Genomic DNA, 261677 nt, shown 5'->3' with positions numbered 1-261677 from the left:
CGACGGTACCGATGGTACACATGGCACCGACGGTGCTCATGACACCTGGTACCAATGGCACCCATGGCACGATGGTACCTGGTCATGATATCTGGTATCGATGGTACTCATGTGCCGACGGCATCCATGATACCTGATACCCATGTATCCACGGTACCGACGATACCTGATACTATGGTACCGATGGCACTCATGATACTTGGTACTGATGGGCGATGATACCTGGTACCGATAGTCGATGGTGCCCATGATACCTGGTGCCAATGGTGCCCATGATACCCGGTACCGACAGCACCCATGGCACCGATGACACTCGGCATCAACGGCACCCATGGTACCGATGATACCCGGTGCCGACGGGACCCATGGTACCGATGATACCCGGTACCGACGGGACCCATGACACCGACCATGGTACCAATGTTCTTGGTATCGATACTCCTCGGTACCGACGCACCGATGATATTCGGTACCGACAGTACCCATGGCACCGATGATACTCGGTACCGGGTATCATCGGTGCCATGGGTGCCGTCGGTACCGAGTATCATCGGTGCCATGGGTACTGTCGGTACCGATGATACCCGGTGCCGACGGGACCCATGGTACCGATGATACCCGGTACCGACGGGACCCATGACACCGACCATGGTACCAATGTTCCTGGTATCGATACTCCTCGGTACCGACGGTACCCATGACACCTGGCACCGATGGTATCCACGGCACCGATGATATCTGGTACCGATGTACCGGTGCATCGACGTCCAATGCCAGGATACCTCCATAACAGAGGGAGCAACGCTCTCGGCACCGACTGATGTCTGAAGCCCGGATACCTCCATAACCGAGGGAGCAAAGCTCTGGGCATCTCCTTTGGGCATCCCTGGCAGAGTAGAATACGTCTCGTCTTTGAGACACTACTTGCGCTTCACAGGGAGATGATCCGGCCCAAGACACATCGGCCGATGCGCCCGAATGACCTGCCAAGCAGGAGGCGCTGAGGCAGGTGGAGACCTATTCGATGCATAACTATACCCAGCGTGCATCGGTCTCTGTCGGACTCCAGAATGATCTCCTTTGGGCATCCCTGGCAGAGTAGAATACGTCTCGTCTTTGAGACACTACTTGCGCTTCACAGGGAGATGATCCGGCCCAAGACACATCCTCCGATGCGCCCGAATGACCTGCATAGCAGGAGGCGCCGAGGCGGGTGGAGACTCACTTCAAAGGTTACACCACTGATATTGTGTCACCAGGTTGCCCATTCAGTGGCTGACCAGGAATGCACCTGCTTAGGTTCCTGGTTTTTCCTGTGACATACACCTTCACCACTTGTGTGGCTTAAAGACAGTGGTGTGCTGGAGCAGGCTCTCACAGCTCTGGAGAGCCATTTGTAAAGTTTTAATAAATGGATCCTAAAAATGTGGGCTTGTTTAGTTTGCTGGCGAGAGAGAGCCCACAGATAACAATATGCCAGCACTTTTATAAGAAAAAAGAAAAAGAGAAGCTTATATGCTTTGTTTTCCTTTCAGGCACAGCCCCTTGTGACTCTGGCAACTACTTAACTTTTCCTTGCCCCAGGTACAAAAAAGTACCTGTATATATAAGCCACAATGAGCCTGCCACGAAAGGATCAAATGAAAAAATAAAGAACACCCAAAAAGGGTAAAATAAAAAAAGAGATTTTACTCCGAGGACCTGAAGAAAACACGAAGCACTAACGAACTCCGTGTCTCCTCAGACGCGGAAAAAGAAAAACTGAGGGGCGTGTCCGCACGGCGAGCGGGAAGAGGTGTGCGCACATGCGCAGTGCATTCGCTCGCGCGACGGAACACCGTAGAAGAGATTTTTAGATTTTGCTTTAAAATCCTCCGGGGCCGACGTGGCGTCACCCACTTGTGAGAATATCAGCCTGCTTGTCTTTGGAGAAAGAAATATACACTAATACTCCCAAGAAAAACTATTTGTATCCACAAATAAAGAAAACTTGTAAACCTGTTATATTTGTAAGCCTCATTGAACCTGCTATTAATTGGGAAAGCGCGGGGTATAAATGTCACCCCTTCTGCGATACAATACAATACAATTTAGACCACCATAATAGAAAGAAGGAGTCAACAAAAATAAATCAATAATAATCACAAAGTAATCAAAGGGCTAGACTACAGTGACTGCTAGACATATCAGCCAACCTGAACTATGCTTAACTCTCTGGCAAGTTGTTTCGGATAAAAAAATAAAAGATTTACCCTCTAACAAAACACACACAAGAAAATTTCAATTTATAGTTCACTCCAAGAGCCAGGGTGAGGAGGAGTCAAGATGATGTTGGAGCTAGTTACTCGATCCTGATCTGTGCTCTAACCAAGGTTTACGCTGCCGTGGAGTGTCCCTTGTAATGGGGAAAAAGAGGAAGGGGCAGTCAAGGCTGTCTCCCCAGTGAATGAACCTACCTTGGCTTCTAAGCAGTTAACCTTGGAGGCATGCGGGGTGAGCACACTCACAACACGGAAGTGCACTGTTCATGGGAGCTGAGTGGAGTGATGGAGTCAGGCTGGTATGGACTCAGGATTCCCTCACTTGAGGATCCTCCTGTGTTTTTTTTTCCTCCCCCAGTATCTGGGACATGGTGTCATCATCTCGGGCTGGTACGGACTCTGTCCTCATTTTGGGAGCCTCCTGTCATTTTTTTCCTCTCCCAGTGTCTGGGGCATGGTGTCAACATCTATGTCCAGAGTTGCTGCTTCCTGTAGAGTGCCTGGAGAGAGGCAAGTGAGAAATCTGCAATCCGGGAATCTTGAGGTTAAAAAAAAAAACCTGCTGTTGTAACTTTAGAGTCACTCTGGGAAGTGATTCAAGTGGTGAACTCTTCTTTACAAAGAGTAGTATAGCAAATGGTGACGGATAAAGATTTCAAAAAGGTCCAACAAGACTAGGTTGTTTGTATGGAATAATATGCTGCGAGGTTGGAGTCCATTGAGGGGAGATTTTCTCAGATGCAGGAGAGAGTGGTTGCCTTAGTGAAGGATAAGGAATATTTGCATCTCTATTTGCGTCTCTTCCTCCAACCTTCTTATAGTAGGGGATATCAACCTGCACCTTGAAGATCCTAATTCAATAAACGCGCGTGAATGCAAAGACTTCCTCCAACTATGGGATCTTCATTGGCCAAACACGCAGCTAACCCATATTAAAGGACACACACTAGACATCATTACACACAAATTCTCCCCTGACTTAAATCTTGTACTAACAGATACAAAGTGGACTCCAACACCATGGTCCGACCACTACAAAGCAAACCTTTCCCTTCAATGGCGGATGAAAGATGCACCCCACAAACAAGAACGAAGGACCTATACCACGAGAGGCAACATAGATCCGCTAACATTCTGGCAACAATTCTACAATAATAAATGGACTGCACTGACAGATTCAAACCAATTTATCCAAGAATGGGACAATAGATGCCGAAACATATTAGACAACATAGCACCACTCCAAACCAAAACCTCACATAGAAGGAACTCAAAACTGTGGTTCAACAAAGAACTGAAAAAAATAAAAACACAAGTTAGAAGGTTAGAACGAGCATGGAATAAAAAGAAAGACGACTCCGCACTCAACGCTTGGAAGCAACTTCAAAGAAAATACAAATACACCATTAAACAAACCAAAAGATCATATTACAAAACTAAAATTGGACCAGACTACAAGGATACACATAAACTTTTCCAGCTCGTGAACAAATTACTAGATACTACACCGGTGACTTCTAACAGCACAGACACACCAGCAGCAGACAATCTTGCGAAATACTTCAAAGAGAAAATCGTAAAGTTACGACTCATGATACCTAGCAACACCATCGACTACGCAAAACTCCTTGATTGTCTAGACCCAACCCCTGGTGAACACCCAGCTGACAGAACCTGGACCAACTTCGACACACTATCGGATGATACCATCTCCCAAATGCTCAAAAGGTTCGCCAAGTCTCACTGCAAATTAGACATATGCCCTAACAACCTTATAAAGTTTGCCCCTCAACAACTCATATCAGACCTCACGAAGCATTTGAACTATATGTTACAAAATGGACTCTTCCCAAAGGATAAAGGAAATAGTCTACTCACCCCTATACCTAAAGATGCAAAGAAAAGTACAAATGACTTAACCAACTACCGCCCAGTAGCATCTATTCCTCTGATAACCAAACTAACGGAAGGTATAGTGACCAAACAGCTCACACCAACTACTTAAATAAATTTTCAATACTTCACGACTTCCAATCGAGATTTCGGTCTAACCACAGCACTGAAACAATACTAGTTACTCTCCTGACAAAATTTAAACAAGCTATCGCGACTGGCAATAACATACTTCTCCTACAATTCGACATGTCCAGTACTTTCGACGTGGTTGATCATGAAATATTACTACACATCCTAGAATACTTCAGAGTGGGAGGTAACGTTCTTAATTGGTTTAAAGGCTTCCTGACCACAAGATCATACCAAGTGATATCTAACTCGACTACATCAGCCACATGGATACCTGAATGTGGAGTCCCTCAAGGATCTCCCCTCTTGCCGACCCTCTTCAACCTAATGATGACACCCTTGGCCAGGTTATTATCTAATCAAAACCTCAATCCATACATATATGCAGATGACGTAACGATCTACATCCCGTTCAAACATGACTTAAAGGAAATCACCAACGACATCAACCAAAGCTTCCATATCATGCATTCATGGGCGGACGCATTTCAGCTGAAACTTAATGCAGAAAAAACACAATGTTTATACTCACCTCACAACATAACATGAGCAAATTCACCACCATAAACACACCAAACGTGTCCCTTCCCGTTTCAGACACCCTGAAAATTCTTGGAGTTACCATTGATCGAAATCTCACGCTTGAAAATCATGTGAAAAATACAACAAAGAAGATGTTCCACTCAATGTGGAAACTTAAAAGAGTAAGGACTTTCTTCCCAAGAACCATCTTTCGCAACCTGGTACAGTCAATGGTGCTGAGTCACCTAGATTACTGCAATGCACTCTATGGTGCTGAGTCACCTAGATTACTGCAATGCACTCTACGCTGGTTGTAAAGAGGAAATCATCAAGAAACTTCAAACTGCCCAGAACACTGCAGCCAGACTCATATTTGGGAAAACAAAATATGAAAGTGCTAAACCCCTAAGGGAAAAGTTACACTGGCTTCCACTTAAAGAACGCATCGCGTTCAAGGTATGCTCTCTAGTTCATAAAATCATTCACGGAGATGCCCCAGCCTACATGTTAGACCTAGTAGACCTGCCACCCAGGAACGCTAAAAGATTATCTCGCACATTCCTTAATCTTCAATTCCCCAGCTGTAAAGGTCTAAAATACAAACTAACGCATGCGTCAATCTTTTCTTACCTAAGCACGCAGTTATGGAATGCATTACTGCTTAACCTAAAAACTATCTATGAACTACCTAACTTTCGTAAATCTCTGAAGACCCACCTCTTCAACAAGGCATACCACAACGATCAATAATTGTAAATGTAACACATCTCCATTTTTACCTATATTTGGAATTGTTTCTTCTTATATTTGACTGTTTAATTTTATTATGTCATCCATGTTCTCTATGTAACACCAATTGTTATCTTCCAATCTGGAATGGCGAATGCCATAACAGTACATTGTAAGCCACATTCAGCCTGCAAATAGGTGGGAAAATGTGGGATATAAATGCAACAAATAAATACATAAATAAATAAATTCTTGGAGAATCAAACAAAGAAAGAATAACTTCAGGTTATTAATTTTTCCATGTTCTCCATTATTTACTGCTATGAATATGGTTTGCAAGTATTTCCTTGAAATCCTCAAGATACCATCTGAGGCTCTGTCCCCCCTGGTCAGAGCATACTATCTTCCTGGCCTTGGAAGAGCAGGTGGAGAGCAAGGTGGGGAATAGCTACTATGGACCTGACCAACTTTCTTGAGTCATCTTTGGAGGTGGTTACGCAGAAATTAACTATGATTGTTACTTTTGAATTGGAGCCTGATCAGGAATGAATTCTGCACATTTACTTTGGTCACCTGAATGAAATCTTTTGTGGGTCAAAAATGTTTATATTTCCTGATCAGTAAAGAAGTACGCAGAAGAAACATCAGGACTTTCTGGCCTTAAGATCCAGAATCATGGCTCATGGAGTGAACTATAAACAAAATTTTTTGTGTCTATGTTTGGTTATTTTTGAGGGTAAATCTTTTTATCTTTTGACCCAAAACAACTTCTTGAATGTCATAAATCAAAAGAGAGTTTGCCTGCTAAGGAGTCATTTTCTACCGCAAGGGGCGTTCCTGGCAGCGCACCCACGTTGGTACGCACTAAAGGTTACCACATGGGTAGCGTGTGAGCCTGTACTGCCAGTAAGGGCTCAGGCCATAAATAGGCTTGTGCTAGTTTTAATATCAGTGCAGGCCCATTTCCCAGCCCAGGTAAAAATAAATGGCCCGGCACATGTCTAAAAGCACATCCACACTACCACAGGCCACTTTGTACCATGGCTTTGTAAAAGGACACCTTTGTATACTGGGGGGTCTTTTATTAAGCTGCGGCAGCATTTTTAGCTCATGGTAGAAATCAGCTGGCAGTAAACGCCGAGACACCCATTATCTTCCTAATGATAAGTAGTAGTAGTAGTAGCGTTTTGGAGTTTAACGCCAGCTGATTTCTACCACGAGCTAAAAACACTACCGCAGCTTAGCAGAAGACCCCCATTGTGAATTATTCTTTAAAGCATAAATAAAAAGCTTTAAAAAATTCCTAAAATTGAGTGCGTCTAAAAAAGTGAAAATAAAAGTGGAACCTTGCCAACCTAGCCAATTCTTTCAAATAAGGAAAAAACACTGCCAAGGCTCTCTATTAAGACAATCATTCAATCACAAGCAGTTTAAAAAACAAAAGAGATTGATGCAAACTTTAAACATTATTCTCTTATTCATTACTGTCTGCTAATCATCCACGTTTAGATTAGTTTTTCAAGATGTCATTTAATTTTGTATTAAATTTATACTCATATGTTTTTAATTTTAGTGTTATTTGATTACTATTTTCAAGTTCTATGTACTTAGTTCATTTTAAGTTCTAAAATATCATTTTATAAGTTTGACTGTATATATATATTTTTTTCATATTGTTTTTAATAAGCCCTTGATGCAAGTGTTCAGCCAAAACATGGCCTGTGTCAGGTCCTTCATTAAAGTTTGGATGCTAATCCACTCTTGGAGGCCCATTGTGCTTTTTTTTTTCCTTGGCGTGTGCTAATGTTGTCATTAGTGCGTGGCCATTTTAAAAAATCATTGCGTGAGAACTTACTGCCACCCATTTTTGAAGCAGTAAAGGCTCAGCCAGTACTCCTGTTTAATCAGCGCACACTAATACAGTTGTGCTGTTTAGCCCAGAAGCACCCAGTCTCTGCCCCCTGACATGCCCTCTCAAAAAATAATTATAAATATTTTTTATCATGTAGTTAGCTCGTATACATTTGGCAGTTATCACAGGACACCTGAGTGAATCCCATGGTATACCATTTTAAGCTGCATTTGGCATGCGTTAGCGCTTAATGCAACTTAGTAAAAGGGTCACATACCCATGTGCAATCTTGTAAGAGCCCTTTTCTTTGTGTTTAACAGCTCTACACCCAGGTAAAGCTTTACAAAATTACCTCCAGAAATGGCTCTTATAAACCTGCTATGGCCAAATACACGCAAACAAGTACAGATACCAGCAATAGCACACAGATTTATAATGCACCATGTGTAACCTATCACTAGAGACCCAAGCGAAAGCCACCATAAAGAAAATGTTTTTCTCAATGTGGAAACTCATACGCGTAAACCCATTCTTCCCGAGGGAAATATTTCGTAACCTGGTTCAATCCATGGTATTAAGCCACGCAGATTACTGTAATGGAATCTATGCAGGATGCAAGGTTCAAATCATAAAGAAACTCCAGACTGCCCAAAACATAGCAGCCAGGCTCATATTTGGAAAAACATGTTCTGACAGTGCCAAACCACTCAGAGAAAAACTGCAGTGGCTACCAATCAAAGAACGCATCACCTTCAAAATCTGCACAACTATTCACAAAATTATTTACAGCGAGGCACCGGGATACATGACAGACCTCATTGACCTGCCAACCAGAAACACCACAAAATCTACACGATCATACCTAAACCTCCACTACCCAAGCAGCAAAGGACTCAAATACAAATCCACCTATGCAACCAGCTTTTCCTACCTAAGCGCACAACTATGGAACTCATTGCCAAAAACAGTAAAAACCACGTTCGACTACCTAAATTTTTGGAAAGCACTAAAGACAGACTTGTTCAGAAGAGCATACCCCACTGACCCAACATAAAAATACCGGTCACTTGCGACACAGTATAACCAAAGACCGTAACGGACATTACCTGACTCTTCTTCCCCCTTTCCCTCTCTATATCACACCTTTTTTGCAAAAACTTCATTCTTGTTTCAATAATAGGGAAACCCGTATTATCGAAACAAGATCGGCGGCCATCTTTCGTTTAGATAATACGGTCGGGGACGCCCACTAAATTTATTCTTAGATATAATCCTGATGATATAACCCCATGATTTTGGGAACAAGTGTATGCTTATAAATCATTTGCTTAAAAAAAACACGTGAGAACATTTTTTTCTCTGCAGTAACTATATGGAAAGATGCTGGGCACACGCTTAACAGTTAACATGGAAGCTTTGTAGTTACCACACGTTAGTTTATATACATAATATGTGACAACTGCTAATTTTGACCACTCTACAATGAGAGAGACCCCTATTTACTGAACAATAACAGCTTGAGATGTGTCTGAGCTGTACAGGCTTACTTGCTGAGAATGTGTTTTCGGTATGGACAGGAGGCGTAGATGGCAGGAAAGGCGGGTACCCCACAAAGAAGGAACGCAGGGAGCGTTCTGAAAGGAGAGGAGAGCGCTGCAAAGGTATGTTCTCACAGCTCCCAACACTGTTGTGAATCTTCAGGTTCAAGGGCTTGTTCTTTTTCTTTGTTCTGTGAAGAAAAAAAAGAATGAGATCAGTTTCTTCCTGATGGAGGATCTCAGATCTCAGGACTACAGGCAATTCCAGATTCATGAAAACTGTAGGCCTCCCAAAAATGTGGAATTAATAACTTCTCTAGCCTTGAGAACTATACAACATTAGTTCCTTCCACAGAAGTACATCCTCGTACAGAAAATATAGGGTCATGCACTCAATGAAAATAGCTCAAATATAATATACCCAGTGCTAATGACTCTTGCATATGAACACACGATAAAACTTATCGCAGAGAACACGGGACCAAACACCAACAAGTGCCATATTTCACCTATCATCAGGTGTGGTCTACAGAGTGTGATGTAGAATGGACATCGTGATATGCAACTAGTGGAAGTGGACCCTACCCTGAGGCAGCAATAAGCGAAACATTTTGCATGTTGGTGTTTGGTCCCTTGTACTCATGGACAGCGTGATGTGTGACTAGTGGAGGTGGACTACACCCTGAGGCAGCAATAAGTGAAACATGGCTCATGTTGGCGTTTGGTCCCTTGCACTCTGAGATACGTTTTATACATAACTAAAATGCAAGAACATGTTGTTTTTTATAATATAAAAAGTTTGGGCATAAATGTTATAAAAAGATTAAAGATTAATGACCAAAGTAACTTTCCTGGAGGAAAGGAGAAACAGGGGTGATATGATACAGATGTTCAAATATCTGAAAGGTATTAATCCACAAACGAACCTTTTCCGGAGAGGGGAAGGCAGTAGAACTAGAGGGCATGATATGAGATTGAAGGGGGGCAGACTCAAGAAAAATGTCAGGAAGTATTTTTTCACGGAGAGAGTAGTGGATACTTGGAATGCCCTCTCGCGGGAGGTAGTGGAGATGAAAACGGTAACGGAATTCAAAAATGCATGGGATAAACATAAAGGATTCCTGTTCGGAAGGAATGGATCCTCAGAAGCTTAGCGGAGACTGGGTGGCAGAGCCGGTGGTGGGAGGCGGGGCTAGTGCTGGGCAGACTTATACGGTCTGTGCCCTGAAAATGACAGATACAAATCAAGGTAAGGTATACACAAAAAGTAGCACATATGAGTTTATCTTGTTGGGCAGACTGGATGGACCGTGCAGGTCTTTTTCTGCCGTCATCTACTATGTTACTATGTTACTATGAGGAGACAGGCGATTCATGGGTAGAGTTTAGCCCGTGTGAAAAGCGTCACCGCTGAGGTCTAACAGGAACAAATTGTGTGTTCATATACAAGAGTCATTAGCACTGGGTGTATTATATTTGAGTTGATTCATTACCCCCGCAATTATTGTGTAGACCTTTAAGTTGACTGACCCAAAGAAAATAAAACATCTATCTGATCACTGGTAATGTCCAGTGTCATCTACAGTCAGAACAATAGGACTGTCTTCCCACCCTACTCCATTTCGGTACAGAGATTAACTTCTTACAACTTTATCCAATTACATAACATGGTCACTGTCTTTGATTAAACAGTGATTAACCTGTATTTTGGTCTTTAAACCTTTTCCTTGAGTCTTGACTACAAAACTGGGCACCAGTTCTATATATGACACTCAAAGTTGCAAGCAGAAATTTGAGCGCCTGCCCAATTTGCACACTCAATTTAACTGAATAACGAGCCAATAAGCAGCAATAGGATGCTAACAATCAATTATTGTCTCTAACTGGCAACAATTTGGATTTACGCATGCAGCTTGTGTAAAGTTTTTAGCACACAACTGAAAAGGGGATGTCACTGGAGTAGGGGGGAGGGGGAGGGGGATGATTGTTTGTACCAGCGAACTTTGTTACTGTTTCGATTTGATTCTATACTGCTTGGTTAACAATAAAAGGCTATATTCAAAAAAAATAAAATAACTGAAAAGGGGACTTGGCTATGATTGTGGCATGGGCAGGTCAGGGATGCACAGAACATTTATGCGCCCAGAGTTACACTAGTCATAGATCTGGCGTAAAGCAGGTGCCTAAATATGGCAGGAATGCAGGTAACTTACATTATTACATTATCCACGCTCTCATTACCTCTCGCCTTGACTATTGCAACCTACTCTTCACTGGCCTCCCACTTAACCATCTATCCCCCCTTCAATCCGTTCAGAACTCTGCCGCACGTCTTATATTCCGCCTGAACCGATATACTCATATCACCCCTCTCCTCAGGTCACTTCACTGGCTTCAGATCAGATACCACATACAGTTCAAGCTTCTCCTTCTTACCTACAAATGCACTCAGTCTGCAGCCCCTCATTACCTCTCTACCCTCATCTCCCCTTACGTTCCCGCCCGAAACCTCCGCTCACAGGACAAATCCCTCCTCTCAGTACCCTTCTCCACCACCGCCAATTCCAGGTTCCGCCCATTCTGCCTCGCCTCACCCTATGCTTGGAATAAACTTCCTGAGCCCTTACGCCAAGCCCCCTCCCTACCCATCTTCAAATCCTTACTCAAAACCCACCTCTTCAATGTTGCTTTCGGCACGTAACCTTTATACCTTTCTGGAAATCTAGACTGCCCCAGTTTGACGACCCCTACTTGTCTGACTGCACATTTCGTCCTTTAGATTGTAAGCTCTTTGAGCAGGGACTGTCCTTCTATGTTAAATTGTACAGCGCGGCGTAACCCTAGTAGCGCTTTAGAAATGTTAAATAGTAGTAGTAGTAGTAGTATTCTATACATTACGTGCACCTGCCCATGTTCCACCTATGCTCCATCCCGTGTACTCCCCCTTTGTAAATATGCACTATGAAAATTAAACAAGTATTTACAGAATAGCACTTAGGCTCCTGCTGGCACTTTCACAGGTAGGTGTACAATTATGTGCGTAAGTGCTAGTTTTCAAGACATTTACATGCCTGGGGGGCATGTAAATACAGGCATGTAGATTATAGAATTGACCTTCACATGTGTATTAACAGTGGCGCTAGAGGCAGACCCTAAAAACTAGTACTATCAGCACTGACTACTGAGAAAATGTAAGGTTTTACTTTGAGTGTTGTTTGCAACAAATCTAATCTCTCTATATAAAACGCACCTCCAACGTTCGAATGAAGCCTCTGTTAGCCAAAAGTGAAGGGGGTGAGATCGCATTGTGTCTGCCCCGCCCACGCGTCAAACGTGATGACGTCAAGGGCGGAGCAATGACACTCAACCAATCGCAACGCTCGGCAGCGAAGCGTCAGGGAAGGAGGCGGCGCTCTCAACGTCTAGCCTTCCCTTCGCTGTGTTCCGCCTTCTTCTGACGTCAAGGATGACGTCAAAGAAGGCGGAACACAGCGAAGGGAAACCTAGACGTCGGGAGCACCGCCTCCTTCCCTGACGCTTCGCTGCCGGAACCGCCACGGAGGTAAATTTAAAAACAAGAAAAAAAAAAAAAAACATGTTGGGGGGAGCGAAGAGGGTGGCCACAAAAGAAAAACAATGGGACCGGGAGGGCAAGGGGAGAAACGACAGCATGGATGCGAGGGGGGGGGGGGAAGAAGAGGGCGGCCCAGGCTGGGACATGGGGGAGAGGGGAGCATGGATGCAAGGGGGGGTCATGGAAGGGAGACAGGGGACTTGCTGGAAAAGGATGAATGGAGGCGGCAGGGGACAGAGGAGCATGGATGGGCATGGATTGGGAGGGCAGGGCTCAGGGAGAGAGGGCAATTGCTGGAAAGGGATGAATGGAGGGGGCAGGGGACAGAGGAGCATGGATGGGCATGGATTGGGAGGGCAGGACTCAGGGAGAGAGGAAATTGCTGGATAGGGATGAATAGAGGGGACAGATGGGCATGGATGGATATGGATTGCAGGGCAGGCCTCAGGGAGACAGGGCAATTGCTGGATAGGGAAAAATGGAGGGGCCAGGTGACAGATGAGCATGGATGGGCATGGATTGGAAGGGCAGGACTCAGGGAGACGGGAATTGCTGAATAGGGATGAATGGAGGGGACAGATGGGCATGGATAGATATGGATTGCAGGGCAGGCCTCAGCCAGAGAGGGGAAATGCTGGATAGGGAAAAATGGAGGGGCCAGGTGACAGATGAGCATGGATGGGCATGGATTGGAAGGGCAGGACTCAGGGAGAGGGGAATTGCTGGATAGGGATGAATGGAGGGCACAGATGGGCATGGATGCATATGGATTGCAGGGCAGGCCTCAGGCAGAGAGGGGAATTGCTGGATACGGATGAATGGAGGGGCCAGGTGAAAGAGGAGCATGGATTGGAAGGGCAGGACTCAGGGAGAGGGGAATTGCTGGATAGGGATGAATGGAGGGGGACAGATGGCCATGGATGGATATGGATTGCAGGGCAGGCCTCAGGCAGAGAGGGGAAATGCTGGATTGGGAAAAATGGAGGGGCCAGGTGACAAAGGAGCATGGATGGGCATGGATTGGAAGGGCAGGACTCAGGGAGAGGGGAATTGCTGGATAGGGATGAATGGAGGGGACAGATGGCCATGGATGCATATGGATTGCAGGGCAGGCCTCAGGGAGACAGCGGAATTGCTGGATAGGGATGAATGGAGGGGCCAGGTGACAGAGGAGCATGGATTGGACTCACACTTTCACTTTGACTCTCAAACACTCACTCTCACATACACTCTCCCAAACATACACACTCCGAGGAAAACCTTGCTAGCGCCCATTTCATTTGTGTCAGAAACGGGCCTTTTTTACTAGTTGTATAATAATTTGGATTAACCATAGAAGGCACCTGCCCAACTTTTGTTTCATAAACTTATGACTTTAAGTCAGAATGGCTATATTAAAGAGAGCTACCGGTAACTGTAAAATTCCAACACTCAAGTTCACCTATATTTTTCACGTTCCTACAATATTCAACAATCATCAGTTCATCATATTTTTTATTAACAAAACAGCGTCCAACAAACCCTCAATCCACAAACAATTATCACGCTGATCACAGACAGATCTTTGCTGACGATTTATAATGTCAACAGTTGACTCCTTCAATCCAATTATTCCCTCGTGCTCTCTCATTTTTATTTTCAAATTTTTATTTCAAGGTAAGATATACACATATGAGTTTATCTTGGGCAGACTGGATGGACCCTGCAAGTCTTTTTCTGCCGTCATCTACTATGTTACTATGTAATATCTCACATAGTTATGGATATAGCTAGAGAAACCCACTCCTTTCTAACTGTAGTACATAAATTGACAACAACATATTTTTCTTACTTTATTGATCCTATAGATCAGGAGTTTTCAATCCAGTCCTCGGGGCACACCCAGCCAGTGAGGGTTGTCAGGATATCCCCACCACCCATTAATGGAGATATCCTGAAATCTCTGACTGGTGGGTGTGCCCCAAGCACTGGGTGGAAAATCTCTGCTATAGATAGCTAGTTATTTACTGGCTCCTTCATGCTATCAGTCATGTCACATAGCCTTGGAAGTCCATCAGTGCAATCATTCAGTCATGCTGGCTCCACCACACATTGATCACAGACAGATCTTTGCTGACGATTTATAATGTCAACAGTTGACTCCTTCAATCCAATTATTCCCTCGTGCTCTTTCATTTTTATTTTCAAATGTCATCTGTTTTTTTTTATTTCCTGCTTATATTTATGGATTTTTTTATACAGTATTAGTTCATTCATAGAAAAAAGGTAGAGGAAAAATGAAACACAAAAATGATTAATGGAGAATTCAATCCTTCAATCTCATCTTATCCTGTCTAAGAATAGCTTATTACCTTTCAGTATTTCAATATCTCTATCATTAACCCCTCTGTCTCTCTTCTTGTCTAGACTACACATATTTACAATCTTTCAGTCTCATCTCCTATGTCTTTTGGTGTGGAATCTATATCGATTGTAGAGATATACAGGCAAAAAATTTCACTTTCATTAGTTTCCTGTATTTGCAGGCATTTTCATTTTGTTTTTATTTATATTTTTTAGGGCACAACTGAACCTGAACAATACAAGAAATCTAAGGAAATACTTTTCTACTGAAAGTGTGGTGGATACATGGAATAGTCTCCCGGTGGAAGTGGTGGGGACAAGGTCTGTATCTGAATTCAAGAAGGCATGGGACAGGCACATGGAATCGCTTAGGGAGAGAAGGAAATAGTGGATACTGTGGATGGGCAGACTGGATGGGCCATTTGGTCTTTATCTGCTGTCATGTTTCTATGCGGAGTGGAGGAGTGGCCTAGTGGCTAGAGCAACAGTCTAGAAATCCAGAGGTGTAGCCCTTGAAATCCACAGGTGGCCAGTTCAAATCCCACTGCTGCTCCTTGTGATCTGGGGCAAGTTACTTAGCCCTCCATTGCCTCAGGTACAAACTTAGATTGTGAGCCCTCCTGGGACAGAGAAATATCCAGAGTACCTGAATGTAACTCACCTTGAGCTACTACTGAAAAAGGTGTGAGCAAACTCTAAATAAAGATTCTAGAATTCGAAAGAATAACAAGATTCCATGCAGAATTTCAAAGCGTAGCAACATTCCATGTGGAACCCCAAAGAATAGGAGTGGCCTAGTGGTTAGAGCACTGGTCTTGCAATCCAGAGGTGGCTGGTTCAAATCCCACTGCTGCTCCTTGTGATCTTGGGCAAATCACTTAACCCTCCATTTCCTTAGGTACAAACTTAGATGGTGAGCCCTCCTGGGACAGAGAAATATCCAGTGTACCTGAATGTAACTCTGAGCTACTACTGAAAAAGGTGTGAGCAAAATCTTAATAAATATGTATGTTACTGAGACCAGAGGTGGGGCAGAAATGCTCAAGCCTGCACTGAGCTGGGTTCTGCTGGCCTGTCTAGAAACAAGAACTAACATTACCAGAAATATAAGACACAGCTAAGCCTGGACTGGCAAGAGCAAGTTTTCAACAGATAGAATAACTCCTCTTAGAAAGTTGCTGCTGTCTATTCTCAATGTCTTAAGTTCAAGGCTAGCTTGTGCATCATATCTACTAAAAATAAATATTGAAATTTAATGACACTGGAAACAACCCTGTTATTTGGGGGATTTTCTTGTCCTTTCAGGTTAGTTTCAAATTTAGTTGAGTTCTTTTATCAGCTTTTTAATTTATGTGACCGGAGTCAATCTTTGAATACATTTATTTTGGCTGGTTCATTCTGTCACAGAATCCCTAGCAGGAACTCTTCAAGCTTGAACAAGAGGAGGTATGCTAGTTCTTATCTTGTTCTAGTCTAATACTCAAGCCTCAGAATAAAACTGAGACAACAGAAAACGAGCCCAGAGATGAGGAAGAAATTTTCAAACCTGTCCTGAGCTAGATCAATGAGGAAGCCACAGCTAGATATGGGCTAAAAGAGCAGCTCCTGTTGGAAGGCAGCTATTTCCTAATCCAAGAGTCAAAGGTTCAGGACTAGAGTCTGCATAATATTTATTTTATTTTATTTACTTATTAGGATTTATTTACCACATTTTTTAAGAAATTCACCCAAGGCAGTGTAAAACAAGAACAATCTAGACAATTTCAGCTGAAAAAAATATTCAAATAATAGTATGTATTATGGCATAGTATGCTACTTACAGTACTACTACTACTTAACATTTCTAGAGTGCTACTAGGGTTACGCAGCACTGTACAAATTAACAAAGAAGGACGGTCCCTGCTCAAAGGAGCTTACAATCTAAAGGACGAAATGTCAAGTTGGGGCAGTCAAATTTCCTGAGTAGAGATGTAGTGGTTAGGTGCCGAAAGCGACATTGAAGAGGTGGGCTTTGAGCAAGCACTTGAAGATGGGCAGGGAGGGGGCCTGGCGTATGGGCTCAGGGAGTTTGTTCCAAGCATGGGGTGAGGCGAGGCAGAAAGGGCAGAGCCTGGAGTTGGCAGTGGTGGAGAAGGGTACTGAAAGGAGGGATTTGTCTTGGGAGCAGAGGTTACGGGTAGGGACGTAAGGGGAGATGAGGGTAGAGAGGTAAGGAGGGGCTGCAGATCAAGTGCATTTGTAGGTTAGTAGGAGAAGCTTGAACTGTATGCGGTACCTGATCGGAAGCCAGTGAAGTGACTTGAGGAGAGGGGTGATGTGAGTATATCGGTCGAGGCAGAAGATAAGATGGGCAGCAGAGTTCTAGATGGACTGAAGGGGGGATAGATGGCTGAGTGGGAGACCAGTGAGGAGTAGGTTGCAGTAGTCAAGGCGAGAGGTAATGAGAGAGTGGATGAGAGTTCGGGTGGTGTGCTCAGAGAGGAAAGGGCAAATGTTGCTAATGTTATAGAGGAAGAAGCGACAGGTCTTGGCTATCTGCTGGATATGCGCAGAGAAGGAGAGGGAGGAGTCGAAGATGACACTGAGGTTGCGGGCAGATGAGACGGGGAGGATGAGGGTAACTGAGATAGAGAGTGGAGGGAGAGGAGAAGTGGGTTTGGGTGGGAAGACAATAAGTTCGGTCTTGGCCATGTTCAGTTTCAGGTGGCGGTTGGACATCCAGGCAGTAATGTCAGATAAGCAGGCCGATACTTTGGCCTGGGTTTCCGCAGTGATGTCTGGTGTAGAGAGATAAAGCTGGGTGTCATAAGCATAAACATGATAGTGGAAACCATGCAATGAGATCAGGGAGCCCAGGGACGAGGTGTAGATTGAAAAAAGAAGGGGTCCAAGGACAGATCCCTGAGGAACCCCAACAGAGAGCGGGATAGGCGTGGAGGATGATCCATGAGAGTGTACTCTGAAGGTACGATGGGAGAGATAAGAGGAGAACCAGGAGAGGACAGAGCCCTGGAACCCAAAAGAGGACAGTGTGTCAAGAAGTAAGTTGTGATTGACAGTGTCAAAAGCGGCGAAGAGGTCGAGGAGGATGAGAATGGAGTAGTGACCTTTGGATTTGGCAAGGAACATGTCATTGCAGACTTTAGATAGTGCCGTTTCTGTCAAGTGAAGGGGGTGAAAGCCAGATTGAAGCGGATCGAGGATGGCATGAGAGGAGAGAAAATCAAGGCAATGGCTGTGAACGGCGGCGCGTTCAAGTATCTTGGAGAGGAAGGGTAGGAGAGAAATGGAGCGGTAGTTGGAGGGACAGGTAGGGTCAAGTGATGGTTTTTTGAGGAGTGGTGTGACTACAGCATGCTTGAAGGTGTCTGGGTCAGTTGCCGTGGAGAGAGAGAGGTTGAGGATATGGCAGATGGTGGGGGTGACAGTAGGAGAGATGGTGTTAAGTAAGTTGGTAGGGATGTAATGGGTCAGTTCAGCAAGCTGAAGAGTAGTAAATCACCGGGACCTGATGGTATTCATCCCAGAGTATTAATAGAACTAAAAAATGAACTTGCGGAGCTACTGTTAGAAATATGCAATCTGTCCCTAAAATCGAGTGTAATACCGGAAGACTGGAGGGTAGCCAATGTTACTCCGATTTTTAAGAAAGGTTCCAGAGGAGATCCGGGAAATTATAGACCGGTGAGTCTGACGTCGGTGCCGGGCAAGATGGTGGAGGCTATTATTAAGAATAAAATTGCAGAGCATATACAAAAACATGGACTGATGAGACAAAGTCAGCACGGATTTAGTGAAGGGAAGTCTTGCCTCACCAATCTAATGCATTTTTTTGAGGGGGTAAGCAAACATGTGGACAATGGGGAGCCGGTTGATATTGTATATCTGGATTTTCAGAAGGCGTTTGACAAAGTGCCGCACGAAAGACTCCTGAAGAAATTGCAGAGTCATGGAATCGGAGGTAGGGTATTATTATGGATTAAGAACTGGTTGAAAGATAGGAAGCAGAGAGTAGGATTGCGTGGCCAGTATTCTCAGTGGAGGAGGGTAGTTAGTGGGGTCCCGCAGGGGTCTGTGCTGGGTCCGTTGCTTTTTAATGTATTTATAAATGACCTAGAGATGGGAATAACTAGTGAGGTAATTAAATTCGCCGATGACACAAAATTATTCAGGGTCGTCAAGTCGCAGGAGGAATGTGAACGATTACAGGAGGACCTTGCGAGACTGGGAGAATGGGCGTGCAAGTGGCAGATGAAGTTCAATGTTGACAAGTGCAAAGTGATGCATGTGGGTAAGAGGAACCCGAATTATAGCTACGTCTTGCAAGGTTCCGCGTTAGGAGTTACGGATCAAGAAAGGGATCTGGGTGTCGTCGTCGATGATACGCTGAAACCTTCTGCTCAGTGTGCTGCTGCGGCTAGGAAAGCGAATAGAATGTTGGGTGTTATTAAGAAGGGTATGGAGTCCAGGTGTGCGGATGTTATAATGCCGTTGTATCGCTCCATGGTGCGACCGCACCTGGAGTATTGTGTTCAGTACTGGTCTCCGTATCTCAAAAAAGATATAGTAGAATTGGAAAAGGTACAGCGAAGGGCGACGAAAATGATAGTGGGGATGGGACGACTTTCCTATGAAGAGAGGCTGAGAAGGCTAGGGCTTTTCAGCTTGGAGAAGAGACGGCTGAGGGGAGATATGATAGAAGTGTATAAAATAATGAGTGGAATGGATCGGGTGGTTGTGAAGCGACTGTTCACGCTATCCAAAAATACTAGGACTAGAGGGCATGAGTTGAAGCTACAGTGTGGTAAATTTAAAACGAATCGGAGAAAATTTTTCTTCACCCAACGTGTAATTAGACTCTGGAATTCATTGCCGGAGAACGTGGTACGGGCGGTTAGCTTGACGGAGTTTAAAAAGGGGTTAGATAGATTCCTAAAGGACAAGTCCATAGACCGCTATTAAATGGACTGGAAAAATTCCTCATTTTTAGGTATAACTTGTCTGGAATGTTTTTACGTTTGGGGAGCGTGCCAGGTGCCCTTGACCTGGATTGGCCACTGTCGGTGACAGGATGCTGGGCTAGATGGACCTTTGGTCTTTCCCAGTATGGCACTACTTATGTACTTATGTACTTATGGGGTCAGAAGAACAGGTGGTGCATTTCGAGGAGGAAAGAAGATGGGCGGTTTCCTCTTCGGTGATATCAGGAAAAGAGGAGAAGGAGGCCTGGGTTGGTTGGTTGAGGGAGTGGGTTATAGGGTGAAGAGGAGGAGATGGTTTGGTCAATACAATGTCAATACAGTACCCAATAAAACATCTTAATAGACGCAAAGGTGGAACATATAGAAAGATAAGAGTTATACTCCCTGTTTTGTTGATATCTTTGAAAGATACCTTGTTCCGAACCATGCACTTTTGAATGACTGTTGGCTTTCTCCCAGTTTCTAGTTTAAAAGCTGCTCTATCTCCTTTTTAAATGCCAATGCCAGCAGCTTAGTCCCACCCTGGTTAAAGTGGAGCCAATCGTTCCAGAATAGGCACCCCTTCCCCAGAATGTTGCCCAGTTCTTTACAAATCTAAAACCCTGTTCCTTTTCTCATCCACGCATTGAGACTCCGGAGCTCTGCCTGTCTCTTTGTCCGTGGAACGGAAAGCACATCTGAAAATGCTACTGTAGAGGTTCTGGGTTTGAGCTTTCTACCTAAAAGCCTAAACTTGGCTTCCAGAATCTCCCTCCCACATTTTCCTATGTCACTGGTACCCACATGTACCAAGACAGCCAGCTCCTTCCCAGCAATATTTAAAATCCTATCTAGGTGACGAGTGAGGTCCACCACCTTCGCACCAGGTAGGCAAGTGGCCAGGCAATCCTCACATCCACCAGCCACCCAGCTATCTACATGCGTACATAAGTATTGCCATACTGGGACAGACCAAAGGTCCATCAAGCCCAGCATCCTGTTTCCAACAGTGGCCAATCCAGGTCACAAATATGTGGCAAGATCCCCAAAAAGTACAAAACATTTTATGCTGCTTATCCCAGAAATAAGCAGTGGATTTTCCCCAAGTCAATTTTAATAATGGTCTGTGGACTTTTCCTTTAGGAAACTGTCCAAATCTTTTTTTAAACCCTACTAAGCTAACCACCTTAACCACATTCTCTGGCAACAAATTCTAGAGTTTAATTACATGTCGAATGAAGAAACCTTTTCTCCGATTCGTTTTAAATTTACTAGTTTGTAGCTTCATTGCATACCCCCTAGTCCTCGTATTTTTGGAAAAAAATAAACAGACGCTTCATGTCTACCCGTTCCACTCCACTCATTATTTTATAGACCTCTATCATATCTCCCCTCAGCCTTCTTTTCTCCAAGCTAAAGAGCCCTAGCCGCTTCAGCCTTTACTCATAGGGAAGTCAACCCATCCCCTTTATCATTTTCGTCGCCCTTCTCTGCACCTTTTCTAATTCCACTATATCTTTTTTGAGATGCGGTGACCAGAATTGAACATAATATTTGAGGTTCGGTCGCACCATGGAGCAATACAAAGTCATTATAACGTCCTCATTTTTGTTTTCCATTCCTTTCCTAATAATACCTAACATTCTATTTGCTTTCTTAGCCGCAGCAGCACACTGAGCATTAGGTTTCAACGTATCATCAACGACGACACCTAAAACTCTTTCTTGGTCGGTGACTCCTAACACGGAACCTTGCATTATGTAACTATAATCCGGGTTCCTCTTTCTCACATGCATCACTTTGCACTTGTTCACATTAAATGTCATCTGCTATTTAGACGCCCAATCTCCCAGTCTCGTAAGGTCCTCTTGTAACTTTTCACAATCCTCTTGCAATTTAACACTTTGAATAACTTTGTGTTATCAGCAAATTTAATTACCTCACTAGTTACTCCCATCCCTAGGTCATTTATAAATATGTTAAAAAGCAGCAGTCCCAGCACACACCCCTGGGGATCCCCACTAACTACCCTTCTCCATTGAGAATACTGAACATTTAACCCTGCTCTATTTTAACCAGTTTTAAATCCACAATAGGACACTACCTCCTATCCCGTGACTCTCCAATTTCCCCTGGAGTCTTTCATGAGGTACTTTGTCAAACACCTTCTGAAAATCCAGATACACAATATCAACCAGCTCACCTTTATCTACGTGTTTGTTCACCCCTTCAAAGAAATGTAATAGATTGGTGAGACAAGATTTCCCTTCACTAAATCCATGTTGGCTTTGTCTCATTAATCCATGTTTTTGAATATGCTCTGTAATTTTGTTCTTTATAACAGTCTCTATCATTTTGCCTAATTATTGAATTACCAACTACAACAGCCATCCTAATCCTTCCCTCCTGAGCAGAAGCTCATGGAGACACATCCTTGGTATGAGAGGATATTGCATTCCCTGGTGGGCTGGTCCTGGCTACAGGATTAATTCCAGCTTCATCAGAGTGAAGCTCTCATTTTAGGAGACCTCCCTCCTCCATGACAGCACAGGGTCTGACTAGAGGTGGGACTTCTCTATGTTCCTCTCTGTCTCCCTCAGCTCCTCCAAATCTGCTACTCTAGCCTCAAGAGAATGGATTCGTTCTCTGAGAACTAGGAGCTCTTTGCATCAAGCACACACATGTAGCCTCTCACTAACTGGGAGATAATCATACATCTGACACTCAATGCAAAATACTGGATAGCACCCTTTTTTTTTGTTACATTTGTACCCCGCACTTTCCCACTCATGGCAGGCTCAATGCGGCTTACATATTATATACAGGTACTTATTTGTACCTGGGGCAATGGAGGGTTAAGTGACTTGCCCAGAGTCACAAGGAGCTGCCTGTGGCCTGAAGTGGGAATTGAACTCAGTTCCCCAGTTCCCCAGGACCAGAGTCCACCACCCTAACCACTAGGCCACACCTCCCTCTCGCTTTAATTAAAACTTCTTAAGGTACTAGGTATATCAGATGAATACTTCCAGGAATCTCCAGATTATTGACCCTCCCACCTTATCATCTAGTATTTCTAATCTCCTCCCCTCCATCATATCCTCTGAGTCTGTTGACGAGGCTGTCTCCGCTTACAATGCCACTCTCTCCTCTGCTCTGGACACCCTTGCACCATCCACCTCCCGTCCCACAAGGCGTACTAATCCCCAGCCCTGGCTGACCCCTTGCATCCGTTACCTTCGCTCCTGCGCCCGATCTGCTGAACGCCTCTGGAGGAAATCTCGCACCCATTCAGATTTCCTTCACTACAAATTCATGCTATCCTCCTTCCAGTCCTCACTATTCCTTGCCAAACAGGACTATTACACCCAATTGACTAATTCTCTCAGCTCTAACCCTCGTCGTCTCTTCGCCACCCTTAACTCCCTCCTCAAAGTGCCCTCCGCTCCCACCCCCCCGTCACTCTCTCCTCAATCACTGGCTGACTACTTCCGCGACAAGGTGCAAAAGATCAACCTTGAGTTCACTACCAAGCCACCTCCTCCTCTTCACCCTTCAACCCTCTCCCTCAACCAACCAACCCAGACCTCCTTCTCCTCCTTTCCTGATATCTCCGAGGAGGAAACCGCCCACCTTCTTTCCTCCTCAAAATGCACCACTTGTTCCTCTGATCCCATCCCCACCAACTTACTTAACACCATCTCTCCTACTATCACCCCCTCCATCTGTCATATCCTCAACCTCTCTCTCTCCACTGCAACTGTCCCCGACACCTTCAAGCATGCTGTAGTCACGCCACTCCTCAAAAAACCATCACTAGACCCTACCTGTCCCTCCAACTACCGCCCCATCTCCCTCCTACCCTTCCTCTCCAAGACACTTGAGCGCGCAGTCCACAGCCGCTGCCTTGATTTTCTCTCCTCTCATGCCATCCTTGATCCGCTTCAATCCGGTTTTCGCCCTCTTCACTCGACAGAAACAGCACTTTCTAAAGTCTGTAATGACCTGTTCCTTGCCAAATCCAGAGGCCACTACTCCATCCTCATCCTCCTGGATCTATCCGCCGCTTTTGACACTGTCAATCATGACTTACTTCTTGCCACACTGTCCTCATTTGGGTTCCAGGGCTCTGTCCTCTCCTGGTTCTCCTCCTATCTCTCCCACCGCACCTTCAAAGTTCACTCTCATGGATCTTCCTCCACCCCCATCCCCTTATCTGTTGGTGTTCCCCAGGGATCGGTCCTTGGACCCCTTCTCTTCTCAATCTACACCTCTTCCCTGGGCTCCCTGATCTCATCTCATGGTTTCCAGTATCATCTCTATGCTGATGACACCCAACTGTATCTCTCCACACCAGACATCACCGCGGAGACCCAGGCAAAGGTATCGGCCTGCTTATCCGACATTGCTGCCTGGATGTCCAACCGCCACCTGAAACTGAACATGTCCAAGACCGAGCTTATCGTCTTTCCACCAAAACCCACTTCTCCTCTTCCTCCACTTTCTATCTCAGTTGATAACACCCTCATCCTCCCCGTCTCATCTGCCCGCAACCTCGGAGTCATCTTTGACTCCTCTCTCTCCTTCTCTGCGCATATCCAGCAGATAGCCAAGACCTGTCGCTTCTTCCTCTTTAACATCAGCAAAATTCGCCCTTTCCTCTCTGAACACACCACCCGAACTCTCGTCCACGCTCTCATTACCTCTCGCCTGGACTACTGCAACTTACTCCTCACCGGCCTCCCACTTAGCCATCTATCCCCCCTTCAGTCTGTTCAGAACTCTGCTGCACGTCTCATATTCCGCCAGAACCGATATACTCATATCACCCCTCTCCTCAGGTCACTTCACTGGCTTCCGATCAGATACCGCATTCAATTCAAGCTTCTCCTTCTTACCTACAAATGCACTCAGTCTGCTGCCCCTCATTACCTCTCTACCCTCATCTCCCCTTACGTTCCCGCCCGTAACCTCCGTTCACAGGATAAATCCCTCCTCTCAGTACCCTTCTCCACCACCGCCAACTCCAGGCTCCGCTCATTCTGCCTCGCCTCACCCTATGCTTGGAACAACCTTCCTGAACCCTTACGCCAAGCCCCCTCCCTGCCCGTCTTCAAGTCTTTGCTTAAAGCCCACCTCTTCAATGCTGCGTTCGGCACCTAACCCTTACCGTTCAGTGAATCCAGAATGCCCCAATTTGACTGCCCCTATCGGACCGACCGTTCACTTGTCTATTAGATTGTAAGCTCTTTGAGCAGGGACTGTCTCTCTTTGTTAAATTGTACAGCGCTGCGTAACCCTAGTAGCGCTCTAGAAATGTTAAGTAGTAGTAGTAGTAGTAATACAAAGAGTCTACTTTTCAGGTGTTTTGTGCTACCTATCTTATTTTTAATTTATTTGATATCCTATTACTCCCTCCCCTCTGCCCCCACATTTGGCATATTCCCCTCTCTCTCAAACCTCCTCCCGTTCCCAGTCTACCTTAAAATGTCTTTCTCTCTATCTTTGGAGGCTGCCAATGGCAGCAGCAGTGAAACACATGTGCTGCCTATGGTCTGATCCGGAAATTTTCCTCTGACATGTTCCATCCCTGTGATGCAACTTCCTGTTTCTATGATGTTAAAATGCATCAGAGCAAACGCTCTGGGTCAGGTTGCAGGCAGTGTTTGTCTATCACTGCTGCTGCCAGTGATCTGTAAAGACAGAGAGACAAAGACATTTTAGGTAAGCCGGTGGGGAGGGGGATAGGAGGGATGATGCTAAGAGAGAGGGAGAATGCTAGATCATGGGGATGATAGAAAGTAGGAGAGATGGTACTACAGAATTTGACAAATAAATACATAACGTTTATAATATTAACAATATAGGATAAGGCTGATAATAAAGAGGGTACAGTTATAATAGGGCACTTAGCTAGCACCACCACCTAGTGGTGACTGTGCCTATGAGATATCATTGATTTACACTGTTATGACAGTGAGTGTCAATTTTCCTACTGTTCCACCTTTCCCTGTGAGACTCATTGGAATGCTTTTCTGTTTCACTTATATAGTCTGAAATTTTCATCTTTTGCCCTTTTCTGACTCAAAGAAGACATATTGCCTTCAAAACTAGTCAAAAGTGTATTAAGTTAGTCCAATAAAAAAAGGTATCATCATATTTTCTTTTTTTTTAATTCTATTTCTATTTATTACCTACTGTTCTGAAAAATCTCAGAGTCCATGCTTTGGGAGATTCTAGACTTTTGAAATGGGGTTTCTGTTGGACATTTCTTTTACATTCTATACTGTGCATTCAGTTCCTGAACTTCTAACCTCATTTAAAGCCGTCTTTTCGCTGGGTGTACAGTGGTAGAATTCTGATACTGCTACCTTGGAAAAATGAGAATCTGGGGGTGTCTGTGTATTCACTCTGGACTAAGGTCTGCAAATATTGGAGGTGCTGAGTAACCAAGGCTGGCCATATCATGCTTTTTTTATTCCTCTCCATGCTGCAACCATCATTAGGCAATGGTATTATGGGGAGGTAGCACTGCTGAACATCAGTCAGCATTGACACTGAATTGAAACAAATATGTCTATGAAATAAAATAAATAAAGTCAATATCTAATTAATAAATGCATATAGATTTCTGGTCTCTCCGTGGATTCTCTCCCACATTTCACTAGACAGCACCTTGGTGGAAGAGCTCACAAAAAGTCATTTCTCTTGTTGCATTTAAAGGCGTAACTTTTAATTTAATTTTCAAGAACACTTCAGAATAAATCTAGTTGCTTGGAAGGAGTGCTTATGTTTAATTAATTAGTATGCTAGGATACCAAACACCATGGATTTTAGACTCCAAGTTTATTTAATATTTTATTTAGCTTCAATTGCAGTAAAATTACTTTGCAAACTACAAATACCCCCAGGTTATTGTTGAAGTGTCTCGCTAATTAAACTCTCCATTTGGTTAATGGGACCCGACACTACAAATGATTCCATCATGCAGTGAGCCATTTATTTACACAGATGTTCAAATAAATGGAAACTTCCTGTGCTTAGAAATTATTATTTTATTAAATCTTTTTTTTTTTTTTGAAGGAGGGATGGTGGAAGACGGGACTTGAAAAATGCAGTGTGCTGTCATTTCCTATAAAATGGTATTGCCTGAATGCTCTGGCTATGGTGATCTTTAAACGCAATAATAATTCTGTGGAGACAAGACCAAGGATGCGTGGAGGGGCATAATCGAATGGGGCGCCCAAGATGGCCGGCTTCAAGTGTGGTTATGACCTGGACAAGACCCTGGGCAGGGGCCACTTCATTTATTCCATTTTGATTCACAGTTCTTTGCTCTTTGATTTATGACATAGATAGTATATTTTGTCCTTTGAATGCAGCAGCTGATAGTTTGTTTTGGAAGTACCAAGATGGTAGCTGCTGGGGGAAACCGGCTTCAGCCTTGTGATGTCATGCTGTCTCCTATCATTTAACCTCCTGCCTGCCTTCCAGTCAGTGTTGCCAGGTGGGCGGTTTTACCGCCCAATTGGGCGGTTTTCCGCGACCCGCCGCGGGAAATTTTTGCCCGTGGCGGGTTGCGGTTTTTTGGGCGGCTTTTTGGGTTTCTGTGCGGTTTTTTCGGGCGGCTTTTTGCCTTTTTCGGCCGCGGGGGGGCGGGGTTAGTGACGTTTTTTGGGCGGGGTTAGTGACGTTTTGGGCGGGCCGATGACGTGGGAGGCGGGGCCGATGACGGGGAGGCGGGGCTGATGACGGGGAGGCGGGGCCGGTGACGTGGGAGGCGGGGCCGGTGACGGCGGGGGCGGGGTGATGACGCGGGGGTGGGGGTGTCAGGGGCGGGGTTTGTGTTTGGGCGGGTTTTGGGCTGGTTTTTGGGCTGGATTGGGCTAGAAAAAAATTTTCCACCTGGCAACCCTGCTTCCAGTGTTCCATTCCTACTGCTTTCCCATTGGCTGGATCCTACCTACAGTTTCTGCTCTTACTTGCAATGGAAGGAAGGCTCAGTTTCGCTCACATGGCTGGGGGAGGGGGAGGAGGGGATTAGAGAAGGCACACAGAGGTTTTAAAGTAAGAAAAATGTCCACCCATATTATCTGTCATTCTACCTTCTAAATCTGAATGTAAAATTCTGCTGACTTTTGAAAAAGGCTGACAGAGGTTAATCCTAAACTCCTTGAGTTCTGAGCACATCCCATAGGGTCCCCTAGACATAAGGACACAAAGTATGTGCAAAGATTCTTCATGTTGCACTATAGAAATGATAAATAGTAGTAGTAGTAGTAGTGGTTAAATCTGTCCCTGCCCACAGCAACAGATATCACTTGGCAAGACAAAATAGAAACCAATAAGAAAAATATCTGTTTCCTGAAGTAGCTTTCAAAATAGGATTAACAACAAAGAAAATGAAACAAAAGGAAAGGGAAATATTAACATTAATATCTGTGAGGGCTGCATATGTTCTGTGTTGTGGGGGGAGAGGGGGGAAGTAGCTGATGCTGGGAGTTTCACTTGTGAGGCAGCAAGATTAAGGGTAAAGGGATAGTTAGGATCATCTAGGGGACCAGTTGTGTACACGGGGCAATTTGTGGGGTAGTGGAGAAGTTTCAGGGGTAGTTTTTGGGGTTGGAAACAGTTTGTTGGGTGTTGTGACAGTTGTGGGTAGAGTAGTTTTGGGGTGGAGTTTTGTGTAGGGGGCCATTTTTTGGACATGGGGCAATTGTGGAGATGGGAGTTTACGGGTTGGTGAGGCAGGGGTTAGTTTTTTGAAGAGGAGTAATTTGGAGGAGGTAGTTTTAGGGGGAGGGGTTTGGAGGCAGCTTTTGGGTGTGGGAATGTTGCAGGGGGGAATAGGGCAGTTTGCAAGGTGATGGGGCATTTTGTGGGTAGTTTTTTGAGAAGGGACAGTTTGTCAGGTGGTGTGTCAGATGTAGAGGGGTAGTTTTTGGGCCAAGTTAATTTTTGCTAATAAAGAAAATCTTGCAGAGTGGAACAGGGCTGGTGAGAGCAGGTTCTTCCAATGCTTTTTTTTGTTTAACTGCTGACCTGTGCATAGTGTGTTTCCTTTACATTCCTTGCCACAGCACTGTACCAATGGCTGTGGGACCAGTGCAGTCACATAGGGTGTATATATGGAGAGGCAAAATATTGCTCTTCGCTGGTGCTGGTGAAATGGGCAGAATGGGGATGGCTCCGGTGTGTGACTCACACAGGGCGCAACTATAGATTGGTATGGTCCTGCCATGCCACCATACAGCCTCTGCAATGGCGTAGCCAGACAGCAGATTTTGGGTGGGCCTAGGCAAGAAGTAGGTAGGCACCAAGAAAATATCTCAGCTGGTGGGAAAATGCTTCTCTCCACCTTGGTAGTGTGCAGCAGGCATGCACTGAAAACTGAGAATGCGCAGGTGCCGGTATCTTGGAAAGTAGCATTTTCGTTACAATCAGGGAGAAGTCTTCAGCTGGCAGAGCTTGGGATCCCTACCAGCTACCACTAAACATGTGCTACTGTTGGGTGGGCCTGAACCCTAAGTGGGTGGGCTCTTGCCCACCCAGGCCCACCTGTGGCTACGCCACTGTGTACATCCCAAGCTTTTTTTCAATTCTGTTACTGTTTTTATCTCCATCTTCCCTGGAAGGACATTCTAGGCATCCAACATCTTTTCTCATTTAAAAATATTTCCCTATGAAAATTACAAAGGTTTATTTGCCCAGAAATTGTGGAGGGCTAGGCCTCTTGTCAGACTATTTTCCCTGGCTTCTAACATGAGACATATCAATGACTGGTATAGGGGCACTTTCCATTTTTCCTAAATACCCTTGGAGACATCTGTAATAAGCCCTTACCATTATAGCTTTATCTTACATGCATGGTCTTCTCAACTGGGCCCATTGTTACGTAAATGTTCAATCTTCTCTCCACTGCGGGTTACATGGAGATGGATCAATAAGATACTTGGGAAATCAGGGGAGGTTTCTCCTTTTCTGTCCTTATATGGCAATGGTAATTTTATTAACAACAAACAGTACTCCTGTTCTATATAAATTACAAAATCTTTATTAGTGAAAACAAACCAGTGCATTAAAAGAATTACCAAATAGTATCCCTGCAACTCACTCACACTGCCATCCACACCAGACTTATACCCTGATCACATATGTAAATCCCACAAAGAACATTGAACATAAACCCTAAATTGCAGTTTCTTCAGTCTCTGTGGTAATTTTATGCCAGGTATGTCAGTGGCAGCAACAAGGTATTTGTTATATATTTCATTTAGTCAATGACAATACTACTACTACTACTACTACTACTTAACATTTCTAGAGCGCTACTAGGGTTACGCAGCGCTGTACAGTTTAACAAAGAAGGACAGTCCCTGCTCAAAGGAGCTTACAATCTAAAGGAAGAAATGTCAAGTTGGGGCAGTCTAGATTTCCTGAATAGAGGTAGGTGGTTAGGTGCTGAAGGCGACATTGAAGAGGTGGGCTTTGAGCAAGGATTTGAAGATGGGCAGGGAGGGTTATGAAGAGCTATGCGGCAATGCAATCTGATTATCACTTTGCTACTGCAGATATTTCCCCTTATGTTCGCTCACTACCAAGTGCTGTACTCACGGCGGCTACACACGAGATAATAGTGGAGACTTACAGTTTGGAAGCGCAACAGCAGTTCCTCTCTTTTATCATCATCAGTGTCTACTGGATCTTCCCCCTTCTCATGACTTCACAATATTGGTGCAGAAATGGACATTAGAGCTACTAGTGCAAGTTACCCCTTCAACATTGCAAACTAGTTTGCGTATCCTGGGTTCCTTGACTAAAAACATCCTACATTGGGAACAGCAATATAAACTAGTGATGCAATTATATATTTCCCTGCATTGAGCATTTAGTGCTCACTTTGGATCTTCCGCCTCCAGCTTAAAATGTGGCCACTCCATGGTGAGCTTAGGCCATCAATTTTGGACATGCCCAAGTACTAAGGCTTCTTGGACTCACTTGGACTACCATGTCTCTGCAATGTGGGCAATCCAATGGACTCCTCGGCCCCTTTCTCTGTTTGCTAAACACAATGTGGCTCGCCCTTTACTGAGAGGATACCTGGCTTTCGTGAAACGTGCAGCTTTCTTGGGAAAAGTGTATCCTGCAAAAATGGCTCTTAGCAGACCCTCCATCAATTTGTCAATGGACATCCTTAATGATAGAACAAGTTTTTATAGAACACCACTCAGTAGAAAATCTGGACTCTCATTTCTGCCAAACCTGGGAATCTTTCTGGTCAACCTTGACACCGTTGGCACATAGCCGTATCTTAATTAAGGACAATTTCGAAGTTATTTTCTGTTCTAAGATCACTAACAGGCTTATTTTTGAAAGAGAAGGGCACCCATCTTTCGACACCAATTGGGAGATGGGCATCCTTCTCCCAGGGTTGCCCAAATCGGCATAATCAAAAGCCGATTTTGGGCGTTCTCAACTGCTTTCTGTCGCGGAGACGACCAAAGTTTCCAGGGGCATGTCGGAAGCATAGCGAAGACTGGACTGGGGCGTGCTTAACACATGGGCATCCTCAGATGATAATGGAAAAAAGAAGGGCTTTCATGATGAGCACTTGCCCAACTTTACTTGGTTCATTTTTTCTTGCGATCAAGCCTCAAAAAGGTGCCCAAACTGACCAGATGACCACCAGATAAAAATCGGGGATGACCTCCCCTTACTCCCCCAGTGGTCATTAACCCCCTCCTACCCTAAAAAAAACTTTTAAAATATTTTTTGCCAGCCTCAAATGTCATACCCAGCTCCCTGACAGCAGTATGCAGGTCCCTGGAGCAGTTTTAGTGGGTGCAGTGCACTTCAAACAGGTGGACCCAGGCCCATCCCCCCCATCTGTTACACTTGTGGTGGTAAATGTGAGCCCTTCAAAACCCACCACAAACCCACTGTACACACATGTAGGTGCCCCCCTTCACCCCTTAGGGCTATGGTAGTGTTGAACAGTTGGGGGAGTGGGTTTTGGTGGGGCTCAGCACCCAAGGTAAGGGAGCAATTTATGAAGTCCACTGCAGTGCCCCCTAGGGTGCCCGGTTGGTGTCCTGGCATGTGAGGGGGACCAGTGCACTATGAATGCTGGCTCCTCCCATGACCAAATGGCTTGGATTTGGTCGTTTCTGAGATTGGCATCCTCGGTTTCCATTATCGCTGAAAACCGGGGACGACCATCTCTAAGGATGACCATCTCTAAGGTCGACCTAAATGTTGAGATTTGGGCGTCCCCGACCGTATTATCGAAATGTAAGATGGGCGCCCATCTTGTTTCGATAATACGGGTTTTCCCACCCCTTCGCCGGGACGTTCTGCAAGGACGTCCTCAGGAAAACTTGGGCGCCTCGTTCGATTATGCCCCTCCACATGACCAATATAGGGGGTGGGGGTGGGGTAGATAGCTGTGTTCCTTGCTATTTTGTAACATGACCTTGCTGTATGTTTGTATGGGAATATGGTTGGGGTTAAGGATTGTATATTTAAATTCTGAATTGACAGATTTTGAGAAAAAAAAATTCTCTATGTTGTTCCTGAGTTTACCTTTATGGAGCTTCACATCATGACCCTTGGTTCTATAAATTTCCATCTGCTGAAAGAGATTTGCCTCATTTATATCATTAATACCTGTCATGTATTTAAATGTTTCTTTAATATCCCCTGTCATTTCTTCTCTAGATCATTACCCATATAGAGTTAGATTCTATAAAGGGCACCAAAAATATATTTATTTTATATACTTATATTCCGCTTTAGTTCCAAAGCAAATGACAATAAAAACATATATAAAATCAGCAAAACAAGAAAACTGTCATCATAACAAACACAGTACAAAGTAATTACATTGTACAGTACCTTAAATATGACTGAGAAATTACCACTTGTAATAATTTCTTCAACATGGGGGTTTGTTAGGGGGCAGGGAGGGGAATCGGAGCTTTAAAAGGCAAAAACAGTTATGTGCATGCCAGCCAATATTCAGCCAAACACCCGCATAACTGTCTTATATGGGCCCCGGCAGAATATCGTCCGGGACCTGCATAAGCCGGGACTCAGGATTGACCAAATTAGTCCCTGATATTCAGTGCTGGTGCCCGGACTTGGCCCGGCACTGAATATCCAGGACTAAACTAGCCAGCAAAAGTCAGCATTTAAAAAAAAATGCTGTCGCCGACTGAATATTGCCTGGTATGTTTACAGAATAGCACCTAAGTACCGTTACGCATGTAACTACAAATTATTGCCAACTAGCACCAATTAATGCCATTTAAAGGCTATTTTTGGCAGAGATCATGTGATGGCAAGCTGCAGGACAGCCGCTGATTTGAGCTTCTACTACTACTACTACTACTACTTAACACTTCTAAAGCGCTACTAGGATTACGCAGCACTGTACAGTTTAACAAAGAAGGACAGTCCCTGCTCAAAGGAGCTTACAATCTAATGGACAAAATGTGCAGTCAAACAAATTGGGGCAGTCTAGATTTCCTGAATAGAGGTATAATGGTTAGGTGCTGAAGGCGACATTGAAGAGGTGGGCTTTGAGCAAGGATTTGAAGATGGGCAGGGAGGGGGCTTGGCGTATGGGCTCAGGAAGTTTATTCCAAGCATAGGGAGAGGCGAGGCAGAAAGGGCGGAGCCTGGAATCGGCGGTGATGGAGAAGGGTACAGAGAGGAGGGATTTGTCCATGGGTATCTGCAGAAGCTGTATCATTCTGGAGTTAGAGGAATCAGGTGCATGCCCTGGTCCTGTAGGAGACTCATGTTGCTTCTTTATCTCATAAACAAACACAGGGGTTCTTGCTCATTTGGGAGGATTTTATTAACACATTGACACCATTGGGTTGTAGTTCTTTGTTAAATAAACTACGCTTATAAAGGATTGGCAAGGCAACATATATGGTGGGGTGAGATAAGGGGGTCATGGGGGAGAGAGGACGGTGGTACAGTTATGGCCCCCCCCCTTGAGTTTGGTCAGTTCTAGGAGACCAGAAGGAACCCTGTCTCCTGGTATTTATCCTTCTGGGGATAAGGCTTGGATCCACCCCAGTTCAATAGATTTTTCCCCTGTTTCTGTTGAGCAATACATTTGGGGGGCGAGGGGGATGTGCTTGGGAAAAGAGAGTGGGTTTCTTTTTCTTTATATAAATAAAGAAATGATGACAAACAGGTTTTCCCTTTTCTGTACATGTGTCTGCATAATTATGTTTAGAACTGATATTATTCTATACTTTTGTAATGTACATTTACATTGGTCGTTCTCTGTGTCAACAATAAAAATTGTTGAAACCAAAGACTACTTTTGGCATTTAATGCCAACTTGCACCTGATTTAATAATTAAGTTAGGCACACAATTGGTGCTATTCTGTAACTTGTGTGCACTAATTTGTGTGCTAGTCAGAAATTTGGGGGCTCAAGTTTATAGAATCTGGGGGATAATCATCAAGTGGAAGAAGTGAGGGAAAACAGGGCCAAAATAAAGAAAATACTAACCACGTCATCTTTGGGTTCATTTTATCATGTAATTGCATTATTAAACATAAGTGATGGTTAATATACACTGGTTTATAATACACCAGGTGAATTTAAGCATGACTTGCAGGAAACAGATACCAACAAACCTCACAATAAACAGAGATACAAACACATGCACAGTCTCCCATTTCCAGAGCCTTGGAATTCAACCAACTCTGAGCTCATCTCGAACTTGCAAACTGCCATCTCCACAGGCTTCCAGCCCCGACAGAGTTTCCTGCAGCATGCTGATTATACCCACTAATTTTATTTTTTCCACCCATAAATCAAGTTACATACAAAAATATTTACACAAAAGAACAATTTCCTACTAAAGCAGGAGCTATGACAGTATTCATTATTCAGGGGATGAGTTGATTCTGGACAGAAACCTTGTCTGCTAGCTGTACATTAAAAAAAAATAAAACTTCAAATAGGGATGGTTATGCCAGGAAAGACAATCAGAAAATGGATAATTTTACCATTTTTCCTGAGATTCTATAGTTTGAAGAGGGCTTCTGATGCTTATTTTTCAAGCAGTAGGCTTTAAGCAGTTTTCTTTTGCAGTGGACATAACTCAGTTGTGTCCCCAAATGAGTCTGGGTGCAGTTGCTGTAGCAGGTGTTCTCTGAGGACAGTAGGCTCTATATTCTCATAAGTGGGTGACGCCGACCCACATCACCTGGTCTGGAATTTACAAAAGTCTAATGTAAGCTTTGTGTAGAGCGAGACATGCTCCACTGCTCAAGCACGAGTGCCTTCCTGCCTGCCGTGTGAACGCGGTCTCCTCAGTTTTATACTACAGCAAAAATAAAGTAAAAATAACTAAGGAGACAACTCCAAGGGGAGGTGAAAGGGACTGTGAGAATATAAAGCCTGCTGTCCTCGAAGAACACCTGCTACAGATAAGTAACTTTGCTTTCTCCGAGGACAAGCAGGCTTATTTATACTCACAACTACTACTACTACTACTACTATTTAGCATTTCTATAGCGCTACAAGGCATACGCAGTGCTGCACAAACATAGAAGAAAGACAGTCCCTGCTCAAAGAGCTTACAATCTAATAGACAAAAAATAAAGTTGCAAATCAAATCAATTATTGTGTACAGGAAGGAGGAGGGTAGGTGGAGGCAGGTGGTTACGAGTCAAAAGCAATGTTAAAGAGGTGGGCTTTCAGTCTAGATTTAAAGGTGGCCAAGAAAGGGGCAAGACGTAGGGGCTCAGGAAGTTTATTCCAGGTGTAGGGTGCAGCGAGACAGAAGGCGCGAAGTCTGGAGTTGGCAGTAGTAGAGAAGGGAACAGATAAGAAGGATTTATCCATGGAGCGGAGTGCACGGGAAGGGGTGTAGGGAAGGACGAGTGTGGAGAGATACTGGGGAGCAGCAGAGTGAGTACATTTATAGGTTAGTAGAAGAAGTTTGAACAGGATGCGAAAACGGATAGGGAGCCAGTGAAGCGACTTGAGGAGAGGGGTAGTATGAGTAAAGCGACCCTGGCGGAAGACGAGACGGGCAGCAGAGTTTTGAACCGATTGGAGAGGGGAGAGGTGACTAAGTGGGAGGCCAGCAAGAAGCAGAGAGGTGACAAGGGTGACAAGGGTGTGGATGAGGGTTTTGGTAGAGTGCTCGGAAAGAAAGGGGCGGATTTTACGGATGTTGTAAAGAAAGAAACGACAGGTCTTGGCGGTCTGCTGGATGTGAGCAGAGAAGGAGAGAGAAGAGTCAAAGATGACCCCAAGGTTTCGAGCCGAGGAGACAGGGAGAATGAGAGAGCCATCAACAGAAATAGAAAACGGGGGGAGTGGGGAGGTGGGTTTGGGGGGGAAAATGAGAAGTTCGGTTTTGGTCATGTTTAATTTCAGGTGATGTTGAGACATCCAGATAGCAATGTCAGACAAGCACGCTGAAACTTTGGTTTGGATGCAAGGTGAGATATCAGGGGTAGAAAGGTAGATTTGGGAGTCATCAGCATAGAGATGATAGGAAAAGCCATGGGATGAGATTAATGAACCAAGGGAAGAAGTGTAGATAGAAAAGAGGAGGGGACCAAGAACAGAACCCTGAGGTACGCCGACAGGCAGAGGGATAGAAGTAGAAGAGGATCCACCAGAGTGAACACTAAAGGTGCGGAGGGAGAGGTAGGTAGAGAACCAGGAAAGGACAGAGCCCTGGAATCCAAGTGAGGACAGGATATCAAGGAGTATGCTGTGATCGACAGTGTCAAAAGCAGCGGAAAGATCAAGAAGAATGAGGATGGAATAGAGACCTCTGGATTTAGCCAGGAATAGGTCATTGGAGACTTTAGTAAGAGCAGTTTCGGTTGAGTGGAGAGAGCGAAAACCAGATTGTAGTGGGTCAAGAATAGCATGTGAGGAGAGAAAATCAAGGCAGTGGCGGTGAACAGCACGCTCAAGTAATTTGGAGAGAAAAGGGAGGAGGGAGATGGGTCGGTAATTAGAGGGACAAGTAGGGTCGACTGAAGGCTTCTTAAGGAGAGGTGTGACCACAGCATGTTTAAAGGCAGTAGGGACAGTTGCAGTGGAAAGTGAGAGGTTGAGAATGTGACAGATAAAAGGAATAAGAGCAGGTGAGATGGCATTAAGAAGATGGGTGGGAATGGGATCAGAGGAACAGGTGGTACATTTTGAGGAAGAAAGGAGTAGTAACTTCAGGAAAGGAGGAAAAAGAATGAGGGGAAGGAGAGAGAGGGGAATGGACTAGTGGAGGGAGAGGTGGCGAGGTAGAGAATTCAAGGTTTATCTTTTGAACCTTGTCGTGAAAGAATTCAGCAAGGGTCTGAGGAGATAATGAAGGGGGAGTTGGGAGAATCCCTAGCAACCGGGCTCACCAAAAACAAAAAATATTGTTGAGTTCTGGTTGCTGTATCTCAAAAAAGATACAATGGAATTAGTAAAGGTTCAAAGAAGAGCGACAAAAATGATAAAGGGATGGAACTCCTCTTGTATGAGGAACGGCTAAAGAGGTTAGGGCTCTTCAGCTTGGAAAAGAGATGGATGAGTGCAGATATGATTGAGGTCTACAAAATCCTGAGTGGTGTAGAATGAGTAGAAGTAATCGATTTTTTACTCGTTCCAAACGTACAAAGACTAGGGGACACTCGAGAAAGTTACATGGAAATATTTTTAAAACAAATAGGAGGAAATATTTTTTCACTCAATGAATAGTTAAGCTCTGGAACTCTTTGCCGGAGGATGTGGTTAGTGTATCTGGGTTTAAAAAAGGTTTGGACAACTTCCTGAAGGAAAGGTCCATAGTCTGCTATTGAAACAGACATGGGAAGCAACTGCTTGCCCTGGGATTTATAGTATGGAGTGTTGCCACAATTTGGGTTTCTTCCAGGTACTTTTGAACTGGCGTGGCCACTGTTTGGAAAACAGGATACTAGGCTAGATGGACCATTGGTCTAATCCAGTATGGCTACTCTTATGTTCTTATGGTCAATTGGGCCTCACAATGGGCGAGGACATAACACAAATTAACCTGAAACTATATACAATCTGAATGAGAGTGCAGCCTGGAACAGAATAAAGTGGGCCTAGGAGGCTGGAGTTGGATTCTAGACTCCAAACAGATTCTGCAATACTGTCTGCCCAAACCGATTGTCATGTTGGGTATCCTGCTCAAGGTAGTAATGTGATGTGAATATGTGGACTGAAGACCACGATGAGGCCTTGCAAATTTCTTCAATGGAGGCTGACCTCAAGTGGGCTACCAACGCAGCCATGGCTCTAACAGTATAAGCTATGACATGACCCTCTAGGGCCAGCCCAGCCTGGGTATAAGTGAAGGAAATGCAATCTGCTAGCCAATTAGAAATGCTGCATTTCCCGATGGCGACCCCCATCCTGTTGGGATCAAAAGAAACAAAAAGCTGGGTGGACTGTCTGTGGGGCCTTGTCTGCTCCATGTAGTAGGCCAGTGCTCTCTTGCAATCCAAGGTATGCAAGCTGCTTTTGCCAGGATAGGGAAGAGGTCATGGAAAGAATGTCGGCAAGACAATTGGCTGGTTCAGATGGAACTTCGACACCGCTTTTGGCAGAAACTTAGGGTTTGAGAGGAGGACTACTGTATCATGATGAAACTTAGTATAAGGTGCATCCACTACTGACCCTATGAGCAGAAGTAACAACCACCAAGAAAATTACCTTCCAGGTTAAATACTTCAGATGGCAGGAATTCAGTGGCTCAAAACAAGCTTTCATCAGCTGGGTGAGAACAATGTTGAGATCCCATGACACTGGTGGAAGTTTGACAGGGGGCTTTGAAAAAGCAAACCTCTCATGAAGTGAACAAATAGAGGCTGTCCAGAGATTGGCTTACCTTCTACAAGCTGATAAGCACTAATTGCACTAAGGTGAACTCTTACGGTGTTGGTCTTGAGACCAGACTGATAGTTGTAGATGGTATTCAAGCCAGGCAAGCAAGGGGATCTAGGGCCTTGCTCTCACACCAGATGGCAAACCTCCTCCATTTGAAAGAGTAACACCTCGTAGTGGAATCTTTCCTGGAAGCCAGCAAGACCCGGGAGACACCTTCTGAAAGACCCAAGGAAGTGAATTCTCTGTGAAAGCCAGAGATTGGAGGTTGAGATGTAGAAGAGACCTCTCATTCTGCGTGATAAGAACTGGAAAACACTCCAATCTCCACAGTTCTTTGGAGGATAAATCCAGAAGTAGAGGGAACCAAATCTGCCACAGCCAGAATGATACGATTAGAATCATGGATCCGTGGTCTTGTTTGAGTTTCAACAAAGTCTTTCCCACTAGAGGTATGGGAGGATATGCATACAGAAGACCTTTCCCCAACTGAGAAGGAAGGTAACTGACACTAGTCTGACATGGGTCTGAAGCCTGGAACAGAACTCAGGGACCTTGTGATTGATCTGAGTGGCAAAAAGATCCACCAAGGGGTTGCCCATTCTCGGAAGATCTTGCGGGCTATGCCCATATTGAGAGACCACTCTTGAGGTTGCATTTGCATTATCCTGCTCAGTCTGTCGGCCAGGATATAGTTTTTGCCCATCAGATAAGTGGCTTGAACGAACATGCCATGTTGATGAGTCCAATGCCACATCTGCACAGCCTCCTGATACAGAGGATGTGATCCAGTGTCCCCCTACTTCTTGATGTAATACATTGCAACCTGGTTGTCTGTTTGGATGAGAACAATTTGGTGAGATAGCCGATCTCTGAAAGCCTTTATAGCGTTCCAGATTGTCTGGAGCTCCAGATTGATTTGAAGATTCCTTTCCTGGGAGGACAAACCTCCTTGAGTGTGATTGTAACTTAAGTTAGGCATAGTTGTATATTTCCAGCAGGGCGACTAGGATCACCCATCTATACAGAGTTCCTGAGGCAAAAGAAGAAATTAAAAACCACTTACAGTAACAAGCCTTTAGCTGTAACCATCTAAAGCACTGCATTAGGTTTTCAGAATACCAGAGAATTTCATCATCTCTGACTACTAATGCTGTAAGTGACAATCATCTTTGATACTAATTGACACCAACTGCTACTGTCCTATAAGGGGCATTAGAGAAGGGAGGATATTTGTGTATTCTCACAAGGAGAGTATTACAGAATGGAGATAGAGGATTTTGTAAATAATCCAGTCAATATTCAGCCAGTGGCAGTGAGCAGTTTTTAAAAAGCTGACTGTTGCCTGCAGCAGGACATGTTTATCCACTCCTACCCTAGCTGATAATATTTATCCATCTCGCTGACCTCATGTGCAATTTTCTTTAAATCAATCACCTTACTTTCTAACCCTTCTTACTCTCTTACCTATCTATATGTTACATCTTTGCTTTACCCTTCAGTATCAATTAAAATGTTCTATTACGTATTATGTTGATATTGTATTGTTATTTGAATATTTTTACTGCTGTAATTGCCTATTGCTCATGTTTGATCTATTCTTACTGTACACCGCCTTGAGTGAATTCCATCACAAAGGTGGTAAATAAACCCTAATACATAAATAAATAAAGTTAGACCCTGATACTCAATGCTGGGTCACGTATGGGCATTGGCACTGAATATCTGGGGTCTGCAGCCGCACCTGGAAGTTATGTGGATATGAGCAAAGTTAAGATGGCCTTTTCTGAATATTACTGGTGCCAGCAAAACACCCAAATCCACCCCAAACCACTTCGGCACTGCCCGGACAATTTCACGATGGCCAGAGCTGATATTCGGCGGCACTGCCCGTTTAACTGCTGCTGATTTAAGCAGGCAGAACTGTTGCCTGAAAATGTAGTCAAGGCAGTTTAGGCACATTCTTAAAGGAAAAGTCCATAAGCCATTATTAGCCATGCAGTTTGGGGAAAGTCACTGCTTATCGAAGGTATGAACCATGAGCAATAGGTCTACTCTTCCGGATTTTGTTGAATACTTGTAACTTGGATTGGCCAATATCAGAGACAAGATACTGAGCTCAATGGACATTTGATTCAATCCAGTCTGACTTATCTTATGTTCATATATCTTTTAAAATATCTCAGCGTCCAATTAAACAAAGATGTTCTTGTAGTTCTATATCAGGGTGTCAAATATATCCGCTCCCCCTAGGTTAGCTGGCCCACTTGTAGTCCCTTTTTTCCCAGTGCCTCCCAACATTACAATAAGTTTGACATCCCAGTCCTATATTTATTACAGTGAGAACCTTATCATACCAGTATTTGAAGCATGTATGGCAGATATGATGGTATGCCCTGCTATAAACTTCACCTAATATGGTACTGAGTTGAAGAATGGCACAGTAATGGATTTGCAAAGAAGTATATTACACTTTTTCATTCAGTCTGTCATGGGATTCCTGCAGGCTGTTATTGAAGATGATCTACTTGAGGTGTCTTGGAAGACGTGGTTGAACTTTTTCATGCGCCTTACCCTCACCAAGGTTATGTGATTATCAGCAAAACATGAAAAACACTTCCTGCAGTTTAAGAGAGTAAATCGCCCCAGAACAGCGGTTCCATCTGTTACCCATTCCACTACTGTATAGGTCATTACTTCTTAAAATAGTCCCTTGATTGCTTGATCTTCAGAACCCTTTGATCATCTTCCAAATCTCCCTGCCCATATTCCAGAACGACCAGCTTTCACAGCTGGTCTTTAGAACAGAGTAAAATATCCAATTACTTTTTGGGGTCATTTAAATATTTTTTTCAATAACCTCTGAATACTCTCCTCACCTCTCTCCTTTAAAACTATCTCTTGAAGATTCATTACGCACAGCATCCCTCTCTGGATATCTATAGCTAAAAAACATAACATTTAAATGCTCTTAAGAGTAGATATGGAAAAGAAAAGAGAAACTCTGTTTACTATTGAAATACATTTGAGAGAGTACTTCAGTTTCCAAGTGAAAGTGTTATGTCACAACAAATCCTTCCTTTATTTAATCAGTGATTTATTCCTGCCACTATCAGACTGCAAACTTTTAATTACACTTACTAAAAGGAGGTAAGATTTTGCAGTTCTGTGCATTAATCGGCAAAATTAACACGTAGGAAGTTGAGAAAAATCAAAGCCCCAGCTGTAATGCTCCATGATGTAGAAAAATAAATTGTCTATACTTCCTCTGAGTCATTTCTGAAATATGTGTATGTTTATTCTATTCTTGATATTCCACCTTTACTTAAGGCCAAAGTGGTTTACAAAAATTTTTTAAAAAATGTAAATGGAAAGGAACTCCATTTAAGATAGAAAAGAACACCCTCACATACAATACAAGAAAAGAAAAAAAATTATTTTTCCCTTTTATTTCCTTTCCTCTTCTTCTTTTTAAATTATTTAAAACACAGCAAGTCCATATTTTAGCATTCTGGAATTAGAAGAAAATTAAAGAAGCCACTCTCTATCTGAACGGAAATCATCCCAGAAACTACCCAGCCAGAATCCCAATGCTGTAAAAACAGCAGAACATTGTACCCATAGCTTGAGACCCTGCACTTTGATCTTGAAATGTCACTTGTTTCAAAGTTGGTAAGTAACATACTCTCGTAACATGAGGAATTGATTCAGATGGCACTTGTAAAACCTTGGTTAAATATCTTTTAGACATTTCTCACAGTGAAAACTACTACTACTACTTATCATTTCTATAGATCTACTAGACGTATGCAAGGCTGTTCACTTGAACATGAAGAGACAGTCCTTGCTCAACAGAGCTTACAATCTAATCAAGACAGATAAGCAGGACAAACAAAGGATAAGGGAAATACTTAAGGTGGGAATGATAAAACAGACATGGGTACTGAACAAGTTAATAGGGGTTAGAAGTTAAAAACAGCCTCAAAAAGGTAAGCTTTTAGCCTAGGTTTGAAGAGGTCCACAGCTAGAGCTTAATTTACTGATTCAGGAAATTTATTCCAGGTGTATGGGGCAGCAAGATAAAAGGAACGAGTATGGCAGTGGAGAACAAGGGTACAGATAAGAGAGATTTAACCAATGAACAGAGTTCCCGGGGAGGAGTATAGGGATAGATAAGAGTGGAGAGGTACTGAGGAGTTGCAGAGTGAATGCACTTGTAAGTCCATATGAGGAGTTTTAATTGTATGGGAAATGGATAGGGACCAATGAAGTGACATGAGGAGAGGGCTGATATGAGCATAGCGACACTGGTCTTTGCTTAAAGCCCACCTCTTCAATGCTGCGTTCGGCACCTAACCCTTACCGTTCAGTGAATCCAGACTGCCCCAATTTGACTGCCCCTATCGGACCGACCATTCACTTGTCTATTAGATTGTAAGCTCTTTGAGCAGGGACTGTCTCTCTTTGTTAAATTGTACAGCGCTGCGTAACTCTAGTAGCGCTCTAGAAATGTTAAGTAGTAGTAGTAGTAATATAAGTCATGCAGCAGAATTTTGGACAGATTGAAGGGAAGAGAGAGGTCTTAGTGGGAAACCTGTGAGAAGCAAGATGCAGCAGTCTACGTGAGAGGTGATAAGAGTGTGGCTAAGGGTTTTGGTAGCGTGCTCAGAAAGGAATGGACAAATTTTTGGTGATATTATAGAGAACAACAGGTTCTTGCAGTCTATTGGATATGTGCAGAAAAAGAGAGAGAGGAGTCAAAGATGACCCCAAGGTTATGAGTTAATGAGACAGGGAGGATGAGTGTTATTCACAGAGATAGAAAATGGGGGAAGAGGAGAGGTGGGTTTAGGGGGAAAGATAAGAATCTCAGTATTGGTCATGTTTAGTTTCAGATGGCAATGAGACATCCAGGCAGCAGCAGGATTCCTGCTGAAATTTCTGGTGTGGAGAGGCAGATCTGGGAGTGATCAGCATAAAGGTGATACTGAAAACCATGGGATGAGATCAGAGCACCAAGGGAAGAAGTATAGATGGTGAAAAGAAGAGGTCCCAGGATAGATCCCTGAGGTACACCAACTGATAGTGGGATAGAAGTGGAGGAGGATCCACCATACACTAAAGGTGCGATGGGAGAGAGAAGAAGAAAACCAGGAAAGAACTGAGCCCTGAAATCCAAGTGAAGACAGCGTACCAAGGAGTAGGTGATGATTAACAGTGTCAAAAGAGCAGATAGCTTGAGAAGAGTGAGTATAGAATACAGACCTTTGGATCTGGCCAAGAACAGGTCATTGGAGACTTTAGCATGGGCTGTTTCAGTTGAATGAAGATGGCAAAAGTCAGATTGCAGTGGATCAAGAATAGATTGAGATGAAAGAAAGTCAAGACAACAGCAGTAAACAGCACATTCAGAAGGACAAATAAGGTCTAATGAAGGTTTTTTTGAGGACTGGTGTAACTACAGCATGTTTGAAGGTATCAGGAACAGCTGAAGTGGAAAGTGAAAGATTGAGGATATGACAGACAGAAGGGATGACAGTAGGAGAGATAGTGCTAAGTAGATGGGTGGGATTAGGATCAGAGGAACAGGTAGTCAGTTTGGAGGAGGAAAAAAATGTGCAGTTTCCTCTCAGTTATTTAACAAAAATAGCAAAAGAAGGCAGGAGTTGAAGGATGGTTAAGAGAATGGACTGGGGGAAGGGGAGGTGTAGGTGAACCTTATCATGAAAGTACTCAGCCAGAGTCTAGGGAGAAAGTGAAAGGAGGGTTGGAGGTGAAGGCACTTTGAGGAGAGAATTCAGTGTGGTAAACAGACTTCAAGGGTTTGAGCCAAGAGAGTTTGTCAACTGGATATAGTAGTCCTTTTTGGCTAGTGAAAGAGCAGACTGGAAGGAGGTCAACAAGAATTTGAAATGTATGAAGTCAGCATGGGCACAGGATTTCAGCCAAAGGAATTTGGCAGATTGAACACAGGAACGTAGGTAGGCGATTCTAGAGGTCAGCCAAGGCTTCATAAATATACCCCCTTTATAATATTCCAAACAATTTAGAGGTGAATTTTAGAAAGGACGTACACATCAGAATTGAGATTTTCAGGCTGGGATGTCAAAAGTTCTTCTAGTATTTTAGAACAGGATCAGCTGACATAGAGACTACTTTAAATTCATGCACTGATTACCTGCGGCAGGACCATCCATTTTAGAATCAGAAACATTTGTATGTTTATGTTATGAAATAAGTACTTAATTATAAGTGAGGAATATAAATATAGTTTTCTCTTCCTGTAAAAGAAATTATTAATATCTAATGAAGGAACTAGTTTTGAATAATCAATTCAATCTTATATATTTCACTTACTAAATCATAAGAAATGCATAGTATATGTGTGATAGGTGCTCAGTGATCTCCGGTAATCTCAGCTAGCATAGCTATAGAATGCCAATAAAGCTACAGACCCCTCTATTGGTGCAATGACTGAATGAGGTCTACAGCTTTAATAGCATTCTATAGCTATGCTAGCTAAGACCACCGGAGATCACTGAGCACCTATCACACATATACTATGCATTTCTTATTTATTTATTTATTTATTGTGAACATTTCTATCCCACATAATCCCACCAAGGCAGGCTCTATGTGGCTTACAATGCTAAGGAAAAGTACATCACAATTAGTCAAGTGCAAATCAGGGTAGAAAGTAGAGGGGGGAAGAGAGGGAATCAACAGGGGAGGGGAATACGGGGATGCAGAAGATCAAGCAGTAGAGGAGTAAGATCGATCACACAGGTAGGTCTTTAAGGATTTCTTCAACAGGTTGTGATCGGATGTCTCTTTTATCTTTGATGGTACAGCGTTCCAGTAACGGGGACAAGTGATTTAGTAAGTGAAATATGTAAGTTTGAATTGATTATTCAAAACTAGTTCCTTCATTATATATTAATATGTTATGAAATAGCACCACAGATGTTTATGTGCCAGAACATAAATGTTTATGTCAAGCCATTTTAGAAACAATAGTATTCATTTTTCTTGATGCTGTCACAGATCCCAGTATCCTTGGCCAGTTTTGATTTTTGGGGTAGGAAGGGAAGGCATCAACCAGCTGGGTTTTAAGGGGAAGACCAATCCAAATCCTCCAGTTGAGAGCTGCTCAATAGGAAATAGAGATGCCCAGGGTAACAGATGTAAATCCTAGTGGTGATCTTTTTGGACAGTGATGTGCATTATCTTTCTGGTAGGAGTGGAGGAGTGGCCTAGTGGTTAGGGTGGTGGACTTTGGTCCTGGGGAACTGAGGAACTGAGTTTGATTCCCACTTCAGGCACAGGCAGCTCCTTGTGACTCTGGGCAAGTCACTTAACTCTCCATTGCCCCATGTAAGCCGTTTTGAGCCTGCCATGAGTGGGAAAGCGCGGGGTACAAATGTAACAAAAAAATATATATATATAAGCTCCTCGATATTCAAAAGCATTTAACCGGCCAGGATTGGCACCTGGACTGTTAAATGCCTCATAACCGGCTATATTCAGCAGAGGAGGCCGACAGTCGCTCAAAAGTGCATGGTTCAGGATAAGGTATCTTTCAAAGATATCACCAAAACAGGGAAGATAGTGAGGTTGCAAAAGGGACCATAGTAGATCAGGTGTCCTTAAATAAAAATAAAAATCAGACAAAAGATTGCAAATTAATACTGTCAAGTACTGAGTATGTTGTATCCAGACAGTGCTGAAGCAACCATTTGCCCAGCTGCTGAATTTCCCTGGAGAGCTGTGGCTACTTGAAATATCCAAAAAGTGGCAGTTATCTGGATATTCTCATTTAAATATGGAATTTTATATAGTTACTGTATATCAAACATATAAACGGCAAGTGACCGTACTCACCTGCAAATGCGCAGTAGAGACTTCCCTCTCTGTCCCGCCCCCGCGTCAAGACGTGATGACGGGGGGCGGGACAGAGAGGGAAACTGCGCTGAAGGGGAGGGAGGGAACCGCTGACGTCGCTACCGCTCCCTCCCCCCCAAGGTAGCCGCTACCGCCCCCCCCCCCCCCACCCCCAGAGTCGCCACCACCCCCCCTTCACCCGGCCCGGGCCCTCTCTTCGTTATTCAACTTACAGCAGCGCCGAAACAGCAGCAAGCAGCTCAGCTTCAGCTCCCGTCGGCCTTCCTTCCCTGCCTGTGCCCCGCCCTCGCCGACGTGACGTCACACGAGGGCGAGGCACAGGCAGGGAAGGAAGGCCAACGGGAGCTGCTGCTTGCTGCTGTTTTGCCGCTGCTGTAAGTTGAATAACGAAGAGAGGGCCCGGGCCGGGTGGAGGGATGGCGGCAACTCCAGGGGGGGGGGGGCACGGTAGCGGTGGCGACCTCGCGGGGAGGGGGAAGGAAAACCCCAATATCAGCCCGTTTTTACGGGCTCAACGGCTAGTCTATATATATAAGGGGAAGTCATTAAGTAAAATGAATTTAAACTTTCATGTCATGCTTAAATTCACAGACCCCGATATTCAAAGTGATTTAAGCAGGTAGGAGAGGCTCCTGCCCGCTTAAATCACTTGTTGCCACCTACCCCCCAATATTCAGCGGCACTAGCAGTACCACTGAATATCACCCCTGACTGCCATCAAAAAAGGGGCAAGTCAGGAGTGGTACAAAGGGGGGGCAGCATTAGGGAGGAGACCAGGGTTATACGGGTGCTTGTAAGATTGCCGATACCCACATAGCTAAAACTGTCCTAACTTTGGCAAGCCTAGCTATGCAGGTCCCAGCACTGAATATTAGGCTACCCGCATAACTTTATTTTTTTTAAAGGGAAAGGAAAATGGGACTTGATATACAGCCTTTCTGAGGTTTTTTGCAACTACGTTCAAAGTGATTTACATATATTCAGGTACTTATTTTGTACCAGGGGCAATGGAGGGTTAAGTGACTTGCCCAGAGTCACAAGGAGCTGCAGTGGGAATTGAACCCAGTTCCCCAGGATCAAAGTCCACTGCACTAACCACTAGGCTACTCCTCCAAATAAAAAAAAAAAGCCCCTGATTCCCCTCCTACCTCCCGTCCCCCACCATGACACTCTTTCCTCCTCCCCCCAGCCTGCGGCATGAACCACCTGCTCCTTCACCCCCAGCAGTCCAGGTAGGCCTTCCCCCTAGGCCTACCTGTAGCCTTGGTGGTTGTTGGGGCAGGAGCACAGGCCCCTCGCTCCTGCCCCTTGCAGCCATTTTAATTCAGCAATTGCAAGGGGCAGGAGCGAAGGGTCTGTGCTCCTGCCCCCAACGACCACAACAGACCACTAGGGCTACAGATAGACCCAGGAGGAGGGCCTACTTGGATGGCTGGGGGAAGGGGGAAGTAAAGACAGTCATTGTGGGAGGGAGCTTGGGGGCTGGTTGTGTTTAAATAAGAACAAAAAAAGGTTTATGCGAATCCGGCCCAATATTCAGCCGGGACCACATAACTCTTATGCAGGCTCAGCTGAATATCAGCTGGGTCCACATAAGATGCAGCAGCCTGCCCGCCCCAAATTAGCACCTGATATTCAGTGCCGGTGGACGGACATGGCCCGGCACTGAATATCAGGGGATAATTTAGCTAGTGATGATCAACATTTTAAAAAATGCTGACCGCCTCCGGTTGAAAATTGGAGGGACATTAATTTATTGACTCACACATACAGCATATAACATATATTTTACTTGTGTGATATCATGTTATTTCTTTTTTTGTTTCATTTCTGTTTATTATTTGTGTCAGTAATATACAGTTGACATCTTCAAAAATCCCTAGTGAACAAGAGCTCCAGAGAGATATCACAAAGCGTAAAAAGAATAATTAGCTAAAATTGCTTGGATTTCTGTCTCTCTCTTTCTCTTTATATAAGCCACTTTTATCAAAAATAAGAAAGTCAGAAAAGAATCAAGAAATCCTTTTTAAATACCTTTCCCAAGAAAGTTTGATGTGGAAACAAGGAACTGCAAATAATAACTGTCCCAGCTACTAACTATTCGTCATGGTCCGTTTCTTTTCCCTGATTTTATCCTAAAATAGTGCCCCTTCTCCTGCCATATTGCTGTGAAAGTCACTTACTTGGGCGTATGAGCCTCGTCCACACGATGCCCCACTTGAAACTCATGAGATTTGCTCCTGTGTAAAGCTGTGAAGCCAGGAATAAGGTGTATCAGTTTGCGAGAGGATGGTGGAGGAGTCCCTGGAGGCTTCAGCTTGTTCCTTCGCCTCACAGGCGGTGTGCCAGGTGGAGTCATGGTGGTAACGATGTTAGGAGTCCGCGGTGGGGTGTGAGCAGCATGCCGCTGCCGTGGGGATGGTGGTAAAGAGCGATGTCCAGATTCCACAGGCTGACAATGCCCTGGGTAGCCCTCTACAGTCAGACGGTCCACATGTGTATACACTGGGCTGTGGGCTGCAGCAGGTTGGCAATAATGTTGGATACACTTGGACTGGATTTTGGGGCTCTGTGATAGGTGGCTTCTGATCCACTGTGCAGATTCTGCTTGGCAGACTGAAGTCTCCTCCTTTCCTGTGTCCGGCCACTGGATAACCAAGTCTTGCTTAGGAAAGCCACTTCCTGTGTTAAAAAAATTAAAAAACAGAAAAAAGGATAAACATTTTTAATTCACTTTGAAACTAAACCTTCAAAGCTTTGGAACATTATAAAGAAAAGGAAGTCACAACATTTCAAGCACAATGTGGTACACATAATTGCTTATTTAAATATTCTATCACATGAAATTGCAAGTTTACAATTAATCTATATTGCTTTATATAAATTGCTATTCACAGAAAAGCGTAACTTTGTTATGCTAGTTTGTAAACACTTTGCTCTGCTCCACTTGAAAGGTGATATATTAAGTTTAATGGATTTTACCTGTGGAAATCCATCTAAAGGCCTTATACCACTTACTTTGCAGGCACTAAGCATGTAATTTACATCTCTGCAAAGCAGGCACAGGAATTTGAAAATAAAAATTCTTTTGCCTGCTTTTCTAGGCCCCTTTCCCTGAAAGGAATGTAAGCGATTTTACAAGAGTCTATTTCAAAATTGCCCCATAAAATATATTTATTTGCAGTTTTTGAGGTTTTATATGGTACGAAAAGGAAGAATGGTAAACCCACAAACCGACAGGATCAGCCACAAAGCATAGACGTTGTTTAAAAATACCATCGTGGAAACCCAGACCAAATGTATTCCACATATTAACAAAGGTGGAAAGAACAGCGAACGACAGCCAGCATGTTGAAAAGGTGAAGTGAAAGAGGCCAAAAGAACATCCTTCAAAGAATGGAAGAAAGATCCAAATGAAGAAAATAAGAAGCAACATAAGCACTGTCAAGCCAGATGCAAAGCATTGATAAAGCAAAGATACTTACCTCTACATAAGAACATAAAAGTAGCCATACTGGGTCAGACAAATGGCCCATCTAGCCCAGCATCCTGTTTTCCAAACAGTGGCCAAGCCAGGTCACAAGTACCTGGCAGAAACCCAAATCGTGGCAACACTCCATACTACAAATCCCAGGGCAAGCAGTTGCTTCCCATGTCTGTCTCAATAGCAGACTATGCACCTTTCCTCCAGGAATTTGTCCAAACTTTTTAAAACCCAGATACGCTAACTGCTATTACCACCTCCTCCGGCAAAGAGTTCCAGAGCTTAACTATTCATTGAGTGAAAAAATATTTCCTCCTATTTGTTTTTAAATTATTTCCAGATAACTTCCTCGAGTGTTCCCTAGTCTTGGATAGTGAGGTTGCAAAAGAGACCATAGTAGATCAGGAGGCATATTTTCAAAGCACTTAGCCTTCCAAAGTTCCATAGAAACCTATGGAACTTTGGAAGGCTAAGTGCTTTGAAAATATGCCTCTAAGTGTCCTTAAATAAAAATAAACATCAGACAAAAGATTGCAAATTAATACTGTCAAGTACTGAGCATGATGTAAATAGGAACAACAAACATAGTTTGAAATGTCTATATGTGAATGCCAGAAGCCTAAGTAATAAGATGGGAGAGTTAGAATACATTGCACTAAATGGAAAATTAGATATAATAGGCATCTCTGAGACCTGGTGGAAGGAGGATAACCAGTGGGACACTGTCATACTGGGGTACAAATTATATCATAGTGATAGGGTGGTTCAAATTTGTGGAGGGGTAGCATTGTATATTAAGGAGGGCCTTGAATCAAATAGATTGAAAATTCTGCAGGAAAAAACACATCTTGGAATCCCTATGGATTGAAATTCCATGTGTAAAGGGGAAAAGGATAGTGATAGGAGTGTACTACCGTCCGCCTGGCCAGGATGAGCAGAAAGATGTAGAAATGTTAGTGGAAATTAGGGAGGCTAACAAACTGGGCAACACAATATTAAGGAGAAATTAGACCTTACCTGCTAATTTGCTTTCCTTTCGTCCCTCCAGACCGGCCCAGAATGTGACTGGTGGGTTGTGCATACCTTCCAGCAGGTGGAGACTGAGAAAAAATTGTAACTGTAGAGAAAGAGCCAATAAGAGCCCTTGCCAGCCAGAGAAAGATCCAGTATTACCGTACCAAAGCAGTTGAAGGAAGACAGCAAAAACCAACCATACCGTCTGTGCAACCAAAAGCCTGAGCAGCCACCGGCACTACACCACCACCGAGAGTGTGCAACACGAAGAAAGTGTCCACTGACATGCCCCCACATATTGGGCACTGCAGCATTCTTCCTTTGCCATTTTTTTTCTTTTTAAGAATATAACAGCAAACTTACAACACAGCTCCCGGGAACCTGAACAACTGAACGTGAAAAAAGAAAGGACCAGAACACACTGAGGAAGGAATCTGGGCCAGTCCAGAGGGACTAAAGGAAAGCAAATTAGCCGGTAAGGTCTAATTTCTCCTTCCTTAGCATCCCTCTGGATCAGCCCAGAATGTGACTGATGGGAAGTAACAAAGCAACCCAGCTGTAAGAACTTTAGTACCAAAAACAGCCTCTTGACAACTCTGGACATCCAACCTATAGTGCTTGGAAAACGAATGCAAAGACCAAGTCACCACCTTACAAATGTCCAAAGGCGGCACCAAATATCTCTCATCCCAAGACGCCACCTGACCTCTTGTAGAGTGGGCTTTAATCCCTGCTGGTATGGGCTTGCCAGAGAGAAGATAAGTTGAAACTATCATTTCCTTGAGCCAACGGGAAATAGTAGACTTAGAAGCCATGAACCCTTTGTGCGAACCGCCGATCAAAAGGAACAAATGATCTGTGCGACGGAATTCCTCCATAGCACTCAAATGATGCTTCAGAACCAGAACCTGCTTGACATCCAGACACTTCAAACGACACTGCTCCTCCGACCCTCAGGAGGAACCGAGCACAGGCAGCATCACCGATTGAGACAAGTGGAAGTGAGACAAAACTTTGGGCAGAAAGGACGGAACACTACATAACACTACTCGATCCTTACAGAACTCCAAAAATGGAGAGCTACAGGACAGCACCTGGAACTCCGAGGTGCGCCTAGCTACCAAAAACACCGTCTTGAGTGTCAAATCCTTCACTGTACATGAAGACAAAGGCTCAAAGGGAGACTTCATAAGGACAGAGAGAACCAAATTAAGATCCCAACGAGGAAAGACAGACCGGGATGGAGGACGAAGGAGGTTCAACCTCACAAAAACCGTACCACGTGCGGATGGCTTGCTAGCGACCAGATAAGGCCGCAAGTTGCACCTTAAGAGAGGCCAAAGCCAAACCCTGGTCAAAACCACTCTGTAAAAAATCCAAAATCTGCGGACCCGAGGCCCGAAAGGGAGAGATATTCAACTCCTCACATCATGCCTCAAAGATTCCCAGGTCCGCACATAATTCAGGGATGTAGATCGATGCTGAGATCAGAGCATAGTGCTGACTACACTAGCAGAGAATACTCTCTTTGTCAACTGTGCCCTTTCAAGAGCCAAGCCGTAAGACAGAATCGCCCCGGATCGGGATGAGAAACCAAGCCCTGAACTAGAAGACCCAGTGAGTCCGGAAACCTGAGGAGAGAGAGACCCAACCAGAAGACGACGAAGGTCGTCGTACCAAGGTCTGCGAGGCCAGTCCAGCGAGATCAAAATCATGTGGCTGCTGTGCGACTCGATTCTCTGTAGGAGACGTCCTAAGAGCAGCCATGGAGAAATCGCATAAAGAAGGCCATCCGGCCAGGACTACAGGAGCATATCTACCCCCTGCAACTTGGGGTCCTTTCGACAACTGACGTAAAGAGGAAGTTTTGCATTCAGTGTGGAAGCGAACAGATCCATCTTAGGAAGCCCCCAACGCTCCACCACTGCCTGAAACGCCATGGCACTTAGGGCCCACTCTCCAGGGTCCAGAATGTTTCAGTTGAGATAGTCTGCCTGAACATTCTGTACCTAGATTCAAATCTACAAAACTGTATAGAGGTTAACTCCCTAGTGTCAACTATTTAATATAGAATATATAGGAGTAACAAACAGAGCACATATACTTCTGACTACAAAGGTGTTGTAGAGGAAAGGCCTCGAGAAGTCCCCAGCCTAAAAATTAGCTTCGAGGACTGGACGTGCTCATCATTGACCAAAACCTCTTTTACTAATATATAATTTTTTAATTTTTTAAATTTTGTGTCCTTCAGCTCTGCCAGTTCGAGATGAAGGAATGGTTGCTTGGGATGGTCATAAAAATGTAATTCTTGCAGTATGTGTCAAGTTATGGTGGAATCTAACAGATTTATACATCCTCAGACCACTGTTGAATATCTATTGAAAGTTAACACAGATTGCAGATCTACATATGTTGTTTATTGTATAATTTGCCCCTGCAAGTTGATTTATGTGGGGCAGATGACACATCCTTTATTTGTGCGGCTAACAGAACATAAGAGTACCATTAAACTAAAGAAAACAACGTCACCTCTAGCCTGTCACTGTGATACATTACAACATTCTTTTGAACAACTTAAATGTATTGTGTTACAACAGATAGAGTCGCCACGCAATTGGTTTGGTTCCAATAAGAAACATATGCTTCTTCAAAGTGAGCAGCGCTGGATATTCCGTTTGGACTCATTGAGCCCTAAAGGTCTCAATGGGAGAATAGAGTGGTGCCATTTCTTTTGATGTCTTTGTAGATAATATGCCTTTAAGAACAAGACACACCCTTGTAAGCCTATTGGCCGCTTTAAGCACGGCGTCTGACTTGGCCAGCTTATTTAGAGCGGCCATTTCATTTTTGATTTGTCTTTCTGTGGTTGCTAAGTACGGAGGTAATACATAAGAGTTTTGTCTCTATGAGATCTTTGGATGAATCGATATTAAAATTCTTTCTCCGTTTTAGGTCTTGATGCGGACTACAGAACCCTGAAGCAGGTTTCAGAAATGGCGGCCATCGTAGGTTGTGGTTGCGGCGTGAGAAAGACCCGCACAAGCATTAAGATGACCTTTAAAGCTTAGTGATTTTGTCAATTGATTTAGCACAACAGAAGAAAGAAATTTAAAATTATATATTAGTAAAAGAGGTTTGGCCAATGATGAGCAAGTCCAGTCCCCGAAGCTAATTTTTAGGCTGGGGACTTCTTGAGGCCTTTCCTCTACAACACCTTTGTAGTCAGAAGTATATGTGCTCTGTTTGTTATTCCTATATATTTTATATTAAATAGTGAACATTCTGTACCCCCACTACAAGAGCCTTGGAAAGAGCTACCTGATGTGGAGGAATTGAAAGAAATCTTGACGAACCTGGAAGATGTACTGAGCCAAATTGACAAATTAAAGAGTAGTAAATCACCTGGACTGGATGGCATACATCCAAGGGTACTCATAGAACTCGTTGTTAAAATCATCCATAGCACCTGAAGATTGGAGGGTGGCCAATGTGACACCAATTTTTAAAAAGGGTTCTAGGGATGATCCGGGAAATTATAGACCAGTAAGCCCGACATCGGTGCCAGGCAAAATAGTGAAAACTATTATAAAGAATAGAATTATAGAACACGTAGACAAACATGGTTTTATGGGACAGAGTCAGCATGGGTTCAGCCAAGGAAAGTCTTGCCTCACCAATTTACTTAATTTCCTTGAAGGCGTGAATAAACATGTGGATAAAGGTGAGCCGGTTGATGTAGTGTATCTAGATTTTCAGAACGCTTTTGATAAAAGTTCCTCATGAGAGACTCCTGAGAAAAATAAAGAGTCATGTGATAGGAGGCAAGGTTCTTGTGTGGATTAAGAATTGGTTATTGTACAGAAAACAGAGGTTAGGGTTAAATGGTCATTTCTCTCAATGGAGGAAAGTGAACAATGAAGTGCCATAGGGATCTGTACTGGGACTGGTACAATTTAACATATTTATAAATGATATGGAAATTAGAACATGTGAGATGTTCAAATTTCCATTTAAAACTATGGGAAAAGGATTATACACTGTAGCAGGTATTCTCCGAGGACGGTAGGCTTCTTATTCTCACAAGTATGTAGACGCCGTGCCGTGTTGCCCAGCCCGGCAAATTTGTCATAGAATTAAGTAGAGCTTTTAGGAGCATGAGCCGCATTCCAGCACACATGCACAAGTGCCTTCCCTCTCGTGCCTGTATCTATTTAATACAAAAGCAAAAAAAAGCAAAAAAATAAAAATCCCTAATAAAAACATGCCAATAGACACCTCCAAGGGGAGGTGGGTGGGATTGTGAGAATAAGAAGCCTTATATGGCATGAAGCCCCGCCCAGCACATCCCAGGATACACTGGGCAGGGCTGGGCGCCGCCATTTTGCAAGCAGCGCCAATGGAAGAGGAGGAAGGCTACCTCTCTCTTCCAACCTAAGGTAGGGGATGAGAGGATTTACCGCGGCCTACTGGGCCACCAGGACATCTCAGGAATGCTAGGGGGGTTAGTAGGGGTTGGAGACCCCCCGGATCTCCAGCCCCCCTGAACCTGTGTCGAGGGGGGTCGGGGGAAAGGAGGTCCGCTGGACCTCCAGCCCCCTGTTGCTGGGGAGGGTCGTCGGTCACCCACTGGGACACCAGGGACATCTGAGGGATGTTGGGGGGGTTAGGGGGGACCGGAGGTCCACCAGACCTCCAGCCCCCATTTCGCCTGGCTCGGGGCAGGGGAACGGGGTCTGGTGGTCCCATGGACTTCCAGCCCCTGTGTTTGACAGGTCTGGGCTTTTGACAGCCCAGACCTGTCAAACAAGTGTGTGAGGATTGTGCCTGAGCATGAACACCACTTATTCTTCCTCCTAAAAACAGCGGAATGGGACAGACTCTGACTGCTACAACAATCCAGGATGGATCACAGCCCTACAGCTTGAGAACTACTCATCCGTGTGTCAACACGCATGAAAGAGAGCAGGTCAGAAGCCTGAACATGCATCATCCCTGTGCCAACATGCATAAAGGGCATCAGGTCAGAAGCCTGCACGTACATCATCCCTGTGCCAACATGCATGAAGGAGAACAGGCCAGAAGCCTGCACACACCTCATCCTTGTTCCAACAAGCAAAACGGAAAGAAGCCTTAGCAGCATCTCTTCTTCAACATGCAGAAATGCCCTAGAAGTGTTTGTCATATACAGGATGACAAAAAATCCACTTTTGTCTCTTTCTCTGACTTAATAAGCAGTTCAGTTCTTCCAAAATTGCTTGAGTAATTCTCTTTCTTTTAATTATTTCATTGTCTCTTTCTTCATGTTGAATCAGATTTAATTACTTTATAGGCAAAAGGAGGGAGAGATGCTTCATGTAAGCTATTTAATTTAAAAAGCTATTTGAAAAACATAGGACAATTTTACTTTTTTAATGAAGTCTTATATAAAACCTAAAGTAATGAGGAGGTGCAGAGACAATACAACTCTTCTCCTGAATATCTGGGAATTTTTATCTGATTTTTTTTAGCTATAAGCAAGACTATTTAAAGACATTTTCATCATTTATTTCACACCCTCCTCCCCAGTTTTAACCTGACATAAAAGCACATTATAATGCAGAAAAAGAACGACAGCTTCATATTTTCTCTGCCTACAAACAGAGGATATAAATCTAACTGGTGTCCTCTGAAGTTAGTATTTTAATCAGTGTAGACCAGGTCTTGTGATGCAAACACTCATCCTGAATCCTATGAAAATATTTTGGCTAACATTAAGCAGCAGAAATGTCCCAGAAATATAAATCTATATGGGTCGATATTCAATCAGACAGGAGAGCCTCTTGTCCAGTTAAATCATTTATACCTGCCTATCCATTGGCATTCAGTGACAACTAACTGCATATTGCAACTGAATATCAGCACAAATCACCCCTGCTTCACCTTATCGTGTCTGGCTGATACACATCCAGGGCCTGCATAAGGGATCTTATGCAAGTCCGAGCTGCATATTGGTCAGGACCCACATAACCTCCAGTGTCCAGACATAGCCCAGAATTGAACACCAGGGCCTAATTCTGCCTATGGCACTACTACACATAATTTAAATGTGTATTAAGTAGGCATTCTTGGAGGAGGAGTTAGGCAGAGTTTGGGGTTTGTATTCATATTTATTTTTTATTTTGTTACATTTGTATCTGCTGCACGACTAATATTCCGCCAGGGTCGTTATGCTCATATTAGCCCTCTCCTCAAGTCACTTCACTGGCTTCCTATCTGTTTCCGCATACAGTTCAAACTCCTCTTATTGACCTATAAGTGCATTCCCTCTGCAGCTCCTCAGTACCTCTCCACGCTCATCTCTCCCTACATTCCTCCCTGGGAACTCCGTTCGCTGGGTAAATCTCTCTTATCTACACCCTTCTCCTCCACTGCTAACTCCAGACTCCGTTCCTTTTATCTTGCTGCACCATATGCCGGGAATAGACTTCCTGAGCTGGTACGTCAAGCTCCATCTCTGGCCGTCTTCAAATCTAAGCTAAAAGCCCACCTTTTTGATGCTGCTTTTAACTCCTAACCCTTATTCACTTGTTCAGAACCCTTATTTTATCATCCTCACTTTAATATTCCCCTATCTCTTGTTTGTCTTGTTTGTCTGTCCTAATTAGATTGTAAGCTCTGTCGAACAGGGACTGTCTCTTCATTTTCAAGTGTACAGCGCTGCGTACATCTAGTAGCGCTTTAGAAATGATAAGTAGTAGTAGTATCCCTCTTTTTCCCACCCATTTGTAGGCTCAATGTGGCTTACATAATTCCGGAGAGGTAGTTGCGGACTCCGGCTTAAGCAGATACAAAGTGTGAAAAATAGTAAAATAGATCAGTTATGGACCGTCCCAAGCATATGTGAAAAATGCAAGGTATCCATGCAAAACCTTGAAGATATACATATAAAACCATGGTAATAATTCTTGTTTTCCCAGTGAGCATCGGGCAGGTTACTTAAAGAGTTTTTAGGACTGATTTCTGAGGTCAGGCCTGAAGGCGCAGAACATCCCTGCCTTCTTTTCCTTCCATCCATCTAATAATTGCACCAAAAGGTACAATTTCGACCTAAAGGTTTACTTAACTTGGATGGCACAAAGGGATTAAGCATACAATTTTTGGTCTAACTCTTTGCAGTGACAATAAAAAAGAATATTCTCCAAACGTACAGTTTGTCCAGTAGTAGCAGTATTAATAGTGCTGATAAATCCTCTGCCTTGGAAAAGAAGTTTCATGGAGACAGTTCATTACAGAAGTTTCAATCTGTCTGTCTCTTTCTCTCCCCACCCCACCACCACAGACTCCATTTCCTAGAGAGACTTGATTTGAAGCACGCACTCACACAAGGAGTCAAAAGTCAGAGATGGTGGTAGTACTTAGGGGCTCTTTAAATTTCAGTGGTGTCTGACATTAGAGAATGGGGCACAGCAAGCACCCACCCCCTGGAAGTAGAAAACAGCTTTTTTTTTTTTTTTTTTTTTTGTAATTGTGAGCCATCTAGGAACAGAAAAAAAAATCTACTGTACCTGAATGTAGACCAGTTCCAATAATCTTCAGGGCACAAGATTTTAATAAATAAAAAAAGAGTTAAAGTGGGTTGACAGTCCACTGCACTACCCTAGGCTACTTCTCAGACCTGCTTGTTGCTCTGCTAAGAATGCCCATAATAGCTAAAGCTGTCATAGAGCCTGGTATACTCTTATATACCCAGTTTCACTTTCAGGGGCAAAGGAGGGGGTCAGCGACCATTGGGAGATTATGTAGGTGCCATGCCTTAATCCCTCCAGTGGCCAGCTGCTCAATCAGAGCACCTTTTTGTACCCTTGAGATGACTGAAATAGGTCTAACTAAGTAAGCCCTTCTTTTTAGACTTTGACATTTCCTTCTCTTTGGTAATTGCTGATAAATGTCCTGATTTTGGGCCCTGTCTAGTCCTGCCAAAAACATGCCCACAACACTCCCCCTTGCTATTTGAACGTACAGCAGTCAGATGTCCAAATCCTGCCTTTGCAAAATCAGATTTGGAAGTTTCAAGCACATGGACCTCCTTTTTGGCATTTTGGGGCATCAATGTCACGTCTGTGGCCGTGACAACCCTCAGACTTACCCTGTTTCTGGGAGTCAGTGTCTGTGCTGGCTTCTGCTTGTCTCTGTGTCTGTCTCTGTCTTAGTTTCTCTCTGGCTCTGTGTGCTGATTGCCCTACTGAACCCCACCTGTGTGGGCTATGCCTCTTCCAAGATGACTGCCGCCGACTCCTCTATGCCAGTATCCAAGATGGCTCCCGCTGAGCTGACTTCTCTGTGTGTCAAGCCTCTGTTTGGATGCAAGGTGATTGCTGCAGCTGTGCCTCTGGTGTGGAAGGGCTTTATTAATCACTTAGAGAGTACAGCCCTTGCCTTTGCATTTCATCTAAGGGCCCTGGTGTATAGAGTGCTCTGTACACGGTTTCAGTGTTTGCTCTGTGTGAGTTTCTATGTTTGTCTAGCTAGCTTAGGCACCGTGTGGCTTGTTAGCCTGTGTATAGCTTTGCTAGTTCTCTGTGTTTGGTCCTAGTGTTAGACTAGCCAGCTTAGGCACCGTGTGGCTTGTTAGCCTGTGTATAGCTTTGCTAGTTCTCTGTGTTTGGTCCTAGTGTTGACTAGCCAGCTTAGGCACCGTTTGGCTTGTGAGCCTGTGTATAGTTTTGCTAGTGCTCTGAGTTTGTTTCCAGTGTATGACTTGTTAGCTTGGGCACAGCTTTGCTGTTAGCTGGTGTATAGCTTTACTAGTCTCCTGAGTTGCTTAGTGTATGTTTCTTGTGTATGACTGGTTTGCCTGGGCATAGCTTTCCTATTAGCTTGGGTACAGTTTACTAGTCATTGTGTTTAAACCTGCCGACTGCCAGAACCCGGACATTCCCTGCCTGTCTGCCTTGCCTTCGCCGAGGTGCCAGGGGGCACTCCTGGATCCTCATTCCTGCTGTTCCTACTTGCAAGTTCCAGTTCCGGCTTTTTCCTGTAAGCCCTGCCGGCCGCCCGAACCTGAGGGCTCAACCCTCGGGGAAAGGTGGTCAAGCGTAACATAGTAGATGACGGCAGAAAAAGACCTGCATGGTCCATCCAGTCTGCCCAAGACAAACTCATATGTGTATACCTTACCTTGAATTGAATTTGTACCTGTCCTTTTCAGGGCACAGACCATATAAGTCTACCCAGCAGTATTTCCCGCCTCCCAACCACCAGTCCCGCCTCCCATCACCAGCTCTGGTACAGACCGTATAAGTCTGCCCTCCCCTATCCTCGCCTCCCAACCACCACCCCCCTCTTCCCCCTACCTGCTCCGCCACCCAATTTCAGCTAAGCTTCTGAGGATCCATTCCTTCTGCACAGGATTCCTCTATGCATATCCCACGCATGTTTGAACTCCTAGGTGAAGCCTAGGTCCAGTGTGTTCCAGTCCAGCGGGTTTCACTCCTGTATGTTCCAGTCCAGTGGGGCCCTCCAGTGTGTTCCAGTCCAGCGGGCTCCACTCCAGTGCGCACCCATTCGGTGCGTTCCAGTTCCGTGTATTCCTGTGTGGAACTCCAGTCCGGGGTTCCGGTCCAGTTTTGTCTCATCTCTACCTTGGAGGTGATCTTGCCTGCCACTGCCGCTCCACGGTAGTGGCCCACGGACTCACAAACCCAGTGCTCCCGGGGAAGAAGCCTGACAGTATGCCAAGGTCCTCGAGCACGCGACAATCAATATGCTTCAAAAATAAGCCCAATAGGCTTGAAAATACAATATATACATGTTATTTTCTGATCTTGCCCTAAGCACATCTCAGGAATCCTCCCTGAATGTGGATAAAACTACATACATTGTGAAAATTGCGTATACTGTACCACCATATTAATGGAAGGCAATATCATATAGCTACTTTACTCTGTGAATGCCTTTGAAAATCATGATTAGCCATTCCTTGATGTACATTTCAAGGTCATTTTATAAAGGCTTTTCCACATGTAGAGCTTGTTTTGCATCCACAAAAGGGCTTTGATAAAATTGAGCAGTTATACACACACACACACACCAGCAAAATGTTAAGGTATGCACATTGCTACTGCTGCACCCACCATGCTCTGAAGTTGTTATAAGAAGCCTCAGAGCAGATAAGTAAACAGAGGTCATTCCAAAATGTGAGGGTCAGAAAGAAAAAAGCACTATACATACAAGCAACAGAAGGCCTAGGAAGGATGAGCCGATGGTCATTAAGAGAATGATGGTGATGAGAGAGAACACACACACACACACACATTTTTGCATTTTCTTTGGAGCAGGCATGAACTTGTGCATGAACTGTGCACTAAAGCGGCTGGTTCTGGGTGCCTATTTTATGAATGTGCTTAAGCACCCCTACTGGTTTTATAAAACAGGTGCCTTTTAGGATTTTTCACATTGGCACCCTATCTATATAAATAAAATCCCCCCTCAGACGTTCTGAAGCTCACTCCATCTGTCCTGAACTCCTGTCCTCCTGGTAGGCTAGGCTATTCGGACTACTCACCCTCAGTCTCAGCCACGCCCCATCTGCACATAAAAAGCACCCTCAACGTTCTAAAGCACACTCTGAGGCTTCAACAGTTCGTATGTTCGAAGCTCTGTAACCATTTTTAAGCACACTACATCTCTGCCCCGCCCTGACCTATCAGAGAAGGGAGGAGTGTCACAGCTGCACCGCTCTGACCTATCAAAGGGAACTGAAACAGGAAAAGGGAGGAGCGTCACACCGAATGACGGACCTATCAGAGGGAAGTCAAATAGAAGAAGGGAGGAGCGTCAGAGGCCAAGGGGACGGCCTTATCTACGTCTCATAGGTTTCCTTGCTTTCTTTTTAGTGTATTGCAGCTGCAGCCACTTAGGTAAGTCTAGCAAGCCTGTCAGCTACTGAATACAGAAAGCAAAAGATAGCATGTGGGAACTTGCTCCATTTTGTTCTCTGGAATGCAGTGATTATACAAATGGTCTTGCTTTCATTATTTTGGTAGGGGCTGCCTTCATGACTGTCCACAGTCCCCCCAGTCCTGACACCTGACGGGGGGACAGGGAAGGACACTCACTGTCTCACATACGCACTCGCACACACTCATTCTCACATACACACAAGCTCTCTCACAGACACACTCACACCCACTCTCTGTCACACACACACACTTGCACATTCTCACTCTCACACAGTCACTCTCACAGACACTCTCTCAAACATACACACTCCGCGCAAAACCTTGCTAGCGCCTGTTTCATTTCAGCCAGAAACGGGCCTTTTTTACTAGTAAATAAATAAACCTCACAAGTAATATCAAGACCCCATAGCTCAGCATTCTTTCAATTCTCTTTCAGTGCTTATTCCCCTTAGAATAGTATTTCAGCATTAGCATTGCTTTAACATTTCTGAAGTGGTACAGAGTACAATATGAGGGAAATGAAGCAGAACAGCGAGCGATGGGTTCAGCTAATGCCGTCACTTACTATCATTCAGAGGAAAAGGAAGTGTCAAAGGTTCTACCACCTGTCTCTCCATCACTCACAGTGACTAGCCCTTTGCCATGGAGCAACACTAATCATATGTAGAGACCTTAAGAGTTTTGTTTACTGAGTCCTACTACTGGAAACTCTGCGGCTCTACTAACAGCAGTTCTATTGAAGTAGTATGTCTTGATTTTTTTTCTGTTACATCAGTGGTTGCCAGGCAGAAGTATTACCCTTTTGTTCAGACCCTATTTCTAGAAGGTTCAAGTTACCACTATGTCCAGTATTCTAATCATCGGAGGAGAGCTAGTCACACTAATATTTGTCTCTGGCTTCAAGACTCCCTGGCCATGACCATATGATCTAGGGCAGAGCCACCTTCAGGCTAAAGCCCTAGCCACCTAGACCCAAAAATACTAGGGTAGCAAATTCTATAAATTGGTGCCATAAATACAGTGCCACAAAAAGCCATGCTTAATTCTATAATGGCGCTTAAGCACACCTAAGCCATTATAGAATACAGGCAAAAGGCAGCATTGGTGCACCAAAACATAGGTGCAGCCGCTTATATCAACTCAACGGCAGGCAAAAGTAGGAACGCCTGTGTGCCATGCCACACACGCAACTTATATTATTCTATAAGTTGCGAACGTCACAAGGAGAAACACTCATCACATGCTCATGCTCTGCCCACATTAACACCCCCATTCAGTTTCACAGTAAGGAACTTAACTGCACATTTTATAGAATAGTGCCAACCACTTACACACATAAATGCTCACTATTGGTGCCTGAGGCACATAAGTGCTATTATTCCATACATATGTGTGCGTTATTGGCACCTAACTTTAGGCACACCTTGTAGAATTGCTTTTCACATGTTATTTGTATCTGGCTATCCCAGCTGATATAAGGATTGGAGGAGTGACTGTAGGAAGATTTCCCAGATAATAAATTACCTGAAACAAGGTTTCCCAACAGAACTATCCGCAAGCAAAATATTCTGTTCTCTGTCTAGGGGAAGGGGGAAAACCTTGGCTATGGCCCTACATGCCACTATTTCGGTCAGAGAGAGCTGAGAAATCAGGCTGATATATACAGTGGGGGAAATAAGTATTTGATCCCTTGCTGATTTTGTAAGTTTGCCCACTGACAAAGACATGAGCAGCCCATAATTGAAGGGTAGGTTATTGGTAACAGTGAGAGATAGCACATCACAAATTAAATCCGGAAAATCACATTGTGGAAAGTATATGAATTTATTTGCATTCTGCAGAGGGAAATAAGTATTTGATCCCCCACCAACCAGTAAGAGATCTGGCCCCTACAGACCAGGTAGATGCTCCAAATCAACTCGTTACCTGCATGACAGACAGCTGTCGGCAATGGTCACCTGTATGAAAGACACCTGTCCACAGACTCAGTGAATCAGTCAGACTCTAACCTCTACAAAATGGCCAAGAGCAAGGAGCTGTCTAAGGATGTCAGGGATAAGATCATACACCTGCACAAGGCTGGAATGGGCTACAAAACCATCAGTAAGACGCTGGGCGAGAAGGAGACAACTGTTGGTGCCATAGTAAGAAAATGGAAGAAGTACAAAATGACTGTCAATCGACAAAGATCTGGGGCTCCACGCAAAATCTCACCTCGTGGGGTATCCTTGATCATGAGGAAGGTTAGAAATCAGCCTACAACTACAAGGGGGGAACTTGTCAATGATCTCAAGGCAGCTGGGACCACTGTCACCACGAAAACCATTGGTAACACATTACGACATAACGGATTGCAATCCTGCAGTGCCCGCAAGGTCCCCCTGCTCCGGAAGGCACATGTGACGGCCCGTCTGAAGTTTGCCAGTGAACACCTGGATGATGCCGAGAGTGATTGGGAGAAGGTGCTGTGGTCAGATGAGACAAAAATTGAGCTCTTTGGCATGAACTCAACTCGCCGTGTTTGGAGGAAGAGAAATGCTGCCTATGACCCAAAGAACACCGTCCCCACTGTCAAGCATGGAGGTGGAAATGTTATGTTTTGGGGGTGTTTCTCTGCTAAGGGCACAGGACTACTTCACCGCATCAATGGGAGAATGGATGGGGCCATGTACCGTACAATTCTGAGTGACAACCTCCTTCCCTCCGCCAGGGCCTTAAAAATGGGTCGTGGCTGGGTCTTCCAGCACGACAATGACCCAAAACATACAGCCAAGGCAACAAAGGAGTGGCTCAGGAAGAAGCACATTAGGGTCATGGAGTGGCCTAGCCAGTCACCAGACCTTAATCCCATTGAAAACTTATGGAGGGAGCTGAAGCTGCGAGTTGCCAAGCGACAGCCCAGAACTCTTAATGATTTAGAGATGATCTGCAAAGAGGAGTGGACCAAAATTCCTCCTGACATGTGTGCAAACCTCATCATCAACTACAGAAGACGTCTGACCGCTGTGCTTGCCAACAAGGGTTTTGCCACCAAGTATTAGGTCTTGTTTGCCAGAGGGATTAAATACTTATTTCCCTCTGCAGAATGCAAATAAATTCATATACTTTCCACAATGTGATTTTCCGGATTTAATTTGTGATGTGCTATCTCTCACTGTTACCAATAACCTACCCTTCAATTATGGGCTGCTCATGTCTTTGTCAGTGGGCAAACTTACAAAATCAGCAAGGGATCAAATACTTATTTCCCCCACTGTATATTAGCTTTATTATGGATAATATAAAAAAATATATACAAAATAGAAATTTGGCAAAGCTTTGGTTGAACAAAAATACTGGCAGTAATTCTTACAACTATATTCTCACACTACACACATTTCTTACTGGTTACTAGGTAAACTTGCACAACTGATTAGAATGCAATAACTATGTTACGAGGTAGTATGGTAATTAGCAGCTTCTTTCCCGACCAAGGTTATGACTAACACCAGCCTTATGCTCAGGTAATCACCACTCGCTAACCCAGACTAATAGGAGATAGATCACTGTCTCTCTCACCAGGCTGACCTCCGGGGACGCCTCTCAGGAGTAGCACAGGTTACTTCCCAGACTCAAGCTGAGAGATCAGCGAGTCTTCGTCAGAGCCACGACAGGCACTCTGCAGCAGTCAGCAAAGGCACAGGTCACACCTTGCAGGTAGCTGAACCACACGGTACTCTTCCAGATACACAGTTCATCAGTTGGTGGACCTTCTTAGGTCACTGGTCTTCTTTCCACCTCCACCTTCTTCCAAGGATTCCGACTAACTAACTCCCCAACTCTTCCCGCTCTTCCAGCGCCTCTCGGTCAGGTGATACCAATTATCCTCTTGTATCGTCCTGTGCATGGGCAAGAAGAGTTCTTGTTTTTCTCTTTGTGACCTTGGAAATGGTAACTTCTGGTGCCATGCATGCCTCCCTTCTCATCATCTCCGAGATAGAAGGGGAATAATTGGAGCACAGAGTGTCCTTGGCTTCAGCAAGCCTGTCAGTGATTTTCCACAAACTGAAGCTGACTCTGACACAGAGATGTGCAGGTCAGAGGTTTGCAGCAGCCATCTTCTAGTAACAAGATGTCATAGGCTTGTATAGATTACAAAAAATCAGGAAGATCAAATCCAACCAACCAAGTTAAACCTTAAACTCACTATAGTAAACTTGGGTTCAGAATAATTTATCTTTTTATATATATATATGTATGCACTTTAAAAAAATGCTAAAGTGTTTTAAATTGTTTTAAATGTGCTCAGACCATACCGTTTACACCCATTATATCCCCAAGAGGAATATGTGGTGGTGTCATAATGGAACCATCATTGCACATATGATGTTCCACCTCCTAATATTTGTGTATGTACATACAGCTGCGCCCAAGTAGATCTTACTCACCGATGTATGCGTATATCTATAATACATATGTATAAGTCATGGACTATTCACATTAAATATTGTTAGACTTGAGCTCAAACCTCCGCCCATAAATTATGGTACATTCCATATTACCTTCTGATACATGGATAATAAAACATACAGTTCAACGTTTGTTTAAACCTAAAGGAGGAATATGTTAATTCATGACACCCTGATTTCTCTTCCCCCACATATCTTACACAAACCAACCCACAATGCGATATACACACATATTCACATAATTATTTCACTTCCCTTGGGGTATATTGTGCTCGTGCTTGTGCTTCATTAAAATCACATATCATTCATCCATTTCAATCTTGCCATCAAAATAACTGCTCCCTTTATTCCTCTTGGGGATATAATGGGTGTAAACGGTATGGTCTGAGCACATTTAAAACAATTTAAAACACTTTAGCATTTTTTTAAAGTGCATACATATATATATAAAAAAAGATAAATTATTCTGAACCCAAGTTTACTATAGTGAGTTATAGGCTTGTATAGGCCAAGACCAGCAAGGGAGACACAGGGACATACACATGACACAAGCAGCTTAAGCATCCATTCTATATGGATACTAGAGGAAATGGGGAACCCTCTTCACCCCTTCTGAGATACTTTGGGCTATATGTGTGATTTCAACAGGATGATGTGGACTAATTCCATTTGCTGATGGTCCAGGAACATCTTCTTGGCTGGAGAAATGAACTTGAAACATCTACCTCTATAAGGTTCCTGAGGATCCATTACGCATCCTATCAGGATCAAGCCTGCTATCGAACAGCATCATAGCCTCAAAGCCCCTGAGTCTCTCAGCACATCCGACTGTGACAACTGTCTTTGAAATATATTAATACTATTGGCTGTATTATTATAAGGAGAGTGAATATGGTAGATATTCAAATATCCTCCTAAGAAGAAGTGAAACACTAAGAGAAAAAAGTTCAGTAAAATAGGAAGTTCAGAGGGCGCAGGACTTGTTGGGCTTTGGGCACATGGAAATTGCTCAAGGCCTGTACCAGGTGTGACAAGTGTTGTATAGGCAAGCTGACTGACATGCGGATGCCACCGAAGAGGGGTAAAAAAAGGAAGCTGCTGAACACCTTTGGGGAAGGATGGAGAAATGCTGAATACAGGCACATTGATTGCCATGACTGTACAATCCCCACCCCAGCTGTGCTGCCCTAGGTGGTCAGGCCAGCTCTGGAAAGGATTAGTGATCTCTAGATAGCAAGCAAGCACTCTGCAAATATCCAGTTTGTGAAATGCTTTCTCAGCTCTGCAATAAGGGCTTTTTAAGAGCCAAAATAAAAAAATACCTGATTCATATGAAAGGGGGAGACTATCTTTGGTAAAAAGGATAGAATGGTAAAAAGTGGTGAGAAGGACAAATAGGGGTCTTCAAAGAGAGCCCAAGCATCTATGATATCTTCTTACCAGAACAAATAGCCACTAGGAACATCACCTTCAAGGAAAGATCCTTCAACAAGGCTCATCAGAGATGCTTGAAGGGATACCCAGGCAGGGCAGAAAAAAAATAGATTTAGGTCTATCAAGGCACCACTGCTCTGATGATGAGAAAAGTGAGCTCCTAGGTAGAAAGCTCAAATCCAGAGCCTCTAGGGTAGCATTTTCAGAATGCTCCCTGTTCCATGCACAAGGCCCAAGAGACAGGTACAGCACTGAAATCTCAATGTGTGGATGAGGTGATGGTGCAGGAAGGAGGGTTTTAGATTTGTGGGGAACTGGGAGCCTATTCTGGAATGATGGGCTCTACCTTAACCAGGGTGGGACCAGGCTGCTGGCATTGGCATTTAAAAAGGAGATAGAGCAGCTTTTAAACTAGAACCTGGGGGAAGGCTGACAGTCGTTCAAAAATGCATGGTTTAGAACAAGGTATCTTTCAAAGATATCACCAAAACAGGGAAGATAGGGTATCCCGATAGCAAGGTTGCAATAGAGACCATAGTAGACCACCAGTCTTTAAATAAGAAGCAGACAAAAGTTTGCAAATTAACACTGTCAACTGCTGAGCAAGATCTAAATAGGAACAACAAACAGTTTGAAATGTCTATATGCAAATGCTAGAAGCCTAAGAAATAAAATGGGAGAGTTAAAATATATTGCACTAAATTAAAAATTAGATATGATAGGCATCTCTAAGACCTGGTAGGATGAGGATAACCAGTGGGACACTGTCATACCGTGGTACAAATTATATCGTAGTGGTAGGGTGGATCGAATTGCTGGAGGAGTAGCATTGTATGCTAAGGAGGGCCTTGAAACAAATACATTAAAAATTTTGCAGGGACTTCACTGTCTGCAGCAGGTTGCTTGCACAGGGATGCTGATTGCAGCAGGAAGCCTTGTAACCCATCAACCTTCTGAAAATGAAAGCTGTTCACCTGTCCTTGGTACTGTTTCTTCTTCTAGTTCAGGGCTGAGCAGTGCCTGTGATGTCCAACAATGCCAAGGCAGTAGAATATGTTAAGAAACACATCTGCAAGTATATCTGCAAAACACATCTTGGAATCCCTATGGATTGAAATTCCATGTGTAAAAGGGAAAAGGATAGTGATAGGAGTGTACTACTGTCCACCTGGCCAGGATGAACAGACAGATGTAGTAACATTATCAGAAATTAGGGAGGTTAAGAAACTGGGAAACACAATAAAAATGGGTGGTTTCAATTACCCAGATATTGACTGGGTAAAATTAACATCAGAGCATGTCAGAGAGGTAAAATTCCTCGACAAAATCAAGGACTGCTTTATAGAGCAGCTGGTACAGAAGCCAACAAGAGAAGGAAAAATTCTAGACCCTTAGTGGAGCACATGATCTGGTGCAGGAAGTAATGGTGATGGGGCCGCTTGATAACAGTGATCATAATATTTGATATCGACTCTGGAGTAAGTACACACAGGAAATCCAATATGTTAGCATTTAACTTTCAAAAAGGAGGCTATGATAAAATGAAAAGAATGGTGAAAAAAATTACTTAGAAGAGCAGCTGCAAAGGTCAAAAATTTACTTCAGGAATGGATGCTGTTCAGAAATACCATCCTGGAAGCCCAGGACAGTTATATTCCATGTACTAAAAAAGCAGGAAAGAAGGCCAAACGACAGCTGGCACAGTTAAAAAGTGAGATGAAGGACGCTATTAGAGCTAAAAGAAAATCCTTCAGACAATAGAAGAAGGATCCGACTGAAAATAATAAGAAACAGTATAAGGAATGGCAAGTCAAATGCAAAGTGCTGATAAGGAAGGCAAGCGTAAGCTGCTTGTGTCTCCTGTATACTCTTGAATCACTCTTCCAATCCTTATACCAGCTGGGATAGCCAGATATAAATAACATGTGAAAGGCAATTCTATGCGGTGTGCCTAAAGTTATGTGCCAATTACACACACATATGTATAAAATAATAGCATTTATGTGCCTCAGACACCAATAGTCGGCATTTATGTGTATAAGTGCTAGGGAGGGAGTTAGTGACCACTGGGGGAGTAAGGGGAAGTCACCCCTGATTCCCTCCAGTGGTCATCTGGTCATTTAGGGCACCTTTTTGTGCCTTATTCATTATAAAACAGATCTAGCTCAAAACGTCTTAGTTTTAGTCTTGGACATTTTTTTCTGTTCTATTATGGCTGAAAACGTCTAAGTGTTAGGAACGCCCATATCCCACCCTTAACACACCCCTGACATGCCCCCTTGTGATTTGAATGCATATCTAATGGACTTCATAGAAAAACATCTAAATATTGGTTTTGAAAATACCAATTTGGACGTTTTTGTGAGGAAAAACGTCTAAAATGCAGATTTATGCCACTTTTTGGACGTTTTTCTCTTTTGAAAATGAGCCCAAAAGCCAACATGGATTTAGTGAAGGGAAATCTTGCCTCACCAATCTACATTTCTTTGAAGGGGTGAACAGACGTGTGGATAAAGGTGAGCAGTTTATATTCAAGCTCATTTTCAAAAGAGACAAATTTCCAAAAAGTGACATAAGTCTGCATTTGGACGTTTATCTCACAAAAATGTCCAAATCAGTATTTTCGAAACCTCTTTTTAGACGTTTTTTTCTGAAGTCCGTCAGAAGGACGTCTAAATCTCAAGGGGGCGTGCCAGGGACATGTTCAAGGCGGGACTTGGGCGTTCCTAAGACTTAGACGTCTTTCAGCCATAATGGAACAAAACAAAAACGTCTAAGACTAAAACTTAGACGTTTTGAGTTAGACCTGTTTTTATAAAAAAAATAGCTGCAGTGGGACTTGAACCCACTTCCCCAAGATCAAGGTCTGCTGCACTAATCACTAGGCTGCTACTCTAGTCCACACAAGAGGTTCCCCAAAGTCCCAGATCACCACTGGAGGGACTTGGGGATCACCTCCCCTTACTCCCCCAGTGGTTACTATCCCCCTCCCACCCCAAATAAATGTGATTAAAAACATTACTTGCCAGCCTCAGATGTTATACTCAGGTCCATTAGAACAGCATGCAGGTCCCTGGAGTAGTCTAGTGGTGGTGCACTGCACTGCAGACAGGTGGACCCAGGCTTCTACCTCTCCCCCTACTTGTTACACCTGTGGAGGAAAATGTGAGCCCTCCAAAACCCACCAGAAACCCACTGTACCCACATATTGGTGTTCCCTTCGCCTGTAAGGGCTATGGTAGTGGTGTACAGTTGGGGGTAGTGGGTTTTAGGGGGGCTCAGCAGACAAGGTAAGGGAGCAATGGTGAGATGTGTACCTGGGGGCATTTTATAAAGTCCACTGCAGTGCCCCCAAGGATGCCCTATTGCTTTCCTGGGATGTCAGTTTTCCACTATTCTACCTGAGGCCAAGCTTTCTATTTTTTTTTTATAACATCTGAGCCTTGTGTCTATTGTTTATCATTAGATTTGGGCTTTGAATTCAGATCTATAGATGATAAGGAGGTCGCACAACATATATCTAGATACCAGAGTGTTTTTCCATACTTCATAGCAAGAGTGTACATTCCATAAATACCTGTCCCAATGCAACTAAGGTTTTCCCTCCTCAGTACATGTAAATGGTTTCATCCCTGCGTGGATTCTCTGATACTGTCTGAGGCTTTCTTTCTGACCAAAGCTTTTACCACACTCAGGACATGTAATTGGTTTCGCTCCTGTGTGTATTCTCTGGTGCATTGTGAGGTTTACCTTCTGACCAAATCTTTTACCAGACTCTAGACATGCAAATGATTTCTCTCCCGTGTGAACTTTCTGATGAACTTTGAGATTTACATTACAACCAAAGCTTTTACCACACTTAGAACATGTGAATGGTTTCACTCTATTGTGGACTTTTTGTGTATTTTGGATGTTTTGCATTTGGATGTTTTTTGTTTGAAAATGGACCAAAAAATAAAACATTCAAATCACAAAATGTTTTTCCAAACAGCATTTTCAAAAGGAAAAGATAGACTTTTTTTGTAGAAAATGACCTTTCCTGTTCTGATTTTGGACGTTTTACAAAAAACATTCAAATTCAGACTTAGATGTCATATCCAAAAATGCCCCTTGTGCATTTGACTTGCCCAAAGTCACAAGGAGCAGCAGTGGGAATTGAACTCATGTTGCCAGGATCAAAGCCCTCTGCACTAACCATTAAGTCACTTGTCCTCTGTTTTGGATGGCCTGCATTTGTACGTTTTTTGTTCGAAAATGGACAAAAAAAAAAGGACGTCCAAATCGCAAGATGTCCGTAGTATTTTCAAACACAAAAAATAGACATCTATCTTTTTCAAAAATGACTTTCTTTCCTGTTCAGAATTTTGACGTTTTTGTAAAACGTCCAAATTCTGATTTAGACATTCTATCAATAGAAATCAAACAAAATAAAACATGGAAAAGAAAATAAGATGATACCTTTTTTATTGGACATAACTTAATACATTTCTTGATTAGCTTTCGAAGGTTGCCCTTCTTCCTCAGATCGGAAAGCTAGTCATGAAATGTATTAAGTTATGTCCAATAAAAAAGGTATCATCTTATTTTCTTTTCCATGTTTTATTTTGTTTGAATTCTATTGATAACCTTGTGGACTAACACGGCTACCACACTCCTCTACTTAAGATGGAAGACATTCTATCAAAAATGCTCCTCATTGTGTATCTGGATTTTCAAAAGGCATTTGACAAAGTACCTTAAAGACTCCAGAGGAAATTGAAGAGTCATGCGATAGGAGATAGTGTTCTACTGTGGATTAAGAATAAGAAATAAGATGGTTAAAAGACAGAAAACAGAGAGAAGGGTTAAATGGTCAGTATTCTCAATGGAGAAGGGTAGATAGTGGGATTCCCAGGGGACTGTGCTGGGACCGCTGCTTTTTAACATATTTATAAATTATCTAGAGATGGGGGTAACTAGTGAGGTAATTAAAGCTGCTGATGACACAAAGTTGTTAAATCGCAAGAGGATTGTGAGAAATTACAAGAGGACCTAACAAGACTGGGAGACTGGGCATCCAAATGGCAGATGACGTTTAATGTGAGCAAATTGATGCATCTGAGAGAGAAGGAACCTGAACTACAGTGATATGATGCAAGGTTCCACATTAGGAGTCACCGACCAGGAAAGGGATCTAGGCGTCATCGTTGATGATACGTTGAAACCCTCTGATCAGTGTGTGGCAGCAGCTAAGAAAGCAAATAGAATGTTAGGTATTATTAGGAAAAGAATGGAAAACAAAATTGAGGATGTTATAATGCCTTCGTATCGCTCCATGTTGCACTCAAATATTATTTGCAATTCTGGTCATCACATCTCAAAAATGATATAGTGGAATTAGAAAAGGTACAGAGAAGGGCAACAAAAATGATAAAGAGGATGGGATGACTTCCCTATGAGGAAAAGCTAAAGTGGCTAGGGCTCTTCAGCTTGGAGAAAAGACGGCTGAGGGGAGATATGATAGAGGTCTATAAAATAATGAGTGGAGTGGAACAGGTAGACATGAATCGCATGTTTACTGTTTCTAAAATACTAGGACTAGGGGGCATGCGGAGGGGCATTTTTGAAAGGGACAACCAAGTTGCAATTTGGACATCCTTGCAAAATGGCAAAATCCAAGGGCAGGGAAACCCGTATTTTCGAAACAAGATGGATGGCCATCTTTCGTTTTGAAAATACCGTCAGAGATGTCCAAATCCTTAAAATTGGACGTCCCTAGATTTGCTCGTCCCTAGACATGGACGTTTCTGACTTTTGGCGATTTTCGAAACCAAAGATGTCCATGTCAAAAACGGCCAAATGCAAGCCATTTGGTCATGGGAGAAGCCAGCATTTGTAGTGCACTGGTCCCGCTGACATGCCAGGACACCAACCAGGCACCCTAGGAGTACTGCAGTGGACTTCATAAATTGCTCCCAGGAACATAGCTCCCTTACCTTGTGTGCTGAGCCCCCCCAAAACCCACTACCCACAACTGTACACCACTACCATAGCCCTTACGGGTGAATGGGGCACCTATATGTGGATACAACGGGTTTGTGGTGGGGTTTGGAGAGCTCGCTGTTTCCTCCACAAATGTAACAGGTAGGGGGGTATGGGCCTGGGTCCGCCTGTCTGAAGTGCACTGCAGTACCCACTAAAACTGCTCCAGGGACCTGCATGCGCTGTCATGGACCTGAGTATGACATCTGAGGCTGGCACCACATATTTTGAAAGATGTTTTTTGAGGGTGGGAGGGGGTTAGTGACCACTGGGGGAGTAACAGGAGGTCATCCACGATTCTCTCCAGTGGTCATCTGGTCATTTCCGGCACCTTTTTGTGCCTTAGTCGTAAGAAAAACAGGTCCGGGTGAAAACGTCCAAGTGTTCGTCTGGGACATCCTTGTTTTTTTCGATTATGGGTCAAGGATGTCCAAGTGTTAGGCACGCCCATGTCCCGCCTTCACTACGCGTCTGACATGCCCCCTTGAACTTTGGCCGTCATTGCGATGGAATGCAGTTGGAGATGTCCTAAATCGGGTTTCGATTATACAGATTTGGATGTCCCTGGGAGAAGGATTACCATCTTCCGAATTATGTCAAAAGATGGGCATCCTTCTCTTTTGAAAATGAGCCCATTATTTTTTTTGTTACATTTCTCCCCACACTTTCCCACTCATGGCAGGCTCAATGTGGCTTACATATTGTATACAGGTACTTATTTGTTAAGTAACTTGCCCAGAGTCACAAGGAGCTGCCTGTGCCTGAAGTGGGAATTGAATTCAGTTCCTCAGGACCAAAGTCCACCACCCTAACCACTAGGCCACTCCTCCACTCCTAGAGGTACATAGTAGAGAATGACACGGGGACAGGGACCTGCAGCAACCGCAGGGATGGGGACAGGGACAGAGCCCGTGAAGATGGGGACAAACTTTGTCCCCGTGTCACTTTCTGCTTTGAAGCCTGTTAATGAACTGGACTGTTATATATGTTTGATTGATGCAGATGACAATATTTTTATTTTTTGGAAAAACAAGCAAACATGCTGGCCACAGCTAGCAAAATTTGCATGGGAGATGCTGTACATCCTGCTACCAGCAGATCTTCTAAGAAGACATATTCTATTGCAGGAGGGACTGTGAAAGACAGGAGAGCTAGACTGAATCCTGAGATTGTTGACTTCTTATTCATCCACAGATTAAAAATCATAACAGTGCTTCATAGGGCTTATTTCTCCCCTCTAGGGCTTACTGAACGGGTTGTATTTTGTACCCCTGGACATTTTAACAGGGTGGATTAGGATTCCTTGGGGTAGTAGAAGTCAGCTATTGTTGGGGTTGGTAGAAGGTGGGAGGGTTTATTATAGCTTTTCATTATTATTATTGTTTTCTATTTGCAATTTATACACAACAGTTCCACAGTATATTGTTCCTTTTTATACTTTAATAAAAATATTTAAATATAAAATCATAAGTGTTTGAGGCTTCTGCAGATGAGACAGAGCCCACGAGAATGGGGTGGGGACAGGGACAGAACCTGCAGGGACGGGGCAGAGACAGGGCGGGGACGGAGACAGGGCCTGCGGGGCTGGTATGGGGATGGAGATGGGGCCTACGGGGATGGGGTGGGGACAGAGACAGAACCACGGAGACTGGGCGGGGACGGGGACAAATTTTATCTCCGTAACATTCTCTAGTACATAGAGGAGAACCTACAAGAATGTTGTAGCGAAGTCCCACTTCCAGTCTGGCAGAGAAATATTTGACTGTCTCGGGCGGGCAGACATATGTCCGGCAAAGCTTTAAAACAGAAGGAGAATGACAGAACCCGTCAAGCAGAAGGCAAGATGGCAGAGTTGCCGCAATTAACAGGTTTCCCCTTTTCAGACCAGCAACTTACCCAACTTACAACTGGGACAGCTTTTTAGCAAGATTGCCAAGGTGGAATCATTATTAGCCAATACACAACAAAGAACAGGAGCGATAGAGCAGCACGTTTCCTCTGTGGAGGATCCCACGGACACTAAAGACAAAGTGCTCACCACATTAGAAAAAATAAGTACGGGAGCAGGCCGAGAAGCTTGATTATCTGGAGTATCACTCTCATAGTAGCAATCTTTAGCTAATCGGCCTGCCAGAACAAATTGCGGAGCGCTCACTAATTCTAGTGTTGGAACGCTGGCTTGCACAAGAGTTTGTCCTAACTGATAGTGCAGGTCCCTTGTGCTCTGAGCGAGCTCACAGACTTGGCTGCGTGCAAGAAGGCCATAGGCGCCCAAGAGCGGTAATTATCAAAATTCACAATTACTTGCACAAAGTTACCAGTTGAAACAAGACACCCTTCAGTATGAGAGCGAATCTGTTAGAATTGTTCAGGATTATTCCCAGCCCCTGCAGAAGAAGTTTACACCACTTTGCTCAGCTGTCTATGAAAAAAATATAAGATTCATGCTCCTATGTCAAACAATGCTCTAAACTTATGACAAAGGTCAATGGTGCTCCTATGACTCCTATCAAACAGCACAAGACCGTGTCTGTCAACTTCTAGCACCTGGAGAGGACTCCATCTGACTGGGTCAGCGGTTTCATAGAAGATCCCTTGCTGGTGGGTGCTATGTCTATCTGGCATTAGGGAGATATTAAGACATTTGCTGTTTAGTACAATTGCCTTTTTTCTTTTTTGTAAAATACTATGTATATATTGGATGTTTACAACTTCGGTCATGGATCATGGGCTTGATATATCGCCTTTCTGTGGTACAACCAAAGTGGTTTGCATAATCTATGCAGGTTCTCTCTCTGTCCCTACTGGGCTCAAAATCTAAGGTGTTTTCATCAGTTTGGGGTGGGTCAGGCACAGACCCCTGGCATCTTTAGTGGTTCTCCCTGGCTGCCACAGTTCTGTGGTGGATGGTATTGTTGGTAATGCAAGAGGAAAGGAGGGGGATAAGAAGAAGGGGGATGGATGATATGGAGGAAAAATGGTTGGAGTACTGGGTCGGAGACTGTTTGTTGGGATATGCTAGTCAGGGGCTTGGTTAAGAAAGGAGTTGAGAGGGGAAATAATTTATGTCTTAAAGTTCTGAACTGTTGTTTGTTGTATCTGCTGGGTAAACTGTTCACCATAGGTTTACCTTGAGGCCCCATTGGGTTTGGTTTTGGAGGATGACAGCTGGGTGCTCCTCGAATGGTTCCACTATTCAGCTTTTCTGTTTTGCCTGTTTGTCCTGTTACATGATTTCTCCTACATGCTAAATTCTCACATGGAATGTGGGTGGCATTATATCACTGGTCTCTGGGCAGAGATCCTGGATGCCACAAAAGTGTTGTAAGTGCCCCTGGCAAAGAACTTTTGACACGCCATCTGCTGCTTGACCAACTGGTGAAGTGAGTCAGCCTGCTCCAGAGGGAGCGTCTTAGCCAGGTCCAACAAGTTGCGCACCAAGTTTCTCAAGTAGATGCTCGTGAAGAGCTGGTATGATTGTATTCGGGAGATGAGCATTGAAGGGTGGTACATCTTCCTCACCAAAAGGCACAAAAAAGCTCTTTTGAACCGAACAATGTGAGGAGACAGTAAAAAAAACACGCCCTCTCCTCACCACAGTAGAAAAAGAACTGAAGAGACCGCATTCTCGCAGTGGGCAGGATGGCACTCACGTATGCACAGTGGAGTGTTTCTTGTGCTCCACAAAGCTCTACTTATGCTTTTCATAAGTCCCGGATGGGACGATGCGGGTCAGCATCATCCATTTGTGAAAATCTATAAGCTTGCTTGTCCTCGGAGAATAAGGAGTTCGTACAGTACCTTCAACAGAGATGGGATCATTATCTAACAACTAATTCCAAACACATAGACCAACCCACGTTGTTTTGGGACACGGCTAAGGTTGTCCTTAGAGGGGAATATAACATAAACATAAGAATAGCCATACTGGGTCAGACCAATGGTCCATCTAGCCCAGTATCCTGCTTCCAAAGGTGGCCAATCCAGGTCACAAGTACCTGGCAGAAACCCCAATAGTATCAACATTCCATGTTACCAATCCCACGGCATGCAGTGTCTTCCCCCATGTTCATCTCAATAACAGACTATGGACTTTTTCTCGATGACATCATTAGAACTAAAAAATCTCAGATATACTGTACATAAACACCAAATGTAAAATACTGATGATATTAAGAGCCTTTAATAAATAAATACATACATACATACATACATACATGAAAGGATGTTAAAAAGGACATGGATTAACTAAATACATAATCACATATGGTGATCATCTCACAAAATATAAATTGCTAAGAACATCAAGAACAGTTAATAAATAAATAAACACATACATAAAAGAATGTAAAAAAAGGACATGGGTTACCCAAACACATAATAAATGAATAAATACATAATTAAATATAGTGATCATCTTACACTATATAAAATCTTTATAGCTTATAAACCATGATATGCTTGAAATGTATGATTTACTATTTTAATGGATTATATTCATTTTGTATTTATAGGTTTTATTTATTAGTATTTTGTTCAACACCTGATGCAGCCATTTTGGCGAAACGTGGGCACGACGGGTCTCTTTAAATAAAGAATTTTCTGGACTTCTGGTCTGCTCTGTGTTCTATTACACCTCTCTCCACAGAGTAGAGGCATATAGAGAGAGGCATGCTTGAGGATTAAAATTTATCAGCTTTTTGTATTGTATTATTTTCTCTTTGTATACATTTATCTTGTTATATGCACATTTAATTGTATTTTGTTACTACTTACGTTACAGAATTGTACCTATGTGGTGCTATGATTACCCCTTTCCTTCTGTTTCTTGGTATTTGCTTTATGTCTTTGGTTTTGTCTTTTTTTGGATTGAATGTTTCCATTATTTGAATTAATTTTATTATGTACACCACCATGATATCTATTATAATGCTCAAATAAAGTTAAAAAAACAATAAAATAAACAATAAAAATACAAATACACACACAGGGTTGGAAAGAATTCCATGAGCAATGCGCCACATGGTCTCCCCCCCCCCCCCCCCCCCCACTTGTTATTTTGCAAAAGTGAGAATTATTTGAAGATAATTAGATGAAATGGCTAGAAATGTAAAGAGAGGTGACAAAAATTTCTTCAGGTATATTTGTGAAAGGAGGAAGTCTAAAAATGGAATTGTGAGACTGAAAGATGCTACAAACCGCTATGTGGATAATGATGAAGGAAAAGCAAATTTGCTAAACAGATACTTTTGTTCTGTTTTCAATTAAGAAAATCCTGGAGAAGGACCACAATTGATTGGCAAAAGTACATATGAGAATGTTTAATAAATCCTTAGAGACGAGAGAGGTTCCGTGGGATTGGAGAATAGTGGATGTCAGTGGCGTAGCCACAGGTGGGCTTGGGTGGGCCAGGGCCCACCCATTTATGGCTCAGGCCCACCCAACAGTAGCACATGTTTAATGGTAACTGGTGGGAATCCCAAGCTCTGCCAGCTGAAGATTTTCCCCTGATGGTAATGAAAACGCTACTCTCCATGACACTGGCACCTGCGCATGCTCAGTTTTCAGTGCATGCCTGCTGCCAAGGTGGAAAGAAGCGTTTTCCCAACAGTTGAGATAATTTTATTTTTTTTTTGGGGGGGGGGTAGAACACTTGGTGCCCACCCAATTCTTGTCTAGGCCCACCCAAAATCTGTTGTCTGGCTACGCCCCTGGTGGATGTGGTCCCTCTTCTCAAAAGCAGTGATAGGGAAGAAGCTGGAAACTACAGGCTGGTAAGCCTCACTTCGGTTATTGGAAAAGTAATGGAAGCAATGCTGAAGAAAAGGATAGTGAATTTCCTGGAAGCCAATAAGTTGCAAGATCTGAGACAACATGGTTTTACCAAAGGTAAATCGTGCCTAACGAATCTCATTGAATTCTTTGACTGGGTGACTGGAGAATTGAATCAGGGAAGTGCTATAGATGTAATCTACTTACATTTCAGCAAAGCTTTTGACACGGTTCTTCACAGGAGGCTCTTCAATAAACTCGACAGGCTGAAGATAGGACCCAACGTGGTGAACTGGATTAGGAACTTGTTGATGGACAGACACCAGAGGGTAAATGGAATTCACTTGGATGAAGGAAAGGTCAGTAGTGGAATGCCTCAGGGATCGGTGCTGGGGCCCATTCTGTTCAATATATTTGTGAGTGACATTGTCGAAGGGTTAGAAGGTAAAGTTTGCCTTTTTGCGGATGACACCAAGATTTGTAACAGAATGGACACCCCGGAGGGAGTGGAAAACAGGAAAAAAAGATCTGCAGAAGCTGGAAGAATGGTCTAATGTTTGGCAATTAAAATTCAATGCAAAGAAATGCAAAGTGATGCACTTAGGAAATAGAAATCCACAGGAGATGTATGTGTTAGGCAGTGAGAGTCTGATATGTACAGACGGGGAGAGGGATCTTGGGGTGATAGTATCTGAGGATCTGAAGGCGACGAAACAGTGTGACAAGGCGGTGGCCATAGCCAGAAGGTTGCTAGGCTGTATAGAGAGAGGTGTGACCAGCAGAAGAAAGGAGGTGTTGATGCCCCTGTACAAGTCGTTGGTGAGGTCCCACCTGGAGTACTGTGTTCAGTTTTGGAGGTCGTATCTTGCTAAGGATGTAGAAAAAATTGAAGCAGTGCAAAGAAAAGCTACAAAAATGGTATGGGATTTGTGTTACAAAACATATGAGGAGAGACTTGCTGACCTGAACATGTATAACCTGGAGGAAAGGAAAAACAGGGGTGATATGATACAGACATTCAAATATTTGAAAGTGAAGGAGCAGCCTAGTGGTTAGTGCAGTGGACTTTGATCCTTGGGAAGTAGGTTTGATTCCCACTGCAACTCCTTGAGACTGTGGGTAAGTCACTTAACCCTCCATTGCCCCAGGTGCACAATAAGTACATATATATATGTAAACTGCTTTGAATGTAGTTACAAAATACCACAGAAAGGCAGTATATCAAGTCCCATTTCCCCTTAATCTGCAAACAAACCTGTTCTGTAGATGGGAAGGCAGTAGAACTAGAGGACATGAAATGAGGTTGAAGGGGGACAGACTCAAGAAAAGTGTCAGGAAGTATTTTTTTCACAGAGAAAGTGGTGGAAACTTGGAATGCCTTCCCTTGGGAGGTGGTGGAGATGAAAACGGTAACAGAATTAAAAAATGCGTGGGATAAACATAAAGGAATCCAGAAGGAATGGATCCTCAGAAGCCTAGCGGAGATTGGGAGGCGGGGCTAGTACTGGGCAGACTTCTACAGTCTGTGCCCTGAAAATGGTAGATACAAATCAAGGTCAGGTATACATATAAAGTAGCACATATGAGTTTATCTTATTGGGCAGACTGGATGGACCGTACAGGTCTTTTTCTGTCATCACCTACTATGTTACTATGTTACTATGATTTTGCAGTTTTCTTTTTACAGTACAAAGTAACAATTTTCATTTGTTAAATTTTAGGCAATACCAAATTGTTGGACTAACAGATTCTGCTCTGTTGAAGGGCACAAAGGGGTCAATATGCAAAGTAATTTAACCATCCAGAAAGGATTCCTAGCCAGTTAAATCACTTCTTCGGGGTTATCCGCTAATAAACAGAGAGTGGCATTTTCGATAGAACGTCTACATCAGAAATTGGACGTTTCACAAAAACGTCAAAATTCTGAACAGGAAAGATCATTCTCGAAAAAGATAGATGTCTATCTTTTATGTTCGAAAATATTATGGACGTCTTTTGGGGGGGTGAATTTTCGAACAAAAAAGATCCAAATGCAAAACATCCAAAACAGAGGAGGCGTGGCTTAATGGTTAGTGCAGCAGGCTTTGATCCTAGCAACATGGGTTCAATTCCCACTGCTGCACAAGAGGCATTTTTGGATATGGCATCTAAGTCTGAATTTGGACTTTTTTTTTTATAAAACGTCCAAAATCAGAACAGGAAAGGTCATTTTCTACAAAAAAAAAGTCTATCTTTTCCTTTTCAAAATGATGTTTGAAAAAACATTTTGTGATTTGGATGTTTTATTTTTTGGTCCATTTTCAAACAAAAAAACATCCAAATGCAACGTACAAAATGCACAAGAAAATCCACAATAGAGTGAAACCATTCACATGTTCTAAGTGTGGTAAAAGCTTTGGTTGTAATGTAAATCTCAATGTGCATCAGAAAGTCCACAAGGAGAAAAACCATTTGCATGTACCGGGTCTGGTAAAAGCTTTGGTCAGAAGGTAAACCTCACAATGCACCAGAGAATACACGAGTGAAACCATTTACATGTCCTGAGTGTGGTAAAAGCTTTGGTTGGAAAAAAAGCCTCACATGGCATCAGAGGATCCACACAAGGATGAAACCATTTACATGCACTGAGGAGGTAAAAGCTTCAGTCTCATTGGGACAGGTAATTACGGAATGTAAAAATAGCACTCTGGTATTTAGATATATGTAATGAGACCTCCTTTTCATCTATAGATCTTAATTCAAAGTCCAAATCTAATGATAAACAATAGACTCAAGGCTCAGATGTTATAAAAAAATAGAAAGCTTGGCATCAGGCAGTAGCGTTCCTAGGGGCGCTGACACCCGGGGCAGTCGCCGATGCGCCCCGCCCCCTGGGTGCAGCGACCCGCCCCCCCGTGCAGCGTGAACCCCCTCGTCACCCCCCACCCCGGCGAAAGAACCCCCCACCAGGTGCACGCCGCTGGGGGGTGACGCGCCGCGCGCCGGTCAGCTTCGTTGTTTCCATGCTCCCTCTGCCCCGGAACAGGAAGTAACCTGTTCCAGGGCGGAGGGAGCATGGAAACAACGAAGCTGACCGGCGCGTCACCCCCCAGCGGCGTGCACCCGGGGCGGGCCGCACCCACCGCCCCCCCCCCCCCCCCTTAGTACGCCACTGGCATCAGGTAAAATAGTGGAAAAGTGACATCCCAGGAAAGCAATAAGGCATCCTTGGGGGCACTGCAGTGGACTTTACAAAACGCTCCCAGGTACACATCTCACCATTGCTCCCTTACCTTGTCTGCTGAGCCCCCCAAAACCCACTACCCCCAACTGTACACCACTACCGTAGCCCTTACAGGTGAAGGGAGCTCCAATATGTGGGTACAGTGGGTTTCTGGTGGGTTTTGGAGGGCTCACAGTTTCCTCCACAAGTGTAACAAGTAGGGGGAGGTAGAAGCCTGGGTCCACCTGTCTGCAGTGCACTGTACCACTACTAGACTACTCCAGGGACCTGCATGCTATTCTAATGGACCTGAGTATAACATCTGATGCTGGAAAGTAATATTTTTAATCACATTTATTTGGGGTGGGGGGATACTAACCACTGGGGGAGTAAGGGGAGGTGCTCCCCAATTCCCTCCAGTGGTCATCTGATCATTTGGGGCACCACTTGTGTGGAGTAGAGGAGTAGCCTAGTCATTAGTGCAGCAGACCTTGATCCTGGGGAAGTGGGTTCAATTCCCACTCTAGCTATTTTTTATAAAAATAGGTCTAGCTCAAAACGTCTTTAAAAACTTTTTGGACGTTTTTCTCTTTTGAAAACGAGCCTGAGAGGCACTTAACCAATTACTGCTGCTGAATATCATTACAGACTGCTAAATTGAAAGCTGGCTGTGTAGTGGGCAGTCTGGAGGCAGAGTCAGTACTTAACTACCTAAGTTGAAAGGTTACATTGGACTACATTGTTTATTGTTTATCATATGCTTTACAAGGAAACGCTCAAAGCAGTTTACAAATTAAAGATTTAAAGTCAATCAATTTAAAGTCAGTCCTATCTTCATGCAGTGTCACTATTAAGTGCTGAATATCGTACTTAACCACATAAGAGATAGCCGATCACAGAAACCCAGATATTCAATGCTGGTGCCCAGAAATGGCACGGCATTGAATATCAGGGAATAACGTTAGTGGCAGCTAAAAAAATGTCTCACCACTGCTGGCTGAATATCTACCTCATAGTCCATTTTAAACAATATATTACTTACAATTTACTTGTTGACCTTTATTTCTCCATATTCAAGTGAACTAACCCAACCACTACACTGTTATGAATATAACCAAAAATGTCTGTGACTTAATTCCTCTGTTTGTTACTTTGTACTATGAAGACAAAACTAACAGCACCAAGACAGGAATGTACAGGAATGTTTAAGTCACACAACAGCTCTCATATCTAAAGAAAAGATTTGCTTCCCTTCCTGCAGGCTCAATTTCTAGCACAACACAGAAGGTGCAGTGCGGTGCTTTCGCCCCCCCCTAAACTCGCCATGATCTTATCGTAATTTCTTATCATAGGGTGCCTTCTGCTGGCCAAGAGATTACTAAGCATCCTTAAACAAAATCTAATGACTGAATCACTTGTACGTTGCTGTTTGAAGAAGTGTTGTTACTGGGCTAGTCTACCTGAATGCACAGAAATAAAAATGAACAAATAAAAACAAATGCAAAATATATATAAGGTGATACCTTTCTATTGGATTAACTCTTCAACCAGGCTTTTAATGGAAGAAGTAACTAACTTGCTAGTCACACACACACAAGGAATGACACTGGCTGCACATATTATAGTAGGAACGTAATCCCCTGGTAAACTGATGCCCCGATGATCAAAAGCAAACGCAGGAGCTAGAGGCCAATAGCGCCATACTAGCACCCACGTTTGCTCCCACCTGAGGATCAGAGCAAGTGAGTGCATATAACAATGCATTCACCAGCTCTGAATGCAATAAGCATGCAAATACATGCTAAACAGGGCATTACCTATTCCTCCACAATGCTCAGCAGGCAGCACGCCAAACATTGGCACTGCTCCCGCAGCAAAACCTATGCCAGCTCACAGCTGGTATTAGGGTTTGCGAAGCATTGGGGAGGAATGGGGAGCCCTGTCCAGCATGCATTTGCATGCTTACAGACCCCCCAAACCCCCCCCAAAAGCAATCAAGACCCTGGTGGCCTAGTGCTCTCCCAAGCCCCAACACCTCTCCCCCAGGACAGCGACACGGGGAGGGGGGCAGGAGGTGCAGTGGACCACCAGTCTCCTGACCCCTCCTGACATGAGGACCCAGGGGGCTGCAGGCCTGGTAGATCTCCAGCCTCCCTCTCCCCCCAACACCCAAAAAAGAATCCCTAGTGGCCCAAGTGAACTGCCACCCCAACCCCGATGCTTCCTGGTGGTCTAGCGGAACCCTTCCCCCCATACCTCTCTGATGGAGGAGGGAGTAGCACACTCCTTTATCCAGCACCGCCTTCAAAATGGAGGCACCCTGCCCAGTGCATCCTGGGATGCACTGAGTGAGGCTATCCTACCATATAAGGGAGAAACACCAGGGAGCATCGGGGTTGGGGTGGCAGCCCACTGGGCCACCAGGGACTCTTTTTTGGGTGTTGTGGGGTTAGGGGGGCTGGAGATACCCCAGCCCCCCTGGGCTGTTTTGTTGGGGGGGTTGGGGACTGAGGTCTGCTGGACCCCATGTCGTTGTATGGGGGGGCTTGGGGTGACAGTTGGCAGAGGTCTGGGGGTCCCACAGACCTCCATCTCCTTGTTTGACAGGTCCAGGTTTTGACAGCCCAGACCTGTCAAGCTAGTGCGGAAGGACCGTGCCTATATTTGCATGCTATTAGCTCTGATCATAGGGGCGGTATAGCGCAAGGCTTATGATCATCTCCCTGTGAGTTAGAAATTTCCACAGGGGATTACTAGACTGCTGTATAACTCTCCAGAGTCACTGGGGGGAGGGAGAGCAGCAATGGATGGGATGGGGAGAGCCCAGCCCAGAGGAAGGATTGGTAAAGAGTAATTGACAGTGGGTGTCATAGTTGGGAGGGGGTTGGTAGGTTATAAAAGTGATGGAATTAGTTAGCACATGGTCTTTGGTTGCCTTTACTCCCACCAGGACTCTGAAGAGAGGGGATGTCAAGGATAGGCCCAATAACCTAATGCTAAATTGAGGAGGTTTTTGTCAATAAAAGCATTAACTAGAGTGTAGAGAGTACTCCAGGTGGGCTGAAAGGGTTAACCCAGCCTGGGAGCAGAACAGGAAAAAACCTGTTCAGTACTAGAAGCAGCTCCCTTGGAAAAGCCCAGTGGGACAACCTTGGATTATTCTACCCAAAAGGATGGGTATTGGACTGATACCCTAGGATCTTTGAAAAGTCTATTAATTAAGTAGATACGATTTTCACCAAAAGTCTGGGACTGGCACAAAAACCTCTTTCAGCAAATTGAACTGTTAAATATAAAATAAACTGTTTTGTTACAAGGAAGTATGAAGTTTGGATATCTGCCTGTTGCAATGTTACAGTAAAGTTTGTTTTGCATAAAATACAAATCCTGGAGTGGAGAGTTTCTTTGGAGTGAGAGTGAAGTTAATTTGCTCCCAGACTGATAAAGAAATGTAAATAAAAGTGTGGCTTAAGCTCAATTTTACATAGGTCTTCAAGGTATGAAAAGGGGTATCCAAGTCTAAGCCTGACAATATACAGAGTATTTTATAAAAGGCTTACTGAACATGATGGAGCCTTTTGAAAAATATGTATGAAAAGGTAGAAAATACATGTTCAGTTTGCAGCACATACAGGGGTGAATTCTATAAATTGCACCTAAAAAAAATCAGCGTGGAAAAAACCCACTTAAGCACTTTTGTATAAGCCACGCCCACACTGTGCAAGGGAGGCAGGAACACTAGGGATCATGTTGCACAGAGTGCGTTTCTGGCTCGGGATGCTCCTGTAAGTGCTGATATTCATACATGTAAGAGGCAAGTGCCAGCCCTTGGACATGTAAATGCTGAATTTTACAAAATTGAATCTCCAAGGGGAGCCAATTAAGAAGACAAGCTAGAAAACTCTGAATTTTGCTTTCCATAGGTGGCTTTAAACATTAGTGAGGCAAACACAGTTGCTGCCTCAATCACTTCTGCAAACCACTGGTCCAAATGAACAGTTAGCTGACACATATGCATGCCTCTGAGTAGGAGTAATGCTGTCTAGATTTTGCAAACTATGAATGAATTGCCTTCGTAAGACTGGATATACTTGAATACTTTTGAGGGCCTCCCAAAACACGCTCACAATACACTACATTCAGAAGTGTGCAAACTGCCAATCTATACATTTAAGTACTAGTTTTCTAAAATTGCTATTTACACACAAAGGGTATTGGTAATGGGAATCACAGTTTGCCATCTTCCATATATAAGTTCAAAGTGGATAATATAAAATTCAAGAAAAATTTACATGACATACAGACCTAATCAAGACATTTTTTCAACAAATAGGCCTTCAATTGTTTATGAAATAGCAAACAAGCAGAAACTATCATAAGTTTAGCAGGCAGAGAACATCAAGCTGAGACTGCTTGGTAAGGAAATGAAGTTGATAAAGAATTATTGTATTTAACTCTAACAAAAGATGGAAAATACGAAGATACATACCTCTGAGGACAGCAAGCCTTATAGTCTCACAACTGGGTAACGCGGTGCTATGTTGCCCGGTCCAGAGCTTATAACAAGCTTAACAGAGCTTTGTGGAGCATGAGACACGCTCCACCACGCAGGCACCTTCCCATCTGCCGCAAGGGCGTGATTACCGCAGTTAAATACTACAGCATAAAAAAGAAAAAATAGGAGATAACTTCTAGGGGAGGTGGGAGGGTTTATGAGAATATAAAGCCTGATGTACTTGGAGAATACCTGCTACAGGTAAGTATCTTCGCTTTCTCCCAGGACAAGCAGGCCATTAATTCTCACAACTGGGGAATCCCTAGTATCCAGGCTCACCAAAAACAACAAACATTGGTCAATTGGTCCTCGCAACAGTAAGGACATAACTCAGACCAACCTGAAACAATATACAAACTGGGTGAGAGTGCAACTTGGAACAGAATAAAATGGGCCTAGGGGGGTGGAGATGGATTCTAGACCTCAAACAGATTCTGCAACACTGCCTGAACCAACTGTCGTATTGGGTATCCTGCTCAAGGCAGTAATGAGATGTGAATGTGTGGACTGAAGACCGCATCACAGCCTTACAAATTTCTTCAATGGAGGCGGACCACATATGGGCTACCAATACAGCCATGGCTCTGACATTGTGAGCCTTGACATGACCCTCTAGGGTCAGCCCAGCCTGGGCATAAGTGAAAGAAATACAATCTGCCAGCCAATTAGAGATTGTGTATTTCCCAATGGTGACCCCCATCCTGTTGGGATCAAAAGAAACAAAAATGTGGGCGACTGTCTGTGGGGCCTTGTCTGCTCCATGTAATAGGCCAATGCTCACTTGCAGTCCAAGATGTACAAGATGCTCTCGCCAGGATGGGCATGGGGTCAGGGAAAGTATGTTGACAAGACAATCATAAGTACATAAGTATTGCCACACTGTGACAGACCAAAGGTCCATCAAGCCCAGTATCCTTTTTCCAATAGTGGCCAATCCAGATCACAAATACCTGGCAAGATCTCAGAAAAGCTCAATACATTTTATGATGCTTATCCCAGAAATAAGCAGTGAATTTTCCCAACTCAATTTAATGATGGTCTTTGGACTTTTCCTTTAGGAAGCCGGCCAGATTCTTTTTAAACCCCGCTAAGCTAACCACCTTTACCACATTGTCTGGCAACAAATTCCAGAGTTTAATTACATGCTGAGTGAAGAAACATTTTATCCGATTCGTATTACATTTACTACTTTGTAGCTTCAGCGCATGCCCCCTAGTCCTAGTATTTTTGGAAAGAGTAAACAAACGATTCACGTCTACCCGTTCCACTCCACTCATTATTTTATAAACCTCTTTCATATCTCCCCTCAGCCCTCTCTTCTCTAACCTGAAGAGCCCTAGACACTTCAGCCTTTCTTCATAGGGAACTCGTCCTATCCCCTTTATAATTTTGTCACCCTTCTCTGTACCTTTTCTAATTCCACTATATCTTTTTTGAGATGAGGCGACCAGAATTGAACACAACATTCGAAGTGTGGTCACAGCATGGACCAATACAAAGGCATTATAACGTCCGTACTTTTGTTTTTCATTCCTTTCCTAATGATATCTAACATTCTATTTGCTTTCTTAGCCACCGCAGCACACTGAGCAGAGCATTTCAACATATCATCAACAATGACGCCGAGATCCCTTTCTTGGTCGGTGACTCCTAACGTGGAACCTTGCATTACATAGCTATAATGCGGGTTCCTCATTCCCACATGCATCACTTTGCACTTGCTCACATTAAACGTCATCTGCCATTTAGACGCCCAGTCTCCCAGTCTCGTAAGGTCCTCTTGTAATTTTTCACAATCCTCTCGCGATTTAACAACTTTGAATAATTTTGTGTCGTCAGAAAATTTAATTACCTCACTAATTACTCCCATCTCTAAATCATTTATAAATATGTTAAAAAGCAGCGGTCCCAGCACAGACACCTGAGGAACCCCACTATCTACCCTTCTCCATTGAGAATACTGACTATTTAACCCTACTCTCTGTTTTCTATCCTTTAACCAATAGGACACTACCTCCTATCCCATGACTCTCTACTTTCCTCTGGAATCTTTCATGAGGTACTTTGTCAAACGCCTTTTGAAACTCTAGATACACAATATCAACCGGCTCGCCTTTATCCACGTTTGTTCGCCCCTCCAAAGAAATAGTCTCTACCATTTTGCCAGGCACCGACGTCAGGCTCACTGGTCTATAATTTCCCGGATCCCCTCTGGAACCTTTTTTAAATATCAGCGTTACATGGGCTACCCTCCAATCTTCCGGTACCACGCTCAATTTTAAAGATAATTTACATATTATTAACAATAGTTCCACCAGTTCATTTTTCAATTCTATCAGTACTCTGGGATGAATACCATCCGGTTCAGGAGATTTGGTACTCTTCAATTTGTCACACTGCCCCATTACATCCTCTAGGTTTATAGAGATTTCATTCAGTTTCTCCAACTCGTCAGCTTCAAATACCATTTCTGGCACTGGTATCACTCCCAAATCTTCCTCAGTGAAGACCGAAGCAAAAAATTCATTTAATCTCTCCGCTATTACTTTGTCTTCCCTGATCGCCCCTTTTACAACTCGGTCATCTAGCGGTCCAACAGATTCTTTTGCCGGCTTCTTGCTTTTAATATACCTAAAAAAATTCTTACTATGTGTTTTTGTCTCCAACACAAGCACCGGCGGTACCGGAACAGATGGTCGCAGCAGCCCTTCCAGAATCCCTGGAAGAATGGCTCAGAGGCGCTCGTCTAGAGTGTCTGTCGAGCAAGGCAGTGGGGCAGGAACAGGCAACGAACTCAGAATCTGCCTGGGGTGAGGAGGCGGTACTGGGCTGTCCAGAGAAGAGCGCATCGACACCTCCTGTATGGAGGGTGAGCGGTCCTCCCGGCGTCGACGCTTCACGGGTGCCGAATCCTTCGACGCCCCGGAGCTCTCGGTACCGTGACGGGAAGGTGACCGATGACGGTGCTTCTTCACCTTCGCTCGAAGCACGTCACCGGTACCTCCCAGTACCGATGAGGAGGACATGGAATCCACACGTCTCCTCGGGGCCGGGTCCGAAAGAGGTTGGTCCCAGGGGGCCTGTACCGCAGGAGCCCTCGAGACAGGTGGAGACCCACTCGATGGTTCACTGCTACCAGTGTGAGAGGGTCTGTGGACAGCCATCACCTGCGCTCCTGACGTCGATGCAGTCTCCAATGCCGACATGGATACTGACGATGACCTCGGTACCGCTGGCGCCGTCGACGTCGAAGTACCGGACGGGGCTCTGAACAAAAGGTTTCATTGAGCCAATCTCGCCACCTGGTTCCTCTTCTTCAGCTGAAGACACAAAGTGCAGGTGTTGGGGCGATGACCAGCCCCCAGACACTGAAGACACAAAACGTGTCCATCAGTGAGCGAGATCGTCTGGCTGCACCGTGTGCACTTCTTGAAGCCGCTGGTAGGCTTCGAGGACATGGGTGGAAAAATCGCGCCGGCGAAATCAAAATTCGCGATGATGCCGAAAAAAGGCACCAAAACCAGGGAAAACCCTTACGGGCGGCTAAAATGGCCGCACATGACAACGAAAGGAAACTTACGTGGAACAAAACTAAGGAAATAGAGGAAAGAAACTTTTTTCTTTCTTTAAACAAAAAGACAAGCGAACTCGCTCAGAAAAAACTCCGAAGAGCGGCAAAAAGCGGCGAAAAACGCTGCGAGGGTCTCCTGACCGAAAAACAGGCGTCCTGAGCCACGGGAAAAAAGAGACTGAGGAGCACGCTCTTGTTCGGGCGGGAAGACGGTCGCGCATGCGCAATGCGCGCGAGGGCTAGCAAACATTGTTGCTAGGAAGATCTTCCGATCCTGGGGCTGCTGTTGGACATCACCCATCAGTGAGAACAAGCAGCCTGCTTATCCTCGGAGAAAACATTTTACACTAGTAAAAAAGGCCCGTTTCTGACAGAAATGAAACGGGTACTAGCAAGGTTTTCCTCGGAGTGTATACTTTTGACAGAGTGTGTTTGACAGTGACTGTGTGTGAGAGAGAGTGAAAGTGCGAGAGTATGTGTGTGTGACAGAGAGAGAGTGAGACTGTTTCCTCTGTCCCCTGCCCCCCCTCCAGCCACCCAGCGATTCTCCTCTCTCCCCTGCCCCCCCTCTCCAGCCACCCAGCAATTCTTCTCTGTTCCCTGCTCCCCCTGTAGCCACCCAGCGATTCTCCTCTCTCCCCTGCCCCCCCTCCAAGCACCCACCAATTCTCCGTCGCTCCTTTGAAAGCCCTGCCCTTCTGTAGCCTTCCATTCGAGTTCGTTCCCTGTGAGTCCCGCCTTCTGACATCATTTCCTCTTTCCGCGAGGGCAGGACTCTGAGGGAACGAACTGGAAGGGAAGGCTACAGACAGGCAGGGCTTTCAAAGGAGCGACAGAGAATCGATGGGTGCGTGGAGAGGGGGACAGAGGAGAAAGGAGAGTGACATGATGGAGACTGGGGCACCGGTGAGCACAACGCAGGATGATGCAAGTGACGGCAGTGGCTGACGAAAAATAGCGGATTTTGAAGAGCTGAGGGTGAGTGAAACATGTCCAATAGCTGCCCCAGGGTGCAGAAGAAGGGTGAGATGTGAAGGTGGCGAGGGAAGGAGAGTAATGGCCGCCATTCTTATATCCTATCCTATATAATAAAAAGCACCTCCAACGTTCTGAAGCTGACTCCATGGCACTGTGACGTTGCGGGACAGTGAGAGCCAATGAAACGCTGAACTACAGACTTATGAACACTGCCACAGTGCCAAGGAGTCAGCTTCAGAACGTTGGAGGTGCTTTTTATTATATAGGATAATATCACAATCCAGTTTTCTCCACACATACACCTATTCTCAGCCCAAGTTTGCTACCAGTGTTTCTCAAGTGGGATAATCTAATTTTCAGGATATCCAGAATAAATATGCATGAGACAAATTTGCATATATTGCCTCTATTGCATGAAGATCTATCTCATATATATTCATTCTGGATACCTTAAAAACTCGACTAGCCGGGCTAGGTGCTAATCCAGGGCCCACTTGAGAAATACTGTGCCAGAAGGATGTCAACAGGCAGATGGAGCAAGGAACAGGCATGCATTAGCTCACCTGAATTGTGAACACTCCTGAGGCAAGAGAGGGAGGCATTTAACCGTGCGCACTCTTCGCTGGTTGCGCCAAACTTCATCACCTTCTCACACACCTGCTCCTCTCCTATTTCTAGCAGCCCTTCCAACGTTAGCTGGCCAGAGTTAATTTCCTGCAAGAAAGCAAAGAAAAAATGCTAATAAAACTGAGCAACCAGAGAGGTGATTTATGGGTCTGGATGGCCTTTCTGCAACTGTAATTGGAGTTCATTTCAGAATTTAAAAAATTATGAGCTTTCAGAAAGTTAACTGTACAGTCCCTCTTTTTCTTTAAAAGTATATATACACAGACAGTACAGCATGCTCAGGGCCAGCTTTAAGCAGGAGTGACGGGGCAGACGCACATGGCCTCGCTCTCCTTGGGGCCTCACCCCAGCATGTTCTCCTGTCTCCAAACCCCCCACTTTACCTTAAAATGTGCATTTCTCCATAAAGGGCTCAGGGCAGCAGCAGGGATTCACATAGGCTGTCTGCCACTGCCACTGGAGCCTGCTCTCTGCTGTGTTCTGCCTCCTTCTGACATAACTTCCTGCTTCCACAAGAGCGGAACGCAGCAGACAGCAGGCTCCAGAGTTGGTGACAGATGACCTATGCAAATCACTGCTGCTGCCCTGAGCCATCTATGGAGAAACGCACGTTTTAAAGTGGGAAGGGGGTTCAGAGAAAGGGTTTAACATATCAGACCACTGGGGGGCCCCCTAAACTGGTCCACAGAGGGCCCCACAATTGGTAAGGCAAGCCCTGAGCAGCTGAGAGATTTATGGTTGAAACACTCTGGGGAGAAAATCAGAGAGCGGAGTCTTTTAATTTATGATAAAAATATCAAAGTAAATGCACAACACTGCAGAGAGTATTGAATGGATGTAAAGAAATATAAATTCACTTCATAAACCTCTTGATAGTGTGATTTGAAAACATTCAGAAATGGGACACAGTTACGTTGTGAGCTAAACAACAAAAATAAACCCCAACGCTCAAAAAACAATCACTTATCTTGAGACGCAGGATTTTGCCTCTTATAAAGTTAGAGTGTCCTGATTCCACGATGTCGACAATTGAAGAATTTCCAATAGCTGGTTGAATTTGGATCTGATCTAACCTCATTATTGGAGTAAGGTGTGATTGAAAGAATTGAACCAGCTATTGGAAATTCTTCAATTGTCGACATCGTGGAATCAGGACACTCTAACTTTATAAGAGGCAAAATCCTGCGTCTCAAGATAAGTGATTGTTTTTTGAGCGTTGGGGTTTATTTTTGTTGTTTAGCTCACAACGTAACTGTGTCCCATTTCTGAATGTTTTCAAATCACACTATCAAGAGGTTTATGAAGTGAATTTATATTTCTTTACATCCATTCAATACTCTCTGCAGTGTTGTGCATTTACTTTGATATTTTTATAATAAATTAAAAGACTCCGCTCTCCGTTTTTTGTTCACAGAGCTTTTTCTCCCCAAGATAGGGAGTTTTTTTGTCATCTGTGAGTTTTTTCGGAGGGCAGGAGGAGCCCATGATGCTGGCCAATTCAGTGGAGTCCTAATTACAGGTTCCCTGGGCTATTGAGGCTACTTTATTTATATAAATCATTTATTACAGCAGAGTTCTGCACTTATCTACAGATTGTATAGCAGGAGTGAATTTTTGAGTTTTTGTTATATATTATTGCACTCCAGACAATTATAGATTTTTTGAAACACTCTGGACCATATGGGCTTTGCAAACTCTTATAAACAGGTTACAACAGCACAAAGTGAAGATACAGGGGCTAATGTAATAAGCTGATTGTTAGAACTGTGCACTGAGCTTCAGCACATGGTGGTGTTCTAATGCACACACTGCAAAAACCTTTACTTCCAATGCAGCAAACTAATGGCAATGCACTGTCAGAACAAACCCACAAACATCAACACCCCAGATTATACCCTCTCTATCTCAGACAGCCTGAAAATTCTCAGTGTTACAATCGATCGTAACCTCACACTAGAGAACCAAGTGAAATCTACAACAAAGAAAATGTTCCACTCAATGTGGAAACTCAAACGCATGAAACCATTCTTCCCGAGGGAAACATTTCACAACTTGATACAATCAATGGCACTAAGCCATGTAGACTACAGCAACGGAATTTATGCAGGATGCAAAGAACAAATTATAAAGAAACTTCAGACCGCTCAAAACACGGCAGCCAGGCGTATACTCTGGGAAGGACTAGGACTGCACATCTAACTCATAGGCTCCACCAGAATTCTGTTGTTCTCAGTCTCCACGCATCTGTTGATAGGAGTACATAACCCATCATTCCTTAGCGTCAGCAGCAGATGAATCCAGAGACTTGTGGGTGTGACCATCTACCAGCAGGTGGAGGGAGAGAGCGCTGAACTGAACTGTCTTTAGGATGGAAATCTTCTTGGTCAGTCAGTATTCTCTATCTCCAGTAGGTGGATAGACTGTCTCTCACAAGCTCCTAGTCTCCTCTGATGGTGGCTCCTGTTCTCTCTCAGTTCAGTGGACCTTTGGGGTGCGTGACTGAGCACCCCAAAGGTGATACCAGGTCCCTTCTCCACTCCTCTCCTCCATTCTCCTTCCTCACTGACAAAAAAATAATAATAATAATAATTTTGTAAGCCAGTTTTAGATCCCTTTCATGTGTCCCCCACGTTAGAGAACGTTATTACCTTGAATGTGGCTGAAAGAGGGCATTGTACACCATTCTGCCAGCTCTGACCTACTGCTAATCTCAGTACCAGGGAGACTCTTTGCCAGTGGGGCACAATCTCTGATCTGCAATTAACTGTGAGTAAATGTGCTTATTCAAAGGACTTTTTCAAAGAGATTAGTCTTCACGTGTCAACTGGTGTGCCAAGGTTATACAGCAGCAACAAGTCCTAGAGGCCTGCGTGTATGCAGGTCCCTGGAGCACATTTAGTGGGTACCGCAATACACTTAAGGCAGGCGGACCCAGGCCCATCCCCCCCTACCTGTAACACTTGTGCTGGTAAATGGGAGCCCTCCAAAACCCACTGTACCCACATGTAGTTGCCCCCTTCACCCCTAAGAGCTTTGGTAGTGTTGTACATTTGTGGGTAGTGGGTTTGGGAGGGGGGGGGGGTTGGGGGGCTCAGCACCCAAAGTAAGGGAGCTATGCATCTGGGAGGTTTTTCTGAAGTCCACCGCACTTGACCCCTAGGGTGCCCAGCTGGTGTCCTGGCATGTCAGCGGGACCAGTGCGCTACAAATGCTGGCTCCTCCCACGACCAAATGCCTTGGATTTCGCCGGGTTGGAGATGGCCGGCATTTTTTTTCCATTATCGCTGAAAAACAAACCCGGCCATCTCAAACCTGGCGAACTCCAAGGCATTTGGCTGGGCTAAACCGTATTATCGAAAAAAAAAAGATGACCGGCCATCTTTTTCGATAATACGGTTCCGGCCAGCTGTAGCGCCGCCGCCAACATAGATCGCCGGCAATCTATTTGGCCGGCGACGTTCGATTATGCCCCTCCACGTAAGCCACATTGAGCCTGCAAATAGGTGGGAAAATGTGGGATACAAATGTAATAAACAAATAGTGCACATCGTTGCTGTTTCATGACACCGTTTTCTGGTTTGGGTGAAAGGTTTTTTTACTGAATGTTGATTGGCCCATGCACTAACAGGAGGAGAAAAAAAAGACTTTTCTCCTTCCCCCAAATCTGCTCCAGGGCACCAATGGCACGGGCACCCAGAAAGAAGCCCATGACAGACAGCCTTCAAAGGTGCAGCACACCCCCCCCCCCCATAGACCAATAATACATGGTCCTGGGGAGGCATCCAATGGAATCCTCCTCATACATCACCATCATCTTGAAAGCAGTTGGTGCCTGACACCTAGCAATATGCTGGAATGCACCACTAGAGGTTAGTCTGCCAAATAAGTGTGCTCTCTTATTAGACAGGCTGACTTTGAGCAGTGCAGTCCCACATCGAACTAGGGGTCAGGTGCCACCATTTTGCAAGATAGTGGCAGAAGAGAATGAGCATCACTCCTGCCTTCTGTCCCAAGGTGAACAGGGCGTAGGGCAGGGCGAGGAATGTACAAAGCACACTTTGGTCACCATGGACCTGTGTTGATAGAGGGGGTATAGGGTGTCCAAGGACCACTTGAGCCATCAGGGATCTTTGCTGACAAGGGTCATCTGAGATGAAGGGCTGCACTTCACCTGAGAAGGTCCTTTGGTCCCAAACTACAATCTTTACTCCAGCCCTGAGGTGAAATAAAGATTCATCATAGATTCATAAGCGAAGTACAAAAGCATGCCAAAATTTAGTGCGGTTTTCACATCTGTAGGAATTATAGATTTGGGGGGGGGGCATGTATTTTGCACGCCCACCATGCTCCCCTTTAGCACAGTGGGGTTTCTTGGCTAATTTTTCCACATTAAAGAATTTTCCTTAGCATCCCTCCGGACCGGCCCAGGATTGGACTGATGGGTTGTGCTCGCCTACCAGCAGGTGGAGACTGAGAAAAAAACTCTGACTCTAGAGAGCCAATAAGAGCCCTGGTCATGTGACCCTAGCCTCAGTATTTTCTCAGTCTCCCAGCAGGTAGGAAGCGAGCCCATTAGTCTCTCTTTATAGGATTTATATCTATGTAGATTGGTATTCTGGTTTTTTCTCTCTCATTTATTTCTGTGCCTGGGGAAGTTTATTAGAGGCTTTTTGGTGCTTTTCTCTGCTGTTGTCAGCCTCTGGGGTGTCACACTCGGATGTTTCCGGGTCCCTCCCCCAATCCTCCCCATCTCCCTAATGTTCTCTCAAAATTATTAAAAGGGAAGGGCCACCCTTTCTGAGGAAAGGTGTTTTGCCTTTGGGAGAGGCAGCCAGGTTGTAAAAAAAAAATCGAGAGAACTTGCCCCACTGACTGAATGAGCAGACAGCTCCGTTTGATTGCAGGGGAATGCCTTGTTGGCTGTGATTCAGCTGTGTAAAAAAAAAAAAAAAAAAAGGGGAAAACTGAAAAGTAAAGCTGCAGCATTGTGGTTCAGCCCTCTTTCAGAGTAGTGCTGTTTTTGCTTTAGCAGTGCCGTTTGTAGTGCCGTTATTTATTTATTTAGCAATACCTCGCCGGGAACTTGCGCGAACCGCGTCGGCGCGTGCACGGGTTTTCCCTCCGAAATGTCGGAGAAGTTGAAGAGGTGCGCTGTATGTCAGCGGCGAGGCGTTAATGCCTCAGGCGCTTGTAAATACTGCACGGCGATTGATGTTTCTTCTGCCCCTCTCCCTCCGTCGACTTCGGGGTCCGTTTTGGCGGTTGGCCCTTCTTCTCCCGCGACGGTGTTAGCGTCGACAGTGGAGGCCTCAGATTCGGGGGGTAGCGCTGGAGTTTTGGCGCGAACGGCGGCCATTTTGAGCCCAGCTCCGGTTCTTTCTGCAGGGGGTCCGTCTGCTTTGCGCAGCTCTGCGACCTTAGCTGATACAGAATCGGGAGTTATTTTACAGGCTGCCAGCTCTCAGGCAGGGGGGTTTCCTCCTGAGTTTGTTCTACAGATGTATCAGGCGTTTTTAATGCAGAGGGGCAATTCTGGTACAGCAGTGTCACAAGAACCTGTCACTACTACCCTCCCCCCAAGAGACCTAGGGTTTGGGACATGCAATTGGAATCTCTTTCAAATCAGGATCATGATATGCCCCTTTTAGAGGAGGAAGAGGAATTAGTGGACAATTCTTGGGAAGATTCTTCTTTAGATCCAGACGCTGTACCTTTGGCTCAGGGGGAGGATCCTGCGGTGGCTAGAGTGTTCCATAGAGAGGATTTGCAGGATCTCATTTCTATGGTATCCTCTACTTTGCATTTTGAGGATCCCCTTCCTGACTCAGGGGTCCGAAAGGTGGATATTTTGGTTAAGGGTTCCAGAGCCTCCACAAAAACTTTCCCTATGCATCAAGATATTTGGGAGGTTATTAAGCCTCAATGGGAAGTCCCGGATGCGGCCTTTCGCCCCTCTAAATCGATGCAGTTTCTTTATCCTCTGCCAGAGGCTGATAGAGCCTTACTTAAGCTTCCGGTGGTAGATGCTGTGGTCTCGGCTGTTACCAAGCGCAACACGGTTCCAGTGGATGGCGGAACCGCGTTGCGCGATGCTCAGGACAGGAGACTTGACACTCTTCTTAAGAATAGTTTTCATGTTTCTTCTCTGGCGGTTCAAGCGGCTATTTGTGGTTCTCTGGTGGCCAGAGCTTGTTTTCGTTGGGCGGAAAGAGTTTTGGACCGCTCTTCTGATGATTTAGGAGCCATTGATGTGGAAGTGGCTAAGATTGAGACGGGCTCTGCGTTTTTAGCTGATGCTCTGTATGATCTGTTGAGGGCTTCTTCTAAGTCCTTGGCCTTGGGGGTCGCTGCCCGTCGCTCTCTTTGGTTGAAAGGTTGGTCGGCGGATGGGGCGTCCAAGTCTAAATTAAGTAAATTCCCTTTTAGAGGCTCCTTTTTATTTGGTGAAGAGTTGGATAAGTTGGTTCAGTCCCTGGGGGATTCTAAGGTCCCGCGTCTTCCGGAGGATAGACCTCGGCAGTCTAGTCGCGGGGCTTTCTTTGGTCGTGGTCGCATGCGTTCTTTCCGTAGATTTCAATCTGATAGGGGTCCTCAGTCTCAGAAACCTCGTTTTTTCAACAGGACTCAGTCCTTTCGCGGTTTCCGCAGAGGAGGTAGATTCTCAGCTGCGAGTTTTCGCTCCCCTTCGCGGGCTTCCCAATGAAGGTGCGAAGGGCTCTCCTCTGATTCCCGTTGGAGCTCGGCTGGCTCAGTTCTATCAGAGGTGGGCCCAAATTACTTCGGATCAATGGGTCTTGGAAGTTATTCGAGACGGTTATGCCTTAGAATTCGCAAGGCCCATTTCAGACGCCTTTCTGGAGTCTCCCTGTCGCTCTCGTCTCAAGGCGGAGGCGATTCGGGAGACTCTACAGAGGCTCTTGGACCTTCAGGCCATTTGCCCTGTCCCGCCGGCGGAGCGCAAGCGGGGTCGTTATTCCATTTATTTCGTGGTCCCAAAGAAAGAAGATTCCTTTCGTCCTATTCTAGACCTCAAAGCTGTCAACCGGGCGCTCAAGGTGACAAGTTTTCGTATGGAGACTCTTCGGTCAGTAATAGTAGCGGTGCGCAAAGGGGAATATCTCACTGCATTAGATCTTACAGAGGCGTATTTGCATGTTCCCATTCGTCCGGCTCACCACAAGTTCTTGCGATTTGCGGTTCTAGGTCATCATTTCCAGTTTCGAGCGCTGCCTTTCGGTCTTGCGACAGCACCGCGCACATTTACCAAGATTATGGTGGTGGTGGCAGCGGCCCTCCGGAAAGAGGGCATTCTCGTCCATCCTTACTTGGACGACTGGTTGATAAGGGCGAAATCTTATCAAGAAAGTTGCCAGGTCACGGAACGAGTGGTAGCGTTCTTACAGTCCCTAGGTTGGGTGGTGAATCTATCCAAGAGCAGTTTGGCTCCCTCGCAGTCTCTCGAGTATCTGGGAGTTATCTTCGATACGGCGAGGGGTCAAGTTTTGCTTCCGCAGGGCAGGATTCTGAAGCTCCGGTCGCAGATTCTGAATTTGATACATCACAAGGTCCCTTGTGCTCGGGATTATCTTCAGGTTCTCGGATCCATGGCTGCCACGATAGAGGTGGTGCCTTGGGCCAGAGCTCACATGAGGTCTCTTCAGTGGTCTCTTCTGTCTCGGTGGTCGGCGCAAACGGATTCGCTTCTGAAAAAGTTGCCTCTGCGCAACCGGGAACGCGTCTCGCTATTTTGGTGGCTAAAGATGCAGAATCTCACGGTAGGGATGCCATTGGAGTCTCCTCGGTGGATTCCGTTGACGACAGACGCCAGTCTCCGAGGCTGGGGGGCTCATTGCCTAGGTCAGTGGACCCAGGGTCTCTGGTCTCCGCTGGAAGCAGCTCAGTCCATCAATTTTTTGGAGACCAGGGCGATTCGGTTGGCTCTTCAGCACTTCAAGTTTCTCCTGGTGGGCAAAGCAGTACGAGTGCTCTCGGACAACGCCTCAGCGGTGGCTTACATCAACCGCCAGGGAGGAACGAGGTGCCGTCTGCTGTGTCGAGAAGCGGAAAGTCTTCTCGCCTGGGCAGAGTTGCACCTCACAAGCCTCTCAGCTTCCCATGTAGCAGGAGTGGACAACGTCCAGGCAGACTTTCTCAGTCGTCACACTCTCGATCCAGGGGAATGGGCTCTCAGCGATCAGGCGTTTCAGTTGATAGTACTCCACTGGGGTCTTCCAGTGTTAGATCTTTTCGCCTCAAGTCTCAATTCCAAAGCTCCTCGCTTCTTCAGTCGCCGAAGAGATGCAAAAGCGGAAGGGGTCGACTCCCTCTTGCAGAGGTGGCCCTCCGGTCTTCTTTACGCGTTTCCTCCATGGCCACTAATAGGTCGTCTCCTGCAGAGGATCGAGGAACACGGGGAGCCGGTAGTGTTGGTAGCACCGGACTGGCCTCGGCGTCCTTGGTATGCGGATCTGCAACGTCTGTTGGGGACGACTCCTCTCCGACTTCCAGTGCACAAGACCTTGCTGGTACAAGGGCCTGTTCCTCATCCAGACCCGGCTCGATTTTGTCTTACGGCCTGGCTCTTGAACGGGCCCGCTTAGCTAAGAAGGGTTTCTCAGCTCCAGTAATTTCCACTATGCTTCGCTCTCGTCGGCGTTCCACCTCTCTGAGCTATATTCGCACCTGGAGAATTTTTGAGGCTTGGTGTACAGATGCTGGCATTGTTCCTTTTCGTGCGTCGGTACCTCAGATGTTAGATTTTCTGCAGCGAGGCTTTGATAAAGGACTTTCGCTTTCTTCTCTAAGAGTGCAGACGGCAGCTCTGTCCTGTTTCAGAGGAAGGATTCGTGGTAAGTCTTTGGCCAGTATTCCCGAGGTGGCCCGGTTTTTGAAGGGAGTTAGTCTTCTTCGTCCTTCGGTCAGGCCAATCTTTCCATCTTGGGACCTTAATCTGGTCCTTTCGGCTCTAACGAAGCCGCCTTTTGAGCCGTTACTAGCGTGTTCTCTGAAGGATTTGACGCTTAAGACAGTGTTTTTGGTGGCTATTGCATCGGCCAGGAGAGTCTCAGAGTTGCAAGCCTTTTCCTGTAGATCTCCATTTCTGGAATTTTCTAAAGAGCGAGTGGTACTTCGACCTGTTCCTTCTTTTTTACCCAAGGTCGTGTCTCGGTTTCATATGTCCCAGTCGGTTTTCCTTCCTGTGCTAGGATCGGCCTCAGGCACGAGGGAGCAGCAGAACTTGCGTACTCTGGATGTTAAGAGAGTTCTTAAACGATATATCGCAGTTACGGACGATTTCCGTCGCTCGGACCATCTTTTTCTCCTTTTCGCTGGGCACCGCAAGGGCTTGTCAGCTTCTAAGCCCACTTTATCTCGGTGGATTAAGGAGATGATAGCGTCTGCTTATCTTTTAGCAGGCAAAACGGTTCCTGAGGCGCTTAAGGCTCATTCAACACGAGGGCAGGCAGCCTCATGGGCGGAGTGCTCCTTGGTGCCTCCAGAGGAGATCTGTAAGGCGGCGACTTGGTCTTCTCTTCATTCCTTCTCTAAGCATTACAGACTTGATGTTCAGTGTCGTCAAGAGGCGGTCTTTGCATCCCGAGTGCTCACAGCGGGTTTGCTGGGGTCCCTCCCGTAGGACTACTGCTTTGTTACGTCCCATCAGTCCAATCCTGGGCCGGTCCGGAGGGATGCTAAGGAAGGAGAAATTAGACCTTACCTGCTAATTTGCTTTCCTTTAATCCCTCCGGACCGGCCCAGGCCCCTCCCGAGTGCTATTTTTCATTCTACATTGCTGTGTACAGATATTCAACTGTCGTCTTCAGAGCTGTTCTGCAAGTTAGACAGTTAAAGGATTTGCATACTGTTCTCCAAGTTAAATGGTTATATACTTCATTATGTTATGCAAGTTGAACAGTTTCAAGAATTTCATAGTTTTATGTTATGCAAGTTGAACAATTTAAACAAGTACAAAAAGCTGTACATAATTGGCCATACCTCAGCTCTGAAACGAGTTGTTGGTGAGCCCTCTGTCACGGCTAAGCCGTAGTTGTAAGCACGTTTATCTGGTGCTTCCTGGCTGCTTGGATTCCTCATGGCACAGAATATAGGTTCTTCTTTTCCTTTCTGCTTTGTTATTCAAATACTGAGGCTAGGGTCACATGACCAGGGCTCTTATTGGCTCTCTAGAGTCAGAGTTTTTTTCTCAGTCTCCACCTGCTGGTAGGCGAGCACAACCCATCAGTCCAATCCTGGGCCGGTCCGGAGGGATTAAAGGAAAGCAAATTAGCAGGTAAGGTCTAATTTCTCCTTACTACATCTGAAAAAGCTAGAAGTAAACCCTTTCAGTTGTCTTCCTAGTACCATCTCTCTATATAAAAGGCAACACCAACGTTCTATGAAGCCTCCAGCCGGAAGTGTGAAGGGGGCGAGATATCCGGTTTCCCTATGAGTGTCTGCCCCGCCCTCTCTGTAACACAGTCAGTGAAGGAAAACAGCAGAGCACGAAATCAAATCGCTGGCTCTGTAACAGTGAAGGACTCAGAGGGGGGAGGGGAGAGAGGCCAGAGGGCAGGGACACACACACTCCCACATGCACACAGAAGAAAACATTGCTAGCCCCCGTTTCATTTGCATCACAAACGGGGCTTTTTTACTATCTCTCTATATAAAAAGCAACACCAACGTTCTATGAAGCCTCCAGCCGGAAGTGTGAAGGGGGCGAGATATCCGGTTTCCCTATGAGTGTCTGCCCCGCCCTCTCTGTAACACAGTCAGTGAAGGAAAACAGCAGAGCACGAAATCAAATCGCTGGCTCTGTAACAGTGAAGGACTCAGAGGGGGGAGGGGAGAGAGGCCAGAGGGCAGGGACACACACACTCCCACATGCACACAGAAGAAAACATTGCTAGCCCCCGTTTCATTTGCTTCAGAAACGGGGCTTTTTTACTATCTCTCTATATAAAAGGCAACACCAACATTCTATGAAGCCTCCAGCCGGAAGTGTGAAGGGGGCGAGATATCCGGTTTCCCTATGAGTGTCTGCCCCGCCCTCTCTGTAACACAGTCAGTGAAGGAAAACAGCAGAGCACGAAATCAAATCGCTGGCTCTGTAACAGTGAAGGACTCAGAGGGGGGAGGGGAGAGAGGCCAGAGGGCAGGGACACACACACTCCCACATGCACACAGAAGAAAACATTGCTAGCCCCCGTTTCATTTGCATCAGAAACGGGGCTTTTTTACTATCTCTCTATATAAAAGGCAACACCAACGTTCTATGAAGCCTCCAGCCGGAAGTGTGAAGGGGGCGAGATATCCGGTTTCCCTATGAGTGTCTGCCCCGCCCTCTCTGTAACACAGTCAGTGAAGGAAAACAGCAGAGCACGAAATCAAATCGCTGGCTCTGTAACAGTGAAGGACTCAGAGGGGGGAGGGGAGAGAGGCCAGAGGGCAGGGACACACACACTCCCACATGCACACAGAAGAAAACATTGCTAGCCCCCGTTTCATTTCCTTCAGAAACGGGGCTTTTTTACTATCTCTCTATATAAAAGGCAACACCAACGTTCTATGAAGCCTCCAGCCGGAAGTGTGAAGGGGGCGAGATATCCGGTTTCCCTATGAGTGTCTGCCCCGCCCTCTCTGTAACACAGTCAGTGAAGGAAAACAGCAGAGCACGAAATCAAATCGCTGGCTCTGTAACAGTGAAGGACTCAGAGGGGGGAGGGGAGAGAGGCCAGAGGGCAGGGACACACACACTCCCACATGCACACAGAAGAAAACATTGCTAGCCCCCGTTTCATTTGCATCAGAAACGGGGCTTTTTTACTATCTCTCTATATAAAAGGCAACACCAACGTTCTATGAAGCCTCCAGCCGGAAGTGTGAAGGGGGCGAGATATCCGGTTTCCCTATGAGTGTCTGCCCCGCCCTCTCTGTAACACAGTCAGTGAAGGAAAACAGCAGAGCACGAAATCAAATCGCTGGCTCTGTAACAGTGAAGGACTCAGAGGGGGGAGGGGAGAGAGGCCAGAGGGCAGGGACACACACACTCCCACATGCACACAGAAGAAAACATTGCTAGCCCCCGTTTCATTTGCATCACAAACGGGGCTTTTTTACTATCTCTCTATATAAAAAGCAACACCAACGTTCTATGAAGCCTCCAGCCGGAAGTGTGAAGGGGGCGAGATATCCGGTTTCCCTATGAGTGTCTGCCCCGCCCTCTCTGTAACACAGTCAGTGAAGGAAAACAGCAGAGCACGAAATCAAATCGCTGGCTCTGTAACAGTGAAGGGCTCAGAGGGGGGAGGGGAGAGAGGCCAGAGGGCAGGGACACACACACTCCCACATGCACACAGAAGAAAACATTGCTAGCCCCCGTTTCATTTGCATCAGAAACGGGGCTTTTTTACTATCTCTCTATATAAAAGGCAACACCAACGTTCTATGAAGCCTCCAGCCGGAAGTGTGAAGGGGGCGAGATATCCGGTTTCCCTATGAGTGTCTGCCCCGCCCTCTCTGTAACACAGTAAGTGAAGGAAAACAGCAGAGCACGAAATCAAATCGCTGGCTCTGTAACAGTGAAGGACTCAGAGGGGGGAGGGGAGAGAGGCCAGAGGGCAGGGACACACACACTCCCACATGCACACAGAAGAAAACATTGCTAGCCCCCGTTTCATTTGCATCACAAACGGGGCTTTTTTACTATCTCTCTATATAAAAAGCAACACCAACATTCTATGAAGCCTCCAGCCGGAAGTGTGAAGGGGGCGAGATATCCGGTTTCCCTATGAGTGTCTGCCCCGCCCTCTCTGTAACACAGTCAGTGAAGGAAAACAGCAGAGCACGAAATCAAATCGCTGGCTCTGTAACAGTGAAGGGCTCAGAGGGGGGAGGGGAGAGAGGCCAGAGGGCAGGGACACACACACTCCCACATGCACACAGAAGAAAACATTGCTAGCCCCCGTTTCATTTGCATCAGAAACGGGGCTTTTTTACTATCTCTTTATATAAAAGGCAACACCAACGTTCTATGAAGCCTCCAGCCGGACGTGTGAAGGGGGCGAGATATCCGGTTTCCCTATGAGTGTCTGCCCCGCTCTCTCTGTAACACAGTCAGTGAAGGAAAACAGCAGAGCACAAAATCAAATCGCTGGCTCTGAAACAGTGAAGGACTCAGAGGGGGGAGGGGAGAGAGGCCAGAGGGCAGGGACACACACACTTCCACATGCACACAGAAGAAAACATTGCTAGCCCCCGTTTCATTTGCATCAGAAACGGGCCTTTTTTACTAGTACTGTAATACTTGTATCACCTTTATTTTATTTATTTATTTATTGGAATTTACTAAACACCTTTATAGAGAGATTCACCCAAGGCAGTGTATAGCAGGTACAGATTAACATAAAACTTACAACTGTGTTAACAGCATAACAACAGTAAAATGACCAAATAAAGCATAAATACAATCCATGAGGTAAATCTGAAAATGACAAATTGAAACCTAATAATAGGATTAACATGAAATAGTATCAGAAGTTTTCTCTGTCAGATTTTATCCTACTGCACTTTCAGTCTATCATGTCTTCATTGCTAACACTCTGACTTCTCACTATCCCACTATTTCAAGATTTATGAAGGGGCTTCTTCATTGGAAATCACAGCTCTCAGAAGTTTCCTGTGCCACTGGGGGACCTCTTGTGCCACTTTGCCTCCAGGGACCTGGGACCCTGGTTGCCTCCTTGCTCAATCTCTCTTGCTCAGCCAACCAGTTTGGCGGGGGGAGGGGTGAGCTCATCTAAGCAAGTTTTGGTGGTGTCATACATAGTAACATAGAAGATGACGGCAGAAAATGACCTGCACGGTCCATCCAGTCTGCCCAACAAGATAAACTCATATGTGCTAGTTTTTGTTTATACCTTACCTTGATTTGTATCAGACCGTAGAAGTCTTGCCCAGCACTAGCCCTGCCTCCCAACCACCAGTCTCTGGCACCCAATCTTGGCTAAGCTTCTGAGGATCCATTCCTTCTAAACAGGATTCTTTTAATAATTGTCTTGACCATGCCTCAAGAGATGTTCAAGTACTTTGCAGCTCTTTTATATCGATCTCCTGATCTGTGCTTTTTCACAGCTTTGTCCCACAAATTATTACCAGCAGCTTGGTGCTCATGATTCAGGCTTTTGCTTTGAAAAGCTCTACCCAGCAAAGAGAACCAAGAAGAACTGCAGAATTTTTCCATTGACAGGCAGAAAATAATCAGGCATGCAAGTGGGTAATATCATTGCACAGGACACAACAGCTCTTCCAGAATTCAGGACTAATATAACATTCTGAGAACATGCCACTCTTCCCACATGCAGTGGTCTCAGCCTTGTTTTTCCATCTGTTGAACGGATGTGAAAACAAAGCCCTCCCTATTCATCATTTTTCTGCGAAAATAGGAAGTTGCGTCAGCGGAGGGCGGAACAGATAGAGCGAGGGAAGGCCCGACGGTCCACATTTCTTTTACGTGCAGGGCAGGCGCGAGGGGCTGCGCCTCGCCTCGGATTCCGACATTCTTTTTAAAGGTAGGATGCGGGAGCTGGTCGTGGGGGGGGTGTCGATGCGCCGAGGGGGGGTGGTATATTCCCAGTCATGCTCATTGGCCATTATTATCGGTCATCATTATATATGGCTCAATGATTCTCATGAATGGGATGTAAACGTAAAGTGGCGTAGCAGGGGGGGGGAGGGGCGGTCCGCCCCGGGTGTCAGCTCATGGGGGTGCTCCCTGCCAGCTCCCCCCCCCCCTCGGCGCATCAACACCCCCCCCCCTCGGGGGGGAGCTGGCAGGGAGCACCCCCATGAGCTGACACCCGGGGCGGACCGCCCCTCCCGCCCCCCCCCTGCTACGCCACTTTACGTTTACATCCCATTCATGAGAATCATTGAGCCATATATAATGATGACCGATAATAATGGCCAATGAGCGTGACTGGGAATATACCATAAAACAAGAATATCCCAACCATTCATGTTGTGAATTATAAGAAAACGTTCACAATATAAAGAGGAGAGAAACAAACACCGTCTCCCCCAATATATCCCTTAGACACCAACATTATCTATTCAACAATATGACCCTTTCCAAATGGGATAACTTGGCCCAATAAGACTCCCAAATATCCTGAAATTTCTTCCACCTCCGCAGATCAGCATTCCCAGCACTCGTACAGTCTATATGTGCTAAGTCAAACATCAAAGTACGCCAGGAAGAGACCTGCGGAAAGGCAGAGACCTGCCACACAAGCAAAACAGCCTCTCTCAATAACACCATTTCCTTAGCTATAAGGAGAGAATTAGCCTCTGATATACCCAAGTGACAGTCAAACTGTCAAAAGAGGACACTTTCAAAACAGTAAGGAGAATGAAAGTGCAAACAACCACTGAGTATAATCCACACCTTACGAAAAAATATTTTGTACTCAAGGGCAGTGCCAAACATATGACTAAGAGTAGCCCTGGTAGCACCACACTTAGGACCCCCCCCCCCCCCCTAGCAGACTCTAAATCTGCTCTATGAGCCGTCCATGGGGATACATATATCCTATGTAACAACTTAAATTCTTGTTCTCTGTGTAACGCATTATCTGACACGGTAGGTATAGTAATAAAAGCTACCGCCAGCTGACCCACCTCCAGCACACAAACAAGATCACTACCCCATGCCTGAGCCAACTTCTCATACAAAGAAGAAAGTAATAAGGCGAACAAAAAGAATTTGTAATGTCCCAGCCTAGGAGGGCGAGCCTCAAATAGTTGTAAACAAGTCTGCACTTTCCCAACTCCATCTCTTCCCAAATACTCCAAAGGTAAAATACCTCTATAATGCTGCAACTGACCACTCAATTCACTCCCTGCACCTGCCACTCCCTAAAGACTCTGTTTCAACAGTGGCGACAAAAACAGAGAAAAAGATCACAGGCTGCACTGTTCCTGCTCATGGCTGCCGGTCCTGCCTTCCTCTGACATAATTTCCTGTTCTGGAGCAGAACCAGTTAGCCATGAGTGGGAACAGTGCGGCCCCCGCAATTTTTTTCATTGTTTTTACCACTGCTGAAACAGCAGTGGTGGCCGCAGCAGGGGGATATTGGGTGGGAGTGGGGAGAGCCTGGTGTGCCAGTGGCAGTAGGGGTGTCCAGTGGGGGGGGGGGGGGGGGGGGGGGGAGAGGGGTTGGGTGTTGGGGGTTGGATGTTGGGGGGGCTGAAAAAAAAGACAGACACTGCACTGGATGGATAATGGAGACGGGAGGGGGAACAGATGCAGAATGGATTCATGGTATGGAATGTTGCTACTTGTTGGGTTTTCTGATGGGTACTTGTGACCTGAATTGGCCGATGCTGGGCTAGATGGACCATTGGTCTCACCCAGTATGGCTGTTCTTATGTTCTGAGGTGACTCTGAAAAGAGCCCTTGGGGGCAGGCCCGGTGAAACCTGGACCTGGGGTGGCTCTGAAAGCCCTTGGAGTGGAGTAGGAACAGACAGAGGTAAGGCTGGAGGATGGGAAGGCATGCTGGAGACTAGGCTAGGCAAGTTGGAGATAAGGCAAGGCAGGCTGGAGAAGAGGCAAGGTAGGCTGGAGACGAGATGGGGTGGGGCAGTCTGGAACCAAGGTAGAATGCAAGGTGAGGCAGGGCAAAAACAAGGCAAGGCAGACACGAAGCAAGGCAGGGCTAAGCAAGCCAAGGCATGAGTGAACCTGCATGAGTTACATTGTATACAATGGAGAAACAGTAGAAGAAATTGATCTTGTGCATATTCATTCTGAATATCCTGAAAACCTGGCTAACTATGAGATCACCAGAACAGGTCTGGGATACCGTGCTATGGTGTTTCAGATGCTCTTTCAGAATCCCTGCAACTGAAACCCTTTCTTAACAATGGCAGTGTGGGAACAGGAGGCAAGTCTGCCCTGCAGTTCTGGTGCCTGCTGAAATATCACTGCTCAGTGCATTAATTAAATGTATTAACAGAAGACTACAATAATTTACATATCTTTAAAAATTCCTTTTCTAAAACCCTTAGAACTCTTTTCTATTTACAGCCTCCATGAATTTCTCTCACAGGGCTTAAAGATTAGCATCTGTATAATGATACTGCCATCTTGTGGACCAGTTGTGGAAATACATCTGGCAGCCTGACAATAAATTCTTTGGAAGGATACACAACAGTACTTATTTATTTTAGTTACATTTGTACCCCGTGCTTTCCCACTCATGGCAGGCTCAATGCGGCTTTGGAGGGTTAAGTGACTTGCCCAGAGTCACAAGGAGCTGCCTGTGCCTGAAGTGGGAATCGAACTCAGTTCCCCAGGACCAGAGTCCACCACTAGGCCACTCCTTCACTTCCCAAAGTGTGGGCCATGACCCCTCATGCCACATTTGGGATCATGACCTGGGCAGCACTACATAGGTGTGTCATTATGACACACTTTGCCGTGGCTTAGCATCTCTGTTTTAGGAGCCTATTTTATAAAGGCATATACAGTAAGTATCTATGTTATAAAAAGCACAAAATAGGAATCTTCTGACATTTCACATAGGCCTCCTGTTATGAAATTGCCCTCTATGTGTATATGACTAGCTTTCCTGGGTTAAACCTTCTTCATCAAGGCAGTGGAGAATTTACTAAAGATCATATTGTCTGAACAAGTGAACTTCTCGTTGTTGTGCATGAGCTATGATTATTAATCCCTTTATAGAAATATGTTTACAGGATTTTGAGAGGTGTGGGAAAAGTTAGGGATGCAAACAAAAAGCAAAGATACTTACCTGCAGCAGGTATTATCCAAGGACAGCAGGACATTCATTCTCATATGTGGGTGATGTTATCCACGTCGCCCGGTGAGGAGCTTAAACAAGCTAGTATAGCTTTAAGAACATGCACGGCATCTCCACTGTGCATGCCCACCGCGAGAACGCAGGACCCTCAATACAATAGCATAGAAAACAACTCCAAAGGGGGGTGAGAGGGTATGTGAGAATGAATGGCCTGCTGTCCTCGGAGAATACCTACTACAGGTAAGTACGTTCACTTTCTGGCCAAGCAGGCCATTATCTCACATGTAAGAATCCCTAGCTACCAGGCTCATCAAAAACAACAACCATAGGTCAACTGGACCTTGCAATGGCAAGGGCAAAATAGTAATTAACCTGAAACTATACACACTGGGTGAAAGTGCAGCCTGGAACAGAACAAAATGGGCCAAGGAGGGTGGAACTGGATTCAAGACCTCAAACACAGCGATAGTAAGCACTAATTGCACTAAGGTGAACCCTTGAGATCAGACTCAGAAAAGTGTAGAAGGCATTCAAGCAGGCTCTGTGTAGGGCAAGAAACTGGATCTAGGGCCTTGCCCTCACACCAGACGGCAAACCTCCTCCACTTGAAAGAGGAACACTTCTTTGTGGAATCTTTCCATGAAGCCAGCAAGACCTTGGAGACACCTTCAGGAAGACACAAGGAAGCAAATGCTAAGCTCCAGGCTGGAGAGACAGAGACTGGAGGTTGGGATCCAGCTAAGGTACTTATCTTTAGCAGGTGTTCTCCAAGGATAGCAGGCTTTATATTCTCACAAGTGGGTGACGCCAACCTGCGTCACCCAGTCAGGGACTTGAAAGAGTATAAGTAGAGCTTTGTGGAGCGCGAGACACACTCCACCACGCATGCACACCTTGCCATCTGCCGCAAGAACGTGATCTCCTAAGTTTAATACTAAAGCAAAAATAAAATAAAAATAACAAAGGAGACAACTCTAAGGGGAGGTGGGAGAGACTGTGAGAATATAAAGCCTGCTGTTCTCGAAGAACACCTGCTACAGGTAAGTAGTGCCTTATCTTTCTCCGAGGACAAGCAGGCTTATTTATTCTTACAAGTAGGGAATCCCTAGCATCCAGGCCCCCCAAAAACAACAAACATTGATTAATTGGGCCTCACAAAGGAAAGGACATAACATAGATTAATCTGAAACTACACACAATCTTAATGAGAGTGCAGCCTGGAACAGAGTAAAACGGGCCTAGGAGAGTGGAGTTGGATTCTACATCCCAAACAGATTCTTCTATACTGTCTGCCCAAACCAACTATCACGTTGGGTATTCTGCTGAAGGCAGTAGTGTGTTGTGAATGTGTCGACTGAAGACAACGTGGCAACCTTGCAAATTTCTTCAATAGAGGCTGGCTTCAAATGAGCTACCAACGCGGCCATGGCTCTGACATTATAAGCCATGATGTGACCCTGTAGGGCAAGCCCAGCCTGGGCATAAGTGAAAGAAATGCAATCTGTCAGCCAATTAGAAATGGTGCATTTCCCGATGGTGACCCCCATCCTGTTGGGATCAAAACTACTACTACTACTTTTTTTTTAAGCGAAGACGCGCAAGGGTCAACTTGAGGGGCACGAAACGGCGGCAAAATACGACCGTCCCGAGCGCGGACAAAAGAAGACTGATGAACATGAGCCGGTTCGGGCGGGAAGACGGCCGCGCATGCGCTGTGCGCATGGGCACGTGAGAGCTAGCAAAGGCCTTTGCTAGTGAAGTTTCCGATTGGAGGGGCTGCCGTGGACGTCACCCATCAGTGAGAACAAGCAGCCTGCTTGTCCTTGGAGAAAGCTGGGTGTCGTCAGCATAAAGATGATACTGGAAGCCATGAGACGAGATCAGGGAGCCCAGGGAAGAGGTGTAGATAGAGAAAAGAAGGGGTCCAAGGACAGAACCCTGAGGGACTCCAACAGAGAGCGGGATAGGGGTGGAGGAAGAGCCATGAGAGTTTACTCTGAAGGTACGATGGGAGAGATAAGAGGAGAACCAGGAGAGGACAGAGCCCTGGAACCCAAAAGAGGACAGTGTGTCGAGAAGTAAATTGTGATTGACAGTGTCAAAAGCGGCGGATAGGTCGAGGAGAATGAGGATGGAGTAATGACCTTTGGATTTGGCGAGGAACAGGTCAGAAATGGGAAGAGCAGAGACGCAGAGATTAGAGGGCGAAGGGCTGCGACTGAGGCAGAGTCATCGGGGGTGAGCCAGGTTTCGGTTAGGGCGAGCAGATGGAGGGAATGGGAGATGAAGAGATCATGGGTGAAGGTAAGTTTGTTGCAGATTGAGTGGGCATTCCACAGGGCACACGAGAAGGGGAGGGAGGAAGGGGGGAGGAGGGGAATGGAGATGAGATTGGAGATATCGCGGGAACATTTGCATAGATGAGACGAGGACGAGGACATGTGTGGTGGACCTGGGCTGGGATTGATGTCTCCCGCGGATAGCAGGAGAAGGAGCAAGAGAGAGCGGAGAAGGGTGGGGGAGGTAGGGCAACGAAGGCGCCGAAGGCGGGATGCGCAGAGGAGGAATGGGGAAGGGTTCATGGCAGGAAGGAGGTGTTGGAGGTTGAGAGCTAGGAAGGAGGAGGAGGACAGTAGGGATGGTGAGGTGGTGGGGGATAGGGGTAGGCAGGGTATTGCAGTAGTGGGCAGGACGGGGGGGGATGGGTAGTGAGTTCGTGTGATAAACAGCGGAGGGAGGGGGAAGAGATTGGGGAGGGATAGGGCGAGGAATAGAATGTGAAAGGGGGCCATAGGTAGTGAGAGAGGTAGGGAGTGAGTGAGCAGGCAAGTTGGACAAGCTGGTGGGGTGGAGCAAGCTGATGCAGATGGGCTGGAAGCTGGATCAGGCGGGCTGGAGCAAGCTGATGCAGATGAACTGGATTGAGCAGTGGAAGCTGGATCAGGTTGACTGGAGCAAGCAGGATTAGGCGGGCTGGAGCAGCAGGAGCAGAAGGCTGGAGAGCTGGATCAGGCTGACTGGAGCAAACTGGATTAGGCGGGCTGGAACGGCAGGAGCAGGTGGCTGGAACAAGCAGGAGGAGCTGGTTCCGACGGAGGCTGGAGCAGATGGACTGGGACGAGCAGGAAGAGCTGGATCAGGCGGGCTGGAGCAAGCTGGATTAGGCGGGCTGGAACAGCTGGAGAGGCTGGAACGAGCAGGGAGAAGCTGGATCAGGCGGACTGGAGCAGGCTGGATTAGGTGGGCTGGAACAGCAGGAGCAGGTGGCTGGAACAAGCAGGAAGAGCTGGATCCGACGGGGGCTGGAGCAGGTGGACTGGGACGAGCAGGAAGAGCTGGATCCTACGGATGCTGGAGCAGGTGGACTGGGACGAGCAGGGGGAGCTGGATCAGGTGGGCTGGAGCAACCAGGATTAGGCGGGCTGGAACAGCTGGAGAAGCTGGAACGAGCAGGGAGAAGCTGGATCAGGCGGACTGGAGCAAGCTGGATTAGGCGGGCTGGAACAGCTGGAACAGGTGGCTGGAACAAGCAGGAAGAAGCTGGATCCGACGGACTGGAACAACAAAAACCTTTCACTCCCTTTAAGATCCTATGTGCTTGTCCCCATCTTTCTTGAATTCAGATACAGTTGTCATCTTCGCCACATCCACTGGGAGGCTGTTCCATGGACCTTTCTTTAATCCAGTTGGTCCCTTCCTTTGTCAGCAACAGAGCGGATAGCACCATTGGTGCAAACGAGAACAAAAGAAACAAAAAGCTGGGCGGACTGTATGTAGGGCCTGGTCCACTCCATGTAGTACTCCAGCGCTCTCTTGCAATCCAAGGTGTGCAAGCTGCTTTTGCCAGGATGGGCATGAGATCGGGGAAAGAATGTTGGCAAGACAATCGACTGGTTCAGATGGAACTCCGACACTGCCTTTGGCAAGAACTTAGGGTAAATGTGGAAGACTACTCTGTTGTGATGAAACTTAGTATAAGGTGCATCCACTACCTAGGCCTGAAGCTCACTGACCCTATGAGCTGAAATAACAGCCACAAAGAAAACGATCTTCCAGGTCAAGGATGTCAGATGGCAGGAATTCAGTGGCTCAAAAGGAGCTTTCATCAGTTGGGTGAGAATGACGTTGAGATCCCATGACACAGGCGGAGGTTTGACAGGGGGCTTTGATAAAAGCAAACCTGTCATGAAGCGAACAACTAGAGGCCGTCTAGAGATGGGCTTACCTTCTACAAGCTTATGATAAGCACTAATTGCACTAAGGTGAACCCTTATGGAGTTGGTCTTGAGACCAGACTCAGATAGGTGTAGAAGGTATTGAAACAGGGTCTGTGTAAGGCAAGCAAAGGGATCTAGGGCCTTGCTCTCATACTAGAAGGCAAATCTCCTCTATTTGAAAGAATAGCACCTCTTAGTGGAGTCTTTCCTGGAAGCCAGCAAGACCTGGGAAACACCCTCCAAAAGACCCAAGGAAGCAAATTCTAGGCTCTCAACATCCAAGTTGTGAGAGCCAGAGACTGGAGGTTGGGATGTAGAAGTGACCCCTCATTGTGCATGAAGAAGGTCAGAAAACATTCCAATCTCTATGGTTCTTCAGAGGATAATTCCAGAAGAAGAGGGAACCATATCTGCTGCGGCCAGTACTGTGCAATCAAAATCATAGATCCATGGTCTTGCTTGAGTTTCAACAAAGTTTTTACTGCTAGAGGTATGGGAGGATACGCATACAGAAGACCTGTACCCCAGCTGAGGAGGAGGGCATCTGACGCTAGTCTGTTGTGGGCCTGAAACCTGGAACAGAACTGAGGGAACCTGTGGTTGTTCTGAGTGGCAAAAAGTTCCACCGAGGGGGTGCCCCACGCTCGGAAAATCCTGCGGGCTATGCCCATATTGAGAGACCACTTGAGTGGCTGCATTATCCTTCTCAGTCTGTCAGCTAGGGTATTGTTTTTTGCCCGCCAGATAAGTAGCTCAAAGGAACATGGAACCAAAAGGTAACAGAATGCAAAAGTCCCACGAGGACAATAGTGATGCACAAAAGAGTGGGGAATGGAGGAAGGCTGGACAAACCACAGGGTCAATGAGATTACAATTTATTGCCATGATATGTATCAAACAGGATAACATAAAATCAATACTTTGGTCTGTCCAGCCTTGCTTCATTTCCCACTCTTTTGTGCACCACTTGATGGATCATGCCATGGTGGCAAGCCCAATGCCACATCTGGAAGGCCTCCTGACAAAGAGGGTGTGATCCGGTGCCCCCCTGTTTGGTGTAATACATTGCAACCTGATTGTCTGTTTGTATGAGTACAATTTGATGAGACAGCCAATCTCTGAAAGCCTTTAGAGTGTTTCAGATCACCTGGAACTCCAGGAGATTGATCTTAAGATTCGTTTCCTGGGTGGACCAAACACCTTGGGTTTGAAGCCCATTAACATGAGCACCCCCCCCCCCCCCCTCCCCATCCCAGAAGAGATGCATCCATCGTCACCACTTTTTTGTGGCTGAAGAATTTGGAATGGAAGTCCCAGAGTCAAATTGGATCGAATGGTCCACCACTGAAGAGAGAGTACAAGCTCTGTGGACACTTGAATGACATCTTCCAGGCTCCCTATCCATTCAGCTGATCTCATGTGAAGACGTGTCATGGATGTAACATACATTGTGGAAGCCATGTGGCCCAACATTTGCCGAGCTGTGACCTGCTGAGAGGCTTGAAATTTGGAAGTGAGTGCGACAAGAGTGTCCGTTCTCATCTCCAGAAGGTGGGCCTGAACCTTCTGTGTATCAAGCAGGACTCCTATGAATTCCAATCTCTAGACAAATGAAAAATGAACTTGTAGAGCTACTGCTAGTAATATGCAAACCATCCCTAAAATCAGGTGAGGTACCAGAAGACTGGCCAATGTAATGCCGATATTTTAAAAAGGTTCCAGAGGAGATCCAGGAAAGCGAATGCTACATACCTGTAGAAGGTATTCTCCGAGGACAGCAGGCTGATTGTTCTCACTGATGGGTGACGTCCTCGGCAGCCCCTCCAATCGGAATCTTCCTAGCAAAGTCCTTTGCTAGCTCTCGCGCGCCCGCGCGCACCGCGCATGCGCGGCCGTCTTCCCGCCCGAAACCGGCTCGAGCCGGCCAGTCCAGTATGTAGCAAGACAATACACTTCAAGGGAAGACACAACTCCAAAGGGGAGGCGGGCGGGTTTGTGAGAACAATCAGCCTGCTGTCCTCGGAGAATACCTTCTACAGGTATGTAGCATTCGCTTTCTCCGAGGACAAGCAGGCTGCTTGTTCTCACTGATGGGGTATCCCTAGCCCCCAGGCTCACTCAAAACAACAACCATGGTCAATTGGGCCTCGCAACGGCGAGGACATAACTGAGATTGACCTAAAAAATTTACCAACTAACTGAGAGTGCAGCCTGGAACAGAACAAACAGGGCCCTCGGGGGGTGGAGTTGGATCCTAAAGCCCAAACAGGTTCTGAAGAACTGACTGCCCGAACCGACTGTCGCGTCGGGTATCCTGCTGCAGGCAGTAATGAGATGTGAATGTGTGGACAGATGACCACGTCGCAGCTTTGCAAATTTCTTCAATAGAGGCTGACTTCAAGTGGGCTACCGACGCTGCCATGGCTCTAACATTATGAGCCGTGACATGACCCTCAAGAGCCAGCCCCGCCTGGGCGTAAGTGAAGGAAATGCAATCTGCTAGCCAATTGGATATGGTGCGTTTCCCTACAGCCACTCCCCTCCTATTGGGATCAAAAGAAACAAACAATTGGGCGGACTGTCTGTGGGGCTGTGTCCGCTCCAGATAGAAGGCCAATGCTCTTTTGCAGTCCAATGTGTGCAGCTGACGTTCAGCAGGGCAGGAATGAGGACGGGGAAAGAATGTTGGCAAGACAATTGACTGGTTCAGATGGAACTCCGACACGACCTTTGGCAAGAACTTAGGGTGAGTGCGGAGGACTACTCTGTTATGATGAAATTTAGTGTAAGGGGCCTGGGCTACCAGGGCCTGAAGCTCACTGACTCTACGAGCTGAAGTAACTGCCACCAAGAAAATGACCTTCCAGGTCAAGTACTTCAGATGGCAGGAATTCAGTGGCTCAAAAGGAGGTTTCATCAGCTGGGTGAGAACGACATTGAGATCCCATGACACTGTAGGAGGCTTGACAGGGGGCTTTGACAAAAGCAAACCTCTCATGAAGCGAACAACTAAAGGCTGTGCTGAGATCGGCTTACCTTCCACATGGTAATGGTATGCACTGATTGCGCTAAGGTGAACTCTTACAGAGTTGGTCTTAAGACCAGACTCAGACAAGTGCAGAAGGTATTCAAGCAGGGTCTGTGTAGGACAAGAGCGAGGAGCTAGGGCCTTGCTGTCACACCAGACGACAAACCTCCTCCACAGAAAGAAGTAACTCCTCTTAGTGGAATCTTTCCTGGAAGCAAGCAAGATGCGGGAGACACCCTCTGACAGACCCAAAGAGGCAAAGTCTACGCTCTCAACATCCAGGCCGTGAGAGCCAGGGACCGGATGATATTTGTTCAGGGCCCTTAGGTCTAGGATGGGACGCATCCCCCCTGTTTTCTTTTCCACAAGGAAGTACCTGGAATAGAATCCCAGCCCTTCTTGCCCGGATGGCACGGGCTCGACCGCATTGGCGCTGAGAAGGGCGGAGAGTTCCTCTGCAAGTACCTGCTTGTGCTGGAAGCTGTAACACTGAGCTCCCGGTGGACAATTTGGAGGTTTTGAGGCCAAATTGAGGGTGTATCCTTGCCGGACTATTTGCAGAACCCACTGATCGGAGGTTATGAGAGGCCACCTTTGGTGAAAAGCTTTCAACCTCCCTCCGACTGGCAGGTCGCCCGGCACTGACACTTGGATGTCGGCTATGCTCTGCTGGAGCCAGTCAAAAGCTCGCCCCTTGCTTTTGCTGGGGAGCCGCGGGGCCTTGCTGAGGTGCACGCTGCTGACGAGAGCGAGCGCGCTGGGGCTTAGCCTGGGCCGCAGGCTGTCGGGAAGGAGGATTGTACCTACGCTTACCAGAAGTATAGGGAACAGTCTTCCTTCCCCCGAAAAATCGTCTACCTGTAGAGGTAGAGGCTGAAGGCTGCCGGCGGGAGAACTTGTCGAATGCGGTGTCCCGCTGGTGGAGAGACTCTACCACCTGCTCGACTTTTTTCTCCAAAAATGTTGTCCGCACGGCAAGGCGAGTCCGCAATCCGCTGCTGGAGTCTATTCTCCAGGTCGGCGGCACGCAGCCATGAGAGCCTGCGCATCACCATACCTTGAGCAGCGGCCCTGGACGCAACATCAAAAGTGTCATAAACTCCTCTGGCCAGGAATTTTCTGCACGCCTTCAGCTGCCTGACCACCTCCTGAAAAGGCTTGGCTTGCTCAGGGGGAAGAGCATCAACCAAGCCCGCCAACTGCCGCACATTATTCCGCATGTGTATGCTCGTGTAGAGCTGGTAAGACTGAATTTTGGCCACGAGCATAGAGGAATGGTAGGCCTTCCTCCCAAAGGAGTCTAAGGTTCTAGAGTCTTTGCCCGGGGGCGCCGAAGCATGCTCTCTAGAACTCTTAGCCTTCTTTAGGGCCAGATCCACAACTCCAGAGTCGTGAGGCAACTGGGTGCGCATCAGCTCTGGGTCCCCATGGATCCGGTACTGGGACTCGATCTTCTTGGGGATGTGGGGATTACTTAGTGGCTTGGTCCAGTTCGCAAGCAATGTCTTTTTCAGGACATGGTGCAAGGGAACAGTGGACGCTTCCTTAGGTGGAGAAGGATAGTCCAGGAGCTCAAACATTTCAGCCCTGGGCTCGTCCTCCACAACCACCGGGAAGGGGATGGCCGTAGACATCTCCCGGACAAAGGAAGCAAAAGACAGACTCTCGGGAGGAGAAAGCTGTCTTTCAGGAGAGGGAGTGGGATCAGAAGGAAGACCCTCAGACTCCTCGTCAGAGAAATATCTGGGATCTTCTTCTTCTTCCCACGAGGCCTCACCCTCGGTGTCAGACACAAGTTCACGGACCTGCATCTGCAACCGCGCCCGGCTCGACTCCGTAGAGCCACGTCCACGATGGGGGCGTCGAGAGGTAGACTCCCTCGCCCGCATTGGCGAAGCTCCCTCCGCCGACGTAGTCGGGGAGCCCTCCTGGGAGGTGGCCGCAGTCGGCACCGCACGCGGTACCGACATCGGGGACCTCACCCCGGGCGATGGGCCAGCCGGCGCCACGCTCGACGGTACCGGAGGCGCAAGCACCGCCGGTACCGGAGGGGTAGGGCGCAACAGCTCTCCCAGAATCTCTGGGAGAACGGCCCGGAGGCTCTCGTTCAGAGCGGCTGCAGAGAAAGGCATGGAGGTCGATGCAGGCGTCGACGTCAGAACCTGTTCCGGGCGTGGAGGCTGTTCCGGGCTGTCCAGAGTGGAGCGCATCGACACCTCCTGAACAGAGGGTGAGCGGTCCTCTCGGTGCCGATGCCTGCTGGGTGCCGACTCCCTCGGCGACCCAGAGCTCTCGGTGCCGACGCGGGGAGGGGACCGGTGTCGATGCTTCTTCGACTTCTTCCGAAGCATGTCACCGGAGCTCCCCGGCACCGACGAGGAGGACGTAGAATCCATCCGTCGCTTCCTCGGGGCCGAGACCGAAGGGGGTCGATCTCGGGGGGGCTGTACCGCAGGAGCCCTCAGGGTAGGAGGAGACCCACCCGAGGGCTCACCGCCACCAGCAGGGGAATGGACAGCCCTCACCTGCACTCCACTCGATGCACCACCGTCCGACGACATCAGGAGACGAGGTCCCGGTACCACCGACGTCGATGCAGCTATCCGATGTCTCGGCGCCGATGCAGAGGGCCGATGCCTCGATGCACTCGATGCACTGGCAGCCAAGGAAGAAGGTCTGGACGCTGATGACGTCGATGCACACGATGACCCCGGTGCCGATGCCGACGAAGAGCCCGAGAACAAAACGTTCCACTGGGCTAATCTCGCTACTTGAGTCCGCCTTTGTAAGAGGGAACACAGACTACAGTTCTGGGGACGGTGCTCGGCCCCCAGACACTGAAGACACGAAGAGTGCCTATCAGTGAGCGAGATTACCCGGGCGCACTGGGTGCACTTCTTGAAGCCACTGGAAGGCTTCGATGTCATGGGCGGAAAAATCACGCCGGCGAAGTCAAAATCCGAAATGACGAATTTGGAGCACCAAAACTTTAAGGGAGAAAAAATCTCGACCGAGGCCGAAAAGAGGCCTACCCCGACAACGAAAGAAAACTTACCGGTGCAAAACTGGAAATACGGGAAGGGGCAAACGAAACCCAAGGGGGTTTCCGGAGCACTTTCCGAACGAAAATGAAACTTTTCCGAAGAAAAACACGTCGATTTAGATAACGGACGCGCGAGGTCGACTCTCCGGGGCTCGACACGACAAAAACACAGCCGTACCGAGTGCGGACGAAAGAAGACTGGCCGGCTCGAGCCGGTTTCGGGCGGGAAGACGGCCGCGCATGCGCGGTGCGCGCGGGCGCGCGAGAGCTAGCAAAGGACTTTGCTAGGAAGATTCCGATTGGAGGGGCTGCCGAGGACGTCACCCATCAGTGAGAACAAGCAGCCTGCTTGTCCTCGGAGAAATTATAGACCGGTGAGTCTGACGTCAGTGCCGGGCAAAATGGTAGAGGCTATTATTAAGAATAAAATTACAGAGCACATACAAAAACATGGGCTCATGAGACAAAGTCAGCATGGATTTAGTGACGGGAGGTCTTGCCTCACCAATCTACTGCATTTTTTTTGAGAGGGTGAACAAACATGTGGACAACGGGGAGCCGGTGGATATTGTGTATCTGGATTTTCAGAAGGCGTTTGACAAAGTGCCTCATGAAAGACTCCAGAGGAAACTGGAGAGTCATGGGATCGGAGGTAGGGTATTATTGTGGATTAAGAGCTGGTTAAAAGCTAGGAAGCAGAGAGTAGGGTTGAATAGTCAGTTTTCTCAATGGAGAAGGGTAGTTAGTGGGGTCCCTCAGGGGTCTGTGCTGGGACCGCTGCTTTTTAATATATTAATAAATAATCTGGAGATGGGAGTAACTAGTGAGGTAATTAAATTCGCAGATGACACAAAGTTATTCAGGGTCATCAAGTCTCAGAAGGAGTGTGAAAGATTACAGGAGGACCTTGCGAGACTAGGAGATTGGGCGTCCAAATGGCAGATGAAGTTCAATGTTGACAAGTGCAAAGTGATGCATGTGGGAAAGAGGAACCCGAATTACAGCTATGTCATGCAAGGTTCCACGTAAGGAGTTACAGACCTAGAAAGGGATCTGGGAGTCATCGTGGATAAGACGTTGAAAACTTCTGCTCAGTGTGCTGCGGCGGCACAGAATGTTGAGTATTATTAGGAAAGGGATGAAAAACAAACACACGGATGTTATAATGCCGTTGTATCGCTCCATGGTAAGACCGCACCTCGAGTACTGTGTTCAGTTCTGGTCACCGCACCTCAAAAAAGATATAAAGGAATTGGAGAAGGTGCAGAGAAGTGCAATGAAAATGGTAAAAGGGATGGGAGGACTTCCCTATGAGGAAAGGCTAAGACGGTTAGGGCTCTTCAGCTTGGAGAAGAGGTGGCTGAGGGGTGATATGATAGAAGTCTACAAAATAATGAGTGGAATGGAGTGGACAGATGTGAAGCGTTTGTTTACACTTTCTAACAATAATAGAACCAGGGGACATAAGATGAAGCTAGAATGTGGTAGAATTAAAACAAATAGGAGAAAGTTTTTCTTTACTCAGCGCGTAGTTAGACTCTGGAACTCGTTGCCAGAAAATGTAGTGACAGCAGTTGGCATTGCTGAGTTTAAAGGGGGTTTGGACAGATTCCTGAAGGAAAAGTCCATTGAACATTATTAATTTAAAATTTGTTTTGTTTGGATTTTTGCCGGGTTCTTGAGGCCTGGATTGGCCACTGTCGGAGACAGGATGCTGGGCTTGATGGACCCTTGGTCTTTTCCCAGTATGGCGGTGCTTATGTTCTTATGACAAGGCGAAAACGGGACTTGGGGTAGTTTAAAATGAACCCTAGTAGCTCAAGCACCCAAATAGTCATTCACATGGACTCCTGAGCTCCATCTGCTGCTTTTCACCAGCCAACTGTCGAGATATGGGAACACATGGACTCCCAGTCTGCATAGTGATGCTGCAACTACTGCTAGACATTTGGTAAGACCCTAGGAGCTGATGCGAGGCCAAAACGCACCACGCAGTAATGAAAGTGATGTGTTCCCAGCCAAAATCGAAGATACGTCCGTTGGGCTGGAATTCCAGTCCAGTCAAGCCAAGTCCATTCCAGCATTTGGTTCCAGCCCAGTCAAGCCAAGCTTGTTCCAGTATCTGACTCTAGCCAAGCCAAGTGAATCCTGAATCCTGCCTAGTCTTGCTTGGGGGGGTTTGCCTCCTGCTGCTGCTCGCCGACAGAAGGCCAAGGGCTCATGTTGTTCCAGAGTTCACGCCTGGTTGACCAAAGCCTGGGAACATGACACCAAGGCATAGTCCCTGGAACTATTGGTTCTATTCAGAGCGGATTCTACCACCATGGAATTGTGAGGCAACTGAGGCTTATCAAAACCAGGTGCACTGTGGATCCGATACTGGGTGTCGATCTCCTTGGGCATGACCGGGACTGACAGAGGGGACTCCCAGCTCCTAACGAGGTCTTCCTGGAGTACCTCATGGAAAGGACAGTCACAGCCTCCCTAGGAAGAGATGTGTAGTCCAGATCCTCGAGCATCTTGGCCCTGGGCTCGTCCTCCACTTCCAAAGGAAAGGGAATAGCATCAGCCATTTCCTTAACAAAAGAAGGGATGGCTTTCCGGAGGAGACTTTCTCCTTTCAGGTGAAGGGGAGAGTTCAGAGGGAATTCCATAGGACTAATCAGAGGAAAAGTACCTTGAATCCTACTCTGAATCCCATGAGCGCTCCACTTCTGTGTCACACAATACCTCCTGATGGGAGTGTCAAGACAGAACCTCGATGTGGAGGAACCATGCCCTCAAGAATGGCATCAAGAAGTCAGTTCCAACTTTTGGCTGCAAAATTGGAGTTACAACAGTCTTCGAGTCCAAAAGGAAATTAAATGCATAGGATCATAAAAAACATATTTTACTGAATTTACTTTCAATACACATTTGCAGGGGAAATTCAACCAAAACAAGCCACCCATTTGTACGACCCGGAGATGAAGTTTAAGAAAAAGTTGGCGCCTCTTTTGGATTACTCTAGCAATATCTGGAAATACTGTAATCTTATAGTGCATAAAGAATTCTTCTCTATGCCGAAAAAATTGTCTTAGTATCCAGTCTCGATCAGGTTGTAATACAAAAGTCACTATTAAAGTTGCAGGTTTAGAGCCCAAATCATCATCTTCAAGCATTTGTGTAAGATTCAAAGTGTCAAAAGAAACATCAGCTCCTTCAGCAATAGGTTGATTGGTATTCTTCTTTTTGTATGGTGATAAATAATATATATTAGAGACCGGAGGGGTAAGCTTGCTCAGGAATCTTCAATATCTCCGATAAGTATTTTTTAAAGGTTATAAGAGGAGCAATTGAAGGCATTTTAGGAAAATTTATCAAACGCAATGTTTTGACCCTCTGTTGGTTCTCCAAATTTTCAATCTTATATTCAAATTTACATGAGTTTGTTGAAGAGAATATATATTACTAGTATTAGATTCAATGTTTTTCTCCATTTTGTTTCCAACACAGAGATTTTTTCTGAAGGAATCTGAGTATACTAGATGACAGATATTAATTTTGGGGAAAATGAGGTTTACAAACCCAAAAGAGTTTCCCATATAGTGTCTAAGGTGATAGTTAGTGGTTTTGCAGGCAGAAAAGACTTACTAAGAGAAGTAATTTCAGTTGGAATTTCACCCAAAGGCTGTCTCTCCTCTGCAGCTTCAGAGTCTACCAGAATGCCGACTCTTTCCTGTGCCTTGCTCTTCTGAATGGAAAGACCTGACGGGTTAATGCTGTGACCCTACCCTGCTACAGGAAGCACTCCTTGGACGTCAATGCAAGGGGTTTCCTGATCACTTCGCAGCTCCACTGCCGGCATGAGCGGAGGCCTCCAAATGTCGGGGCTGAGAGAGGTTTCAGCCTCAAGTTGGAGGAGCAGGTCACCTCCCACCGCACCCTCCAACAGCGAGGAGTCCAGTCCCAAGGAACGTCCGAGTGCAGCAAAATGGTCCATCGGTCCCACCACAGGTATTGCTGGTGTAGCGGGGCCAACATGCTGCTTACCCCTCCTTTTAGGCATGAGGGAGCAGGAAAATATGTCTCAATTCTAATGAGCAAAGGTAGGGAACAGAACCGCTTGGCTGCATTCTCTTCACGACGCCATCTTGTTCTCCCGCCTTGTTATTATTATTGTTACTATGACTATTATTATTATTATTATTAAATTAGTTGTCTAGGCTTTAATATTAATTAGACTATTGCAACTTGCTCTTTGTGGAATGTACTAATACTTCTTTAAAGAGATTGCAGACCCTGCAAAATGTGGCAGTTCAGCTGGGTCTTTCAGCAAAGAAATTTGATAACATAACCCCATTATTGATCACAGCCCATTGGCTTCAAGAATTTATTTTAAAGCCAGTATAATTGTTTTTAAAAGATTATATGGATTAGTTCCTCAGTATATGGGCTGTGTCAGCATTAGCACACAGCAACCACAAGCACAGCATAGTATACAAGGGGGTTTATTCATATTCAAACCATCATTCCCTTGGGGATGAATATGAAAGAATGAATAGGATGAATGGATCACGTGTGAAATAATGGGAAAGTGAGCACGAGCACACCATAACCCAAAGGGAAGTACAACATGGAGTAGGTCATATGTATTTCAATTTTCTCTATCACTTTCATCTTTAGGACTGAAACATATAAGATCAGCGCCTCAGTTATAGTGGGGTGTTTAACTTACTTGATACGCAGCCTGGGTAAGAACGAGGTACCTAATTATATATATTTCATTGTAACATTTATGTATGAATATATGGTTGAATTCCTTATTTGAAAGGGTTTAATAAGTCTGTCAATACTGAAAAAGGTCCAGGTTGACTTAGCTGTATGTATTTATTATTTATTTATTGCATTTGTATCCCACATTTTCCCACCTCTTTGCAGGCTCAATGTGGCTTACAATACATCATGAATAGTGGAAATATATTAGAAAATAGACATTTAGTGTTACAGAAGGATCTTGGGTAACATGATAATGATAAAACATGATAGTAGTATAACAAGCAGATATTATAAGACAGTGCAGAATATATGTGGAGGAGTTGTGTATGTTCACATTGGTTGATCTTTGTGGTATGCCTTGTTAAAGAGATAGGTCTTCAGCAGTTTGCGGAAGTTCATTAGTTCGTCAATCGTTTTTAAGTTGTGTGGTAATGCATTCCATAACTGTGTGCTCAAGTAGGTAAAGTTTGATGCGTGCATTAGTTTGTATTTTAGACCTTTGCAGTTAGGGAAGTGCAGATTGAGGAATGTGCGGGATGATCTTTTGGCATTCCTGGGTGGTAGGTCTATCAGGTCTGACATGTAGGCTGGTGCTTCTCCGTGGATGATTTTGTGGACTAGGGAGCATATTTTGAACATGATGCGTTCTTTAAATGGGAGCCAATGCAGTTTTTCTCATAGAGGTTTAGCACTTTCATATTTTGTTTTACCAAATATGAGTTTAGCTGCAGTGTTCTGGGCTGTTTGAAGTTTCTTGATTATTTGCTCTTTGCAGCCGGCGTATAGCGCGTTGCAGTAGTCTAGGTGACTGAGCACCATTGATTGTACTGGGTTACGGAAAACAGTCCTTGGGAAGAAAGATCTTACTCTTTTTAATTTCCACATTGAGTGGATCATCTTCTTGGTTGTGTTTTTCACGTGGCTCTCGAGTGTTAGGTGTCGATCGATGGTAACACAAGGAGGTTAGTCTTCTATTTTTATGAATATTATTTTGATTATATTCTTCTTAGAACGTCCTTTTTATTATTATTTTTTATATACACTCTCCTCTTTTTCTTTTATATAATTTTTCTTTTGCAGATTCAATGTTTTCATTTCAGTATCTAATCACAAGGCCAGTCCTTTTTACATTTTTTCAATTACATTTTTTCAAACACCTATGTATGTATATTTGTACTCATCATTTAATGTGATTCTGAGGCTAATGGTATTTTTTCTTTTACATTTCATATTTTTGTTTACACTGTTTACAAATTAAGTATGTTTCTATCTGCATCAGCATGGTGATTATTTTGGATATTTTGTTATTTGGTTTTTGATATCCTATACATGTTCCATTTCAATATATTATTTGGTGTACACATTGTTCATGTATTTATTTATTGTTTTATTGTTTTTGTGTTTATAGACTCCTGATGTAGGCCTATCTGGCCGAAACACAATGTTGTATCGAGTCAATTTTTATATGTAATTGTTTTATTATCATTTGTTTGGAAATTAATAAACGCTGGTTATTTTAATTTTAGTTTGGTTCCAAACTTTGGATAGCCTGGCTTTTATATTCCCACCTTTTTTGTTTTTGTCTGAACACAAGGAGGTGGAACATTTAATGTGCTCTGATAGTTCCCTTGTGACACTACCGCATATTCCTTTTGGGATATAATGTTTGGAATGGGTATGGACTGAGTACATTAATACACAATATAAAATTTTACTTTTTGGATCTCTGCATAGAGATGATAGTGATGATTTTTGTAAATTTATTTTGAGATGTAGTAGGAGTTAAAATTTAATGCCAAGAAGTGCAGAGTGATGCATTTGGGGTGTAGAAACCCAAAAGAGAGATACCAAATAGGAGGGGAGAGATTAGTAAGATCGACTCATGGAGGATTACCGGATGAAAATGAAAGAAGCCAAGAGAGAGATAGGACTGGCAAAAGCGCAAGCGGAAGAACAAATGGCTAGAAATGTAAGGAGGGGTGACAAAAATTTCTTCAGGTATATTAGTGAAAGGAGAATGACTAAAAAGGGAATTGTGAGACTAAAAGATACTGCGAACCGCTATGTGGAAAATGATGAAGAAAAAGCAAATTTGCTAAATAGATACTTTTGTTCTGTTTTCACAAAGGAAAATCCTGGAGAAGGACCGCGATGGACTGGAAATAATACAATTGAGAATGAAGTGGATAGAGCACCGTTCACAGAAGAAAGTGTGTATCAACAACTTGAAAAGCTAAAGGTGGACAAAGCCATGGGACCGGACGGGATCCACCCCTGGATATTGAGGGAGCTCAGAGAGGTTTTGGCGGGTCCTCTTAAAGATTTGTTTAATATATCCTTGCAGAAGGGAAAGGTTCCGAGGGATTGGAGAACAGCGGAGGTGGTTCCTCTTCACAAAAGTGGTGATAGGGAAGAAGCTGGAAACTACAGGCCGGTAAGCCTCACTTCGGTTATTGGAAAAGTAATGGAAACGATGCTGAAGGAAAGGATAGTGAATTTTCTGGAAGCCAATAAGTTGCAAGATCCGAGACAATTATTGCTCATTAACATCAATTAATAGCACATGTAACTGCCACTTTCCTCGCTAAGCATAAAGTTTTGCTTTTGGGCGTTTCCAACTGCACCAACTGCACTCCGTTGCAGAAACGAATAAAGTTGACGGGGGCGTGTCGGAGGCATGGTGGAGGCGGAACTGGGGCGTGGTTATAGCCAATTATTGCTCATTAACATCAATTAATAGCACATGTAACTGCCACTTTCCTCGCTAAGCATAAAGTTTTGCACACAAGTTTATAGAATTAGGGAGATTATGCATAGACTTCATGTTTACTGCTAAACAGCTGGATCGTCAAGCCTAGTTCTTCAGTAAGAACAAAAGTACTGTCTCCTGGGCTACCCTTCCACAAGTTCTATTTATCTTCTCACCTCCAAGACCTCTTTGCGCATGTCCACGATGCGGAACCAGTCCGTGAGCTGGGGGAACCCTTCCAGCTCAGTGCTCCGTTCCTGTAGGGCCACCTTCTGTTTGCAGGACAGCTGATGGCTGAAGTATCTCACCAGTTTGCTCTGAAATAAAGAGGATATACAAGAGATAGAGACTTTTAGCTAAATTGGAACAAACACTGGAGAACATTTGGAACCTGCATCAAAAATATTAAACCTTACTGTGAAGTATAATGCAACTAAGCATCCACAAAATTTGTAATCAAGTTTCCACTGATGCCACAAGATGATCACCATGTGAGTCTTTATCATGACACATCTCCCTAGAATATATTTAATTTTAATAAAAGTGGATGGAAGAACTTGGGATAGACATTTTGAGATAACTCTTATTGTCATTTTTATGTGTAAAATAATGTTTTCTGATCAGAAATGGGTGCTTATAAAATTGTCCAGAGCATAGGCACATGAAAGTATGAGGTAATAATGCACAGCATGAACTCTGACATGTAGTTTGGGTGGAGCAGGGAGGGAGTTACAAGATATGAGCTTATGTTATAAAATACACATATAACCAGGCACACCTAGGCAGAATAGTTACCACTGCTTCAGGCAGAGGCCTAAATGAGGGTGTCACATGCCAAATGCGAGTGGCTTGGCATGTCTGCATGCCCTCTCTGCTGCACCCCACATTCACAGATCCAGCATGCCCTCTCTGCTACCCCCCCCCACACACACACAGACTTAGCATGACCTCTTTGCTGCCCCACTCACACACATAAGACTCAGCATGCCCTCTCTGTTGCACCACACACACACAGATCCAGTATGCCCTCTCTGCTGTCCCCCCCACACACACACATAGACCCATCATGCCCTCTCTGCTGCCCCACCACACACACACATGCACAAAAATAGATCCAGCATGCCCTCCCTGCTGCCCCACACACATACATGGACCCAGTATGCCCTCTCTGCTGCTCCCCTCCCCCCCCCCACACACAGATAGACTCAGCATGCCCCTTCTGTTGCATCCCCCCCCCCTCAATCATGTCTTTTTTCATCCAAGGAATGTTATTTGAGCCTCCTTCACCTCCACATCAAACAAATATATGCAAAGTGCCTCTTACCAACTGATGGGGAGGATTCAATGGGGATTTAAAGCATCTCTGCAAGATCCCGCTTAAACAGTTTTCTGGGCACCAGGCCTGAACCCAAATGTCTTTCAAAGTTCTCCTTTTGCTCCATTTTCCTGTTAATTTGATCTTATCTTATATCATGGCAGTGTTCACCAGTCTGATGTTCCTCACATTGTTTTCCAACACCCCCCCCCCCCCCCCCCCCACACACACACACACCGCGTGAACCTTCAAACTTCAGATTTCTCTTCTTTACAGTGCTGGCACTACAGCGGTATACCTAGACCACCTGAGATTTTCTCCAGAGTGCACCCTTTGACCAGTCCTGCCCAAGAGGAAACGGGAAGTTCAGTCACAGGGGATGAGAAAAGTTGGTTCTCTAAATGGAGAAAGGTGAATAGTGGAATGCTGCAAGGATCTGCACTGCAACCGGTGCTTTTTAATATATTTATAAATGATCTGGAAATGGGAACGAGTGAGGTGATCAAAATTGCAGATGACACACAACTATTCAAAGTTGCTGAATCGCATATAGACTACAAGAAAGTGCAGGAGGACTTGGGAGGCTGGAATACCAGACATCCAACTGGCAGAGTAAATTTTAATGTGGACAAGAACAAAGAGATGTACATTGGGAAGAATAACCCAAATTACAGCTGCTTTACTGTATATAATGCTAGATTCCACATTAGAAGTCACCAGTCAGCAAAAGGATTTAGGGGTTATCATAAAATGTTAGGAATTATTAAGAAAGGAATAGAGAATAAAACAAAGAATATTATAATGCCTCTGTATTGCTCCGTGGCAGTGCTTCTCTACTAGTGTGTGTGGACACACTGGTGTATCACCAACATCTGGGAGGTGTGTCACCAAAAATTTGACAGAGAGCACATTTATGATTTCGTTAACAATTCTGTATGTTGCAGGTTGGAGAGATTAAGAACAAGGACGTCAGGTACTTGAAATCTCCATTACTACTCCCTAGTTCTATCACTAGCCCCAACTGGAAATGTTGCTGTCCTCTGACACATCGCTCTCCTCTACCCTGGCATCATACAGACCCCGGTGTTGTATTTCCCTTGCATCATTGTTAGCAACAATGAAATTATATATAAGGTTTTGTCCTTCTTTAGCTGTGAATTGTAGTATTCAGTGTGTCATGCATATGAACATTGTCAGGTGTGTCACAACAGAAGGAAGGTTGAGAACCACTGCTCCATGGTGAGACTTGTACCTTGAGTATTGTGTGCAATTCTGGTCGCCACATCTCTAAAAAGATATAGTGGAACTGCAAAAGGTACAAGGAAGGGTGACCAAGCTGATTCAGGGGTGGAATGAACCTCATACGAGAAATTTGAAACCCTAGATATTGCTGGTTTTCTATTATTGTAATCCACACTGAACCAGTTGGGCAGTAGCAGAATATAAGACTTTTTAAAGTATTGTATTGTATTTCATAAAAGGCTAAAGAGCTTAGAGCAATAAGGCAATAAAAGGCAATAAGACGATCCTGCCCCCCCTGCATCCCACATCTCTGATCCCCCTCCTCTGTCCCCAGGTCTGGCACTCCCCCCCCCCCCCCCCCCCCCCCGTTTACCTCAAAAGTTCCTTTCTCCTTACAGAGCCTTGGCTGTCTACCACTGATCGGAACCTCTATGCTGCAGCCCACCCTTGCAGAAGCAGGAAGTTACATCAGTAAGCAGCGGGCCACAGCAGAGAGAAGGTTCTGGACAGTGGCAAACAGCCAGGGCCCAGGGCCACCGAGAGACTGGGCCAGGCTCGGGACAAGGCCGCCCCTGCCCCCCCCCCCCCCGAGGTCGCCGCCCGCTCCCCCTCCACCCGCTCCCCTCTGTCTGCCACCGGGCCGGGCCCCTGCACTATATGTAGATCCTTCAAGAGGTAGTGTCATGATTTAGGCTCTACACCTTTTCTAATGTTTTGGTGCCACCTCAGTAAAGCCAAAACATAATCTCTGCACTGCAAAACACTATAAACAAACTTGTGCAAAAACCCACTCATAACCTTACCAAACCATAACAGTACTAATTCCAAGGACAGGACGAGTTACAACATTATGAATGGAAAGGCAGCACTGTAATTGCACCGGGCTCTAAACCACCAGTATACAACCTAGTGAAAAAACAAAAAGGGCTGCAAATACTGCATCTTGATCACGCATGAAAAACACATGACACAATAGATATGAAGGCAAAATACTGAACTGGAAAGTTACCTCAAGAAGTCAGACTCAGCATGCAGCAATAGTAGAACAATGGAAACTTACATGAAAAATATCACAGATGCACATTGCAAAAAGCTGACATATTCCAATTAATAAATTCTGAATAAAATATTTTTTTCTACCTTTGTTGTCTGATCATTTAGTTTTTCTATTCGCTTTGGTCTCAGCGTCTTCTGTTTTATGTAGTGTCTTCTTTCCATTTGATATTTTTTCTCTCACCATGTCCACCATCCTCCTGTGTCCTTATGCGTCCTGTCTAGCATCTGTAGCCCTGTCCCTATCCTTCCTCTGGTTTCAGCATCTGCCCTCAAAGTGTTCCGATCCAGCCCTTAAATTCAGCAATTTTCCCTCCATCCATATCCAGCATTTCTCCTCACTCCCCTCCCTTCTGTCTTCTTCCCTCCCCTCCATCCATGTCCAGCATTTCTCCTCTCTCCCTTCCCCTCCATCCATGTGCATCTCCTTCCTTCCATCCTTGTCCAACATTTCTCCTTTCTTAACTGCCCTCCACTCCATCCATGTCCAGCATTTCTCCTCTCTTCCCTCCCCTCCATCCATGTGCATCTCCTTCCTGACTTCCCTCCCCTCCATCCATGTGCATCTCCTTCCTGACTTCCCTCCCCTCCATCCATCCATGTCCAGCAACTCTCCATTCTCCCCTGGCCTCTCCTCCATCCACCCATATCCAGTAAATTTCCTCTCTCCCCTGCCCCCTCCATGCATCCATCCATGTTCAGCAATTCTCCTCTCTCCCCTGCCCTGCCCTCCCCTCCTCTCCTGTCTAGCGATCTCTTCTCCCCCCTGCCCTGCCCTCCTCTTCTGTCCAGCGATCTCCCCCCTGCCCTGCCCTCCCCTCCTGTCCAGTGGTCTCCCCCCTGCCCTGCCCTCCCCTCCTGTCCAGTGATCTCTTCTCTCTCCCCCTGCCCTCCCCTCCTCTCCATGTCCAGCGATCTCTTCTCTCTCCCCTGCCCTGCCCTCCCCTCCTGTCCAGCAATCTCTTCTCTCTCCTCCCTGCCCTCCCCTCCTCTCCATGTCCAGCGATCTCTTTCTCCCCCTCCTCTCCATGTCCAGCGATCTCTTCTCTCTCCCCTCCTCTCCATGTCCAGCGATCTCTTCTCTCTCCCCCTGCCCTGCCCTCCTCGTCCAGCGATTTCCTCACCCCCTGCCCTCCTATCCATTGTCCAACGATTCTCCATGCCCTCCCTCAGCTCCCCGACAGCCCTCCTCACTCGCCATTTCTTCCTAGCCCCCCTGCCATTCCTTCCTACTCCCCACGCGTTTAACCATTTTACTTTTCTTCATCCGTCGCCGGCAGCGCTGCCATTCATTCTCACAGGCAGCTCTGCTCCCCTCTGCCACGTCCATCTGGCCCTACGTTACGTAAACAGGAAGTGCATCAGAGAGGACCAGATAGACGTGGCAGAGGGGAGCGGAGCTGCCTGTGAGAATGAATGGCAGCGCTGCCGGCGACGGATGAAGAAAAGAATGCTGCATGCAAGGGACATGCGGCGCCAGGCCCCCCTGGAGGCCCGGGCCCAGGGCATTTTATCCCCCCCTCTCGGCGGCCCTGCCGGGTTGGATCAGTCACAGCCTGCAAAGTTGGAATCAAATCAAAAGGCTGGTGCTGGCGTTAAGCAGACTGGCACATTGGCACCAACTTCATGGAGGGGGAATGGTTCTCTCAACACCTATGCTTCTCAGATATTGGCACTGCCAATGACCTGTACATCATGTCACCACCGTGTTTCAAAGTGGATCCATGTGGATTTTCTTTGCCTTCATTCAATGTATCTCATTGGGGTCCCTTGATGCCAATGAGGATGATGTCAAATCCTGACGAGTCCTTGGTGCTGGGTCCAAAGCAGGTCTGATGGGGTCCTAATGGTGCCCAATGTCGAGGCAGGGGGAGACCTCCTCAAAGTCGGTGCACCCCAATGAACAATGCAAATTTGCCAGCCATAGGGACCAATACCTCTGATGCCAATGGACTGGACTTAGAAGCGTCAAAAAGTTTCTTGAACTGGGCCTCTCTATTATTTTGTTTCCTTTTCTGCATTTTAGAACAGAGGTGACAGTTAGAGGCTATGTAGTCAGACCCTAGACACAGCAACTCCAATTGTATCAGTCACAGATAAAGTCTTACCACACCTAGTACACTTCTTAAAACCACTGGGAGTTTTAAGGGACTCAAAATTTCTTTATTCTTTATAGGGGGGGGGGGAGTTCCAACCAGGCGCTCAGCCCTAAGAAAGCCGAGGAAGTAGTACAAAAAGTAAAGAAAAATTAAACAGGCCCAAAATGCTAGAAATTAAAAAAGGGTTCAAAAAAATAAAGTAAATCTTATATAATAAAACTCACCCTCAACGTTCTGAAGACACTGACGTCACTTCCTTCAAGACGGGTTCGAAGGGTTCATGGTGGTGAAGCCACCGAAATCACCAAGTCTCGGGGCCCCGCCCTCGCGTCAAATGTGATGATGTCGAGGGCGGAGCAATCACGTCACACACCGAGGGCGGAGAAATGGCGTACGGTGCTTCAGGAGGTGCGGAGCAATGGCGTCAGAACGACGAAGGGGTCGGTAGGTACATAAGTACATAAGTAGTGCCATACTGGGAAAGACCAAAGGTCCATCTAGCCCAGCATCCTGTCACCGACAGTGGCCAATCCAGGTCAAGGGCACCTGGCACGCTCCCCAAACGTAAAAACATTCCAGACAAGTTATACCTAAAAATGCGGAATTTTTCCAAGTCCATTTAATAGCGGTCTATGGACTTGTCCTTTAGGAATCTATCTAACCCCTTTTTAAACTCCGTCAAGCTAACCGCCCGTACCACGTTCTCCGGCAACGAATTCCAGAGTCTAATTACACGTTGGGTGAAGAAAATTTTCTCCGATTCGTTTTAAATTTACCACACTGTAGCTTCAACTCATGCCCTCTAGTCCTAGTATTTTTGGATAGCGTGAACAGTCGCTTCACATCCACCCGATCCATTCCACTCATTATTTTATACACTTCTATCATATCTCCCCTCAGCCGTCTCTTCTCCAAGCTGAAAAGCCCTAGCCTTCTCAGCCTCTCTTCATAGGAAAGTCGTCCCATCCCCACTATCATTTTCGTCACCCTTCGCTGTACCTTTTCCAATTCTACTATATCTTTTTTGAGATACGGAGACCAGTACTGAACACAATACTCCAGGTGCGGTCGCACCATGGAGCGATACAACGGCATTATAACATCCGCACACCTGGACTCCATACCCTTCCTAATAACACCCAACATTCTATTCGCTTTCCTAGCCGCAGCAGCACACTGAGCAGAAGGTTTCAGCGTATCATCGACGACGACACCCAGATCCCTTTCTTGATCCGTAACTCCTAACGCGGAACCTTGCAAGACGTAGCTATAATTCGGGTTCCTCTTACCCACATGCATCACTTTGCACTTGTCAACATTGAACTTCATCTGCCACTTGCACGCCCATTCTCCCAGTCTCGCAAGGTCCTCCTGTAATCGTTCACATTCCTCCTGCGACTTGACGACCCTGAATAATTTTGTGTCATCGGCGAATTTAATTACCTCACTAGTTATTCCCATCTCTAGGTCATTTATAAATACATTAAAAAGCAACGGACCCAGCACAGACCCCTGCGGGACCCCACTAACTACCCTCCTCCACTGAGAATACTGGCCACGCAATCCTACTCTCTGCTTCCTATCTTTCAACCAGTTCTTAATCCATAATAATACCCTACCTCCGATAGGGAGGGAGGGAGGGAGAAGGGGGGGTTTTGGGGAGGAAAACCTTGCTAGCGCCCGTTTCATTTGCTCCAGAAATGGGCCTCTTTTACTAGTTATGAATAAAAGGTCTACGTACCACTAGGGAAGGCACTAAAAGAAGAAGAAAAATGAAGCACTGAGGACAGCCAGCAAGCACATCCAGTGGTATGCTGGTAAATTTTTAACAACAGGCTCTCTCTCCAAAAAAAACAAACAAAAAAACCCACCCATAGATATGTACATAACTGTTTTATACATTCTATTGGTACAAATGATATATGCAGGCAGCAACCAATTTACAAATAATATTAAAACATTATTTACTGTAAATTCCAAATGGCCAATTTATTTATTTATTTGCTGCATTTGTATCCCACATTTTCCCACCTGTTTGCAGGCCCACACTCTGTAGCCAATCTATGGTTGCTATTCATCTCAATCTGCTAATTCTTTACACAATAAATTTGTTGACATTAAATCTGACAGATGATTTACTGTCAGACAACTTCTCACCCTATATACCAATTACCCACCACTGGGAAACTGGAACAAGCTAGATGGTTACACATTCCTACATGGACACCACATGCCAGCAGAATCCATCACCTCAGTCACGCATGCAGAACATAGACAGACCCCTGCTTCCCACTTTAAACAGCCCTCCGCTCCTACCTTACACAGCCCTGGTGGTCCAGTGGTCAGCTGGGGCAGGAACAATCCTCACATGCCCATGCAGTCTCCACTCTTATCCATTGACCACTCCGTACTATTGAAAATGTCTGCCGTGAGTTCTGATATTGTTGCGGGAACTCAGGGAAGACATTTTCAATAGTATGGACTATGGAGGAGAGTGGAGACTACATGGGCAGGAGTGTATGAGGATCGCTCCTGCCCCAACTGATTACAGCAACAACTGGCTCACAAAATTAGCCAAAAATCAACAACCGGCTCATGCGAGCCAGCTCCACAACATCCTATGTGCTCCCATCGGGTGAGACGAAACTCACATACACACGTTGCAGTGCTGCCTAACGCTTTGAGAGTCTTCTTGAACACTGGGTAGTGTCCATGCTGGGGCTCTGTCAAATTACATCACCCAAATGTGAGAAATGAAAACGGTAACGGAATTCAAACATGCGTGGGATAAGCATAAAGGAATCCTGTGCCGAAGGAATGGATCCTCAGGAGCTTAGTCAAGATTGGGAGGCGGGGCTGGTGGTTGGGAGGCGGGAATAGTGCTGGGCAGACTTATACGGTCTGTGCCAGAACCGGTGGTGGGAAGCGGGACTGGTGGTTGGGAGGCAGGGATAGTGCTGGACAGACTTGTACGGTCTGTGCCAGAGCCAGTGGTTAGGAGGCAGGGCTGGTGGTTGGGAGGTGAGGATAGTGCTGGGCAGACTTATACGGTCTGTGCCAGAGCCGGTGGTTGGGAGGAGTGGCTGGTGGTTGGGAGGAGGGGATAGCGCTGGGCAGACTTATACGGTCTGTGCCCTGAAGAGCACAGGTACAAATCAAAGTAGGGTATACACAAAAAGCAGCAAATATGAGTTATCTTGTTGGGCAGACTGGATGGACCGTGCAGGTCTTTTTCTGCCGTCATCTACTATGTTACTATGTTAAATAATTTCCTGTTTATCCTCGGAGAATTAAGAGTTACAAGCTGATCTGCCCTACGCCTTATTCTATAATATGCACATCTAAATTTCATAATGTGCAACTCCAAAGGGGGTGTAGCCATGGGAAGGACATGGGTGGGTCAATCAGGCACGAATTTTTAAAATACCCACACATTCAGTCTTGCTTTGCTCAATTTTGGTTACTATATAGGTTGAAACCCATGCTGCCATTAGGTGATTTTTGTAGAGTTATACGGAGTATGATTTTGTACCAGTTGGATTATTGTAACACTCTTTATCTTGGAATACGTAAGTTGCAGCTGATACAAAGGTTGGTTACTGGAGTATCTAGGGTGACACATATCACCCCTATTTTGAAACAGTTGCACTGGTTGCCAGTTCAATTTTGGATAGAGTGCAAAGTACTTTGTTTTGTGCATCAAATAATATATTTGTCAGCTCCACAATCTCTGCAGGATTGTTTTTGTATATACTGTCCCAATAGGAATTTGAGATCAGAGATGGCAATGAGTCTTTCCCATGAGTCATTTATTCATGTGAGATATCATGACACAAGGTTTTCAGCTTTTTCTATAGCTGGGATTTTCTTGAGGAATTCTTTGAAGGGGCACTTGCATTTGTGTATAGAAGCTTCACAGTTTAAACAATTTTTAAAGACTTCTTTAGTTGTTGCGGCAGTTTTGAGTGGCATTGCAACAGTATGTTTTCATATTAGCAGGATTAGAGGCTGATTTTCAAAGCACTTAGACTTACAACGTTCCATAGGTTACACGTAGCTTTGTAAGTCTAAGTACTTTGAAAATATGCCTCCATGTGTTTTAAATTTTTGCTTGTTGTGTTAACGCTTTTAGTTTGTATTTTATGTATACTTTGTTTATTTCTTGTAAACTGCTTGGATTTAAGCAGTATAGAAATTTGAGAAATAAATAAATATGTGTGCCTAACTGCCATCAGATGGGAGGAAGCATTTACACCAGCTTTTGGCAGGCATAAGTGCTCATTTCCATAGTTACATTCAAGAAGCGTGATAACCTAATTTTATGTAAAGAGCACTAGCTTAGCGTGGATCTTAACGGTGCCAATCCACAGGCGTCATGTACTGAATCTAGCTCTGTATGCATAAGTAATCATTTACAACATTATTTTCTGTACAATGTTTCATTCTATAATTAAATCATTGGATACAGGCTTCAAAATTGTGCAAGCCAACTAGCTGCTAGGTTCACATGTACTTGTTTTCCCAAAACTAAAATACGGTCCTAAAAATTCCACTGTATTGAAGACAGGTGTAGTTCACAATTCCTGCCACTAGATAGAGCCCTTGTATCACATACAATTGTAAGTGTGATTCTAACAGTACAAGAATGAAGATTTATTTATTTATTTATTTATTTGTAGTATTTATACCCCGCTCGATAGCAGGTTCAGTGTGGCTTACATGGTATGGTACAAAGTAACAGAGTTAATACAAAGTATGGAACAAAGTATCAGAGATAACATACTTACATAGAGTATGGTACAAGTATCACAGAGTTGATACAATATATGAGACAAAGTATAAGAAATGACATTATTACATAGAGTGGGACATAGTTACATAGAATATGGTACAAGTATCACAGAGTTAATACAATGAGGGGCATAATCGAACGCGAACGCCCATGTGTAAAAACGTCCATCTCCGGAGACGGCTCCGCAAAGAGGCGGAGCGAACCGTAAAATCGAAACGAGATGGCCGTCCATCTTCGGTTTCGATTATATGGTTCGGCCTGCTGAAATCCCATCATTTGTGTCGACTCTAGAGATAGACGACACAAATGGTGAGATCGCTGGACCTAGAGATGGCCGTCCGCGGTTTTCAGCGATAATCGAAACCGTTGCCGGCCATCTCAAAAATGGACCTAATCCAAGCCATTTGGTCATGGGAGGGGCCAGCATTCGTAATGCACTGGTCCCCCTGAGATGCCTCTATGCCAGCCTCAAATATCATACCTAGCTCCATGACAGCAGTATGCAGGTCCCCGGAGCAATTCTAGTTTAGTTGGTGCTGCGCGGGACCCATGCAGAGAACAAAAATCGGAAGAAAAAAAAACCATGCAAGTGCAGTCAGGGACGTCCAAATTAAAATAGTAATAGTGGGATTTGAACCAGCCACCTTCTGATTACAAGACCTGTGCTCTAACCACTGCACCACTTATTCAGCTCGCGCAGCACCAACTAAACTAAAATTGCTCGGGGGACCTGCATACTGCTGTCATGGAGCTAGGTATGGTATTTGAGGCTGACATAGAGGCTGGAAAAAATATTTAAACAGTTTGTTTTTTAGGGTGGGAGGGGGTTAGTGACCACTGGGAGAGACAGGGGAGATCATCCCCGATTCCCTCCGGTGGTCATCTAGTCAGTTTGGGCACTTTTTGGAAGCTTGGTCGTGAAAAAAACAGGACCAACTTTGTGTGGACTAAATGCTCGTCGGGGACGTCTTGCTTCTTTCCATTATCAGGCGCGGAGGTCCATCTGTTAACCACGCCCCGGAACGCCCCTGTCCCGCCTTCGCTACCGTCCGGCCACGCCCCCAAGAATTTCGCCTGTCCCCGTGACAGAAAGCAGTTGGGGCCGTCCAAATTCAGCTTTCGATTATACCTATTTTTGAGACGGACGTCCATCTCCCGATTTGTGTCGGACGATGGGCGTCCGTCTCTTTCGAAAACAAGCTGGAATGTATGAAACAAAGTATAAGAAATGACATTATTACATAGAGTAGGACAATAGTGAGAGATGTGGGGAAAGGAATTGGTGTTTGGGTAATACTAGTGTTGTGGAGTTGGGTTCGAGAGTTAGCATCTCTATGGCTTTACTGTAAGAATACTGTTCTGTCATTTTCCCTAACCCCCTTCATCCAATAGATTAGGAAGATGTTTAATGCTAGTCTGCCATGTAATCTCAGACTGGAGAAGAACTGGGTTTCTGTCAGGTACTTGTGACTTGGATTGGCACTGTTGGAAGCAGGATACTTGGCTAGATGGACCATTAAACGGATTACAAAGACACAAAGAAACTATACCAACTTGTGAACAAACTACTAGACACTACAGTGGTCACTGCGACCAATACAGACATTCCATATGCAGAAAAGCTCGCTAAATACTTCAATGAAAAAATTACAAACCTACGTAAAACACTACCTCAGGACAATACTGATACCAAAAACTTCATCAATAATTTGAATCCAAACCCTGGAGAATACCCAGCTGACCGAACTTGGTCAAACTTCAAGCCCCTCACCGTCGACACAGTCACCCAGGCGATCAAAAGGTTCTCCAGCACCCACTGCAAACTGGATACCTGCCCCAGCTACCTATTAAAATCCGCCCCTGACTGCTTCATAACAGACCTCACATCCCACCTAAACTACATGCTCCAACAAGGTCTTTTCCCTGAGGAATACAGCAACATCCTACTCACCCCAATCCCAAAAGATACCAAGAAAAAAACAACCGAATTTGCCAACTACCGCCTAGTTGAATCTATCTCACTAGCAGTCAAACTGATGGCGAGCATGGTGACCAAACAGATTACTGACTACATGGATAAGTTCTCATTACTACATGAATCACAATCGGAATTTCGTCCCCTCCATAGTACCGAAACTGTGCTAGTCACACTCCTGGCCAAATTCAAGCAGGAAATAGCTACAGGCAAAAACATACTTTTCCTCCAATTAGATATGTCGAGCGCATTCGACATGCTAAACCACAACATTCTACTAAGACTCCTAGATTACTTCGGGATTGGTGGAAATATACTTAGCTGGATCAAGGGTTTTCTAACCACCAGAACATACCAAGTGAAATCAAACTCAAACATATCACCACCTTGGAAAGCAGACTGTGGAGTACCTCAAGAATCACCACTATCACCAATACTTTTCAACATAATGATGATCCCACTGGCCATGTCCTTATCAAAGCAAGGCCTCAACCCGTTCATCTACGCAGACGATGTTACAATATTCATTCCCTTCAGACATGATCTAACAGAAATTACCAACGAAATCAAACTCAGTTTGAACACCATGGATTCATGGGCAAACTCTTTTCAACTGAAACTGAACACTGAAAAAACACACTGCCTCATCCACTCATCTCAACACAATACGTACAAACCCACAACCTTAACCATCTCAGACCACACCCTCCCTATCTCAGACAGCCTGAAAATACTTGGCGTTACAATCAACCGCAACCTCACACTTGAGAGCCAAGTGAACTCCACAACAAAGAAAATGCTCCACTCAATGTGGAAACTTAAATGCGTAAAACCTTTCTTCCCGAGGGAAATATTTCGCAACCTAATACAATCAACGGTACTAAGCCATGCAGATTATTGCAACGGAATCTATGCGGGATGCAAAGAACAACTCACAAAGAAACTTCAGACCGCTGAAAACACAGCAGCCAGGCTGATATTTGGTAAATCTCGATTCGAAAGTGCCAAACCCCTCCGAGAAAAACTGCATTGGCTTCCAATCAAAGAACGTATTACCTTCAAAATCTGTACCCTGGTCCACAAAATCATCAACGGCCAAGTCCCAGGATACATGACAAACCTCATAGACCTACCAATCAGAAACATAACCAGATCATCTCGAACATACCTAAACCTCCAATACCCAAACTGCAAAGGCCTTAAATACAAAACAACCTATGCATCCAGCTTCTACTATATAAGCACCCAACTATGGAACGCATTGCCAAAAGAGGTGAAAACAACCTACAACCACCTAAACTTCAGGAAATCACTAAAAACCAACCTGTTCAAAAAGGCATACCCCACCGACCCAACATAAATATCTACACAGCAAAACCAAAGCTCGTAATGGACACTATCCTGCTTATTTTTGAAGGAGAAGGCTGGCCATCTTCCGCCACAAATCGGGAGATGGCCGGCCAAATCGGTATAATCGAAGGCCGATTTTGGCCGGCTTCAACTGTTTTCCGTTGCAGGGCTAGCCAAAGTTAAAGGGGCGTTTCGGCAGGGTACGGAAGGTGGGACGGGGGCGTGGTTACGAGATGGCTGGTTTCGGCCGATAATGGAAAAAAGAAGGCCAGCTCTGACAAGCACTTGGCCGGCTTCACTTGGTCCATTTATTTTTAGGCCCAAGCCTCCAAAAAGTGCCCCAAATGACCAGATGACCACCGGAGGGAATCGGGGATGACCTCCCCTTACTCCTCCAGTGGTCACCAACCCCCTCCCAGCCTCTACGCCAGCTTCAAATGTCATACCCAGCTCCATCACAGCAGTATGCAGGTCCCTGAAGCAGTTTTTAGTGGGTGCAGTGCACTTCAGGTAGGTGGACCCAGGCCCATCCCACCCTACCTGTTACACTTGTGGTGGTAAATGGGAGCCCTTCAAACCCCACCTAAAACCCACTGTACCCACATGTAAGTGCCCCCCTTCACCCCTAAGGGCTATAGCCAGTGGTGTGCTGGAGCCGGCTCGCACCGGCTCGCAAGAGCAGCTTATTAAATTTTGATAGCTCTTGCGAGCTGGTTGTTGTTGGGGGCGAGCCGGCTCCATTGCGGGAGGTAAGCATGGCAGGGGGGCGCCATCACAGGCCATGCTTACCTCCCCTGCTGCTCCAAAGCATGTCCAACCATGTCCTTCGCCCCCAACCTCCCCTCCCGCTCCCGTCTTTTTTTAATTACCTCCGTCGAAGCGCGCGCTATTTAAAGCCCTGATGCGCGCTGGCCGTCTCCAGGCTTCCCCTGCTTGCTTCGTATGATGTTCGTGCCTTAGTCCCGCCTTCATTCTGACATCATTTCCTTTTTTTGCGATGGCGGGACTAAGGCACGAACATCATCCGAAGCAAGCAGGGGAAGCCTGGAGACGGCCAGCACGCAGCAGGGCTTTAAATAGCGCGTGATTCGACGGAGGTAATTTTAAAAAACGGAGGGGAAGGTGGGGACGAATAACATCGTTGGACATGCTTCGGAGCGGCAGGGAAGGGCAGGGGAGGGAGGAGAATCGCTGGGTATGGATGGGTAGAGGGGGCAGGGAAGAGAATTGCATGGATGGGTAGAGGGGGGCAGGGGAGAGACTTGCTGGGCATGGGTGGGTAGAGGGGGGGCAGGGGAGAGACTTGCTGAGCATGGGTAGGTAGAGGGGGAAGGGGAGAGACTTGCTGGGCATGGGTGGGTAGAGGGGGGCAGGGAAGAGACTTGCTGGGCATGGGTGGGTAGAGGGGGGCAGGGGAGAGGCTTGCTGGGCATGAGTGGGTAGAGGGGGCAGGGGAGAGACTTGCTGAGCATGGGTGGGTAAAGGGGGAAGGGGAGAGACTTGCTGGGCATGGGTGGGTAGAGGGGGGCAAGGGAGAGACTTACTGGGCATGGGTGGGTAGAGGGGGCAGGGGAGAGACCTGCTGGGCATTGGGTAGAGGGGGAAGGGGAGAGACTTGCTGGGCATGGGTGGGTAGAGGGGCAGGGGAGAGACTTGCTGGGCATAGGTGGGTAGAGGAGGGCAGGGGAGAGACTTGCCGGGCATGGATGGGTAGAGGGGGCAGGGGAGAGACTTGCCGGGCATGGGTGGGTAGAGGGGGGCAAGGGAGAGACTTGCCGGGCATAGGTGGGTAGAGGGGGGCAGGGGAGAGACTTGCTGGGCATGGGTGGGTAGAGGGGGGCAGGGGAGAGACATGCTGGGCATAGATGGGTAGAGGGGGTAGGGGAGAGACTTGCTGGGCATGGATGGGTAGAGGGGGCAGGGGAGAGACTTGCCAGGCATGGGTGGGTAGAGGGGGGCAAGGGAGAGACTTGCTGGGCATGGATGGGTAGAGGGGGGCAGGGGAGAGAAGAGAATTGCTGGGTATGGATGGATACAGAGGGGCAGGGGAGAGAGGAGAGTTTCAGGACATGGATGGAGGAGAGAGCAAGAGAAATTCTGGACATGGATGGAGGGAAGGGAAGGGAGAGAGAAGAAATGCTGGACATGGAGGGAAGATAGAGGAAGGAGATTAGATGAGGGAAAAGGAAGTGAGGAGAGAAACTGCACATGGATGGAGAAAATAGGCAGAAGCTGGATCCACTGTACAGTCAAGTATGCGGAGGACCAGAAATGAAGAAGAAAGGTGGAAAGAAAAGAAATAAATGGAAAGGAAGCCCTGGAAACGGAGTCAAGGGAACAGATAGAGAGCAGCAGAATCAGATACTGGACCAGCATGATCAGAGAAACAAAGTCACCAGACAACAAAGGTAGAAAAAAAAATAATTTTATTTTCATTATAGTGTTTGGAATATGTCCACTTTGAGAATCAGGTGCTGAACGTTAAAAGTTTATATTTATTTACTTATTTATGGCATTTTATTCCATATTAAACATGAATTACATTGGAACCTGGGATCATTTAATTTTTTTTTCCTGGAGAGAGTAATGTGTTGGCTGCCCCCCCCCCCCCCCGGGTATAGCCAGCTCTGCAAATTTTGTTTTGGGGGGGGGGGGCGCCGAGGTGGACGGGGGGGGGGGGGGCACCAAGGTGGACCGGGGGGCACCGAGGTGGACCGGGGAGAGAGCCTGTTGTTAAAAATTTCCCAGCACACCACTGGCTATAGTAGTGGTGTACAGTTGTGAGGAGTGGGTTTTGGGGGGGATTTGGGAGGCTCAGCACACAAGGTATGGGAGGTATGCACCTGGGAGCTATTTTTGAAGTCCACTGCAGTGCCCCCTAGGGTGCCCGGTTGGTGTCCTGGCATGTCAGGGGGACCAGTGCACTACAAATGCTGGCTCCTCCCATATAGATGGCCAGCCCCGTTCGATTATACCCCTCCACATAACCTTACCCCCCCCCCCTCAACCCCCATTGTACCTGAAACACATGTACCTTTATCCGACCACAATATCACCTTGTATTTGTTTCTCTACTGGACTTGGCAAATGCCTTTTCTGTACTATGTAAGCCACATTGAGCCTGCAAATAGGGGGAAAATGTGGGATACAAATGTAACAAATAAATAAATAAATTGGTCTGACCCAATACAGCTATTCCTTAGGGCTACACATTTAACACATTAATAATGTGATTGAAGTGTTAAATGTTTAACTTGTGTTAAAAATGTGAACACAGTTAAATCATTGCTGTCTACCCTCTCCCCTATATCCAGCTTTGCCCCATCTTTTCCTGCCTCCCTATACTCAGCATGGCCCCATCTTGTCCCCCTGCCTTCTCCTCCTCTCGCTGGCTCACTCATTTTAGGTGAGCTGAAGCTCCTGCGCTGGTCTACTGCTTATCTTCACATCAGTTGTGACCGCGGCAGCAGCAGCAGCAGTCAACAGGCAGGCACAGGGATGTTCCCCTCTGTGCACTGTCACTGGCTCTACAGGACTCAGAAACAGGAAGTATAACTTTCTGTTTCTGAGTCCAGCAGAGCCAGCAGCGGGACGCAGAAGGAAACATCCTTGTGCCTGCCTTTTGCTTGCTGATGATGATGTTGCCACTGCCACAGCCGTGGTGAAGACAAACAGCAGACCAGTGCAGGAGCTTCAGCTCACCTAAAATGAGTGAGCCACTGGGAGGGGAAAAGTATAAGGACACAAGAAGGGACAATGCAGAGTACAGGGAGGTGGAAAGAGATGGGGCAATGTAGAGTACATGGGAGATAGGGCAAAGCTGAATTTGTGGGGGAGGGGAGACAGAGCAGTGCAGGTTATGAGGAGGGGAAAAGATGGGGCAATGCAGGATGTGGAGGGTGTGGGAGATGGAGCAATGTAAACTGTGGGGGGGGGGGGAAGAGATGGGGCAATGTAGGATAAGGGGGTGGGGAAAGAGAACAATGTATAATATATTTATTTATTTATAATGAATTTACAAAGTTTTTTTACAAGACATACTCTTGTTATTCAGAAACACAGTAGGAAACAAAAGCAGATGAAATGAACATCATGGAGACAAATAAAATCAACTTTCTTAGACCACTATCATTTAGGAAGCGTGGCTAAATCATAGGAGATTATTCTCTTACATATATCAACTGTATATATAGCAATAGGTAGCGATAGATACAAAATTAAAGGCTACACATGATTACCTATCCTATACTTCTATTTCCAACATTATTATTATTTTATCTTTTTTAAATCGAGAAAAGCTTTTAATAGCTCTGGGGAGTAAAAAGTATATTTCATAAGCACATAAGCACCGCCACACTGGGAAAAGACCAAGGGTCCATCAAGCCTAGCATCCTGTCTCCGACAGCGGCCAATCCAGGCTTCAAGAACCTGGCAAAACCCATTAAAAAAATAATTTTTAATAATGTTCAATGGTCTTTTCCCTCAGGAATCTGTCCAAACCCCCTTTAAACTCCGTAAGGCCAGCTGCTGTCACTACATTTTCCGGCAACGAGTTCCAGAGTCCAACTACACGCTGAGTAAAGAAAAACTTTCTCCTATTTGTTTTAAATCTACCATATTCTAGCTTCATCTTGTGTCCCCTGGTTCTATTGTTGTTTGAAAGTGTAAACAAACGCTTCTCACCTTCCGCTCTACTCAAGAACAACGAAACAGCAATGGAGCCCTTTATTGAGGAATTAAATAACTGCAATGAAATCATCATGTCCGACAGACTGTAGTTCTTGTTCAATGCACCCCAAATGGAAGAGGTTCATCACTTGACAACTAGATTCTCCGCAGCCTACTGCTCGATGAACATCTGCCCTAATTACCTAATGAAAGAAGCCTCAAACTGCTTCTTCGAACACCTCACAACCTACCTGACAACGATGCTATCAAAGGGTCGTTACCCTACAGAAAAAGTAAACATAATCCTAACCCCCATCCCAAAAACTATGAAGATCAGCAGAGGTAATGTTAAAAACTATAGACCAATAACACTGATCCCTCTCACAGCTAAGGTCATGGAAGGAATGGTTGCCAACAACCAATGGAATATCTATGCAAATTCTCCACATTCCTCAACTCGCAATTCGGCTTCAGACCACAGTTCAGCATGGAAACCATCTTAACAACTCTAATAACCAATCTCAAGAGGTAAATAAGCCTAGACAAAAAGATCTTGCTGCTACAGTTTGACATGTCATGAGCTTTCAACATGGTAGACCACCCCAACTTACTAAGAATACTAGATGAAACTGGGATTGGTGAAACAGTTCACAGCTGGTTTGAGGGATTCCTCACGTCCTCCATACCAAGTGGAAATGAACAATACAACCTCACCAACCTGGAAAGCAATCAATGAAGTCCCACAAGGGTCCCCCATCTCACCCACGTTATTCAACATAATGATGATCCTGCTAGCAAAAATGCTATTGAAACAAGGACTCCACCCATTCATTTTTGCCGACAATGTATCTATATACATCCCTTTCAAACAAGACCTAACCAAAATTACAAATATGATTAAAAACAGGGTTAAATACGATGGAATTCTGGGCATCTGCCTTCAAACTAAAACTAAACAAAGAAAAGAAACAACTTCTCATAATAACATCACCATACTGCAATACCATATACCCAAGCATTACCATAGGAGGAGCTTCATACCCCATCTCGGACCACCTTAAGGTCCTAAGAGTGATATTAGATCAAAAACTGTCTTTTGAAAAACATGTAGAAAATGTAACGTCTAAAATGTTCCACACAATGTGGAAACTGAGGAGAATTAGAGGATCCTTCCCAAAGACTATATTCTGCCTATTAGCTCAATCAATGGTACTTGCACATACTGACTATTGCAACGCAATCTACGCGGGCTGTAAGGAATGACTACTGAAAAAGCTACAAACAGTGGCCAGGCTGATCTTCAGATACCATCGCTTCAAAGAGCCAGTCCACTAATGCAAGCGTTACATTGGCTCCCCATCAGTTCACAGATAACGTTCAAACTATGCACCATGATATATTGAATCCTATATGGCACTGCCTCAGAATATATGTGTCACGTCTGTGGCTGTGACCACCCTCATACTTACCCTGTTTCTGGGAGTCAGTGGCTGTGCTGGCTTCTGCTTGTCTCTGTCTTAGTCTCTCTCTGGCTCTATGTGCTGATTGCCTTACTGGACTTCACCTGTGTGGGCTATGCCTCTTCCAAGATGGCTGCCGACTCCTCGATGCCAGTATCCAAGATGGCTCCCGCTTGTCCTTTCTGGGGGCTGACTTCTCTGTGTGTCAAGCCTCTGTTTGGAGGCAAGGAGATTGCTGCAGCTGTGCCTCTGGTGTTGAAAGGCTTTATTAATCACTTAGAGACTGCAGCCCTGGCCTTTGCATCGTCTAAGGGCCCTGATACTTACAGTGCGCTGTGCACTGCTACATTGTCCAGCTCAGTGTGAGTTCCTAGTGTTTGACTAGTTAGCTTGGGCACAGCTTTGCTTGTTAGCCTGTGTACAGCTTTTCTAGTTCTCCTGTGTTTGCTCAGTGTGAGTTCCTAGTGTATGACTAGCTAGCTTGGGCACAGCTTTGCTTGTTAGCCTGTGTACAGCTTTTCTAGTTCTCCCGTGTTTGCTCTGTGTGAGTTCCTAGTGTATGACTTGTTAGCTTGGGCACAGCTTTGCTTGTTAGCCTGTGTACAGCTTTACCAGATCTCCTGTGTTTGCTTAGTGTATGTTTCTAGTGTTTGACTTGTTAGCTTGGGCACAGCTTTGCTTGTTAGCCTGTATACAGCTTTACCAGTTCTCCTGTGTTTGCTTAGTGTATTGCTTTGAACCTGCCTACTGCCGGAACCCGGACATTCCCTGCCTGTCTGCCTTGCTTTCGCCTAGGTGCCTGGGGGCACTTCTGTATCCTGATTCCTGCTGTTCCTGCTTGCAAGTTCCAGTTCCGGTTTTTCCTGTAAGCCCTGCCGGCTGCCCGAACTTGAGGTCTCAACCCTTGGGGAAAGGTGGCTAAGCGTAGGTGAAGCCTAGGTCCAGTGTGTTCCTGTCCAGTGGGTTCCGGTCCCGTGGGTTCCAGTCCAGTGGGTTCCGCTCCAGTGTGTTCCAGTCCAGCGGGCTTCACTTCTGTATGTTCCAGTCCAGTGGGTCCACTCCAGTGTGTTCCAGTCCAGCGGGCTCCACTCCAGTGCGCACCCGTTCGGTGCGTTCCAGTCCTGGGTATTCCTGTGTAGAACTCGAGTCCGGGGTTCCGGTCCAGTCTTGTCTCGTCTCTACCTTGAAGGTGATCTTGCCTGCCTCTGCCGCTCCACGGTAGTGGCCCAAGGACTCACGAACCCAGTGCTCCCAGGGAAGAAGCCTGACAGTATGCCAAGGTCCTCGGGAACGCGACAATATGAGCGATTTAGTCCAACAAAAAACACAAACATAAATGCACAAAACTATCTGACTCTCCTCTTCCCAAACTGTCAGAAACTCATATACAAATCAGTTTACTCCATGGGTTCTCATACATTAGCACTAAATGGTGGAACTCACTTCCAAACAACCTACGACACATGACAAACTATCTTGAATTTCGCAAACATCTCAAAGCTTTTCTCTTCAGAAAATTCTTCCCTGAAATCAAGTCTGCATAGCCGACTGAGAATCGTCTGCTCCACACATCCAAAACACAGCACTTTCCCTATATAGCATAAACAACTCCTTAGTACTTTTAAGATTCTGTTAGCCACATTGAGCCAATTCATTTTGGATAATTGTGGGATGTAAAAACCTGTTCTAAATCTCTACTATAATAAAAGGCACATTCAACATTCTGAAGCTGATTCTGTGGCTTCACTGAAGTGAAGGGTTCGTAAGGATCGTTAGGTTCGTAGCTCTGTAACCATCTCTCATGGTCCCACCCTCGTGCCTCTGATAGGTCCGCCGCCCTCGACGTCATCACGTTTTGACATCCTCAATGTCATCACGTTTTGACGTCGAGGGCGGAGGACCTATCAGAGGCGTGAGGGCGGGGCCGAGAGAGATGGCTACAGAGCGACGAACCTGACGAAACTTACGAACCCTTCACTTCAACGAAGCCACGGAGTCAGCTTCACAACGTTGCAGGTGGGTGGCTGGAGGGAAGGGGAGGGGGGAAGAGAGGGGGCAACGACCCTGGAACTGGGTGGGTGGGCGGACCCTGGAACTTGGAGGGGGGCCAGGTGGACCCAGAAACTGGGATGGAGGGAGGGGGGTGACCCTGAAACTGGGAGGGAGGGGGAGGGGGGGAACGACTCTGGAACTTGGAGGGGAGGGCGGACCCTAGAACTTGGAGGGGGGCGGGCGGACCCTGGAACTGGGTGGGTGGGTGGGAGTGAGGGAGGGAGGGGGACCCTGGAACACACTCTCATTCTCACACAAACACACACACTCTCGCACACAGTCTCACTCTCTGTCACACACACTCACACATTCACGCTCTCTCTGTCACACACACTCACACATTCACTCTCTCTGTATCACACACTCACTCTCACACACACTCTGTAAAACACACACACTCCGAGGAAAACCTTGCTAGCGCCCGTTTCACTTGTGTCAGAAACGGGCCTTTTTTCCTAGTAAATAAATACATTAACCAGATGAAAAAACATGTGTGGACATCTCTCATCGCTGGACAACTTGTAGAGAACAAGAGATATGCAGGAAGCACCATGCAAGGTGTCAGTCATTATTTGACTGTAATGGAAGATGTAAAGGATCGCTTTTCAACCCTGCTTTGTCCGATAATACACTCTGAAATCTTCTGACTTTGACTGAAAATAACTTTCCTTGTAAATACAAAAACAAGTTGGAATGTGGAAGATAAGGAATGTCTCTGATCAATTTAGTTTGCGCAGGAGGGAAACAGGATATGCTCGGAGTTCAGATGAGCCACCTGGCCAGTGGTTTGTTTACTTGGGCCGGAAGCATGTGACTGCATCCTCATGTACATTCTTGTAATTTTCCTTAGTTCTGAACATGAGTTCTAAGCCTTATAAAAAGGGGAGTTTCTTTCAGTGAAATTGGGAGCTCATCTGTGAGTAACGTACTAACTGAGTAGAGAACCATGTTTCCTGGTCAAAGAAACCCCTGGCTTTCGCTGTGAACAGGGCCCCCCCCCCCCCCCCCCCAGCTGATGATAAGAGCCTGGATGATATAAGGATCAGTGATGATTGTATATAGTGCATTATTGCTTCTTTTCCTGGTCTAAGAACTCTTAGCATTGCTTAGATGTAGACACCAGTGATGTAATGATTGTTTATAGATAGGTATTGCTTCTTTTTAGTTATATAGCTAATCATTGTGTGTATATAGCTTAATCATTGTATATATCTTAATCATTGTAGATTTTAGCACCTCTAATAAAGGTCTCATTTACCTAATACGAATCCAAAAGAATCCACAATAATTATTGAGTAGTCTATGTCAGTGAGACAGGCTGTAAATCGATAGCAGTACATTGACCCATTACTTTGCACCGACTAAACATCTCAGAAACCTCGGGCAGGCTTTTAGAATAATATGAAGGAGTAATGGTAAGAAAATTATCAAGTAAGACCTAATTTCTCCTTCCATTATGTAGCTTCCCATTATTTCTGAACCTGTGGGATGTTTAAAAGCAATCCCTAGAGTGGGTGGGATCCTGGCACCACCACCCTGAGAACCAAAGCCCCATAACTGGATTCTGAGCACACTACAATGTCCACCCTGTAGTGCTTGGCAAAGGTATGCAGCGTCGACCATATCACAGCCTTGCAAATATTTGCCGGAGACAGTAAGGTAGTCTCCACCCAGGATGTTGCTATATGCTTCGTAGAATGAGCCCACAAGACCATTTAGCAATTGTAGGCTAGGAAGCCATGAGGCCAAGCCTCTGCTTACCAAAAAGCACAAACAGTCTGTCCGATTTGCAAAACTCATTCATGACTTCCAAATATTTAATGAGGACTCTACACACATTGAGAAGCTTCAAGGAAGAATACTGAACCTCTTCGTCCTCTCTGCGAAAGATGAAAGCTCCACAGATTGGTTGAGATGAAATGTTGATACCACTTTCAGAAGAAAGGAAGGAACGCACAGGGAGACCCCACCTCCGAAAAGCAGAGAAAGCGATCCCGACAAGAGAGAGCCTGAAGCTCTGAAACCCTATCAGGCTTATTTTTGAAAGAGAAGGATGCCCATCTTTTGACACAAATCGGGAAATGGGCGTCCTTCTCTCAGGGTCGCCCAAATTGGCATAATCTAAAGCCAATTTTGGGTGTCCCCCAACTGCTTCCCGTCGCGGGGATGACCAAAGTTCCCTGGGGCATGTCGGAGGCATAGCGAAGGCGGGACTGGGGCGTGCCTAACAGATGGGTGTCCTCAAGCGATAATGGAAAAAAGAAGGGCGTCTCTGACGAGCACTTGGGCAACTTTACTTGGTCCATTTTTCTTACGACCAAGCCTCAAAAAGGTGTCCTGAACTGACCAGATGACCACCGAAGGGAATCCCCCAGTGGTGACTAACCCCCCTCCCACCCTGAAAAAAACAACTTTAAAAACTTTTTTTGCCAGTCTGAAATGTCATACTCAGGTCCATCGCAGCAGTATGCAGGTCCCTGGGAGGGAAGGTATGTGTGTGTTAGCGGAGGCATAGCGAAGGTGTGGACGTCCTTCTTTCAAACATTTTGGACGTCCTGAACTGCCCCCACACACACACACACACGGGGATGGCCAAATTTCAAGGGCATGGAGTGGAGGAGTGGCCTAGTGGTTAGAGCACTGGTCTTGCAATCCAGAGGTGGCCAGTTCATATCCCACTGCTGCTACTTGTCCTCCAAAATCCAAATAAATAAAGGGGGTGTCAGAGACACAGCAGGAATGGATATCCTTCTCACAGAAACATCCAGGAATGGACATCCTTCTCACAGAAACATCCACATTTTGGACATCCTCAACTGCCATCAAAGGGACGGAGGCATAGCGAAGGACGTCCTTCACCCAGACTCTAAAAAAACAAGACATCCCTGACAAGCACTTGGACGTTTTCACCTGGACTTGTACTTTTCTAAGGTTGTAGATGGCAATGCCCATGGGCACGTCTGTCTTGATTTCTTGTTTAGGGTGCCTGTGTGCACTTCTGCTTCTGTTCTTCTCTGTTTGCCTGTGTGGGTCAGCTTTGTGTCCTGCTTAGTCTGCCTTGCTTCCTCTAGTCCCCTCTACCTTCAGCTTCAGCTCCAGTCCTGTTTGAGAATCCTGAATCCTGCTTGAGTATCCTGAATCCTGTTCCAGCCAAGCCTGTCTGAGAATCCTGAATCCTGCTTGAGAATCCTGAATCCTGTTCCAGCCAAGCCTGTTTGAGAATCCTGAATCCTACTTGAGCATCCTGAATCTGGTCCAGTCCTGCTTGGGGGGGTTTGCCTCCTGCTGCCGCTCGACGACAGTAGGCCAAGGGCTCACACTGTTCCAGAGTCCATGACTGTTTATTTAAAGCCCGAGACCGTGACACAATCCATGTCACCAGTACCTGACAAGATTCTTAGAAAAAGTACAATATATTTTATGCAGCTTATCCTAGAAATAAACAGTGGGTTCTCCCCAAGTCCATTTTAATAATGGTCTATGGACTTTTCCTTTAGGAAGCCATCCAAACCTTTTTAAACCCTGCTAAGCTAACTGCTTTTACCACATTCTCTGGCAACGAATTCTAGAGTTTAATTACACTTTGCGTGAAGAACAATTTTCTCCGATTCATTTTAAATTTAGTGCTTTGTAGCTTCATTGTGTGCCCCCTAGTCCTAGTATTTTGGGAAAGAGTAACCAAGTGATTCATGTCTACCCGTTCCACTCCACTCACAATTTTATAGACCTCTATCATATCTCCCCTCAGCCATCTTTTATCCAAGCTTAAGAGCCCTAGCCGCTTTAGCCTTTCCTCACAAAGAAGTCAACCCATTTCCTTTATCATTTTCGTCACCCTTCTCTGTACGTTTCTAATTCCACCATATTTTTTTTGAGATGCGGTGACCAGAATTGCACACAGTAATCAATTATAACATTCTCATTTTTGTTTTCCATTCCTTTCCTAATAATACCTAACATTCTATTTGCTTTCTCAGCTGCTGCCACACACTGAGCAGAGGGTTTCAACGTATCATCAACGACGATGCCTAAATCCCTTTCCTGGTCAGTGACTCCTAACATGGAAGCTTGCATTACTCAGCTATAATTTAGGTTCCTCTTTCCCACATGCATCACTTTGCACTTTCTCACATTAAACGTCATCTGCCATTTAGGTACACAGTCTCCCAGTTTCATAAGGTCGTCTTGTAATTTTTCACAATCCTCTTGCGATATAACAACTTTGAATAATTTTGTATTGTCAGCAAATTTAATTATCTCACTAGTTACTCCCATCTCTAGATCATATATAAATATGTGAAAAAGCAGTGGTCCCAGCACAGACCCCTGGGGAACCCCACTATCTAACCTTCTTCATTGAGAATAGTGACCATTTAACCCCTACTCTCTGTTTTCTGTCTTTTAACCAGTTTTTAATTCACAATAGGACACTACCTCCTATCCCATGACTCTCCAATTTCCTCTGAAGTCTTTCATGAGGTACTTTGTGAAACGCCTTTTGAAAATCCAGATACACAATATCAACCGGCTCACCTTTATCCACGCTTGTTCACCCCTTCAAAGAAATGTAGTAGATTGGTGAGGCAAGATTTCCCTTCACTAAATCCATGTTGACTTTGTCTCATTAATCCATGCTTTTGAATATGCTCTGTAATTTTTTTCTTTATAATAGTCTCTTAACATTTTGCCCAGCACCAACGTCAGGATCATCGGTGTATAATTTCCCGGGTCTCCTCTGGAACCTTTTTAAAAAATCGATCTTACATTGGCCACCCTCCAATCTTCCGGTACTATGCTTGATTTTAAAGATAAATTACATATTACTAACAATAGTTCCGCAAGTTCATTTTTCATTTCTATCAGTACTCTGGGATAAATACCATCCGGTCCAGGAGAATTGCTACTCTTCAGTTTGTCAAACCACACCATTACTGGGTGTATTCTATAACCACACACATAGATTTTAGAAATGCCCAGGACCCGCCTATGGCCATGCCACTTTTTCAACTATATGACTTAGAATTTATGCATATCATGTTATAGAATACACTTAGACAGTTCTGCGCATAAATTATAATTTATGCCAATTAGTGTCAATAATTGCTTGTTACGTGGTAATTATCAATGCTGATTGGCTTGTGAACTAATTAAGTTGCACAGGCAAATCCAGAATATGACTGGATTTGCATATGCAATTTAAGTCGAACTATGTATAATCTGGGGGAAAAACTTTATGTGTGAAGTGGGTACAGCTGCCTTTATCTTTAAGGGGTAGAATACAACTCTTGAAATCTGGGTTTAAAAAAGGTTTGGACAAGTTCCTGGAGGAAAAGTCTATAGTTTGCTATTGAGACAGACATGGGGAAGCAACTGCTTGCCCCGGGATTGGTAGCATGGCATGTTGCTACTAATTGGGTTTCTGCCAGGTACTTGTGACCTGGCTTGGCCACTGTTTGGAAACAGGATACTGGGCTAGATGAACCATTGGTCTGACCCATTATGGCTATTCTTATGTTCTTATACTTTTACTCAAGTGGGTTTACCCCTTACAGCATTTACCACATATCATAAAGCCACATGATTTGGGCAGTTTATCTAGGGAGGGAAACGATCCCATACCTCTCTCCGCTAATTACAATTTTTTCACCAGGATGGTGAATTGGGCCTCCCGGAATTAAAAGCCTATAATTTAGCTTGTCATCTGCATTATGCCAGAGATTAGGTTTTTCATACTACTGATTTTTGTGATGTGGCTTTTGAACAAGAAATTTGGGGTCCCTATAATATAGCTTATGGTATATTCTCCAGTCAAAAGCACATTGCCCTGTGAGGTCGGTTAAAACTCATATATTGATTTGAACAGTTTGATGGGCCTGGAATCTCTTTTGCAAGTGATTTGGACTTCATGCCCATTGTTCAACATATTTGCCCCTTGTGGGGAGTGCCGACTTCCCCACCCCACACCGGGATGAGGCTCAAGAAGCTTTCGTCAGTGGGTGGAGAGGGGTATGGGATTGACTCATCATGTGATTGAAGAAGATGAGCTTAAAATGTTATCATATGACGTTCTTAAGCAAACTTATGGTTTGCAGTCTCTGGATTGGTATTTTTATCGCCAACTAACTTTCCCACTGGCATTGCTCAATGATAGGTTAGTACTTTATAACTGAGAAAAGCAAGGTTTATTTGTGTGTAATAACACTATATAAGTATATATTTTTAATGCGAGAAATGAAACATAAAGAATAGGTATAGATATATGCATATATACATATTTTTATTTCTACCAACAGAAATAGGAGTAGATAAATATTAAATATGCTTAATATAATTTGTAATAAGTCCTCATTTTTTGTTTTTCGATTTGGAGCATATACTGTATGTATAAAGACATTTGAGCCAACTCATGTGAAACATAAAGAATAGGTACAGATTTATGTATATATATTTTTTTATTTGTACAAACAGAAATAGAACACACAGGAATAGACAAATATTAAATATGCTTAATATAATTTGTATTAAGTTCTCATTTGAGTGCATTTTAATAGACAACATTTTTGTTTTTCGATTTGGAGCATATATGTATAAAGACTTATTTGAGCCAACTCGTGAACAGGCGACATATAATTGGCCATGTGAAAAACATGGGCTTTGTAATCAGACACCTGTGACTTTTAACGTTTGACCTTGAGCCTTGTTTATCGACATTGCAAAGGCTAGTTGAACTGGAAACTAAAGTCTTTTGAACTGTATCTGATAGTTAGGTGAAATAACAGGAATTTTAGGTATAAAAATGTGCTGTCCTTTGACACAACATGTCAACATTGTAGCTTCAATAACATGTGGCATTAGAGTTTTAAGAGCTAAACGTGTGCCATTACATAACTTTGGAGCATTTAGATTTTGTAGCAGTATGATTGGTGAACCAAGTTGATGTGGTGGCATTCCTTGTGGATGCAGTGAATTTAGAAATTCAAAAGGATAATTTACAATGTCATAAATATCTTGCACTGCTTATATGTCCATCAGCATCACATTTTATTTTTCCTTCTCCTAACTCCAGAAGCTTTTTTGAAAATAGTTCAACAGATTCGTTGCCTAAAGTTTTTTTCACATATTTTTGGTCAGTTGTTTTTTTTTTTAATGTTTATTTATATTTATTGAACATACACAGATCGCACAGAAATAATTGTAAACAAACAGTATCGCCACTTCCCTCTGCAACATCAACATTGGTTTTTGTTTTGTTTCTATTACTCTGTAATCCCCTTATATGTCCCTTACCCCCTCCCCCTCCCTCCTTCCTCCCACTTAGTTAATTGTCAAGGCAGGGTCTGGCTGCGCCGACCACTCAATATATGAGTCCCATATTCGATGATACACTACCAGGCGACCTTGTCGCATCGCCGTTAGCTTAGACATTAGGTGAATGTAGTCCAGTTTCCTTATAACAGTCCTGAGTCCCGGCAGAGTTTGTTGTTTCCATGCCGCTGCCAACACCAACTTGCCAGCCACCAATATCTGGGTGGCCAGCTGATACACATATTTTTTGGACCCCTGGGGTCGCATATGCAGAAGGCAAAAGTCCATTGTCATAGGAAAGTCTGATCTCGTTATGCTTATAATCAACCTCACCACTCCTGTCCAATATTGTTGAGCATGAGGACAGGCCCACCATATATGAGCCATATCTCCTAACATTTCACATTGACGCCAACAGAGACCCCCCTTTAAACAATTTAGCTAATCTCTGTGGTGTGTAATACCAGCTATACAATATTTTGTAGCCATTTTCTACAAGAGCATTGGAAATTGACACCTTAAGCAACGAAACAAACACTCGTTCCCATACTGAGTATTCATAAGAGACCCCCAGTATTTTTCCCATTTATGTGTATAGTATAGAATTGGCTGTGTTTGTAGTAAAAGCGCTTTATATAGCCTAGAGATTCCCCCTCTACCCCCTCCTCCAGCCATAGCCCTCTCTAATTGCGTTTCTTCCAAACTCAACTCTTCCTTTGCTCGTTCAAAATGTAGTCCCTTAGTTGGCTATATTGAAATGCATTAGATGTTGGGATCCCGTATTCCTCTTGCATTTCTGCAAATGTTAATATTTCCCCCTCCTCCCACATCTGCCCCAACAACCATAAGCCTCCCCGCTCCCAGTTCCTATAACGCGAATCCAAAGATCCCGGTGTGAATCCTGGTGCATGACGTATTGCGGTATGTAAAAAGTGTGTGCGTCCTCGAAAGAATCTACTACGTATGTTACTCCAGGTTGTGAGTGGCCACCTAATAATCGGCAGCACTTCTTTTATTATCTCTCTGATCTCTCGTTCAGAGAGCCAAGGGATAACCCTCAAGGGGTGCGAGCCGCACCAAGTCTGTTCCATAGCCTTCCAAGCCTTTCCACCTCCCTGCAACCACTCTGCTAAAATGCGAAGGTGAGCCGCCTGGTAGTAAAGCAAAAACGAGGGCACCCCCATACCCCCATGTACTCTCGGCTGATGCATCACTGACCGACGCACCCGTGGCGGCTTCCTTTTCCATATGAAGGAGAAGACTCTGCGCTGCAACCCCTTAAGAAACTTGTCTGGTAGAGAAATAGGAAGCGCCATAAATAAGTAGAGCAGCTTCGGCAGCAGGATCATTTTAATTGCATTTATCCGACCCATCCACGAGATTGTTAGGCCCTCCCATCTCTCCATTTCCAAGAAAAGTTCCCGTACCCTTACAGGGAAATTGGCCGCATACAGGTCCTCCAATCGCTTTGTAATATTCACCCCTAAGTATTTGATACTTCTGGGGGCCCACCTAAAGGGGAAAGTGGCTCGCAACCTTGCTACTTGGTCCACTGGTATGGAGATGTTCAACACCTCGGATTTCTCCATGTTAACCTTAAATCCAGCCACCCAGCCAAAGTCCCGCAATGCCGCCCCTATAATTGGAAGTGATGTACTGGGATTTGTTAGAGTGAGGAGGATATCATCCGCAAATAATAGCACCCGAGTTTCAGTGGTTCCCATCCTCAGTCCTCGTACGTCAGGATGTGATCTAATGTAAGCCGCCAATGGCTCCACGACCAAGGCGAAAAGGAGTGGTGACAAGGCACATCCCTGTCTCGTCCCCCTCCGCAACAAAAATGGTATGGACTGGCTCCCATTGACCCTAACCGAGGCCGTGGGCGCTCGATATAATAGATATATCCAGTGCATGAACCCTTCCGGAATACCCACCCTCTTCAGGGTTGCAAACAAAAATGGCCAATGCACCCTGTCAAACGCCTTTTCTGCGTCTAATGACAGGATACATAGCGGCTGTTGCTTTATATGTGCAAATTGGATAAGGTGGAGCGCCCTGCGAATATTATCAAATGTTTGGCGCGCCCGCACGAACCCCGCTTGATCTTCGTGAACTAATTGCGGTAAATACTGCTGCAGACGGGATGCCAGGATCGCAGTAAAGATTTTATAGTCCACCCCCAGAAGAGAGATTGGCCTGTAAGAGCCGCACAGCTGTGGATCTTTGCCTGGTTTGGGTAGGACTATGATATTCGCCTGGTGCCAGGTCTCCGGAAGAGACCTCTGTTCTCCGAAATCATTAAACACCTTCAGCAGCAGAGGAGCCACCAGGGACCCAAAAGTTTTGTAAAACTTGTTCGTAAATCCATCAGGTCCTGGTGCTTTGCTGGGTGCTAATTCCTTTATTGCCTGTAAGACCTCTTCTAACTCAATTGGTCTGGAAAGTCTAAGCTTGGCACTCTCAGTAAGTGTGGGCAGTACATTCCTATCCAGGAAGGCCTCGATCTCAACTTCCTCTGGACTAATATCTGGAGTATAGAGTTTTTCATAAAAGCTCCTAAAGGCTTCTTGTATGGCCTGAGGATCCGTTATGCGGTCCCCCCTGTCATTTCTCAACTGAGTGACATGCGCTTTTTTTGCCTGCTGTTTTAATTTGTGCGCCAATACCCTGCTAGCCTTGTTGCCAAACTCAAAATGGGTCTGGCGTATCCTCTGCAGTTGCTCAGAGAGGTCCGCCAATTGGAGCTCCCTGATCTCTTGCCTTAACTTATGCGCTTGGTCTAGCAGAGTTCGTGCTGGGCCTCCCTTACCCTGCCTACTTATTAATTTCTCCACCTGTGCCAATTGCTTGCGCCCTGACTCCTCTGTTCGAGTTCTTTCCCGTCGCACATGTGCTTTCAAGGCAATAAAATGGCCTCTCATCACCGCCTTGAAGCCCTCCCAAAGCACCCCTGGGGTCACCTCCCCATTATCGTTAAATTGGATATATTCTTTGATTATCTTTTCAAATTGAAGTACATGCGTCACCTCAGCCAGCAATGCATCATCCAAGCGCCACTGTGGGGCCACCCTCCTCCCCTCTTGCGTTTGTAAAACAAGGGTGACCGGGCTATGATCTGACCAGGTTCGCGGCTCTATGTGTTGATCTTTAACCCTGCCCATCGCCACAGCATCCCCCAGCCAAAAATCAATACAAGAGAAGGAGTTATGAACTTGGGAAAAGCATGTGTAATCTCTTTGTGTTGGGTTGGCCTACCTCCACAGATCACTCAACTGCCACCTTGCTATAAATGTGTGAAGTAGCTCCCGTCCCTGTTTAGCATATTGTATTGATGTAGAGGAGTTATCCAACTGTGGGTTAGGAGTAATATTAAAGTCTCCTCCCACCAGCACGGTTCCCTCCCCATGTGCCAGCAATATCTGATCTAGTCGATGAAAAAATTCCCCATGGTCTGCATTGGGCCCATAAACGTTAACTATAGTGTAGGTCTGTGTTCCCAATTGGATAACTAATAAGATATAACGACCTTCCTTGTCTCTACTGATCTTTTTAATCTGCCATGGATGGGAATCATTAAGTGCTACCATGACCCCCCTACTTTTGGTGCCTGAATTGTTCGATGCAAAGAACACATGCGGATACTGGCGATGCCTACATAGCCTCTCATGTTGCTTTTTTAAATGAGTCTCCTGAATCAGGGCTATATCTATTTTTAAGCGGATCAGCTCCCGAAATAGGAGCTGTCGCTTCATTGGCACATTCAAGCCTCTGACATTCAGGATCACTAGTGTTACATCTTGCATTCCATCACCTCCCCTAGGCGCCCTAAGCCAGCCCGAGTATAGTCTCCCGCCTTGTCATCCCCTTGTTCCTCTCCTCTTGTCCATCTGCTCCCCCGCCTCCCCCCCTCACCCTGTCCCTCCCTCCCTTCCACCCCCCTCCCCCTATATTCATGTAGATCCTCTCTCATATATGAAAGAGTATCCCGTAGAGGAAGTACCTCACCCCTCCACTCACCCTCTTAGTGCCACTGAACAACATAACAACTGTTCTCCCGCTATATATCAACCAAAACCATTACAAACCGGAACCAAATAGCTCTTGCGAGCCTTAAATTCTGAACTTCCATCGGGCCCAGACCCAACACATGTTAACACATCATTTGTGCCCCCCTTACCCACAGTCATGTAAGGTGGCCAGCCGACTGCTGACGTTGCAATCTCTTCTGTCCCTTACCCACTCGCTGCCATTTCGAGTGGGATGCCGGGGCTCTATCACGTCTTATTTTCCCCGGAGTCTCCGGCGGGAGTTCCTGCTGTATTTCTGGAAGAACCGCTCTGGCTTCAGCTAGGGATCTTGCTTGGTGCATGCGGCCTTCCTTGTAGAATGCTAGAGCAAAGGGATGCTTCCAGCGGTAGCGGATTCCAAGCTCCTGCAACCTTCTTGTTATCGGCTTCAACTCCGCTCGTCGTTTTAAAGTGGCCAGTGCCAGGTCCTGGTAAATCTCCACCTGATGCGTGTCCCACTTGACACTGTGTAGGCTTCTGGCCGCCTGAAACACCTTCTCTTTTAACTTGTAATCCTGAAAACAGGCTATGATGTCCTTAGGCAAATTGTTCCGGGCTGGGCCCAGCGTTCTGTGAGAGCGCTCAAGCACGACTGCAGTTGCTTCCACTGGGCTGCCAGCCTCTTTCAATATAGCGCACACCACCTGCTGCACTACTGTCTCACAGTCGGCATATTCCAGGGTTTCAGGAATACCCCTAAACCGCAAATTTTTCCGCCGACTCCTGTTCTCTAAATCTTCCATCTTGTCAGCCAACTGTTGCTGACCCAGACGGACGTCCGCGATCGCTCGGTCTAGCGATCCAAGTTCCTCCGTGTGTTCCTCCACTCGGGACTCCATCTCCTCCATCCGATTCCCCAGCTCTCTAATTTCACCGCGGAGATCGGAGCCTAGCGACTCCAGCTCCGCCCGGACCGCCTTTACGTCCGTACGGATCTCCAGTAGCCACTCTTTTAGCTCTGCGAGCGGGTCCACTGCTGTCCGATCTGGGTCCTCACCAAAGAGGCAGGGGCTCTGCTGCAATTCGCCGTCTGAGTGTTTACCAGCCCGGGCTGATTTTCCAGGCCCGCCACGCGGTTAGCCATCTTCCCGCCTTTAAAGCCAAATTGGCTAAGTTCCGGCTCCATATTTATCGCCACCCGGAGCGCCACCGGTTCTATGGGTGCTACGAATCAAAATCGCACCGGGAGGACACGATCGGCGGGAGAACTCACGCTTTTTTTACTTCGGTGAGCGGGAGCTAACTGTTTAAGCCTCCATCTTTATTGGTGACGTCACTTCCTCTCATTTTGGTCAGTTTTAAATACTGCACAGAAGTCCAAAGAGTGGAGGACTTGAGGCAAGCTTTGAGTTCATCGTACCTTTTTGAATAACAGGCAATATTTGTCAAGAGTCACCAGAAAAGACTGTAACAATTCCTCCCATCAAATTCTACTACTACTACTACTTATCATTTCTATAGCGCTACTAGACGTACGCAGCGCTGTACACTTGAACACAAAGAGACAGTCCCTGCTCGACAGAGCTTACAATCTAATTAGGACAGACAAAACAAGAGATAAGGGAATATTAAAGTGAGGATGATAAAATAAGGGTTCTGAACAAGTGAATCCTAGGCACAAAGCAAAGTAACAATGAAGTGATTCAGAAGAAAGTGAAAGTTCAAGTAACCCAGTTGTAGTTCACAGATAATCCCTAGCCAACTTGAAGAGCTTGAGTTATTCTAAAAGGAAGGATGGGCAAAAACTGTATCAACCCACTGTGCAAAATTAGTTGATACTTACCCTGAATGATTTCTGGCTGTTACTGCTGCGAAAAAGGTTTCCACCAAGTACTGCGTCAAGGGGTGTGAAAACTTATACAGTCAAGATTTTTTTATTTCTTTGGCTCAATTACTATTTTTTTTTAAATATTTTGATGATTCTTTCACATTGAAAATGTACAGTATGTTATGTAGAACTGTGAAACCAACTCTCATATCAATGCATTTAGAACTATATTTTTTCAGACAGCAAAAAGCGAAAAAATGCACAAGGGTGTGAACATTGTTGCAAGGCACTGTATAGGTGTATACACACACACAAATACCCATACGTTGCTTATAAAGATTCAGGTTCAACAATTAAGAACAAATTGTACTGTAAGAGAAGACCAATTCCAGGATGTGCAAGTTGAATCCCTCTTCTCCGATTCCTGACAGGGGTGTGTGTGTGTGTATGTATATATATATATATATATATATATATATATATATCCTATATAATAAAACGCACCTCCAACATTCTGAAGCTGACTGCATGGCTGAGGCATTCCTGCTCTCTGTATCCATCTCCTGAATTGACATCACGTACTTCCGGGTTCGTCACAAGCAGAAGTGACCAACCACATTACTTCTCAAGTTGACTGCTTCTAGAGCATGCTTATAAACCATGGTGCATTCATCCCAAACAATGAATTGTTGTAATAATTTGGCTAGGCCTGTTCCTTTGTTTATTTGACTGAGTTCTCAGTATGAGCTAAGAGGCAATTTAAAAGTTGAGTGAGCGGTTTGGCTTCCTTGAAGTAATGTGGCAGCTATACCAAAAAACGTAACGGCAATAGCGATTTTCCCTTTCTTTTGACCTTGGTTAGTAAAAGATTTATGAGAAACATTTTGCCTGTTCCTCCTGATGCATCATGAAACAAGAGACCCCCCCCCCCTCCAGTTTGGAGATCTATAGCATGTAAAATTGAAGAATATGCATTTTTGTTTGTCTGTAGTCAAGAGAGGTTCATTTTTTTGAACAATATCTTGAAGGTTTGTTTGATCATAGCTTGTTTCTCAAATGATTTCTTGATCTTCTGGATTCTGCAACATTCGTTTTGGTCTTGTTAGTCCAACTTCATCCAGCATCTTTCCAATTATTTGTAGAATTTTGTCTTCAATAAAGATCAATGCAATATTGAACATATTTTCTGTATAGATGTTAGAGTTTTTCTAGACTATTTAAATCATCAGTTTTGAAAATATTGGCTTGAATGCAAATGTCTTCAGCTAAACTTTCTTTATTTAAGTCCCATAGCTGTTTTGGATTTTCTATTTCACAGTGAGCTAACATGATAGCAAATAAGGTTCGTAGCTTAGATGGAGAATGTGTTGCAGATGCTTCAGACATCGTGTTTATCCAGTGCTGGTTGTCTTGCAGCAAACCTGGAGCTAAACATGCCTCACGATAAGTTTATAATAGTTTTCCATCAACAGTTTTGAGAGTTTCAAAATATGTAGAGCCTTTTACATAATGAAGTAAGAGACACAGGTAGAAGTGCTCAGAATTATTTGGGTATAATGTACATATAGTGAATTCCTTCAAAAAGGTGGTAAATAAATCCTAATAAATAAATATACATCCGAGAGCATAAATTTTGTAAATGCCAGGATGTTCAGGCACTGGAATCCCCTATTTCCATCGATTAAATATTTTCTTGGACTTGTCTCATGTAAAATACTTTGGGACATCACAGTACAAAAAGGTCTTTGCAAATTCATTGTTCTGGCATAATTTGAAGAATGTCTTGAGAGTGGTTTCAGGAGGGTGTTCCAGCCTTTGTTTGAGATTTTCGTTTTTAAAGTAGACACGCTGTCTGTTCTCTAAGTGAACACTTAGATGGATGACTGTTGGGTATCTTAAATGCACTGGAAATTGAAAAATGCACCAGTTGCCTCATTGCTACTGATATATCGACCAATTTGATACTGATTCACCTCATTAATAGTGCCATCTTTTTCTACTCCAAAAACTGCTTGATCTGAGCCTTTGTTTGCATACTTAAGGATATACTTGATGGATCTTACTGAGTTACAGAATTCTACGTTCAGATGGGCCTTGAATATCTGAGAAAGTAGTGGACAATATGGTACAACCAGTGGCGTAGCTAGGGGGGTGCAGGGGGAGCAGTGGCTCCCCCAGACTTTTAGAAAAAATGGCGCTTATGCGCCGCCGCCACATGCCAATATCGTTCTCTACGTTCGTCATCTTCCCTCCCTTGCGAGCTTCTCCTGTCTGTTCTGCCTCTCCCATCCGCGTGGCCGTTTTTACAGCCCTGAAGGGTTCTCCGTCCGGCACCGGCGATTCAGATAGCCTTCTTGCCAGCGTCGGGGCCTCTCCTCAGGCGCGTCCCACCTCTGCGGAAAACAGGACGTGGCATTACAGTAGGCGGGATGCACCTGAGGAGAGGCCACGACGCTGGCAAGAAGGCTGACTATCTGAATAGCCGGTGCCAGACAGAGAATGCTTCAGGGCACTGAAAATGACCACGCAGACTGTAGAGAGGCTGTGGGCGAAATGCGAAAGATGTAAGACTCAGGGAGGAGGTGGAGAAGGGAGAAAGAGCTGCCCAAGGAGGTTTTAATAGGAGTGGAAGTCCATTGTAAGCAAGGAAGCCGGTTTAGTTAATCTGTTTCCACTCCCCCGCACAACCGTCATTGCCGTTCACTCGAAACAAAGCAAACAAACTTATGAGCTGCTGCCTCCACCTTGTCATTTTTTTTTTTTTTGATTTATAGAAGTGTTTATTGAAATTTGTTTAACCAGTACAATCGTCATGAAACTCAATACATATCATTATATAACATTTATATCAAATCACATCCATAAGTCTGAACATAGCTAGACACCAGCAAACAAAAATGCTTAATTCAAAACTGTTTCCACTTCGAATTTTTTCCAAATTTTTGCATATAATGAATCCCCCCCAAGAACTATTCTTCCCATCTAGTATCTCGTCCCTCTCTCTTCCCTCCCTCCCCCCCCCCCCACCCTCTAACACTTGTTCACACCTTTCATCGCAAATGTCCCTTTAAGAATGGTTCCCAAATCCGTGCCCATGTACTACTACTACTACTACGGATGGAGTCTTAGTTTTTCGCTTTTCTGCGGTTAATCTCTCCATCTCACATATGTAATGCAATTTTGTTATCCATCGTACCAATGAGGGGACTTTCGGTGACTTCCAATGTTGTGCTAGGTTCAACCGAGCTGCGTGCAATGAGTCCCTAATCAATAGCCACTGATCAGGTGTACAACCTTCTGGTCTCTGTCCTAGTACAAAAACGAGGGGATGCCACTGCACAGATCGTCCCAGCCACACCTGCAGGCGGTTCTGTACCCCTCTCCAGTATGCCTGTGCCTTTCGGCATGACCACCAAATGTGACCCATGGTTCCCGGCCCCCCGCAATTCCTCCAACACTCCCCCGACACATTGGTATACATGTGATGCAACCGTACCGGTGTCAGGTACCATCGGTAGAACACCTTGATAGCGTTCTCTTGCAACTTCACTGCTAAAGAAGATCTCAATATCTTTTTTTCTAGAAACTGCCACTTCGTGTCTGGTAAAGTAAACTGTAGCTCCTGCTCCCATCTTCTCCTGTGCAAAACAGAAGGCTTAGCATTCGCCACCTGATACTTATAGAGGAAGGAAATCAGTCCACGCGTACCCTTCAAAGCTACACATGCCTCCTCCAACGGGTGTACCTCGCGGCGCATACAAGCTCTATACTTTGGTCCTTTCAGAAAATGGGACAACTGTAAATAGGCAAAGTGATCACTGGGCCGGAGCCCAAAGTCATCCATCAGTATATCAAAGGTTGTGAGATTCTCTCCTATGTGTACCTGCCCCAGCATGTCCAATCCCGCCTCTGCCCATCTGCAAAAAATGTTATTGCCAATACCAGGTTCGAACAAGGGATTATCCACTATTGGGGCCAAGCCAGATACTGGAGGCTGTCGTTCTGGGAACATTAGGTCCCAATAATAAAATGTAGTCTGAACTGTTGATGGGAACCTATCTACCCGTCCTCTGTATTTATTCAGCATCCACATCAGGTGGCCAAGGGACCTAGAACCCGTCAATTCTTGCTCTAGAGTAACCCACAATTTAAAATCTTCTTTTCTAAACCAATCTACAGCCCCTCTCGCCTGTGCCGCAGTATAGTACCAAAACAAGTTTGGCACTCCTAGCCCTCCTTGCCGTTTGGACCTATACAGAAAAGCCCGGGGCAGCCTCGGCCGTCTCTGATTCCAGACAAATCTAATCAGCATGTCCTGCAATCCCGACAAGAAGGACCTGGGCAGTCGCAGTGGGAGGACTTGGAACAGGTATAAGAAACGTGGCAGAATGTTCATTTTGATCGCAGCGATGCGCCCAAACCAGGATAGATTCATGGTCTGCCATCTGTCCAAATCTCCTTGTACCTCTCTCTTAAGAGCAGGGTAATTAACTGCAAACAGCTCAGACAAATCCCCTGTAATCTTCACCCCCAGGTAACTTAAAGCACTACTTGTCCACTTAAATGTGAAGGTCTCCTGCAAGGAGTCTCTCACCTCCTGTGGTATATCAACCGCTAATCCCACTGACTTACTAGCATTCAGTTTGTATCCTGAGATCTTGGTATAATCCTCAATCTCCTTCATTAAATTTGGAAGGGAAATCAAGGGCTTTGTGAGGGACAAGAGCACATCGTCCGCAAACAGGGCAATTTTGTATTCATGAGATCCCACTCGTACTCCCGCGATATCATCATTTTCCCTAATAGCTGCCGCCAAGGGCTCCATAGCTAGATCAAATAGTAAGGGGGACAGCGGGCATCCCTGTCTAGTTCCTCGTCCAAGGATGAAGGAGCTTGAGGTTCCCCCGTTCACTCTTACACACGCCTGGGGCGAAGAGTATAGTGCCTGGATCCATGTTCTAAAAATATGACCTATCCCCATCCTATGTAAAACCCTATCCAGGTACCCCCAGTGTACCCGATCGAATGCCTTTTCCGCATCCAACCCAAGCAACACTAAGGGCTGATGTTTTGTCTGAGCTGCATACACCAAGTCTATCGTACGGCGTATATTATCCATTGCCTGCCTCTTTGCTACGAAGCCCACCTGGTCTGGGTGAACTAAGCCAGGGAGCATTAGGCCCAACCGGTTTGCCAATATCTTTGCCAATATCTTAATATCTGTATTGAGTATAGATATGGGTCTATAAGAAGCACAGTCTGTGTTATCTTTACCAGGCTTTGGTATTACTGCTACCCATGCCTCCATCATAGACTTAGGAAAGGGAGCCCCCTCTCTCACTGAGTTAATAATCTTCGTTAAATAGGGCGCCAATTCAAAGACGTATGCCTTATAAAACTCATTTGTAAACCCGTCCAAACCTGGCACCTTACCCGTCGGCAATGCTTTAATAACCCTGATGACCTCATCTACCCGCACAGGAGCTTCTAATTCTTCCCGTTTTAAATCGGACAATTTCGGCAAGTTCCTGTTCGCCAAATAGTCCTCAATTTGCCCAGTCTGTACAGCAGCATCTTCTTTATATAGCAACTCATAGTATTTAGCAAAACGGTCTCTGATCTGTGCTGATTTGTGGATCATGGCTCCTTTGGCATCCTTAACTCTCAGTATGTGTCGGTCAACTCTCATTTTTCTTAATTTGGAGGCCAACAACCTTCCAGGCTTATTGGTACACTCATAATAAATCTGATTCAATCTTGCGTGCGCAAATTTAAGACTTGCCTCATGTAAAGCTGTGATTTCCAACCGCTTTGCTTGTAGCTTTCGATAATCAGACACAGACCCAGACGCCCTGTATCTAATCTCCAAAGCACCTACTTGCTCCATACATTGCTTCAAGCGTGTTTTGTGGGCTCGGGCTTTTATACTTGCATGTTTTATAAAATGCCCTCTTGAAACAGCTTTTAAAGCATCCCACACTATGGCGACCGGCGGTCCAGAGTCCCAGTTGAGTGTAAAATATTCTTGCAAGACTGGAAGGAAGCTGGCCCGAACCTCTAAGTCCTGTAATAAGTTATTATTAAAAGTCCATCTCTTTTCTCCAGCCTCCTCCTTCAGAGAGGGAACAACCGCCCAGACCGGAGCATGGTCTGAGATGGTAATACACCCCATGGAGGAGACTCCCCCTCCCTCCGACAGTAGTTTGTCAAGGAAAATATAATCTAATCTGGAGTATGTGAGATGTACCTGAGAGTAGTAAGTATAGTCTCTCGCTCCTGGGTTACTCAACCGCCACACATCGTACAAACCCGCCCCCTCCACAAAATTTTTCAATGCCTGAGAGAGCTTGCGATCTATCGGAGCAGGAGGAGATGACCGGTCGAGACCAGGTTGCATAGTGGCATTGAAATCTCCCGCCACCAGCACTTTACCCCTGACAAAAGACTGCAACTCCCTTTGAAGATGGATAAAAAAACGCTCCTGCTTCTCATTTGGTGCATATACACACACCAATGTAAACTCCTCCTGCTCCAACATTACATGCAAGAATAGAAATCTCCCTTCTTTGTCCCTTCTCTGGTGTAATATTTGCACATTAACTTCTTTATGAAACAGGATAGCAACCCCTCTTTTTTTTGCTCCTGTTGTATCTGAAGCACAAGCCACCCTTGGGTATTGTTTAGAGACTAATAGCCCCTCATGTTTTCGTAAAAGGTGGGTTTCTTGGAGAAAAACAACATGTGGTTTTGCTAGACTCAACTCACGCAATAGAGCATGTCGTTTGTATGGAGAATTTAGCCCCTTTATATTATAACTTAAGAATTTATAATCTGTCATTTAGGATTTACGTATTAAACCATATATTCTTAGAAAGGTGTGTGAGATTTGCAATGTCCCCGCTCCCTCAGTTAATTCCCCGCCTCCCTCCCTATCCCCCCTCCCTTCCTCCCTCAGGTTCTTCCACCAAGCAGCACCCTTAAGCGCCACATGGGATATTAGAGGAAAGCAACCCCCAAAACAAATACCCCCCAGACTTCTCCCCACCTCATAACCACGCACCTACCCCTCTTTACTTCACAGTTACTAATCGCCCCCACCTCTTCTTTGAAGTGTATTCTGCATAGAAATTCTAAACCATTAAATGCAACCCTGCAATGCAAGAGAAGAACATAAAATCAAGCAACACAGTCCTGTTAATACAGTCACATCTTGGTACTTGATGTTTTCGTTTTCTGCGGGGCCCTTTTCCACTTCTGTAAGCGTGCCTTGGTCGTGGGAGCCACCACCGTAGGCACCGCCTCGACTGCAGTCAGGCCCATCTCATATAGGTTCCTCCATGCGTCTGCCACCTTCCGGCTTCTCCATTGCTTTCCCTTGATTTCGTAGCAAATGGCAAATGGAAAGGCCCATCTGTAAGCAATTTTTTCCTTATTCAGGATCTCAATCACCGGTTTCATAGCACGCCTCTGTGACAAGGTAAAGAGTGAGAGATCCTGAAAGACCGAAATCTGTGCATCATTAAAAACCAATGCTGTAAGCCGCTTTGCTTTCTGCAATATCATTTCTTTATATGCATAGGAGGAAAAGCGAACAAGGATATCCCTTGGTTTATTGTCCGCTCGGGCACCCTGCACTCTGTGTGCTCGATCCATGGTCGCCTCAGCTGGATCCCAAGTCTCTCCCATTATTTTTTCACATAAAGCTCGCACCATGGTCTGGACATCTTCCACATTGCCATCCTCTGGGACCCCACGAAATCTCAAATTGTGCCTCCTTCCCCTGTTTTCCAAGTCATCAAGCTTATACTTATAGTCCTCAGCTTGTTCCTGCAGCTGAGTAATCTGCATTCCCAGTGCTCCATGATGTTCTTCTTGCTCGTCCACGCGTTCTTCTAGGGTTTCAACTCGCCCTCCTAGCTACTTAAGGTCCAAACTGATGGCGTCTACATGCTCCAAAATTTCCACTTTGGAAGCTTTTATTTCCTCTCGAAGTGCTTCTAAACAGCGAGCTAGTTCTTTCGACGGGCTGTTTTTTAACGCGGGACGACGCGATGCCACGTGGGAAGCAGCCGAATCAGAATCAGACATCGTCGGGGAAACAGGGCACGAAAGACTCCTCGCCGTCCGTCTCTGCGTCTTACTCTCGTTCCCCCGCGGCTGCGATGAAGAGAGTTTGCTCATTTTGGTCTGTGGGTTTCGCTATGTGATTTCTCTATAGCGCTGCCAAATTCACAGTATTGTGAGCGCGTATAATGCTGATTTGAGGTAGGTGAATGTCGGAGCTACTCGTCTAGCCAGCCATTTGTCTTCGTGACGTCACTTCCTCTCTGCACCTTGTCATTTTTTATTGTTGGTCCATCTGTAGCAAGTCTAAAGCTGTTTCAGTTAGATAGGCAGTGCCTTAAAAGCCAGAAGAGAAAAGAAATAATAATTGAATATCACTAAAACAGTGTTGTAGATGGTAGAAACCACAATTATGAACTCTATAGGTTAAGCTCATTTTTCTTCACTGTTCTTGTTCTATACAATACAGATGTCCAGACTTCAGTGAGGATATCCTGTTTCCTGATGGGTTCATCTTAACTGTTGTTGTAATCTGCCTTGGGAAGTCTGCTGTTTTAAAGGTGATAGAATATATTGAAATTAAATGGAAGTAGAATTAAACTCTCCTTTCATTGTGGCACATGAAATCATATCATCTATTTTGTAGAACTTTCCTTTAGATACACAAATGGATTATTCTGTTTTGAACGTGTTTCAGGGGCAAGTGGTTTTATAAGTCAAAATAAAAAGAAATATTTTGTGTCATCAGATCTTTTGTTTAAACATAAATGGGCTATAAGCTCCTACTGCAGTCCATTGGTTTTCTTATATTTTTTGCTTGTGATGACTGTGCCAAAACTGAAAACTCTTATCTCTATCTGGTCGATAATAAAAGGAACACTATCCATCCTAAAAAGTTGTTTTGTGGCTGTGCATGATGAATTGTGATATTGAATTAATAAATGTAAATTTGTGTCCCTAGTCTTGCATCCTACGTTTATATAATCCTTTCAAGAAATCCAGTTAATCATTTAACATTAGTGGAACATAGCCACAGAGGCATGGTATGGTCGCATTTTTAATAATGGTAATACTAGGGCCCATCTAAGGAACAGGTTATTTTGAGTTAGTCTTCACTGGACCAAACTTGCTTTCCTTCTGCTATCACTATCCAGCAGGATAGGCAATGTCTTAAAAAGTGGAGGATAAAGGATTTTTTTTTCCACATTTATATCACACATTATCCCAAGCAAAGTCGATTTAAATGTGGCTTACATTTGAAAATACAAATACCTGTTTTGAAAAAGGTACATATTTTTCAAATTTTATTTTGCAAAGTACAGGAGAAAATGCATTTCTGTTTCTTTTTTACCAGTATTGCACTGTTTATAGAGTCTGGCTTCCTTGGGCAGAGAGGAGGGGGTCTCTACTTCCATTTTTGTTGTTTTTTTTTCTTTTGTGGCTCCCTATTCTGTATTAGATTGTTATCGTGGAATGTTGTCACAATTTGGGTTTCTGCCAGGTGCTTGTGACCTGGGTTGGCCATTGTTGGAAACAGGATAATGGGCTACATGGACCACTGGTCTGACCCAGTATGCCTACTCTAATGTTATCAAGGTGTTTAGCAGTGGAATAAATGTGCGTGCTAGGTAGTTAAGAAGACAGGTTGCCTGCTCTGGACAGTCCAGGGACCTCTTCTGCATCCTGCCTCCTGATATAACTTACTGTTTCCTTGTAGGCAGGACGCAACAGAGCCTGTATTAATCAGTGCCCGCAACAGCCCTTGAGCAACAACACAGACACTGCTGTCTAGCTGACCCCAACCAGCTCCCCCTGAGATCAAAACCTGGCTACGCCTCTGGGTACAACCCACCTGTTATCAATTTCTATATCTTATACTATTCCATTAACTTTCATATGTATTTTAGTGGAATAGTCACCATCATAAGTACATAAGTAATGCCATACTGGGAAAAGACCAAGGGTCCATCGAGCCCAGCATCTTGTCCACGACAGCGGCCAATCCAGGCCAAGGGCACCTGGCAAGCTTCCCAAAAGTACAAACATTCTATACATGTTATTCCTGGGATTTTGGATTTTTCCAAGTCCGTTTAGTAGCGGTTTATGGACTTGTCCTTTAGGAAACCGTCCAACCCCTTTTTAAACTCTGCTAAGCTAACTGCCTTCACCACATTTTCCGGCAATGAATTCCAGAGTTTAATTACACGTTGGGTGAAGAAATATTTTCTCCGATTTGTTTTAAATTTACTACACTGTAGTTTAATCGCATGCCCCCTAGTCCTAGTATTTTTGGAAAGCGTGAACAGACGCTTCACATCCACCTGTTCCACTCCACTCATTATTTTATATACCTCTATCATGTCTCCCCTCAGCCGTCTCTTCTCCAAGCTGAATAGCCCTAGCCTCCTTAATCTTTCTTCATAGGGAAGTCGTCCCATCCCCGCTATCATTTTAGTCGCCCTTCGCTGCACCTTTTCCAATTCTACTATATCTTTCTTGAGATGCGGCGACCAGAATTGAACACAATACTCAAGGTGCGGTCGCACCATGGAGCGATACAACGGCATTATAACATCCTCACATCTGTTTTCCATAGCTTTCCTAATAATACCCAACATTCTATTCGCTTTCCTAGCCGCAGCAGCACACTGAGCAGAAGGTTTCAGTGTGTTATCGACAACGACACCCAGATCCCTTTCTTGGTCCGTAACTCCTAACGTGGAACCTTGCATGACGTAGCTATAATTCGGGTTATTTTTTCCCACATGCATCACCTTGCACTTGCTCACATTAAACGTCATCTGCCATTTAGCCGCCCAGTCTCCCAGTCTCGTAAGGTCCTCTTGTAATTTTTCACAATCCTGTCGCGAGTTAACGACTTTGAATAACTTTGTGTCATCAGCAAATTTAATTACCTCGCTAGTTACTCCCATCTCTAAATCATTTATAAATATATTAAAAAGCAGCTGTCCTAGCACAGACCCCTGAGGAACCCCACTAACTACCCTTCTCCATTGTGAATACTGCCCATTTAACCCCACTCTCTGTTTCCTATCCTTCAACCAGTTTTTAATCCACAATAGGACATTTCCTCCTATCCCATGACCCTCCAATTTCCTCTGTAGCCTTTCATGAGGTACCTTGTCAAACGCCTTTTGAAAATCCAGATACACAATATCAACCGGCTCCCCTTTGTCCACATGTTTGTTTACTCCTTCAAAGAATTGAAGTAAATTGGTCAGGCAAGATTTCCCCACACAAAAGCCGTGCTGACTCGGTCTCAGTAATCCATGTCCTCGGATGTGCTCTGTAGTTTTGTTTTTAATAATAGCCTCTACCATTTTCCCCGGCACCGACGTCAGACTCACCGGTCTATAATTTCCCGGATCTCCCCTGGAGCCTTTTTTAAAAATGGGCGTTACATTGGCCACCCTCCAATCTTCCGGTACCACACTCGATTTTAAGGATAAGTTGCATATCACTAGCAGTAGCTCCGCAAGCTCATTTTTCAGTTCTATCAGTACTCTAGGATGAATACCATCCGGTCCAGGAGATTTGCTACTCTTCAGTTTGCTGAACTGCCCTATTACGTCCTCCAGGTTTACCGTGAAGTCAGTAAGTTTCTCCGACTCGTCCGCTTGAAATACCATTTCCGACACCGGTATCCCACCCAAATCTTCCTCGGTGAAGACCGAAGCAAAGAATTCATTCAGTCTCTCCGCTACGTCTTTGTCTTCCTTGATCGCCCCTTTTACCCCTCGGTCATCCAGCGGCCCAACCGATTCTTTTGCCGGCTTCCTGCTTTTAATATACCGAAAAAAAATTTACTATGTGTTTTTGCCTCTAATGCTATCTTTTTTTCATAATCCCTCTTGGCCTTCTTTATCTGCTTTGCTGTCGGTAGAAAGGATAGCCATCTTGTGCCATTTGAGTTTCAAGACAAAAGTTTTTTAGATACTTTTTTGAACATGTTCCTTCTTGCATGCATATAGATTGTGGATTGAGATAGACATATGGGCCATGCATTGGAGCCGACTCTGTGGGTGCTGTGGGTGCTTGAGCACCCCCAATATTGAGAAAATTCCTTGTATGTGTCCAGGGAGGAGTAATTTCCATTGGGCTTAGCACCCCCAATAATTTTGAAAAGTTGGCTCCTATGGGGCCATGTATCACATTTTTTATTATTATATCAAACAGGATTGGGTCTTTATCTTTATCAGGTATTTCAGCACTGATGATGTCATCAATTTCATTTCAATGTGTTTTCTCTTTTAGCCAAAGGAGGATATGAACATGTACTAGTCCATGTTTTTGCTATTCAGTGGAGTATATCCATCATCTACTGGTTTGAAATATAATTTTCCTTATAAGGAGATGCATCAACTTGATTACTTTTTGTCTAAAAACCTATGCAATTATGCCGGTGTGCTGATATTTGCCCAGGCAGAAGATCGTGTTGAATTTCTGTCCATTTGGGATTGCACATAAATGTAAGAAATAGGTCAGGTCATCCATAATTTTGAACGTACACCATAGTATCTTATTCATGCATATAACTGGGACTAACAGTAAACGTTGAAGGTAAAATTACCATTCTTCCATGGGAATTTGCATTAAGGTTTCCATCATGAGTTATGGTATCATGAAAGTGTATGTATTTATCAACTCAAAGTTTCTTTTGCTTGAGTCAAATAAAAAGTAGTCATTCACTTTTGATTTTTGCATACATGTCAACCACAAACTGATGAAACAACTGTTGGCACTTTAAAATATAGTTTTCATGTCCCACTCTAATCATTATACGATAAGCGTAGAATTCTAGAACCGTTACCTTTTTTATGTTATCAGGCTGACCAGTCTGTGTTTTTACTTTTGATATTCTAAAATGATACTCATCTTCTCCTTGCCATAAAATTAAAGGATACCGTAAAGCATCATAAGACCTGTGGGTTTCACACACCCTTTGAAGCTGACTGTCCTTTTTCTTTTTAAGGATATCTTGCGAATCAAATTGATTACCTACCATGATACTTACAACTTCATTTACCATGGGTGCATTATATTGACCTTTATGATGGCCACTTGGAGTTTTGTCAGCATGAATTACAACATGACATTCATCATCAGGCACCACTTCTAAAGCTGTTTTAGAACTTCAAACGTAGTTGTTATTGTCATGCAACAATCATTGTAGATCATGTACAGTGTTATAATCTACACTAGGCACAATGCCAAAATGACATTCAGCTTCAATATTTTCATTGTTCATAAAACAGATTTGTAGAAATCTATGCTTTTTCATTAGGTAATGGTAATAATGATCCTGCTCTGTGATAAATCTGGCTCTTAACCTTGAAAGTAGGCATAATACCACCTTCTTTGATTTTTTTGTGCCCCAAATGAGGTCATTTGAAAACATGAGTTGCATTTTCTAATATTTTCCAGGAAATGCATTGCAACTGCAATAATAATTTTAGTGGTTCTGGAGGAGCATTTAGTAAAGGGAGCCTTACTTTACCTCCTGAGCAACACAAACTACTTTGTATTTGTTTCACTGGAGGTAGCTAACACCTCATGGTACTATGTAAGCCACATTGAGCCTGCAAATAGGTGGGAAAATGTGGGGTACAAATGTAACAAATAAATAAATAAATACTAGGGGGTTCTGCCTTAAATTTTAGTGTACGACAAATGATTTGAAGACAATATTCATTTTGCCAATGCTCAGTTGAGGAGACTCTTCATATTTTCATTGAGTTGTAAGAAAAAGCTGCCCATTGTAAAATTGACTTCGTTAATAGTCTTCTAGTGGCTTCTCTTTTATGATTATATTCTAAACGTTGAGCATTTCACTGTCTGGCCTCTTGGACTCTGATAGCAGCTTGTGTTTGCCTTTGGTACTGAAGTCATATTTCATTTTCTTGTTGGTTTTCAATACTCCTTATTTGAGCTTGCCTTTTCCTTTGGTGCTCAAGTCACCTTTGATTTTCAACTGGTGTTTCATCAACTCTTAGTTTAGCCTGCCTTTTTCGCTGATCTGCAAGCCATATCTCATTTTCCATTGTAGTTTCAACCGCCCTGGATAGAAAACAAACTATTTAGTATCTGGATCCATGACAGGCCCAAAAAACTATGGTCTGCTTTAAATATATTCTACTTTAAGCGAGCCTTAAACATTTACAGTGTTAAGAGGTGTGTGAAAATGGCTGAGTAAGGGTATACTGCTGAGAGTGAATGTGAATGGGTATGCTAGAATGGGTGAGTGTGAGTGAGGGTGAGGGTGTGCTACTGAGGAGTTGTACGTTTGAGGGGAGGCGTGAGAATTGGTGAGCGTGAATGGGGGTGTGCTACAGATGAGAATGTGTGAGTGGGGGTGTATTACTGAGGGGAGTGTGAGAATGAGTGTGAATAGGTGTATGCTACTAAGGGGCTGTGAGAATGAGTGAGTGAGGGTGTACTGCTGAGGGGTGAGTGCGAGAATGAATGAGTGTGAATGGGGTGTACTGGTAAAGAGGGTTTGAGTGGGGGGGGGGGGGGTTCTGCTGAGAGGTTTGTGAGAATGGGTGACTGTGAGTGGGGGTGTTTTGCTGAGGGGTGTGTGAGAACGGGTGTATGTGAGTGTTTTACTGAGGGGTGTGTGAGAATGGATGAGTGTAAGTGGGGGTGTTTTGCTGAGGGGTGTGCGAGAACAGATGAGTGTGAGTGGGGGTGTGCTATTCTGTTGTGTGTGAGTGGGGGTGTACTGCTGAGGGGTGAGAGTGCGTGGAGGTCTGCTACTCTGGGGTGAGAATGGGTGTCAGTGGGGGTGTGGTACTGAGGGGTGAGTTGGAGTGACAGTGTGCTATTCTGGGGTGTGTGATTGAGGTTGTTTTGCTGAGGGGTGTATGAAAACGAATGTGAGTGGGGTGTTTTGTTAAGTGATGTATTAGAATGGGTGAGTGGGGGGGGGGTGAGAATGGCTGAGTATGACTGGGGTGTTTTACTGAGGGGTGTATGAGAAAGGGTGACATTGACATTGAGTTTAATACTCCCTTAAATCAAAAAATCTGGAGACTGGATTCCTACCTAGCACTAACTTTTCTTTTCCGATCAATTTGTTCAGGTTGATTTTCTTGATTAGTTGTTTCTTTCAGATTAGCAAGTGCCTGCCATTTGGCATTCATCGTTTTCCTGTCAAAGCACAGCCTTCTTTTCAAGGCCATACTGAAATTTAGTTTCACGCCCTCTTTGAGGAGCATTCCCCTGACAGGGTAGTGAATTCATGCACACACACACATTTCCCAGCCTGACCCCCATACTTTCTCCCTACCCTGTTCCCCACCAGTCTCTGAACCTCCCTTGCACTGAAATTGTTAGGGAAGACAGTATTAGAGAATGAGAGAGGGACAACTGCACAGCTGCTATCCATGTTTCTCCTCACCAGTCTCTGACCCTCACCCGAGCAGTCTCTGTCACAGTCTCCCAGCCCCTTAGTTTGTCACTTAGTAGTCTGTCTCATCTCATGGACTTGGGAGGGGGTAGTGAATTCATGCAAACACACACACTTCCCAGCCTGACCGCAATACTTTCTGCTCCCACCAGTCTCTGAACCTCCCTTGCACTGACATTGTTAGGGAAGAGGGTATCAGAGAATGAGAGACGGACAACTGCATAGCTGCTTTCCATGTTTCTCCCCACCAGTCTCTAAGCCCTCACTCTGTCCCAAGCAGTTTGTCACTTAGCAACAGCAAGAAAGAATTTCCAGACCTGCAGCCTATTCATTTAATAGATGGAGGTATTGTTCCCCCTCCCCGTGAACCAAATCACTTCAAATGACACAATAACCTCGGCAACGGCAGGAAGAGTCTGCATGCCAGATATGCTGGCCGTAGCTCTTCAGGGGCCGGAGGAGTTCAGACACGGACAAACTAACACATGCGTCTGCTTTATATATATAGATATGCACAAATGAGTGGGAACAGAGGAAGGCTAGATAATCCTCAAGATCAATAAGGTTAAAAGTTTATTGCTATGATATGTATAAAACACTACAAAATATCATAAAATCAGTACTCAAGATTCAATATATGTCAAACTGTACACCCCCCTAGATCTCTCATTTCTCATCCTCACTCCATCCTCAGCGCCCTATTTCCTTCCATCTTTCATCTACTCCCTGTTACTAATTTATACTCCCTGAACTCACTATTCTCTTACTCATTTTTTGCCACCCCCCCCCCCCCCTTTGGTCTCTCTCACATGGTTCCACCATTTCCAGCATCTCCCTCCTTCCCTCCCTCTCTCTCCTTCCACCCCTTGTAACCCATCTTCTCCTTCTTTCCCCCACTTCATGGCCTGACATCTCCCTGTACTTTCCACTCCATTCCCATCATCTTACTGTCCCTCTTTCTTCTCTCCTGCACCCCCCCATGGCCCCATCTCTCCCACCAAATACATATCGTCAGCAATTTTCCTTCTCTCTTCCTGCTGCTCTTTCTTCCTTGCCCCCCCCCCCCCCCTTGGTCCAGTATCTCTTCCTCTCTCTCTCTCTCTCTCTTTCTGACCTCCTTACATACCCCTTTAGTCCAACATTTCTTCCTCTCTTCCTTCCCTCCATCTGACCCTCACATCCTTCCACCCCTGGGTCTAACATCTCTCCCTCTTTCTTCTCTCCCTGCCTCCTACTGTCTATTCCTCTCTCTTCCCAAGATCCCTGCCCCTTTGGTCCAACACCTCTTCCTCTCTCCTCCCTCCCTCCATCTGTCCAACATCTCTGCCTCACTTCCTTCTGCTCCTGGATCCAACATCTCTCCCTCTTCCTCCCTCCCTGTCTCATTGTCTGGCATCTCTCTCATTGTCACCCATTTCTCTCTCCCCCTCTCCTCTGCTCCTGAATCAAGCATCAGCCCCTTGCATTGATCCCTCCCTCCCATTGTCCAGTAAAGTAAGCTTACAGAGATTGCAGCAGGTACAAAACACAGCTGCTCGGCTTATATCTGGTGCAAAAAAGTTTGATTGCATTACTCCGATTTTGTATAACCTGCACTGGCTACCTATTGCCAAATGGATGGAATTCAAAGTTTTATGTTTTGTTTTTAAAGCATTGTTTTTAGGCTATCCTGTAAATTTATCCAGGAAATTGACTAAGTATTTACCTGCATGATCACTGCGTTCTTCACAAAAAGGACATTGCATTACCAGAATTAGAAGTGGTCAGGTTGTCTTCAACTCGGATAAAAGCTTTTTCATATGTTGGACTTTATTTTTATGCCTTCTGCAAACTTTTACAGACTCTGTTTGCTCAGACACTGTTTTGATGCCGAGTAAATGCACTACCAGAATTAGAAGTGCTCAGGTTATCTTCAACATGGAAGAAAAGCTTTTTCATACATTGGACCTTATTTGTGGAATTCCTGGGTTAATTGTTTTTCTGATTTTTCAACCTATTATGCCTTCCACAAACTTTTAAAGGTTCTATTGTTCAGACAATGTTATGACGCTGAGTGTCACGGAACGCCTAGCTCCCACCTGGGACTAACCCTGCGGCCACTTTGAGGGTCTGTCAAGTCCACCTGCACCTGCCACTTATACTCTACACTAGCACCCTCCTCCCACCGACTGGGTCCTGCTGGACTCTGGGTGAGTTTCCTACTCTCTTTTGTGAATGCCTTCATGAGAAGCTGGATGGGTATTGGAGTCCCTGGGAATGGGTCTGTGTACCATGTGCTCCTTAGGGCTGAGGTTCACAGGGTCCACATCTGGTGGATTCTCTACAGCTTTGCCCTTCGCCTCCCTCTTCAACTACTTTATATTTTTGTGGCCAGTCCTCAACATCTCCATTTCTGTAATAAACTGCACTAGGCTTGGGGCATATGACCAACCATTGCCAGCGTTGAGGTTTATAATGTCAAGTATCATGTGCCTGTATGCCTGTCCTGGCCCTCATGTTCAGTAGACCGTGAGGCCGGGGCTTCTGTTCTAGCTTTAGATTCCCTGAAACTGCTGCTGGGGCTACACAGGACCTGCTTGGTTCCCATCGGCCATCTGTGGTGCTAATTGTCTCTGGGAGCCTCACTGGATCCAGTGGGAGAGTCATGCATCTGCGGGGGGGGGGGGGGGGGGGGGGGCAATATGCTGGACAAGGCCTCAGTATGCGCACCGTGCCTAGACTATTACCCTGCCCTCTGGCCTACTGAACAGAGTAAGCTCTAGTCTGTGCAATGGCAAAGAGGCCTGCTGGTTTCTACTTGACTAGTCACTATTGTGAGACAACAGACATGTGTATAATAGTTCCATTCCCCCCACCATGTATATATCCACCATATTTGTATATAGTTGTTTTCCCTTCTCTCATCTGTAATTTTATATGTTGTTTTAAAAATGTAAATATGTAGATAGGAAGCTGCTGTTTGTGCACCTTCCTAAGCTCTTAGTCATGCTGGTTGTGAGCAAGGCAGCATGCTGAACAGAGAGTAAACTTTAGTCTGGGCACTGCCTAGGAACCCCAGTTGGTTGTTACCACACCGGTGGCTAGTGCGAGACAACAAACCTTTACTAAGATTAGTTGTATACAGTCTGGCAAATGGGTGTAGGTCTGCAGGGTGGAAGGGGTATATGGGGCTGGACTCCTGCTGCAAGCTGGTTGGCACAAATATGGTAATGCTTAGGGCAGGCCAAATGTGACCGAGACCAGTAGCTGCTGCCCCCTTCTTGGGGATGGCAGTGCCAATGTCACGCCTGTGGCCGTGACCACCCTCAGACTTACCTTGTTCCTGGGGGGTCAGCTTCCTAGCTGGCTCCTGTTTCTTCTGTCTGTCCTTTCTGAGCTAGCTCTGGCTCCCTGTGCTGTCTGCATCCAGCAGCATGACACTAATTGCCTCACTATACTGCACCTGTGGATGTTGCCTGGGTTAGCTCTCTCTCTCTCTCTGTGCTGGCTGCTTCCAGCATGACTCTAATTGCTTCACTACACTACACCTGGGTGTGGAAAGCCTCTCTGTGTTTCACTGTGCTTTCTGCCTGCTCGGTGGTTTGTGCCTGAACAGCCTCCGTAGTTACTTAGAGATTGCTGCAGCTGTGCCTCTGGTGTTGAAGGGCTTTATTAAGCACTTAGAGACTGCAGCCCTTGCCTTTGCATTGTCTAAGGTCCCTGGTATGTTAGAGTGCTCTGTGCACTGCTACATTGTCCAGTTCAGTGTGAGTTCCTAGCGTATGACTATTTAGCTTGGGCACAGCTTTGCTTGTTAGCCTGTGTACAGTTTTACTAGTTCTCCTGGGTTTGCTTAGTGTGAGTTCCTAGCGTATGACTGGTTAGCTTGGGCATAGCTTTCCTGTTAGCTTGTGTACAGCTTTACTAGTCTTCTTGTGTTTAGCTTTCTGGTTTTCCCGTATGTGTTTTCTTTTGCTTCTGGAGATTCAGCCCTTGTTCTGTCTGTTGCCAGTACTCCTTGATACTGGAGCTCCAGCCATAGTCTTGCTCCTTGACCTGACCATTGCTTTGAACCTGACTACTGCTTTGCTAGCCGCCTGCCCAGAGACTTGCTTTGAACCTGACTACTGCTTTGCTAGCTGCCTGCCCAGAGACTTTGCTTTGAACCTGACTACTGCTTTGCTAGCCACCTGCCCAGAGACTTTGCGTTGACCCTGACTACTGCTTTGCTAGCCGCCTGCCCTGAGACTTGCTTTGAACCTGCCTACTGCCGGAATCCGGACATTCCCTGCCTGTCTGCCTTGCTTTCGCCTAGGTGCCTGGGGGCACTTCTGTATCCTGATTCCTGTTGTTCCTGCTTGCAAGTTCCAGTTCCAGTTTTCCTGTAAGCCCTGCCGGCTGCCCGAACCTGAGGGGTCAACCCTCGGGGAACGGTGGCTAAGCGTAGGTGAAGCCTAGGTCCAATGTGTTCCGGTCCCGTGGGTTCAAGTCCAGTGGGCTCCATTCCAGTATGTTCCAGTTCAGCGAGCTCCACTCCAGTGTGTTCCAGTCCAGCGGGCTCCACTCCAGTGCGCACCTGTCCGGTGCGTTCCAGTCCTGTGTATTCCTGTGCAGAACTCCAGTCCGGGGTTCCAGTCCAGTCCTGTCTCGTCTCTACCTTGAAGGTGACCTTGCCTGCCACTGCCGCTCCATGGTAGTGGCCCAAGGACTCACGAACCCAGTGCTCCCGGGGAAGAAGCCTGACAGAATGCCAAGGTCCTCGAGAACGAGACAGCCAAGGTCTACCTATCCTCTTTATCAAGGGACCTGTGATGGAAAATTGGTTCCAGGCTCCAGCATGGGGGCCCACCATGCTGGTTTCCACAAATGTTTGTCATATCCATCCAGCCAGCCCCATTAACCCCAACTATCCCACAGAACAGAGCTCTGTAGGGATTATGCACAGATTGTGAACAGATAGCTACAGAGTGCAATAGTAATATAGATGGGCAGTCAGCCCTATCCTGTGACCCACAATGCTATTTCTCTGAATTGCTTTGTCTTCTCATGTCTACAGTCTCCCTTTCCCAGGGCTTGCTTAGGAGTATTTACATCACAGCAGTTTCAGCCTTGCAGATCAGGATACATACACGTATTTTAGAGAGCAGAGGCAGAGACCTTTGTATGAAAATAACTGAGAACATTTTATTTGTAAAATTAATAAAAATGCAATGTTAATGGCAATAAAAATCAGTTCATGCCCCTGTATGGTTCTTGTGACTTCCAGTTCCTACTGCACTTCTGTGCACAGGCCTGTGGCCTGCAGCAGAAGCTAACCTAGGGTGGGCTCAGCCATTTCCAGGGAGGGGGGCTCAGATGCAGTCAGGTACTACATTGCTGTCTGGGGGGCTGTTGGTCACCCCTTCCTCCCCCTCTACCGGAGGCATGTCCCTCCAGGGATCCTCCTCATCAACATCCTCCTGTTGGGTGTGGCTCTGTCAAGGAGTGAGGGGCACCTCCCAGGAGCCAAAGTCCATGACCACCTCCTCCCAGGTCCTCTCAGCTGCAAGCTGGTCTGGGGCTGGATGCTCTGTAGCTGGTCCGGGACTGGCTATGCAGCAGCTGGAAGGTGACTTGTGTGTTTAAAAGGTTTGCAATTGAGATCAACTCATCCTGCATGACTTGCATAGTCATGCAGCTGGCTATCGGAAGGCAGGAACAGCGGGGGGCTACTGGTTGTTACCCGGGGCACATCTCTGATCTGTGGTGCCAATGAGATGGCATAGCAGGGAACCCCAGAGCCAAAGATATGATAGACGCCTGTCCCTTGAGAAGGTTATCTCCCCACAGACATGCAAGATGGGTTTCTGGGTAACCAGGCACTGGCTCAGAGGTAGAATGCCACTGTACTGTTGCCTGGGTGGGGCCATTGTTACTGCTGTTGTCAGGCATATAGGTGTGTGTGCATCCCCATGCCTATGTAGCCTACAGATAGCTGGGAGATGGCAAGGGACCCTGTTTCATCCTCCCAGCCTTCTGGCCACCTCTGCTGGGACCCCCTTGAGAATGGCATTTACATACTGCAAAATGGGAAACCTAGGTTTGGGGGCATCTACCTCTGATGTAATCAGGCTAGTTGGCTTAGGGCCCTCACAGATGCCAGTGGCTGCACATTATCACAAGACTCATGGGCATGCTCTTGGGGTACGCATAGATGGTAGTTTCCCTAAGGAGGAGTTTGTGTGCCACTATAATGTAGAGGTTTGAAGCATCCCCAACTTGGGCCTTGAGGGATGTTTCACAGGGCAGCATACCTAACTCTGCACCTCACAATGCTATATTCAATCAACTTCTATTTGGGTGGAAACTTGTGCCCTCACAGCCCTCGGTTGGCAGTGTACTGTCCTTCTTGCGTACTCCTTTGTCAGGTACGTGTGTGACATAAGTACATAAGTAATGCCACACTGGGAAAAGACCAAGGGTCCATCGAGCCCAGCATCTTGTCCACGACAGCGGCCAATCCAGGCCAAGGGCACCTGGCAAGCTTCCCAAATGTACAAACATTCTATACATGTTAGTCCCGGAATTGTGGATTTTTCCCAAGTCCATTTAGTAGCAGTTTATGCACTTGTCCTTTAGGAAACCGTCTAACCCCTTTTTAAACTCTGCCAAGCTAACCGCCTTCACCACATCCTCCGGCAACGAATTCCAGAGTTTAATTATACGTTGGGTGAAGAAAACTTTTTTCTCCGATTTGTTTTAAATTTACTACACTGTAGTTTCATCGCATGCCCCCTAGTCCTAGTATTTTTGGAAAGCGTGAACAGACGCTTCACATCCACCTGTTCCACTCCACTCATTATTTTATATACCTCTATCATGTCTCCCCTCAGCCGTCTCTTCTCCAAGCTGAAAAGCTCTAGCCTCCTTAGTCTTTCTTTCATAGGGAAGTCGTCTCATCTCCGCTATCATTTTAGTCACCCTTCGCTGCACCTTTTCCAATTCCACTATATCTTTCTTGAGATGCGGCAACCAGAATTGAACATAATACTCAAGGTGCGGTCGCACCATGGAGCGATATAACGGCATTATAAAATCCTCACACCTGTTTTCCATACCTTTCCTAATAATGCCCAACATTCTATTCGCTTTCCGAGCCACAGCAGCACACTGAGCAGAAGGTTTCAGCGTATTATTGACGACGACACCCAGATCCCTTTCTTGGTCTGTAACTCCTAACGTGGAACCTTGCATGACGTAGCTATAATTCGGGTTCTTTTTTCCCACATGCATCACCTTGTGTTATGACCCGGTAGTGGTGAGCCCCTGTGCCCCGACTGAGCACGGCAGAGATGGAGTGGCACCGCACTTGGTCAGGCAGCCAGACAACCCCAAGCTTCACCTGGGAAGCGACCACCGTTCACCGGGAGTTAAGCCCCCAGCTGCAGGCGGCCACCAGGACTTCAGGAACCGGCGGGGTTGCACAGCCGCTGACCAGGAAAGCAGGAAACAGACACTGTCCAGAACCAGTACTCCAACAGGCCAAGAAATAGTCAAAATCAGTCCAGAGTCAAGGCAGGCAGCAAACAAGCAAAATCCGAAATAACTAGCCAAGGTCTGGTACACAGGAAAAACAGGAACAGAAGGCGGTCGGTGAACAGCACTCCGACAGCAACTCCTCGAAACAAAAGAGGACGAAGCAATGAAGGCCTGGAGGCAGTGCTTTAAATAGTGAGAAAATCTGAACAAACCACACTCAGGTGAAATCAACATGGCTGCCCCCATAGGAGATCCTCCCAAGACCAAATATGGAGTTCCTTCCTGATCTCGTTTACACAAGATGGCCGCCCCCTCCTGAGCTAACCAAGATGGCCACTGCCTGTGCTCTAAACCGGATGACGGCTGCCAGACTTGGGAAACTGAAACCGACCCGTCCTGGAGAAACATCAAAAAGCCGGCTAGCACTGCCGGACCGCACCTCGCCGGTGAATCAGACGCGCAGGCCTGGAATCAGGTGAGGAACGTAACAGTATCCCCCCCTGACGCCTCCCCCGTCTCCCTGGTCCGAGTCGATTAGGATGGAGGGAATGGTACTCACGGACCAGGTCTGGAGCATGGACGTTGGTTGCTGGCTCCCAGGAGTTGTCTTCGGGTCCGAAGTGTTTCCAGGACAACAGGTAGAACAACCTCCCTCCACGTAGCTTCGAGTCCAGAATCCGGTCCACCTCGTACTCGGGGTCTGGATCACTCTCTGGCACGACCACCCTCTTAGGTTCCGGATGCCACTTGGACCTGCGGAAAGGTTTCAAGAGAGACACGTGGAAGGCATTGTGTACTCTGAGTTGACCGGGCAGGTGCAGCCGATAAGTCACCGCGCCTATCCTGGAGCGCACCGCAAACGGCCCAATGAAGCGAGGGGCAAACTTGAGTGATGGGAGCTGCAACTTCAGGTACCGGGTGCTTAGCCAAACCTTCTCTCCTGGCTGGAACGTGGGAGCCGCCTGCCTCTTGCGGTCGTACGTCTCCTTGGCCTTGACCGCTGCCCGGCGCAGCTGCTCCTGAACCTTCTTCCATGCTTCCTGAAGAGTTCGGACCGTGGACTGAACTTGGGGTGGAACCTCAGCGGGGGAAATTGGTGGAGGTAGACGAGGATGACGCCCATAGATGGTGCTGAAGGGTGTAGTCCGGGAGGCTGAATGCAGACTGTTGTTGTAAGCGAACTCCGCCCAGGGTAGCAGGGTGGACCAATCATCTTGGCGCTGATTTGAGTAGGCTCGGAGGAACGCCTTCACGGTTTGGTTGACCCGTTCCACCATCCCGTTAGTCTGCGGATGGTACGCTGAGGAAAAGAGAGTGGTTACCCCAAAAGCTGAACAAAGCGCTCTCCAAAAGCGGGAGGTGAACTGAGAGCCCCGGTCACTGATGATCCTTTGGGGTAATCCATGGAGCCTGAAGATGTGGGTGATGAAGCTGGCGGCAAGGCTGGCTGCAGTGGGCAAGGTCTTCATAGGAACAAAGTGAGCCATCTTGGAAAACCGGTCAATCACCACCCAGATGACGGTGTTGCCCTGGGAGGCCGGCAGATCAGTGATAAAATCCATGGACAGGTCCTCCCAGGGCTGCTGTGGTACCGGCATGGGCTGCATCAAGCCCCACTGCCTCTGATGGGAACTCTTAGTTCGGGCGCATACTGGACAGGTGGTCACATACTGCCGCACATCCTGCGCCATCCGCGGCCACCAGTATGACCGAGAGATCAGATGGAGGGTCTTGTGGAACCCGAAGTGTCCGGCGAATTCAGAAGCGTGCCCCCAGCGCAGCACCTTCCTCCGGAGACCCACTGGTACTGCCCTCTGGCATGCGGCACTCGTCCCGGATATGGAAGGAATGCAGGCCGGATTCAACATGGGATATGGCTCTTCCTGGTCCCCGGGAGCCTCGAAACTGCGGGACAAGGCATCCGCCTGGACGTTCTTCTCCCCTGGTCTGAAAATCAGGCGGAAGTCGAAGCGTGCAAAAAAACAGAGACCACCGGGCCTGACGAGGATTCAGTCTGGTAGCATTTTGGAGGTATAAGAGGTTCTTGTGGTCGGTGATCACCGTCACCGGATGCGCTGCTCCCTCTAGCAGGTACCGCCATTCCTCAAAAGCCAACTTGAGCGCCAGAAGCTCCCGATCTCCCACTGTATAGTTTCGTTCCGCGGGGGTGAACTTACGGGAGAAGAAGAAGCAGGGATGCTTCTTCCCAGCAGCAGATGTCTGGGAGAGCACGGCCCCTACTCCCAAGGCTGAGGCGTCTACTTCCACCAGGAAAGGCTGGGTAGGATCCGGACTGCGGAGGACTGGTGCAGAAAGAAACGCTTTCTTCAAGGTGGCAAATGCAGCAACCGCCTCTGGCGTCCAGTTCTTGACATCGGTGCCCTTCCTAGTGAGGGCCGTTAAGGGAGCCGTGATGAGGGAGTAGTCCTTGATAAACTGTCGGTAGTAGTTGGCGAACCCCAGGAACCTCTGCAAGGCCCGCAGGCACTGGGGAGCCGGCCAGTCGCGGATTGCAGTCAATTTCCCAGGATCCATTTGTAATCCGGTGGAGGACACAATATACCCCAGGAATGGAAGACTCTGCTGGTGAAACGAGCATTTCTCCAATTTGGCATATAAGCGGTGCTCCCGGAGCCGCTGGAGCACAATGCGGACATCAGACACATGCTGGTGCAGTGAGGCAGAGAAAATCAGGATGTCATCCAGATACACTATGACAGAAGTGTACAGTAGATCTTGAAAAATGTAATTCACGAAATTCTGGAACACCGCAGGGGCATTGCAGAGTCCAAAGGGCATAACCCGGTATTCGAAGTGCCCCTCGTGAGTGTTAAAAGCCGTCTTCCACTCATCCCCTTCACGGATCCGCACCAGATTGTAAGCCCCGCGCAAATCCAGTTTGGTGAAAATCCGGGCTCCTTGAAGGCGGTCAAACAACTCCGGAATGAGTGGAAGCGGATACCGGTTCTTAATGGTGATCTTGTTCAGGCCCCGATAATCTATGCAGGGGCGAAGGGACCCGTCCTTCTTGGACACAAAGAAGAACCCGGCCCCTGCAGGAGAAGTGGAGGATCGGATAAACCCCTTGATGAGATTCTCCCGAATGTATTCTCTCATAACACGGGACTCCTCCCGAGATAATGTATAAAGACGCCCCCGAGGTGGCTCTACACCAGGCAGAAGATCTATAGCACAGTCAAACGACCGGTGTGGGGGTAAAGTATCCGCTGCCCGGGCGCTGAACACATCCTGGAAGTCCTGATAGTCATGGGGTAACCCAGATAACCCCTTCTGCGGGGTTGGCAGTGACACAGAGCAGAGTGGTATAGGGGTCTTGACTCGCAGGAGACAGTGCTCAAAACATCGAGAACCCCACTGCCTAATCTCACCAGTAGTCCAGTCGATTACAGGCGCGTGTAGCCGCAGCCAGGGGAGTCCCAGAATCACTGGATGGATGGCTCGGGTGAGCACCAGAAACTGGATCTTCTCCTGATGCAATGCCCCCACCTGAAGATGGATGGCTGTGGTAACCTGAGAAATAGTCCGGGGAAGGCTGTCCCCCTGGATGGAGGTGACCCGGAGCGCCGGCTGACAGGGTAGCGTGGGACTTCCCAGCTGGGACAAGAACTCTGCGTCAATGAAGTTCCCTCCGGCCCCAGAGTCCAACAAGGCTCTAGTCTGAACCCGACGCTCCCCGTCTTGGAGCAGAACAGGAACTGAGAGCAAATTGTCTGGAAGGGAGGCCAACCGGCCCAGAGCCACTCCCTTCATGGGGCTCGGGCCGGAGCGTTTCCCGACCCCTTAGGCTTGTTTGGGCAATTGCCTGAGAAATGGCCGGCCTCCCCACAATACAAGCACAGACGGTTTCGGAGTCGATGATTTCTTTCTTCCTTGGACAGGCGATGTCGGCCCATTACCATGGGTTCATCCTGGGTTCCTTCCGAACCTTCCTCATGGAAACCACGTGCCTCTGGATGAGGAGACGGACCTCCGGATCTCTGCCGCGGCCGTGACATTCCTCTCTCCTGGGCTCGCTCCTGGTACCGGATGTCAATCCTAGTGCAGAGAGCAATAAGGTCGTCCAAAGTGGCCGGAATCCCTCGGCCGGCCAGCTCATCCTTGACTCGCCCGTCCAGTCCTTGCCAGAAGATGGCCGTTAAGGCCTCCTGGTTCCACCGGAGCTCCGCGGCCAGCGTGCGGAACCGGATGGCGTACGCCCCGACCGACCCGGAGCCCTGCTGAATCCGCAGCAGTGCTCCCGAGGCAGAAGATGGTCGGCCAGGTACGTCGAACACCATCCTGAAATGCCGCAAGAACTCCTCCAGGTTGGTCAGTATCGGGCTCCGCTGTTCCCACAGCGGAGATGCCCAAGCCAGAGCGGCACCCGACAACAGAGAAATGATGAAAGTCACTTTAATTTGATCGGAAGAAAAAGCATCCGGCTGTAACTCAAACAAGATCTGACATTGGTTAAGGAACCCCCTGCAGGCTGCTGGGGTTCCATCAAAGCGCGGTGGCTCCGGGAGACGCAGACATGTGGTGGAAGCCTCCGCTCTAGATCCTGGAGGACCCGCAGCGGCCTGCTGCTGGGCCCCTAGAAGTTGATTGCTGACGTTCTGCAGTATACTGGACAATCGGGCTATTTGCGCCTGCTGCAGCTGTACCGCCTGAGCCAGCTTAGGAAGCTCGGAACCATCTGGCGAACTCATGGCTTCGTCCTACTGTTATGACCCGGTAGTGGTGAGCCCCTGTGCCCCGACTGAGCACGGCAGAGATGGAGTGGCACCGCACTCGGTCAGGCAGCCAGACAACCCCAAGCTTCACCTGGGAAGCGACCACCGTTCACCGGGAGTTAAGCCCCCAGCTGCAGGCGGCCACCAGGACTTCAGGAACCGGCGGGGTTGCACAGCCGCTGACCAGGAAAGCAGGAAACAGACACTGTCCAGAACCAGTACTCCAACAGGCCAAGAAATAGTCAAAATCAGTCCAGAGTCAAGGCAGGCAGCAAACAAGCAAAATCCGAAATAACTAGCCAAGGTCTGGTACACAGGAAAAACAGGAACAGAAGGCGGTCGGTGAACAGCACTCCGACAGCAACTCCTCGGAACAAAAGAGGACGAAGCAATGAAGGCCTGGAGGCAGTGCTTTAAATAGTGAGAAAATCTGAACAAACCACACTCAGGTGAAATCAACATGGCTGCCCCCATAGGAGATCCTCCCAAGACCAAATATGGAGTTCCTTCCTGATCTCGTTTACACAAGATGGCCGCCCCCTCCTGAGCTAACCAAGATGGCCACTGCCTGTGCTCTAAACCGGATGACGGCTGCCAGACTTGGGAAACTGAAACCGACCCGTCCTGGAGAAACATCAAAAAGCCGGCTAGCACTGCCGGACCGCACCTCGCCGGTGAATCAGACGCGCAGGCCTGGAATCAGGTGAGGAACGTAACACCTTGCATTTGCTCACATTAAATGTCATCTGCCATTTAGCCGCCCAGTCTCCCAGTCTCGTAAGGTCCTTCTGTAATTGTTCACAATCCTGTCGCGAGTTAACGACTTTGAATAACTTTGTGTCATCAGCAAATTTAATTACCTCGCTAGTTACTCCCATCTCTAAATCATTTATAAATATATTAAAAAGCAGCGGTCCTAGCACCAGTGGCGTAGCCAGAAGGCAATTTTTGGGTGGGCCAACAGGTTGGATGGGTGGGCACTAGAGTTGCCAACTTTTTTGAAAAAGAAAAAAAACAGCAAACCTGATGCACCCATGTTCTGTCCCTACCCCACTCCCCATAACTTCAATGAGGGTTGCAGTGCAGGCTTCAGTGGCTGCAGGCCAATTGAGAGCTAAGGGAAGTACAATAGACTGCACTATTCAGCCCCACTGAGCCATGGTCCTCCAACACATATATGGTATTGAAGCCAAACACATTCTGCATCCAGAGAACCTCCTGGCCGTCCACCAACAATGGATACAGAGCACAGCAAGGACAATTCTCCATAAAACTCATCATATAAAGAAATTTTGTTTTCTAGTATAATCTCAATTACAGACATATTATAAATTAACTTTAAAAAAATCTATAAAACAAAAGTCACTCAGAACCTAGAGCAAATCTACCATGCCAACACTAACTTCCAAAAACAAAGATCCTACCTATGAAAAAAAAGTGCCTTAAATATTATAGTAGGGCCCTAAAATACAAATACATTTATCAGGAAAGCTGAACAAGCCAAATTACTACAGAATGCTACATGGAAACTTCATGGAAACCTCAGTCACACACACAAGACACAAATGCCAAATACAGAATAAGTGACCACAAAAAAAGTGCCTTAAATATTATAGTAGGGCCCTAAAATACAAATACATTTATCAGGAAAGCTGAACAAGCCAAATTACTACAGAATGCTACATGGAAACTTCATGGAAACCTCAGTCACACACACAAGACACAAATGCCAAATACAGAATAAGTGACCACAAACTCTAGAAATATAAATTAAATGGAAACCCCAAGAAACTAGACCTTGCATGTAGTACAACACCAGAGAAACAAGAAAGAAAGGCATTTGCTCCTGTGCAAAATATAAAGATGGCACATGCCAGGGATGGTGTTAGGGGATGCAACTAGGGCAATTGTGCTTGGTTCCTTGGCCAGAGAAAGCCTGCATGCTGGAAGCTGAAGGCGCAGCCTGGTAATGGACTTTGGGGTCCTTTCCTAGATTTCTGTCCTGGACCCCAGCCATGTTTACCATCACCTTTGGCAAGATGTACATTCCCAATCCAACATATTATATTCACAACATTGAAAATAAAATATTTTTTTATACCTTTTTGTTGTCTGGTCATTTTTTCTCAAATCATATTGGTCCCAGTCTCTGGTTTCTGCTTCCCTCTGTCTTCTCTTAACTCACTTGCCAGGGTCTCCTATTTGACATTTCTTCTTTCTTCATGTCCATCATCCATCTCCCATCTCTGTTTTCCTATATTTCCTTGTTCAGTATCTCCCCTGTGTTCATATCCCCTCATCCATCATCATTCCTCTGTGCACCTATGCACCCCATGCCCAGAATATCCCTTCTGCGTTCCTATTCTCTCCCTTGTCTGGTATCTCCCCCCCCCCCCCCCCCGTGTCCATATACCCCCCTCTCCAGTGTCCAGCATTTTATCTCTATTCCATATCCCCGTCCCCCCCCCCCCTTTGGTCAGGCATTACCCCTCTGTGCCCATGTGCCATCCCCATACAGCATCTCACATTTGTGTCCCTGTCCCCATGCTCCCACCTAATGCCCATCATCTCCCTTCTGTATCTGTATACTTCCCTATGTCCCCTTTCTCCCTCCTCCACACCAATGTGTCCCTCTCCTCTCTGATCCCACCCCCCAACCAGCTTCTCTTCCTCTCTTTCCTTCCCCTTATGAATCTGGGTCTTTCTCCCTGCATCTCTCTCCCTTCCCTCTGCATATCATCATCTGCATATCCAGCACCTCTCCTTCAGCTCCCCCCCCCCCCCCCACACACACACTTCCAGCATCTCTCTCCCTTTCATCCAGGCCCCCTACATGTTCAGCACCTCTTTCCCTTTCATCCAGCCCCCATACATGTCCAGCACCTCTCCCCTTCACTTCAACCCTCTGCATATCCAGCACGTCTCCCTTTTCCCTCCACCCCCCCCTGCATATCCAGCACCTCTCCCCTTCCTTCCACCCCCCTATATATCCAAAACCTCTCCCTTCCCTCCAACCTCCCCTCTGCAAATCCAAAACCTCTCCCCTTCCCTCCAACCTCCCCTCTGCAAATCCAAAACCTCTCCCCTTCCTTCCAACCTCCCCTCTGCAAATCCCAAAACCTCTCTCCTTCCTTCTAACCTCCCCTCTGCAAATCCAAAACCTCTTCCCTTCCCTCCAACCTCCCCTCTGCAAATCCCAAAACCTCTCCCCTTCCTTCCAACCTCCCCTCTGCAAATCCCAAAACTTCTCTCCCTTCCCTCCAACCTCCCCTCTGCAAATTCCAAAACCTATCCCCTTCCTTCCAACCTCCCCTCTGCAAATCCAAAACCTCTTCCCTTCCCTCCAACCTCCCCTCTGCAAATTCCAAAACCTATCCCCTTCCTTCCAACCTCCCCTCTGCAAATCCCAAAACCTCTCTCCTTCCTTCCAACCTCCCCTCTGCAAATCCAAAACCTTTTCTCTTCCCTCCAAACTCCCCTCTGCAAATTCCAAAACTTCTCCCCTTCCTTCCAACCTCCCCTCTGCAAATCCCAAAACCTTTCTCCCTTCCCTCCAACCTCCCCTCTGCAAATCCCAAAACCTCTCTCCCTTCCTTCCAACCCTATGCCCCTGGCAAGTCCAGCACCCTTCTGTTCCCTCCCCTCCCTGCCTCCCCTTACTGGGCCAGCACGCAGCACCCCATTGACTTCCTCACCCTCTCCCACCCCTGCCGCAGCGCTTCATTTAATGTTGTCGGCGCTGCTGTTACAGTTTCCCACCCCAGCGGCGGCGCTTTACACTTTACCTGACAGCAACGCTACAGATGCAGTGCTGATGTCCGACGTCCTGCTCCAGGGCCTTCCGCGTCCCGCCTCTGTAACAGAAAGTTACATCAGCGTGGAAGGCCCCGGAGCAGGACGTCGGACGTCAGCGCTGCATCTGTAGCGTTGCTGTCAGGTAAAGTGTAAAGTGCCACCGCGGGGGGTGGGAAACTGTAACAGCAGCGCCGACAACATTAAATGAAGCGCTGCAGCAGGGGTGGGAGACGGTCACGGTAAGGATCTGCTTCTGGGCGGGCGGGCCTGAGGCTAATCTGGGTGGGCCTGGGCCCATCCAGGCCCACCCGTAGCTACGCCCCTGCCTAGCACAGACCCCTGAGGAACCCCACTAACCACCCTTCTCCATTGTGAAAACTGTCCATTTAACCCCACTCTCTGTTTCCTATCCTTCAACCAGTTTTTCATCCACAATAGGACTTTTCCTCCTATCCCATGACCCTCCAATTTCCTCTGTAGCCTTTCATGAGGTACCTTGTCAAACGCCTTTTGAAAATCCAGATACATAATATCAACCGGCTCCCCTTTGTCCACATGTTCGTTTACTCCTTCAAAGAATTGAAGTAAATTGGTCAGGCAAGATTTCCCCACACAAAAGCCGTGCTGACTCGGGCTCAGTAATCCATGTCCTCGGATGTGCTCTGTAATTTTGTTTTTAATAATAGCCTCTACCATTTTCCCAGGCACCGACGTCAGACTCACCGGTCTATAATTTCCCGGATCTCCCCTGGAACCTTTTTTAAAAATGGGTGTTACATTGGCCACCCTCCAATCTTCCGGTACCACGCTCGATTTTAAGGATAAATTGCATATCACTAGCAGTAGCTCCGCAAGCTCATTTCTCAGTTCTATCAGTACTCTAGGATGAATACCATCCGGTCCAGGAGATTTGCTACTCTTCAGTTTGCTGAACTGCCCCATTACATCCTCCAGGTTTACCGTGAAGTCAGTAAGTTTCTCCGACTCGTCTGCTTGAAATATTATTTCAGACACCGGTATCCCACCCAAATCTTCCTCGGTGAAGACCAAAGCAAAGAATTCATTCAATCTCTCCGCTACGTCTTTGTCTTCCTTGATCGCCCCTTTTACCCCTCGGTCATCCAGCGGCCCAACCGATTCTTTTGCCGGCTTCCTGCTTTTAATATACCAAAAAAAATTTTACTATGCTTTTTTTGCCTCTAATGCTATCTTTTCTTCGTAATCCCTCTTGGCCTCCTTTATCTGCGCCTTGCATTTGCTTTGATACTCCTTATGGTGCTTCTTGTTATTTTCAGACGGTTCCTTCTTCCATTTTCTGAAGGCATTTCTCTTAGCCCTAATAGCTTCCTTCACATCACTTTTCAACCAGGCTGGCTGTCTTTTGGAGTTCCGTCTCTCTTTTCTAATTTGTGGAATATGTCCACGCCTGTTGTACAGTTTTTACCCTCTGTTGTCCCCCTAAGTTTTTTTTTTCCACCGTTCTTCTCATTTTATCATAGTCTCCTTTTTTAAAGTGACATAGGGGATAGGGATGTTGGCCTCAATGTTGGGGACCTGGGTTTGATTCCCACTGTGGATCTTTCTGGTTATAGTTTTATTTACCCTGCCATAACTGCTGCAATGTGCTTGGTAGCTGTGTATGCTCTGTGGACCACAGGAGGGTGCTGTTCAACATCCCTTCCCCCCTCCCCTTTCCATGTCATCTCATAGGTTTGGCTGCAGCACATTCTAGTGGATATGGGGGTTGGGGACATACTGTAATGAGGTAGCTGAATATTTAGGCCTTGATCCAGGACAGAGATGTTACAGAGGTGCAATGTCAGTGGGACTTACATTGGGCTCTGAGGTACACCTTCATGTGTCGGATGAGGCCTGGGTCTTCCCGCCATATCTTCCTGTACTAGCATCTGAGTGCCTCAAGGTCACTGTGGATGCTGAATCATCTACAAAACACAAGTTCGTGGAGACAGGGTTCAGGTGATGAGCCTTTTTGGAGTCACATACAGAAATCGTTTTGGACATGTTGTGCAATGCTCCTCACATAGCCTGTGACAGATGACTATAGCCAGATTTAGGGGGTGGGGTGCTGAGGTGGTAGGTATGCAGTTCATAGGCACATGTGCTGTGTGAGTTGAGAAGGTGGCCATGGAGACAAAGGATGGCATGGTGGCCTTTCTGTGGACCAAGTGCACTGTTGCTGGGAAGTGGGATGGCAGTGGGCTAAAGCAATTATACTTTGGCTGGCTCAATGCATTTTAGTGAGCTGCTGCCAATGTTTCCATTAGTTTGTAGGCATGGGGCAGGATGCTGGCGCTGGAGGGGGTGTGGGGGAGAGGGGGAGAGGGTCCAGATATGTGCAGTCCCTCATTTCAGCATTGAATGGTTAGTGGAGGGGGCCCCATAATTACTTGTCATTGGATATTCTGGACATTCTAATTTCATCAATGTTTTGTTATTCTTTCTTATGAAAAATCAATAACATGTATTAAAACAACAAAGGTGCTTTACTGTATGACCCTAAATATGTATGGTGCTTGCACACGAATGGTGCTGTAATACTGGGGTGCACTGCTTCATACTCACCTTTCCAGGCTGCCTCATGGATCTCCAGGCCCTCATGGAGACGTTGTGGGGTAGCAGCTGGTGATGGTGCTTTAAAATGTCTTTCCTGTACCTGAGGCACAGGAGGACCAGGAGCTCTGTCTCTGGCACACTGAAATTAGGCTCCCTCTGAAGAGCCATGACTGGCCACATATGAACGTTTTACATGTGGAGAGAATGTGTTGCCATTGCCGTGGTCATTTTATCAATGCAGTACCACTGTTGCACATTTTGTGTAGTGTATATCCGATTGGCAAAGATGTTTATCTCAGAACATCTATGACGTTTGCAATGCGTCCTCTTTCTAAATGGGTGTTTTGTGTATTTTTTGAATATTTATTTATTTATTTGCTGCATCTGTATCCCACATTTTCCCACCTCTTTGCAGGCTCAATGTGGCTTACATTATGCCGCAATGACAATCGTCATAAACGGTATGAGAAGAACAAAGTATTGTTACAATTAAGGTATTTTAGATATCAAGAAAATTAGAAATAAAGGAAATAATTAATACATATTGGATATGCAAAATGTAAGGTAGAATATAGCGTTAAATAATAACAGTGTGATTAAAGTAACCAAATTAAGAGATCAATGTTGATTAGTTCTAATACAGATGTGATAGTGAGTCTTATATGAAGGATTCTTGTTGTAAGTCTCGTTAAATAATTTAGTTTTCAGTGATCTTCGGAAGACTGTCAGATCGTGCATAACGTTGCGCGCAGATGTAAGAGAAGCTGGATGCATATAATGACTTATATTTAAGTCCCTTATGGAGGTTTAAGAAAGCGCGTGAAGAACATTTTGTATTTCTTGCTGGTAGGTCTATAAGGTCTGACATATAAATCAGGGTCTCTCCGTGGATGATTTTATGAGCCAGAGTGCAGATTTTGAATGTAATTCGGTCTGTTAGTGGGAGCCAGTGTAATTATTTTCTGAGGAGTCTGGCACTTTCATATTTCATTTTACCAAATATGAGTCTGGCAGCAGTATTTTGGGCTGTCTGGAGTCTCTTAATAATTTGGGCTTTGCATCCGGCATAGATGGAGTTGCAATAGTCCAGATGACTCAAAACGAGTGACTGCACCAAATTACGGAATATTGGAACATGTTTATTTATTTCTTCCATTATGGACTTACTTTTTTAAACGTTATCTGGTAAACGTTTTTTATTGCTATTTGAACACTATATCGAAAACGCCTCTCTTAATATCACTGTATTGGTTTCCAAAAGTCATGATTCAGTAACACATAATAAATCAATTTGTGACTCCATTATTAAATCATACAAAATATAAATCTTATTCCTCACAGATCTTGCATGTAATAAAATTATAGAGACTTTCTGTATTAAAGATAAACTATTACCCTGGATAATTAATTGTATCAAATTTTGAGTAATATATATTCTTCTCACTTTACCAGAAAAGAGATTCCCATAACAACCTTGTCCTAAAACCACTGGAATATTAAAAATTTATCATAAAACGATTCATATTTAGCTTTATACCCAAAATTCCACCAATAAATACCCCCCCACACACACACACACACACACACACACTTTCTCCTCGGTCCTTACTCAATCTGCACAACGTTTATATATTTATAAATAAATTAGTATTATTATTTATTTTATAACACAGCAGCAAGAATTCTCTGTTACCTCGTTGTTTACTTACACTGGCTACCAATTCCATTTCGGATTCATTTCAAAGTGCTCTATTTAACATAGGTGGAGGCCTATTTTCAAAGCACTTAGACTTACAAAGCTACATTAATAATTTGAGCTGATTTTCAAAGCAGACATATAAATTACCATAGGTTACTATGGTACTTTGTGTGTCTTAGGGGTCCTTTTACCAAGCTGTGGGAAAAAGGGCCCTGCATTAGTGTTTCCTACGCACCAGGGCCTTTTTTACTGCAGCGGGTATAAAGACCCCAGGCACACATGGCCATGCAGTAAGAGAACTCTCACCGCATGGCTATGTGATGGGGAGCCCTTACCGCCACCCACTGAGGTGGCAAAAAGGGCTCCCGAAACCCAGTGGTAACCGGGCAGCACACAGTGATGCCCAATTACCGCCGGGTTACTGTCACGCAAACTATTTCCGGGGGTTTTCTTTTTCCCCCGGTTATCAATAGAAATCAAACAAAATAAAACATGGAAAAGAAAATAAGATACCTTTTTTATTGGACATAACTTAATACATTTCTTGATTAGCTTTCGAAGGTTGCCCTTCTTCGTCAGATCGGAAATAAGCAAATGTGCTAGCTGACAGTGTATATAAGTGAAAACATTCAAGCATTACTATGATAGTCTGACCATCCAGCATCACCTCTCTGTCTCTCTCTCCCCTCATTGTTCAGTATCACCCATCTCTTCCCCCTCATACAGACTATCATAGTAATGCTTGAATGTTTTCACTTATATACACTGTCAGCTAGCACATTTGCTTATTTCCGATCTGACGAAGAAGGGCAACCTTCGAAAGCTAATCAAGAAATGTATTAAGTTATGTCCAATAAAACAGGTATCATCTTATTTTCTTTTCCATGTTTTATTTTGTTTGATTTCTATTGATAACCTTAAGAGTGGACTAACACGGCTACCACACTCCTCTACTTTTTCCCCCGGAAATGGCACACGCTCGGGGTGGGACTACTGCCGGCAGCAGCGTTGGGCCGGCGGTAGTCCCGGAAGAGCGAGCAGTAAGCCTACGTTGGGCTTACCGCTGCCCTGTAAAAGGGCCCCTAAATGCTTTGAAAATGAGCTCCAAAGTCTATCACCTCGGTCGGTGCTTCATCTTTTCTGTCTTCCTTCACAATTCCCTATACTCCTTCAAGAAATTTAAGATCTACTGATGCTCATTGCCTAATTCGTCCTGGTCCAAAAAGTGCCTGCTATGAGTCTACAAGAAGCTCTGCCTTCTATTACCTAACCTCTAAGCTAACCTCTCCTCTTTTCTTCTTCACTCTATGACCTGTATCCATCTTTCACATCTAACTTCATCCTTGTCTATCTAGTTTCTAACTCTTCCCTTTCCCTCCATCCATGGGCTGCAAATCCTCCCATCTCTTCCTTTCCCTGCCATCTATGTGCATTTCCCCTCTCTTCCCTTCTCCTACCTTCTGTTCATGTCCACCATCTCCCTTCTTTCTTGTTTTCTTTCTTTCATTCCCCATTTCCACATCTATCTCTCTCTTTCCCTGCCATTCAGCATCACCCCTTTCTCTCCCTCTTTCCCCAACCATCCAGCATTGTTCCTCGCTTTCCATCATCCACCATCAACCCATCTCTCTCTTCCTCTCACCATCCAGCATCACCTCTCTGTCTCTCTCTCCCCTCATTGTTCAGTATCACCCATCTCTTCCCCCTCATACACCATCACCATCATAGGCGCCCGGTATAAGAGGTTTGGAGAGGCTAAGCCTCCCCCCTGCTGCAGCAGAATGGATCAGCTGTGGAGTCCAGCTGCTCTGAGGGGATTAAATTGTTGATTTACCTCCATCCTCACAGCAGGAGCTGCAGTGAAAGCCCTCTAGCAGTTGTAGAAATTGGTTTATGGTTTGTTTACCTTACTGCTGGGAAAGCAGGGGGGGTTGGCTGGAGGTGTCCTGGGTTGCCAGGGAGATATTTAACGAGGATGACTTCCTGACCTGCACTGAGGACAGATAGCAGCAGAATGGATACTGGACCAGCATGATCAGAAAAAGTCACCAGACAACAAAGGTAGAAAAGATCATTTTATTTTCATTATAGTGTTTAGAATATGTCCACTTTGAAAATCAGGTGCTCAACATTAAAAGTTTATATTTATTTACTTATTTATGGCATTTTATCCCACATTAAACATGAATTTGGGTGTTTTGTGGCTCTACATGAGAATTGTAATGATATGATCCCTTGTTTCATATTGTTGACAGTCTGCATTTTCCATATGGGTGGTATATTGGTGTATTAGGTCTGCCCAGTGTAATATTTATGGTACAGTAAGGTTCTGAGTGTGTTTTTGGACAAAGTTGTGCATAGTGTTTTGCAGTTCAGCGATTGTGGTTAGAATATGCTTTGAGCAACCACTTTATTCTTTGACATATGATACATATCTAATATCTAAATTTAATAAAAGGTATTAATTGTGACTTTTATTTTTATTTATTTATTTTTTCTGCGTGTTATCAGACAATTATGGATTTAAGCTCCACCCCTGGCCCCACCCCTAACCCCGCCCCCTTTAGCCTCCCCAAACAGTTGGGCCACCAACCACCTATGATCACCATCCAACATTACCCCATTTCTCGGTCCCAACTCCCATCTACCTCCTTCTCCTTTCCCCACCACCACTATCACAAAAACAAAACCATCATCCCTCATTGCCCCACCTCTCTCTCCTTCTCTCTCCCCAGTCCCCAACAGGAAGTTAGTTAAGCCTGATGTAACTTCCTGTTTCTGGGTCTAGCAGAGACAGCAGCAGCATGCAGAAGGGAACATCCCTGAACCTGTCTTTTGCTTGCTGCCACTACAGCCATGGTGAAGAGAGAAGCAGGAGATCGGCGCACAAGCTCCAGACCAGCTATAAGTAACTTCCTGTTTCTAGGTCTGGCAGGCCAGCAGCAGCACGCAGAGGGGAATGTCCCTGCACCTGTCTTTTGCTTGCTGCCACTATAGCCATGGTGAAGAGAGAAGCAGGGGATTGGTGCACAAGCTCCAGACCATCTAAAATGAGTAAGCCAGTGGGAGGGGGAGAGGACAGGGAGACAAGATGGGGCAAAACTGGATTCAGGGGATGAGGAGACAGAGGAATGCGTTACCTGTATTAAAATTTTTAATGCTAGTTTAAACATTTAATGTGTTAATCTCATTATTAACGCATTAAATGTACAGCCCTAGTCCTATTTTATCACTGGCATTCTTTTTCAATTTGCCTTTATATTTATTCTGTAAGCCTCTTGGACCTGTTAAACAGTAAAAACAGTAAAACAAGTGGCGAAAGGAGGTGGCATACCCAGCACCATGTGTCGAGGGTGATCAATGCCAATGCTTCTTGGCTTTCATCCAAAATTGATCATCGAAGCTCCTTGGTGCCAATGAGGACAACATCAAATCCTCACATCGCCTCAGGTTCAGGTCCAATGCTGGTTGGTCCCAGGGTCTCTGCACAGCAGTTGGCATTGAGGCAGGTGGAGACCCACTCAATGCACCACTGCTCCCAGTGTCTACAGGCCTAGCAGCCATATGTACTGAGCTCCCGATGACGGTGCAGTACTCGATGTTGATGCTGATGACCTTGATGCCTATGCCGACATTGAGGAATTGGACCTGGCTCCAAAAATCCTTTCTTGTTGAACCTGTCTGTCTAACTGGGTCCGTTTCTTCATATAAAGATAGAGGACACAGTTAGTATGGCTATGGTTGGGCCCTAAACACTGAAGGCACCAAGAATAGATGTCCTTACCAGAGATGGTCCCATTGCACAGGGTACAGCGCTTAAAGCAACTGGGATCTTTCGTGGATATGGAAGGGAAAACTTCCGCAGCCAAATCAAATGACACTATGGTGCCAAAAAAGGGGCAAGGCACCCAGAAAAGGCTGAAGTCAAGGCCTAAAAATGGCCCAGTGATATGGAAAAAATAAAAGAAACCTAGAAGCAGGAAAAAAGGAAGAGGGAAGAAGGAACTCGAACACGGACACACCAAAAATATTGCACAAAAAATGCCAAAAGGCAATCAAAAGATCAAGTAGTGTAAAGAGTGGGACAAAAATTCAACCACCCTTCACTGCGGTAACTGCACTCTCAAGGTGAGTGGAAAGGCACTCGCGCATGCGCAGTGGAACATGCCTCACGCTTCACAAAATCTCTTTTGAAGCTTGTTAAAAGCTCCGGACCAGGCAACGCAAGATTGTTTACCCAGTTGTGAGAATTATGGCCTGCTTGTCCTTGGAGAATTATTTTTTCTACCTTTGTTGTCAGAGATGCCAAGGGTGGTCCATCTAGAAGAGTGATATGTACCACCTCAATAAGTGAAATTGAAGGTCAGTGAGTGAGGTTTTTCTCGCAGTGTATTCAATCTATAGATTTGAAATGGTGGTGAAGGGACTGAAGTCCAAGGAAGGGTTCCTGGCTATACTTATTGCAAGTAATGCATTTATGGATAACATGTTACATATTTTAAACTCAATTATTTCAAACACCATTAAACCACCATCTATGAAAACAATTCAACTGTATTTAAATTAAAGATCCCTTCTCATGCTGGAAACCTCTCTTAAAAAATGCTCCCCTTTGGCACCTCTGCACTAAGGATGCCAGCTATCAAACAAGGAACTAGTCCAATAAACACTTTTTCAGAGTCCTGTTTGTGAGTTTACTTCTTTTTAATTCCATCTTTAATTTTCCCACTTCTGTATTTTGGCTGGGTTCAGGGATGTTCTCTTCTGCGTGCTGTAATGGGGCAGTTCTACAAACTGAAGAGTAGCAAATCTCCTGGACCGGATGGTATTCATCCCAGAGTACTGATAGAACTGAAAAATGAGCTTGCGGAGCTATTGTTAGTAATATGTAATTTATCCTTAAAATCGAGCGTGGTACCGGAAGACTGGAGGGTGGCCAATGTAACGCCAATTTTTTAAAAAGGTTCCAGAGGAGATTCGGGAAATTATAGACCAGTGAGTCTGACGTCGGTGCCGGGCAAAATGGTAGAGACTATTATTAAGAACAAAATTATAGAGCATATTCAAAAGAATGGATTAATGAGACAAAGTCAACATGGATTTAGTGAAGGGAAATCTTGCCTCACCAATCTACTACATTTCTTTGAAGGAGTGAACAAACATGTGGATAAAGGGGAGCCGGTTGATATTGTGTATCTGGATTTTCAGAAGGCGTTTGACAAAGTACCTCATGAAAGACTCCAGAGAAAATTGGAGAGTCGTGGGATAGGAGGTAGTGTTCTATTGTGGATTAAAAACTGGTTAAAAGATAGAAAACAGAGAGTAGGGTTAAATGGTCAGTATTCTCAATGGAGAAGGGTAGTTAGTGGGGTTCCCCAGGGGTCTGTGCTGGAACCGCTGCTTTTTAACATATTTACAAATGATCTAGAGATGGGAGTAACTAGTGAGGTAATTAAATTTGCTGACAACACAAAATTATTCAAAGTCGTTAAATCACGGGAGGATTGTGAAAAATTACAAGCGGACCTTACGTGACTGGGAGACTGGGCATCTAAATGGCAGATGACGTTTAATGTGAGCAAGTGCAAAGTGATGCATGTGGGAAAGAGGAACCCAAACTATAGCTACGTCATGCAAGGTTCCACGTTAGGAGTCACAGACCAAGAAAGGGATCTAGGTGTTGTCATTGATGATACGTTGAAACCTTCTGCTCAGTGTGCTGCTGCGGCTAAGAAAGCAAATAGAATGTTAGGTATTATTAGGAAAGGAATGGAAAACAAAAATGAGGATGTTATAATGCCTTTGTATCGCTCCATGGTGCGACCGCACCTCGAATATTGTGTTCAATTCTGGTCGCCGCATCTAAAAAAAGATATAGTGGAATTAGAAAAGGTGCAAAGAAGGGCGATGAAAATGATAAAGGGGGTGGGACGCCTTCTCTATGAGGAAAGGCTAAAGCAGCTAGGGCTCTTCAGCTTGGAGAAAAGGCGGCTGAGGGGAGATAGAATAGAGGTCTATAAAATAATGAGTGCAGTTGAACGGGTAGATGTGAAGCATCTGTTTACGCTTTCCAAAAATACTAGGACTAGGGGGCATGCGATGAAGCTACAATGTAGTAAATTTAAAACAAATTGGAGAAAAAGTTTCTTCACTCAACGTGTAATTAAACTCTGGATTTTGTTGCCAGAGAATGTGGTAAAGGCGGTTAGCTTAGCTGAGTTTTAAAAAGGTTTGGACGGCTTCCTAAAGGAAAAGTCCATAGACCATTATTAAATGGACTTGGGGAAAATCTACTATTTCTGGGATAAGCAGCATAAAATGTTTTGTACTTTTTTGGGATCTTGCCAGGTATTTGTGACCTGGATTGGCCACTGTTGGAAACAGGATGCTGGGCTTCATGGACCTTTGGTCTTTCCCAGTATGGAAATACTTATGTACTTAATTGTCCTAATTGTTTTGCAAAACTATATATGGTTGCTAAAATACATCTGAAAAAAACTGGCAAAAAGTCAGAGACATTTCATTAAGCTGACAAATTTAAAAGGAGGCAGAATTCCATTACCAGCTAAATTTAAACCATGCAGCTGGTTTGAGTTTTTAAATAACCCACATTTGCATAAAGGTGAAGATAATTACCTGTAAAGCGAACTTTTGCAGGACTTCAGTGCCATTTTTTCCCCTTGCCGCTGGTAGCAGCACTGCTTCAATTGAATAAGCCTGCCTTGGGCCTTCTCTGTAACACAACCCACCCTCACGGAAGCAGGAAGTTGCATCAGTGAGGGTGGGACGCATCACAGGGAAGGCCTGAAGCCCTGAGGCAAGCTGATTCCATTGAAGCAGTGTCGTTAGCAGCGGCAAGGGGAAAATGTGACAGGGACCACTGGGAGAGAGGGAGAAGGATAGATGCTGGAACCAGGAAGGGGGGGAGGAAAGGGGAGAAATATTGGTACCGGAGGTGCTGGTCTGGACACAGGGAGATGCAGACAGATGCCAATGTCGCCTCCTCTCAATGCATGAGAGGAGAGAGCTTTGGCATGTGAGTTGAAGTTGGGCGCCCAATGCGTGTGTCACATGCCAAATGAGTGTGACTTGGTATGTCTGCATCAGTATATACAGCAAAGTTATTCACCTGTAGCAGGTGTTCTCTGAGGACATTAGGCCAAGTATTCTCACAGCTGGGTGATATCATCCAACGGAGGCTGGTGTGGATGCTGAGTGGAGATACTAACTTACAACTTTCTAGCAGCGTCTCACTGCTCATGTGCTGGTGCCTTCCAGTCCAACACGCATGCGCAGTTTCCTAAGTCATTTTAAAAAGGTAAATAATATAACTCCAAGGGAAGGTGGGAGGGTATGTGAGAATACTTGGCCTGCTGTCCTCAAAGAACACCTGCTACACGACAATAGCTTTGCTTTCTCCAAGGACAAGGAGGCTATTGTATTCTCACATCTGAGTATCCCTAGCTACCAAGCTCACCAAAAACAACAATGCCAGGATAATAGGGCCTCGAAAATTCGAGGACTATAAGTCAATTAACCTTAAATTATTTACATATTAGTTGTGAAGGCGCAGCCTGGAACTAAAGAAAACTGGGTGGAGGTGGGTGGAGTTGGATTCTAAACATCAAACAAATTCTTCAGGACTGCCTGCCCAAACCAGTTGTCACATCAGGTATCGTGCTCAAAGCAGTAAAGAGATGTGAATATGTGGACAGATTACCACATCACAGCTTTGCAAATGTCCTCTATGGAAACTGACCTCAAGTGGGCTACTGACTAGCATTATGAGTCTTGACATGATTCTCTAGAGTCAGCCCAACCTGGGCATAAGTAAAGGAGATGCAGTCTGCTAGCCAATTAGAAATTGTGTGTTTGCTGATGGCTAACTCCATCCAGTTTGGCTCAAAAGTAACAAAAAGCTGGGTGGACCGTCTACAGGATTTAGTCCGCTCCAGATAGAAGGGTAAGGTTTGCTTGCTATCCAAGGTATGCAGTACACACCCTTGCCAGGCTGGGCATGCGGTTTTAGGAAAAATGTTGATAGGACAATTGACTGATTAAGATGGAACTTCAACATTACCTTAAGAAGGAACTTAGGATGTGTGTGGAAAACTACTCTATTGTAGTGACTAAGGTAGAACAGCTATTAGGGCCTGATGCTCACTGACTATGTGAGCTGAAGTGACTGCCACCAAAAACACAACTTTCCAGGTCAAATATTCAGATGGCATGAATCAAGTGGCTCAAAAGGAGCTTTCATCAGCTCAGTGAGGACAATGTTGAGATCCCATGACACAGTTGGAGGTTTGAAAGGGGCTTTGTTAATAACAAACCTCGCATGAAGCGAACTACAGGCGGTACAGAGATGGGCTTACCTCCTACATGATAAGCACTAATTACACTGAGATGAAACCTTACAGAGTTGGTTTTCAAACCAGACTCAGAGAGATGCAGTTTTTGTGTAGGGCAGGTGAGGGGATCTAAGGCCTTGCCTCACACCAAACAGCAAACCTCCTCCACTTAAATGAGTAACAGCTCTTAGTGGAGTCTTTCCTGGAAACCAGCAAGATGCGGGAGACAACCTCTGGCAAATCCAAGGATTCAAATTCTATATTCTCAACATCCAAGCCGTGAGGGCCAGGGATTGGAGACTGCTATGGAAATGAGATCCCTTCTTCTGCCTGATGAGGGTTGGAAAATATTCCCATCTCCACAGATCTTTGGAGGACAACTCTAGAAGAATTGCGTTGACATTGTAAGTATATTATGCCATACTTTATATTGTTATTTGAATATTTTTACTGCTGTAATTGTCTATTGCTTATGTTTGATTTATTCTTACTGTACACCGCCTTGAGTGAATTCTTTCAAAAAGGTGGTAAATAAATCCTAATAAATAAATAAGTAAAACAAAATCTGCCTCAGCCAGTAAGGCACGATTAGGATCATATTTCTCTGGTCTTGCTTGAATTTCAGCTAAGTCTTCTCTATGAGAGGTATAGGAGGATACGCATACAGAAGTCCCTCCCACCATCTTGTCTTCAGATGCTCTTTTTTCAGTGAGGGAGCTTGATTCTGGTTTAGCTAGCAGACGGAGATCATTTTTCGGGGCCAGTCTATGGGAACTTAGGAGGCAGGATTTTCCTCTCCGTTTGTTTCTCACTTATACCAAGCACTCTTATTTAATCTTGGGACTCCACTGTAGACTCTCTTTGTGTCAGGTGTTCAGCACTGCGTTTTTGTGGTAGCGCTATATATATATATAGTTATAATTACTAATAATAACAATAATGATACCTTCCAGAGAACTCATTTTCATCTGTCCTACTTGTTCAGACCTATAACGGGGCTTCTTTTTGGGCCCAGAATCAGACCTCTACGCTTTTAGGCTTCGCTTTTATGTATATACTAGGAAAAAATGCCCGTTTCTGAGCGCAATGAAACAGGTGCTAGCAAGGGACCCCCTCCCTCCGTCCCTCTGAGCTACTTGCCTTGTTCGGGGTTCGCGTCGCTGTGTGTGGGGAGGGTTTTTTTTTTTGCTGCGCCTCTGTGGCCGTGCCTGTGGCGTTTCTGTTTCAGCCCTCGAGTGTCATAGCTCCGCCCTCGACGTCATGACGTTTTGACGCGAGGGCAGTGCAGACACTCCAGGGCACACCGGATATCTCGGGCGCCTCAACTTCCGTGGAGGCTTCAGAACGTTGGGGTTGCCTTTTATATAGAGAGATTTTACATGGACTGATTGCTTACTGTAGCCTTCTGCATTTTTACTCGTTTTCACGTTTTTAATACCATTTCTGTATGTCCTTAAACCACTCTATGCCGTATTTAGACAGCCTTTTGATGCTTGTTTCTCTATGATCTACGGTGATTTTCACTGTGTGTCCGTAGTGCGCAGTGATGCCTTCTGGTTTAGTACCTTTCAAAATGTCATGAGTTGATCATTTGGGTTACGTATGTGCTTTTTTTTTTCCCATAGGCATGGTTTCAGTCAGGTATTATTTTTTGTGGCTGTATTTGTACAATGTGTACATATATAGGAATATATATCTAATATAATAAAACGCACCGTGAACGTTCTAATGAGGACAACGTTCTGAAAGGGTTCGTGGGGTTCGTGGGTTCGTGGCGTTCGTGTTGTGAAGCCAGCAAGCCGTCTCTGTCCCGCCCTCGCGTCTAAACAAACAAATCCGGAAGCGAAGCGTCAGGGAAGGAGGCGGCGCTCCCGACGTCTACCTAGACGTCGGGAGCGCCGCCTCCTTCCCTGACGCTTCGCTGCACGAACCGCCACGGAGGTAAAGTTAAAAAGAATAAAAAAAAGGGATGCATGGATGCGAAGGGGGGGGGGGGGGGGAGAAGAGGGCGGCCCAGGCTGGGACATGGCAGAGAGAGTAGCATGGATGCGAGGGGGGGGGCGGGGGTCATGGAAGGGCGAGAGGGGACTTGCTGGAAAAGGATGAATGGAGGCTGCAGGGGACAGAGGAGTATGGATGGGTATGGATTAGGAGGGCAGGGCACAGGGAGAGAGGGGAATTACTGGAAATGGATGAATGGAGGGGGCAGGGGACAGAGGAGTATGGATGGGCATGGATTGGGAGGGCAGGACTCAGGGAGAGAGGGAAATTGCTGGATAGGGAAAAATGGAGGGGCCAGGTGACAGATGAGCATGGATGGGCATGGATTGGAAGGGCAGGACTCAGGGAGAGGGGAATTGCTGGATAGGGATGAATGGAGGGGACAGATGGGCATGGATGGATATGGATTGCAGAGCAGGCCTCAGGCAGAGAGGGGAAATGCTGGATAGGGAAAAATGGAGGGGCCAGGTGACAGAGGAGCATGGATGGGCATGGATTGGAAGGGCAGGACTCAGGGAGAGGGGAATTGCTGGATAGGGATGAATGGAGGGGACAGATGGGCATGGATGGATATGGATTGCAGAGCAGGCCTCAGGCAGAGAGGGGAAATGCTGGATAGGGAAAAATGGAGGGGCCAGGTGACAGAGGAGCATGGATGGGCATGGATTGGAAGGGCAGGACTCAGGGAGAGGGGAATTGCTGCATAGGGATGAATGGAGGGGACAGATGGCCATGGATGGATATGGATTGCAGGGCAGGCCTCAGGCAGAGAGGGGAAATGCTGGATAGGGATGAATGGAGGGGGCAGGTGACAGACAAACATGGATGGCCATGGATTGGGAGGGCAGGGCTCAGGGACAGAGGGGAATTGCTGGAAAAGGATGAATGGAGGGGGCAGGGGACAGATGGCCATGGATTGGAAGGGCACGGCTCACACTCTCTCTCTCATATACAATGTCTTTCTGACTCTCACTCTCACACACTGTCTCACACAGTATCACATTCACTCTCTATGTGCCACACAGTCACTCACACACTCGCTTGGTGTCATACACTCACTCTCACAGAGAATCTGTGTCTCACACACACACTCTCTCTGTTGCCCAGACACACACACACTCTCTCACACTGTGTCTCACATACACACACTCTCATTCTCACACACACTCTCTCACAAACACACTCACACCCAGACTCACTCTCTCTCTCACACACTCACACTTTCACTCTGACTCTCAAACAGTCACTCTCACATACTCTCCCAAACATACACACTCCAAGGAAAACCTTGCTAGCGCCCGTTTCATTTGTGTCAGAAACGGGCCTTTTTTACTAGTATTGTAATAAGTACATAAGTAATGCCACACTGGGAAAAAGCCAAGGGTCCATCTGCCATATTCTCAATTATTCCTGACACAAGGGGTAGGATCCTACACCCCCGCTTGCTTAAATAGAAAATTGCAAACTGGTTGTCCATCTGAATGAGAATAATTTGGTTCTGAAGCTGATCTCTGAAAGCCTTTAGAGCATTCCAAATGGCCCTCAGCTAAAGAAGACCGATATGGAGATCTGTCTACTGAGCAGATCAAGTTCTCTGGATGTGAAGCCTATCCACATGAGTGGAGATATTAATCTACATCTGAAAGATGAAACTGATCCTAGGGTCCAAGATTTAAATTCTGCATTATCGTCATTGAATTACACTCCATTTCAATCAAGGATTACACATATTCAGGGGCATCAACTAGATTTTTTGACATTTTCCAGGAATGCTTCAGTATCTCAGACAATCAATGTTTCAAATTTAGTGTGGTCTCCTGTTTTGTGGTCTGATCATTTTACGCTTGATTTTACAATAAATTGGGAATGAATGAGGAAATGTTACACTAAGCCTAGAGTAGATGTGATATCTAGGGGCAGAATTAACTGCATCCTGTTCTACCGACCACCCGGCAACTGGAACGAATGCCAATCTCACCCTAATAAAATCTGCCCCCCAACACTTCATAACAGACCTCACACTGCACCTAAACTATATGCTACAACATGGATTCTTCCCTAAAGATCAAGGAAATATACTACTCACCCCACTACCCAAGGATTCAAAGAAAAAAACAGACGACATAACCAACTACCGCATGATAGCATTGATTCCCCTAGCAACCAAACTAATGGAAAGCATGGTAACCAAGCAACTCACCGACTACTTAAATAAATTCTCTATACTACACGAATCACAATCAGGATACCGAAACAGTACTAATCACCCTCCTAGCCAAATTCAAACAACCAATAGCAACTGGCAACAATGTACTCCTCCTACAATTCGACATGTCGAGCGCATTCGATATGGTAAACCATAAAATACTATTAAACATCCTAGAATACTTCAGGATTGGAGGAAGCGTACTTAATTGGTTCAAAGGCTTCCTGACCGCAAGGACATATCAAATATAATATCCAAGTCGAACATATCTTCACCATGGAAACCAGAATGCGGAGTACCCCAAGGATCACCACTCTCACCAACCTTGTTCAACATAATGACACCTCTAGCCAAATCACTACCCAACCAAGGCCTAAATCCTTACATCTACGCAGATGATGTTACGATCTACATCCCGTTCAAACATGATCTAACAGAAATCACAGAGGAAATCAACCACAGTTTCGAAATCATGAATTCATGGGCGGATGCATTTAAATTAAAACTCAATGCAGAAAAACACAATGTCTCATCCTCTCATCACAATATAACATGAATAAACCCACCACTATAAACACCCCAAACTTCTCCCTTCCTGACTCAGACAACCTGAAAATTCTCGGAGTAACAATTGACCGAAATCTCACACTAGAAAACCATGCGGAAAATACAACAAAGAAAATGTTCCACTCAATGTGGAAACTCAAAAGAATAAAACCTTTCTTCCCAAGGGAAGTATTCCGCAGCATGGTACAATCAATGGTGTTAAGCCACCTAGACCAGTGGTCAGCAAACTCATTAGTCAACAGAGCCAAATATCAACAGTACATCGATTGAAATTTCTTTTGAGAGCCAAATTTTTTAAACTTAAACTATATAAGTAGGTACATTGTTATTAACTTAATTAGGGTACTCCTAAACTAGCCTTTGCTAAAAACTCAATCCTGGCCAGCATTTTGCAGTAGGACTGAACTCACTCGGTTGTCTTGGCTATTTCAAAGTACAAGGAACTTGTGCAAACAGTATCTACCATTCACTACTTTTAATAGAATTACAGCATTAAAACCAACCATTCAAGGAAACTGTATAACTCCACCCCCACCCCACGCAGCATGAGTTTGAAGTGCACTGCTACCCAGCCCTGCCCCCACCTGCCCACCACCCTCAGCTCCCCAACATCCCCCCTCTCTCCATTCCTGCCAGCCATGGCCACCCAGGGTTTAAACGGGAAAATTAGGTTCTTACCGTGATAATTTTCTTTCCTTTAGTCATAGCAGATGCAGCCATTACAGATGGGTTGTGTCCATCAACCAGCAGAGGGAGATAGAGAGCACACTTTTTTCAGTGCCTCATACCAGCTTGCTCCACTGCCTCTCTTCAGTATTTGAAGCTTCCAAAGCAGTATGGCAAACCACAATGAGAATAACATAAGCTTTCCTCACAGCGAACGATGGCCCTACAACAAAGGGCATTAACTCAGAATGGAGGGAATGAAACATCCTCCCGGAGGGCATAAACTCATCCTCCACTGAGACATAACTGGAGGGAATAAACTCATCCTCCCGGAGGGAATAAACTCATCCTCCAAAACATGAAACTGGAGGGAATTAAGTCATCCTCCTTTAATTGAACAAGAATCCTGAAGACTGTTTTCCGACTTTCTCCCAAGGACAGAATCTCCAGGAAACACGAACAGAACCTGAAATAGATTTACAGCAGATAGCATCAGACAGGGAGGGATCATGGCTGCATCTGCTATGACTAAAAGAAAGAAAATTATCATGGTAAGAACCTAATTTTCCCTTCCTTGTCATCAAGCAGATGCAGCCATTACGGATGGGATGTATCAAAGCAATCCCTAGATAGGATGGGAAAAAGCCACACCATGCGCCAGCACTTGTGCTCCAAAATGTGCGTCCCTCCTGGCAGCCACATCCAGCCTGTAATGTCGGGCAAAAGAGAGCTTAGAAGCCCATGTTGCTGCACTGCATATCTCTTGACGAGAGAATGTTCCAGTTTCAGCCCAAGAGGAAGAAATCGCTCTGGTAGAATGCGCCTTAAAGGCATCAGGCGGAGGCCAGCCGGCAAGCAAATAAGCTGAAAAGATAGATTCTTTAAGCCAGCGGGCAATAGTGGCTTTAGACGCTGGAGACCCTCTGCGAGGACCTGATAGCAAAACAAACAGATGATCAGAGGTCCTGAAAGAGTTAGTAACTCGCAGATACTGCAGCAGAGTCCTGCGCACGTCCAACAGGTGCAATTGCCCAAAAGATTCTGGAAACTCCTCCTCGACAAAGGAGGGCAAGAAAATAGGTTGGTTTAGGTGAAACGCTGACACCACCTTAGGCAAGAAGGAAGGTACGGTCCGAACTGTGACCCCGGACTCTGAAAACTGCAGAAAAGGGTCTCTACAGGACAGCGCCTGGAGCTCTGACACCCGTCTCGCCGAAGTAATGGCCACTTACAAGATGGCCTTCAGTGTCAAATCTTTCTCTGAAGCACGCCGAAGCGGTTCAAAGGGAGCACCCTGAAGGGCCTTCAGCACTAGCCCCAGGTTCCAAGCTGGACAAGGTGCACGCACGGGTGGACGGAGCCGAAGCACCCCTCTAAGAAAATGTGCCACATCTGGATGAGCAGCTAAAGACATGCCTTCAACCTTGCCACGCAGGGAGGCCAATGCTGCCACTTGCACCCGCAGGGAATTATTGCAAAAAGTCCAGAATCGGCGAGACAGGAGCCCGCAGGGGTGTGATCTCTCTGGAAGCACACCAGACTTCAAACTGGCTTCAAACTGGCGCCAAATCCTGGCATAAGCCACGGAAGTGCAACACTAGCGGGCTTGCAGGAGAGTGGTAATTACTTTATTAGAATAGCCTCTGCCTCTCAATTGCGCCCTCTCAATCGCCAGGCCATAAGACCAAATCGGCCGGCGTCCTCCATGGTCACCGGACCCTGTGACAACAGGTTGGGAACCAGAGGTAACTGAAGGGGATCCTCTACGAGCATCTGTCAGAGGTCCGCATACCAAGGTCTCCTGGGCCAATCCGGGGCGACGAGAACCACTTCTCCTGGATGCAGCCGAATCCGCAGGAGCACTCGCCCTAACAAGGGCCACGGAGGGAACACATACAGTAGGCCCAGAGGCCAGGGTTGAACCAAGGCATCCAACCACGCCGCGCGAGGATCTCTCTGTCTGCTGAAGAAGCACGGGACTTTGGCATTGGAGCTTGTCGCCATTAGATCCATCATGGGTTTGGCCCACTTGGCACATATCTACAGGAACACTTTGTCTGCAAATTCCCACTCCGCTGGATCGATCTGATGCCTGCTTAGATAATCGGCTTGCACGTTGCTCTCACCTGCAATGTGAGCTGCCGACAGAAACTATAGATGCAGCTCGGCCCAGTGGCAAATTTGTTCGGCCTGCGCGGCTAGAGCTCTGCACTGAGTGCCGCCTTGTCGATTTATGTAGGCCACTGCTGTCGTGTTGTCCGACATCACTCTGACAGCCAATCCTTCCAGGGTCAGTTGAAAGGCCAGAAGCGCTTGAAACACCGCTTTCAACTCTAGGCGGTTGATGGACCACTCCGACTCCTCGGGTGTCCATAGACCCTGGGCATGCTTCCCCTTGCAATGTGCGCCCCAGCCTTTCAGACTGGCATCTGTCACCACTAGGCACCAATCGGGAAGCGCCAGCAGCATTCCTCGCCGCAGCATGCTGTCTGAGAGCCACCACTCCATGTTGAGTCGGGCCGCAGGGAGCCAAGAGAGTCTGCATTGGTAATCCTGAGATACTGGAGACCATCTTTGGAGTAGAGCATACTGTAGAGGTCTCAGGTGCGCTCTCGCCCAGGGCACCAGTTCCATGGTGGCCGTCATCGATCCAAGCAGCTGGACAATGTCCCAAACTCGCGGGCGGGGCATCCTCAGGAGCAGACGGACCTGATTCTGAAGCTTGCACCGCCTTTGCTCGGGTAGGTACACATACCCCGAGGCTGTGTCGAACCTGGCCCCCAAATATTCTAGAGACTGCGAGGGGGTCAGGTGATATTTGGCCAAATTGATGACCCAGCCCAGAGACTGAAATACTGAGACCACTCTGGCTGTTACATGCTGACTCTCTGCAGCAGAGTTTGCTCGAATGAGCCAGTCGTCCAGGTACGGGTGAACCCGAATACCCTCTCGCCTTAGAAAGGCAGCTACTACCACCATAACCTTCGAAAAGGTGCAGGGAGCTGTGGCGAGGCCAAAAGGCAAGGCCCGGAACTGGAAATGCTTTCCCATCACCGCAAACCTCTGAAACTTCTGGTGCGGGGGCCAAATTGGAATGTGCAAGTAAGCTTCTTTCAGGTCCAGAGACGTGAGAAACTCTCCTGGCTGTACCGCTGCAATGACAGAGCGCAGGGTTTCCATGTGAAAATGCCGCACTCTCAGGGACTTGTTTAAAAATATTAAAAGAAGTCCAGAATAGGGTGAAAAGACCCTCCTTTTCGCAGCACCACAAAGTAGATGGAGTAGCGGCCGCAGCCGTGTTCGGCGGGAGGTACCGGGGACACGGCCCCTATCTGAATCAGACCTTGTAAAGTCTCCTCTACCGCCGCCTGTTTGGCGGCAGAACCGCATCGGGACTCCACAAACACGTCTCTTACAGGGGCGTCGAATTCTATTCTGTAACCGTCTCTGATCAGCTCCAAGACCCACTGATCTGAGGAAATGTTGGCCCACTCCTCGGCAAAGAGGGAAAGACGTCCTCCGATGACAGGACTCGAGGAGAGGGCCAGCGCACCATCATTGAGAGGGTCGCCCCTGAACTCCAGGCCTTGAGCCAGTGGCTGTGGAACGTTTGTCCGAGCGAAAGGAGTTCCTCTGCTGAAAACGGGCACGAGAAGTGAACCCAGCAGAACGCCCCGGGCGGTACCTTCAAGCTTCACGGAAGCGAGGTCTGTAAGAGGAGTGGACCGCCGCACCCTTAGAGGAAGGCCGAGGCCTATCTTCGGGCAAGTGCTGGGGTTTAGCCTCACCCAGGCCCTTCACAATTTTCTCCAACTCCTCACCAAACAGGAGAAGGCCTTGAAAAGGCAACCACCAACCTTTGCTTAGAGGCCATGTCCGCCGCCCAATGCCGTAGCCAAAGAAGACGGCGAGCCGCCACTGCTACTGCCATGTGTTTAGCCGAAGCTCTGACAATATCATAAAGGGCGTCCGCAAGGAAGGACAAGGCTGACTCCATCCGCGGAGCCACATCTGAAAAGGGCTCCGCTCCATCACCGGGCTGTTCCACTGCCTGTTGCAACCAAGCCAGGCAGGCTCTAGCAGCATAACAACTGCATGCAGACGCCCGAATAGTGAGACCTGCAATTTCAAATGACCGTTTAAGTGCTGATTCCAGTCTACGGTCTTGAATATCCTTCAGGGCAACACCTCCTTCAACAGGGAGGGTAGTTCTCTTTGTCACAACTGTGACTAGGGCATCCACTTTAGTCATAGCAAAGCGAGCCATATGCTCCTCACTCAGAGGGTATAATTGCCCCATAGCCCTGGAAACTTTCAAAGGTCCCTCGGGGTCAGCCCATTGAGCCGAAATAAGCTCTTGGATGGAGTCATGCAAAGGAAAGGCTCGAGCAGGCTTTTTGGTACTAGCCATCCTAGGATTCACAGAGGAGGCTGTGTCACTGGCAGGGTCCTCAATAGAGAGAGCCTGCAGGGCATCAGATATAAGCGCTGGCAGCTCATCACGGTGGAAAATCCTCACCGCGGAGGGATCGTCCAGATCCTGAGTCACTTCTGCACCAGACTCTGGCTTCTCAGACCATGAAGGCCTGCCAGAGTCCTCCAAATCCTCGCAGCCCGACCACGGGGGGGGGGGGGGGGAAAGGAGGTGCAGCACTCTCTGAAGGGGAATGAGCCCTTCTGCGCTTCATATTCTGCCAATTATCAGGGAATAACGCCTCAGAGGGCATACCCAGGCTAGAATCCACCGGGGGGGGGGGGGGGGCATTAGAAGAGGCCCTTGCCGGGCTTTGTGGGAGAGCTCTTTTAAGCATGTATGCTTTATGCATTAATAAGACAAAATCAGGGGAGAAAAACTCACCCTGGGCACCCGGATCTCTGCCGGGGCTAGTAGCTCCCATATCAGCCTCACTCAGAGGCCTCCCCCAGGCTCAGGACTCTCCGTCTCAGCGGAGGTCGCGCCATGTGGTAAATTCAAAATGGCGCCCGCTGCCAGCTCAGAGCGCGAAGAATCGTCGCTCGCCATGCTCGGGCCGGCTCTAACGTCTGTACAGCACGATTTACAGAGCCCCGCTGCTGATCTGCGCTTGCCATACTTGGAGCAGCGCTTTACTGTCTCCGCAGCCATCGCCGAAAACGGCGGTAAAATTCAAAATGGCGGTTCGCGCCAAAATCGCCCCGACGCGGGCCACCCCGGAGGAGTCAGAAAACACTCTTACCTCACTGGACCAAGTATCACAGCTCCGGTCCCACAGAAAAAGGCAAGGAAAAACCTCTGTTCCAGCGTCTAAGCACCAAAGCGTGACGCAACTTTTTTTTTTTTTTTAATGCTGTGAGGAAAGCAGAGGTAAATAGAACTCCGGAGGCTCAGGTGAGTGGGAAAGGCAGGGAAGGGCGAACCTATGTGCCTGCATCCACTGTTGGTGGGGAAGGACAGGGAAAGCTAAGCAATGTGTCCACATCCACGGAGGTATAGGGTAAGGCAGGGAAAGGGCGAACCTATGTGCCTTTAAAGTGAAGCTGCTATAGCCTCCAACACCCCTGCTAACAACTGGCAAAAGCACAGGAGCAACCTCCAGGCAGATTTTAGATGGAGCTCGAAGAAGCTGCAGCCACTCTGCTAGGGGAGATAGAGAATACTGAAGAGAGGCAGTGGAGCAAGCTGGTATAAGGCACTGAAAAAAGTGTGCTCTCTATCTCCCTCTGCTGGTTGATGGACACAACCCATCTGTAATGGCTGCATCTGCTTGATGACAAGGAACTTACCTTTTTATTTTAAGTCGCAGCGACCGACGGTTCACTTCCAGGCTCCAGCTTTTCCTTTCCCGCTCAGTGACTCCCGCCCGCCCTCGCGGGAACAGGAAATACCTCATCAGGAAGGCGGGGCATTGAGCGGGAAGTGAAAGGCTGGAGGAGGTGAGCCGTCGGCCCGTCGCTGCAACTTAAAATAAAGACATTTAAACGCTGGGTGGCCACCGGCAGGAACGGAAAAAGGAGAGAGGGCTGTCGGGGAGCTGAGGGCGGGCGCCTATGGACTGACTGTGAGCGCCGGACAGTGGCGGGGAGCGGACTCGCGGGAAGAGCCACACTCAAGGGGCCAAAGAGCTGCATGTGGCTCGCGAGCCGCGGTTTGCCGACCACTGACCTAGACTACTGCAACACAATATATGCCAGATGCAAAGAGCAAATCATCAAAAAACTCCAGAGTGCCCAAAACACAGCAGCCAGACTCATATTCGGAAAAACAAAATTCGAAAGCGCCAGACCTCTAAGAGAGAAATTACAGTGGCTCCCACTCAGGGAACGTATTGCATTTAAGATCTGTACTATAGTTCACAAGATTATTCACGGCGAGGCCCTGGCCTACCTGTCAGACTCATAGACCTACCACCCAGGAATACAAAAAACTCATCAAGCACATTCCTGAATCTCCACTACCCCAGCTGCAAAGGACTAAAATATAAATCAACATTTGCGTCCAGCTTCTCCTACATTTGCACACAACTATGGAATGCACTACCATTTGCCACAAAAACAATGCATAACTTAACTAACTTCCGAAAACCACTAAAAAACAACCTGTTCAATAAGGCATACCACAATGATCCATCCTAAATTCCAGTCAACGAAACTTATACCAGAACTGGACATAACCAAACTCCATATACCTGATTGACTTAACAATGGCTATGAATGAACTCTAACGCCACAACACTGTATCTCTGATCCTGATAATGAACTCTTTATAATCTGCTTTTCTCTTATGAACATGTATGCATTACCAACTTGTATTTCCTCATACCGGAAATGGCGATCGCCATTACGAAATAATGTAAGCCACATTGAGTCTGCAAATAGGTGGGAAAATGTGGGATACAAATGCAATAAATAAATAAATAACTCAGAACAATTTTGGAAAAGATATAAAACCTCACAATTAGTAGAGTATTGGGAGAGTTTTGGTAGTAGATGGCTGGAATTTAATGAAAAAACTGGGGACGATATTGCTCCTAAATATATGAAATTTAGGGACTTGATGTGGTCGCTGTCTCATCTTCAAATTTTGTTCTACTATCTTTAAACACTCCGCTTGCGGCAATGTAGTATACAAGGAGACCACATCAAAAGTCACCATTATAGTTGACTCATTAATATCTTGTATTTGTTCTATATTATTTAAAAAATGAGTGCTGTCTTGTATGTAAGACTCACTACTTTTTACTATTGGTTGTAAAAACCAATCGACATACTGTGACAGTGGTTCTAAGATAGAGTTTTTTGAAGCTACTATAGGTCTTCCATGGGGTCTTTGTAAGTTCTTATGGATTTTAGGTACTGTATAAAATATTGGTACTATTGGATGACTTTTATTCAAAAATGACACCTCTTTTTTAGTAAGGAAACCAGCCTCTATCCCCTTCAATACTGTATCTTTAATAAGATTTTGTAAATCATCTGTAGGGTCATATGGAAGTTTCTTATACGTTTGGGTATCGGACAGCTGATTTAAAATTTCTGTATCATAATAATCCTTATCCAATATCACCAAACCTCCTCCTTTATCAGCTCTTCTTCTTATTATCTCTTTATCTTCTTGAAGAGTTCTTAACGCTCTGTTCTCTCCTTTAGATAGATTGTGATATAGTTTTCGTTTTTTACAGGCTTTTTCCACTTCATCCAGAACCACTGTTTTAAATGCTTTTACTAAAGGGTCCATTTGTCCAATAGTAAAAAGTAGTGAGTCTTACATAAAAGACAGCACTCATTTTTTAAATAATATAGAACAAATACAAGATATTAATGAGTCAACTATAATGGTGACTTTTGATGTGGTCTCCTTGTATACTTCATTACCGCAAGCGGAGTGTTTAAAGATAGTAGAACAAAATTTGAAGATGAGACAGCGACCACATCAAGTCCCTACGGACCTTTTAGTAAGATTAACAGAAATAGCGTTATCTAATAATTTCTCCATATTTAATGGAACATTTTACCAACAACAAAAAGGTGTAGCAATGGGAGTAACGTGTGCACCTTCAGTTGCAAATCTCTATATGGTGGATTTTGAAAATAAAAGATGGTATAGATTTATTGACGACGTGTTTGCACTATGGGAAGGACCTTTAGAAGAATTGAGTAAATTCAAAAATTGGTTAAATGAAAGAGATGAAAATATCCGTTTTACTATGCAAGCGTCAGAAATTCAAATAAACTTTCTAGATATCCAAATTTTGAAGCAACAGAATAAGCTATATACTAAAGTATATGTTAAATCCACCGATCGGAACACGTTGTTACACTTTTCAAGTAATCATCCAAAGAAAACAAAAGAAAGCTTACCAATAGCCCAATTATTGCGATACAGAAGAATTTGCAAAGATACAAAAACCTTTAAGGAACAGGCAAAAAAGTTGAAAGAAAAATTTGTTCAAAGAGGTTATCCTGAGGAAACAGTTAAAAAATCATATAAAAGAGCAAGATTTAATCACAGAGAACTATTATTATCTAAGAAGATGGAAGAAAAAATGCACTCAGTCTGCTGCCCCTCACTATCTTTCTACCCTCATCTCCCATTACGTTCCCGCCCGTAACCTCCGTTCAAAGGATAAATCCCTCCTCTCAGTACCCTTCTCCACCACCGCCAACTCCAGGCTCCGCTCATTCTGCCTCGCCTCACCCTATGCTTGGAACAACCTTCCTGAGCCCTTACGCCAAGCCCCCTCCCTGCCCGTCTTCAAGTCTTTGCTTAAAGCCCACCTCTTCAATGCTGCGTTCGGCACCTAACCCTTACCGTTCAGTGAATCCAGACTGCCCCAATTTGACTGCCCCTATCGGACAGACCGTTCACTTGTCTATTAGATTGTAAGCTCTTTGAGCAGGGACTGTCTCTCTTTGTTAAATTGTACAGCGCTGCGTAACCCTAGTAGCGCTCTAGAAATGTTAAGTAGTAGTAGTAGTAGTAGTAGACAGCTATTCAAACATGTGTGTTACGCTATACGCATAATAACAACCAGGTTGTCAAAAGTATAAGAAAACATTGGCAACTAATGCAAATGCATCCAGCATTTAGAAATAAACATCTAAGAATAGCGTACACATGTAACCAAAATCTTAAAGAATTATTACAAGAAAAAAGTGAAGATCCGGTAGATATAAGTACACCTGGACATACAGAGTGTGGTAAATGTAAATACTGCAAATTAATGAGGACCACAGAAAAGTTTAAGAATCCAACAGACGAGAGACAGTATGATTTGAGATACAAGACAAATTGTGAATCAACATACGTTGTATATACTGATCTGCCCGTGTCAGAAGATATATGTGGGGAAGACGAAAAGAGCTTTGAAAATAAGAATGAGTGATCACAATCATAATTTAAAATTTAAAAAACTGGAGGCTCCCCTAGTACAACACAGCTTGGAAAGGGGCCATTCATTTATGGATTATGAATGTGTAGTAATTGATCACGTCCCCTTATCCATACAAGGAGGTGATAGAAATAGGAAATTGTTGCAAAAAGAACAACGTTGGATATATAGATTGGAAGCCTTAAACCCAACGGGATTGAACAGTAAAATAGAGTGGAAAGTTTTCTTATAACACTAGTAGAACAAAAAGAAGGGGTATATGAGAGAGGGGAGAGGGGGAGGTTTGAGCATTTTGATTGGTTTAGAGAAAGAAGAGCCAGCAGGGCGTCTGACGTAATAAAATCAGCTGATCGGTGCCAATTTTTGAGATATCCTCTAGCTGAGAGACAGCGAGGTCTAGCAGAGAAATGAGATAACTGTGAGTACATGAGAAGATATATAAAGTAAAAAGAAGTAAACACAGCTAGAAATTTATACAAGTTGTTTAATTGCAGGGCACAGGAAAGGTTTAGCTCCAGATGAAGATGTTACGAAACAGAAGCGCACTGTAGAGCAAACCAGTGAAAAAGCCTGGAAGATAAGATAAGTGCAAAATTATATGATATTAAAAAGGACGAATAAAAATAAAGTAAATAAGTAAAAAACCATTAACCTAGACTAATGAGGATTCCTGCTGTTATAATAACGGTACAGCGGAGAGGTGTAGTTTATGGAGTAAATAATTAATAAACACACCAGAAATCTGAAGTCAAGGTTATTATATGCTTTAATAAGACTGTGTTGAAAAGTCTAAAGTGCCACAGAAGTATTAATTGATAGTATCGATTCTAAAGAGCACTATTGTTGAAGTGTCATTTAAATTTGTATGCATTTTGTTTAAAATTCTAACTGGAAACTCTCTAAACTACTTGATAGAGCAAGTTAACTTTATAGATCTTAGGAAAAGTAGAAGATCATACTAGTCTCCTTTTGCAGTTCATAGTAACATAGTAGATGACGGCAGAGAAAGAACTGCACGGTTCATCCAGTCTGCCCAACAAGATAAACTCATATGTGCTACTTTTTGTGTATACCTGATCTTGATTTGTATCTGCCATTTTCAGGGCACAGACCGTAGAAGTCTGCCCAGCACTAGCCCCGCCTCCCAACCACAAGCCCTGCCTCCCACCACCAGCTCTGCCACCCAATCTCCGCTAAGCTTCTGAGGATCCATTCCTTCTCCTAAGGACATAAAAAGATTTGTTTTTTTTAAGCAATTGATGAGGTCTCAGGCTCCCAATATTTGGAATTCACTTGCATTAAAATAGGAGGATTTACATAGTTATGATAGTTCTTGAAAACTTCTGAAGACTATTCTTTTTAAAAGATTTGTTAGGTAATTCCTTTTACCTAATTTTATGGTACAGTTGTAATTCCCAAGGTTTTGTCTTGGCTTTTTGCTCTATATTTTATTTATTTATTTATTTATTTATTGCATTTGTATCCCACGTTTTCCCACCTTTTTGCGGGTTCAGTGTGGCTTACAATATGAGTTAAATGTTGGAAATACAATTTGTTACAGATTGGTTATGGATTACATTTTGCAGAATTATGCGAAACAATTGAAGTGTCGTTAAGGAATGTGACACTGGAGCATAAACATTGAAACATTGGAAGGAAACAATGGGAGCTTAGAGGGCGATAAAAAGGCATAAAGACATATGATATATATCTTTCTGTGATTTCTGGGAGTGGAGGAGTGGCCTGGGAGTGGAGGAGTGGCCTAGTGGTTAGGGTGGTGGACTTTGGTCCTGGGGAACTGAGGAACTGAGTTCAATTCCCAGCACAGGCAGCTCCTTGTGACTCTGGGCAAGTCACTTAACCCTCCATTGCCTGCCACACTGAGCCTGCCATGAGTGGGAAAAAGCACAGGGTACAAATGTAATAAAAATAAAATAAAATTGAAGGTATGAATGATGTGATGTTATAGGAATGAGAGTTCAGAGGTGAATGTGTGATGCATTCGTGAACAGTAGGTGTGGACTTTATGTGTTTTGGTTCTTTCCGTAGATCTTTTTGAAAAGATGTGTCTTCAATGATCTGCGGAAGGAAGCTTGCTCGTTGATTGTTCTTAAGTTGCGTGGCAGCATATTCCAATACTGCGTGCTCATGTGAGAAAAGGTAGATGCATGTAGCGCTTTGTATTTCACGCCTTTGCAGTTGGGGAAGTGGAGGTTTAGGAAGGTTCGGGATGATCTTTTGGCGTTTCTGGGTGAAGTCTATTAACTCACACATGTAGGCTGGGGCTTCGCCGTGAATGATTTTGTGGACTAATGTGCATACTTTAAAAGTGATGCGTTCCTTTAGTGGAAGCCAGTGCAGTTTCTCTCGTAATGGTTTTGCACTCTCATATTTTGGCTTTCCAAAGATGAGTCTGGCTGCCGTATTCTGGGCTGTTTGAAGTTTTCTCAGTGTTTGTTCTTTGCAACCTGCGTATAGTGAGTTGCAGTAATCCAGATGGCTGAGCACGAGGGATCTTGGGAAGTATGGTCTTATCCTTTTCAGTTTTCACATGCTGTAGAACATCTTTTTAGATGTGTTGTTAGCATGAGTTTCGAGCGTTAGGTGGCGGTCAATAGTGATTCCAAGGATTTTTAGCGTTTCTGAGATTTGAAGGTTCAGGTTTGGTGTGTTTATAGCTGTGAATTCTTTTGTGTTGTATTGGGAGGTATTAGGCATTGAGTTTTTTCTGCGTTTAATTTCAGACGGAATGCATTTGCCCATGTGTTCATGATGTGTAGACTTTGATTGATTTCGTTGAAGATTTCGTTAATGTCTTGTTTGAAGGGGATGTATATTGTCACATCATCAGCGTATATATATGGGTTGAGGTTATGGTTTGATAGGAGTTTTAATGTATACCGCCTAGAAACTTATTGGTCAGGCGATCTAGAAATCCAATGTAATGTAATGTAATTCCCCATTCCAGGTTGGATGCATCCATTGTTAGCACCTTCTGAGGAGGTGGAATTTGGAATGGTAGTTCCACAGTCAAATTTGTTTGAATTGTCCACCAGAGAAAAGTAATAGTCAACTCTGGACCAATCTGGATTACATCTGCTAGATTCCGAGCAGCCTGAGACCACTGGGAAGCTGAGGTCCATTGGGCCTCCCTCAAATGGAGACGTGCCAAGAGAGTGACATGCACTGTTGAGGCCATGTGGCCCATCAATCTCAAATGGAGGCGTGCTGACCTGTGACCTGCTTGCTGTTTCAGACTTGCCAGGTGAATGTTGATAACGTCTCTGCTCTCGTTTGTGGAAGAAACCCAAACTTGCAATGTATCGAATAGGGCTCCTATGTACTCCAATCGCTGGACCAAGAGGGGTGGGACTTGAGGTAGTTTATAATGAACCTTTGTAGCCCCAACACGCAAATAGTTGGTGCATTGACTCTGATGCCCCCTCCTGCGATGTGATCTAGACCAGCCAATTATCCAGCTATATAAACATATATACTCTCATTCTGTGAAAATAGGCCACAACTACCACTAGACACTTGCTGAATACCCTGGGAACTGACACGAGACTAAATGGCAGAACGTGGTACTGGTAGTGGTGTTTCCCTAGCCAGAATCTGACATACCTCCTGTGACTGGGAAGTATTGAAATGTAGGTATAGGCATCCTTTAAGTCCAGAAAGCATAGCCCATCATTTTCCTAAATCATGGGAGAAGGGTGCCCATGGAAATCATCCTGAACTTTTCTTTGACCAGGAATTTGTTCAGAGCCCTTAGGTTTAAGTTGGGACGAAATCCCCCTGTCCTTTTGGGCATAAGGAAGTACTTGGAATAGAATCCCTTCCCTTCTCCTGGTGTTACGGGTTTGATTAAAGTAAAGTGAATGATACATACCTGTAGCAGGTGTTCTCCGAGGACAGCAGGCTGATTGTTCTCACGACTGGGTTGACGTCCACGGCAGCCCCCAACAACCGGAACAAAACTTCGCGGGCGGTCCCGCACGCAGGGCACGCCCACCGCACATGCGCGGCCATCTTCCCACCCGTGCGTGACCGTTCCCGCTCAGTTGAATGACAAGCAAAAATGATGAAACGCAACTCCAAAGGGGAGGAGGGAGGGTAGGTGAGAACAATCAGCCTGCTGTCCTCGGAGAACACCTGCTACAGGTATGTATCATTCACTTTCTCCGAGGACAAGCAGGCTGCTTGTTCTCACGACTGGGGTATCCCTAGCTCTCAGGCTCACTCAAAACAAGAACCCAGGTCAATTGAACCTCGCAACGGCGAGGGTATAACAGAAATTGACCTACGAAGAACAACTAACTGAGAGTGCAGCCTGACCAGAATAAATTCGGGTCCTGGAGGGTGGAGTTGGATTTACACCCCAAACAGATTCTGCAGCACTGACTGCCCGAACCGACTGTCGCGTCGGGTATCCTGCTGGAGGCAGTAATGTGATGTGAATGTGTGGACAGATGACCACGTCGCAGCCTTGCAAATCTCTTCAATAGTGGCTGACTTCAAGTGAGCCACCGACGCCGCCATGGCTCTCACACTATGAGCCGTGACATGGCCCTCTAGAGTCAGCCCAGCCTGGGCATAAGTGAAGGAAATGCAATCTGCTAGCCAATTGGAGATGGTGCGTTTCCCGACAGCGACCCCTATCCTGTTAGGGTCGAAAGAAACAAATAATTGGGCGGACTGTCTGTGGGGCTGTGTCCGCTCCAAGTAGAAGGCCAATGCTCTCTTGCAGTCTAATGTGTGCAACTGACGTTCAGCAGGGCGGGTATGCGGTCTGGGAAAGAATGTTGGCAAGACAATTGACTGGTTAAGATGGAACTCCGACACCACCTTCGGCAGGAACTTTGGGTGGGTGCGGAGCACTACTCTGTTGTGATGAAATTTGGTATACGGAGCATGAGCTACCAGGGCTTGAAGCTCACTGACCCTACGAGCTGAAGTAACTGCCACCAAGAAAATGACCTTCCAGGTCAAGTACTGCAGATGGCAGGTATTCAGTGGCTCAAAAGGAGGTTTCATCAGCTGGGTGAGGACGACGTTGAGATTCCATGACACTGCAGGAGGCTTGATAGGGGGCTTTGACAAAAGCAAGCCTCTCATGAATCGAACGACTAAAGGCTCTCCAGAGATGGCTTTACCTTCCACATGATAATGGTAAGCACTAATCGCACTAAGGTGATTCCTTACTGAGTTGGTCTTGAGGCCAGACTCTGATAAGTGCAGAAGGTATTCAAGCAGGTTCTGTGCAGGGCAAGAACGAGGTTCTAGGGCCTTGCTCTCACACCAAACGACAAACCTCCTCCACTTGAAAGAGTAACTCTTTTTAGTGGAATCCTTCCTAGAGGCAAGCAAGACACGGGAGACACCCTCAGACAGACCCAACGAAGCGAAGCCTACGCCCTCAACATCCAGGCCGTGAGAGCCAGAGACTGAAGGTTGGGGTGCAGCAACGCTCCGTCGTTCTGTGAAATGAGAGTCGGAAAACACTCCAATCTCCACGGTTCTTCGGAGGACAACTCCAGAAGAAGAGGGAACCAGATCTGACGGGGCCAAAAGGGCGCGATCAGAATCATGGTGCCGCGGTCTTGCTTGAGCTTCAGTAAGGTCTTCCCCACCAAAGGTATGGGAGGATAAGCATACAGGAGGCCGGTCCCCCAATGAAGGAGAAAGGCATCCGATGCTAGCCTGCCGCGTGTCTGAAGTCTGGAACAGAACAGAGGCAGCTTGTGGTTGGTCCGAGAGGCGAAAAGGTCCACCGAGGGGGTGCCCCACTCTCGGAAGATCTTGCGTACCACTCTGGAATGAAGCGACCACTCGTGCGGTTGCATGACTCTGCTCAGTCTGTCGGCCAGACTGTTGTTTATGCCTGCCAGGTACGTGGCTTGGAGGAGCATGCCGAACTGGCAAGCCCAACGCCACATCCCGACGGCTTCCTGACACAGGGGGCGAGATCCGGTGCCCCCCTGCTTGTTGATGTAATACATTGCAACCTGATTGTCTGTCCGAATTTGGATAATTTGACAGGACAGCCGATCTCTGAAAGCCTTCAGTGCGTTCCAGATCGCTCGGAGCTCCAGGAGGTTGATCTGAAGATCCTTTTCCTGGGGGGACCACAGACCCTGGGTGTGAAGCCCATCGACATGAGCTCCCCACCACAGGCGAGATGCATCCGTCGTCAGCACTTTCGTGGGCTGCGGAATTTGGAATGGACGTCCCAGGGTCAAATTGGTCCGAATTTTCCACCAGTGCAGTGAAGTGCGGCAACTGGTGGAGAGGCGGATGACATCTTCTAGATTCCCGGTGGCCTGAAACCACTGGGAAGCTAGGGTCCATTGAGCAGATCGCATGTGAAGACGAGCCATGGGAGTCACATGGACTGTGGAGGCCATATGACCCAGAAGTCTCAACATCTGCCGAGCTGTGATCTGCTGAGACGCTCTGGTCCGGGAAGCCAGGGACAAGAGGTTGCTGGCCCTCACTTCGGGAAGGAAGGCCTGAGCCGTCTGAGTATTCAGCAGAGCTCCTATGAATTCCAGAGACTGGGTTGGCTGGAGATGGGACTTTGGGTAATTTATCACAAACCCCAGCAGCTCCAGGAGGTGAATAGTGCACTGCATGGACCGGAGAGCTCCTGCCTCCGAGGTGTTCTTGACCAGCCAATCGTCGAGGTATGGGAACACGTGCACTCCCAGCTTACATAGATACGCCACAACCACCACGAGGCACTTGGTGAACACCCGTGGGGCAGAGGCGAGCCCAAAGGGCAGCACACAATACTGAAAATGCCGTGTGCCCAGACGGAATCTGAGATACTGTCTGTGAGCTGGCAGTATCGGGATGTGAGTGTATGCATCCTTTAAATCCAGGGAACATAGCCAATCGTTTTTCTGAATCATTGGCAGAAGGGTGCCCAAGGAAAGCATCCTGAACTTTTCTTTGACCAGGAATTTGTTCAGGCCTCTCAGGTCTAGGATGGGGCGCATCCCCCCTGTTTTCTTTTCCACAAGGAAGTACCTGGAATAGAATCCCTGCCCTTCCTGCCCGGGTGGTACGGGCTCGACCGCATTGGCGCTGAGAAGGGCGGAGAGTTCCTCTGCAAGTACCTGCTTGTGGTGGGAGCTGAAGGATTGAGCTCCCGGAGGACAATTTGGTGGAGGGGAGACCAAATTTAGGGCGTATCCGCACCGCACTATTTGGAGAACCCACTGGTCGGAGGTTATGAGAGGCCACCTTTGGTGAAAAAATTTTAACCTCCCTCCGACTGGCAGATCATCCGGTACGGACACTTTGATGGCGGCTATGTTCCCATGGATCCAGTCAAAAGCCCGTCCCCGGCTTTTGCTGTGGAGGCGCAGGGGGCTGCTTAGGCGCACGCTGTTGACGAGAACGAGCGCGCTGGGACTGTCCGGGCCCGGGAAAAACGTCTACCTGCTGAGGTGGATGCTGAAGGCGCCCGGTGGGAGAGCTTGTCGAGAGCGGTTTCCCGCTGATGCAGTTGGTCCACCAGCTGCTCGACCTTCTCGCCAAAAATGTTATCCCCCCGGCAAGGTACATCGGCCAGTCTCTGCTGGGTGCGGTTGTCCAGGTCAGAGGCACGCAGCCATGAGAGCCTGCGCATCACTATACCTTGGGCCGCAGCACGAGATGCCACGTCACAGGTGTCATAAATACCCCTGGACAGGAACTTTCTGCACGCCTTCAGCTGCCTGACCACCTCCTGAAAAGGCCTGGACTGCTCCGGCGGGAGCTTGTCAACCAGGTCCGCCAGTTGCTTCACATTATTCCGCATGTGGATGCTCGTGTAGAGCTGGTAAGACTGGATGCGGGTCACGAGCATGGAAGATTGGTAGGCCTTCCTCCCAAACGAGTCCAGAGTGCGAGACTCCCGCCCCGGGGGCGCCGAGGCGGTATCCCTCGAACTCCGTGCCCTCTTGAGAACAGAGTCCACGACCGCCGAGTCATGAGGCAATTGGGGCCGCATTAACTCTGGGTCCGAGTGGATTCTGTATTGGGACTCTGCTTTCTTGGGAATGGTGGGATTAGATAGTGGTCTCAACCAGTTCCGAAGCAGTGTCTCCTTGAGGACATTGTGCAACGGTACCGTGAAGGACTCTCTAGGTGGTGATGGATAGTCGAGGACCTCGAGCATCTCAGCCCTCGGCTCATCCACAGAGACCACGGGAAAGGGAATGCAAATAGACATATCCCTGACAAAGGAGGCAAAGGAGAGGCTCTCAGGAGGGGAGAGCTTTCTCTCTGGTGAAGGAGTGGGGTCGGAGGGAAGGCCCACAGACTCCTCTGAGGAGAAATATCTGGGGTCCTCCTCCTCCCCCCACAAGGCCTCTTCCTCAGTGTCGGACATGAGCTCGTGCAGTTCAGTCCTCAACCGGGCCCGGCTCGACGTCGAGGCACTGAGGCCTCAGTGGCGGCGTCGAGCGGTGGACTCCCGCGCCGGCGGGGATGAAGCTCCCTCCATCGACGTCGACGGGGACTCCACCTGCGTGGCGGTCGAGACCGGCACCGCAAGCGGCGTCGGCGTCGAAGGCCTCGGCACCGGGCTAGAGCACCCCGGCGCCACCGTCAACGGCGCCGAGGGCGCAAGCACCCCCGGTGCCGGCACAGTCTGGCACATCAGCCCTTCCAGAATCCCAGGAAGAATGGCTCGGAGGCACTCGTCCAAGCCCGCTGTCGGGAAAGGCGAGGGGGCCGGTAGAGGCGTCGGTGCCGGAAGCTGTTCGGGTCCAGGAGACTGCACCGAAGTGCTGGGACCCTGATGCGGCGGTACCTCTACTACAGAGGGGGACCTCTCCTCGCGACGCTGCCGCTTCCTCGGCGTCGACTCATCTCCAGCGCCGGGAGCCGGATGCATCGAGGGCGACCGATGACGGTGCTTCTTCGTCTTCTTGCGATGCCCGTCATCGGCGCTTGGTGGAATGGAGGAGGAGGAGGTCGATCCCCCTCGGCCTCGAGGTACCGGGTCTGACAGGGTTCGGTCCCAAGGGCCCTGGGTAGAGGGAGTGACCGGGGCCGATTGCCCACGCGGCCTCTCACCCCTGCCTTCATCGGAGGACCGGCGGGCCGACGGGACCTGTGCTCCTGGGGTCGATGCCATCGGTGCCGATTTCGCGGACATCGATACCGGTACCGAAGAACCGGCCGTCGATACCGATGCCGTCGAAGTCGACGTCGAGGGGCCGGCGCAAGTTCCAAAAAGACGGTCCCGTAGAACTTGCCTCGCTACTTGTGTCCGTTTCCGGAGACCGAGACACAAAGTACACGTCTTGGTATCGTGCTCCGGCCCGAAGCACTGGAGGCACCAAGCATGAGTGTCGGTCTGCGAGATATGCCGGCCGCACTGACCACACTTTTTAAATCCACTCGGGACCTTCGAGGACATCGACGGAAAAATCGCGTCGGCGAAATCAAAGTCGTCAATGGTGGCGGTAAAAATCACACCTCGAAAAGAAATCGACCGCGCGGCCACAAGGCGACGCCCCCACTAAGAGACGAGGGAAAAACTAAGTTCAGCGTTTTTTTTTTTTGTAAAAGAAACTAAGAGAAAACGCGAACAACAAAAAAATAAGAAAATTCGCGCGAAAACGCGATCCGGTTTCCGGGGCTGACAGAGAGAGAGAGAGACGAACACGGCTCTCTCCAGCGCGGAAAAGAAAAGACTAAGCGGGAACGGTCACGCACGGGCGGGAAGACGGCCGCGCATGCGCGATGGGCGTGCCCTGCGTGCGGGACCGCCCGCGAAGTTTTGTTCCGGTTGGTGGGGGCTGCCATGGACGTCAACCCAGTCGTGAGAACAAGCAGCCTGCTTGTCCTCGGAGAATGCTGGAAATTTCCTCAGTTTTACAGCCAAGACGCTCACGCGAGTGATCCGGCCCACATTTTAAAACAAAGGTCTTTTTCAAGACCACTGCAAAACAGTCTTCAATTTCCAGCATTACTTTAATCTGGATCATCGCTATTATTCTCCACTCCGGCATTTAGACTCCTGATGTAGGCCTTTTGGCCGAAACACAACGTTGTGTCGAGTCAATATATTTATTAATAAAGTTAGGTTCAACTTTACTCTGGGACTCCTGGTTCTTTACCCACTGCCTTGTTATATTATGAGAATGAATAGCCTGCTGTCCTTGGAGAATACCTGCTACAGGTAAGTATCTTCGCTTTCTCTGAGGCCAAGCAGGCCATATCCTCCTCGCATGTGAGAATCCCTAACTACTAGACTCACAGAAAACAACAACAGTAGGTCAACTGGAAATTGCAATGGCGAGTTCAGTATGGATTAACCTTAAACTATATACAAACTGTGTGAGAGTGCAGCTTGGAACAGACCAAAATGGGCCTAGGAGGGTGGAGTTTGTTCTAGACCTCAAACAAATTCTGTAGAACTGCCTGTCCAAACCGACTATCTCGTTACATATCTTGCTCAAGGTACTAGTGAGATGTAGACTGATGGCCACGTTACAGCATTACAGACCTCTTCAATGGAGGCTGACCCCAAGTGGGCTACCAAAGCTGCTATGGCTCTGACAATATGAGCCTTGGCATGGCTCTCAAGGGCCAGTCCAGCATAGACATAAGTGAAAGAAATGCTGAGGAATTTGAAAGGGTAGTCCCACGGTCATATTGGATTGAGTCATCCACCAGAGAAGGGACTGAACCAGCTCCGGCAACACCTGGATGACATCTGCTAGGTTCCCTGAGGCCTGGGACCACTGGGAAGCTGGAGTCCACTGGGCAATTCTCAGGTGAATATGTGGCCTAGTAACCTCAACATCTGTTGAGCTGTGACCTGCTGGCAGGCTCAAACCCAAGTGCCAACTACGACTAGAACATCCGCCTAGTCCAGTGAACTCCAATTACTGGACCTGGAGTAGATGGGACTTGGGATAGTTTAAAATGAACCCTAGTAGCTCCAGCACCTGAATAATTCTCTGAATGGACTCCTGAGCACTGTCCTTTGACGTGTTCTTCACCAGCCAATGGTCCAGGTAGGAAAACACATGGACTCCCAGTCTGCGTAGCAACGTTGCAACTAGCATAGTAACATAACATAAGTGATACCTGCAGTGGTGTACAGTTGGGTACAGTATATTTTTTGCTATTCCTGGAGGGCTCACCATACAATATAACGGGGCTATAATATGATGTGTACCTAGGACCTTTTATGTGACGTTTACTGCAGTGCACTCTAGGCTGCCCCACTGCTCTGCTGGGATGTCTGTGTGGCCAATCCAGTAAGATTACTGGCCCCCCAGACATCCCAATGGCTTGTTTTTGTGTGTTTTTCCCTTGGACTTTTTTAATTTCAAATGGCCTTTAAAGAAAGATGCACTGGGCACAAAAATGTCTAAAATAGGGTGATTTCTGGACCAAAAAGATAGATGCTTTTCTGGTTCAAAAATAACCATTTTGGCATTGGATTTTTAGACAGTTTTTGCAAAACATCCAAAATCAGATTTGGACATCACAATGCATTTTCTCCAGAGATACAAAACAGAATTTTTTTTTTTTTTAATCAAACTTTGGAACATCAGGCCCCAAGTGTTGCTTCTTAGTTGGACAAGATGCTCTCTTACCTTGCTGTGTTTTGCAACATACTAAAAAGGTCAAAATGGGCTGATTAGCACACTACTTTCAGAAGTCACACTGTCAAAGGGGATGCTCGGGGAGGGGCAGTTTTATATATATATTTATTTATATTAATATATAAAGCATCCCCCCCTTTTCTTTTTACACTTACACTGACAAACATTTATAGCACTGAAAACTTGACGAAGCTTTTCATTCATAACATACTACTACTACTACTACTACTACTACTACTACTACTATTTAGCATTTCTATAGAGCTACAAGGCATACGCAGCGCTGCACAAACATAGAAGAAAGACAGTCCCTGCTCAAAGAGCTTACAATCTAATAGACAAAAATAAAGTAAGCAAATCAAATCAATTAATGTGTACAGGAAGGAGAGGAGGGTAGGTGGAGGCGAGTGGTTACAAGTGGTTACGAGTCAAAAGCAATGTTAAAGAGGTGGGCTTTCAGTCTAGATTTAAAGGTGGCCAAGGATGGGGCAAGATGTAGGGGCTCAGGAAGTTTATTCCAGGTGTAGGGTGCAGCGAGACAGAAGGCGCGAAGTCTGGAGTTGGCAGTAGACAACATTTATCCCTCTTTACCCTCTGCTCCCATCATCTCTGTATACTCCTAATCTGTGCCAAGTTTGTTGGGAACCCTCTTTGAAGCAAAAACACATGTAATCAGAAAAAGAGGATGCTGGGCGTGATGGACCTTTGGTCTGTCCCAGTATGGCAATACTTATGTAGTTTACTAAGAAACCATTATATATAGATAGATAGATAGATAGATAGATAGATAGATAGATAGATAGATAGATAGATAGATAGATATTTTTTTTTATTTATCCACACATACTTACAAACACAAATATATACATATACATACGTACACACACTCACACACACATATTCACCAAAGGGATGAAATAGCACAGGTTTATGGGTATTTTCCTATATATACCCCATAGAAAGCGGCTCACAAAGTGGCATATTGCCCTAAGGAAGTGATGGAATAGCACCCCGATGGCAGTATTGGAGATGAAAACAGTATCTGAATTCAAAGGAGCTTGGGACAAGTACATGGGATCTCTAAGGGAGTGATTAGGAGAGTAGCTGACATGGATGGGCAGACTGGGTATGCTGTATGGTCTTTATCTGCCTACATTTTTCTCTGTTTTTAGAATTTGGATTTGTTGTGTATGTATAGAACTTCCTACTGCTTTTTGCCTATCTGATTAAAAAAGGATGTATCAAATAGCATATAGGACTCCTATATTTATACCTTACATGCATAGATGTACAAAATTTTGAATATATTGTTCTTTGTGGACATACAAAACAAGTTGAATCGGTGGTCTTCCGGGATTGGACAAGATTGAGACCCCTACAATTTTCCATTGGGTATCTGGCAAATTTTTCATTCAGAATCTATACAGATTGGCCTTGTGACAGTGTGACAAATCTACCATAACCTGAACAACCATTAACTGTGCTTGAATGTACAAATAATTCAATTTTTATTACAAAAATGACAAGATTCAATGTTCTAGTAAATGTACAGCTTTTGACCCAGTACTCACAGCAGTGTGAGAAACTCGCTTTTTCTCTTCAACCCCAACCACAGATGTCCCTTCAAAGGGCTTCCTTCAGAATGCTACCGAAACCATTGTCGCTCAGCTTAGCAGCGCTGACAGTGAAATCCCAAGCTCTCCAAATGCAAATAAAACACCAGGTAAAAATTTTTTAAATCCCAGCCTCCAGAATAAGGAGGGTCCCAGTGGTTGCATGTGGTCAATCTGAGCCAGGGTGAGAAGGGAAAAGTTGGCATCTTGGACACATGCAGTCTACATGGAACCACAGTGGAATGAAGTGGACAAACTTTAAAACAGGCCCTGCAGCAGGTCTCAAGAACTTGGGAAAAGAGGGTTTTTCACAGTGCACATGGAGGGGAACTAGCACTTCTCTCCTCACATGCTTACTCCTCACCTCCATATGAGCTAGCTTTTTAGAATGGTTAGAGGAACCCTCCCAAATTACATCTCCTTGGACAAAGTGAAGGCATTTGCTCAATACTGGGGATGCTCAAGCACCCACAGTATCCACAGAGCTGGTACATGTGCCCACCTCCCACCTAATTTCAGATCTTAAGTACCAACCATGGCCTGGTATCATCATCATCATCAAGTAATCAATATAAAACGGCTCCTGGTTTCTTTTCCATAAGTCCCTATCATTTTCCGAACGATCTTTGAAAGCTAGTTCAAAAGCAAGCTGGTTGCACTGACACTGGTGTCCGCTGGCGGCACAAACTGTGCTTCTGGTTTGCACTAATTCTTTAATCAACGGTTGGTATAATCTGCCTTCTAAATTAAACATAACGCAAACGTCCATTTTTCCGTCCCCAACCTTCATCATAACCTGCTCAGATGTGTCCTGGAAGTCTCTGCTGCACTCATGCACGTCTAGATGTTGGCATTACAAAAAGCAAATGCATGCAAACGTTGCTTAAACTCCAAAAGGACAATAAAATAGGAGGGATGGAAAGCTGCCAATATCTGCAGGCCCCAGGGGCAAACACAGATTCTACAGAAGAATCACCTTTCGACCACCTGCAGAATGCGCAGGCTCATTTCAGTTCACTGCAGCTCCTTAATTTATTACACTGCACACAAGCTCCTACTATATACCCCCAATACATTCACATCCGTAAAACCAGGGACATCAATTGTCAAATTAATAAAGACCATCAGTTTCCATTAAGATGGAGAGAATGCGGGATTTTTACCACGCCATAATCCGGATTTCTTTTTCTATATTCTTTCCCTTTCCCCATTTGTGCACTGAAAAAAAGGCAGGCAGGATTTTCGCTTGTTAAATAGGTGTACAAACCTACCTCTAGGGTCCGGATTTCCTTCTGTGTCAGGTCGTTGGATGTGGCACATTTAGTCCTGAGCCCTTCCAGGTTGGAGATGCTAATGTCTATCATGTTCTGAACCAGCTCGCACTGCTGCAAAGCTTTCTGCAAACTCAGATGCTGCTCTTCGCCTTTCGTCATATTTTCCTCATCCATAGCTCGATTTGCTGCCCCCAAATAAAAGAACGATTTTCTCCTTGCCCCCTCCCCCTTTAAGTTCTATGGCATGAAAACAGCCAATACCTTACAGGATAGATAAAACGGGGAAAATCAATGCACTTCTATTTAAATGAATTTCTATTTCGGCCCAAAAGACTCAATTAAAGTGTCTTCTTTCGTTCCCTGCTGAGGTGATGCTGTTTGTATCAGAGGCAGACCAGGTACTGATTCTGTACTCATGGAAGGGAAAACATGTAGTATATGCTTTCTTATAGGCAACTGAATTGCGTTGTCAGCTTTTTCTTTCCAGATCGCTTACTTTAATTTTTGCTGATTTGCATTTGTCCACGTTTTTATTTAGCGCATCGCCGCTGCCGGTTGTTTCCCGTCTCTTGTGCCAGCTACTGCATCCCCTTCTGCCTCTCTCCACCCCGACATCTTGCCTGTCAATCAAGCGCGTGCCTGTTGCAACTGCAAGAGCAGGTCTGGGAACGCGTGCGAGTGCACGCGGGACAACGGGAGCAGTGGAAGGAGAGGCGGTGCGCGCGCGAGCTCGGCAGCATTCACAGAGGAAGGGTGAAAGGGGAGCAGTCCAATAGGGATTGGCAAACCTTGCTTGTGCATTGCAGAGGGATGTGCAATGTTCAGTCCTTAGTCACTACACCTGCAAGGTTGGTTGTAAATTTAAAACAAACCAGAGAAAGCCAAGTTACTCACCTGTAACAGCTGTTCTGCAGGACAAAAGGCCAGGTATTCTCACATGTGGGTGATGCCACTGATGGAGCTCGGTCTGGGGACACTAGCATATATACATGTTTCAAAAAAATTCTAGTAGCATCTCAAGTCCCTCAGGTACACAACTCCTAGGGGAGGTGGGAAGCAGTGCTTCCTTTAAGGAGTGGCTTGATGTGTGCAAATCCTGTGAGCAACAAGTGTTAAAAAACAACAATTTTAGCAATGGATTTCTGTATATACTGTAGCACAAACAATTTTTTGTGAGCAACCATGTAAAATCTGTGAGCGACGTTCCTAAAATGTATAGAGTCGGTCCAGAGGGTGGCTACGAAACGGGTAAATGGTCTCGATCACAAAACATACAGGGACAGGATTAGGAACCTCAACATGTATACGCTGGAAGAGAGGCGGGGAGAGGGTACATGACGTTTAAATACCTCAGTGGCGTCAGACCGCTCAGAACACAGCAGCCAGACTTATATTTGGGAAAGCGAAATACGAAAGCGCCAAACCCCTAAGAGAAAAACTACACTGGCTTCCAATAAAAGAACGAATTGCGTTCAGTGTGACCTCTGGTCCACAAAATCGTTCACAGGGAAGCCCCAACCTATATGTCAGACCTTATAGAACTGCCTATTAGGAATGCAAAAAGATCATCACGCTCATTCCTTAATCTCCATTATCCTAACTGTAAAGGGCTAAAATATAAATCCACATACGCGACCAGTTTCTCATACATCTGCACGCAGCTATGGAACGCACCACCGAAGGCCATAAAAACAACGCAGGCCCTAACCATCTTCCGAATACTACTGAAAACAGATCTTTTCAAGAAGGCATATCATAAACATCCATCTTAAATACTAAATAATAACGCAATACATGATCTATACATTACCGAACTTTTACCACATGATTGATTAACCGCTTTGATACTTATGATCGAGCATTACCGCTTCAACCTTATGCTAAATAAGAACTCTCTATAATCAATGACCTAATGTATGTTAAATCCCAATTTATTCTCAGGAACCTTCATGCAATACCATAACTTATTCTTCTTTAACATGTATGTATGCACATGGTATATATATATTTATACCATGATCTGTTCGATATATGCTATGTTCCATGTATGTTACCATGTATGTAATCACCTTAACGCAATAACATTTGTAATTCTGGTACCCGGAAATGGCAACCGCCATTACGGCAAATGTAAGCCACATTGAGCCTGCAAATTGGTGGGAAAATGTGGGATACAAATGCTACAAATAAATAAATAAATGTACAAGAAGTGAACCATTTTTAAATGAAGGAAAACTCTGGAATGAGAGGGCATAGGAACAAGTTAAGAGGAAATAGGCTCAGGAGGAATCTAAAAAAATACTCTTTCATGGAAAGGGTGATGGATGCGCGGAATGGCATCCCAGTGGAGGTCATGGAGATGGAGATTGTGTCAGAGTTTAAGAATGCATGGGACAAGCATGTGGGATTCCATAGGAAAGAAAGAGTTAGTGGTTACTGAGGATGGGCAGACCGGATGGGCCTTTGGCCCTTATCTGCCATCATGTTTCTATGAGCAATTGCTCATGCACTCCGCTTAGAAGGAACATTGGTGGGAGGGTATATGAGAATACCTGGCCTGCTGTCCTCAGAGCACACCTGCTAAAGATGAGTAATTTCACTTTATCCAAGGACAAGCAGACCCAGTTGTATTCTCACATGTGGGCATCCCTAGCTGCCAGGCTCACTGAAAACAACAACGCTAGGACAATAGGGACTCAAAACATTAAGACCTCCAAATCAATTAACCTGAAACCATATATATATACTAGCTGTGAAGGTGCAGCCTGGAACATAAAAAACCTGGCCCTAGGAGTTGGATTCTACACACTAAAGCGAATGCTACATACCTGTAGAAGGTATTCTCCGAGGACAGCAGGCTGATTGTTCTCACTGATGGGTGACGTCCACGGCAGCCCCTCCAATCGGAAACTTCACTAGCAAAGTCCTTTGCTAGCCCTCGCGCGCCCGCGCGCACCGCGCATGCGCGGCCGTCTTCCCGCCCGAAACCGGCTCGAGCCGGCCAGTCCAGTATGTAGCAAGACAATACAGTTCAAGGGAAGACACAACTCCAAAGGGGAGGCGGGCGGGTTGGTGAGAACAATCAGCCTGCTGTCCTCGGAGAATACCTTCTACAGGTATGTAGCATTCGCTTTCTCCGAGGACAAGCAGGCTGCTTGTTCTCACTGATGGGGTATCCCTAGCCCCCAGGCTCACTCAAAACAACAACATTGGTCAATTGGGCCTCGCAACGGCGAGGACATAACTGAGATTGACCTAAAAAATTTACCAACTAACTGAGAGTGTAGCCTGGAACAGAACAAACAGGGCCCTCGGGGGGTGGAGTTGGATCCTAAAGCCCAAACAGGTTCTGAAGAACTGACTGCCCGAACCGACTGTCACGTCGGGTATCCTGCTGCAGGCAGTAATGAGATGTGAATGTGTGGACAGATGACCACGTCGCAGCTTTGCAAATTTCCTCCATGGTGGCTGACTTCAAGTGGGCTACCGACGCTGCCATGGCTCTAACATTATGAGCCGTGACATGACCCTCAAGAGCCAGCCCAGCCTGGGCGTAAGTGAAGGAAATGCAATCTGCTAGCCAATTGGATATGGTGCGTTTCCCTACAGCCACTCCCCTCTTGTTGGGATCAAAAGAAACAAACAATTGGGCGGACTGTCTGTGGGGCTGTGTCCGCTCCAGATAGAAGGCCAATGCTCTCTTGCAGTCCAATGTGTGCAGCTGACGTTCAGCAGGGCAGGAATGAGGACGGGGAAAGAATGTTGGCAAGACAATTGACTGGTTCAGATGGAAGTCCGACACAACCTTTGGCAGAAACTTAGGGTGAGTGCGGAGGACTACTCTGTTGTGATGAAATTTGGTGTAAGGGGCCTGGGCTACCAGGGCCTGAAGCTCACTGACTCTACGAGCCGAGGTAACTGCCACCAAGAAAATGACCTTCCAGGTCAAGTACTTCGGATGGCAGGAATTCAGTGGCTCGAAAGGAGGTTTCATCAGCTGGGTGAGAACGACATTGAGATCCCATGACACTGTAGGAGGCTTGACAGGGGGCTTTGACAAAAGCAAACCTCTCATGAAGCGAACAACTAAAGGCTGTCCTGAGATCGGCTTACCTTCCACTTGGTAATGGTATGCACTGATTGCACTAAGGTGAACCCTTACGGAGTTGGTCTTCAGACCAGACTCAGACAAGTGGAGAAGGTATTCAAGCAGGGTCTGTGTAGGACAAGAGCGAGGATCTAGGGCCTTGCTGTCACACCAGACGGCAAACCTCCTCCAATGAAAGAAGTAACTTCTCTTAGTGGAGTCTTTCCTGGAAGCAAGCAAGATGCGGGAGACACCCTCTGGCAGACCCAAAGAGGCAAAGTCTACGCCCTCAACATCCAGGCCGTGAGAGCCAGGGACTGGAGGTTGGGATGCAGAAGAGCCCCTTCGTCCTGCGTGATGAGGGTCGGAAAACACTCCAATCTCCACGGTTCTTCGGAGGATAACTCCAGAAGAAGAGGGAACCAGATCTGACGCGGCCAAAAGGGAGCAATCAGAATCATGGTGCCTCGGTCTTGCTTGAGTTTCAACAAAGTCTTCCCCACCAGAGGAATGGGAGGATAAGCATACAGCAGACCTTCCCCCCAATCCAGGAGGAAGGCATCCGACGCCAGTCTGCCGTGGGCCTGAAGCCTGGAACAGAACTGAGGGACCTTGTGGTTCACTTGAGATGCGAAGAGATCCACCAGGGGGGTGCCCCACGCCTGGAAGATCTGTCGCACCACACGGGAATTGAGCGACCACTCGTGAGGTTGCATAATCCTGCTCAACCTGTCGGCCAGACTGTTGTTTACGCCTGCCAGATATGTGGCTTGGAGCACCATGCCTTGACGGCGAGCCCAGAGCCACATGCTGACGGCTTCCTGACACAGGGGGCGAGATCCGGTGCCCCCCTGCTTGTTGACATAGTACATGGCAACCTGATTGTCTGTCTGAATTTGGATAATTTGGTGGGACAGCCGATCTCTGAAAGCCTTCAGAGCGTTCCAGATCGCTCGCAACTCCAGAAGATTGATCTGTAGATCGCTTTCTTGGAGGGACCACCTTCCTTGGGTGTGAAGCCCATCGACATGAGCTCCCCATCCCAGGAGAGACGCATCCGTGGTCAGCACTTTTGAGGCTGAGGAATTTGGAAGGGACGTCCCAGAGTCAAATTGGAGCAAATCGTCCACCAATACAGGGATTCGAGAAATCTCGTGGACAGGTGGATCACGTCTTCTAGACCCCCGGCGGCCTGATACCACTGGGAGGCTAGGGTCCATTGAGCAGATCTCATGTGAAGGCGGGCCATGGGAGTCACATGAACTGTGGAAGCCATGTGGCCCAGCAATCTCAACATCTGCCGAGCTGTGATCTGCTGGGACGCTCGCACCCGCGAGACGAGGGACAACAAGTTGTTGGCCCTCGCCTCTGGGAGATAGGCGCGAGCCGTCCGAGAATCCAGCAGGGCTCCGATGAATTCGAGTTTCTGCACTGGGAGAAGATGGGACTTTGGGTAATTTATCACAAACCCCAGTAGCTCCAGGAGGCGAATAGTCATCTGCATGGACTGCAGGGCTCCTGCCTCGGATGTGTTCTTCACCAGCCAATCGTCGAGATATGGGAACACGTGCACCCCCAGCCTGCGAAGCGCCGCTGCTACCACAGCTAGGCACTTGTGAACACCCTGGGCGCAGAGGCGAGCCCAAAGGGTAGCACACAGTACTGGAAGTGGCGTGCGCCCAGCTGAAATCGCAGATACTGTCTGTGAGCTGGCAGTATCGGGATGTGTGTGTAGGCATCCTTCAAGTCCAGAGAGCATAGCCAATCGTTTTGCTGAATCATGGGGAGAAGGGTGCCCAGGGAAAGCATCCTGAACTTTTCTTTTACGAGATATTTGTTCAGGGCCCTTAGGTCTAGGATGGGACGCATCCCCCCTGTTTTCTTTTCCACAAGGAAGTACCTGGAATAGAATCCCAGCCCTTCTTGCCCGGATGGCACGGGCTCGACCGCATTGGCGCTGAGAAGGGCGGAGAGTTCCTCTGCAAGTACCTGCTTGTGCTGGAAGCTGTAGGACTGAGCTCCCGGTGGACAATTTGGAGGTTGAGAGGCCAAATTGAGGGTGTATCCTTGCCGGACTATTTGGAGAACCCACTGATCGGAGGTTATAAGAGGCCACCTTTGGTGAAAAGCTTTCAACCTCCCTCCGACAGGCAGGTCGCCCGGCACTGACACTTGGATGTCGGCTATGCTCTGCTGGAGCCAGTCAAAAGCTCGCCCCTTGCTTTTGCTGGGGAGCCGCGGGGCCTTGCTGATTCGCACGCTGCTGACGAGAGCGAGCGCGCTGGGGCTTAGCCTGGGCCGCAGGCTGTCGGGAAGGAGGATTGTACCTACGCTTGCCAGAAGTATAGGGAACAGTCTTCCTTCCCCCGAAAAATCGTCTACCTGTAGAGGTAGAAGCTGAAGGCTGCCGGCGGGCGAACTTGTCGAATGCGGTGTCCCGCTGGTGGAGAGACTCTACCACCTGCTCGACTTTTTCGCCAAAAATGTTATCCGCCCGGCAAGGCAAGTCCGTAATCCGCTGCTGGACTCTATTCTCCAGGTCGGCGGCACGCAGCCATGAGAGCCTGCGCATCACCACACCTTGAGCAGCGGCCCTGGACGCAACATCAAAAGTGTCATAAACTCCTCTGGCCAGGAATTTTCTGCACGCCTTCAGCTGCCTGACCACCTCCTGAAAAGGCTTGGCTTGCTCAGGGGGAAGAGCATCAACCAAGCCCGCCAACTGCCGCACATTATTCCGCATGTGTATGCTCGTGTAGAGCTGGTAAGACTGGATCTTGGACACGAGCATAGAGGAATGGTAGGCCTTCCTCCCAAAGGAGTCTAAGGTTCTAGCGTCCTTGCCCGGGGGCGCCGAAGCATGTTCCCTAGAACTCTTAGCCTTCTTTAGGGCCAAATCCACAACTCCAGAGTCATGAGGCAACTGAGTGCGCATCAGCTCTGGGTCCCCATGGATCCGGTACTGGGACTCGATCTTCTTGGGAATGTGGGGATTAGTTAATGGTTTGGTCCAGTTCGCAAGCAATGTCTTCTTCAGGACATGGTGCAAGGGAACAGTGGACGCTTCCTTAGGTGGAGAAGGATAGTCCAGGAGCTCAAACATTTCAGCCCTGGGCTCGTCCTCCACAACCACCGGGAAGGGGATGGCCGTAGACATCTCCCGGACAAAGGAGGCAAAAGACAGACTCTCGGGAGGAGAAAGCTGTCTCTCAGGAGAGGGAGTGGGATCAGACGGAAGACCCCCAGACTCCTCGTCAGAGAAATATCTGGGATCTTCCTCTTCCTCCCACGAGGCCTCACCCTCGGTGTCAGACACAAGTTCACGGACCTGTGTCTGCAACCTCGCCCTGCTCGACTCCGTGGAACCCTGTCCACGATGGGGGCGTCGAGAGGTAGACTCCCTCGCCCGCATCGGCGAAGCTCCCTCCGCCGACGTAGTCGGGGAGCCTTCCTGGGAGGTGGCCGCGGTCGGTACCGCACGCGGTACCGACGTCGGGGACCTCAACCTGGGCGATGGGCCAGCCGGCGCCACGCTCGACGGTACCGGTGGCGCAAGCACCGCCGGTACCGGAGGGGTAGGGCGCAACAGCTCTCCCAGAATCTCTGGGAGAACGGCCCGGAGGCTCTCGTTTAGAGCGGCTGTAGAGAAAGGCTGAGAGGTCGATGCAGGCGTCGACGTCAGTACCTGTTCCGGGCGTGGAGGCTGTTCCGGGCTGTCCAGAGCGGAGCGCATCGACACCTCCTGAACAGAGGGTGAGCGGTCCTCTCGGTGCCGATGCCTGCTGGGTGCCGAATCCCTCGGCGACCCAGAGCTCTCGGTGCCGACACGGGGAGGAGACCGGTGTCGATGCTTCTTCGATTTCTTCCGAAGCATGTCACCGGAGCTCCCCGGCACCGACGAGGAGGACGTCGAATCCACCCGTCGCTTCCTCGGGGCCGAGACTGAAGAAGGTCGATCTCGGGGGGGCTGTACCGCAGGAGCCCTCAGGGTAGGCGGAGACCCACCCGAGGGCTCACCGCCACCAGCAGGGGAATGGACAGCCCTCACCTGCACTCCACCCGATGCACCACCGTCCGACGACATCAGCAGACGAGGTCCTGGTACCACCGACGTCGATGCAGCTATCCGATGTCTCGGCGCCGATGCAGAGGCCCGATGCCTCGATGCACTCGATGCAGGGGCGGCCGAGAAAGATGGTCTGGACGCTGACGACGTCGATGCACTCGAAGATCCCGGTGCCGATGCCGACGAAGAGCCCGAGAACAACACGTTCCACTGGGCTAGTCTCGCTACCTGAGTCCGCCTTTGAAGCAGGGAACACAGACTGCAGTTCTGAGGGCGGTGCTCGGCCCCCAGACACTGAAGACACGACGAGTGTCGATCAGTGAGCGAGATAACCCGGGCGCACTGGGTGCACTTCTTGAAGCCGCTGGAAGGCTTCGATGTCATGGGCGGAAAAATCACGCCGGCGAAATCAAAAGCCGAAATGGCGAAATTCGAAGCACCAAATTTAGAGGGAGAAAAAATCTCGACCGAGGCCGAAAAAAGGCCTACCCCGACGACGAAAGAAAACTTACCGGGGCAAAAAAGCTGGAAGTACGGGGAGGATTTACACGAAACCCGGCGGGGGGTTTGCGGAGCACTTCCCGACTAGGACAAAGCTTTCCCGAAGGAAAAAAACACGTTCAAACAAATTGGACGCGCGAGGTCGACTTTCCGGGGCTCGACACGGCGAAAACACGACCGTACCGAGTGCGGACAAAAGAAGACTGGCCGGCTCGAGCCGGTTTCGGGCGGGAAGACGGCCGCGCATGCGCGGTGCGCGCGGGCGCGCGAGGGCTAGCAAAGGACTTTGCTAGTGAAGTTTCCGATTGGAGGGGCTGCCGTGGACGTCACCCATCAGTGAGAACAAGCAGCCTGCTTGTCCTCGGAGAAACCAATTCTACAAGACTGTCTGACCAAACCAGCTGTCACATCGGGTATCTAGCTCAAGGCAGTAGTGAGATTAGAGAGCTGCACGGGTGCAGGAACAGCAGAAATCCCGCAGGGATCCCGTCCAGGTCTGTGGGGATGGCTCAAGGTCCAAGGGGATCCCACGGGGATAGACCCAGGTCCTGCAGGGTTCCTGTGGAACCACACAATTGAACTGACCTATATTTTCCCTCCCCGCATATAGCTGAAGTCACACTAGTAGTCTAGTGGCTTGCTTTGGGGCAGGAAAGATCCCCACTCTTTCCTGCCCACTGCCACTGATCCGTCTCACTGCCGCCGCTTGTTTAAAATGGCTGTCAAGACTTCTTGCGAGGCATTTTTCCGCATTTTTAGGTATAACTTGTCTGGAATGTTTTTACGTTTGGGGAGCGTGCCAAATTGGATTGGCCACTGTCGGTGACAGGATGCTGGGCTAGATGGACCTTTGGTCTTTCCCAGTATGGCACTACTTATGTACTTATGTACCACTTGAAGTCTCAGCAGCAGTGAGACGGATCAGCGGCAGCGGCCAGTTAAGAGAGGGGATCTTTCCTGCCCCAAAGCAAGCCACTAGACCAACACGGTGACTTTGGGTATGTGCGGGGAGGACACCCAGGGCTGGAGGGAAGGTGGATGCAGAGTGTGGGTGCAGGAAGGAGAGGAAAAAATGGGGCAAGGAGGTTAGATTGAGAACAGGAGACGGTACAAAGCTATTTAGCCCAATGGTTTGAAGCCATTAGGCAGAGATTGCTGCCACACTGGTTCACGCAAAACAATAGCAAACGCTAGTGAAAACAATAGCAATAGAATTTTAGAACTAAAGAACTGCTTATGCATAGCCCATCTGTAAAATTTCAAAAGCCGTTCCGGTTGGTAGGCAGTGCCTTAAAAGGTGGAGGACAAAAGATTTCTTTTTTACTTATTTGAATTTATTTGAAAGCTTCCCATATGTAAATATAAATATCATGAAATAAAAAGTGAATATCATTAAAACAGCTTTAAAAATTAGTGCTAGTAGAAACAGCACTAATAAAGGCTGTGTTTTGTGCTCATTTTTCAACACTGTTCTGTACAATACAGTAATACATGGTCAAATTTCAGTGAGAATACCCTATTTATTGATGGGTTTATCTTAACTGTTGTAGTCTGTCTTGGGAAGCCTGGTGTTATAAAGATTGGAAATAAAATTAAACTCGCCTTTCATTGGGGCACATGGAATCACATCTTCACCTCATCTCTTTTGTACAAATAGATTATTCTGTTTTGAGCATTCAGGGACAAGTGGTATTCATAAGTCAAAATAACTAAAAATAAATATTTCATGCAGATCTTTTTCTTGGGGGGAGGGAGAAAAGTGACTGCAGTGCGGCAGGGCCTAGGTGGGCCAGGGGCTGGGATGGATTAGATTCTGGCGGGTCATGTTGGATTTCTGTCTCCGTGCAACTCTAAGTGAGATGTGAATGTGTGGACTGAAGACCACGTTGCGGCTTTGCAAATCTACTCAGTGGAGGCTGATCTCAAGTGGGCTATCAATACAGTCATGGTTCTGACATTATGAACCTTGACATAACCTCAAGAGTTGCCCAGCCTGATAAGGAAACTTATTTTAAGCTAAAGCACCTACGTTTGTTAAGATCCTACTTTTTAGAAGAACATTTTAGGATTATTGTACAGTCTATTTATTTATTCATTAGGATTTATTTACCGCCTTTTTTAAGGAATTCACTCAAGGCAGTGTACAGTAAGAATAAATCAAACATGAACAATAGACAATTATTGCAGTAAAACTTTCAAATAACAATACAAAATATGGCATAGTATATTACTTACAATGTCAACACAATACACAATAGAACATTTTAATTGACAGTGTAGGGTATAAGCAAAGAATAGATAGGTAAGAGAGTAAGAAGAGTTAGAAAGTAAGGTGACTAATTTAAAGAAAGTTGCACATGAGGGCAGAGAGATGGTTAACAAATAGATAGGAAAGAGAGTAAGAGGAGTTAGAAAATAAGGTGACCATCAGGCTCATTTTCGAACGAGGACGACCATCTTTCAACACAAATCGGAAGATGGCGTCCTTCTCACAGGGTCGCCCAAATCGGCATAATCGAAAGCTGATTTTGGGTGTCCTCAACTGATTTCCGTTGCGGGGGCATGTCGGAGGCATAGCGAAGGTGTGACTTGGGCGTGCCTAACACATGGGCGTCCTCAACCCATAATGGAAAAGGGCGTCCCTGACGAGCACTTGGATGACTTTACCTGGTCTTGTTTTTCTTACAACCAAGGCATAAAAAGGTGCCCAAACTGACCAGATGACCACCGGAGGAAATCGGGGATGACCTCCCCTTACTCCCCCAGTGGTCACTAACCCCCTCCCACCCTCAAAAAAACATCTTTAAAAATATTTTGTGCTAGCCTCTATGCCAGCCTCAAATGTCATACTCAGGTCCTTCGCAGCAGTATGCAGGTCCCTGGAGCAGTTTTACTGGGTGCAGTACACTTCAGGCAGGCGGACCCAGGCTCATCGTTCCCCCCCCCCCCCCACCTGTTACACTTGTGGTGGTAAATGTGAGCCCTCCAAAACCCACAACAAACCCACTGTACCCACATGTAGGTGCCCCCCTTCACCTGTAAGTCGACCTGGGTGGCAGCCAACACTGGTGCTGGAGGACGTGGACCTCACCACAGGCAAAGGTCCAGACACCGCTGTAGCAGATGGTAAGGAAGGCACAAACACCCCCGACACCGAAGCAGACTGGCATAGCAGTCCTTCCAGAAGCTCTGGAAGCAGGGCCCGGATGCGCTCGCGAGCCGCCATCGTAGGAGGCTGCGGGGTCGGTGGAACAGCCGGCACATTGGCACCTCCTGAATAGAGGGTGTTGATGCTTCCCAGGTGCAGAATCCCTCGACGCCCCAGAGCTCCCGGCACCATGTGTAGAAGGAGATCGATGACGGTGCTTCTTCACCTTCGTTTGATGCCCGTCATCAAGACTCCTCGGTACCGACAAGGACGATGTGCAATCCTCACATCTCCTCGGGGTCGGATCCGACAATGGTCGGTCACGGTGGGGCCTGTATAGCAGGAGGCCTCAAGGCAAGTGGAGACCCACCTCGATGCCTCACTGCTCCCAGCGTGACTTGGTCTCTCAGCAGCCATTACCTCTGCTCCTGACATCGGTGCGTCCCTTGATGTTAACACCGACACTGCCGACCTCGGTACCGACGTCGATGTCGAAGGACTGGACCAAGCCCCAAAAAGTTTCTCTTGTTGGGCTTCTCGAGCTACTTGGGTCCGTTTCTTCATACGAAGACACAGACTACAAGCAGCTGGGCTGTGGTCGGGCCCAAAGCACTGTATACACCAGGAATGGGTATCGGTACCTGAGAGGGTCCGGTTGCACCGAGTACAACGTTTGAAGCCACTGGATGTCTTCGATGGCATGGCAGGAAAAACGGCCTCAGCGAAATCAAAAGACACAATTGTGCCAAAATGAAAAGGGAACAAAAAGGGGAAGAAAACCGGCTGCGTCGAAAACAAAGAAAACTTAAGGGAAGGGGAAAGGAAAATGGGACTTGATATACCGCCTTTCTGAGGTTTTTTGCAACTACATTCAAAGCGGTTTATATATATTCAGGTACTTATTTTGAACCAGGGGCAATGGAGGGTTAGGTGACTTGCCCAGAGTCACAAGGAGCTGCAGTGGAAACTAAAAGGATTATAATTTTGTTTTGAGGGTTTTTTTTAACAAACCAGCGAAAAAAACTCACGAAAACGAAGACTCTTTTCCCGGGCCTCAACGAGAAGCACAGGAGGAACCTGCCGCACCTTGTCGCGGAAAAAGAAAAACTGAGGTACGCGCTCGTGCAGTGGGCAGGAAATCAGTCTGTGCATGCGCGGTGCGCACTGCACGCACGCCAGAAGACTCTGGCAAAACCTTTTTGTTTTTGCCATTGCTAAATGTCGATTCCCGGGCCGACGCAGACATCAACTCACGTGTGAGAACAAGCAGCCTGCTTGTCCTCGGAGAAGAGGAATATAAGAGGAATGGTTGAAATGTGAGGACGTTGTTACAAGCTGAGAAAAAAAAGAGCTGGCAGCAAATGCAAGAACTTTACATGACGGAGGGCAGAGTTGGGGGGCTGGGGCACATGATTAGCACAGCATCAGAATAAAAAGCGAAGATACTTACCTGTAGCAGGTATTCTCTGAGGACAGCAGGCTACATATTCTCACATGTGGGTGACACCACCTGTGTCGCCTGGTGTGGAGCATTAACAAGCTCTAAATGTCTTTAAGAGAACACACAGCATTCCCACTGTGCATGCATGAGTGCCTCCCCTTCTGCTGCCAGAGCACAGGATCAACAGTTGAATACTCTAGCTCGAAAAAAAGAGGACACAACTCTAAGAGGAGGTGGAAGGGCATGTTAGAATATATAGCCTGCTGTCCTCTGAGAATACCTGCTACAGATAAATATCTCTACTTTCTCCAAGATCAAGCAGGCTAATATTCTCACATGTGGGAAATCCCTAGCTACCAGGCTATCAGTGAGGTCAGAACATAGATGAACCAGAAAAATATGCAAATCGTCGAAAGTGTAGCCTGGAACAGAAGAAAAAATGGGCCTAGTCAGGTAGAGTTGGATTCTAGAACCCAAACTAATTCTGCAGCACTGTCTGCTCAAAACAACTATCACATTGGATATTGTGCTCAAGGCAGCAGTAGGAAGTAAATGTATGGACTGAAGACCACGTTGCAGCCTTGCAAATTTCTTCAATGGAGGCTGAGCACAAGTGGGCTACCAATGTCTCCATAGCTATGAGCTGTGATATGATCTGAGTCAGGCCAGCCAGGCATAAGCGAAGGATATGAAATTAGCCAGCCAGTAGGAAATAGTACATTTCTCAATGTCTACTCCCATACTGTTGAAATTAAAAGTTACAAAAAGTTGAGAAGACTGCCTGTAAGGCTTAGCCCATTCCCAATAGAAAGTCAATGCTCGCCTACAGACAAGGTGTGCAGTGCACTCTTGCCAGGATGGGCATGAGGCCTAGGGAAGAATGGCGGTAGAACAACTGACCGGTTGATATGAAAATCCAATACTACCTTAGGCAAGAATTTAGGATGGGTATGATGAAGGACTACCAGGTTGTGGTGAAACAAGCAAAGGGTATTGAACCATCAAGGCATGATGATCACTCGCTCTACAAGCTGAAGTTATAGCCACTAAAAATATGACCTTCCAGGCCAAATACTTTATAGGACAAGAATCAAGCAGCTCAAAAGGAGGTATCATCAGCTGGGTGAGGATGACGTTGAGATCCCAGGACACAGGTAGAGGTTTGAGAGGGGGCTTTTCCCACATGAACCAAGCCACTATGGGCTGTGCAGAGATAACCTTACCTTCAACACACTGGTGATGAGCACTGATTGCACTGAGATGAACCCCAACAGAGTTGGTCTTGAAACCTGACTGAAAGAGGTGAAGGAGGTATTCAAGGAGGGATGGTGAAGGGCATGAAACGGGATCTAGGGACCTACCTGCACACCAGACAACAAACCTCTGTCGTTTGAAAGAACAACACTTCTTGGTGGAGTCTTCTCTGAAAGCTAGCAAAAGTATGAAAACACCTTCAGCAAGATGCAAGGAAGCAAACTACAAGCTCTTAACATGGATTAATGAGACAAAGTCAACATGGATTTAGTGAAGGGAAATCTTGCCTCACCAATCTACTACATTTCTTTGAAGTGGTGAACAAACATATGGATAAAGGGGAGCCGGTTGATATTGTGTATCTGGATTTTCAGAAGGCGTTTGACAAAGTACCTCATGAAAGACTCCAGAGGAAATTGGAGAGTCATGGGATAGGAGGTAGTGTTCTATTGTGGATTAAAAACTGGTTAAAAGATAGAAAACAGAGAGTAGGGTTAAATGGACAGTATTCTCAATGGAGAAGTGTAGTTAGTGGGGTTCCCCAGGGCTCTGTGCTGGGACCGCTGCTTTTTAACATATTTATAAATGACCTAGAGATGGGAGTAACTAGTAATGTAATTAAATTTGCTGATGACACAAAGTTATTCAAAGTCGTTAAATCGCGGGAGGATTGTGAAAAATTACAAGAGGACCCTACGAGACTGGGCATCTAAATGGCAGATAATGTTTAATGTGAGCAAGTGCAAAGTGATGCATGTGGGAAAGAGGAACCCGAATTATAGCTACGTCATGCAAGGTTCCACGTTAGGAGTCACCGACCAAGAAAGGGATCTAGGTGTCGTCAATGATGATACATTGAAGCCTTCTGCTCAGTGTGCTGCTGCGGCTCAGAAAGCAAATAGAATGTTAGGTATTATTAGGAAAGGAATGGAAAACAAAAATGAGGATGTTATAATGCCTTTGTATCGCTCCATGGTGCGACCGCACCTCGAATATTGTGTTCAATTCTGGTCGCCGCATCTCAAAAAAGATATAGTGGAATTACAAAAGGTGCAGAGAAGGGCGACGAAAATGACAAAGGGGATGGGACGACTTCCCTATGAGGAAAGGCTAAAGCGGCTAGGGCTCTTCAGCTTGGAGAAAAGGCAGCTGAGGGGAGATATGATAGAGGTCTATAAAATAATGAGTGCAGTTGAACGGGTAGATGTGAAGCGTCTGTTCACGCTTTCCAAAAATACTACGACTAGGGGGCATGCGATGAAGCTACAATGTAGTAAATTTAAAACGAATTGGAGAAACTTTTCCTTCACTCAATGTGTAATTAAACTCTGGAATTCGTTGCCAGAGAATGTGGTAAAGGTGGTTAGCTTAGCGGAGTTTTAAAAAGGTTTGGACGGCTTCCTAAAGGAAAAGTCCACAGACCATTATTAAATGAACTTGGGGAAAATCCACTATTTCTGGGATAAGCAGTATAAAATGTTTTGTACATTTTGGGGATCTTGCCGGGTATTTGTGACCTGGATTGGCCACTGTTGGAAACAGGATGTTGGGCTCGATGGACCTTTGGTCTTTCCCAGTATGGCAATACTTATGTACTTATGTACTTATGACTGTGAGAGTCAGAAACTAGAGATTGGGATGTAGAAGGGACCCCTCATTCTGCGTTATGAGGGTTGGGAAACACTCGAGTCTCCGCAATTATTCTGAGGACAATTCCAGAAGAAAGGGGAACCACATCTGCCTGGGCTAATAAGAGGCAATCAGGATCATGGTTCCACAGTCTTGCTTGAGTTTCAGGAAAGTCATTCCCACTAAAGGAATGGGAGGATACGCAGACAGATCAGTCCCCATTGAAGAAGAAAGGCATCCAACTCTAGTCTGTTGTGGGCCAGAAGCCTGGAACAAAATTGGGGAACTGTGTGGTGGAAATGACTGGCGAAAAGATTGATCGAGGGTGTACCGCACTTCCGGAAGATCTTGCAGGCAACAGACATGCTGAGAGGCCACTCGTGGGGTCACAAAATCCTGCTCAGCCTGCCAGCCAAAGTGATGAATTTCACAGCTAAATAAGTGGCTTTGAGAAGCATCTCATGTCTGGATGCCCAGTGCTAGATTCCCACAGCTTCCTGGCACAGAGGGGGAGATCCCATGCCCCCGTTTGTTGGTGTAGTACATGGCAACCTGGTTATCCATGCGAATGAGAACAACTTGGTTGGACAAAAAATCCTGGAAAACCTTCAGAGAATTCCAGATTGCCCATAGCTCAAGGAGACTGAACTGAAGCAAGGATTCCTGGGCTGAACAAGCCCCCTGAGTGTGAAGCCCTCCCATGTGAGCTACCCACCCTAAGTGGGGAGCCTCTGTCATGAGCAACTGTTGAGGCTGAGGAGTCATAAACGGAAGCCCCAGGATCAAATTGGACCGAACTGTCCAGCAAAGCACAGACTGGTCTAAATCAGGTATCACATAGATGAGATTGGCCAGAGTTCATTGGGAAACTAAGGTCCACTGAGCTGCTCACATATGAAGATGCATCTTGGGAGTCACATGAACGGTAGAGGCCATGTGACCCAAGAGGCGCAACATCTGCTGAGCAGTGAATTACTGGCTGGCACAAATTCATACAGCGGGAGCTACCGGAGCATCTGTCCTCAGCAGAGAAAGAAAAGCTTTTGCGTGTCTCATGTCCAGCAGAGCTCCAACGAACTCCAACTGTTGAACAGGAAGCAAATGAGACTTGGGTAATTCAAGATGAAGCTGAGAAGGTCCAGCAGTTGCATAGTCCACTGCATGGACTGCTCAGCTCTGTCCCTCAACGTGCTTTCCACGAGCTAGTCGTCTGGATACGGGAAGACATGGATCCCCAGTCTGCTTAGCGATGCTGTGACTACTGTAAGACACTTGAAGAAAATCCTGGGAGCCAATGTCAGACCAAATGGCAGTACCAAGAATTGATAGTGCTACACCCCTAGAAGAACGCGAAGATAAGCATCCGTTAAGTCTAGAGAGCACAGCCAATTGCGTTCTTGAAACATGGGGAGAACAGAACTCCATTCTGAACTTTTCTTTGACCAGATACTGGTTCAGAACCCTTAGGTCCAGAATAGGATGCAACCTGCCAGTTTTCTTCGGCACAAGAAAGTACCTGAGATAGAAATCTAGCCTTGCTCTTGTACCGGAAAGGGCTGGACTGTATGATTTGACAGAAGAGCAGCGAGTTCCTCTGCAAGCACCTGCTTGTAACATAGTAGATGATGGCAGAAAAAGACCTGCATGGTCCATCCAGTCTGCCCAACAAGATAAACTCATATGTGTATACCTTACCTTGATTTGTACCTGCCTTTTTCAGGGCACAGACCGTACAAGTCTGCCCAGCAGTATTTTCCGCCTCCCAACCACCAGTCCCGCCTCCCATCACCGGCTCTGGCACAGACCGTATAAGTCTGCCCTCCACTATCCTCGCCTCCCAACCACCAACCTCTCTTCCCCCACCTGCTCCGCTTGTGCTGAAAACTGCAGGTTTGCACCCTCGAAGAGAAATGTGAAGGTTGTTGACGCCAATGCAAGGCGTAAACCAGAAGACCAATTTGAAGGACCCACCGGTCTGAAGTGATAAAGGGCCACTCTTCTTTGAAAAAACTGAGCCTCCCTCCAACCAGGTGGTCATTTGGAACAAGCACTGGCACAGCGGCTGTGCTCTGCTGGAGCCAGTCAAAAGTCAGTACCTGGTTTTGAATGAGCTGCCGGGGTAGCCTTGGGGGCCATGTTCTGCCTTGAAAGGGCACACTGGTGTTCAGGCTGATGAGACTGATGAGCAGAAGGAAGGTATTTATGCCTTTGCAAGGCATAAGAAGGCCATCTAGGTTTACTCGAAAAACGCCTTAATGAAACACACTCCGAAGATGGTCGAAAGGAGAGTATCAATGGTATCAGTATGTTTGCTGAGGAGGTCAGCAACCTCCTGCACCTTCTCTCCAAAATGGTTCTCTCTCCAACAGTGAGCATTTGCCAATCTCGGCTGAACTGTAGTGTCCAAATCAGAGACACACAGCCATGCAAACCTACACATTGTTGCACTTTGAGCAGAGATCCTTGATGCCACATCAAAAGTGCCATAGGCGTTTCTAGTCAAAACTTTTCGGCGTGCCTTCTGCTGCTTTAGCAACTGACACAGAGAAACTGCATGGTCTTGAGGGAGAGAATTGGCCAAGTCTATCAAAGCGTGCATTAAATGGCACATGGAAAGGCTTGTGTAAAACCGAGATTAAATGCGAGAAATAAGCATACAGACCTGACAGATTGTTCACCCAAAAGAGTCCAAAGTACTAGCCTCCCTACCTGGAAGTCCTAGCCAACTTAAGCGTCGACTCCACTACCAGAGAGTGTTGAGGCAGCTAGGGGTGGTCAAACCATGGTGTGCTTTGAAGGTGATACATTAAATCTGCCTTCCACAGGAAGACAGAAACTGACAGCGGAGATTCCCAATTCGAAACCAGAACACCCTGAAGAATCTCATGAAGCGGTAGTGTAACAGCCTCTCGAGGACATATCTTGTAGTTAAGGACTTCATATATTTTAGCCTTGGGCACATCGTCCATCTCCAGATGAACTGGGATGGGAGCACTGCAGCTACTGCCCACACAAAGGAGGGAAAAGAAACACTCTCTTGCAGAGGCTGTCACTTTTCCATAGGTGGGGAGGAGTGAGAAGGAACCTCTGAGAACTCCTCATCCGAGAAGTATCGAGGATACTCATGATTCCCAGTCTCCTCATCAGTGTCGGCAAAAACATCCTTATAGGATGTCAGTAGTGTCAAAGAGAATGCTGCACCCGCAAATGCAGTGACTCCCTCTCAACTGATGCTGAGAGCAAATGCGGCAGTGGCCACCTGGGCCGCAAGTGGCATCAGTGTCAGAGGTCTCACCGCAAACTGGGAGTCATGTGGGGCAGCAGGCACTGTCATGGCAGGGGCAGGCACCTTAGAAGCCGATGGACGCCAGCATAACATCCCCACCAGGAGCTCAGGGAGAAAGGTCCACTCCGATCCACTCAGGGCCTCCGTTCTAGGTGCCCAGCGATCCCACCAGGTGCTGTGGAGGACTTGCAGCCCTTCTGCCTATCCTCACAGCTGTATCCGAGGTGACTCCCAGGTCCACCCCAATCTTCCCAGGGCCCTCGCTCCAGATGCCCAGGGTTTCCAGGTGCTTTTTGGCTAGGATCAGGCGACCCTCAGGGGGAGGAATGCTGGCTTTGGCCTAACCCCTGGTAAGCCTTTCCTTGGCTGAGAGGTGCCCAGCTCTACCACCAGCTGCCTTTCAGGTGCTGTGGAGGACTTGCAGCTCATCTGCATATCCTTTACAGCCTTCTCCGGGGTGACTCCCAGGTCCACTCTGATCCACTCAGGGCCTAAGTGCAGCGCGCCTGATGGTGCGCGGGCATTTTTCTCTTTACATTTATTTTTCTCCCAGTTACTACTTATGGCTCCAGTACACTTTTTCTTCTTGGTACTAAACCCTTTCTAATCTGTTTCTCCATCAGAAACCACTGTACACTGCAGGAACACATTGTCCACCCTCTGTATTCATCACCTCACCATCTCTTTTTTTCCTCTTCCTTTTTCTCAGCTCTCAAACTTCAACATTTCCTTCTTTCCATTCATCCATCTCCTTTCTATCTGAGTACAACTCACCTTCGTCGCTGTCGTCATACCGTTCCTACTCTTCTCCGTACTCTTTTGCTCCTTCTCCTGCTCTCCGCTGGGGACATTAATCCCAATCCTGGTCCTCCACATCAGCTCTCATCCTATTTGTGCAGGTCACACCGTGATATCTCCAATCTAATTTCTGTTCCTCCCCCCCCCTCTTCCCTGCCTTTCTCTTGTGCTGTGTGGAATGCCCGCTCTGTCTGTAACAAACTTTCCTACATCCATGACCTCTTTATCTCTCATACTCTCCATCTGCTTGCCCTAACTGAAACTTGGCTTTACCCTGAAGATTCTGCTTCAGTCACGGCCCAACGCCATGGAGGTTATCTTTTCTCCCATACTCCTTGCCCGGTTGGCCGCGGAGGTGATGTCGGGCTACTACTTTCACCTTCTTGTAGATTTCAACCTCCTCTTCCACCTCAGTCTCACTGTTTTTCTTCCTTCGAAGTCCACTCCATCCGTCTATTTGCTCCTCTGCCTCTCCGAGTAGCAGTCATTTATCGACCCCCTGATAAGTCCCTTCCTTCCTTTCTCACTGAATTTGATGCCTGGCTTTCTTGAACCTTCATCTCCTTCCCTCATTCTTAGGGATTTTAACATTCATGCTAATGATCCCTCTGACTCTTATGCTTCTCAGTTTCTTGCTTTAACATCCTCTTCAACTGTGCTCCACTACCCCTACTCACCAGAATGGCCAAAAACTTCAAAATAAAACAAATAAAACAAAATCGTGCAAAAAAATAGGGCCCACCGAGCCTGTCTCGCATTGAGTCGTTTGGCCTCTTTCAAATAGGCCAAATTGTTGTGGTCCATGAGGACTATGAAGAGGTGATTGGCGCCTTCCAGAAGATACCTCCACTCCTGGAGCGCTAATTTGATGGCAAGCATTTCTTGGTCACCTATGGCATAGTTACACTCCGCTGGAGAGAACGTGCGAGAGTAATAGGCACAGGGTCACTATTTTCCTCCAGGGGTACACTGTGAGAAGATAGCTCCTATCCCAACCGAAGAGGCATCCACTTGCAAAAAAAATGGTTCAGAACCCTTAGGTCGGGGTGTTGCACCAACGGAGCCTTGGTAAATGCCTGCTTGAGCCGGTCAAAAGCCCTAACGGCCTCTTCCAATGCCAAGGATCAGCCCCATTCCAGGTTAGGGCAGTCAGCGGGCTGACCAATGTCGAATAGTGGGGTATGAACTGGTGATAGTGATGAGCAAACCCAAGAAAGCGTTGCAGCGCCTTCCGTCAAGTAGGGGGAGGCCAATTCACTACTGCCCTTACTTTACTCAGGTCCATCCGAAGACCAACGTCGGAGATGATGTACTGCAGGAATGGCAATTCCTTCACCTCAAAGATGCATTTTTCCAGTTTTGCATATAACTGGTTCTCCCGCAGCCTTCTTAATACCATTTTCACTTGGAACTGATGCTCTTAGACTTAGAGAAGATTAACATAGTAACATAGTAGATGACGGCAGAAAAAGACCTGCACGGTCCATCTAGTCTGCCCAACAAGATAAACTCATATGTGCTACTTTTTGTGTATACCCTACTTTGATTTGTACCTGTCCTCTTCAGGGCACAGACCGTATAAGTCTGCCCAGCACTATCCCCGCCTCCCAACCACCAGCCCCGCCTCCCACCACCGGCTCTGGCACAGACCGTATAAGTCTGCCCAGCACTATCCCCGTCTCCCAACCACCAGCCCCGCCTCCCACCACCACAAGTAGACAAGGACACACCTTTGAAGCAGGTCCCGAAAGATTTCATTCACTAATGCTTAGAACACTGCAGGGGCATTAGTGAGCCCAAACGGCATCACCAGGTACTCGTAATGACCATCAAGCATGTTGAACGCCGTCTTCCACTCATCCCCCTCATGGATCCTGATAGATTATACGCCCCCGGAGGTCCAGCTTGGAGAATATCCGGGCCCCCTGGAGGCGATCAAACAGTTCTGTGATGAGTGGCTGCGGATAGCGGTTCTTCACTGTGATGGAATTAAGTCCCCGGTAGTCGATGCATGGGCGAAGGCTCCCATCCTTTCTCTCTACAAAAAAGAAGCCAGCCCTGGCTGGGGATGTGGACGGGCAGATGAAGCCTTGGTTTCGGTCCTGGACAGAGGGTATATTACACCTCAAGGGGGCATCGTGCCAGGTTCCAGTTCAATTGGGCAATCCCAAGGTCTATGTGGTGGTGGTAGTAGTTACGCTTTTTTCTTGGAGGAGACGTCCATGAAAGATGCATACACCTCAGGCAACCCTGAAGGCAAGGCCACTTGAGCTACCTGTAGCTCGGGTAATGGTGGTTGACGAGGCTGCACCAGTTCCAGACATCTGTTTCTACACTCCATCCCCCAGGATACAAGTTGACTGGATCCCCAGTGGAACGGAGGATTATGGATGCTAAGCCAGGGCAAACCTAGGACTACAGGATGGGTGGCTTTGGATAAAATGTGTAGGGAGATGCTCTCTAGGTGTAAAGCCCCTGTAACCATTAACAACCCTTCCGTCACTTCTCTAACCGTTCCTTGAAACGTACTATAGATGAAGGTAATGGGTATGGGCTGGTCAAGGACTCTAACAGGGATTTTATGGGCAGCAACAAATTGAGCATCAATAAAATTCCATGCTGACCCAGAGTGGTGGAGACCAAACCGGATGGGGTCCGGAAGCTGACTGGAACAGATACTTGAGTCTGGGGAGCTAGGCTTCCTATGCTTACCCCCGCTTCCCCGGTGTGGGCTAGGTTGGGTCTTTTCTTCGACCTCCTTGGGCACTCTTTCACAAAATGGCTAGTGCCCCTGCACTGCAGGTTTAGGTTCTTCTTTGGCATCGGCGTCTCCTTTCCTGAGGGGATACAACTGTCCAATCTACTTGCATAGGTTCTTCTATTTTCCTGTTAGGCGAAGGACTTGTACGACATCTGGGGACGGGACTCTTGCAACCAGAGGCCCGAAGAGACGGACTTTCATGAGCTCGTTCCCTAAACCTATAGTCCACTTTAGAACATAAATCAATTAGAGCATCCTATTAGCTGTTGCCTTGCATTTAATTGTCTCCAACTGGAAAAATAATGTACATTTAAATTATAATGAATGGTGGAGCTATGTATGTGTGATCACAAACACCATAGAGTTAAGTCTGTTTTAAAGACCTGGGCCCGCTTAGATTTATTTTGTCAAGATCCTCCTGGCACTAACTGACCTTGTATATTCATGCTGGTATCTAAGGATGGAACGCTGATAATGCTCTGTTCTTTTATTTGCCATGGATTGTTGATATTGTTTGATTTTCTGTCTGTTTTATGTTAAAAAAAAAACTTTAATAAAAATATGGAAAAAAAAAAGCATCCAACTCCTCCGGAAGATCCCTGCCAGCCAACTCATCCTTAATGCATGAGGCAAGTGCTTCTCTCAGCTGAGACCTGGAAGTCCCTGAGCCAATCACAACGCGTTCAGCCAAGCTAAACGTGCTGTGATTGGCTCAGAGACTTCCTGGTCTCTCAGCTGAGTGAAGCACTGCCAAAAAAGACGTTTTTATTATTGCAAGGGGGGGAAGGCGGCCAAAATGGGTGCCCATCCAAAAAAAACGTCCATTTTGGCCCCCTTAATAATAAAAACGTCTTTTTTGGCAGTGCTTCACTCAGCTGAGATCTGGAAGTCCCTGAGCCAATCACAACACGTTTAGCCGAGCTAAACGTGCTGTGATTGCCTCACAGACTTCCAGGTCTTTCAGCTGAGTGAAGCACTGCCAAAAAAGACGTTTGAGCTGCGAAGAAGTTGCAGGAGATATTTATTTTTTTTCTTTGCAGCTCTCCCGGCAAGCAGGCAGTCTGAGCTGGGGGGAGCTAACTATGCTTCTGGGACTTTTGAAAGGCTTTGAAACGGATCGGGTGAGTGTGTCCTTGTTTGAAAGGCTTTGAAACGGATCGGATGAGTTTTTTTTGTTGTTTTTTGAGTGAAGGATGTCTATTAAGGACGCCCTTGGCATGCGCAGAGCAGCCAGCATAACGCTTGGTTGCTCTGTGCATGCTCGACCGGCCGACTGGCCGAGTGTTTACCGATAGAGAATGCAAGTGAGCTACAACAAGCAGCTCATTTGCATTCCCTTTCCTTAATGCATGCCCGTTCCTTACCGATTCGCTAAGGGAATCGGTAAGGGAAGGGCTCTAACGATTTTTTAGTGCATCTTCCCCTCAGAAGCCAGCGTCAGAAGTGCTCAGTGCTGATGACATCACCAGCTTGACCTCCACCACTCTACAGTGACCCCACAGGTCACTGACTGGAACTGCAGGTAACTTTAGTAGGTTTCGAAGGAGGAACAGGGCACTGACGAGCAAGGCATGGACATCGGCGATGATGACCGTGACACCAAGCCCTTGACCAGTTTTTCCAGGTCCTCCCCAAACAACAAACATCCCCAGAAGGGGAGTTTGGTAAGTTGCTGCTTGGACGCTACATCAGCCACTCAATGGCGAAGCAACAAGAGCTGCCAGGCCGTCACTGCCAATGCCATCTGCTTAGTGGACAAACGCATGAGGTCATATAGCGCATCCGCCAAATACGCCAAGCCAGTTCCAGGGACGGGAAATCAACACCCAACTGCTCCTCCCCGG

At 46.1% G+C, this 261677-nt stretch overlaps 1 protein-coding gene across 1 annotated transcript; it reads right to left on the bottom strand.

The window, feature by feature from the left end:
- Positions 1 to 48775: 48775 nt before the first annotated feature.
- Positions 48776 to 237036, bottom strand: LOC115481122 (kinase suppressor of Ras 2-like). The gene is made up of 4 exons (XM_030220153.1): positions 236860 to 237036; positions 128438 to 128578; positions 92579 to 92729; positions 48776 to 49278 (listed from the first exon to the last, which is right to left on the bottom strand). The coding sequence occupies exons 1-4, from the start codon at positions 237034 to 237036 to the stop codon at positions 48776 to 48778; spliced, it is 972 nt and encodes a 323-aa protein (XP_030076013.1).
- Positions 237037 to 261677: the final 24641 nt, after the last annotated feature.

The sequence above is a fragment of the Microcaecilia unicolor genome, chromosome 11, assembly GCF_901765095.1.
Source record: "Microcaecilia unicolor chromosome 11, aMicUni1.1, whole genome shotgun sequence".
In the NCBI taxonomy this organism is placed as follows: Eukaryota; Metazoa; Chordata; class Amphibia; order Gymnophiona; family Siphonopidae; genus Microcaecilia; species Microcaecilia unicolor.
This window is presented reverse-complemented; position numbering and strand designations above follow the sequence as displayed.

What these genes read in the sequence shown, in the direction of transcription:
- LOC115481122 (XM_030220153.1), bottom strand. Translation starts at nt 237,036, where the DNA reads ATGGATGAGGAAAATATGACGAAAGGCGAAGAGCAGCATCTGAGTTTG. An exon ending in AGGAAATCCGGACCCTAGAG is followed by an intron (nt 128,579 to 236,859) that starts GTAGGTTTGTAC and finishes TCTTTATTTCAG; the next exon opens with AGCAAACTGGTGAGATACTT. An exon ending in CAGGAGTGTTCACAATTCAG is followed by an intron (nt 49,279 to 92,578) that starts GTGAGCTAATGC and finishes TTTTTAACACAG; the next exon opens with GAAGTGGCTTTCCTAAGCAA.